Below are 240,239 nucleotides of genomic sequence, written 5' to 3' on the forward strand. Positions count from 1 at the left end.
GTTGCCACAAATATTTTAATAATTTAATCCGCTTTGTGACAAAGGTTTTCGTCTTTCGCGCAAAGTTTAAAACATTCTGTTGCATAACTTAATTCCATATTTAATATGTAGCTCTACTGTGAATCAAAAATTCTAAGAATTTCATATTAAATTTTTATTTTATTTGGAGTCGAGTTTATAAAATGCATTTTATTAAAAAAATTTGGAATGTTTTCATGCATAATTTTTTTTAATATTAAAATATTCATCATATCTTTGGTTCAGTTAGAAGATAGTGCCCATATAAGGAATTCCAAGAAATTTCAAGTATGTACCATCAGCCATTTTTAAAATATCGTGCGCACAAGGTGGAAACATGACGAAAAATTTTGTCCCAAAGCGGATTAAATTACAAAAATATTTGTGGCAACACAAACTTTCTGGTTACTAGTTTCCAAAGCAGCTGTATTATGTAGTCAGCAGTACGAAGTTGGAAGCAATTGCTTTTAAAATAAATAAAATATCCCAATTCTTGCAACAATCACATATTCGAAGATCATAAGGGGTTTAAGGTGTATAAGCCCCCTCAAAACAGTTTGACTATTTCGCCTATAACAAACCCTTTTCTGGGTGATTTATTTCCTTAAGTAACAAAAAAAAATTAAATTTCATATATTTCTTAGAATATGTGGAATTTAAATTTTTAGATGCTACTTAAGGAAAGATTGTCTCATAACTAAAAAATAAAGATAAAAGATGTGGCATAACTAAAAAATATTGGAATCTGAGATCTGATTTTCTTAAAGTAAAACCATGAGTCTATGCTCAGTCTTTCAAGAGATATATATATAGTAGTGCAATCCTTCTAAAATACACACAATATAAAAAGCTTAAGATTTATGTTAGTTTTCAGAAGCACACCCTTCACCCTTCTTACGAACAGATGCATACGAATGTTTATGACCATATCAGTAGTACTCGATTAACATTCGATTACTAATCAGTAAAGGGCATATGTTGCCACTCTCAGGGAAGCTAGTGATAAAAACATTAAACGTCACAGGATCTTATTGCTACAACGTTTTTCATCAGTATGAAGTTTAGAATTGGCAGCAGTGGATTATTATGGCGCGGTCAGTACCATTTTGTTTTAGTACAAATCTTTTTTAAGCTCTGACATACTATTTAGAATGACTAAATATAAAATTATAAATTTTATTGATACATTTGATTCTTTCAGATATTTCTTATTTAAATTTTCATTAGAAAATGCAACAGTGTCTTATTTTTAAGACGTGATTAATCGCTATAACACTTTTGAGTTATTAAAAAAAAACTTAACTTGTTCTGCAGCTATTGTATGTTGGATTATTATTTTAATTCTAATATTTTTAATTTGTATACAATTAACGTTTATTGACCCAATGTTTATATAAATAAGATAAATTATAAGTTAAAAATATTACGAATATTTTAACTCTGATCTACAATAAATAGGCAACATAAATTGGCTTCGAAAGAACGAACTCCGTCTTCGCCATATTACTTCATTCCATAATGCTATCATAGCTTCATTGTGGTCCAGTGGTTAACACTGTTGAATACTAAAAATTTGACCTAGCAGGCAGATATCTGAGGCGTGTTTTACGATATTTAAATTATTTAACCAAACTATAATGTAATTAATTGTAATTAGAGAGACGTACTCCTTATGACACCACTGTCTGTCGTCAGAGTTGTTCCGAAACCGCTTTGTTTTCTGGACAACATTAAAAAATAATAATAACTTTATGAGTAAAAACTTTAAACATTACTACATGAGCTCAAGTATAAACTGAACAGATTTTAGCCTAAGATTGCCTTTAGATTAGCCTAAGATTGATTTTAGCCTTAGATTGTCTTTGTGTAGATTAAATAATCATACTGCTAAATTTGAAGAATGATTCATACTTCGTTTATCCTTGCATGTTGAACATTTTAAACAACGTCAGTTTGGTTAAATACCCATTGTAGTTTTATGTTTAAGCCGTTAATGATTTGGCTAAATTCGGGAGCAATATTTAAACCCTTGTCTAGTCCTTAATGTCACTATTTGTTACTTGTGAACAACTCTCCTTTTACAATAAATAAATAAATAATTCTATATCTAATATTACTTTGTTTTTCATGGTCAGCTTTCTTCGGAAATCTTATGATAACATATGTTCTGTGCAAAGTGGAGGAGAGTTTTTATCGTCAAAAGCGAACATCAGATGGGGACACCATCAACATCCTGTCTGATGGAAAAATGACCGTAGTGACGTTTCTAGGTTCATCTGGACGACTTGAAGAATGTACTATAATTCCAGATAATGCAACAATTGCTAGGCAATTGTTCAAGGAGGTTAGAATTTGTTTTATTTCAGTTGCATTATATGTATATGATAATAAATAATCCATTTTAAAAACTTCGGTTTCATTAAATTCGTTTCTTATGTTGTTAAGCTAATTTTAGGCAAAACTTATTGAAAGCTATATAGATAATAATTATTACAAAATCACAGTGACTAAATCAAGAAATAAATGGTAAGAAACTTAAGCTACAATATTTATATTCTTCAAGAATGTCAGAAAATTATTTCGAATATTCTTAGCTTTAGTGCATTAGTAATAATATAAAACTAATTAAATGAATCCTATTTATAAAAAAAATATGATCTTTTGTTGTAATATACACTGCAGCTAATAAAATGCACGTTCTTTTAAAAAATGAAATACTCGGTCATGACTGGTCATGGAAAAATTATAAATACATAGAATTAAAATTTTTAAAAAAACGTTATCTATAAATAGCTTTAATGTGATAGTAAAAGCCATAAATCTCTCTTACGGCAATATAATTCCCGTTACCGCTCAGTGATCTATTTATAGATCACCTACTTTTAAAAGGACCATTGAGAACAATATCTTCTAATCACTTCTTTTTGTCACTGGCTGATTTTCATACACATGTGGCCATACCCCAAAAGGCGTTTTGAAACATTCTTTTCCAGAGCAGTCCAGCAGATAACTTCTAAAGTTAACCAAGTGATGCTTCATAGCGCAACTATCGATTTTGTATCCAATGGGGGAAAAAATTAAATTATACATTTCTTACGTGTTCTACGTTTTCAGTACCTCTTTAATTGTTCTGCGTGATTTAGATTAGAAAAATAACTGTTCTTATAGTTATTTTTTTAGCTTAAACATGCTGATCTATAAATAGATCCCTGGGCGTTAGTGGTAACTAATACTGTTTTTTTTTTTTTTTTTTTTTTTTTTTTTTTTTTTTTTTCCTTATCATTTTTTCCAAAATGTCCAGGGGTAAAGTGTTTCATACCGCCGAAGAAGCATTAGAATATATGTTTTCTAAGGAGATTGAGCCAGATGTAATTACTTTATCTCCTGAGAACGACGAGTTAACAGACGAAGAGTGCTTTGATGATGGTGAAATGATCCCTCCATTGGTAAAAACATAAATGATTTTGGACGTAACATTACACCTAGCGTCAGTAATGAAAATGAAAATAAAATAGAGTTAGTTCGAAATAATAAAAAAAAAATGCAACCAAAAGCAAATTGGACAAAAAGTAACCCTACTTATGCTTTTAACAAAGAAGGTAATAACAAAGGAGCTGCATAATGCTTCTGGTTATAGACGATCGGCTGTCTAAAAGAATAGGTACAAGTTGAGGAGCTGCACAATGATTCTGGTTATAGAGGAGCGTCTATATATTACAAAAGGTGCAAGTTGAGAAGCTGCACTTTGCTGCTGGTTATAGAGGAGCACTTATCTAATACAATAGGTGCAAGTTGAGGAGCTGCACAATGCTTCTGGTTATAAAGGAGCGTCTATATATTACAAAAGGTGCAAGTTGTGGAGCTGCACAATGCTTCTGTTTATTGAGGAGCGCCTATCTAATAAAATAGGTGCGAGTTGAGGAGATGCACAATGCTTCTGCTTATTGAGGAGCGCCTTTCTAATAGAATAGGTGCAAGTTGAGGAGCTGCACAATGCTTCTGGTTATAGATGATCGTTAGAATCTTGCGACTATTTCAAATATTTTAGAAATTATGAATCCACTTGAAATTTTTGAAGAATTTTTAACTCCCGAATTTAACGAATGTGTAGTAAATGAAACAGAAAGATATGCGAAACTGTGGAAAAATAAGACAGTTTTGCTATAAATCATGGGTCATGTTGGAGTCAAGGGCTACTGTTATAATTTTGACTTATAATGTGGTGCGGAGATGTTGACAATACTCTGAAACTTCGGATGAACCGCTTGGAACATGAGTGGTGAAAAAAAGCATAAAAGACTTCCGAAGACATATCGCGGTCGCATACCTTAAACTGGGAACAAATTCGAAGAAAAGCATTGGAAGACATTTGGTGATGTCATCGAGACCAAAGCGATAGGCTCTGTACGTTGAGGTAGAAAAGACCATCTTATAGGTAAAAGACGAAACCAAAGAAGACGTCAGTTTCAAAATGTAAGGGAAGTCCTATTACGTTTTGTACAAAATGCGATGTAACAATTTGTGTGAAATGTTTTCCGCTATATCTCACTTAAATATTGCAAATTTGCTCAATAAAAATATAACTAAGGAAGTTTAGATCAGTCAAATAAGATTTTTTTTTCTTTTGAATCTTATTGTTGGTTTTAATTTTGCAAAAAATTCATATTTTTGTAACTAAATTCGTAAATTTGTAAACATAAGATCAATAAGCAAATACTTGTTCTTTTATTACTAGAAGCGCCCAGCGATCTTTTTATAGATCCCCTATTATCTGAACTTCTAATTATGGTAATTGAATGAAACTTCATAATTCCTTTATTTATGATATAAAAAATGTAATTTAAAAATATTTTTCAAAAATTCTCATTTTAAAATAATTTAGGGGTTAACGGGTTAATTTTAAAAAATATCTTCACCGGAACATTCTCGAAATTCTTTCGTAGGAACATATAAAGAAACAGTCTGAAGTAACGCCAAAACGCATTCTTATTTTTTTAAAACACAGGAAATTTCATGTTCTTTTCTAAGCCCTTGTTCGTTACTGTCTGATCTATGACCATGCTGCGAGATGAAAATTCCCTGTAAGTGAGACTAATCAGAAGTTACGATTATCCTTCGCCAAAAATTACGTGAATGAACAAAAGGAACTCTGAAAGAACATTATTTTTTCAGATGAATCAAATTTCATAGTTTTTTTAACGGACGAGAGGCGAAAGGTGTGGAGGAAACGAGATCCAGAAATGCATCAAAGGCGTTTATTACCAACAGGGGGGAGGATAAATCACAGAGGTGAAGAGGTGTTGGTTTGACGATGTATGTGTGCTTCTGGAATCGGTAATTTAGTCACCATGAATGGCATTAGGAACTATCTGCTAAATATTAATATTCTGAAAAATAAATTACGGTCTAGTAAGACAAAAATGGGTTTAAATACTGAATATATTTTCATGCATGATAATGACCCCAAGCATACAGCTCTAAATACGTGGCTCTGGATATTATATTTCTCTGGAGTTTATGAAATTTCCTCCTCAATCACCCGAACTCAATCACATTGAGAATTTAAGGGACATTTTTCATAAAAATGTTAGATCCAGGCACATTTCTAATAAAAATGACTTAATAACTGCTCTTAAATAATAATGGGAATCCATATCTAGGTGAGTAACAGTAACTTTGATTGAATCCATGCCAAGGAGACTCGAAGCCGTTGTTCACCCTAAAGGATAAAAGGATATCCTACAAGGTGTTAAATAAATATATTTATAAAAATATTCAATCAAAATATTCAATATTTTTATAAATATACTTCAGTAAAAATATTCGAATATTTTTTATAAATATATTTATAAAAATATTCAAATATATTTATAAAAATATTCATTCACAAATATTCAATATTTTTATAAATATATTTCAGTAAAAAAATTCGAATATTTTTTATAAATATATTTATAAATATATTTATAAAAAATATTCAAATATATTTATAAAAATATTCATTCACAAATATTCCATATTTTTATAAATATATTTATAAAAAATATTCAAAGATATTTCTAAAAATATTCAATAAAAATATTCATTCACAAATATTCCATATTTTTATAAATATATTTATAAAAAATATTCAAATATATTTATAAAAATATTCATTCACAAATATTCCATATTTTTATAAATATATTTATTTATAAAAATATTCAAAATATTCATGTGGATTCAATTCCACATTATACATAATGTTGAATATCAATATTTATAAAAATATTCAACATTATGTATAATGTACGAATACCTTTTACACACACGATGATGGATTATTTTGTTTCTTTAAATGTCCTTTTTATGCATGCATTCATTTTCATGTAAATTTCACATGGAACTATTCAGGCATATTTCATTATACATATTCAATTACTTGTTGTCGAATTTAAGCTTATAGTTTTTATCAACAAGGCGTTTTTAGATCATAACTTTTGCAGTACGAATACTTTCTACACTCACTGTAAAGTTGTTCTCAGGCTACTACATCCGCATTTTTTTGTTCAGAGATGTATTTATGCAGTAAAATTTTAAAGTAATTAAATAATTACTTCTAATTTTTCCTTTTCAGGCTATCTCATCAACTAAAAATGAGAATGTTAAATACCAAATGCTAGAAACGGATGTCAGAAAATTGGGAAGAAAATGTCGAAAATACATCAGGGATACGGTAAAGAATCATATTTTTTTAATTTTAAGAAATTTTTGATTTGGAAATATTTTAGTAATACCAATTTTTTTTTTTTTTTTTTTTTTTTTTTTTTTTTTTTTTAAGACTTGTAGTGCCACACAATAATCTTATTTAGGAATTTTTTTCTTGGATGTAGTTTATTTATATAAAGTGTGGGAAATGTGTATATTTCTGTGAAAGCTCCAAAACTGAGCATGCAGTCAGAAGAACTGTGATTTCCCCCCCCCTCCAACAAACTGCAATACAGCTCTTAATAAAATTTTGCAATAATTATTTTAATATTTTACTTATTTATTTATCATTTCTAAATTCTGTAGCATAATATACCACAAAAGCCATTAGTAACAATTTTTGGAATTTTGCAGTTGGCCGTTTTTCTGTAATTCTGGTTTTATTTGCGATGTAATTAACTTCTTTGTAAATTTTACGTTTTAGTTTTACTGTTTTCAAAACTTTAATGTTATTGAATTTGTTTCAGTTTTATACATTTAATTTAACCTCATTATGTAATACTGGAATCGTAAGCTAAATGAAAATAAAAAAGAAGTCACGTTGTGAATATTTCAAACCGTAAAATTAGACAAAGCAACAACGTGGTATTTGTCATAGATTTTAGTCAACACTCTTTCGATTTGAACTTCAAACAAGGTACAGGTCCCTCTTTATCAAGAACAAATAAATCTGAAACGAAGGGAAAGCCACTATTATATTTATACCTAATAGGAGTAAAGATAATAACAAGGTAGCGCCATCTGTCGGAAGAAATAGTAACTGAAATTGAATAATTAAGTTAGTAAAACTTTTAAAGATTTTATTTGAGACATATTGGCCAAACTAAAAGAACATCAAGTAGTAACACGAAGTCTTTGATAGCTAATCTTAGTTGGAAATTTAATCACAGTTTTGTCTTTGGGTCAAAAAGCTACTTTCACTGGTGAATTTTAGTTTCTTGAAGCTTCTCACATTCACAAAGATTTATCTTGTTTAGTTGAAGATTTTAATTATATTCCAATTCTTCGTAACGCTTTAAAATTCTTTTAACTTTTCAATTTTCGTTACTATTTCTACCAACAGATGGTGCTACCTTCTCGTTCGCTTTACTACTTTTGGGTACAAATACAATCGAGGCTTTCCCTTCCTTGCACATTTCTTTGCTTCTGCTGAAAAGAGACCTGTACCTGTTTACCTTCGAAATCGGTAGTGTAATCTAAAATCTACGCCAAACACACAGTTATTGCTTTTCCTAATTTTATTTTTGGCGTGTTTTCCTTCTGCCTTGATTTCAAATCATATTTGATCTATTGTCATACTTAAATTCATGACTGAGACAAGGATAGAGGGTTCAGCTCTAAACTCCACACATTTTTTGACACCACACTAAACACCACAATTCGACACCAAAAAGAAAATATCACCTTCATATACAAAGAATGTAGGACATTATTGAAGTACAACCCTTGTGCATTAGAATTCCTAATTTCTGCCGTAACAGCCCGCCATACTTCGGTATTCGGTAACTAAACGAAGTATATAAGTAACTATCTTTCATATATCTATTGTTCTATTTCAGAATAATTTTTTTCCATTTTATTTTGCATCACTGTGTGACTACCACCGCATGGCTGTTTGAGAATGGTCAGTGCAGTTTTTCCACAAATATTTTCTTAAACATTTCCAAATGAATACCAAACGCAGAGTGTTTCACTGATAAGAATTTTCAAGTTATCGTTTCAACTGACAGAATATATAAATTTGTGGTACTTAACAGTAACTGCGGCAGGAGGCACCGTGGGATAATAACAACATATATTGCATCAGAACAAATACTGAAAGTAACCATCTTCTTCCAAGCACACGACAATCTGGTTCTCCACGTCTGTGATGTTATGTTTGCAAACATATAGATCGGGGTTGATAGACATATAGACTGCAAACATATTAATCGAGGTTGCAAAATGTCTTATCTTTCGGTGTCTGCTTCATTGTTTCAAAACTTAAAAATCCTAGCAGACATAGTCATTTGAAAACAATGCCATCTTTGAAGAATGAGTTTAGAAAGACAACAGACTATTGTAAATTGTGCAAGTTTGCCGCATCATCGCAGGAATATCTATAACGTAACTCAGTGTCTCCTACTGATTAAAAAAATGTGTCGAAAGTATTGCATTCATCATCTGCAAAGTCTGTATTCATCTTCATTTCAAAGAAGGTAAACCATTTTAGATGATTTCTCTAAATCTGTAACATACATAATCAGTTTTATCGAAAATTACATTACCTCAGAGGACGGTAGCAACTAATATCTGCATATCACAGCACTCTAAAGTTTTTTAGTGTGTCTTCATAAAACAGCAGCGATTCTCAACCAGTGGTACGCAAAGGAACAAAGTATTTTAACTGTTAAATTAGAAAATTAAATACACCAGCATCCTGTTTAAGTTTTTTCTCTAACATTCGTAAATTTATGCGAACTGAGCTTTGTTCAGGGTCAATAGTCACTCATAGATTTTAGCAAAATAATCCGTTTAATTTTCACAAATATTCATTTAGCCATAGTCGTCCAGACGGTATAGTGGTTAGGGGAGCCTACTATGGTGCCGAAGAACCTGGGTTCAAATAATCCCGGAGAAGACATGGATGTTTGTAAATGTATTGTGTCGGTGCGACATGGCGGCACTCTAAATATGCGGTGAGTCGAAAGTCCTCTCGTGTGGACTGGTGGAAGGGGAGAGGGGTGGGAGACTCTCGGATCTTGCCCGGTGTGCTCTCCCTCAAAATTGAAGTCCAACCTCTCTTTGGAGTAGGCTCTGGCAACCATTGGAATATTTTGTAGCTAGTTACCTAGTAAGCCTAAGAATTGCCACCACTGAGCAGACTCACACTATTGAAGAAAATATTCTATTACCCCCCCCAGCAACTAAAGAAACCATTTTAGCATTATTCAACGAAATAGTGGCTAATGAACTTAATAATATTCCATTATCAAACGATGCAGTAAGTCGACGAATTCATGAAATGGCAAATTCCATAAAAGAGCCACTTATTCAAAAAAATAAAACATAGAATTTCACATTGCTATTTAATGAAAGTACTGATTTAAAGAACGTTTTTCAATTATTAGTTTACATACGTTTCGAAGAAGGTAAGCGAATTGCCGAAAATTATTTATTTTGTGAATCTCTTCATGATAGAGCAACTACAAATGAAACTTTCACTGACAATTTCAATTTAAAATTTTTTGTCAAGTTAGTGACAATTTTATATCTGAGAATGATATTCCGTGGAATAAGTGCATTGCCGTATGCAGTGACGGAGCTCGGGCTTTAACAAGAAATCATTCCTGTATTATTTCTCAAATAAAGAAAGTTGTACCTGAAACTAAATTGACTCACTGCTGTATTCATCGTGAAACTGTAGTATCCAAAACAATCCCCAAAAACCTGAATTTTTTTTTTTTTTTTTTTTTTTTTTGAATCAAGCTGTGAAAGTTGTTAATTTTATTAAATGCCGAGTTTTAAATTCAAGAATATTTACGATTTTATGCTAAGAAATGGGTGAACATCAGACTCTTTTATTAATATTCCGAAGTAAAGCGGTTATCCAGAGGGAAAGTTTTAAATCGTATTTTTGAACTTCGATCAAAAATTCAAATTTTCATCTGTGATTCAAAACTTGAATTGCAAAAATGTTTATTTAGTGAATTATGGTTGGCGCATTTAGCATACTTAGCTGAGACTTTTGGAAAGTTAAATGAATTAAAATTAGGATTACAAGATCAAAGTGTTAGTTTTTTTTTTTTTTTTTTTTTTTTTTTCATTAGAGATAAAATAAGTGCAACGATAAAAGAACTCGAACTAATAATCAAAGAATTGTACAATAGTACTTTAAGTGTTTTACCACTTCTAAAAAGCTTTCTAACAGAAAATAATTCGAAACTAAAAGAAGAATTAGCAACCGACAATAAAAATCATTGTTTTGCACTAATAAATAATCTCGAGGATTATGAAAAAGAAAATTTGATTAGAAATCCATTTTGTTCAAATGTACCTGAAATTTTATCTCGTGATGAAAAAGAACAATTGATAGAAATTTCCTGTGATGGAACTCTAGCTGAAGATTTCAAAACTAACACACTCGTTAACTTTTTGCTGAACCAAAAAATCGAATTTAAAGGCATTTGAAATAACGCTATTAAATTTTTGCTGCCATTTTGCACAACCTATTTGTATGAACAAGGATTTCCTTTCGTGTTTTATTTGAAAAATAAATGCAGAACAGCATTAAAAGTGTTTTCTAATTTACCGTCAAAACTAAGTGAAATATTACCAGACATAAAGAAACTCTGATGTCTCACACACAGGCCAAATTTCACACTAAATTTTAGAATTAAATATTATATAAGTTATAAAGTATTATATCTTATATTTTGATAATTAAAGCTAAAGTTTTTCAGTTTTTGTTTAGATGGTACTCATTAGTCAAAAGGTTGAGAACCGCTGCAGTACAGTTTTAGTTAACAGTACCAGCAAATACTTAGCTCTTTGGGATTACTCAAACATGCCCCATTGGGTTTCCCGGTTCCTGCATAAAGAAGGCCCCTTCAACATTATGGTATCTGGATGTGTTGAACATCTGTTAAGTTATAATACATTGCCCCAATGCTTGTTTGCTTATCTTGTACATTATATCTTTAAACGCTTAAACGGCACTTTGGTAACTTTATAAATGAAATATGTTGTGTTTCAATCTGTTCGGTAAATAAGGCAACTTACCTCAATCAAAGGAGAAAATTAAAAACTGGATTTTGCCTATTTTTATGTTATTTATATCTATTACATTCCTATTCAGTTTCTACTATCCTTGGGGCTTTGAATCATAACTTTTATCTAGCTACCGTTCCAGTCCCATTACTTACCCAAAGCACTTAAAATTAATTTCAATTCCTTTTAACTCCCTAATAATTTTAATCTAGCTATCGTACCAATGCCATTGGTTTTGTGCCATTGCCATTGGTTAAGGCACTTAAAATTAATTTCAATGCCATTTAACTCCCTCACAACTTAAATCTAACTATAATATCAGTGCCATTGGCTAACGCACTTCAAATTAATTTCAGTTCTTTTTAACTACCTAATAACTTTAATCTAGGTATCGTGGCAATGCCACTGGTTAATGCACTTAAAATTAATTTCAAATCCTTTTAACTCTCTAATAACTTTAATCTAGCTATCGTGCCAATGCCATTGATTAAGGCACTTAAAATTAATTTCAATACCATTTAATTTCCTAAGAACTCTAAGCCCACCAGCGGCCGAGCGGTAATGTCGCTGAACACTGGTAGTTCGGTCCGAGGTTCGAATCCCGCGAACGGGCTGGCTGCAGGGGTGTTTTCGTGGTTTTCCCCATGTGTAACGTATATACGAGCATGTTTTCCTTAAAAAGTCCTCCACGAAGGCATACCTCCCTTAAGGCAGATAGCCCTCGAGTGCTTTGCAGTAATCTAATAAACCAAACCAATGCCATTGGTTAACGCACTTTAAATTAATTTCAATTCCTTTTAATTCTCTAGTAACTTTAATCTAGCTATCGTGCTAATGCCATTGATTAAGGCACTTAAAATTAATTTCAATACCATTTAATTTTCTAAGAACTTTAATCTAGCTAACGTGCCAATGCCGTTGGTTACGGTTCTTAAAATAAATTTTAATTCCTTTTTTCTTCATTTTTCCTTGAATGATTATTCCAAGGAAAACTGTATGAGTGAAGAAAATGCTTTAAATATTTGCGCTGAAATACAGTTATTATATTTTTAATTTAAACTTACTACGTTAAATTTTTTGTTACTTTTATTCTGAAAAGTCTTCACGTCAAACTAATTCTTTTCCCAAAAAACTTTCTGCATACGACTTTGTTTTTGATTCTTACCTCAAAATGTTAAGGAACAGCATTTAAAACTCACTATGAACCAGAGCTCCGAAATAAAATTACACAAGTAAGATTGCAAGTAAAAGTTATTTGTCGTTTTTTATAGGATTACGCAAAACACTTGAAAATGCTGAAAGGGTGTATCTTCGTAAAGAAATATCCCTATTTTTTAATATACTATTTTTTGAATAACTGTATCGATTCATTTTTATAGTGTTCTTTCTCTGCTGAAATATAACACCAAATTTTAGATAATTTTATTTTTATAGAGAAGAAAAAAAGAAAGCCAACACTCTGAAACTGAAGCTAATTTGTTACGCCGTTTATCATTGGACAATACTTTACCAGGTAAAGGATGTACTTTAAAAGATTTGATGATTTCTTTCATCTGCAAATGACTGTGAATAAGTAAATAGTTGTATACATAACCTTTTAAAAATAAGAGTGGAACTTTAAATCATACATACATATTTCGTATAATTCAGCCTCAAATAACCTTCATAAGAAAATAATTAACTAAGATAAATTCCATAGTAAAATTGAAATATTATTTAAAGCCTTTTGTAACCTTCAAATGTTTACTTCCCGCTAAGTATTGGATTTACAAGAAAGTAATTTGGGTTTGCATAAATAGATAGCGTTATGTTCGTTGTGTTATTCTTTTGTCAATCTCATATTTTTTGATAGAAACAAATACCGTGTGTCTTTGTTCGCAGCTGTTACTTTAGGGTCAATTTTAACATGGGGTGCAGAAATAAACATTTTCGACATATTTTACTTTTTTATTTTCATAAAATCAAGAATGCCGTTGGGGCTCACAAACAGATATGTGAAATTTATGGTGCTGATTGCGTAACAGAACGCATGCGTCATAACTGGTTTGAAAACATTTCGTTTTGGAGACTTTTCGCTTGAAGATGACCAGTGTTCTGGCCGACCTTCTGAAGCTCATAATAACAAAATTAAAGCCATAATTGAATCGAATCGTCATATAACTGTGCGAAAATTTGCAAAAAGTTTAAGTGTATCACACACAATAATTGAAAATCACATAAGATGTCTTGGACTCGTTAAGAAGCTCGATATTTGGGTTCCGCATGAATTTAAAAATATTTACTTAATGCAACGAATCAGTATTTGCAATCGACCCTTTCCTTAATCGAGCACTGGTAATTAGAAATGGATCGTCTACAATAACATAAATCGAAAATGATCATGGCCCAAGCATGATGAATAAGCAGAAATCATATCGAAACCTAGATTGCATCAGAAAAAACCCATGCTGTCAATCTGGTGGGATTACAAAGGTGTTTTGTATTTTGAGCTGCTCTCAAGCAACCCAACGATCGGCTCAGATGTTTATTGCCAACAACTTATGAAACCAGAGGAAACAATCAAAGAAAAAGCCTGAATTGGCAAATTGCAAAGGAATCGTGTTCCTCCACGACAATGCAAGGCCTCATACTTCTTTAACAACACGTATCATTGGAACTTGATTGAGAAGTGATGTGACATACCCCATATAGTCCTTGCACCACCGGACGATCATTTAATTCAAAGTTTACAAAACCTTTTAAATGATGAAAGTCTCAGTAATAACTGTGACCTTAAATCGTACTTGGTTGAGTATTTTGCTGGTAAAGACCAGAATTTCTGTAAGCGCGGAATCATAAAGTTACCAGAAAGATGGCAAAATGTCATCGACTAGAATGAAAGATATTTGACTGGTTAAAGTTCATTTTATATAGTTCATTCATTCATTTTAGATGTTGGTATATTCCAAATATTAAAACATCGAGAACTGAGATGGGAAACAGTTTTAAAGAGAGTAGTGAAGAAGTGGCAAGCTAGTGTGAGTAACGAGATTGTTGATGATTCTGTCGTGAATCGAAAAATGGACATATTAAGGACTGAGAGTTTATTTCAATAATTAGTAACACTGATACTTTGATACTTCCATCACTTTTTAAATCAATGGAAAAAATAATGCTCTTTCAAGAACTTTACAGTTTACATTTTGTGAATTTTACGTATTTTTCCATCTTCTAAGTAATATTTTCCATAGAGATGATGAAGAAGCACTGAATAATATATCAGTCAAATAATTCTCAAAATAAATAAATATATCAGTCATAATATAATAAATATATCAGTTAAATAATTCTTATTCTATTCTCGATTCTAATAGAATAAGAGAGCAAATGCAGTAGTATTAAAGTTTGATAATGAAAACGTAAGCAGGTTCATGCATGCAATTTTCGTTTCTTCTGTTATCATATTTGTCCAACAGAGCTTCAATTACATAAAATCAGCTACCAACTGGCCGAGATAATACCAAGGACAACGTTCATAGTTAACTTAAAAATACGGTTTATCTGAGGGCAATTGAAAAAAGGCACAGGAAAGAGGAATGGTCCATATTATGATTTAAAAAAAAATGCTGTTGTCAATTTACCTGTATATTCAAATATTTTGGATAGGAGAATAAATCCGTATAGTAAAAGGAGCCCACTGTAAATAATGGAAGAATAAACATCATTAGAAATGAAAGAACTAATTGATGAATGACAATAACATCATCTGCTATCACTGGCCTTATCTCATGCATTTTAATTTTATTTTTATATCTTCCTTATCCAGCTTTGGTTTACGCCGATGGTTTGACGAGGCCACCATTAAAATGAATGACCTGTGCAAGACTGTAATTGTAATTGTGTTAAAAGACATGAATTTCTCTACGTCTGTAAATTCCATCTATTTCATTCTATGTGTAATCATTTCCTTGATAATCTTCATTAAATGCATTTGTTAAGGGTCACTTTGGTTTCTGAAGTCTAGCCAAAATGTATTTACGGCTAGACTTCAAAAAGTTTTAGCCCTTTTATAAAGTGGGCTTTCAAAAATTGTGTCTCCTCATAGGAGGCAATAGTGACCCATCTATTAGCTGCCTCCATAATAAAGAGACCACCACATCCTGGCCTTAGGTGTGGCCGTAAGTGCTGCTGGCACAGGCAAGCGCCCGGCATTGGGAAAAAAAGTATATAAATAACGGTTACGAGAGCTTGAATGACTTGTTAATGAGATCTGAGATTTATGGTTCAAAGATAGGTGGCTGAATTTACGAAAAGTTTCTTGAACAAAAGAGGAATTGCTTAATATCCGTGTTCTTATTTACAGGTATTGATTTTGCTGTATCGTTAATTTTTTATAATAAACTGTCAGTTCCTACGTGTTCATGCGGAGTGTTTATTCAATAAAACAAACACATACTCGTAGCCCACAACAATGACCACATAAATAAAATTTCATTTCAGGAACTAAGTGGTGTACAAGACAAACTAGGCCTAAATATTTGAAAGATTTGGGTGACCGAAAAAAATTGGATAGCTGCTGCAGAGACTTCCATACCAGCTCTGATGTCATTCCCCGTAAGTTTAATTTTATGAATTTCGTTGTTATTAAAAAATAAATTGTCTGTTAACAATACTGTAGAAAATGCGACGTAATTTTTTAAATTTTAATGGAATCTAAACAAAGTCTGCTAATTACTGTTAAAAATTGACCCTGTAATTTGAATATTGTCAATTGTGAGACAAATACTTAGTAAGTTGAAGGTAAAAATAATGTTTTTTGTATTTTTAGTCTTTTCATAGAATATTTACATTTACTCGTACTATTTATAAAATATTTTTTTTAATAAAATATCTTTTTTTTTATATTTAAAGAAATTATTACAATAAAAAAATTTTGTTAGAAAGATTATCCTATCCTAGGAAAAATTGTTTAAGATATTAATTTTGTCTATCTTTAATTGATAGTGAAATGTTAAATGTAAAAATTTTTTAAAAGGCGTATCAAAGTTTGAACATCATATTTCTAGGAGAAACAAATAAAAACTATTTATCACTTGCTGTTTAATGCTTCAAATACAACTTTTCAAGGGGTTAGTTTTTAAAACAATTAAAACCTGATGTTTAATGAGTGCCGAACACACGTGTTTCGCTCTTCCTGCCATTATGTGATAAAAGTAAATCCATAATCAAAGTAAAATGAAATGTAAAATGATACATAAACAAAAACTACATAAAGATAAAAAACCTTCAAAACAGCGCACAAAAGATTCGGAAACGTTATTCTTTTTAATACATTAAGAAAACACACCAGCACGAAATAGGAGACTAAATAAAATTAAAATCGTAAATACTGCTGTAGTTGTGAGACTTTAAAACCTAACTATTCTTGTTACTACTGAAATCTAGAAAAATCAAAATTGGAAAAAGGATTTACTTTTGCAGACCATGCAGCAGTGTAAAATGGCTAAAATATCGGAAGCCTAAACGTGTGTGAAAAGGCAGGTTGCAAAATTCTGCAAAACATTTTGAAGCCGTTGATAAAGGAAAATGGAAACAACTTAACAGTTATAAAATAATTAATGTATAGGGAATTAGCTGTATAGAATCTTCAACCAAAGTTCTTCAGACTCATCTAGAATGGTCTTAAAGCACTAAAGCGAGTTATACAGACAGTTAAGTTTATTTCAGACGAGTCTGAAATAAGATGATAAAGACATAGAGATTTTAAACCAAACTCATTAAATTATTAGAAGTCCCCACTTGTACTACAGAATATAATTCCGTTACTTGCGGGTTTTTAAATAACATAAATGAAGTTAAATTCAAACTGAGGTAATGTAGTCTGAGACTACCCACAAAGTAGTCTACAAGACAGATAAGTTGGCTCAAGTAACTACTGGTGCGTATTTCACACAGCGGCTAGCAAGATAAGTAAAGCTAGAATAACTTTGGCAGAGTTGACAATAGCACGTAACTGCAATGCGAAGGTGCCAGAAGCTCTAAACCTAAAACATTCAATCCCTCGGTTTAAATCAGCACACATCAACTAATTTGCGGTGAAGAGAACGGAAAGATGCAGATTTTAAAAAAATGCATGTAAAGTTACTGATAGCTGCGGTCACACAGATACAATAAAAACAAAACCCATTTTGAAAGAAGTTTTTAGCTCAAAGGGGCAATTTCCCAGACGACCTATTCATTTCTTTTTGGCATTTTGCGTTGATTCGCTACAAACGGCGAATCACTTTTTAAATGGTTCCCACCAAATATTAGAGCCCTGTATTATATTTAAAGAAAATAAATAATGAAAAATCCGCATAAATGTATATATTTTTCTCGCATTGTGATAAAACAGCGGTATCTAAATCATCAAATTTTGAATAACATACGTGTCCATCCGAATAAGGTAATCTGGAAGCCTAAATTATGAGTTTGTTTCATTATCTATTTCATTTTTTGTAAAGCATTTATGATTTTTTGATTAAGAAACTCAACGATTTCATAGCGAGCAATGGCAACACTGTACAAGGAAAAACACATTTTTATCTCCAAGACTAGGAAATGCGCAAGACTCGGAAATTGTACAGATATCCTCTTTTAAATATTTTGTAATACTGCTGTTGAATTGAATATATGGTTTAGGTGTGAAGAACATGATATTTAATAAATAAAGATATCACAGAAAACGTTAAAAAAAGCCCCTTTGGGCGTAATATTTGATGGCAGCAATTTGAAAATCGAAATTCCGTTTATAGTGAACCGCCACAAAATGCTAAAACGAAATTAATAGCTCTTCTGGGCTAACGCCCTTTGGGCTAATAATTGCATCATGGATTTATTAAGCAACAATAAAAATGTTTTCAATTAGCATTTGTTTCGTTTCTTTCTTTTAACAGCAACAATATTTAAGTTTGTTTAAATTATGCATACTTTCTTAATTTGACTTATATATAACACATTTTTCCGTGTAAAGTTAATGCTAATTTGCTGATGCATTAATGACGTAGCCACCACGTTCGACAAGGTTTTATTGTAATTAAAATAAACTTTAGAACAAATTTCGTCGTTATTCAAAAGCTCAAATTATCGACCTTTTTATCTATATCAAGCATATGTATAAATCAATACATATTTTAAATGCTTATAATTTAAACGTATTGCTTTTATTAATCGTCCGTGGAATTTAACAGCAAAAGTATTCCTTTACATTTTACAAGAAAATATAAAATTATTAATTTAATTAATAATTTTATGTTTTATGTAATTAAATATATAAATTTTAATACGCTTCAATTAATTTGTTGACTTCTTTTGTTTTCAGCTTTTAGCGAACGGCATCATTACTTCAACGTCTTTCCTTGGCCAATCACATCTTGCGAAAGTGCTAAGAAATTTCGGAAATGCCTCGAAGATGAAGGATCCGAAAGTTCCCTCGAGTTTGCCAAACTCATGTTTGATGTCGTTCGATTACCTTGCTTCAAAATACTGGAAAGAGAAATATGCGAAGAATACGAAACATGGTTCAATGAATGCAAAACTAAAAAGATGCAGCGAGTAGCTGTCGAGGAGTAAGAAGTTATCTCAGTGTTTCATTTGAAACTGACAAAAGGAGACTGAACTATAATAGCAATTTGCTTTGTACTATCTTTGGGCTAATCAAAGGAAGCTTAATCTTTGGTTATGTGAAATGTAATGTAGCGAAGTATGTTCATTAATTATCGGTTTTAATCATAAGTTTTATAAAAACAAAAAGTGTGACTGAAAATAGTACAGTTTTTTTTTTCTTTTCGTAATTGTGTTATATAAAATTCTTTCCAGACCTGAATTCGCATTTAAAAATATATTTAGTTTATTCTAAAATACTTTTATGTTGTGTAGAAATCCTACGAAAAGTTCAAAAGTATGCTTGATAACAGTAGGTATAAGAGGAAAGTTTGTACTTAGTAAATACTGTGATGTTTTAAGATCTGCTACGTCACGTAAAAATGATAAGCAGGCAATATTATGCACTAAAATTCTTATTCTGGTTATACAATAATACTAGCGTAAATACTCGATTGCAGTTACGTTAGACTGAGAGTAATGCATCTAACAACAGAGAGAACGATACGGCTGTAATCTTCTTCTCTAATAACGATGCCAAAAAGTACAATTCATAGTCGTATATTTTTTAGTCTGGTGCGATATGGAACTCACATAAAAAATTTCGATAGAAAAAATAAATTAATACTCTCTCATTATATCAGCAACAATGGCACGCAGTTTTTAATGATTTTCGTCTTTCTAATTAAACAAAATATATGTAAGTCTCTAATAAATCAGACTGGATCTATTGTAAAGTAATAAACAGAAAGCGTTATTCCACACAAGGTTTATCGACAAACACCGCAGACGAACTGAAAACATATACATAATTATGACATCAGTTTCTGTTTACAAACACTACCGCCATCTATTGGCAATCTAAGGATACATAGTCGTAAACTTATATTTTACACTAATCAAATGGTCGTAAAAGCTCAAGTTCCATCCAATATTTCACTTGTATTTAATTTTAGTCGATTAAATGTGGCAAAAGCTTGATCATATTTACTCAGAAACCAATAATGCGAACAAACATACAAACAAACAATTCTTCCTTATATATATAGATTTTGTAAAACTTACAGATTTTTGATTAACAAACTCTACGATTTGAAAGCAAGCAGTAGCAATAAATAAAGCATTTTTATCTCCAAAAACGCGTGAAACTGTTGCTACTCGGAAAAATGAATGGAAAAAATTAATGTTTTTGGAGTTTTTAGTTAATATCTCGGCTGTTTAAAGTCAGACGCAGTCGAAATGGCTTCCCACGAATTTTTGGAATCGGGAATAATGTATTTAATATTTGGCAATGCTATTTTTATTTTTATTTTTTTTTTTTTTTTGTATAACTTAGAAACATTTTATTAACAAACTCTATGATTTGAAAGCGAGCAGTAGCAACAATTATCGAAATAAAGCAGATGTTCATCTCCAGCTTGCAAGACTGTTGCCACTCGGAAAAATGAGAGCGAAAATTATCGTTTTTCCGAGTTTTTAATTAATACCTCTGATTTTAGCTATTTTTCTTGGAAAACATTGGACGTCGACCTTTTCCAGAACCCAAAAAAGAATTGTAGAAATTTTGGTGACGATAGCTATAGCAGTGACTGAGTTGTTAGCAAACAAACAGACTTTCTTCATCTATATATAAATAGTATAACAAAATACTGATGAAAATGAGCTACATTATTACCGCAAGTATACATAGAAACTACCATTAATATTGTTGTGTGCGTACGGGTTCGTTTAAACTGAATGCACAAGTTCGATGAAAAATGGACAAAATTTATTATTATCACAACAAATATGCTTAAATTTCTTCAAATTATCGTGCAGTATTACAATATCTCACAGTAGTTATCTTTTAACTACTCAAACGTTCAATAGAACTTAATTCAAAACAGCTAAAGAAAGCTAATCCGCGAATTCGCTACAATCAGCAATAGCAGTTTTCTAAACAAACTCTTAAAACAACAACAAGCTAACTAAAATCACTGACTGACTGAATTCAGAGGTTTTCCTCATTTTTATAAGATTTTTAAATCGCGCCCGAGAACTTTCTGGAACTTTCTCGAAATCTAAAAGAGATATTTATTAAATGTTAAATGCACGCGCTCTTGTATTTTCAGTTTTCCGGCTTAGCTTTCCTTTAATATTCGTCACGCGCTGAACTGCGCGGGAAATAAAACCACTTAATTTACAATTCAACTAACATAAGCTATTTAAATACCAAATCCGTGATAATATTGAATTTTTTTTAATGAAAACTTCTGTACTTAAACATTGAAGCTTTTATCAAAATTTATATTTGTTAATATATCTTATATTGCTTCCTTACGTTGTGAGTCCTTCAGTTTCTTCAAAATGTGATGAATTTGTAAGATTTGCTAGGGCTGATACGATTTCAATTTTGTCTATTAGTTTATCAAATAACCAATAGATGGCAGCACCATCCTTCGCATTAAAAACGTGAGAGAGAAAAATACTTTATATTTCACTCTTGAAAGTAATAACAAAGCTGTACTTGCTTCAAAATATTGGAAATCCAGTTATTATTGCTTCTAAATATTGCCAGAAATCCGGAGTTTAAAATTAACTAAAGTATGAAGTAAATTTCAGTTATAATTCAGATTGAAAAGAGATGAAAGTTTAGAGATGCAGTATTTTTATCAATATTAAATTATTTTTGTGTTCCAAAAATTTAATTAACATAATTTTGAACTAGCCCTGTTACTTACTACTGTTTTAAGTAATTTTTAAGTGAAAAAATATACAAGGGAAACTCCGTTAATGGACTCCCCATTAATGGATCTATAGAAGGACACCCATGGCACCCATTTAGTGGATGCTCTCTAATAAAAAAAACTTTAATCCCAAAAGCATTTGCTAATAAGGAAGGTTCGACTGCCTTACGTTAATTCAATTTTGAATTTATGATGAATTGGTTGCCTACTTTTTTATTCATGAATTAATGTAAATTAGTAAATTATTCGGAAATGTCTCTTTTGCAAATTTTTTTATGATTGACTATTTATGATTGATAATAAAGGTTAGATGCCTGCGATTTTCTAGTAAGCTTTCTTTTCCGGAAACCTAGGTTTTCCTTGTGTAGAAGAACCTCCCATTATTGATAGTAAATTTAACTCTTAAGTACACATCGGTATCGCAACCAATGAAGGGGCTTCGAAAATATATATCATAAAAACTATAATAAATAAAGCCAAAATGTCACGCTAGAACATAAAAATAAATCTCTCATTGTTTTTTTCATGAACCATACAGATGATTGTTTTTTGCATGAACCATACATATGTGTATATTCGTTGATGCAGCAGACTTCGGTCTCAGACGACAGTCTAGGCCTGCTTTGTTGAATATGAAACTTGTCTATTCCACTTTTCAACAGGAAATATCCTTCCTACCATCACAACTGACTTACATTAAAAGCAAAGTTTCTTAAACTGTGGGTCAGCGTGACCTGCAGCAGGGGGTCGCTAAAAATTTTAACAGTTTTGATATTTCTTTAACTTATTATAATAATTTTATAATTACCAAATATTTTTACACAATGTATCTGAAAATAGATAAAGATAAGACAAAGAAGAAAACGCAAACGTTTCGACGCATTCTTTTTATAATATAAACGTTCATTTTCCTTGTTTTGCACATGACGCTGTCATTTCGTCTGTTACTTATTTAAGATTTTCACATTGTTCTACGTCTTAAAATTAGAAATTAAAGTTAATGACCTAAAACTGCAATACCATATTACAGTACAAGTGAAAAAATTGACAGTTTCACTCACGCGTATGACGGATTTGCGCAATACTTATGGGGTCCCACAAAATTTTTGTAAATATTATGGGGTCCTGGGGTGGGGGTCACGAAAAAAATCTCAGTGATAAAAAGGGGTCGCGAACGAAAAAAGTCTAAAAAGCACTGATTTAAAGAATTCTTAGAAGTGGGCTTTACTCTCACCATATTTGCGAAATACTGCCATCTAGCGACTGATTCTACAATTAAATGATACGGCCAGTTATGAATACACACTTGCAGACCTTTTCAATTTCTTGTACGAAGTAGGGGAAATATTATAATCGTGAAAAATTTCGAGTATCACATTTCAATGGAAATAAATTTTGACCGCTAGGAATCCATTTTCACTTTTTTTTCCCCCTTGCATCGTACATACGGGCAGAATAAAGGACTTCATTCCAAAACGGATTGTAAAATGGATTCAAAGGGAATTCTTGCGTGACGTCTCACGCATAACTCATAAATGATTAGCCGTAGAAGGTGGATATTTTGTATAAGAGACTGTTACTACACCTAGTTGTGCACCTCTCTTTTTCATTGCAATTGGCAGTGCCGAAAGTACCCTCTTAAATTATTCTTACTCGGCTTAAAAGTCCTTACCTGGCCACAGTTTTCTCAATAATCCCACCCCGGCCTTCGCAATCGTTGGTAGAAGCTTTTGATTACAGAATTGCTTTAAATGACGAAATTCACCGCGATATTTAATTTCAAAATTTGCAATTTTTGATGTCGTTTTCAACTTGCCTTAATTGTTTAATAAAGTTAGAATAATTGTCCAGTTAGAATAATTTCAAAATTTGCAGTTTTTGAAGTTATTTGCAATTTACCTTGAGGAGTCGGTTAATTAAAAATTGCAGAGATCTTCGTATCACCTCCCTTTTTCCATTGCAACTGGCAGTATCAAAATTACCCCATTAAAGTACCCTTACTCGGTCTTTATTTTCGCAGTCGTTGATCGTGGTCGTATACTTACTTCTAATTACAGAAATGTTATAAATGACGAAATTGGCCGGGATATTTAATTTCAAAATTTGCAATTTTTGATGTCATTTCAACTTGTTTTGAATTAATGATTAATTAAGTTACTAATTCGAGGTAATAATTTTAAATGAAAGCAGCAAAATATCTGTATATTTAAATATGCCGTGCAGAAGTTATGTGGCGTTCACGTCAGATTTTTTTATGTATTGCTGTGCACGTTTTTACTCTATTTTTAATAGTTATTGCATTATAAACTTCTGAAATTCGGAAGGGAATTATGAATTATGTCTACATACAAGAGAGTCGTAAAGTAATTTTACAAACTAACGGTGAACTCGAAAATGCGGAGAATGAAAATCCCTTTGTATCTTCTGCACGGTAAGTACAGATTTCAGAACGGGTATTGCCGCTCAGGGCGGTCGGCACATTATAAACTATAAGTGTAGGGTACCAAACATTCCAGATACGTGAAAATAAGGGTAGCACATGTATCACAGATACAATTAAAGAATCCGTATCTCGTAAAATTTTCAAGTGCAAACATTGAAGTTTCATGATGCTGTGAGTAGAACGAAAAATAATAGAAATATTGGTTTCTAAATAGTGGAAAACAAACGAACCAATATTCGTGATAGAATATCCGAGCAGTTTCTTGAGAAAGGAGACATTGTCCCAGTTTGAAGCTTACTGTGGCGTCTTTCAGTCTTCTTCTGCTCCTTTTATTCCAAAAATTTGGTTAATAGCGTTCACACAGAGACTTACTTCTCTCTCTCTTTTTTTTTATTATTACTTTTTTATGTAATTTCCTGTGAAAAAAAGAATGAAACTTTCAAAGAAACATAATGGTGAACTCATGAAGTTGTACTTTTAGAAAAATTCCAATACTGGCAAAGCATTACGCCCTTTTCATCAGTATTCATAACAAATGCGGAAGTTCATGTTTAGTGCAAGCTGTTCACGATTTAATCGATAAGTTCGAAGATATTAGTTCCAAAATGCAGTCGAAGATAGGGTTTATACAAAAAGCGACATACAGAAACCGACATTTTTCAAAAAACCGGTTTTCGAATTCAGTATTTCCAAAAAACCGGTTTTCGAATTTAAAATAGAATAGGGAAAAATATTTAACAAAAACGAAATCAATAAATATATCAATCAATATATCAAAAAAAAAGAAATCAATAAATATATAAAAAAACGAAATCAATAAATATATCAAAAAACGAAATCAATAAATATATCAGTCAATATATCAAAAAACGAAATCAATATCTTCAATGAAATCAATAAAATATTTCAAGTCGAAATATAAAACATTTAAGGATTACATATACAATATTACTTACACAAAATACAATATTACTTCTTAGCTCTATGTAACGAAAACTCAGACAAAAATTTGAAATAATATTTAAATTATTTTTACTAATTTTAGGATTTTAAGAAACATAAAATATCCACTAAACGGTGACTAAGTCTTGTTCTTATTTTGGACACAATATTGTCTGAAAATGAAAATACTTGTTCACTAGTTATTGAACTTGATTTCTATAGTTTTCAGGGCATCAAATAACAAACCTAAGGAGCTTTTTGTGCTTTTATTTGTTGCCTCAAATAATGAAAATTCAGATTTCAGTGCCGTTAGATTCGTAAGTTTTTCTTCAGGGTCTTCAAGAAAATTATGAATTTTTCCATGGCTTCTTTAAAGAAAGCATTTCTCTGATGAGTAGTTTCTTCGATTTGCTCTTCATCAGAATCGATTTCCTCATAAGAATTTGGAAATATTCTAGACAATATTTTTCCAGATAACTTAATAATTTCGGTTTTTGAAGCCAAAGAAAGTGCACCAGATTTCTTCGCTGAATTAGAAATGTTTTGTGGATTTTGCAAATAACAGCAAAAGAGCTGCTAATTCTACTTGTCTTCTTACTTGAATTCGTTCTTCTAAAGCATATAATAATTTTAAACTTACTTCAGTGTTTAAATTTTTTAGTTCATTTAGCTCTGTGTTTAAATTTTTTAGTTCATTTAGCTCAGTGTTTAAATTTTTTAGTTCATTTAGCTCAGTGTTTAAATTTTTTAGTTCATTTAGCTCAGTGTTTAAATTTTTTAGTTCATTTAGCAGAAATTCAAATGTACCTTCAATTGATAGTTAATTGGCTTAGTAAAAATGTGTTTGCTGCCACTTGCATAGCATGAATAGCAAATCAAATAAGTTTTAAATTAATTTTTACATAGTAATATCTATTCCTTAAACCGGTTTTCGAATGCGACAACTTTAAAAACCGATTTTTTAAAACCGGGTTAGAAAACTCTTCAAACCCTAGGCGAAGACGATATTCCTTGTGGCACATGTTTGGGATTTTAATCAAACGATCATACAGAATGCAAGATTCGACTCTAGCGCGAACTTAATAAATATGAGTGTCGAGTAAGCACTGATCCGTAACAGTTTTACCAGAAGCAAATATTGTGGCAGGCCTTTGCTCTGGAATTCCTGAGTCGGTATATGGATGCTGAAGGTTTTGCCATTATGAATTCTCTGTACTTAGAATGCCCATTGCACCTTAATTGGGCAGCCAATCATGATAAACTGCGTTTATTGGCATGATACCAAACTTCATTATTTCTTGCTGATGCCTGCTTTATGCTAAAATAACTTTATGGGTTGAATTGGCTGCTGAAATCTTCTTAGCTCTATAGACCATGCAGTGTTACACTAATAAGCTGTGATCAATGCTTTCCCCTCACGTTGTTCCTAAATTACAGACTGTAAAGCATCCGAATTCAAAGCATTTCTCAAAGCATCTGAATGTTCTGCAGAACATCAACAATAGCTTCATGTTGTAGCATTTTCTACTCACATGCTGTCTGCTCTTTCTAGGATTTAAACCCATGGATACCTGGTATGACGTTTTTATCGACATAATTCCAACAAACTGAGGTGGCTTAAAGGAAAGCCTCACTAAATATGCAAGTTGATGTGCATCGTATTGTTGTTGACACTATCTTTGATTGTAGTGTACTCTTGACGACCAGACATGTCGAATATTTTAAAACTTTATCTGTAATAAAGAGATATGAAGGAAAAGACCATAATGGGCTTCATCTTCATAAATTGTTTCTTATTTATTTCCTACGCTTCTTCTACTATTTTGACCCTGTCGTCAGCCCATCTATGGCCGAGTGGTTAAAACGCCTGAAATCTGGTAGTTGGTTTTGCCTTCGAAGCCATTTCTTAGGCAGATAGCTCTCGTGTACCTTACAGTATTTAAATAACCTAACCTATCCACTCTACCGTTCCCGTATTGTTCTAAAGCCAATATCTGAAATCATTTGTTTGAATATCGGCTGATATTGTTTTATACGTTCTACATACACCGTTCCGCCGCCCAGACGGTACAGTGGTTAGAGGAGCCTGACTGCTGTACCGAAGGGCCCGGGTTCGAATCCTAGAAATGGCATGGAAACATTGTCTGTCCCTTCATAAGAAGGTAACGGTGGATTCCTATTAGACCCTTCCACAATAAAATGGCCACCACCTCTGGCCTCAGTAATGGCCAATGCCGTTATAGGCTAGTACCCGCCATTGGACGACACACCTTTCCAAAGCTTTATGCTATTTTTCATCACGCAAGATCTCATATTGTCATAAAATTCCAGGTTTTTTAGGGGGGAGAGGAGAATTACTGGAAGTTTTTCCAATTTCGTTACGTTAATAGTAATCACTTGTTCCACTTTTATTTTCGTGTGTCGCTAATGCAAGCCATACTAATTCCGAAAAAATCCTCTTTTTTTCGAACTCCCGAAATCATTATTAGCTGGTCAAATTAAAACCACCCTTTATATAGAGAGAGAATCAGACACAGATATAAATAGGGAAGATTTATTGTAACATAGTAATTTAGAACAGTAATAGTGTATCATGACTATAGTAATTATATCATTATTGTAGTAGTTTATTAATACAGTAATATACTAATTTAGAACAATATATTACTTTTATTAGTATTTTATAACTCTCACTGTTTATTTTGCAGTCATTGTTGATAGAGCTTTACGGAAATTTTCTGAATAAAATCTAATTAATTATTCAGTTAAAATACAACATCAAGAAACTTTTCATTCTAAATTGTCCAAACCATCTTTGAATGACTTTGCATAAGCACATCAACAATAACAAAGAAGTTTTGATAGGATTTCAAACAATCAAAACTTTGACGATTTTCAAACATTTTCTTAGTGTAAGCAAAAGGAAGAAACATGCCTGCTGACAAGACCAAAAAAAAATGAAAGTTTCTTTGGCCAAAATTAAAGCCGTCACCAAAATGACCTGTTTCCGCTGGAATGACTTCCTTTTTAAGTCAAGTTAATTACAGAGCTTGTTGTGTCTCGAAAGCGTCAATCAGCGCATTTCGGCCACGGAAGAAAACTGGATGATAAAGTTTCCCTTACCCTTTCTTTTCAGCTTTGCACACATAAACGTCGCTGGTGATATTAATTATATGTTAAGAAATTCGAGTCCAATTTCCGGTCCGCTAGACAAAAAATACATACATTTCCGTATTATTGGGCTAACGAATGAGTTTTATAAAACTTTTACTGTTACCATTTTGCCAGCTTTCACATTCTGAGATTTCATTTATAATTAACATGCATTATTTGCATACGTTGCACTACCGAATGAGTAGCACTTCAAGACAAGAGATAACAGAAGAATACCAACCTTATCACTATTCCTCTTTTTAAAATTTTGTGATAGAGTTACGTAGCTATTTCCTGACCCAGAGTTAAAGATAAAAATGGATGCAGTTGGACTATTTCATCGACTTCATTTCAGTTTCTAACCTCAACGTTAAATAAAATATATGATTTATTATTAAAAAAACGCTGCTTATAACATCATAACAGAAGCGAATAATACTTCATTCTCTTTCTTTAGTTTCGTAAATCAGAACGAGTTTCCTGCAAGAAGTCCTTCGTGAAAGTTGTCTTATTTTAAGCGGTTAAATTTTGGATGCGCTTATGAACGAATGGCTGAATAATAGCGATTTAACCGTTCCTAACTTGATCAGCAATACCCTTCTGTGTCGAGAAGTGATCCATTAAAATTATTTAGTGGAAGATTAATACATTACAATCAAATTTATTTTCAACAGTCGACAGAATTGTCTGCCATTTTATGTATAGTATTTCAAAATATGTGTAAGAGGTTACAGCCGAAAACATCGCGGACGAAAACGTCGCGGAGAAAACAACGCAAGGCGAAAACGTCGTGCTACAAAACATTGTGGGAGAAAACATCGCAAAGAGAAAACATCGCAGTTCTAAAACATCGTGGTACAAAACATCGCTGCCGAAAATAAAGCGGTTCAAAAACTTCGCAGTTTAAAAACATCGTCGTCGAAAATATCGTGGTAAAAAATAAAGTATCTACAAATCATCGCATGACGATAATATCGCAGACATGCTTTGTTCAAGCTTTAATAACTGTAAATGGATATTCCCACAATGATTTGTGAGCGCAAGATTGAAAGAAGGATAATTTTTTAAGTTTCCTTCTTACTATTTTAGCAAAAATTTATTAGTTAATAAAAAAAATGTGAAAGTCAAAATTATCCTTCTTTACATCCCGCGCTCACAAATCATTATGGGAATATCCATTTACAATTTTTAAAACCTGAAAAAAGCATGTCTGCGATGTTATCGTCATGCGATGATTTGTATATACTTTATTTTTTACCACGATATTTTCGACGACGATGTTTTTAAACTGCAAAATTTTTGAACCGCTTTATTTTCGACAGCGATGTTTTGTACCACGATGTTTCAGAACTGCGATGTTTTCTCTTTGCGATGTTTTCTTCCACGATGTTTTGTAGCACGACGTTTTCGCCTTGCGTTGTTTTTTCCGCGACGTTTTCGTACGCGATATTTTTGCCGCGATGTTATCGGCGGACACCGTGTAAGAAATTTACTGAAAATTCGTTTATACATTTAATTCTATGTAATTACGTGAAATCCAACTTTTATTTTATTAAAATATTTTAAAGCGTCAATTTTATTCCAAATTCAGCTTTTCAATCAGTGAATCAGTGTTCGAATTCGTGAACAATATTCCCTAAGCTTCGTTTTTCTACTTATAGATGGCGCTGTGCTGTAATTCTAGCAGCGGTTCTCAACCTTTTGACTAAGGCGTACCATCTCAACAAAAATTGAAAAACTTTAGTGCCACCACTACTCTTGAACAAAGCTCAGCTCGCATAAATTTACGAGTGTTAGAGAAGAAACTTGATCAGGATGTTGGGGTTTTAATTTTTGAATTTAATAGTTAAAAATACTTTGCTTGTTTGAGTACCACCTATTTTTATCGTAAGTACCACCAGTGGTACGCGTACCACCGGTTGAGAACGCTGAAAGTATGGAGTTTGAGTAGAGGCCAAGACCTGCCTATAATAAATAATTTTTCATCTTAACTAAGCTTCGCTCAGCCACCACGCACAAATGCTCTGATAATATTTCGTTTGAAATCGCCAACCTGTTACTCCAGGATGGCGCTACCGCGCAGGTGCGTGTCTTCTGTTAACTGCGTTCGCTAAATCCGAGTAGCGTAAGAATGGTCTCTTTGCTGAGAGCGAAATACCAATTAATTACTAGTTCAGAAATCAAACAACAAAAATCAGAGTTATATTTTCAAAATTTTCACAGTTCCCTTCTTTCCATCAATTAGCTGTAAAGTGGCACATATTTTGCAGAAATTTAACTTTCGGGTCGTTTATTCTCCCATCAATAAAATTCCGAGTTCATACTCCAGGACCCTATTCCGGATATGAATTCCTGGGGTATTTATAGGATTCCTTGCCAGTGTGGTTTAATTTATATTGGCCAAACTAAGAGAGCCTTAAAATTTCGCGTCAAGGAACATGAGGCATATGTTAGAAAAAAGGAAACACAGAAGTTTTCTGTTGCTCAACATTGTTGGTCCGAAAATCACACTTTCAATTTTTCTGCTGCCAAAATTATTCAAAAAACATCTTCCATTGGAGAACTAAATTTTCAAGAGGCATTTCACATTCAAAAAAATCTTTCTGTTCTAGTTAACGATCCTAATTGCATTCCATCTTTGCTTTCGGCCTTTAAAGAAATTATGTTTTAGTTCTGGTTTCAGCAACAGATGGCGCCACTTGCTTATTGTAGTCTGGCTTTCTTATCTTATCTAATCATTATTTCATATCTTGTTCATTTGCGGTTTTGCAGCTGAGGATGGTGGTTCGGTAAAACCATCGAAACTAGTTCTGTGAAAATTTTGAAAATATAACGCTGATTTTTGTTGTTTGACTTCTGAATTAGTGTTTGTTCGGCGTATTATTGTGTCTTAACCAATTAATTAGTTAAGCAAATGCAAATATCAGTTACTTAATGCTAGTGAAATGACTTTAGTTTACATAAATTATTAGCCCAACAGGGCTATTAGTTCTCGAAACGCGATTTTACGTCACTATAAATGCTTTGTTTACTTTCCATTTGAGTCTGTTACCATTTCGTAAAATGTAAGATACGTATCTTTGTAACTGAATCTGTCTGTTGTGGATTAAGAAACTAAGCTATCCGAAAGCAATATATGCAACTCTTAAGAATATTCGTTTCTTACTTTTGAATCGGATGAATAATAAAAACACATTTAATTCGTGTTCTGAAAAATATTTAGTATTTTCATAGTATAACGTTATATACTTTTTATTAGTCCAAAGGGGGCTTTGTTCCTGAAGGACTATTCTTTTCGTTTTGCGATTTTGCGTCGAATCACTATAAATGTCCTTTTCACTTTTCAAACTGTTGCCACCAAATGTTACAGTCCTGCATTATATTTGAAGAAATTAAGTAATAAAAAATCTGCATAAATGTATGTATACTTCTCGCATTGTGATAAAACAACGGTACATAGAGCCATCGAATTTTGAATAACGTAATCCTACTGCGAATATGGGCATGTGGAAGACCAAATTGGAAATTATGTTATTTCATATGCAGTATCCAAAATGATCACTACGCTATCTTTATTTTCGTAATTTCTGGTCGTAGACATGTACTTCCAGTTATAAAAATATTTTAAATGCCGCAAATATTCATGTTATGGTATTTTTTGAGTTTAAAATTCAAATATGTAAAAATTACTTAATCTAACGTTTCATATGGTCTCTTAATCTATATGGTTTATTTAGTAGGATTTTATAGTTACACTAACAAATAAAGCACAAAAAGTTTGATTCACGCAAAGCAAAATTTGATCGAAATATTTAGTTTTAAATTTATTCAAATAATTAATTATAATTAATAATTTATTTAATAAATTAAAAATTTTTGTTCCTCCAAAGGAGCTTTGTCTCTGAAGGACTATTGTTTTCGTTTTGAGATATTGCGTCGAATCAGACTTAATGTCCGTTTCCCTTTTTAAACTGTTGCCACCAAATATTATCGATATAATGAAGAATTATATTTAAAGAAATTAAATAATGAAGAATTCTATTTAAAGAAATTAAATAATGAATAATGAAGAAGAAATTAAATAATGAATGCGAGATTGTCATAAAGCAACGGCACCTAGAGCCATCCAATTTTGAATGACGTAATCCTACTGCGAATATGGGCATCTGAAATATTAATAATTATTTATAATAAATTTATTTTATATCGATTTCATATTTTGTAAAACTTTAACGAATTTTTGAGTAACAAACTCAACGATTTAAAAGCGAGCAATGACAACACTCTACGGGGAAATAAAAACCTTTTTATCTCCAGCGCGCGGAACTGTGTATGGGAAATTCTAAAGATAGGCTCATTTTAAAATTATTTTGCGACATTGCCATTGAACTGAATTTTATGGTTTAAGTGCAAAGAACATGATATTTAATAAATAAAGGTAACACACAAAAGTTAAAAAAACGCCCCTTTGGACGTAATTTCAAATTTTTATTTATTTATTTTATATTTTGTAAATATTTAATTAATTTTAATAAATAAATGTTACTCCTCAAATCTAAAGAAATTAGTCTTCGGTTTCAGATAAGTTATAATTAAACTATTTGCTTATGAACGATTTCCTTATAAATTATTTTCTTATGAATACTTTAATTTTTAGCCACTTGTAAAATAAAATTACAATTTATAAAATTTGGCAGCGCAGATTCAAAGCTATAGATCCTTATTTTGTTAATTTACATACCCAACAATTTATTTTCAATCTTACTCTGAAACATTTCGGGGATAATAATAATAAAAGAAAAATCATACGAGAAGACTTCGAGATGTGGGAAAAAACTTCGTTGATACAGTACTTAGGCAAATTGGACAATTAACAAGCCCATAAAACAAATAACAAACACTGAAAAATGCCTGACTGTTAACTAAAATGAGTATTATTTGGAAAAAAAGAATATAATGATATTCTCTCAGTGCCTTATACACATTTTTCTTTTTCACAGTTCATTACCGCGGGAAACCACAAAAAAAAATCAACATCGTCATTCGATCATTATCTTCCTGCCAACACCAGACCAAACAAAGAGCTTACAGTCTGTCATTTACCATCTCACTCTATAAACCGTATCCATACATGAAATCGGGCAACAAAATGAATCTAAAGTTCCTGGGAAAATGATCGTTGTCTCATTAGCGAACACAACGCCACTTGTCGCTCCTTGGATGTTACCTTATCCAAAGAACGCAAGGCGCTTCAGATCTGAAATTTCAGGGTCTTTTGCAGGAACAATAACCGCTTTATTTGAAGGTTATGAAACCAAAAAATTTTGTTCGCGGAATGAGTTACAAATTTGACGTCAGCAGACAACGCGTTGGATATTTTTCTTGTGGCTAAAGCTGCATTTGGTTTTCCTTAAAATTTAGCTTTCTGACTTCCTTGATTTGATGCGGTTTACGAATTATTTGTGAAGCCATCTTTCGATAAGCAATTTATTTTCGAAAAGTGTTTTTAACATTTTGGCATCGTTTTGATTTTTTACAGGCATTTGTCTTTTACAAAATTTCGAAATCACGGCATAACTAGTCACGTTGCATAACTAGTCACAAAATTCTTAAGTGTTTTAATGTTTTCAATTAAATATAAACCGCTTTTAATTGACAAACATGTTTTCTTCTAGAACTGAAAACGCTAATCTCTGACTAGTGGCGTCATTATCCAGTTTCCCCAACCAACTGTTAAAAATACAACTGTTGTCGAAATAGTGATTAAATCGTAAACAGTTTGAAAATAACACAAAAGTTCTTAAGTGCCTTAAAATATAATTTGGCAGTTTGTTTCCGAAAACATTCGAAAATGTCAGATCGTTTGCAACGTGGAATATTATAATTAGCACAAAAGGGACATTAGTAGCGAATGGGTATTAGTCTTGAAACGGCATTTTGCGTCGAAACACTTAAATGCGTTGCATAACTTTTGAAATTGTTGCCACCAAATGTTATCGCCCTGTATTATATTTAAAGAAATTAAATAATGAAAATTCTCCGTGAATGTTTCTCGCTTCTGAAAATACAGCGGTACCTAGATCCCTCAAACTTTGAATAACATAGTCGTCCACCCGAACTTGGGCGTTTGCGAACCTCAATTTTGAATTTCGAATCTGTTTTATTATCGATTTCAAATTTTTGAAAACTTTACCGGATTTTTATTAACAACTGAACAATTTCAAAACGAGCAATGGCAGCACTGTACGAGGGAAAAAAAACACTTTTATCTCCAGCTGAAAGATTGTCTATTGGAAATTCTAAAGACGCGCTGTTATTTAATATTTCGTGATTCTGCTGTTGAATCGAATTTTATGTATAACGTGGCATAAGCGCCAACAATTTTAACGTGGCATAAGCGCGATATTTAATAAGCAAGGTTAGGTTAGGTTATTTACTTACGGCAAAGCCTAAAGGGCTATCGGCCTAAGGGGAGGGATGCCTTCGTGGAGGATTTTCTAAGGGAAACTGGCTCGTATACACGTTATACATGGGGAAAACCACGAAAGCACCCATGCAGCCAGCCCGTTCGCGGGATTCGAACCTCGGACCGAACTACCAGTGTTCAGCGACTTTACCGCTCGGCCGCTGGTGAGCCATTTAATAAACAGTTCGAATCGCGGCGAAGGCATTGTACATATTTCATATTTTTGCTTCCGACAAACGCAATAGAGTCTACAGTAGAGTCCGAACCAAAATTTGGTGGATCAAGATTCATCACCACCAGGATATGGTAATCGAATCTTCGTCCCCCCTCCCCCAATCGCCGTTTAAGTGAAGAAGAACGCAAGGTATTTTCTCTCTCTTAACCAAGTGCCTTTGTGGAGTAATTGCAAACACATCCGGCCAGAATCGTAAGGTTGCGGATTTCGAATTTCGGTGAAATCATTGAACATTAATCATGTTTTCTGTTTAAAAAAAAAAAAAAAAATCTGAAATGTTTCAGATTTTAAATTACGTCCAAAGGGGCGTTTTTTAACATTTTGTGTGTTACCTTTCTTTATTAAATATCATGTTCCTCGCACTTAAACCATAAGATCCAGTGCAACAGCAATATCGCAAAATAGTTTTAAAACGAGCATATCTTTAGAATTTCCGATACAGAGACTCACGCGCTGGAGATAAAAATGTTTTTTCTGCACAACGTTGCCATTGCTCGCTTTGAAATCCTTGAGTTTGTTAATCAAAAATTCGTCAAAGTTTTAAAAAATAGGAAATCGATCATAAAACAAATTTCAAATTTCAAATTTGGTCTTCCACATGCTCATATTCGTTGGAGGATTACGTTATTCAAAATTCGATGACTCTATGTACCGTTGTTTTATCACAATACGAGAAATATACATACATTTATGCAGATTTTTCATTATTTAATTTCTTCAAATATAATGCAGGACTCTAACATTTTGTGGCAACAGTTTGAAAAGTGAACCGACATTTATGAGTCCGACGCAAAATGCCAAAACGAAACTAATAGTCCTTCGGGATTCAAATCCCTTTGGACTAAAAAAAAAAACTAGTTGTTTAACAATGTGAAGGACTAGAGTTTATTTCGCTCTCGTTCTTTTTAAAATTTTTTAACTACAACTATTCTTTTTTTCATTTTGTATAGTTACGGTTAAGCTATAAGACTTCTTGCAACTTCTCATTTAATACCTTATTATTGCAATATTTAGCAACTGCATCATGAAAATTTATTTCATTCTAAGAGCCACAGCAAATTTTCTTTCAGAAACTACGACTAATTCCGATAAACTGCCCCCTTTTTAGAAATAAAAATAAGCAAAGATTTTAAAGTGGGACAAATATTTCTAAAGCCAATCATAATTCAATCACAATTTCGGGATAGTAAAAGGTAATAAAAATAAAACTGATAAAATATGATTTTTTTTTCCCGTGACTAATCCTCATTATGCTGACTTTTCCGACTATTGATGAAAACGGGTGTAACTCACACTACTTCAGTCAACAGAAATTAGCTGTTTTAAAAGCATTACTCTCGTTTCTTGCTCTTTTAATTAACTTCCAACTTAATCTTAATAACATATTATTATGTAGGTCACTTACGTGTAACAAATAACACGCCATTTAAAGATAATAACAAGAACTGTCGTCTGGATGTAATAGATAATAAGCGGTTTAACCTCTTAGGCAAAATGATATTTAGGGAAATCATTTTCACTGCATTAATGGATGCATACTTGATAAAATAAAAGATTATTAAAGAAACAAAATATAAAAATGTTTAGATTAATGTGCAGGTGAATGTTATAAAAAGGAAGAATGTAAGTGTCAGGCTGTTTTTCACAATGAAAATCTGAAAATGTCACTCGTCTTTTTCGAAAACCTAATTTGAAAATTTATTGTGCATTTTATAAATGTTTCTTATTGTGCTGATGTTTTTGAAGGTATTTACTACATAACAATCATGTTTGCTTATGTATTTGTACATTTGTTCCGCTATGAAATGTTTCTTTTCTACTTTAAAATCATATTCGAATTTTCGTGGAATAATGTGACTATTCTGCTTTATTTTAATGGATTCTACTTTTACTCCCTTGTATATAAAGGAAATATTGCAATCACGAAAAATTTCTGGTATCATATTTACACCGCTCTCTAAAACATTTGAACGATGTTTTTGCGTGACATCTCTGTACATACGAAAGGAATACTGTTTTTGCCAAAACGACTAGTAAAATGGATTCAGAAGAGATTTTTTTCTTGACATCTTTACCTACGTACGTACGTATGCATGTATCTCGCATAACTCAAGAACGAGTAGCTGCAGACGTTAGAATTTTGTATATAGGACTGCTATAACATGTAGTTGTGCGTCTCCCTTTTCGGTTGCAATCGGCTTCACCAGTCATATATAAATATATATATATATTCTCTCTCTCTTACCTGGATCGGTGAGCTTAGTTTTTTATGCTTATATGTTGGTAAATGGTGAATTTTTTGCTTTAAAAATTATTAAATTGTGTAGTTTTTATGTTCCGATCAAGGTTTCTATAATTCTGGGTTCTTTAGTTCTAGGTTCTCTAGTTAATCTGCATGCAATAGTTGTAGAATTATCAGCATTTTAAAAGTTTAAGTGGTGAGTTAAGCTTAACGAACCGCCATTTGAAACTCAGTGCAGTAGTGAATTCAGTCAGTTTCTGCATCGTCAGTGTCTTTTTGCCGAGTGGGACAAAAAGTATACTTTCAATTTTGTGCACCAAAAATTCTTTCTTCTTACCCGCTGGTCGAATTACTTGTTTTTGCGCAGAAAGCCTAATTTTAATTGTAAAAATTGTTTTTAACTAATTTAACTGTATTTGGTGTTTTATGTTTTTCTGCATTTTACAATTTTCAGTGATGATATTTTGAGTGTTTTTGCCTTTCCGCGAAGTAAGAACTGAATTAATTGAATAAGAAATAAATGAAATGCAGCAAATATTGTGTATAATTTAATAGGCCATACAAGGAAGTCATGTAGTGTGCGCATGAATTTTTTTATTAAACTTCCGGTAAATTTACATCTTCTTGAAGAATACTTTAGTTTTTTGAATAAGATGTGCCTATATCAGTCTCCTTCGAAATATGTTGATTTTTTTAATAAAATCAACTTTAATCTAAAGCTTGATTTTTCTTAATTTTAAGGATAATTTGGATTATGGGAAAATACGTTATCTGACCTAATGGCAGGACTACCTTCATGGAAGTCTTTCTAAGATGAATTGGCTCATATTGATGTTACTCAAAGGATAACTCAGAATGCTTATCTTGCAGCTTACCCGTATCTCGGCATTTGAGCCTAGTTTGAATCTCAAAGATTTAATTCATGGAAATGTTTTTTTTATTTTGAATTTGCTTTACTTTCGAAGATTCAGACTTTAGCTAAGAGCCAAACAAATTTCAGCCTTCTGCCCTCGAATGACTTCTTGAACTCTGAGAAAAAGAAAGAATACGTATTTCTAAAGTGTTTTTCCGCGGTTTTAACCACTTTCAAACGATTTCAGGTTTTTCCTTGACGTTCTCATTTGATTGTGGTATGATCGTGAGTGTCCATTACCTTATTTCGTATGGCGCAGGAAATGTCCCGACCAGTTGCAACAATGATAAAGGGGTACCCAACACTAAGGACAGAAATAATCCCATCACTAGAAATATCCCATACCAGGAATGTCCAGATTTAGCAGGAAAATCTCGAGTCTTTTGTTTGTTTGTTTGTTTCTTAAATTTTATTTTTATAGCCAAACCTTGAAAACTTTCTCAGAAAACTCGAGAATTAAAATTAAAAATAAATAAATAAATAAAAATACAAAATCTGAAGGTTTTTAGATTTTATATTACACCCAAAGAGTCTATTTTTTTAACGTTTTGCGTGTTACACTTATTTATTAACTATAATGTTCTTCGCACTTAAATCATAAAATTCAATTCGCAGCAATATCACAAAATAATTTTAAAAGAGCATACCTTTAGAATTTCCAATAAACAGTCTCGTGCGCTGGAGTGTTTTTTTATAGTGTTGCCATTGTTCGCTTTAAAATCGTTGAGTTTGTTAATCAAAAAATTCGTTCGTTTTTTTTAGTCCAAAGGGATTTGAATCCCGAAGGACTATTAGTTTCGTTTTGGCATTTTGCGTCGGACTCATAAATGTCGGTTCACTTTTCAAACTGTTGCCACAAAATGTTAGAGTCCTGCATTATATTTGAAGAAATTAAATAATGAAAAATCTACATAAATGTATGTATATTTCTCGTATTGTGATAAAACAACGGTACATAGAGTCATCGAATTTTGAATAACGTAATCCTCCAACGAATATGAGCATGTGGAAGACCAAATTTGAAATTTGAAATTTGTTTTATGATCGATTTCCTATTTTTTAAAACTTTGACGAATTTTTGATTAACAAACTCAAGGATTTCAAAGCGAGCAATGGCAACGTTGTGCAGAAAAAACATTTTTATCTCCAGCGCGTGAGTCTCTGTATCGGAAATTCTAAAGATATGCTCGTTTTAAAACTATTTTGCGATATTGCTGTTGCACTGGATCTTATGGTTTAAGTGCGAGGAACATGATATTTAATAAAGAAAGGTAACACACAAAATGTTTAAAAACGCCCCTTTGGACGTAATTTAAAATCTGAAACATTTCAGATTTTTTTTTTTTTTTTTTTTTTTTTTTTTTTTTTTTTTTTTTTTGTTGTTGTTGTTGAATATTTGAAAGATTTACGAATTTGCAACGTTAAAAACGTTAGTTTGAACGTTTTACGAAAATTTACGTTAATTTGAAAGTTTTACGAAATATGAAATAGATAATAAAACAAATTCCAAATTTGGGCTTCGTCTCTAGGTACCGTTTGTTTTTCACAGATCCAGAAACATGCATACACTCATTCAGATTCTTCATTATTTAATTTCTTTAAACATAATGCAGGCTCTAATATTTGGTGGCAACAATCGAAAAAGTGAAACGCTGTTTATAATGAACCAACGTAAAATGCCAAAACGAAATTAATAGCCCTTCTGGGCAGATAGCCTCTTTGAGCTTCAAAATTTTACGTAATCTTCCTGTGACCTCTTCATTTGATTTCGATATGCTCCTTACGAAATGAAGTAATGGACACCCACAAGGGCGTCCATTACTTCATTTCGTAAGGAGCAGGAAATGTCCCGACCAGTTGTAACGATGATAAAGAGGCCCCCAATACCTAAGGACAGAAATATTCCATTACCGGAAATGCCCAGATTTAGAAGAAAACCTCGAGTCTGGAGAGTATTCATTCTTTTGAGAATTGCCAATTCTTCACCATTCTTTTGAGAATTGCCAATTTCTTACCATAGTGTCTCCATTGGAGATTCTCCTCGACTTCTTCTTCAAAAGGACTGAACCTGGCACCAAGCAGAGGGTTTTAACATTTAAAATTCAAGAAAAGGCACCGGATACTAACGTGATCCGGATTAACTGGAGTAACTCAACATCTGCTGCAGTTCAGAAAACTCAAATGTTCTTCGAAATGATGTAATAGTGCTTAAAGACAGTTTAATTAAGTAAATTTCTTCTTAATTCTTTAATAATCTCCTTTCTTTTTTTCAATTATTTAATTAAAAAGAGTTGTTCACGTAATATATTTTAAATTGTAGCTTACAGAAAAAAATTTAAAGTATTAAGTCAGACCGTTCTTTAAAAATTCGTATTCAAATTTAATGTAAAATTTAATTCTCTCTAAAGTATTCATTAGCCCTGAACACATAAATTTTAATTAAATTTAAAGAAATGTACCTGTTACAATAGAGAATTATTTAATTAGAAATTAATTTTTCGAGTGATAAAGGTAATAATACTCTCTTAATAAAGACTCATTTGGCTTGGATTCTCTTAATTCTTGTAATAAAGCAGCAATATCTTTTTATACCAGTACATACTGAAATATTTTGAAACATGAAAAAAAAAAATAATATTAATTAAGTAGAAAATTATGGACAATTTTTTGATTAGAAATGTAAACAAATGATCAGTACTTTCAGTAAGGGTGATATACGAAAAAATGGCACTGAAAATTACTATGAAAATAATGTTTTGAAATAAAATAAAAGCAAAATTACGCAACGCAAGAACCTTGGGATTGGCGTAGATTTCAGTCAGTAACTTCTGAGGCAAAGGAAACGGGTCTCTCTTCGTTAGGAGCAAAGAAATCTGCAACGAAGGGAAAGTCACAGTTGTATTTATACCCAAAAGGAGTAACTCAAAGGATAAGGTAGCGCCATCTGTCGACAGAAATCGTAACTAAAACTGAAAATTAAATTAATAGAATTTTAAAATCTTTGGGAATGTGAAAAGCTTCAAGAGAATCTAATTCACCTATGGAAGATGCCTTTTGGATAATTTTTGCAAATCCGAAATCAAAACTGTGATTAAATTTCCAAATATAATTAACTGCTGAACACTTAATTGAAGACTAAATTCATCCTGTTCAAGTCATTTTCTCTCCTATCAATAAAATCGATGATTCGATTCTTAAAGATTCCATTTCTGACATTCATTCTTGGCGAATTTGTATCATATCTTGTCAGTGTGGGGTGTGATATATTGGCCAGACTAAACAACATTAAAATTTCACATCAACGAACACGAATGTAATGTCCGAAAAAGCGAAATTAATAAGTTGTTGATAGTTGAAAAATAGTTGGAATCACAATTTTGACTTTGGATCTGCAAATTTTATCCAAAAGGCATCTTCCATTTCTGAATGGGACTTTCTTGAAGCTTTTCCTGACGTTTTTATAATTCTATTAAGTTATTTTTTCAATTTCATTAATATTTATGCCGGTAGATGACGCTACCTTCTAGTGCGCTTTACTCCTTTTGGGTATAATTACAGCCGTGGCTTTCTCTTTGTTTACAGTCGTGGCTTTCCCTTCAGATTCCTTTGCTCTTTATAAAGAAGAACTTGTACCTGTTTGCTCTCGAAATCAATAGAGTTTTGACTAAAATACACGCCAAACATAAGGCTTTCGCTTTGCCTAATATTATGTTTTATTTTGGCATGTTTCTCTTCTACCTTTTAATAAAGGATTATTGAAATAATTACATTCATTAGAATGGATAGCACTAATAAATACCATTTCAAAATCCTACTATTTCAATTACATAATTAATACCATTTCAATATCCTATTTTAATCACATAAATTAATACCATTTCAATATCCTATTTTAATTACATAAATTAAGCACATGGCCGTTAAAAATAATTTACTTCCTTCAAAATTTATGTACCTAAGGAAATAGTTTCCAATTATTATATAAAAAAAGGCCATATGCAAATAAAAAAGGTTGACGACTGAAATATGAATACAGTGAGGTCTCAAACTTAACGATCAGCAACACTCACTCAGCGGGAATGGCAACTAACAAGGATCGGAACTTTTTAAACCTGTAAGTTTATAGGCTCATTCAACATGAAACGTGTGGATTGACCTTAGAATGATACAGAAATCTTTATTTGAAACGCTTTAGCCAGTACAAATGATGAACTCCTTGGTGGCATTTCGTGGATTATGTGTCCTTCATCTGTACCACCCAGAGTGTATCTGAACATATAAACCAGCATGCATTGAGTAGTTAATGTTTATGGTATTCACAGATTACTCAGATGAAGAAAGACATGCTCTGTGAAATGGCTAAAAATTAAAATCGTAAAAATTAAAATTTTCGATGTAAACACGAAACTAATGGGCACAGCCTTTCCAGACATAAATTTCTTATTTGGAAAAACGATGAAGTAAACATCAAGTTGAATCCTTAATACATTAAATGAAAATGTCCAAAAATTATCGAATTATTTTTTTTATGATTGAATCATAAATGAGAGAAATATAATATAGATATATTGTAAAAGACATTTTATGATTCATTTACGGTTTTTCTTTGTCAGTTCATCATTTTGGTTTCCACGATACTGCATTGTTATTTCGCTGTGTGATTATCAATTTTTTTTTTTTTTTTTTTTTTTTTTCGTGAATGTCGAATAAATCCGAGGACTTTGATTTTTTCCAATTATTCAGATTATTTCCCATTATTTTATTATAATTGTAAATTTATTTTATAATTTTTATATTTATTTCTCTTAAAATTTCCCCAAAAGTGCACTGCAAAGTACTCCTTTCGCAAAATTAAATCTAGGAAATTTAAGCTGAGAACTATGCAATACCTTAAGTTTTGCTGAACTGCTGCAGCACAGGGAAAAGTCTTCTCCTTTTCTTTCTTTTTTCTTTCCAGATGAAGTCTTCTGGAACACCAGAAAAAGTCAAAGATGATGTGTAATCTCGTCCTCCGTAGCCTGCCAAAGCCGAGAAACAATTTCGATGCCTCAGAATCATTTTTCAGAAATGTTTTGTTTAATAAATATGACTGAATAAAGTGTCCTGCAATAAAAAATTGAATAAAGTTTAGGCATACGCGGTATATTGTACATTGTTGATCATTAAAATTGTTAAACCATGAAGAAAGTGCGCAGTTTACTTGAAATTTGCATGAAAAGTAGAACATGCTGGGATTATAAAACGCTTATCTTTTAATGAAATGCGCATATTACAAGCAGAACCGGCGTTAGATCTACTGCCACCCGCAGTATCTGTGGGTTCTAAACTCGGTAACCCCGTGTCTGTCTAAATTCTAAAAATTTTGTTGCTAATTTTCTGCTGACCGGTACCTCTTTTTTTATTGTTGTTATAGGTCATGTAAGAAGGAACACATATAAGTACGTTTTAGAATTCCATCGCAGGAGAATCTTAGCTTTCCCGGACGCATATTTCACAAGTGCACATCAGCGCAGCCACTGAGGGAGGGGTTTCGAAAATGGAATAATGAGCTGCTATTGCTCTTGTGACGCTAAATCTTCGTGCATGTGGAGCGTATGTTATTTACGTTTTAATTTGCATTTGTTTCGCAGTATATGGCGTAATAGTAGAAAATCTAATAGTGCTTTCGTTTTCTGAGTTCGATTAATCGCTGACATTTCACTTCCGCAATTTTTATCACGCATTAATGTTCGGATTGATGTTCACGGCATATTATGTGGATTAAGAGAATTCAAGTGTATATATTTTTTTAATTGAGCTGAAAATGACTGAAAGTGTTACAATGAATCTAGTGTTTTCTTATTTCAGTGCTTGCATTCTTTTGATTTTTAAAGTGTAACATTCAGAATAAAATCCTATTATATCCATTGTTAACATTAAATACTATATGTGAATAAATTGAATATACTCGTTATGAATACGATAAATTCACTCTGTTTGATAATTTTTTCTTGTGTAGACAATACTTTTAAGAGTGAGCAGTTATTAAATGGGAAATTTAAAACACTAAATGTATACGAATGTAAATTAGTAAAGTCCACTTTACTAATTTGAAAGCCAATAAAATTCTGCATTGGTTATTATTATAGAACATCTTTTTCATATAGAATGCAAAGTGCTGACTTCTATTTACATATATAATTGGTGTAAATATTTTTCTCATACGCATAGTTTTATGTAAAGATTGCATTTGGGCTCAGATGTTTAGCATATATTTCTTTCTTCATCTTATTTACCACTTATTAAGTAATATTTCACATCGATATTTTTGCGAAGTATCCAGCATGTGTTTGTATTTATTCCAACCAGGTAGTGAAATCTTCATCATTTCCTATATTTGATCTAGCTTCACAATGAAAAGTTTCAGAAGCAATCGACGATGCTTTAATTATTTTGTACGTAGTGAATTGCGTGGCAGAATATTGTCAACCATCTTGCTTAAATCTTAAAGCACGCGAAAGGTCATGTGACATGACAGAAATATTACTGGATGCTCATTGGTCCTTCCTAGAAGCCACTCCCTCGGTGGCTACACAGATGTGCACTTGTGAAATATGCTTGTAGATTACTGTACTGCGTAACTGCTCCTCGCATTGATCACGATCTGACGACTGTTCTGAAACTTATCAATAGGTCCTGGAGGACCACATAGAGTGAAGTGAGACATCTCAATGGTCCTCACCCACCAAATATTCTAGGCGACAGGCATTTTGTCCGCATCATTGTTAGGCCACATCATGTACTCTGACTAGGTGTGTTACAAAGCACCAACTATCAGCACATATGGTGCGACGATGTTTGCAATACCATTGCTTCAGCCGAAGCAAAGTGATCACTGCTTTGGCTTTCCCTGAATTTTCAGCTCATACATCCAACACCTACAATGACGCTTTTAGCGCCAAACGCGTCAATAGTGTGGTATTTTCTATTCTCATTATCCCTTTATGATGGCCGTATTTGAATCCCATTATGATGGCCGTATTTGAATCTCATTATGATGGTGTATCTGTATGTGAAATTACTAATAGGAAAGAACTTAACAAACTTGCTTACCGGCGTAGCACTTGAGTTTATGATATAGAACACCACTGAGTATACATTCCATTCATCTCTAGTCTGCACATACAACACTTAGACTAACTACAGTTACATTACTGAGATTTTGATATCAATGGCCATGCCATATCGAGGCTTCCATTGCTCACCTTTTAACAGCACATGCAAGACCGCATGTTGCCCACGTTGTGGTGCTACATTTCCTCAATAAAGGGAGTGTTCGACTCCTTGCCTTAGCCAACGCCTTCTTCAGTTTTCTTACTAGTTGAAAACGGCTGGGCAATAGTTGCAAGGAGATTTTCCATGGTAACACTCTAACTGTATTGATAAAAAAAAAAAATGCCATCTAAAATTTGTTCCACTCGATGCCCAGTTTGAGATACTGATTTCCAACATTTTCTGTACCTCAAAATTACCTCAAATTTCAATCACTTCATCCAAAGCAGTATATAAAATACAGTCTAGTTATATAATAATGCTGATAAAATAACTCTGTTAAAAATAACATATTTTCAAAATTTAATTGTTTTTCAAATGGAAATTTCAATTCAAAAATGAGTAACATGAATTTTATTTAGTTATACATTAATTATCTCTGTTCTTGCTTCGTTCCATTTACCTCCCCCCTCCCCTCGAAATGAAAGTATAAATCCTCGACTGCGGAATTGCTGGTGTAAATCTCAGAACACCCCGCGATCATCCGCTAATACTGCCTTTTTTTTCCCTTCCTTCTTTACGTGTTCCTTTCTTTACGTGTCCTTCGTGTTGTAATAGAAAGCACGTTCATCTGGCAGTCGTTAGGTTATGAGTTCGAATTCCGGAAAAGCATTACTGATTTTTTATGTTCCCTGCTTTGAAATAAATCTAACAAATCTATGATTCTACAGAATTACTACCTACGCATAATCACTGAAAGGTTACTGTATTTTAATCATCTAAAATGTAAGCGAAACGTCTCTTTCACCTGTAAAGGGTAAAAGGAACTACAGAGAAATAAATAATCAGTATATATAAAGTCGACGCTAATAGAACCAATCGATTTCTGGAAATGTGATACTCAGTTATGCTAATGGAAGAGTAAATGTAAAGTCCCGTTCACATCAAGGCCAGAAAATTCTTTAGCAATAACATTTTGTAATTCTACTTTAAGCTATTACATTTTCGACAACAGAACAAATATTTCAGTAAGATAAGATAAGAAATAAGTTGGTAAAGAGCTCAAGTGCGTCTTGCGTTGGTTGCAAACGAGTTAATGTGGTAACTGGATTCTCTTAACTTGTATTGAAAGAATTTAGTCCAGTTTTATCATGCTAATTTTATTCCAAGTTGTACTTTTGAATTTACAAGCAAAAATATTGTTTAATTAATTTTACAGAAAAATTCCAGTTTACCATAAAATTAATCAAAGGATATGTTTTAATTGCTTCTAAAATAATACAATTTTTAAGGAAATTTCTCTCTCTTTGTGCCTTCGTGGTGTAGTGTAATAGGAAAGCTCTTCCGACTAGAAATCGGAAGATCCAGAGCTTGAATCTCAATGAGCGCACTCTTGAAGAAGTGTAGGAGAATGCAAGAAATTTTCTCTGTCTTTTCCACGTGCTTACGTGGTATAATTGGAAAGTAATAATCGAAAGATTCAGAGCTCGAATTTCGGAGAAAAAATTGCTGAATTTTTTATGTTTCCTATACAGACATGAACCTAATCGTTTTACATTTTTTTGACAAGCATTGATATTTTTAAAACGTTTTAACTTTTGCATTTAGCATGAAAAATAACTGCCTATCTTCTCGCCCAAAGTTGCACATTAAAATTTTGATTTAAAGCCAAACAACTACAGCAAAAAATCATGAAACAAAATTCAAAGTACATTCAAATAACCACTCCAATAAAGTTCATTTAAATGAGCTTTTTTTTAATTTTAAACTTCAGATTTTGTAATTAACAACATCCCCATGGTAAGAAGGCCTTTTCAGCGAGAAATTTAGTTGTTTGACAAAATAATAATTAAGCCATAAAGATTTTATTGAGATCTACAGTTTCCCTTGAATTTTCATAATACCATCAAACCCAATTCAAGTTAATAATATTTCTTGAATCGTTTTTTTAATTAATAATTTTCTTAATTGATTTTTATAATTTGCATGAAATTACAAAAACGTGTTTTTGTAATTTTATGCAAGTATTTTTATATTTGAGGGCAGCTTGTTTAATATAGGATTTTTTGTCTACTTTTTATTGCTATGTGTATTTGTATTTACTGATTTTTTATCATTACATCAAAACATGAGAATGTAGCTTTTCCCACTTTCTCTGAATGATAGCGGATTCTTGTGCAGATATTCAGAAATCATCAGCTCTTTAATCAGTCTTTTAAGTTTAAATTTATTGATTATTATAATTAATATAATAATAATATATTTTCTATTTTCCCTCATACGTAGCTGATTCTGTGTTGCCTTTCGACAGAGAATAAGACATTTGATTTAAATAAAAATTATCATCTTGTTACCAATTAATAAATGGAACAATTTAAAAGCAATCAATACAGTTTCTAATAATTTAAATCATCTAGCCTATTTTACTTTTCAAATAATACTTTGAATAATTACATTTAATTTGTAATGTACGAGTTAATTAATTACAAATTAAAATTTGTAATTTGTAATTGTTTAAAAAATAATTTTATAAATTTATGATTGTAAATTATTATTATTACTTTATATCTTATTTTATTGTAATTTCGTGTCTGTTTCTCGAGATTTTGAATAATTTGTAATTTATGGCTAATAATTTTATTTTTACGTGTTTTAATAGTATTTTTATTGTATGTCAATACCCGGAAATTTGATCGTTTCTGTTCAAGAAGAAGTTTCAATTGTCGCAGAAGTTGTCTAAAGTCCTCCAAACAGAAATGAATTCCTCGCTTTCGAGTGCCTCTCCTTATTGTTGCAGACCTTTAAGAAATTAATAACCTTATTATTAAAATTACTCTGTAGGTCCAGGTGGGTTAATTTCTGTCTGGACACAGGAGTAGCAGGAAATTACGCAGAAGAAGGGTTCAAACCCTTCATTAGCTCTTTAAGTTTTAAACTGCATCAACTTGACGCTAACAAACTTCACCTCTACTCGGGCGGTAACTGAAAAGCAGGTAATTGAAAATTAAAAGTTGAAATGTGAGTTACTCTTCTCGGAGACTGTTGAATGCGCTGTTTTTGACTCAAGGAGGATGTGCAAGCGCGTTAAAGGGAAATGGTCATCGGTTTGCAAGAGGCAGAATCAGTGTATCAAATGAGAGGGTGAAGACACAAACATTATGTCAAAGCGGCAACCGACGAACTTAAGGAAGGAGACGAGATTTGCTTCAGGAATCTCAAATCCTCGAAGAGTCTTGTCCAAGCTGCAGTTCAGGTAGAAAGAGTCCTTTCGTGTAGTCAAGAGCCTGAACGACTAAAGTGTTATAATGTGCACTAAAAGTTCTTTTTTCTAAACTTATAATAGAGTACTTCCATAGACTATGCGCCTTGTTAGGGAACGAAAGTAAACTGTCCTAGTCTTAAGAACTGAGATATTGTAGCTATATAATCCTTCAGAAAAGATACAGCTCGATGTTATACGAATTGCCGATCAAACTGAAGAATGTTCTTAACCGTAACTTAACGGTAAGGATCCTGCATCATCTTACTTTTGCAGACACTTCCAAAATGGGGATCTCTTGATCATCGATGAGTATAGATTGTGATTTTTGTAACAAAGATCCCCGACTTTTTTTTAGTCCAAAGGGATTTGAATCCCGAAGGACTATTAGTTTCGTTTTGGCATTTTGCGTCGGACTCATAAATGTCGGTTCACTTTTCAAACTGTTGCCACAAAATGTTAGAGTCCTGCATTATATTTGAAGAAATTAAATAATGAAAAATCTGCATAAATGTATGTATATTTCTCGTATTGTGATAAAACAACGGTACATAGAGTCATCGAATTTTGAATAACGTAATCCTCCAACGAATATGAGCATGTGGAAGACCAAATTTGAAATTTGAAATTTGTTTTATGATCGATTTCCTATTTTTTAAAACTTTGACGAATTTTTGATTAACAAACTCAAGGATTTCAAAGCGAGCAATGGCAACGTTGTGCAGAAAAAACATTTTTATCTCCAGCGCGTGAGTCTCTGTATCGGAAATTCTAAAGATATGCTCGTTTTAAAACTATTTTGCGATATTGCTGTTGCACTGGATCTTATGGTTTAAGTGCGAGGAACATGATATTTAATAAAGAAAGGTAACACACAAAATGTTAAAAAACGCCCCTTTGGACGTAATTTAAAATCTGAAACATTTCAGAATTTTTTTTTTTTTTTCCCAGGTCTCAAACTTAGAATTATGAGCAAATAAAAATACAGTGACGGAATTTGTTAAACTTGTACTATAATAAATTTCAACGGTTAAATTAATAAATTAATTTTATATTTAACTAATATTTAAGCAAAATAAACTGTATAATTTATTTTTGCTGAAATGCTCTCACACTGTGTATGATGGATTTATAATTTTGTCAATTACTGTTTTTCTGAAATATACATGAATTTTTTGGGAACGGTAATATTTAATGTTACTTTAGTTAAAATATTATGTACATCTCTGTGATGATATATGTTTTTTCTAGTTAGGTCTCAAGATAAGGGCATACACATTACCATGTAAGAATTCATTCCTTTTTTTTTCTTAAACTTAGCTAAAGTTTGCTTCTTAAAGACACTAATTTTTGCAGATGAACTCCTTAACTACACTCATGGACACAATCGTATTTTAGGATATTTTCTATTTCTTTTCCTTTTCTTTCTATAGGCCCTTTTTTTTTCTATTATTTTTGGGCCATTTATTTTAAATTTTATTTTGTCCCATCTTTTCTTTCTGGCCTTTTGAACTCGTAAAAAATGTACGAAGTTCCTTTTTACTCTCCTCAAATACGAAATTGCCCCTCTTTCTATATACCTTTCTTTCGCACCTATGCTTGATTTTTCGCCCATCGGTGCAGAAAGACTTAGCGAGTGCAAAACAAGACATCTGTCTACATTGTCTGTCTTACTTTTGGCCCAACCGTTTAACTTTTGTTCGTTTAGGGGCAGGGCAGTGTGCCCAGACACCCTGGTATCCTCAATACCATTACATCCCAGAATACTGAAGAATATCATCACAGACTTTGCATCGGACAGTAACAGAATAATATAGTACTTAATGGTGTTTTACTCTGAGATGCAAAAATTACAAAAAATATGGGATTCTTACCGGTCCGTCGAAGATACCGTACTTGAAAAGAAACACTGAAGTAAGTTGTAAAAGTACTTGAAGTAAGTTGAAATGAAAGTATAATTAATAATTGTAGTTCATTATTATTACAATATTGGCCATTTCCTATACTATAAATAGACTGCAAGATCTGTCAAAAGGACACTTTTCAGAAAGCAGAATTAATTTGAGTTTTGATGCTCCAATTTTAGAAACTTTTATTCTAAAGGCAGAAAAAATGTAAAAAGCAAACAAATTTGCTACTATTTCACTTCATTCGGTTATTAATCAAATAATAAAACGTTTACATAATGAGCCACTTAATTTACCGCAGTATATTAGCGCTGGAAGATACGAAAACAATGTCCCTGACTGTTCTAATTGAATTCTCAAATCGCTCGCGTCTTCTCCGTGCCTTGCCTAGCACTTTTTCTAAGAGTTGGCGTTGGAGATTATTGAAATAACCTCGCAATAATTCACGCGACTCGTGATTTCTTTGTACCGATTAAGTACGTGAGTCACGAAGAGGAGACCAGAAGACGACGGGCGCCCGGCTTCTTAACCGCAACCGGCGCCACTCAGGTTCCATCCCAAAAAGCTTTTTCACAGGGGGTTTTCTTTTTTTCTTGAAAAATGTTCGTCATCCTGTGGAGTCGTGGAGGCTTATAGTGTTCAGATTCATAAAGAATTATTTATCCTGTCAAATAATCGTCGTCTCCGAAAAATCGCAATCGTCTCCGAAATATAGTAATAAATTATAATAACCTCATCAGCATTCATATAACACGAGTTACTAATCTGTTATGCCACGTTATCTACAAAAACACTTTACAAAGCTTGCATTTCTCTATTTCTCTAATAGTAATCCATTGTTTTAATAAAAGCCCTCTTTCTCTGAATTACAGCAGAGTATTGAATACCCGAAATAATGCCGGAAAGACGTAGTACATTACTAACTCAAAATCATGGCTCATCTGACAGCAGTTGAAAACAAGTAATATAACAAAAATTTTAAGTCAAATCCTACTTATGTCAACAAAGAAAATATTTATTGTAGTTACTTTTTATTAACATTTTTTTCGTTTCTAATTTATGAAACTGATGGTTTATGAAACTGATGGTAGTCTATAATTGCTCATTCTATCCATCTCTTGTACTGCTTCATTATTGCAAGGAATCTTTCTAGTGAGGTTTTCGAGCAGTCCAGTTCTTCAATTAATATTCCATCTAATGATTTCACACGACTCAAGGCGACATATGCTTGACCTGCTGCAAAGAGTTTTCGTCCTAGATATATTATTGCATAATATACAGTGCTAACTTGCATCTTATGCACAAAGCAAGAGACATTTTAAAGAGTTATATTTTAAACATATATTATTATCACGTTAACGTATAAATATCGGGAGAATTTTTGCTACATAATGGGACATTACATCCGCTTCAATTACCAATTCTTTAAAACTACAATTCTTTAATTCCATACACTTTAAAAATCTTTAGAACTCTGTCTTATTGTTGCCACTTATTTTTGTTAAATTTTACAATCGCATTTATCACAGTCATGTACTATTATTTATAAGTTAATATACAATTAATTTTTACAGCACGTGAGAATTCCTAATAAACGGTCATTATTTGTAAGTTTTATAATATATTTAAAAACAGTATATCTTTAGTTCCGATAAACAGGAATAAATAAGTAGGATTTGACTTTAATATGTTAAAAAACTGTATTAAGTTCAAGTGTCATCCACTACAAGTTTAAAAAAATGTGTGTGTCTGTGTGATTATGGCAAAGCCTCGAGGGCTATCTGCCTAAGGGGAGGGATGCCTTCGTGGAGGACTTTCTAAGGGAAACTGGCTCGTATACACGTTACACATGGGGAAAACCATTAAAAAAAATGTATTTGAACTCCAGTGGATGAATAAAAAGTATTTTGTTAACGATTGAAAAGTTTGAACAAAGTATAGGGAGAGTGTGAGCTAATAGTAGGAATTTAAAAAAGGACAGGAAAGTGGAATAATTCATATTATAATTAAGAAAAATGATACTGTTAAAAATTTAGTTTTCTTTGAAGCAGTTTAATTTGGAGAATACTTAGTCATATAAATTAACTCAACATTCAAAATAAGAACAGACTTCATATAGCAAGCATAACACTTTTGTTTATGTTAATTTATATTAGTTTACATTACTATTTTGTTTACTATTAAAATTTAACATTAATTTCAAATAGTTTAATTTCGGGAATACATCCAGTTAAATAAGTAGTCAAAACAAGAACGCACTTCAAAACAGACAGCTGTCTTTTTTTTTTTTTTATATTAACCTTGTATTTTGATAGAAGTCTATGGGAAACGGAAAATTAATGGCTGTGTATTTAATTTATTGTTGTGATTTAGCAATTTATTTTAAAGGATATTTAACATTATTTATACATATATTCCAGATTATATAAAGCAGAGTGCCTGTTTATTTGTTTGTGTGTGTGTAATTCAAACACGTCTACAGTTTTATTCTGATCGTGATGAAATTCTTCACGCTTGATCCTCAAACCAAGGGAAAGATCCATGTCTATATAAGCTTTTGAAACACCACCCCACGGAGTCTACATTCAAAGTATTTGTGTTATAACGTTGAGCTAACGACACCCATCTTACGTAAATATCATCCATCTTAATTTTCATTATTCAGGTTCACTTCGCCGTTGTTGCATTACCACTGTCAGAGGAAAATGCCAACACAAAGTGCCAAAGCCAAATAAATAGCCCTTCTGGGCTAACGCTCTTAGATGGCTCCGCGTTAATGACCTCTTTAGAACAGTCGAGAAAATTTAAAGCAGAATTTAAATAAAATTCCGTATTGTTGAAGAAAAAAGCAATTCCTAAATACTGCGACATCATCTGCTATCAGTGTTGTTATCCCACATATTTTCTCTTCTTCCTTAGAAGTTTAGCTTTACTCTGATGATCAGTGATAATAATTTTTCTATCGTCCCACATAGTAAACAAACTTATCGCCTTTCTAGAGAAGGCGTGGTCAATCCGCCTTGTGTGAATCGAAAACTGATTGATTGTTATAACAAGGGATCAAACATTTGCATTAAACTCAAACTTTTGCTAGTTATTGCTTAAGGGGATGCAGTATCAAAACCGTTGCCAAACTGTCTATTTTTATTGTCTTAAATTCTAGCTGCAATCATTTTAAACAACTGAGAGAAATCTCAAAATTTTACCTTCAGTGTTTCAAAAGTTATTAAGGGTTTAAGTAGTTCCTTATTATTATGGTCTCCCTTTTGTAAACACCAGGTTGGCAGCAGTTAATGTTGACTTCGTCAAGTTCATGTTTATCGAAAAGTTCGTGTTTACATCTCACATAGACTCTGTGGTTGCCATGTTTCCCGCTATTGCTTTTAATAAGCTATCAGAAACATTTTCTCGTTCCAAGTATTTTCGTCATATGAGCTCATATATAATCATGATGAGGTTAACCATCATCATGAGTATAAGTTAATACTCATGATGAGGTTAGCCATTATCATGAGTATAAGTTAATACTTATGATGATGGTTAACCGTGCTTCGTTAATTTTTATTCCATCAGCTATCGGAGCGCTTGACTATCTTCCTGAGTTTTATGTATCGATCAACAAAATGAAATATATGGTGCACAGTAAAATGCTTCTTTAACTTACTTTTACCAGTTTCTGTGTTTTATGTTATAAAGATAAAGAGAATTTTATTGTGTCTCCTACGTGAATGCGGGCAGTAAGGCTTAGACTTTCCAAATGGTTAAAGCAAGACCACTTGGCGGACTTTCAGGAATGTTCCGTAAGAACTCACAAACAAATCAACGATTCTACTGGAATGTCACGAGCTCAACATGTGACAACTCTGTGTTGCAAGCATATGAGGTTCCAGCGCACCTATGCCACTGATATTTTATTCAGACCACAAATACTGTTAGATCATCAAGACGTTAATTAAATGTAATGCTGATTTACTTACTAGCAATAAACCCGATACTCCTGCTGTTGCTAAAACTAATGATCATATTATTTCGGATGAAAATATAGAAATCCAAATCAGGCTTGAAAATGATTGTGCAAATGTCCATTTCCTAAAATTAGACCGATTATGTGTCATGATTTACCTCACTTGTCTGACAGAACATCAGAACAAGCCCATGAAATTCACGTGGCAAGGAGTGCAAGATTGCGCCGGCCGTTGGCAACAGCCTTGAGCACCATACAACTTCGCTCAGTTCCGCCTCCAATTTTGACAGAAAACTTCCTGGGGTATGGGTCCAAGAGTCTCCCACTCCACTTTCCCTGCCAACAACCCCTCGAGAGGACTTTCGGCTCCCCGCAGATTTAGAGTGCTCCCAAGCTGCACGGACACTATAAATTTACAAACACCTATGCCTTTGCCGGGATTCGAACCCGGGCCTTTCAGTAACGCAGTAGGCTCCCCTAACCACTGTACCCTTTGATCGGCAGACCGATTATGGTAAAACCTAATGTGAAATTTTCAAATTCATAAAAATCTTAAGAAACAACAAGAAGTGTGATTTTGTTGGCGGAGTAAATGGTGAATTCCTTAAGACTTTTCTCATATACCAAAGAAGATCATAAGAACATTAACAAATATTTGGATCTTAAAACAATTCAGTACTATATTATTACTCGAAAACGTAAACGTGAACATCCGGATAAAGGTAGTCCTCAGACGGCTTCTTTCTGACTGCCCTGTGGAAAAAATTAAAGAGCTAATAAACAAAGGTTACAAAGTTCGCAAAGTTACTCAAATGTATGGAATCAAAAACTAGGCTACCCATGCTAATTAAAAGTTAATAATGTTATTAGAGTTGAATAGTTATATGAATTAACAAATTTTCTGAATTTTTATATGTCTGTTATTGCTTGAAAGGAGGTGTTGGGCAGGGTCATAACTGCCAAAACTTCAACCATTCTTCCGATATGAACAAGCTTAAACCTAGTTGTGTTAAATGTGCTGGGGCACATAAAACCGAAAATTGCACGATTAAGCGCCTTGAAAATGTGAAGTGCTGTAACTGCCTTCAAGAAGGACACACTGCGACCCCAAATTTCCTGCAGTTAAATTGCCTAGAAAGTAGTGTTCTAGCCGCTGCTGAAACTTCGGTAAAATAGCATCATAAACTAATATTCTAATGTACACTCATGTCCATAAATTAAGGATAATTCGGAGTACGCGGAAATCGAACTCTAAAATAAATATATCACCTGTAAAATCACTACACACATCTTCAAGAATCATATGAAAATTTCAGTAAGTAACCAGATGACACCGATGGTACGTCACAATAACGAGAGTGTAAGAGAGTGATCTATAAGGAATGCTATAAGGAATATCTATAAGGAATGATCTATAAGGAATATATATAATATATAAGTCTATAAGGAATGATCTATAAGGAATAAAGAAGTAAAATTGTTCGCAGGCGCTTTATAAGCATTTGAGTGCAATAACCGAATAGTTATGACACAAAAGACGCATTTGGATGATTTTTGTATGGTAGAATTATCGGTCTTCTGGAATGTGGGCGTACCCAACTGGAAGTATCAGACGAACTTGGAATTTCCCAGAGTACCATCTCCAGGCTTTGGCAACGATTCCAAGATGATGGTAATGTGAGTAGAAGTTACAGCACAGGTCGCCCCAGAGTTACAACGCCGAATGAGGACCGGTATTTGGCAGTTGCTGCCAAAAGAAACAGGCGGAGTACAGCCTCAGACCTGTCTCGTCAGCTCTCTTCAGCCACTGGTACGACAATTTGAAGGCAGACCGTGTACAGACGCTTAGGGCAAATTGGTTTATATGCTCGTAGACCTGTCAGATGCGTTCCACTTACTGCAACTCACTGTCGCCTGCGGTTAGCCTGGAGTAGAGAGCATGCATTGTGGACACCGCAACAGTGGGCTTGTGTGATGTTTTCCGACGAGTCCAGGTTTAGCTTGCAATCTGATTCTCGCCGGACTTTCATATGGAGAGCTTCAGGTACCCGTTACCACCAAGAAAACATCATTGAACGACACCGTTACGTTGGTGCAGGTCGTTTGGGGTGGAATTATTCTGGGTTCGAGAACTGACCTGCATGTTCAAATTGGAACCATGACAAGACAAATCTATCGGGACGTCATTCTGGAACAACATATACGTTTGTTTCGGGGTGCCATGGGCGCACAATTTGTGTTTATGGATGACAACGCCCGTCCTCACTGCAAACATCGTAAGAGAATGCCTTCAATCGGAGGATATCGACCGTACGGACTGGCCAGCATTCTCACAGGACTTGAATCCAGTAGAGCACGTGTGGGACATGCTTGGCCGACGAGTTGCAGCCCGTCAACCTCCTTCTACGTGTCTACCGGAACTTCGGAGAGCATTGCCTTTTGAGTGGTGTAACATTCCCCAAGATCAGATCGATAATTTGATACTCAGCATGCCTAGGCGTTGTACGGACTGTATTACATCGTCTGGGAGACATACAATGTATTAACAATCATACCAACCATGTAATATTGGTTTTTTGTAAATAGGTTTTTTTTTTTTTTTTGTAATTTGCTCCAGGGAGAAAAAATCGCTAATTTTTTTAATAATATCAAACATATAGCATCGTTTTTTACTCTTTATCTTTTGTTTAATAAATAAGCTTTACAAATAAGTCAAATTTGTTTTGCTTCTAACTCTTCCTTTGCCTGATTTTGCATTATCTTTAATTTATGGACATGAGTGTATTTTATGCTAGTGTATGTAGTGTATTCTTGGTGTATTTTATGCTAGTGTGGTTCAAAATAAAAAACAGTAAATAACGTATTTAAATTGACCTAGATGCCCTTATTGATGCTGTTAATTTTTAAAAATAATTATGTAATTTTATTCAAAAATATTTCATTTAGTAGTATTCTTCATAAAATTTCTGTTCAAATGCTCATGGAAATAAGACATGTATACATGTTTTTAATCGTTAAAACTCCCTCGCTTGCTTATTATAGATCTGAACATTCTTTTGAATTATGTTAAAAACAGTGGGTTTTTTTCTAACACTCTATTTCGTAAATGTTGTATTTTATGTACTTTTGTACTTTTTATAATTTCGTGCTTTGAACCTCTTTTCGTGTTGCTATGTTCTGCCAGTTATTTTCCTACTGCACGTGTTACCTTCGGTATAATAATTCTGAAGCGCGAAAAGTTCGTTACTTGCTAGTTTTCTAATTACCCTTCTTTTCAGACTTCAGTCACTTGGCTCGAAAGCTTGATTTTTTGCTTTCGAATCAGAATCGAATCTGCTGTAGAACCGAATCTGCTATCCAACACCTTCTATCGAACTGGACTCGAATCTGTGACCCCTCTCACAAAATTTCATTTGAAACATTGTTGATATTTACTTTGGTACATTTTTTTTTAATGTTTTCTGTAAAATATTATTTTTTATTCATCAGTTTTTAGAAATCACAGTATTAATTTATTTATAATAATAATAATGCATAATTAGAAAAAGTTATAAGTAGTATGAAACGGACAGTTCACCGCCAGGAGCCGGATTGCGGATGAGCTCGCAGGCAGATTGCGGATGAGGCGGATTGCGGAGGCGGAGTATGATCAGAAAATACATGAAATAAGTTAAAATACAGAATATGTTGAAGATCACTAACTGTTAAAAAGAGCGACAAAAGTTAAAAATCATATCTAACATTGAATATTATAATAAACAAAAACGTGTGTTTTAGTAATTACACTCGTAAAATATAACAAATAAGTATTGGCTAACCAGTATGGAGAAACTCTGGGTAAAATGAATTTATTAATAAAAATGAGTCATGTATTTAAGATTACGTAAAGTAAATCTGGTATTATGAACAGAAGATTTAAGAAATAAAGTAAAATTCTGAGTATACAGGAAATTATAAGGATTAAAATAAATGGGAACACAAAAAATTTACATCTAAAATTAAGGTCTTCTGAAACAATCATTAAATTCGAGACTAAACTCTGTTAAGAGTACCTAGGAAATAACAATCATATACGTAGTAAAACAGGTATCAATAAAATGAATGGGAAGGTAAAGTAAATCGTAAAGTAAATCTGGTGTTATGAACACAAGATTTAAGAAATAAAGTAAAATTCTGAGTATACAGGAAATTACAAGAATTAAAATAAATGGGAACATAAAAAATTTACATCTAAAAACTAAGGTCTTCTGAATCAATCATTAAATCCGAGACTAAGCTCTGTTAAAGAAATAAGCATTCTATACGTCCTAAAAGCCAAGAAAGAATATAAAGGCTAAAATCTGATTAACAAAAACCTTGGGAAAATCAATAAAAGCTAATCTCTTATCAAAGTGTGACGTCATCTTATCAGCTAAATAAAGTATTAAAATAAATGGGAACATAAAACATTTACATCTAAAATTAAGGTCTTCTGAATCAATCATTAAATCCGAGACTAAGTTCTGTTAAGGAAATAAGCTGCTGTTATTAAAATAAATGGGAACATAAAAAATTTACATCTAAAATTAAGGTCTTCTGAATCAATCATTAAATCCGAGACTAAGCTCTATTAAGGAAATAAGCTACTGTTTTCCCACTACTGTTATAAGGTATTTCTCCCACTTTTCTAGCGTGCCTTCGTGGTGTAGTGGTCTGCACGCTGGCTCGGTATTCCAGAGGTTCGTGGTTCGATTCACGGAGAAGGCGGTTGCTAATTTTTCATCTCTCCGGCTTTTCCAAATTACTTAATGTCTCTACAAAGTAAAATTGTTCGATTAGGGGTAGGATCTTTTAGCCGAGGAGCCCTGGTGAGTACAACTCTATACTCGTGACAGGATGACACTGAGAGAGTTGTATGTTAGGTCTGCGCGATGTATGTTTTTAGCTGTCTGAATTGTGTCGGTGTTTAGTTCGCGTTTGCTAATCATGATGTCTATGCACAGAGAATCGCTACCTGCGTACGATGAAACTGAGCTTAAGCACAGTTTAGCTAATAATTTTTCGACTGTTTTGATGAAGAGGAGTGATGTGACTAAATGGAAGGATGAAATTACGCAGACTATTCCTGAGGCTTACAACAACCAAGAGCTTCTCAATGCTTCGGTTTTGTTCAGCACTAACATTCATAAATCGCTCGCTGTGGAATTACTTGAATGCGAACATCAAAGCATAAAATTCTGGACTCAAGTAAAGACACGTGGTTTAAATGTTAGTGACTACATTGAAGAAATAGAACGCATAGTGTTTTATCCTGAAGTGAAGTGAGCTCTGTAGCAGCTCTCAGTCGCTGACGATAAGTGCCTAACAGTACTGCAATTATTGAAGAACCCATTGAAGAAAGTCCCTGCAAGGAAAACGAGAAAGAACAGGTTACCGTCAATTTTTTTCCCAAGACCGGGGGGGGCGTACTTAGGAATTTTTTTTACGGCTCATGGACTTGCCAACTATACTGGATCCTAGAAAATTTTATATTGAATCTTTATCTAAGAGTACAGTTACAGTCAACTTTGCTTCCAGCGCTATGTGTGAAAAGGCATTGCTTGTGTTAAGATAGAGGAAGTGCAATTCAACACATTTCGAAATAAGACTAAATCCCCAATCAAAGTTGTCATACGCAGACTTCTATTAAAAACCATTGAAGAGGAAATAATGAAGGAACTTTGTGGCAGAGGTTTTTCAGTGCTCAAAATCAAACAATTCTCAAAACGAATACCGGATGGAATTGAGGAACTTCCCATTTTCTTCGCTTCAGTTAGCAGAACCAAGATAGGAAGAAGTGTCTATTCTATTAAAACTCATGTTGTCTTGCAGGTTAACATTAGAAGATACAGCCTGGGAAAAGACCTATGAATTGCTGCCGATGACAAAGGTTTGGACAATTTTTTGTAATAATTAAGCCCGTTGCCTCAAGTGTGCAGAACCACACCTAACTTAAACATGTCATTTGCCGAAGGAGGAGAAACCCATTTGTGTGATGTGCAACCAGCAACACGTTGCGACGTTTACTAGATGCGAATTTTATCCTAAGAATCGCAGCGAGGTGTTCAGAAAGCAGCCAGCTCCGACATTCACCGAATGATCTTTTTTCTGCTGCTCCAACGAATAGGAAGAAATCGATGTTCGCCGAAAACATAGCGGTAAAAATATCGCGGACGAAAACGCCACGGAGAAAACAACTCAACGCGAAAACGTCGTGGTGCAAAACATGGTGGTAGAAAAGAAAGCAAAGAGAAAACATCGCAGTTCTAAAACATCGGGGTACAAAATATCTTCGTCGAATACAAAGTGATTCAAAAACTTCGCAGTTTAAAAACATCATCCTCGAAAATATCGTGGTAAAAAATAAAGTACCCATAAATCTTCGCATGACGATAACATCTCACACGTTCGTTTTCAGGTTTTAAAAGTTGTAAATGCATGTTCGCATAATGATTAGGGAGCGTAACAAGGAAAGAGGGATTCTTTTACTTCTATATTTCATATTTTTGAATGAACTAATAAATTTTTGCGGAAAAAATAAGAAGGAAACCAGAGCATTTAAAAATTGAAAATGAGTAGAAAATTAATGAAATTTATAGAACTTAATTTTAAATTTTCACAGCTAATTAGCAGAGGTTATTAATAATTAATCTTTTTTACAAAGTTTTACTGATATTTTTTATGAAAAATACAGTCTAAAAATGCTTAGGGGGAAAAAAGATAAATTACTGCATGAGGTTACCTCTGTAAAAATTGCTTAGTTAATTACCAAATTATTTCTTTCCACATTTGTTAATCTGATATCGTTTTAGTGAAAATTATATTTGTTTTATTTCCGTTTATTCTTAAAGTGTCGTTAATATTTTCATGTATAGCGCGCGGCCAATTTTTTGGATGTCGATTTGTTAGTTATGACGAAGGTCAGTTCATAATATGTCAGTACAGGATTTGAAAAATGCATGTTATCATCATGCGATGATTTGTATGTACTTTATTTTTTAACACGGTATTTTCGATTACGATGTTCTTAAGCTACAAAGTTTTTGAACCATTTTCAATCACGATATTTTGTACCACAATGCTTTAGAACTGCGATGTTCTCTCTTCGCTTTCTTTTCTCCCGCGATGTTTTGTCCCACGACATTTTTGCCTTGCGTTGTTTTCTCCGCGACGTAAATATATTAAGAAAAGTCTGAAAGCTTTCGGGTTTTACATTACACCAAAAGAGCCGTTAATTTCATTTACACACACATACAGGTTTCGGGAGCGTTTCGGCTAATGCCCTTTTTTGCTTGCATACATTCATGCAGGTTCATCATTATTTAATTTTTTTAAATATAATACAGGGCGATAATATTTGGTGTCATCAATTTAAAAAATAACGCAGCCGTTTATGGTGACGATTCAACGCAAAATGCCGTTTCAAGACTTATAGCCCTTCTGGGCTAATAATTCTTTAAGCTCCTTTGTTTTTGGATCGTTATGCTATGTTACGTTACTTTACAATGAGTATATTTCTTTAATTTATCTTCCTCGTGTTGTAGAGCTATTAGGTTATTTTGAAGCAGAAGAGAGGGAAAATGTGCGATGCCCTCGCAGGGTCTCGAACCACGGACCTCTCGAATACGCACCGAGAGTGCTGACCATTACACCACGCAGGCATGCTAAGAAGGCGGGAGAAAAACCTTACATACTCCCCCTTTTAAAGAGCAACTGGGGACTGGTGGACACAAAAGCCAAATCCTGATGGTGGGGAGTCACCATCCACCACCTATTTTTAGTTCGGGCGCCATTGCAGTGTCATTAGGATTTTTGTGGGGGGGAAGCATTAAACATGAAAAATGAGCAATATCCTCGCCGGGACTCGAACCACGGACCTCTCGAATATGCGTTATCCATTCCACCACGAAAGCAGGCTAAGAAGGCGGGAGAAGTACCTTATAATGTCCTCGTGCTTAGCTTGATCCTAGAGTTCCACTCGGCAAAGGATTTTCCAGTTTATTAAGTTCTAATTGTTAAAAAAAAAATGGGCACTTTAAAAAGAATAAGCATATTTCTCAACAATATATCTTTTTTTTTTAATTTCTAATTGCATATCTAATTTATATACCTTAAAATGAAAGGAACTTATTTTAATTACTCAAAGACATTTCTAATCCCGTACATCACATGCCTGGTATTCCCCCCCCCCTTTTTTTTTTTTTTTTGAAAAAAACCATTTTATATAATTTAACCTTAGGGTCTCAGTTCTTGATAGAATTACGATTAGTTCAGTTATAATAGCATTTTTTAACAGAATTTCGTTGCTTAATTTCATCCAATTTTTTTCCCGAGCATTTTTTTTTTTTTAATTTTATTTTATAAGGGGCACGTGCAGTTTCTGTTTGTTTTTCAAGTGTTATAAAAGACTGTCAGAGTACCGTGTGCAAACACACTTAATATCGTCTTTGTTGCCAAACGTTAAGTACATCAGAAACTCCATCTGCATCCACTATCTTAGGTCGTAAATCAAAGTTAAAAAAACTTCAGTCTGGTGGTGGTGTTGATGCAAAGGGTCATTTCTTAAAGAATGCAAGTTTTTTTTGTACCAGCTATCAGACCTCGACTCCCAGACATTTTTTTAGGGAGACACGATGTATTAAAGCAGTAGTGTTCTACGTCGACCTTGAAGAACAAGGCTATTATGAATTTCTATATCGGCCTTGATTAATAACGCTGTCATGAATATTTATTTACCACTTGATGAATGCCAAATAATGAAAATTTTAACTGTATATTTAAATAGTAGAAAGTATTTTACTTTTAGCTTACATGAAGCCCATTTGTAGTTCGCTTTGAGTACTTTAAATTTAGGGAAAACAAATACCGTTCTTGAATTCACTGCTTCAGAGATAAAAAATAGCTTATAAAGAAATGCTTATCAATCATTGCAATAATGATAAGATTCTCTGAACTAATCATCATAGGGCCGAGGTATGTGATAAATGCACAGACTCGCCGTAAATCAAAAACTGATTTTATTGACTGTAAAATAATTACAAATTCGCACAACTTCTTTGAATTCATTTTGGCAAAGAGAGGAAGATTGCGCCTCTCGTTGGCTAGAGCCTTGAGCATCATACAGGTAACCACAGTCGGGACAAGGGTGAGACAAGTGAAGCACTTGCCTCAGGTGATTCACCAGAACAGGCGCCAAATCGGCTATACGAATTCGAAAATCACTTTAACTGTGTTTTTTAATTTGTCAGTTATTATTAGGGGAAAAAGGCTTCGTCAAATTTAAATTAATAAAATAATAGAAAGAATTGCAAGGAAACCTGGAAATTAATGCAATGTGCAAATTAAATGTTATTTCTTATTTATCAAAAAAAGAATTTTTTAACACTTTCATTTGAAAGTTATGAATAATAGGCTACATTATTTTCTGAATTTATAAAACTACGATTAAAAATACTTTAAAAATTATGGTATAAATTATGCTATAAGAATTATGATATTTTGATTTAATACAAATATAGCTATTTTGATATATATTGTTACGTTTTTCTCTTCCTGACACCAGTTGTTACGTTATTTTCTTCCTTCACGTTCGTACGGGGTTCGTAGATTTGGAGTGAATAACGACGACACTTGATGAAGTATCGAAACACACTTTATTAACCAGTATTGTCAGGACAGCTCCAAAACACGTTTTACAGTCGTCGATCAACTACTGACACGATCAGCGACACAGCCTTCAGGTTATCAGGCTATCACGGTGGAAACAGCTTCCTGCAAACTGCTTTCCTCTCTCTTGGACTCTGCTTTCCGGAGTACAGCTCCCGACTCTGCTCGGTCCACGTACTCTCGAGACTCTCCACGCTACCACTCGCGATGGACTCGATGACACACGAGCACAGCTTCCGACTCTTCGGTCCAGTCGTTCCCGGAGCTCAACGCGCTCTCTCGACGATACACTAACAGACTCTTTCGATGCACTCGACGACCCAATCGGCATCCACTGCCCGGCTGTCAACTCTATCGACTCCACATGGACTGACTAACTGACTCTCCGCGTACCAGCAGGGTTTATATAGCTTTTGGCTTGTGTTCAAAAGCATTCTGAGCTAAACCGGTAAAAATTCAATCCAGAAGGTTCTCCATCCTTCCATGGCATATCGCCAATTTTGTCGCTAAATGGGCGATTTCTCACCAAATGTGGCAACTTGTCTTCCCTTGCCATTTTATGGCAACCCTAAATCTGCTTTGCGGGGAAGCTATCTTACCGCACCTGAACATTTCGTAACAGTATATAAAATTCACAGTTCTCAAATATCAGCATCTTCCATCGAGATCACCGCCTTAATAAAGTATTAATGCGATAATATTTCCATTTTTTGAGTGCTACATTTCAAACGTTGTTTTAAAACATTCAACTATCTAAAATTATAATTTTTTCCATCAATAAAATCTAGAATTTAAACGCTTCAAGCACTCATATAACCCAAGACCTTCTGGCTACCGCTACTATTTTTTTACTAAATGAGTAATATTTTTTATTTGAAATTTAGTACTTGGTTTTCGATATACCATTTGCTTTTAATCACTTCCAAAATATTCAATTCACTTTCATCTACAAATATAATCAAACTTCAAAAATTTTGAGCCATTTTTAATACAGCTTTAGTGAATTGTAATTATGCACTTCGATTCGCTTTAATGAAAAATGCTTTTCTTCGAGCTATTCGGCTATTAAAAGTTATATATTTTTTTAATATTTCCAGCATTTTTGTGCATTAAATTTGCTAAACATTCGTCGGTCTTTTACAGTCAGTTTGACCTTACTGATTTCAGGATTATAATTAACATTTCTGACGGTCAAATTTTCTTCGCGTTCAATGAATATTCTTGGATACCTTTATAGGTTCCAACTTAGAATTTACAGCTATGGGTGTAGAACCTTGAGAACTGGTAAGTGAATAATCGCTTTAACTCAAGAAACAGAAACGTAAACTCAAGAAGGGTTAATTACCCTTTATTGCTCAAAATAAGGATTAACAGACGGCCCTTTTCTCATGACATACTGAAAAGCCTCCACTTGGCTTGAACTCAAAAGGACTAAGAAAATCAAACTTAACTAATGCTTAACTAAAACTATATAGTCGAAGCTATCAAAATTCTACAGGAGTTGGCCCCTAAGTGTTAATTAAACGGCAAAGCTATCAAGGGCCTGAAATACGGCAGAGCGTAGTAATAGCTTAGAAAGACAGCCAAGAGGCGAACGCGCGCTAGTCAGAATCTCTGGCTCTCTAAGGCCCATATCACACGGCGTTTGTTTCACACGAACAACTGTTTCGGACAATTTTTCTGCCTGGTTTACTATTGAAAGAAAGACGTACGACTTTTTCCTTCCTTTCCAAAAAAAATTGCAAGTTGTTCGTTTTCAACCAATCAGCTATCAGCTTGTTTGTAATGGGGAACCAGTTTCCCCGGTGTTAGCCACAAAGCGATCTATGGTCATTGGCTGTTGTGACAAAGCAGAAAAATTATTCCAAACAGTTGTTGTTCCGAAACAAACTGACGTGTGATAGCAGCCTAACGAAGTCAGTGGAACTTCGACTTAAGTACTGTTCTTCCTTCATTTGCATTAACCACGATTCTAAAATCACACTTTGGCAGGATATTTGTAAGCTGAAATTAGAAGGGACAGAAAAGTAGCTTTAACTAAAGCTAGCTGTTAAAAACTTAGGATAAACCTCACACCTTATTCGTAGTTTCCTTTCTAACAAATGTTTTTTAGGACCTTTGAGAATTAAACTGAACAATAGATCTTATTTAAAGTTCAATGGTTGAGCTATCGCCTTCTCAGATTTTTCACTTTGTCAATGAAAAGTAAATTTGTTCGCATCAACAAAAATCTCAGTTTCTTCAACCCATGTTATTAAAAAGTATCTTTTCCGTGTTAAAAATCTTTCTTCCAGATGTTTCACGAGAAAAGCCTGCTAGAATGGGTTCTTTATAAGATTTGTACCGTAGCACAAATACTTTTTTTAACCTTAGTTTTTTAATTTAAAGGTAAGGTGTTTAAAATATCCTATTTATTCAATAGGGTATTTTAAACACTTTACCTTAATATGTTATTAATGTTATTCCTCGTAATATTGAAGATTTAGCTTGGTATTTGGACGCAGAAACCAAAAAAAAATGATACTTTTCTGCTATCAAGACCATATTCAGAAATGTATGCATGTATGTGCATGTATTAAAATGTATGCATGTATGGATTAAGGTGTTCATGTGTGCATGCATATATGTTCTTACGTATATATGTGTGTTTGTATACACCCATAGATATATATATATGCACATACATACATACATACATACATACATTTCTGAACCCGGTTCCGGTAACATTAAAGTACCTAAAACTTATTTAGTTTTGTGATAATAGCTGAATTTTCATCACTAAATATTTGAAAGTTTCTTATGCCCCAATAGAAGGGGCCCCAGCAGAAAAAGGAGCAAATTTCTTATCCCCCCTCTTTAGTCACTATGTACGAATTAAAAAATTTAAAAGTTTTTCTGAGCTAAATTTAGAAGCAAAGCGAACCGAGGAAACATTTTAAGTCCTTAAAGTCATATCCGTATATAATTGGCTATTACTAAAGTCTCTGGAAACTTCGAATGGATTAGAAATAAATTGGAATGCATGTAAATTCCGAAAAGTCCTTTTATCTGATTCTGAGACAAGAGATTTCTGCAAGATGATAAAATTTCCAGCTTCCTTTATTTTATTTTGTAATTTGATATTAAAGAATAGCATGATTCAACGACACTGTGTTGACAAGAGAGGAATGTTTTCATCAAGTACAACCAAATTTCACGAACATATAATATACTTTTTAATTAAGTTTACACTCTAATCTATTTATTCTGTGAATAGAATTTCCTGATTTTGACATCACGCTAAATGATGAAAGTAAGATAAAAAATTGTTCTCGAAATTCTCTGATAACCATGACTAACTACTAAATGATTTCAATGCCACAATAACAACATATAAGTCACTATAATTATTTTTCTACTTTTTTTTAAACTTATCTTTTAAAATCGCCTCGCAAAAAGTGTGCGTGTTTGAGAGGCGATTGTTTCCCAAAGCAAATTTTAAGAGATGCTAATAGTTAAAGCAAACTATGGTACTTTCTAAACGCAAATACTTCGAGATTTATATATTTTACCATTTTCAATAACTAAAAGTAAAACAAAAACAGTGGTTTCAAACTCAAATTGCCCCCAAGTCGCATGCACGATCTGAGAATAGCTGACAGGTCAGAATTTTTAACAAAATTTTAAGAAAACTATGAGCAAAATAAAAAAATATTTCATATATCGCTTACTAAATATTTTTCAAAACATGCATAAGCAATAGCAATAATATCGCAAACGAAACAAATTCAAACTTATGTTTATTTTCTATCTGAAATCTTAAGTCTGGTACTGCAAGATAGTTTTTTTTTTTTTTTTTTTTTTTTTTTTTTTTTTTTTTGTTACCGGTTGTAATGCAAATATATAGACAGCTAAATATTAAATAATTAAAATCTTGAAAATTTTGTGTTTGCAATAATTTCATGATTGAAATGTCTTCCCGGGACCACATGCAGTTGATGCTTTGGGGAGGAGCACATGCGGCCCGGGAATCGCCAGTTTAGGATCACTTAAATAAACAACAGAATTTAATGGTGTAAATGATGCAATAACTGTATATGAATAATATTGTGTTATTACCGTATTTCCTGGTGTATTTTTCTCCTTTTTACTTCCTTGTACGAAGTAAAAAGGAAGTATTGTAATCACGAAAAGTTTCAGGCAGCATATTTCAACGAAAATATCCATTTTGACCGCTATCGAATGCAATTTAACGACGTTTTTGCGTGATATCTGTACGTAAGGACAGAATAAAATACTCTTTTCCTTCAAAAAAATTATAAAACTGCTTTAAAATTAACTCTGAAGAGAATTTTTCGTGGTATCTGTACGAACGTAGGTACGTACATGCGTACGTACGTATGTACGTATCTCACATAACTCAAAAACGAGTAGCCTCAGAACGTTGAAATTTTGTATATAAGACTGCTGTAACGTGTACATGTGCACCTCATATTTTGGTTGCAATCGGCCGCACCAAACGTATATAAATATACTTATATATATATCCACTTTGTAACCCGGCTCAGTGATCTCAGTTTCTTTACTCTTACATGTTATGTTTGTAAATTGCGCATTTTTTGCTTTAGAAATAATTGAATTATGTTGTTCTTATCTTCCGGTTAAGGTTTTTATGCCTTTAGGAAACCTGCAAGCAATATTTGTAGCATTATCAACAACTGTTTAAGTGCGGTTAAGCCTAATTTTTAAATAACATGGCGGATATGTTTGTTTACATTTGAAACAGCAGAATAGTAAATTCGTTGCCAATCTAGAGAGACTAAGCTTCTCAACGACAAAGATAACGCCTTCATTTATAATTGCGAATTGAATCATGCTTAATCCTTTCTGGAATTTTTTCGAGGAAGTAAGTGTTTAAGATTTTCTTCGTAATTTTTAATATAGATATTTTGAGTTTTTATGTATTTTTGCCTTGTCGTGAAGTGAGAGCTGAATTAATTGAATGCGAAATACTGAATCGTCTGTGAAAAACTGTTTCTTTATTGTTTTGTTTGCTTAATTTCTTTTATACATCGTTATAGATATAATAGAGTATTTGAATAAAACATGTGGCAACGATTAGATAATTCTTCAAATGATATAAATTTATATGCATTCTGAGTTACAATATGGACGAAATGTAACGCTGTTAAGGGAACCTAGAGCCAGAGTGTCGCTATGGTAAACAAATATAGTGAATTTTTAAGAATGCATTTATTCTATTTGATTTATCCGGTATCGACGATGTAGATTTAATTCAATCCAATAAGTTTAAATGAAATGCAACAAAAAAAGGTGTATAATTTAATATTCCCTACAAGGAAGTCGTGATGTACATATAAGATTTTTTACTATTATTATCGTACGAAAATCAAGAAAGGAAAATTCTGTGAATAATTTAATTTGGAAGGAAGCGGCTGTAGTAAGAGTATAAAAAATTAATGTATTTATAGATACACTAAGAAGATACTTGCATACATTTTTAATAAATTGTATTCCAGTAAGAAAACAATTTATTAAAAAATATTCAGTGTTTAGGGAATCTGTCAGAAAACTTAAGCTATACTTTATATGAAGTTGGTATATATAGATGTTCATACATTCTTTTCGTCTAAGACACTAGTAGGGTTACACAGAGACTGTTCGTAAATTTTTTAGACGATTTTGCTTTGCTATAAAAAAAATTAGTCTGCATGGAAAAATGTTTTAAGTGCATCTATTTTTGAAAGCGTAAATTATTGTTTGCTATTTGGCAATTTTGTTTTTATGTAAAATGTCGCTTTTGAAGAAGCAATGGATGTGCTATGTATGTGCTCTAACCGAAGAAAATTTTTCGTATATAGTTATTAAAAAATGCTTTAAAAGTCATGATTTTTCGGCATCTAAAGCAACAATAGATAATATTGTCAATAGAAAAAGGGAAAAAAATGTCAAAGTTTGGCTTCAAAGAGAAAAATTGTTCAAAATACATATCCAAGGAGAAAACGGAATGTTTCGAATGCTGCAAAGTTAAAAACCTTAAGGTAAAAGAAAATCTTCGAAGTCAAAAAACAGTTTCATAATGATTAAAATGATCCGTATCAATAGTAAATAAAATTATCAATGCTGATTTGAGTCGTAAAAGGCGAAAAACCGTAAGTCTTTCTCCATAAGACATATCGCCGAAAGCAGAACGCGCTGCAGAATTCTGTATGAGAAACAATAATTAGGACAAAAACTGTAAAATGTTGTCACAAAAGATGTATCTTGTGTATATTTAAATGATAGCAATTAAAAGAGACCCATTTATTATCATCAAACAAAAGAAAAAAATCTTAGAACATGGTTCAAAGAATCTAAAGAAAGTTTTTCAAAGGGATTTATGATTGTTGCTGTTCTTTGATATAACGACAAATAAAAATTAAAGAGAGTGCAGAAAACTGTTAAGCTCAACTCCACATATCATCGGGAACATAATTTTATACCTAATTTTCAAATATTAAATATCTTCTCTTTACCCACAGTGCCCTCAATCAGTAGAACTGCACAAAGGCTAAGCAAACAGCCGCACGTCAAAACCCACTGTTAATTTCCTGAGACCAAATGGAACAAGAAAATAGTATCAAGACCCTTCACCCATATCCCTACTAAATCAACTGCGGATTTTTGCGCTTTTGAACTTTTAAAATGTGAAAATGTGAATGTCCAGATGTCGACCTACAACACTTCTTGGACTTTGGAAAGTTGATCAAGAGGAATGAGATAAAATACCTCTTCCGCTAAAAAAAAAAAAAAAAAAAAAAAAAAAAAAAAGCTTTTAAATTATGGTGCACAAAGATAATGAAGAATAATGGTTATCCAATGGAACATTTAAAACACTTTACATAAAATATTTCTGTAAATACAGTAAAAGTCGTCTAAAATGTGCTAACAACTTTAGTAGTACACGAAAATTCACTGGCTATCTAGCGCATAAAACATTTTGATAAAGATAGGGGCAAATTGCTCTAAACCGATTTTTCCTTGGATTCCTTTGATGTTCTACTAAATGGTAAATCAAATTTTGGAATAGTTGAGGGTGCAAGGGTATAACCTTCTTAGAACATGAATAGTGCAACATCGCAGAGACCAAACAACATTAAATCCTACAAAGCAACAGAAACAATACGAATACCATGTAGGCGAATTCGTGATAGCTACCAGCACATGTGATCAGAAAAGGAGACACACAATCGGACTTCGTCCTACCAGATGATGTACTGACAAGTTGTGACGCATTATTTAGAGGTGATGCGACTTAAAACAATATTGAACAGAATGAATCTTGCAAGGAAGACCGCAGCAACAGCCAGGCAGTGGACATCCAACAGAGACCACAGATGGCAAAGATCGAGTCACCAGCCCAATGGATGATTGGAACATTTTGAACACTTAGTGCATAAATTGATGATTATGGCAAGGAATCATTGCACTGCTGACCATTGGGTTTTACTCTCTATCAAGAGCGACTGCAATGCTGCTAAGGCAGAGCATCGTGGGCGGTGTTGGACTAATAGTTTTCTGTAACAAATCCAAGTACGATTTAAATCCCAATGAAGGATCTAATTTCCGCAAATACAAATAGGGTATGTGGCCCTAACATCACTTTCAGGAAGGCCTCCAGAACCTCAATGCAGGGTGTCTCCAAACAATATAACGTTTACTTTAAATGACTGTAAAAATCAATGTTTGTTAATGTACGATTTTTTTTTCAAAATTAAATTAATCTACAGAAATGAATAGTAAGTTTACGGTAAAGGCCTATTCATAAATACAGCTTCACTGTTTCAAACATTCTTCCTTGGAATCTATCTATATGTCCTCTACACATCTTTGGCTAAACTTCACTCTTCGGTCTGGTATATTCACGGAGAATCTAAATTATTCCTAAATGCAAATTTTCCCGATGACAGCGTTTCAAAATGTGATGAACACATGATTTTGAAATTGTTATCTCCTGAACAATTTGCTTTCACGATGGCAGCTTCTCCGGTTTCGATCCAGAGACTCTGGTTTTTAATGTAGATCAACAGGCACCAATTTTAGTAACTGGGTCTCCGGATTGAACACTTATTTTTTCGTACATGAATTATTTTGTAAATTGATATGTATAATTTATCTTTCATGATGACAGAAAAGAATATATACTCGGCCTGAATCGGAATTGTTCGGAACTTAATGACATTTCATGTCATTACCTTGTCGTTGTCTTACTCCCTGTTTTGTTTCTGTATTTACTATAGCTTTTGATTTGATTTTTCAGAACTATAACGATAGATCATATATGGCCACACTCGCCATAGAATATATATCTTTCATGCCATATGCTCTCTCAGCCATCCTTCTTGTCAAGCTTCTAACTGATTGAGACTTTTTCAGGCAGGATGGACTGGCGCCTACAACTTGTCAGTAATGTGAATAACCTAGCCCACTGATATGCCAGATAGACTCTACCATGATCCACGGAAAGTTACAGTCTACCATCTTGGGCTTCTGTGCTTCTATGCCACGTCGAATCACAGTTTATATTCAGACCAAGGATAAGACAATGCAGTGCCGACCTTCACCTATTGTTTTCACTTACAAAGTGTAATAAAAATATGTTTAATGTTCAAGAGCAAAACATTAAAAAGAGGTATCATTATTTGTCATTTCCTGAAGTAATTCTGTAAGTCGCCTTTCGTGAATATCTTTAAATTCTGATGTGGCTGCCTCGATACCCTGGATGTGTTTACAGCGCTTATCTTTCAACATTATGCTAACTTGGGCGAAGAGCCGTAAGTGCCATAATCGATGGATGAAGGATACAACGTAAAGTTTTTATTTCAGAGAAACTGCATAACGAGAAGATATTTGCGACACAGAGCATTCTTATGTTGGAAGGTGAATCCGTTTGCCCACTTTGCAAGTAACGGAATTTTTTAAACGCTAATAAACTTTTATATTGTTAAGAAATCTTCGTAGAATCTTGAACACAAACTTAGCTTGCAGTTTCATCCAAGTTTTAAAAAAGCGAATTTAATATTCCTTTGATGCTGAATCTTGACTGACTCTTTCTTTTCGGTCAAACAATTCCCTGAAGTCTTGTGAGCTATCCTCGTTATCATCACTAATTTTAACATTCCATGTGTTTCTTTATAACGTTTCTGTAGTTTGAAAGAAATTTTCATATTAATACATTATTCCTGATTCATGATTTATGACATAATTTTAAAAACGTCTTTTCTCAACCAAACTTGTAATTGGCTGACTGTATATAAAGGTGAGCAAACACATTTAACAGCGGGCCAAAAAGGCCTTTTTAGTGCATTAGGAGAGAAGAGACGTGACGATCATTTACCCCGTTCCTGTTGTTTGCAGGATGCAACAGAAGGGGGCAAAATGTTTGAAATATTTACAATTTTTTAATTAAATTACAAATACGCCAAAAACGGATCTGTCTCTATTGATCATCGAATGACTGATATATATACTGTTTAAGTCTCAAATAAAAATTCAGAGATGACATATTCTTTACCTGAAGTCCCTTTTCTGATCAATCTTCTTATCTTAAAAATATTTATATGTCATTTTTTTAATTTCTAAATTAAAGCTACTGGGAATGATTGGACTCTATTCATCTACGGATGCATGCGCTTTTTGAGATAGCTAGTGTTCTCAGCTTTAGTTAACCACTAGTATAGTCAGTCATGCGTTTATATGTGCATATACCCTGTAACAATAGATGCGCATTCATGTTGCTAATTTCGATAGTTTGCTTACAAAATTGAGCAGGAAAGTAATGAAAATATTATTTCTCAAGATTTATTAATTATCCAGATTAAGCAACTAGAAGGGCTGCATTTGGCCCAGCAGCCAGCTTTTTCCCACACCCGGTACAGAATAATGTATCACAAATTTCTACTGGACCAACCAGACGGTACAGTGGTTAGAGGAGCCGACTGAGATAGCAAAGGGCCCGGGTTCGAATCCTGGAGAAGGCATCTTTGTAACTGTCTGTTCCCTCATAGGAGGCCCACCTGTTGTACCTGTTACGTGGCCAACAGGTGGGCCTCATAAGTGGCCCACCTGGTGTTAGGTGACGCCATAATTAAGTGACCACCACTTCTGGCCTTAATAGTGGCCAAGCTGAAGTCGGCTGAGGGCCCGCCATTGGTAAAAGAAATAGTATTTTTATTGAAGTTTGATATCCCGCATCAAGTAATTAGATTCCCAACTTTCTGTTCAACGCATTCTGTAATACATTTTCACCGTATTTTTCATAGAAATTTCTGATTCTCCTATGTCGGTCATACGATTGCTTCGTAAACTGAGAAAAAAAATTGGGACAGTTCTATACCTCCCGTTCTACTTGGCTGTGTGACAAAATTCAAACTGCGTTTTTCATGTCTCGAAAGCGCGACTTGGAATATATATTCGATTTATATATAGCATTGTTCTAACATAGGTATTTTAACACAAAATCGGACTTTTTCTGAATAACATACCAATTTTTTTCTATATTTCGATTCTACGACTCAAATCATGCCTAGATATTAAATTTTGTAAAATTTGGTGCGGAATTTATGGAGAAATTCAACAATTTTCATTGGCGGAATTTTTTCAATTTATTTAAATTTATGCCAAGAATAATTTAATTTAATGCCAAGAATAACTTTTAATTTATGCCAAGAATAATTCACTTGGCGAACTTCTTAATATATGGCAACCAATTTTCCTTTCCCTTCCGTTATGCTGGAGCGGAAAAAAAGGCACCTCGTTCCTATCTTTTTACATTGTGCAAACAACTATGCCAAATTTCAAAACGCGCCAATATATAAATTCTATATCTCCAGAAATTTTGAATAAGAAACTGTAATATTTTGCAGGTATGCTTAGCAATACGTCTTCTTTAAAGATGACGGTAAAAGTTTTATAGGTAATAATTGCAAATGTTTTTTGAAAAATTTATAAAGCGTATTTAAAAATACAAGTTTTCAAAATAAATCATAAAAAATGGGTGAACTTTATTTGGGATGAACCTGAATTTTGAAATGTGAAAGTTAGTATCAAATAAGTTTAATAAAAAAAAGAGAGATTAATAAATATATACCAAACTCAATTAACATTGAGGAGCTAAAATTTTGAGAAATAATTTTTTAAAAACTACTCGGGCGATTTTTACAAAACTTGGTCGTTTGGCGTAACTTGAGTCGTAGAATGGAAATATGGAAAAAAATTGGGATGTTATTTCAGAAAAAGTCCGATTTTGTTTCAAAATACCTATATTAGAACAATGCTATATATAAATCTAATACATACTTTAAATCGCGCTTTCGAGACATGAAAAACGCAAGTTAAATTTCGTCAATCTGCCCAGTAGTGCGGGAGATATAGAACTGTCCCTTTTTAATCCAAAGGAGCTTTGTCCCTGAAGGACTATTGTTTTCGTTTTGCGATTTTGCGTTGAATCGCTATAAATGTCCGTTTCACTTTTCAAACTGTTGCCACCAAATGTTAGAGTCCTGCATTATATTTGAAGAAATTAAATAATGAGAAATCTGCATAAATGTAGGTACATTTCTCGCATCGCGATAAAACAGCGGTACATAGAGCCATCGAATTTTGAATGACGTAATCCTCCTACGAATATGGCCATGTGGGAGACAAAATTTGAAATTTGGAATTTGTTTTATTATAGATTTCATATTTTGTAAAAGTTTTACGAATTTTTGAGTAACAACCTCAACGATTTAAAAGTGAGCCATGGCAACACTCTACGGTGGGGGGAAACCCTTTTTATCTCCAGCGGGCGCGGAACTGTGTATCGGACATTCTAAAGATAGGCTCATTTAAAAATTATTTTGCGACATTGCTACTGAACTGAATTTTATGGTTTAAGTGCAAAGAACATGATATTTAATAAATAAAGGTAACACACAAAACGTTAAAAAAAACGCCCCTTTAGACGTAATTTAAAATCTGAAAACTTTCAGATTTTTTTTGAGGGGGGGGGGCTTTTTTTTATTTATTTATTTTTTCCGCGGTGTATTATTGTAACCCCGCAGGGGTTATTTCATACTCCCTAATTACCCACTGAAAATAACAATTTCCGTCGAAAATCATGCTGCTCTTTTTGGTGATATTTTTTTCCTTGTATATTTAGTAAAGTAATGAATGATATATAAATTAGAAGGATTTTCTTACATTTATTTAACATTTATCGCTATGGTGTGAAAAAAGCAAAAACTGTTGTATTAAAAGGAAGAGACAACACGTTATAATTGGTATTCAAATATGCTATGATACATTAGTGGCCGCGTGGATACGTGGTTTAATTCGACTGACAAGTTATGTTTGTGTGAGTCTTCCACAGTTATAAATGAAGGCTGGGTTATTTCTCCCAGAAAATCTTGCCTAAAGTTATCTCTAATAAGATCTTTTACCGTAACAAATAAGTTTAACTAACTAAAATGAGACTGTAATCTCCCCGTGCTTTTTCATATCCTCCTATTTGGCCTCAATGACCTGATTGCTGGACCTAAATATGTTTTCGAAAAAGAATTTTATTTCCTGTGGTCAGAGTTCTATACTAACTACCACGTCCTTATTAACGTGTGTTGCATAAAGAAATAAATAGTAATCATAGCCTCATTAAAAGCTTTAGATCACCTCGAGCTAAAAATTACAAAGCCTGTTTTAAACCCAAGAAATTGCATGGTCATAACAAACAGCTTTTAATTTCAGTCATTCGTACTCTTTCGTTGCTTTTTATAGCAAGCCATGATAGTTAAAAACAACTCATTCAGACATTTAACCAACAGTATAAGCACGTTTATTTTGATTCAGAAATCAGTCTCCGAATGATAAAAAAGATAAGTTAAATAAATTCTAAAGTACTCAACAATTGCATAACGAATACTTTTATTTTTCCTACTAACACAAAGCATTTTCGAGTTTGTTTTGATCAAAGAGACTGACAAGAAAAACACGGACAAGGAGGCTCTCCACTCATATCTTTTCAGATTCCTTTTGTACTATTTTTTTCTGGCCATCTCTCCAGTTTTATTTTATTCGTTAGTTTTATTTTTCGCTTCTAGCTATGTTATGTACACAGCCAGACAGTGACAGTAATCAAAAGCCTCTGCGTCACGTGTGTTTAGAAATCCAGCTGAGGAACGAAGTTCAAACAACCTTCGAGGGGTTGCTGAAATTAAAAATATTCGCCAAAGTATGCCAAGGTAACCGCAAATGCTCGCTTTTACACCGCCAAGTTGAATAACCTAAACGCTCATTCAAGTAGTAGCTGATCCAGAAGTCTTTAAAATGAAACAAAATAACAAATTTGAAAATGTTCCTTGTGTTAAAATATTTTTGACGTGGGCAGATAAATCTTCTTATGTGAGAGCTAATCATTGGCTAATATAGACACAAATATATAAATATGTATATTATAAATATTGTAAAAGCATTGTTTGCATGGCTAAGATAGAAAAATGCTGCACTACGTAATTACTCAAGAGCCAAAAATGAAGATCTGATGTGTTAGCCAGTAAGTGGCGAAGAACGTATGCTTTTAGAGTTTCAGGTGTCAAAAGCGCCCTTTTACTCTGTGTCAATTAAATGACCATCAAGAGAGAGAATAAAATGAGCGTATAAGGAGATCGAAGAAAAGTGATTATTTCAAGTGGCCCTCCATCAGTCGACGAAATAGGATAGAATTCTGGTGAAAAGTAAATGTCAATGAAGAAAAAGATTCAAATATAAATGAATAATGCTAGGAATATGTGCTTCTCTGTGGGAAATGGTGTACAGCGAAGTGAATTGATGCAGTTGTTTGGATGTGTAAGTACAGAATAGAAGTTTGTTGCTAATTTTTGAACGTAATATTGCATAGTGCCGTTTTCAAGATCTCTATTGATATAAGAAATGGAGATAAACCCAGGATACATCGATGATTTCTCTCAGACTTTGTTCTGAATAACTTGGATTTGCTTAAAGTGGGTTTTTGTTAAATGGCCCCACATTGGGATCGCATAAATTAAAGCAGGTCGTAGAATAGACTTGTACAAGGTAAGCTTGTTGGGAATTTCCATGTTACACTCTCTTCCAAGGATAGATCACATTGCTGCTAGAGCGATAGGCACCGTCCAAACGGTATAGTGGTTAGGAAAACCTACTGCGATACCAAAGGGCTACGTTTCGAATCCCGAGAAGGCACAGACATTTGTAAATGTATAACGTCTTTGCGTCATGGGAGCGCTCTAAATACAGGGCGAGCCGAAAGTCCTCTCGAGAAACCTCTTGGTGAACCTCTTGGTGGTAAGGGAGGAAAGAAGAGGGATGCCAGACCCTCGGCCCTGTCCCCAGGGTGCTCTCCATCAAAATTGCGACTGAACAGAGCGAAGTCGTGCTGTCACCTGTGTGATGCTCAAGGCTCTAGCCAACGACAGGCGTAATCTTGCTGTTCTTGCCACGATGAATTTCGTGGACTTGTTCTAATACTACTGTCATACAAGTGAGATATGTCTCACACACAACAGATCGATGGGCATTTTGTTTTAAAGCTGAAGCAACATGCAGGATGATTCAATAGTATCGCATATAGGGACGTTATCTGAAAAGAGAGAAAAAGACCTCATCTTTCTTACTCGAGCAAAACTTGATTTATGGAATTGCTGTAATTTTTCATATTGCAATATAGTCCAGCTCCTAATTAACTGGGGATATATTCATCGGGTTATGGACTGCATAACTCGCATGTACACATCAGTATTGCAATTGAGGGCGGGGCTATGAATACAGACCACTGGGTTTTACTGCTCTTGTGACTGAATCTTTGTTGTTTACATTTTAATTCGCATTAGTTTGACAATTATCCACAGTATCCAACATGTATTTGCATTCCTTTTCAGTTGTTTAAACCAATGAATCAAGTAAAATCTACACAATTATTTATATTTGATCAAAATTCGGACTGGAAATTTTTATAAGAAATCCACGGTGTTTCATTCAATTTATAGAGGAGACTGACCGGAAAAATATTTTCAATCGTCTCATTTAAAAGTGGCAAAGGGCACGTGACACAACATAAAATAGTACTGGAAGCCCACTGATCCAATCTACAAGCTCCTCTCTCGGCTGCGATATCGATGTGCATTCACGAATTATATTTACTGTCAAAAAATGTTACATCCGCTTTTTGCGGAACGACAGAAAAATTATCACACAAATCTTCAGAGTAAAACAAAATAGTACTTACGTATTATCGCACCCACCTTAGCGCAGTTTTTCGAATTTTATTGAAGAAAAATTTGAAGAAAAAAAGCTATAAATTACATACAAACATATTATTTCAGGCATATTTTGCTGGGTATTTATTCTTCCACCTCCCGGGCGGGCGGGGGGGGGGGAGAAACATTCAATAAACCTACTAACAAACGAACTGCTTTCCCTTTGTTCTGGTGGAAATTTCGTGAAGATCGCTTTAAGAAAACATTCAAAGCAATTAAGCAATTAATTCCCTTTTGCGATTTTGTGGCAAAACACTGTATTTCTGGAGATATTTTCCGCAATTTTCTACAGTGTTAGCATAACACACAAGCACATGTTTAAGATTGTTTCAAACAAAAACTATCACGATCTGCCTATAAAAATCGTTGAATTTGGAATGTAACAAATAAAAGAATGCGTACGAACATCGCAACGTTAAATTAAAGAATTGTTATGCGATGGTTGCCAGACGTGGCCGCATTCTGACACTTTAATAATATCTATTAAAGTGGTTGCGATAATACGTAAGAACCAATCAAATTTCTACGGAAAATGCACAGAGGAGAAGAATATGCATAGGATAACTGCTGTGATAGCTTAAAGTGTATGCTTCTTATTTTTAAATGCTGATTTATTTTACAAACAAGTGAACTCTTGCTTCAAATTAAGCTGCTTAAAAATACAGGTAAAATGTTAATAGTATGTTTTATCAATTATCATACAGAATAAATATAAGTTATAATATATAAAATAATAATTTATATATTATAATATAATAATTTATATATTGTTGCGTTTTTCTTCTCTCACACCAGTTGTTAGGTTATTATCTTCGTTCACGTTCGTATGGGCTTCATGTGAATTTGGAGTGAATAATGACGACACTTAACGATGAAGTATCGAAACACACTTTATTGGCCAGTATTCTCAGGAACGCTCCAAACACGTTTTTACAGTCGTCGAAAATCTACTATAAACACGCTGACACGATCAGCGACACAGCCTTCAGCTTATCAGGCTATCACGGTGGAGACAGCTTCACTGCAAAGCACCAGAGTACAGCTCCTGACTCTGTTTGGTCGTTCTCGGAACTCCACGTACTCTCGAGACTCTCCATGATACAACTCGCAATGCACTCGACGATACACAAGAGTATAGCTCTCAACTCAGCACAGTCTAAGACAAAACTCGACGATGCACTAACTCGCGATACACTAAAAGACTCTCTCGATGCACTCGACGAACAACTCGGCGCTAGACTTCGAGACACTCGCTCAATGACTATCAGCTCGCTAGACGAGGCACATACTCGATACTAACTCACTCTCCGCGTACCAGCAGGGTTTATATAGCTTTTGGCTGGTGTTCGAGAACATTCTGAGCTAAACCGGTAAGAATTCGTTCCAGAAGGTTATCCATTTGTTCATGGCATATCCCCAATTTCGTCTTCAAATATCGCCAAATGTGGCAATCCTGCCTTCCTTTGCCATTTTATGGCAACCCTAAAATTGCTTTGCGGGGAAGCTATCTCACCCACTATCTATATCATATTGGATACTTTGAATGTTCAATTCGTAACAATATTATAATAGAAATTATAATATATAAATTATTATATATTTCCTCCATTATTTTCAACTGCTGTCAGATTAATTGGGATTTGGGGTTAACATTGGACCTTGTGTCCGATATTACCTCAATTAATCTGGAATTTATTCTGTTTTTATATTGATATATTTTTACAATAATTTATATTATTATTTTTACACTGATAGCATATTGAAAGTGGCATAAATCTGTAAAAAGAACAATAAAAACATATTGGAATACTAATTATAAAAGCGTTGACTGTTAAAAAATATGCAAAGTCATGTGAATAACACAAATTTATTCTTTTGCTGAATCGAAATTTGTAAGCAAATTTTTGGAAATACGTTTGTACATTATATGCAAAATGCAAAGAATAACACTTTACTTTAAAGATTGTAACTTCAAAACAGCAAAAAAATAAGTGAAAAAGTTGAGATGGTCTGAATAAACACAGATTTTCAGGGGAGGAAGAAATGTCCATTAAGCTTATCTGTGCACGATGTCTTAGAATATTGACATCTCAGGTGATGTTTCAGCGCATAAAGAATAAAAGAAGAAGTTTAAAAAAATCTTTTGAAATTCCTGAATGTGAACGCATTGTGGACACACTATAAATTTTAAGCGTTTCTGTGGTTTTCCCCAGAAACTCTATCCCAAAAGTTTATGGTTCAGCGTGTTTTAGAAAAATGGAAACACAAACATCAAATAAAAATCTGTTTATTTACATCACATGAGACTTTCACTCCAGCAAATATTCAACTAAAATGGCAATTTGTATTTTAGAGAAAATAAAAACGCATTACTCCAAGGATAGGACCATCCATTCCCTGGCTGCTTCTCAAGCTGCCTGTAATGTTTAAACGATGCAACTTCGGCAGCTGTGCCGGCGAGGCGCCAACCCACCGAACATTCCGCAGGGACTTCTCATGTTCATAGCCACAATCCAGCACACTAAGGACTGCGCGGGAAGCCGTCCCTCGGAGTCTGGCACGTCCTAGCGCGGCGTGGTACTAGTAACCCGGGGGTCTCCCCCGGGGTCGCTGGGTAATGTCCCGCTGCGACGGGCTCGCCCAAGCGACTGGTAGGAGCATTAGACGACCGGTGCTGCCTGGGGTACTTCCCCAGGTGGCGCGCTGTTTTCCTGGAGGGTAATAGTGGAGGTTGAACCACCACGATGTGCCCAAATGGGGAGTGGACCCGGAATGAGATTGAGTTCTCGATACGGGGAATGCCTAAATCTTCTTCTTCCCCCCGCGGCACAGACCTTAAATCAACATGAGAACGTCCTCACAACCAAGGCAACAGACAAGACAGTACCAGTACGGTCCCTGCCAAGCCTGCATCTACCATAGGATGGTCCTATGGTTCTAGTCACTGTGAAGTCTGATTATTTTTCCAAGAAACCGAAGCTGTCTGGACACAAAAACACAGAAGAACCTGCGTCCCAAAAGCTTATAGAATATTAATATATTAGCAGCTTGTGAACAATTTCGAATTACTTAATACTTCAAAGTCGCCTTATTATTCCGTATGATGTCGAATACACGTTTCTCCATTGCGAAAACTATTTGCAATATCTCTGGATCCACATTGTACCATGCACTCTCGATGGCTGCTTTTAAGACGATCACGGAAGAAAACTGTCTCCCACTTTCGTAAACTCTCTAAGACATAAATCCCACACATTCGGGATAAAATCGGGGCTCATGGGTGGTCACTCAAGAACAGTGACGTTTTCCATGTCTAAGTAATTTCTTGTAGCATTAGAGGTATGAATGGAAGCATTGTCATACTGGTACATTCAATTCTGTCCTCTAATGATTTCTGCAAAAGTAATAAGATGGTCTTTTAGTGTTTCTGTGTACTTAGACGAATCTTGCCGGCCATCTAGAAAGGAGCAACCCATTTGCCCGCTGAAACCGAAAGCTGCCCACGTCGTAACAGGTCCACCTCCAGTGTTCCTATTGAAATAGCTCAGAGCTCTTTTCATAAGTCATGCCAGTAGTATAAATACTCCTCAGGACTATTTAGACTTTCTATTTGTCATCACATGCTGTGTGGTTACAGGCCAATTGCAATTTCATTAGTTTGTGAAGATTTGAGAGCGGTAATGATCGAACCATTTTTACATGAATCATATAACCAGATTCCTTGATTCTCCTATGAAGAGCGGTTTGGAATATTTACAATCCACAAGCATTTATTTGATAAACCGACTATGTCGAAACTAGTCTTTGTATTCACCTATCGCTGCAAGTATCCGTCACTCAAAGTCTTCCTGAAGGTGGGTTTTGGCTAATGTAGCGTCTTACAAGACATTAAGACATCACGCAATAAATCATGCTTAGAGATGGATTCAGAAATTTCAAAATTTCTTTAACTGACCTAGCGCGCAATTTAAAGTTCAAAATCCTATTAACTTCAGCCTCAGAAAGTTGCGTAGCTTTGGCATCTTTATGATCTTTATATATATGTATATATTGAAGGTTTGGATAAAGGTGTTATCATAAGGTTGCTACGGATGCGCCTGCTCCTTCGTTGAGCCACCTCCATTATTTTCTACTTATTGACAGTAGGCGCTACCTGTTTACTGTTTAGTACAACACTACATGAAGCTTGAAAACCACCATCTGAACTGGGAGTTGATCCACGCTCAAACAAGGTTGCTTTACAAGAAGATAAGAGTTTTGTACTTTTTTTCCTAATTTATCAATGTAAAGAAAATATAAAAATCAGTGAGTCGTTAATACTGTTTTAATTATTACTAATAATATTTAAAACTGTGTCAAATCCGCGATATTTGACTATATTAACAACAGTTGTTTACTTTGTTATAACCAAAATCGCGGACTTATTACATACTGACTGTTAGTTGGCTTCAATAAGCCAATCTGCGTTGCTATGAATGGGCTGGTGGCCCAACCATGGAAACCATATCGAGGCTAATATTTTGTAACTTTTTCAAGTTGAATAATAAAATGTCACTGTATCTGATTTAGTAAAAAGCTACCAGGAGTAAACCAAATTATAATTACATAATGATCTCATTTTCTTGACCCCTTGATGTTTCGTTCTTCCAGCCATTGAGCAGTTATTACATCAATAAAATGGAGAAGTTTCTACGACAGAGACGGAAAGAAAGGAAATTAGAAGTTGTTACCCAGTTCCATATAGCAAGATTGTTTGGGAAAGCACATGGAGAAGTAGCATCACTACAGACGGCAATGATTGGTCTTGCTAAAATAGGAGTTTAGCCAGTGAATAGAGATATATTTCAAGACTCTCCTTTTGTTGCAGCAGTCCATTTTGAAACAAATGATGTTCCTGTTGTAGAAGTTCCTGACATAAGTCTAACTGCGTCTATTAGTGTACTGTCACATGACAGGTAGGCTCCAGAGAGAAAATTCTGTTGCAACGGCCAGTGGAACAGAATCAGAACCGCTTCCATCTGGTACATCAGCATTGTTGTCAAAAGTTTAAGTTTCTTTGGGTGAAATCTTTTCTATTCTATCTAAAGTCTCAGAAGGGAAAGGCTCAAACAAAGCCCTAAAACAATGCTGATAGCAAGTATCCCATACAAGCAGATTCTGGAAGAGGCTGAAAACAACCAAAAGGAAGAAGAGGCACATTTGTGAAAAGACGGCCCCCAACTTCTAGACCGGAGAAGATAGTAAGGACTAAGCTTTCATTGCCTTCAGTAAATATTATATTCATTGCCTTCAGTAAATTATCCATCTTTTTTATCTTGATACGGCAGTTTTTTTATTTCCGCAAACTTAAAACCATCAAGAAAACCTTTTCAAGACTTGAAGGTTTTCAAGCTTTAGTCGTAAAATTGTTTTGAATTCAAAAATAGTAAAATGAAAAATAAAAGCTAGGGTTCTATGAAGATAAGATGCCTGAACTGTAAAACCGCATTGAGTGCGTTTTACAGTTCAGAATAAAAGTAGTTTGCAGAAAAATAAATAATTTTACTTAAAAGCCTTCTTTGCAGGCTAGGCTACAGTAACAAACGCGGATAAAGTTGAAAGAAATTTTTGTTATTCTTTATTACGTATCAGAACCAGTTTCTTTTATCTGCTTTGCGAGTACTTTCATTAAATTTTTTCTTTTGTTTATATTTAAATAATGAAACTGGATAGCCTTTTATCGCATTTAGGAGCTTATTTTCCTGTTGATTACTAAGTGTGTTGCATTCAATGCAGATGCATTAGACAAGCGGAATTGACGCATTTCCGGCAAAGATAACAATGACTGATATTAAACAAATCTATTAGATAAAGAAAATTTCTTTAATGATTAAAAATGATGTAAATAATTAGAGTGAAACTTTCACAAGCCAAACTATTCAACTTAATTTCCATCTTACCGCGCCAGTACGTTTCGTAACAATATGTATCGAGAACATTGCTATGGGGTTCAGAATTCAAAGGTACTCTTTCAATACTACTCTTTCTTTGCCACCGTTTCTTTTACTTTTTTTCCTCTGCAACCAACCTCTGAAGTGAATTTTCGGCTCAACAGATCTTTTCTTGAATTGCCTCGTGCCACAAAAATATTATACATCTACAAAGATTTATGCCTTCGCTGGAATTCCACCCAGACCCCACCGATATCGTAGCCTGCACCGCTAACAATCATATAGTTCAAAATAATGAAAATCTCTTATTTCTAAGTAAGAAAGCAAAATTTTTAATACAATTTTAATAATTTTAATGTATAATTTTTAATATTCATGTCACTCATTTCTTTCCTACAAACACATTTTAAACGAACTCCGCTGAGAAAATTTGTTTCTGGTCTACAGTTCTTTATAATTAAAGCGGAGAAACTGAAAAATATAACGAATTTCTTTTCACCTTCTTATGGTGATCATGATTTTATTACCATCGATTATGCCACAATGTTTTATGGTTGCCCAGCATGCGAAAATCTTTTATTCCGCATAATAAGATGAAATTTGGGAGAATTTTGGATGTTGTTTGAATCAAGAATCCCGAATTCATTTAATGAAACACCCTAGGAATGATTATTTCGACATTTTAAGTTCGAGGACCACAATAACATTTATAAATTATAGCAATATAACCTGGATTAAAATTATCCATTTCTTGAGTATTTCCTCAAAATGCCACTAACTTGTCAGAATTCAGTTTAAACCTTTTTTTACATGGCAATCAAAACTAAGTATGATATATAATTATGATAAATTATTAAATAAGTATGGTACACATACGCGTGAAAGAAACTTTTCTCAAAATAGTATCATAATGCGAAATCTCTAAGAAAGCAAATCCATATTTATTAAGTAAAACAAAGAATAGATATTTTGTACTTGTTAAAGTATATTTAAAAATAAACTTCCATTGTTCGATAAGTTAATGTTATTATTAACTCTGGGAAGAAAAAACGTGTGCCAATGCCATTGAGGAAAAATTTTGGAGAACCTGTGAGTCAAAACCTCGCACCTCCACATCAGGATAGTATTAAAAATGTACAGAGTTGGAAGAATGGAAAAGAAAGGAGGGAAATAACAGGAAAGCCTACATGGCTGAGTGGTAGCAGAGAAAGAAGAGATAAATCTCTGAGAAAACAGGAGATGATTCAGGAAAATTAGAGTTAGTACAAAAAAAGTAAAGAGTCATTGACAATGGCGCATTAAACAATACTTAGCTGCGAAGAGATGGATGAGAGGGCGGAGTCTTATGTTGGACGGTCAGTCGGAGTTAATCGTTAGTTTCGGAAAAATCTAACATAATTTAAAGAGCTTGCAGTCATGATATTAATTTATCTACTTGAGATTTAAAATTTCGCATTTCTTGAATAATTTGAAGAATATTTTGTAGGACGTGAGATTGCTATCATTTTTAAACACATCAGAAATAGGGTTGAGTTTCTCTTCTTCAGAAATGTTTTTCTTAAGAATTTCACTGTAGCAGGATTTTTTGTAGTGAAGCTGACAGGGAGATTGTGTTTAGTAAATGAAGGGAAGTTAACTTAGTTTTAGCAGGTGCTGGGTTGCGTCGTTTACTTTTCTTTTCTTTTTTCGTCGTTCACTTTTCTGCATCTCGGCGGATCTTTTCTGATATTCAGGGCATCCTTGAAATAAGGTTACATGATTTTGATCGCAGGAAATACATTTAGGTTTTTGACCATCCTTAACCTTCCAGCATGCGCGTATGCGCAAAATTTACGACAAATTCTGTTTTTAATGCACATTTTTCGTATATCGAAGCTGAGACGTCTGAAGGTCATTTCTATTCCTCCTTTCTACCCTTCCCCACATCATGGAATGTGCCAACAGGAAGTCATTTGACTTTTCTTTATTTTTTGGACTTTTGTGCTACGTGGCACCTTTTTCGTAAAAGTTACGACATGCGCGTGATCGTGGGTGAAAATTCGGAAAATATTTTTTTTCTCAAATATTTTATAATTTTGTGTTATTAATTGTCGTGTACTATTTTAATTTGCATATATTTGACTCTGCGATTTTTATATCGGTTTTCATGGCAAAAAAAAATATGTGCAACCAGCTGATTTTGCTCGCATTCTTCAAGAATTATCTGATGAAGAAAAGGAAGACAAGAAAACCTACTAGCCTTTGATGAATATAAAAATTAGCTTCGATTTTAAAATATAATTATTAAATAATAAATTTAAAATTTTCTATAATGAAATACATCATTGCATTTACATCTCACTAGCGTAAGAACTTAAAAATAATTTACTTATATTTGAGTGTGATATCATTTGTATTTTGCAATAATAAGGTTAATATTTTATTTCTTAACAAATTTATTATCAGTATTCACTCATTTCTGTCGTTTTTTGTGCCAAAAACAGTAAAATAACGGATGTCGTAAAAAATACGACGCGCGCGTGCTCATGTAAAATTGCCAAACGCGCGTGCTGGAAGGTTAGGAATGCAGGTAGAACTTCTATGAGGACCACCACAAAGCATCTTTCATCGTTGAAACATCTATGTTAGGTTATGCCCAAACTTTTAGCATTTAAAGCACTGGGTTGGCTTGTCACGTTCGATAGAGACTTGGAAACTACAGATGTTATTGAGAGAAAACATTGCATTGCCTTCCTTGGAATTGTCGATTAAACAGATAGTCTTTCAGTTCCATTTTCAGTTTTTCTGGTGAATTGCTTGAATTTACATACAGGAAATTTTCTCATCGATATTATTTGAAAAATATGATTTTCTGAAATCGTGCCCGGTAGGTTTCTGATTATGGTTTTAGTGGTGCGTTCATTTTCCAATTGGTACGAATGAAATTTTAGCTTGAACTGATCTAGCTTGAACTGATAAGCTTGAACTGATGCTAGATATTGAGCGAGTTGTCGGTAATCTTCTACATACTTGGTAAAAATACAGATTGAACCTCTTCGTAGTTGAGCATCGAATTCTTTAACACAGACTTTATGAAGAGCAGTTTCGAGAAAAATCCAATCTATATTACTTTCAATCAGAACAATTGGGGGGATTTTACTTGGCTCTGCACAGGAATTAACTTCGGTTTTTTTCAGTAGGTTCATTTTCGGTTAATGCTTCAAATCTGTTGCTTTGAGGGATAGCGTTGACTTCTGGCTTAGAGGTCGTTATCTTGATCGGATTTTTTTGGTAATTTCCATTCTTCGTTAGAATCACTTTGTCTATCAGAAATTGTCCGGATTTCTTTTTTTGCGCTTCAACTGCTCCTTTATACAGATTGGGAAAATTGAGACAGAGAAATTGAGCTCATTACTAAGTTTCTGCAATTTCTTATCAGGTTCGTCAGTTAAATTCCCGTTGGAAAACTAGAGTAATGAGATTGGTTGTCGGCTTCCATGAATTCAGAGTAGGCGAAAGCACGGAATGGAAGTCTTTCCGGATGCTTTGCTAGCCGTAGATTCCATCAATCGAAAAACGTATGATGGTTGAAAACTAACATACATATGATGATTGATTCTTTTATTCAGAAGCAGATGACGAGCCAATTCTTTTTCTCCTTTTTCAGATTTTAGTCGTTCATATTGAATTACGTTTTTCATAGCATTTTATAAACGACCTAAAAACATGAAATAGTCTGTTTTGTGACATCTTTTTCAGCATTTACAGACGTGGTGTTTTCCTTTTTATCATTTGAAGTAAGCCTCCTCCCACCTCGTTATCTTCTCAATGCTCATAACGCCCAGAAATCACACACCACTATACCTTGCCTATACGTAGGACATTCTGAAGTTCACAGATCGGATTCAGAGAGTGCTTCCAACGCCTTAGAGTTGCGACCAGGCCTTTCCTTAGTACAAAACTATTGTTTCTTGAGCAAATTCTCGTTTTCTTCCACTAGGCTTCACGCACAAGGGTTCTTAAGACGTTTGCATAGAAGTCACTATCCGCGGTCTACCCATCATGAGTATGCACCGTTAACATAATCGCAAGAGAATTTCATAAACTATGCTTGCAGAGATTATAATACTGTCTTAAAACATTCATTATAATATTGACTTAAAAGTCATTATAATATTGTCTTAAAACATCTGCATGTTACATATTGGCACGTTTAAAAATGGAATAATTATTCAAGTTTTACCGTCAGCAGAAATGCCTTTTCTCGCTGTAGGACATTGTAGCAGCTACGCATACGAAAGTAGTATTCCTAACTACACAATAAATTTATTTTAGCCTTGCAACCTATGTAGAATTGAGACAGCTACTTTGGTGCAGCTCTGAATATGCTTAATTTCTTGCGAGATGTTACAGGTAAGCTTGTTGTCATTAGGTTTTCTTGAAGCAGGTGACATGAAAAATGAGCAATGCCCTCGCCGAGATTCGAACATGCACCTTTAGAATACGCTCCGTTTGTGCTACCGTTACACCAAGAAGGCATGCTTGAAAGAGAGAGCAAATATCTTAAATAATACCCTTTTAACGGGCAACTGGGGATTAGCGGGCCCATCGACAAATCCTGGTGGTGACGAATTATTGTCCACCACCTTTTAATTCGAGCACCACTGCAGAGTCATTAGGCTAATTTGAAGCAGGGAACGTGAAAAATGTGCAGTAACTTCGCCGAGATTTTGAAACTGGACCTCTCGAATACGCGCCGAGTGTGTTACATTACACCACGAAGGCATGATGGAAGGAGGGAGAAAATATCTTACAAGCTGCCAATATGAAGAGATGCTGTGTTAAATAATATACTGTGCTCTTAGATATCCATTGTGTTATATTATCATTCATCTGAAATGTAATGGCCTATGCAACAGTCGAAGTTCTTCTTCCACTGTTGCGCAGACGATTACTCATAGAAACTCGTACCCAACATTGCGGCTAAAGGTCTGATGAGGCTATAGCTGATGAGGTGTGAAAAGTGTTTTGAGAATATCCTGTCCATGGCTGTAAAAAAAACGATTATGTGAAACAAATGGACCCACCCACCAAAGCACTCCAAATAACATCTTACATTAAATTACTGCAGAGAAATCCGAAATAAAACTCTGCGTGAGATAACGTTTTTTTTGTATAAGAATTTTGAAAAAGGATATAAAATAAGTAGGGCTTTCTTTAAAGGAAGACATAGATTTGATACCTAACGGTGTCGGAAAAGTATAGAAGCTGATCTAAAAGCTTGATAAAAGTTAACAATAAATTATTACAAAGTTAGTAATCCAGCATCTTTCTTTACGGATGCCATGGCACTGATGATGATAGCATATATACCTCACCTGTAAATCTTATTCAAAGCTTCTTTATTTGAAATCCGCGTAAAACCCCAAAGATAAAAAAAAAGTCTTTAAAAGTTTACAAATTGGTTGAAATTTTCACTAGATTAGATTCAGGAATATATTAAAAGGTTTAACTATTGGTTAGGTTGCCGAATACAAATAGAAAGGGTTAATTAAGATAATTACAATAAGGATTATTAGTTCAAAGGGGCTTCGTCCCTGAAGGACTATTGTTTTCGTTCTGCGATTTTGCTTTGAATCACTATAAATGTCCGTTTCACTTTTCAAACTGTTGCCACCAAATGTTAGAGTCCTGCATTATATTTGAAGAAATTAAATAATGGAAAATCTGCGTAGATGTAGGTATATTTCTCGCATTGTGACAAAACAACGGTACATAGAGCCATCGAATTTTGAATGACGTCATCCTCCTACGAATATGGGCATGTGGAAGACCAAATTTGAAATTTATAATTTTTTTTATCATCAGTTTCATATTTTGTAAAACTTTAACGAATTTTTGAGTAACAAATTCAACGATTTAAAAGCGAGCAATGGCAACACTCTACGGGGGGGGGAACCATTTTATCTCCAGCGGGAGCGGAACTGTGTGTCAGAAATTCTAAAGATAGACTCGTTTTAAAATTATTTTGCGGCATTGCTACTGAACTGAATTTTATGGTTTAGGTGCAAAGAACATGATATTTAATAAATAAAGGTAACACACAAAATGTAAAAAAAAACACGCCCCTTTGGATGTAATTTAAAATCTGAAACCTTTCAGATTTTGCGGGGGGGCTTGTAGTTTATGTTTTATGTTTTTAATGAGTGGTAAAACAACTTAGTTTTACCACTCATTAAAATTCAAAATGGAGTTTGTCTTTAGATCCATTATATATCTTTGAATATTTGGGTACTGAATATTTCTTTACAGGTTACATAGTTTAAAACAATGCGAAATATATTGTGTAATGCAATATGGTTGTCACAGTAGATGAGAGCAAAAAAAAAACTAGATTTCCTCTTTATGAAGCAAAAAGTAAGATATGAAGTACACAAAAAATATGGAATTCAGGATTTTATACCAAATTCCTTTTTAATAAATTTTCACTTAATTTAATAATTATGTTGACTATTACGTGTGTTTGGAAAACACTTATTTCAGCCATATGCAAACAAATGCCATTAATATACAAACTACTATAATACAGATGCTTTAAATGCTATACTCTTCACGTAATTTTTAATGTCCTCTAAGGTAAAAATATTTTCGGTTTGTTATTAGTTTTCATAAAAGTACGATTATCGCTTTGATATGTAAGTGTAATTGTTTTTATATAACGACACTAAATCTTTATTTTTGTATAACGGCAATAAATCTGGTATAGACGCTGTTCTGAACTTTTCGTTACACATCGTCTTTATTACTAGCTGTATAACTAACAAGACTTTCTTGACTAAATTATGGTAACCTTACTAAAAAAAATTTACTTAACGTAAATTATGGGTAACCTATAATAGCTGGTTCGCTCTTATTCGATCTAAATTATTTTGTTAACCACAGTCAGTATTATTATCTTCAAAGGTTTTGAAAAATGCAACTCATTATTTCTCTGGTTGGTAGAAATCAAAAGCAAGTATCCAGTTTGTAAAATTTGGCAAAAAGCTCATAGTAACAATAGGTTTCCGAATAATAGATGTAGAATTCAAAAAAAATTGTTGTTGTTGCTAATGTTCACTTATCTAACGTATAGTCAACCCAAGCCCACGCAAGTTTACACTTGCCGTTAGCAACAGCCTTGAGTACCTTACAGCTGACATTGCTATTTAGCTCAATTCCGCCCCCCCCCCCAATTTTGAATAGCAGAGCACCCCGAGGGGGCGGTTTTGAAGGCCCCCACCTCTCTTCCCTTACCACCAACCTCTCAAGATAACTTTCGGCTCGCCTCGTACTTAGAGTGCCCCGATGCCGCATGGACACTAATATTTACAAACATTTATACCTTCTGTGGGATTTGAACCCAGGCCCTTCGGCACTGCAGTCAGCGAAGCTAACCACTAAACGAGTGGACGGCATTTAAAGAAATATTTTACCTAACTTAAAATATGCACGTATATACTATATGCACGTGTCGCACTAAAAGTCTTTATGAGACCTTTATTTTCGCAATCTTTGCTCGTAGACATATAGTTCAATTTACAAAAAACGTTCTAAATGACACAAATAATGATATTACGTACCACATCAAAATTTAAAAATGTAATTGCATAAAAACCGACAAATATAATTTTTATACATTCTTTGGTCCCTATAATTATGCTTAAAAATTTTTGTACTCACTTTACTAAAGTAAAACGTTAGAATGTTTACTCTGTACGAATAAAACGGACTAAAAAAATTAATTTCAAATATGACTTGATCTTTCATTATCTTTTCTTGAGAGATCAATTAAAATATTAATCAAAATAATTCGAGGTTATAATAAAGAATGGGAAGCTTTGATTAAAAATGGAAAATCTATGATAGTTAACCTAAGTTATTTTCGTTCTGAGACATTTACACATAAGTCATGATAGTTCTTCTCGTTTCAGAGATTGTTGTAGAAAATGTCTTATCTTTGAGAAATGTTTTAAAACTTCCTAAATATTCAATCTTAGAATCATCTCGTATTCGTCTGCAACGCTATAAAATCACACCATAACTTTCTTTGAACTCTGTTGTAACGATCTCGTGAAGAACGTGATATTTGGCAGAAAGAGAATTAAAAAAGCGATCCTTTACGAAAGTTGCATCTATTTTGATTTTCTTCGCTTGCAAGTTCAATTTTGATGGCCAAACGGTCAGGGTTACCAAGCATCAAAATTTTAAAATGATTTTTCAACAGTGCTGAACAGGTTTCGTGATTTTTGTTTCCTGTTATTGTGTTATGAAGCAGATGTCAAATGCACGGCAAGTCTCACAAATACCCAGATCTTGTATATTTATTTTTAAAAAGTGCTCTGAAATGAAAAACGAAATATAGTAGCAGCTTAATTTCCGTCCACTTTTGAAATACATCCTGATTGGACGCGAAACGTTTAGTTTGGCATAGGACATTTGTTTGGAATATGACTCGAGTTCGATGAGTCACGACTGCGCTCACCACACTTGCTTCCCTGTTTTGAGACAACGACTACCCATGTGCGTTAATACGTCTATTGCTACTATTCAGTCAACAACCGTAGCTAATCACTTAACTTCATTAAGCGATGTAGTGTTTTACCACATAAATGTTTTGCACTTTCATTGACAATGAGATTTAGGAAAGTTAATGAGAAGAGTCAAGCAACGAAGAAAATTGTTAGGATCAAAATGGAGGGGGAAAGGAGACTGTTGAAAAGCATGAAAATGACAGAAAAACATTTATGTAAATTATCATGTACAGTACTTTATTCATGTACAGTATATATTTCACTACATCTGTATCTTAGTATTATTACGTTTTACGGGTTCGTGGATTTGGAGTAATTGATGATAACACTTAATGAAGAATCAAAGCACAATTTATTCGCGAGTACTACACAGAATAGTTCCAAAGACTCGTTTACAGTCGCCAAAAAACTACGACAGCACCACAGCCTTTAGCTATAACAGTGAAGACAGCTTCACGGTAAAGCACTAAAATACGGCTCCTGACTAGGTAGTCGCTCTTAGGCTTACCTCTGAACTTTACTTTAGTGCTTCTAAACTCAAGATACTACTACCTCCGCGTACATGCAGGATATATATAACCTATCTTCAAGAACATTCTCGAGGAAAACCGCTAGGAATGCGTTCTAGAATGTTCTCGCTCCGTCTATGGCATATCGCCAATTTTGTCGCCAATATTGCTGTTGAACTGAATTTTATGGTTTGAGTACGTAGAACGGGATATTTAATAAATGAAGGTAACACACAAAGCGTTAAAAAACGCCCCTTTGGACGTAATTTAAAATCTGAATCTTTTCAGATTTCTTTTCTTCTTTTTTTTTTAATGCTTTATTGCTTTTATTATCCTATTGTTATAAAATTTTATATATTTTATCGGGTCAGTCCATAAGTTAGCGCGCATTAAGAGTATGCGTGGAATTAACTCTGACTCATTTACTAAAACAATACAATTTTGAACCTGTTGAAACTTGTCTTCGTTTGACTAACATATTATTCAGTTCATCACCAACTTTCGTAAATATCGAACGCATTTTAGTACCCATAGAAGATGAATATAGATGATCAGTACAAACGTGCTGTGCTACATTTTTTATTTTTGTGTGGTGAATCTGCCAGGTTTGCAGCAATAAAAACTAATAATAGTGAACACACTATTAGTGTAACGACTGCCCAGAAATGGTTTAAAAAATTTTAAGTTGGAAAAAGCAGCATTGACGATGAACCCCGTTTCAGGACGTTTGGAACCATTAGAACCAAATCAAACGATTCATTTAGAAGTTTATAGTGAACAACTTTGGCGTCTACACTCAGAATGGATCAAAAAACGCCCACGATTGGTGAATATCGAGAAAGTGTTGTTTCATCCTGATAACGCTAAACCGCATACGGCTCGAACAACGCTGCAAAAAATGAGTGAATTTAATTGGGGACTTTTTCCACATCCTGCTTACTCCCCAGATATTGCCCCAAGTGATTTTCACTTATTTCGTGTCTTACAAAATTTTTTACTGGGAAAAAAAATTAAAATCTAAACAGGATGTACGCAATGAACTTTCAAGTTTTTTTGCATCAAAACCAGAGTCTTTCTACAGCAATGCTGCCTGTAAGATGGCGAGACATTATAGATAATGGAGGAAAATATATAATTGATTAAAATGTTAGATTGTGTTTTTTTATGTTATTTAAAAATTTACCAAAAAATGAGCACGAATTTATGGACAGACCTAATATTTTCATTTACTTATTTTACTAAAAGTCTATTTATTATTCATTGCTCTCATATGAAAAGCTGTAAATTTGTTCTAAAATTACAGTCAGGGCTTAATTTCTAAACATACTATTTATTAGCGTGATATTTCCATTGCACTTTCTCCTGACATATTTTGTCTTTCTTAATGAGCTGGCCGTAATCAAGGATGGATTTAGACGTGATGAGGCCCTAAGCTATTTGGGATATAAAACCCTTTATAAGGGTTACGGGGCAGTTTTGTTGTGGGAGGAGGAGCCCACAAAAATGTAGGGACGCTAAGCTATACCTTGTCTCTTATATGTAAATCCGGCACGGTCGTAATACATGCATTTTTTGTATGTTTTTGCTTTATTGTTTGCTGTATAGTTTAGTTATGTCACAGCAATCACTTGGATCAATTTCACGCATATCTATTAAATAGTTTTTATTTTATTCTTTGTTTGCCTTTGTTGCTTATTTTTTAATCAGGAGTGTATTTTTTATACCGTAAGTAATTTAGACTATGCCTGCTTGTTGTGTGCAACAAGTGCTCCAGTCGGTTTTCAAAGAATACTGTCTCTTAGACTTCTTCTGGTCTTCAAAATACAGCAACTATAAAGTTAATTAAATTTTAAATAATGAAATTTAATGGAAACAAATAAATGATTAATTATTGCTGCGAACTAATCTACAGAATAAATATATAATTCCAAAAATTTTTTAATCCTAAAACATTTATAAAAAAATGCATCAGTGAATCATTCTTGAGTAGGCAGGAGACAGACTTATCAAGGGGAAGTTGCCTCCAAACCTAATTCTTCAATTATTCAATTCGTGTTTCGTCATCCATGTAGACAAGGGTAAAAGTCAAAACCAAAAGTAAAACCAAATGTTGCGAATTACTAAAAAGAAATTTAAACAAGTGGAATTTTGAGAAATTAGCAAATAAATTACTAAAATTAAAGTTTAAAAAAGGTCAATTAAGAGTAGAAAACCAAACTTTTTAGAAAACCAAAGTAATTTAGAAACTCTTGCCTACAGAAAATTTCCCCGACACAAATTATGCATATAAATCAAAAAGAAACTAGATATTATCTATAATAATACTAAAAAGGCAAGTAAATAGTAAGTTTTAATTTAACTTGCCAACTATATTTGTATTTGGAGAGTGTAGCAGTATTTGCCAAACTAAGTGATGTAAAGTAGTGTGTTTCTGCTAACTTTATAAGTAGAGGGCGCTAAAATAAGGTTAAGTTGAGTGTTAAGCTGCTATCTGTTAGATCTATTTAAAAACCTATTCTGTAAACTTTTAAGTAATGTAAAATGTGTGTTCTGTTGCAAAAATATTGCTAACTGAAGTATTGTAAAAATGTATAAAAAATTGTAAAAATATAAACTGTTATGTGAAAAAATGGTTTCAAACTATTAAAAATTGTAAAATAAATATTAAGGATTGTAAAAATTCGAAAATGTTTTTGAAAAAAGTACGAGAGAAAAATTTTGAAGTAAAATTAAATAAATTTAATTTTATTTTTTGAAAAAAATTTAATGTTTTTAATTAAAGTAAGAAATTTATTGTCATAGTCTTAATTTATTAAAAACTGAATTTCAGTAGGTTTAATCAAAACTTTACTAAATGCTGACCAAAGGTAAAGAAAATTAGTAAAAGATAAAAATTTTCAATTCGGGCTATAATTGAGACTTTTGAAAAGAGTTGGTCCTTCATTAGTAAAAGGAAAGAATCCAGTATTGATTAATTACACATTTTTACAAATTAATATTTACAATAACTATTTACAAGATAATCCCTTAATTCTTCAAAATCCTCCATTACCCTCTAGTTAAGGTTTAAGGTAATGTTATCATATAAAGAGTCAAAAAATTATAAAGAAAAGTTAATGCCTGCCTTTTTAATATACAGATTAATAAAATGTGTTGGGACTTGGTTATTAACCTGAACATTAATTAGCTTTATTATTTCTTCCTTTAAATCTTCTATTTCAGTACATATATTTTTTATTCTGATTATTTGTCTATACAAAGTGTTACCTATTACTTTTCTAGAGATATTAGAGTTCCAATTAATTAGTTTAATAGTATTAAACTGGAAATTCCTCCTTTTACCATATAATTTAATTTTGCTGTGTTTAATTATGAGCAGGTCTAGGTATTCAATAGTATCTTGATTCGTATTAATTTTATTAAGTGTTAAACTAGTTGGGTAAATTTTGAATTTTTCAAAAGCAGAATTATTGTTGAAAGTTATAATATCATCAATGTATCTAAATGCATTTGCAAATAACTTTAATTCGTTCTTATTCGAACTTAGTTGGAATTTATATTCATAAGGAAAAAGAAATAGGTTACATATTTGCGTAGAACTGTTTGCTCCCATTGGTATCTTATTATTGAATTTAATGTAGTTATTAAATAATGCACAATTGAGGTAAGTTGTCCATCTTTCAATTCAAAGAATGTTAAGCATGTCAGGAAAAAGTTGTGGGAGTTGCATTAAACTAGTGAAAATTCCTTCTAATGGTAGAGAAGTATAAAGGTTTTCAAAATCATAGCAGTTAATGTTCTTGATATCTGAACTTTTAAATTTGTTGAGAACTGGAGCATTATTATAAATAATCCAACTATAGTTGTGTTGCTTGTTAACTAGTTGATGAATTAAAATACAGATATTTTTAAAGTTTAATTGTAAATATGTAATCTATATTCTTTTTCTAATTATTTGTACCATGTGCTATAAATCTAAATTTGAGTGGTGATTTATGGAATTAGGAAGATCATATAGATTTGCTAATCTATTGTAGTTAGATGGTTGTGAAATTTGTAGTTTCTTATGAATTGCTTTTAGCTTTTTTGCAATGACATTTGACAGTGTATTGGTAAGTTTGTAAGTAATAGCATTATTCAGTTCAGTATTAATTAGTGAGACATAAAAAATTTTCAAATAATGCTGAAATTATTGCTAGCTTTGTCAATTTTGGTAATTACGAATTTTTGTTTCAAATCTTGCAATAGAGGATTGAGTATTCCATGGTAAATTCCTGTTAAATTCAATCTTTCGAATTCGTTGCTTTAATTCTTCTAACACTTCATGTTTCCAAGCCATAAAGGTAGAATTCGGAATATTTAATTTGTAACTAGTTTTAACTATGAACTCGTCTAGATTTTTTTCGAAACTTTTAAAACTGTGATTTTTGCCAATTTTTCAGTACTGGTCTAAATTTGGTGCCTTTTTCCATTAAATTTCTTAAAAGCTGGTTTTGAACTATTGTTAAATTGCCAATAACAATATATTTATGAAATTCGTCTACGTAGTTGAAGCTCTTTGCAGTATCCTGTACTCATTTGTACTGCACAGTTCACCTAGGGCGCCAGAAATACTGAAGCTGAGCGTAGTTGTTACAAGTTCCTGGAGGTGAAATTTGTAATAATCCTTTCGGAAAAGTTCACGTGCTGCATACAGCAATGCTGAATTCCAATATTTATACCCACATATTGATTTATAACTTATTGTTGCATAGGCATCCTTTTCTAGAAACTGCCGTTGTATTTCACTGACAGATTCGTTAAAAGTACTTATCCATTAATTCCTCTTAGTTAACCATATTTTACGATAGTTAATGATAAATCTATTTCGCCTTATTAAGCGTTTACGTGACCTTTTCTATTCGGATTTCCATCTTAAATATTTTCCAATAATGAAAATGCAGATTATTTTACGATAATTACCGTTAAGCCTAAATAGAAAATGAAGTTTTTTTCTAGTTTAAAATACTCTTCTAAGAACAATACTCACCTATAAGCACAGTCTTGCCCTATGAGCACAGTCTAAAAATTTTTTAAATATATAAGATTTTACTGCGTACGTTTTCCGTTTAAAGAAAAATATTTAACTTTATCTCGGAGTGAACACTTAGTCTTCTTTATAGAACATCTTCAACTCATATGGCTCAAATAGTTGAAACATTTTTTCATAATATTCCAGCCCTTTTTCACCCGATAAAATGCCTTCAAAAATAAATGGTCTTATAGTATCTGAAACCTGTCCGATACGGTAGATATAGCACGTAAATAATCAAATAAAGATCTTTAAACCCTTTCTGATTTTAAAAATTTAATACGTTAACTGTTTTCAATGAAGAGCTCAGTTTATATCATATAAAATATGAACAGATTCAAATGCTGATCATGTACTTTTGATAAATCGACCGTTACTAAGTTACAGATTTCTCAAGAGAGCGATAAATTTCTCCATATGGAACCCTACTGCGAGTGAACGAAGTCCCGCCCGTGAGTGAGGTTGCTTCCAAAGCCATTGGACGCCGCCGGATTTGAAACTTTTCTTTTTCCTCCTTTCGCATCATCTGTGTTTTGTTTTTACTCTCTCTGTTCTTTCCTTATACACTAACCTTCGCTCTCTTTTAGCCCCACACCCTTCCACCAGACCCCTCACCGAACTGTTTTATACACCTAACACGAGCAGTACTATTTCATACTCACTCACTGCCTCGCTAAAGCCAGCAAGCAGTACTTGACTCTTCAGCCTCTTTTTAATGCACATCGAAAGACACCTTTAAAACTTCAGTATTTTAACTTAATTTTTTTTAATTATTTAAATACTTACTTTTCTTTTATTAATATCGTTTGTTAGGTTAAGAGTTGAGCTAAACATGTTTTGGGTTGTCTTATGTACTTTGCTGGCTTTCGGGGCTTGTCATGTGAACCAACCATCCAAGGCGGGGGGAGGATCGTGTCTGAAAGCTGGAATGTGCTGTCCTGGACGAGATAGCACGTGCGTTGTACAGAAAGCTCCCATCAATGCCATCATAGAGGACCTGAGTGACAAGCCCTGTTACTGCGATCACGCGTGCTTGAAAGTAGGAGATTGCTGCCATGATTTTAAGGAGGCCTGCGAAGGTACGTGGTTCATATTTACATGAAAATCCGTAGAGTTTTAATTAGACCTCCACAGTAATATAAAAGAGGTATTTTACGGCAAAATCCGTCGTTTTTTAGTTTTCCTGTTAAATACAAACATTGGATTTGAATTTAAAAAGTGACTCTGGTCTGAGATTTATTTGATTTTTAATTGATTTGTATACATTACTTCGGTAAACTAGTGAATTTCTTCAGAATAAAAACAGTTCTGTGGTGTATTATTTTAAAAAGCAAAAAGAGAACAACAAGTTTCAAGATTTAAATTATTTTATACCCTATATTATAGTTTGGTTTTGTTTTATATCATACTAGCAGCTTCGCTGCCAGCCTTCGTCTGGCTTTTAAATGCACCGGAAAAATGGCTGAAGGGAACACCAAACGTTAAATTTAAAAACTGCGTAGAATTTTACTCTGCAGAACAACTTCATAAAAAAAAGTTATTACGTATAACAAAATTATAATGAAATAAGCAATGTCCCTTAATACAAATATTAATTATCCTAATAAATAAATTAACCAACTTCCCTTTGCAAAATCTTAAGAACTCAAATGGTATAAAGGAGAGATATAAAGAGGTATAAAAAATTTTGTTTCCTAAAAAAATCACTCAAAACTTTTCAACATCTTAAAAACAGTGAAATGAGCAATAAATAACATAAAAGAATACAAAAAACCAAAAATTCTGAAAAGCAAAGTATAATTAATAATATTTTATCTTATATTTTCAAGAGAAAAAAATTACAATGAAATAAGCTATATCCCGTAATACAAATATTAATTATCCTAATAAATAAATTAACTAACTTTCCGTTGAAGAAAAAAAATCATGCAAAACTTTTCAATATCTTACAAACAGTGAAATAAGCAAAGAATAACATGAAAGCAACTCAAAAAACATAAAATTATGCGCAGAATTTTACTCTGCAGAAATATGCCTATCTCTTAAAAACAGCGACATAAGAAATACGATGAAAAATTGTTGCCAAACCCATATTTCTAAAAGAATAAAACCATTCAAAATGATGCGATTTCATCAAAAATCATCAACAACAATAAGAAAGGAAAATTGTTGCCAAAATTCCATTTTTAAAGATGTGAGATGTGAGAAGTGTACTTGGAAGCTTCATTTAAAAAATGTTTTAAAAATGCAAAATATTATCATTTTTCCAAAATTCTTTTTGTAAAAGCAGTCGCAAGGATGAAAGTTTAACGTGTCCAAAAAAATCAAAGAAAAATAAACTGTACATTTTAAAAAATAAACTTTTTTAGAAAAAATCCCGTTGAAAATGTGTTAAGCTCCCTTTGTTAAATAAATTCGTATTTAATCGATTTATTGAAACACGAAATGTATTTTAAGTTCGTAAAATAGCTAAGTGCCTACGTTTCATGACGATGTGAAAATGGAATGTGTAGAGTAAAATCTCGCTTTCCTATAGCCCATTATGTCTCTAAATGACGCGATTTCGTCGCAAAACATAAAATAAAAAAAAATTCGAATTCGAATTTCGAAAAAAACGCTTCGAGGTGCACTGGCTCTTGTCTACCAAATTTTGTAGCCGTGGGTCTATTAGCTTACGCGCAACACACAGACTCTTTCTTTTATTATATGTAGAGAAGATAACACTCCAGCATTTAGCCAGAATAGTCAAGTTATATATAGATTTTTCCCCCTTGATGGCAGAGGTTAATTTAACAAATGAGCGAATTTAAACAAAATTTATAGAGAGTATGTATATTTAGGCTTTAGTAATCATCCATCTTTATAGCATTGAGCATTATATGAAATTCTGATTAGGAATTTAGCGCAGTAATGGGACTGTTTTAAAAGTAAACCAGGACGATTTTTCTAATCGCCTGTAATCACAACCCGATTTCCAAGGCAAACTCTTCTCAATCAGTTCTACATATAACCTTTAAATCTCACGTCTTCTGGGTGAACGCCAAAGAATATAATCGAACGCAGGGGTCAGTGAAGGATTTGCGTATAAGCTGCGCAAGCTATAGCTTAGGGCCCCCGCTTTCTCGGGGGGGGGCCTCTAAAAAAACTTCTAGTTATCTGAAAATCATATTTGGCACTGACGTATAATATCTGGACTTTAAAAGGGCCCCATATCTCAGATAGTTTAAGGCCTTGTCAAGTCTAAATCCAGCCTTTGCAAGGGATGGCGAACCTTTTTCGCCATTTAAATTACGGTTCATTTAAATTACGGCGTGCCATTTAAATTACGGTGTACCATTAAAAAATTACGGTTTATTATTTTCAGGTGTCCAGTCTCTACTTATTATATTTCTTTTTAAAAATCATCTTAAAACCCTTGCTTTGATTTCAAACTATCGAATTCTATTTTTAATGATATTAGCTGTTTAGTTATTAACTTAAGTTATTAACTTGCTGTTTAGTTGTTAACTTGTTTGCTCAGCTATTAATGGCACCCATCGTCGTGCTCGTTTCTGAAGCCGCCTTTGATGGCCTCTAGTCTCGAAGATGTTTTGTTTTCTTTCTTTCTTTCTTTCTTTCTTTCTTTCTTTTTAGCCCTATGGGGTATTAGCCCAGAAGGGCTATTAGTCTCGAAACGGCATTTTGCGTTGAATCACTAAAAGCGTTGTATCACTTTTCAAATTGTTGCTTCAAAATATTATCGCCCTGTATTATGTTTAAAGAAATAAAATTAAGAAGAATCTGCTTGAATGTATGTATGTTTTTCGCACTGTGAAAAAACAACGGTAGCTAGAGCCATCAAATTTTGAATAATGTAGTCCTTCACCCGAATATGAGCATCTGGAAGCCTGAATTTGAAATTTGTTTGATTGTTTATTTCATATTTTGTAATCCTTTAACAAATTTTTGATTAACAAACTCAACGATTTCAAAGCGAGCAGTTACAACACTGTACGGAGGGGGGAAAAAAAACATTTTTATCTCCAGCGTGCGAGACTGTCTATCAGAAATTCTAGATAGGTTGTTTTAAGTTGTTGTTATTGTTGATGGTTGTTTTAAAGATAGGTTGTTTTTAAATATTTTTAGCCCAAAGGGACATTAATCCGAATGCTCTCGGAACGTGTATGTGTGTGTAAATGAAACAAAAAAAACACCTCTTCGGGCGTAATATAAAATCTGAACGCTTTTAGATTTTTTTAAATGTTGTTATCAGTTAATATAAGTGAATAAAAGAAATTCAATATGTACCTGTGGCGTGCCAGCTACAGGTACATATTGAATTTGTGCCGTAGATTTCCCATCCCTGATCGAACATTTACGGCTCCGTAACATTCGATTTTTTGTATTGTTCTTCCCTTCACAGAATTGATCATTTCACTCTTACATTACTCTTAAGATGGATATTTGCCAAGCTCTTGGGTAAAGTAGCCGCTCCTACTTTTCTTCTATCTTCTTCAAGGATCCGACGTTTTATCACCTATAATCGTAATGAAGCCAATAGCAAAATTCAAATATGAGTATCCGTTTTCGTCTGGCTATAGATTAGATATGCCAATCGCTCTTCCCGAATGCCCTAAAAGACCCGCAGTATTCATCAGCAGTAAGTGTTATAATGCGCTCTACAAATATGAAAGCAGATATATTAGTCTTATCATGTTTTGCAAATATTAACCGGATAGATTACTGCGCAAATATAAAAACAAAATCAAGATAAATTGAATTTAAAATTTTAATAACGAACTCTCTTTTGAAAGGTACATTGAAAACCGGATAATAATCGGAATAAAATAATATTTTAGGAAAAGAAGGTAAAAAAAGTCCATAACATAGTCTCATACCACACAAATAGGAATATTATTTGCATCTTACTAAAATAATTAGAGAATATATTTTTGAAGTAATTCGCATGAAAGCATACTTTCTCTCACCTTCCAGCATGTCTCCGTGGTGGTGTAACAGTAGCACACTCGGCTCGTATTCTAGATGTCCTGGTTCGAGTCCCGGCGCTGGCATAGCTCATTTTTCGTGTACTCCTGCTTTAAAAATACCTAATGTCGACAGCCAAAAGGTGTGGCGCCCGAACTATAGCCTGAACTACCGGGATTTGGCGATTAAGGTATCTGCCTACGTTAAAAAAATGATTTCGGCGAAAAAATTCGATTTTTTTTTTATTGCCCAATTTGAAAGGTCAATTTTGTAGGATTCCGAAAATGGTTCATTTTTACGTTTGTGATAAATTAACTGCACTGGAAGTGAAAGCAGAAAGACCGGAAGTGCCATTTAAAAGGCTCAACTTAAAGGTAAACAATGTTGTTATCCGTGTTTTTTTTTAACTGTTTGTGTGTAAAATTGTGCTAAAACATTTCATTTTAATTCTGGGTACTTTTTTTTTGTTTCTGGCTATAATTATTTGCCTTAATTCTTTGAACTGGGACTGGCAACATTGCGGTTTTTTTAACTGGGTTTGGCAACATTACTATTAGGTATAAAGACTATGTTGCTGGGTGCATATATAGCCGTTTTAAATTTTAATTCAGGGTATCTTGGATTACTTCCTGTGTTTGAACATTTAGGCATATCAATTGAACAAGAAATGATTAAAAATTACTTTGGAATTGATAACGAAAGAATAAAGAACTCGAAAATTCATTCGTCGCTCATTTCGAAAATAGCCAGAAAAAAATTAAAATCAAATAGGAAATCAAAATTACTTAAGTAGAAAGATATGGAGGGTATGATGTACAAATGTGGAGAATTTTAAGTGTGTAAATACAACAGAACAGTTTTTCTGTTAATGTGAAATCTTTAAATGCGTTTTCTGAAAAACTAATTTTCTAGTGTTTTTACATACAAGAAATGTAATTACTCAAAATGTTCTAAAGATATCTCTATTAAATTTCACTAAAGTGTTTTCTATATTATTTATTAGGTTTTAAGTTACAATCTAAGTAATATTTATTAATTTGATTGTTTTATAAGTATTTATATATAAAACGATAAGAAATATTTTACAAAAAACTGTGTTTTTTCATGTAATTACACATATTTTAGTAAATTTTAGAAATATCATATACATTTTAATTCATAACACAGATAAGTGTTGTAGTAGTATACAGTATAAAAAAATTGAAATATATGCTGTGAGAAAAAATATACGGCATTTAACGTAAGTGTTAAATTCTCCTAAAAATTTGCATAAAATTGCATATATTTCAAAAATTTATAAAAATATTCCTAAAAATTTACCTATTTTCATGATTTGATATCATATTTTGACTAAATAAATATATATTTCATCAGAATTCTATGTTTTTAAAAAAAAGTGCTCCGAACGTAGGCAGATACCTTAAGTCTCCTAATCCCCAGTCGCCGTTTAAAAAGGGGAGTACATATTGTATTTTCTCTCTCCTTTCAACATCCCTTCGTGGTGTAACGGCAGCAAATTCGTCACGTATTCGAGAGGTCGAGGCTCGGCGAGGGCATTGCTAATTTTTCACATCTTCAGAATCAAAATATGTAATGATTCTACAGGCGTAAATTACTGTATAAGCTACTTAATAGCTGTGACGTTTGCAGTGGAACTGTTACTTCTTTTTTTTTTTTTTTTTTTTTTTTTTTAAGGTCATTGCTCTGCTTTCGCTAAATGAAGAACTTATCAAGAAGTGTGATTAGATAATATTTCCCGGGGGGGGGATTCATACCTGTACCTGTTTTCAAGGATATTTGTTATGTTAAGAATTAAATGTAAATCAGAAGTTTTATCCTTAAGGATGCTCACTCACTGTATCTTGGAAAGTTATTCAAATTGAATTTATTACCTTGAAAACCAGTAAGCATTTTTCTCAGTTCAGACATCAATAATGGGAAGACATTAAACTTGATAATTAGTATGAATCTCAATCAGTTTGCTTGACCATGATACGTCGAATTAAATGTCATTTGAAGGTTAAATGCATCGTCATCATTTTATTCAGGAACTCCGCAATGAGTTCTGTAGCTAATGATAAGAAGCAAAATTTTTTACCCGTTTTGATACAGGGAAATACGAGTTTTTCCTTACTGAGAGGAAAAGATCTTCATAAGAAAAACTGTTTTTCGTTTTATTACACTTATTATGACGAAATTGTGTATAAAAGTTTCTTAAATTGCCTTCTCTTGCTTGCTGCCCAAAACATTACTTTTATCTCTAGATCGACGCGTAATTTAAAATTAAGTTAGAAAACAACTGCTTTAGAAACCAGTATCGTATTTAGTCAGTGCTTTTCTAGAAAGCAATAAAAAGAAAAGCTTTCACGAGCGCTTACTCGTATTTCCGCAATAAATAGGTGTAATGATATCACGGGGTAACAAAAATGGCAGCCTTTTTTTACCCTGAAAATACATTAAAACTAACAATATGCTTTCAACAAGCATCTAACCGTGGATTTTAATGTCCAAAAAAATCAGGAATTTTCAGGAAAATTCAATCATTTTGCTTTTGAGCACAAAATACTCTTGAAATTTTGTAGAGTATATTACCGATTTTGTGAAAGCTTATTTAAAACTATCTATGCCTTAAACTGTCTTAAAGTGTTTATAATTAGGAATTCTGTAGGTAAGGTCTAGTTTCCAAATTTAGAAGTGCTAGAACTCAATGTAAGAACTCCTAGAAAGCTAAATAAAAATGAATGAAAGAAATAATAAAGAATTAACGTGTAGAAAGATAACAAAAACTGATACATTAAATTAAATTAATAACAAGCAGGTAAACAGTAAAATAAAATACTGGAGCTCAATGCATTTAGAGTTCTGACTTAAATTACGTTTTCACTCAAAATCTAAGAAATTCTAGAACCAGATTCGAATATATTCCACTAAACTATAATATCTGTAACTCATAACCATACGTTTGTATTGTAGTTTTCTGACCAAAGAATAAGCTTATGCAGAATTGCTAATCCGGGCCGGCTTCAATAATAGGCGGCACAGGTAAGCCGCCTAGGACTCCATCTAAATTGTTTTCACAAGCGACAACTAAAAAAATATATATTTCGCTTTAAATTATGAATATATTTAATTTATATGGGGCGCCAATATTTTCCTGTCATATCGTATTCCATTGCCTTCAGAGGTTAGATTAGGCTATTTGAATATGGCTAAGCACATGAGGGCTATCTGCCTAAAAGGAGAGATGACTTCGTGGGGGACTTTCAAAAGGAAACTGGCTCGTATTCACGTTACACATTGGGGGAAATAAGGAATACCACAAAGACAAACCATGCAGCCAGCCAATTCGTTTAGGATCGAATCCGGGTCCAATTTCCAGTATTCAGTGATCTTAACCATACTGCCACTGGTGTAAAGACACCATCAGTATCGTATTTCAGAGAATATTGCTCTAGTGTCTGTTTTACAATTTTTATTCATAAAAATTTATTTTCTGTATAAACGTTTTTCTAAATAACATTTAAAAATAATTAATCCACTTTCCCTTGTATATTTATTTACCTGAATATTTTAAATAAATAATTTGAGAGGCATTTGTAAAGTTTATTTTAACTAACATATTTTGTTTATATTTAAATCTATCCTGTACTCCCATTATTTCATCTGCCTCCACCAGAATAAGTAAACAGAAGGAGTTTTATACGGATGTAGACATCTAAGTTGATGAGTTCTAAGAGAATGAGGACTGATATCACTAGTGTCTTTGCGAGCGGTAATTTTTTGAGCTAGTGAGTTACCATTTTGGTACAGTAGACTAAGTATAGGTTGGGAAATTTTCTGAGCCATGTGTTAAGATACATGTTAACTTGTAAATTGTGAATAATTAATACTCAGTATTGCTGTTATTCTCTCAAAATCTAGAAGTAAATCTGTGTTAAATTTGTTCTGTGCTTCAAGCTGAAATCTATAATGCTGTGTTCATTCAACATAATGAGATTGTAATAGAAGCCAAGCAAAAATCCATGTGTCAGGTCTAAAACGTTAGACAAGTTAAGCAAATGCGAGTTTAACCTTATACATTTGTCTAAATCAATATTATGAAGAAAGAAAACTGTAAAATTTTGGAAATATTGTGGCGGAAAAAATACACAAAATTTTTACAATATTATTGCCAAAGAATGTTCGATGAAAATTTTCAAATAAGAATAATTAGTAAAAATAGGAATTGCAAAGCATTTTTAATCTTTTTTCTTAGCATTTTATTAAAATATGCGTATAAATACCAACAAAATATGCGTATTGCATAAATGTCAAAAAATTATGCTTGTGAAACTATTCGTAAATATCATCTTAATTAATATAAACTAATTATTTACCGTATATGTTCGAATATAAGTTGATCCGTGTCTAAACCAAAAGGTACGGTTTTTCTGTAAAAATTCAATAAAAAATTTAAAACCCGTGTATGAATGGAATTTAAAATTGCTCTATAAATGCAGCTGCAGATATCAACAAATGTGCGAATACTTGGTCACCTAGTTTAGCTAAACCTGTCAAACTAGCTGAAGGTGAGTGCCAATTATCTTTAGCTTCCATTCAAAAAATAGGGTGAGAGGATTGGAGAATGAAAGAGCACTTTTGGCGCTAATCATTACTCTTTCTCAATTTACAGCTCTTGGATCTGAGCATCATTGGGTGTTTTCACAGTACCTTGGCAATTTTTTTTTTCTCAATTGCGGTAATCATTCTTAATCAATCAAAAAAATTTTTCTCTTCAGTTGCTTTCTCGTTTTAGCAAAAATAAATAAATAAAAGCTGAAAGCTTTCAGATTTTATATTATACCCAAAGGGCTTTTTATTTAATTTACAGACACATACGCGTTTCCAGAGCATTTGGGCTAACGTCACATTGCGCTAAAAATATATAAAACATAGCATATCTTTACAATTTCCAATAGACAGTATCGCGGGCGCTGGAGATAAAATATTTTATTCCCTACAGTGTTGCCACTGCTCGCTTTAAAATTGTTAAGTTTTTTATTCAAAAATTCATTAAAGTTTTAAAAAATATGAAATAGGCCAATAAAACAAATTCCAAATTCGGGCTTCTGGTTGCCCCATGTTCGCGTGTAGGACTACGTTATTTAAAATTTGATGGCTCTATTGTTTTTTCACAATGCGATAAACATACATACATTCATGCAGATTCTTCATTATGTAATTTCTTTAAATATAATAATACAGGGCGATAATGTTGGGTGGCAACAATTTGAAAAGTAATACAGCCATTTATAGTGATTCGACGCAAAATGCCATTTCGACACTAATAGCCATCCTGAGCTAACGCCTCTTTGGGCTAAATGTATATATTTCTTCGTATTTAGTTTGTAATGAAGAACGCCCAGACAACAGAAAAAAAAAAAAAAAAAAAAGGCAGCAACAAAAGATTTTTTTTCTCTTGTTTGGTTTAGTCTTAAAATTATCACTTTTGCCGAGCAATGGTATAGATGGAATTAAAGATAATATTACTTACGAGGCCGTTACAAGACAGCGCCATTAATGCTAAAATGCAGCTTAATAAAATTCACCTGGAATTTACCTCCATGAATTCCTAAAAAAATTCTTGGTCTGATATTAAGAAATTTTATTAATGAACACTGCGCAAAAAAAATGGGGGGGCAGTTCTATATCTCCCCTTCTATTGGGCCGATTGACGAAAATCAAATTGCGTTTTTCATGTCTCGAAAACGGGACTTAGGATATATATTGGCATTGTTCTAATATAGGTATTTTGACACAAAATCGGACTTTTTCTGAGATGAAATGCCATTTTTTTCCATATTTCGATTCTACGGCTCAAATTATATGTAAATATTAAATTTTGTAAAATTTGGTGCAAAATTTACGGAGAAATTCGAAAATTTATCTTGACGCATTTTTTCAGTTGCGCCAAGAATAATTCACTTGGCGAACTTCTTAATTTATAGCAACCTATTTTCCTTTACTTTTTTTCATTGTAAATGAGCGGGAAAAAAGTAACCCTTCATTTTTTCAAATAATTTTTTAACAAAGTGCGTAAACCACATTTAGCGTTATTATCGCTTATAACAAATATGTCAAATTTCATAATGCGCCAATATGTAAATTCACATATATCTCAGGAAATTTTAAATAACAAACTGCAATTTTTTGCATGTGGGCTTAGAAATACATCTACTTTAAAATGATGGTAAAACTTTTATAGATTATAATTCAAAATTTTTTCGAAAAACATTTAAAATTACAAATTTTAAAAATAAGTCATGAAAATGGGCGAATTTATTTGGAATGAACCTAAATGTCGAATTCTGGAAGAAGGAATCGAGTAAGTTTAATAAAAAAAAAGAGATATTAATAAACATATATCAAATTCAATTAACACTGAAGAGCTAAAATTTTGAGAGCTAATTTTTTAAAAACTACTCACGGGATTTTTACAAAACTTGGCAGATTGCCATAATTTGAGTCGTAGCATCGAAATATGGAAAAATATTGGCATGTCACTTCAGAAAAAGTCAGATTTTGTGTCAAAATACCTATATTAGAAGAATGCTATACATAAATCTAATACATATCCTAAGTCGTGCTTTCCACACATGAAAAACGCAAGTTGAATTTCGTCAATCGGCCCAGTTAGAACGGGAGATATAGAACTGCCCCCCTTTTTTTTTCAGTGTGCATTGGATATCAAATTAAATAAATATCTGTATGGATAAAGCAAATTTAAAAGTAATATTGTAAAAGAAGAAGTATTGAAAGCGTAATGTAGAACTACTGCATTTCGTAGATATTGATCCGTAGTGAAGACTAACTTGGCAGCCGAGGCAAATTAAATAACATATACATTTTTTATAGCTTTACAGTAAGAGAGCAGGAAGCAACAGTCCACCTAGACCGAAGTGAAGAAAGATCTGTTCAGGACGAAATCTTAATGCAGAATGAATTATTTCCGGTTCTGAATGCATTTGATTGGATAATTAATACTGCTGTAAAATTATTATTCGCTGTTTTAGTTCCATTTACATCATTGTTATGTTAAAGTCATATGACAAGGGTTAGTCTCGAAATGACGTAGCGTAGAAAGAGATTACTATTTTTAGAATAAAGAGGCGATATAATAAATTAAAATTAAGCATCAAAAGGGGCTATTGATAATTTAAATTATAATTTATCTTTTAGATATTTTTATTTATCTTACATATATATTTTGTTTCAATTATTTAACTGTAATATCATTTTTATACTCAAACAATTTGTAAATCATTATGAACTGCTGTATAAGCCAGCCCTTGCTGGTATAGTAATTAGCGACCCTGACTGCCATGTCGATGAACCCAGGTTCGAATCCCGGAAAAGGCATGGATGTTTGTAAGTGAATAATGTCGGTGCGCAAGGGCATTCTCGAGCCGAAAGTCCTCGCGAGAGGTTGTGGTAGGAGACTTTTAGACACCACCCGGAGTGTTTGTTCTTCCTCTAAATTGGGACAGAATTGCATAATTAGTGCGGTGAGACTATATATCTATGGCAAATGGCGAAATCCTGGCCCACTTCTACCTGTACCTGTATAAGCCGACCGCTTAACTTCAGTATTAATAAATTTGCCAAACGTTTTTGGCTTACGTGGTACCTTTAAATAAACGAACTGATTTTTACCTGATCTTGTAGAGTAATTAGTTTGTTTGTTTGTTTTTGAAATGCTGGAAGCGTGAAAAATATGCAGACTCGTGCCAGGAAGGGAGGGCGAAAATACCCCATATACTCCTCCTTTTAAAGGCCACTAAGTATTAGGTACCCAATCGCCAACTCCAGGTGGTGGAGAATTATTGTACACTATCTTTTAGTTCGGGCGCCAGTGTAGAATCATTAGGTTTTTTTTATGTTGGAGACGTAAAAAAATGTCAGTGCCCTTGTCGGGACTCGAACCTGGACCTCTCCAATATGCGCCGAGTGTGCTACCATTATACGACGAGGGCATGCTGGAAGGAGGGAGAAAATACCTTATATACTAATTTAAACTTTCAGATTGCTTCGCTGTAAGTTCTTTAAAACTGCGCTCATGTCAAACCTTAATGAATGGGAGGAAGAAGAAGTTCCGTTAAACAATCCTGTAATTTATCCTTTTACACGCTTTATTAAAACTAGTTAGCTTTCGTTGAAAGAAGAACTTGGTGTATTCTTCCAGGGAACGTCAGCTCAGTGCTTATGATGTCAGGCACACCATGATGCATATCTTTTAAAGCAACTGTAACAAATCTTTCTTTCCTTTCTTTATGTTCCCAAACACAGAGAATGAATTATGATAATTTCTTGTTATAATTCATTTAAGAGTTTATTTAGGTTCTGTTTCTGTTCCGTTTCCGGTCTTGCCAAATTTAGCCTTGCTAAATCGTTTACATGAAGTGCTGCCCCCTTCAGGAAATTCTTTTTAGAGCGTGTGATTACATTTCTTGGTATTTTTAGATTTAGGCACGTAGCGTTTCTGAAGCTATAAATCATAACCTGAAATCATAACATGGAAAACGAAATATAATTTTCCTATTTTTGAAGAAACATTTCTTGGTGGGTAAAATTTTTCCATTCTTCTTTAACAAACCTGAACAAATAAGGATTTTAAAGCACACATAAATTATTCAACTACTTTTTTATTGTACATAGCATAACTTTCTATAAAAGCATCTGGGATTTATATGATTGCTGCTTGCAGCATAAACTGGGTTTTTGCTACTAAAGATTTTGCTATTAAATCGTTTTTACATTATTTTAAAATACTAAAAATTGTAATGCGTTTGCATTTGAAATTATAATCGATTATTAAAAATGAATTCGGTGTGGAATGTACCATGACTACAACTGAGTACTTTAAATTGAGGCAAACTTCAATCTTGGGTTCAAAGTGGCTTTGTAGGAAAGCTCTGTGCCGGTGTTTCTCAAGCGAAATAATTTGCTCTTCACATAATGCCCGGTGTCGATCTTTTATCAGTCAATCACTTCTGTCAATCAATACTTATCATCGGACAACACGGCGTCTGAAAAACATCCCTCGAAACATTAGGTGAAGGATGGCCAACCGGCGGCACGTATGCCACGGTGTGGCACGGCGGAGTTTTAACAGTGGCGTGCGAAGACTTATTGCAAAATTAAAATATTTTTAAAAATAATAATTCGCTGTCTAACGCGCACCCAATTCTTCACGAAGAAACCTAAAAGATACATGTGCAGTGGCTCTTATCTTTTGAGGTCACTTATTGGAACATTTGTTCTAGCCTTTCGACCAATGGTAAACTGCACTGACAAGCGATAAAGGGAACAGTATATGTGTATAAGGATAAAGGGAACAGTATATGTGTGGGTTAAATGCTTGAGGGAGTAAGTATTCCGGCAAAGTGGGTGAGTTGTATTCAATGCAAATGCCCAAAAGAATGTTACTGTACAGCACTTCCATCCTGAATTAATTCGTGGAATTAGAAGGCAGATGTTTTCTCTTTTAAGTGTTTTCACTTTCTGTAGCCATTTGAATCTGAGATTCTGAAGTGAAAATCGGAGGATTTAGTAAATCGCATTTGCTTTAGTTGAAATACAGTTGATCTAGTTCTCCTTTTGGTAGTAAATATGGCTCCCACGAAAAGAAACAAGCACAAAGCTGATTTCAAATGCAAAGACGTTCATTTTGCGAAAGAAAATGGAAATCGTGCTGCAGCAAAGATGTTTGGTGTTGGTGAAAGATGGAACGGATAATTATTTTTGATTTATGGATCAAAATAGCAGTGATAACGAAGATGAAACAAAATTCGATGATAGGCCTGAAGATGTAACGGAAGACAAGCATGACGAACTCTTCATGTTATCCGATAACGAAAATATTTAATTTCATAAGGTATGTCATTTTGGTGCATGTAAAAATCTAATTTTTTCTTATTTTTAAGCTGTCATTTTTATATCCGACGTATAACGAACAGCCGTAAATTTCGGTCCTATTTTTTTGTATTAAAAGTTAGCGTTATATACTGGAATATATACGGTATATTAAACTGTGTTTGACGTAAGATGGTAGATCAGAGAAAAACGACTGTGAGAGAATTTTAATGATGCTTTGTTCAGTCTTTATAAAATATATAAATGTAAGGCAATTCATTATCTGTTAGGAAGGAAAAACGGAATTATAAAACTAGACTAAACTGTATCAGCAACAGCCAGCTGTCAAACTTGCAGTAAGAAATATAGATGTTACGATGTCCTGCTGAGTTCGAAAACCTCGTACATAACCAGCTTATAAAACTAAATTTGCCATTAACAAAGAACGTTTTCATTATAATCTTTTGCGGTGAAGAAATTGTCTGGTGTTTTTTGGGGGAAGGAAGGAGGATTTCAAAGAACAAAGTAAGCCAAAAATCAGAATTTAGTACAGCTGAAGAATCTACGTTTCCAAGATTCAATAAAAACAGCTTGTTGTGATTTTTATCACTTTGAACAGCAGATAAAATGTTCTTATTCTCCGCGTAATCCAATTAAGGTCAATATTTGACCGCAAGTAATCGGCAATGTGATGACGATAATATGTACTGTAGTGCCATTTTTTTAAAACTGTGTATTCTCCTCTGTCCAAATGACTGTAAACTATGTAAAACTTATAGCTTTCCTTGGATTTATTTCCTGATGAATGTAACTGCATGAAAAAATTTATATTCTTCGATATATAATAAAAGTAAAAGCCATTTCCCTAACATTCCTTAGACAAATGGTAAAGTCATTAGCATTATTTCGATGTCAAGAAACTGAATAAATCCGCATTGTCGGGATTCGAACCCTGGACCTCTCGAATACTCCTCGAGTATTACACCACGAAGTCATGCGAATAGGAGGGATAAAATACCTTATATACTCTTCCTTTTGCAGGACCAACGATTTTACAAAAGCCCCATAAATATACGACAGTTGTGTCAGGATTAGCATCCGCATGTAGACATTTAGCAAGTCCAGAAAATCCACGGCAGTTAATTTTTCAGGCAGAGTCCTCCTATCTTTACTTTATCTAACACAAGTTTATGTCTATTGTACCAGCGATTCTTAACAGTCTTTTGATTGCTTCTTTGCTTAATTTTAAGTAGTTCTTAACAGGATACTCTTTCCCCGCACAACAACATCCAAGCTTATATGTAGACTTTATGAGGCTCTTAGCCGTCTATTCGGCTGCTTTCCCGGAGCAGGGTGGAGCAGAGAGTAGATGGTTTCTGCCAGGAAGATATCACACTGTGAGGCTAAGGCCAGGTCAGTGGTCTTCCTTGGTGGCGCTCACTCACTCACTCTCCCTTTTAAAGGGCGAAGGGATTTAGAATTAGGAAGCACAGTCCCCAAATCCTGAAGGTGACGAATTATCATCCACCACTTTTTAGTTTGGGCGCCACCTGTTGAGTCATTAGGTTATTTTGAAGCAGGAGACATGAAAAATGTGCAATGCCTCGCCGGGACTCGAACCTGGACTTCTCGAATACTTCTCGACTGTGCTACCGTTACACCACGAAAGCATGCTGTAAGGAGGAGGGAATACCTTCTAAAATAATACCTTCGAGTGCTTTTCCGTAATTAATTAACGACAGACTAAAGAATGATGAGTGTTAAACTCAAATGGAGTAATGTTTCAAGAGTTGGGAAAGGACTTGCTTACGAAACAAATTTAATAAAACGAAAATGGCATGTTTTTCAGTATAGTTTCTTATAATATTTTGTTAAAACTAACTCGAGCTTAATCAGTCTTAATTACATTACGTTGTAGGGCTTATATTTATTTTAACTAACATTTATTTTAAGTTTAAACTATCTTTCCTGTCAAGCCTTACTTTCCCCTGGAACTGCCAATGCCAGAGTATGTAAATTTTAGTAGAACGCGCAAGGATTCAAATTATCAGCGGAATTATTCTGATTTAAATAGAAAGGAAACGAGTTCGAGGGTGTGATATTCTTACTTCACGAGCGCGGAGGTAGTTGGCCAGAAATTGAAGAATCCCGCGTTTCGGCCTGTGTGGTTTCCTGGAAGTAATGTTAATCGTTCAAGTGATCTTCAAGTTTGCTGAATTAGCAGCGGTATTGTAAAACGCGGTGAGGTTAGTTACTTTTAGAGAGCCTCGTAGTTAGAGTCTTGTCTTTAGTTTCTTTTCAGGTTATTATTTTTATTTGACCGCCGAGTTGGCGCAGTTTGTGAGCGTCAAGAGCACGCACTTGTAATTTATTACGTTGAATAAAAAGGGACTTAAACCCTTAACAAGACTCTGTCTTTTATCCAGTTTTCACAGTCACCTCTTGGTTGCGTGCAATTTGGAGGCGCGCAACGCTACAACGTAATCTAATACAGATGCTCAAATAAATTTAAAAACTTTAAAAAAACTTTTTTTTTTAAATTGGTTGAAAGCTTTTAAAATAATGGATACCAGAGATGGGTTAGCATATATGGACTGAAATTCTAAACAGATTTTTAAATTCAAGTCAATGAATGTAATTAATTCTGAAACCTTGTTCTATCAAATGAAAAAAAATATTTCATTCATGCAGATCTGCTTATTTCACTTGGCAGACTTCAAACAAAAGCCACTTTTACACCAATGAATGGCATTTATTAAGGACAAATTAACATCATTTTTTACATTTTGTTTTCAAAAAAGAGAGAGGGGATATCAGAACAAGCAAGCTTCAAAGTAAGAAATGGAAAAAAAAAGGAAAGAATGAAAGGGAAGAAAAGATAAAAACAAAGCGGGCTTTCTAACATCGCTGTTCGTGATGTGGTGGTGCTTGGATGAAAAGCTCATAGCCTTTCTAAACTTTATCCGTATCATGTATCTGGATGAGTAATTAGTTGTCAACTGTCTGCGAGCAAGCCCTTTCCGTCTGATATATGATGCTTTTCTGCAATAATTATATAGCGAATGTAATAATTGAGCTTTTAAGGAAGAGCACCGTTTTCATATCGGATGATAGCGCAAGAAATTATTAACACTCTGAGCATAATGGAACTCCTAAGTAATCATTACTATCTTGGAGGGGAGGGCAACTCGAGACCATCATACAAAGGTCAATTATCTTGTTCATTATGAAAACCACCGCTCTTCACGTTTAATCGTTATGGTAATGATGTAAGAAATGTGATATATCTACCTTTATTAAACATAGCATTCAAAGGACTGCATTCATTTATAAGGAACCAAAAAGCGGAACCAAATTCAAAGGGAACCATTGCGTTTGCAAATACAGTTTTCCAAGCTGAAGGGGAAAACATTTTTAGATGAGTTCTTTAAGTTTCTGTACCTATAGTTTAAAAAGCATGTGATTTTTTATTTTTCTCTATTATGATAGAGTTTTCCATTAGTCATTTGATACAAAGATCCATTCCATCCAGAGTTCTTTCTGTTTCTCTACGTAGAAACAGTTTATGAAATTCAAAACATTGATTGCTCAAACTTGCTGCATATTAATACAAAAGTCCATTTACTGCATAGATAATTTTTTTTTTTTTTTTTTTTTTTTTTTTTTTTGGGATATGTCCAAAAATTACCCGAAAGTTTAAAATTACTAAATACTTTTAGTTGGCCTCGGGTTCCGCTTTCACTGCCTCTAAATGGAAGGGCTAACTATATGGCGTTTTGTGAATGTCCTCTTGTATATGAGGAGTTAGGGCCGGTGGTGCAGTGACCAAAGCATTGCGCAGCAGCATCACAGGTCCGGGGTTCGATCCCCGGGCTGGGCAAGGTTGACTTAGCCTTTCATCCTTTGAGTGGGTCGGTAAACTGAGTACCAAGTTCGCTTGGGGACTAAACACCGAGGGTCCTGCGACAAGCTGACCACTTGTTCAGGGCACATATGCTCATGCACTCCAGGGCCCATGGTCAAGAAAGCAGATATTGGGACACTGCAGGCCATGGCCCGCTAGGGCTGTTGCGCCTTTGAGTTTAGTTTATATGAGGAGTTACACGTTCCCGCAAGTCTTCTACAAAGGCATTCCTATTACTAGGTGGATATACCCCTTTAGTGCTTTGCCATAATTCCAAATTTCCATTCTTTTCATCTCGATCACAAAATGCTGTTGAACTGTATTAACTATTAGAGATTTCAAAAAACTTCTGCCATAAAAGCAAGATTTCAGATGCTTTGATTCTTTGGTTTCATATTCTTGTTTACAAAGGGAATTAATTCCGCTCTTACCAGAGCTAATCACAGAATCCTCACACATAGGGGCCTCACACATAAGGGCTCATCAAATGGGTCCACCATAAAGGTGTGTTCTTTAAGACGATTTCAGACCATTCAGTGCCTTCCTTTTATATTAATGCGCGATATCAGTATCTAAAGATCATAAATTTGGCTATGTTTTCTTCATTTTCCCCTTCGTGTTTCAAATTATTATCTACAACGAAATTTATGAAATTTTACAAGATAAACAGAACGCCTTGGAAATGAGTTCCTTGTCGATCCATCAGTCATGAGACCAATCTTCAGTACTTGTGTGGAATACAACAAATTAAATGCAGACTACTGTAGCTGATGAATAGAAGCATAGTGATTACATTGCGACTTCTGGAAATAATGTAAATGTAAAAACGTCATTACATTTCTCATAGGAGCTCTCTTCTTGTGTTGCGGTGAATATATCTAGCTAGTTACTGGAAAATCGCTGATTCCATTCCCAGTGAAAGTTCGATGAATTTTTCACTTTCAAAAATTTTTTCTTTATAATAAAGCGATTTCTTTTCGTAAGAGCTCATTAAAGATAGCATTTACTTATACCCATTCTCCACGTCATCCAGGAGCTATGTAATCGAATAATCTATGCGATGGAAGGCATCATAAATGCATAATACATCGAGTTTAGGATGAATGTGACTGTCGTACTAAGCTGTTTCATGTGATCCAGGCCGCATACTTTGAAGTTTATAATTAATTGTATGAGAAACCTGCCGCAGTTTCTACTTATGACGTGTTTGTTTTCTGCGTAAAATAAGGAAATAAGTATTTTGTGAAATTCTTTATTCTTTTGTGTATGCTCTGAATTTTAATGATCTATTAAATATTCGTTTCAGAACACTGTACTGTACTAATAAAGATAAAATTAGTCAGATTATTAAAAAACGTAATAGTATAGAATACGAGAAATGCCAGTTTTATTTCCGTGCAGAGAAATTCACTTTAAATGTCCTAATCATTTTTCAAATTGTTGCCACCAAATATTATCGGCCTGTACTATATTTAAAGAAATTGAATAATGAAGAACCTGCATGAATGTATGTATGTTTCTGCCATTCTGAAAAAACGATACCTAGAACTATCAAATTCTGAATAACGTAGTCCTCCACCCGAATATGGACACCTAGAAGCCCAAATCTTGAATTTCGTATTTGTTTTAGGGTGCCATACAGTCTATCGGAAATTCTAAAGAAACACTGTTTGTAAATATTTTAGCCCAATGTGGCATTAGCCCAACTGCTCTCGAAACATGTATGTGTCTGTGAATGGAAGAAAAAAAAGTCTGTTTAAGCATAATATAAAATCTGAAAGCTTTCAAATTATTTATAATATTTTATTCAAAAATTAATTAGCAAAGTATTAGTCGAGTATTCCATGTATATTTTATAATTCTAAAATGCAGTTTATTTGTACCTACTATTAAATAGGAAATATAAAACAGCAAACAGCTTTAATCTACCTTTCTGTTAATTGGCCCGTTAACAAATTTTAATTATGTAGGGAAAATTATAACTGTATAAGATTTAGCAAATTATTTTGAGTTTAGTTTAGAAGTGTTTTTAGTGATCATCTATGCTCATAAATTCTCACGAAAATGTCGGTTAGGTTAGGTTATTTGAATATGTCAAAGAACAAGAGGGCTATTTGTTTAAAGAGAGGGATGTTTTCATGGAAGATTTCCTGAGGGAAACGGCCTTGTATTCACGTTACACATGGGAAAACCTACTAAAAACACAAGTGTACCCAGTCCGTTAACCTGGGTTCCAACCCAGGAAGAAACTATCAGCATTCATCGACTAATTTACGACCACTATTGTGACCGCAGAATGGATAGAATGAACAATATTTGTTACACTGATAATAAATATTTGTAAAATTAACAACAGCATTTGTTAAATTAAAATTAGGAATATATTAACAAAATGCCAGGCAAATATTTTATTCAAACTTGATATGTCTCATTCAGTTCTTTCTCGGCAAGCGTTTTCTGTGTATATTTAAATCTCTTCTTGAAAGATCTTAGGGAATACATTTGGAAGCAGCATATTTTACGCCACTGTATATCCGGCCAATAAATCTAGAAAAGATTCATTTTGCGGATGCGATCAAGAATAAGAGATAATTCCGTTGTCTTTAAATCCTTCAACCACATCACCGCTAAATCATGTTCAAGTGAGAACAAGGTTAATTGCCTGGGACTTAACTCTGCCCGATTACACATTAAGCAGTCTAGGATATAAATGGAAGTTTATCTCGGCTCATAGACCTTTCTTCAAGGTCATAATGTCACTCGGAAGTTGTTAAAAGCTCTCAGTTGTCAGCTTTTATGAGAAGAATCGCAATAGACAATAAAGATGTTCATTAAATGAAGAGAAAGATAACTTTTGTCAAATAATTAACTACAGACTGCTGACAATTTAGTAGAAAAACCATGCATGTTAAATTTCTGTTTATAATATTTACGGTAATTAATAAAAGGCTGTCGCTGAGCAAAATTTTATTTACAATTCTAGGGTGCCATTACTTGCTTTAAACAGGGAAAAATAAAAGAATGTAATTAAGCTAATTAGCGCATACTAATCGGAAATTGTATTTTAATATGCACAACATTTGAATGCAGACATACGTTACAATAAATGGCGTGTCAAATACTTCCCTAAGAATTCCACAGCTTTATTTCTACGGTTATGTGTATGTAAGAAATGGGGTCATGTCTTAGAACCCATATCACGACTTCCCAGAATTCTCGTACATTTGTATGGTGAATCCCGTACATTTGTATGGTACATATATAGTGCATCTAATATTCCCACAGACATACCTTCAGCTTCATTTCTACGATTGAAGCGAGGCTAACCCGAAGATAGAGCTCCCTATAAGTATGTAAGAAATATGGTATATATCTTAGAAACCTATATCAAGATTTCCCCAAATTCCCGTTTATTTGTTTTAATACATAACGTGTCTGATACTTCCATAGACAGGTCCTCAGCTTCAGTTACGGTTTGAAGTACGTAACAAACAGGATATATCTTAGTAACTTATATATTGCAATTTCCCAGAATTACCGTACATTTGTTTTAATAAATGGCTTGTTTAATACTTCTACACTGACTACCAATAAGTATTTGGACACCTATGCAAATGACGATATCAGCGGTCCTAAGGTATTTCACGGACTCCGTCGGTATATATCGTGTAGGAAACAGCATCGGCTTTAGTCGCATGCCTCGCAGTTCGGAGCTCTCTGATTTCGAGAAAGGTATAATTATAGGGTATCGCAAATGTGGCCCTTAAGGGACATATCTAGCAATCTGAAATACCCAAAATCGACAGTGGCCTATGTGATTAAGAAGTGGAAGGTGCTCCGAGTCGGCAGACCAACGAAACTGGGAGATAGAGATCGACGAGTGCTGTCCAGAGAAATTCGGAAGAACCGCACCCAACCGATGGCCCTCATCCGCGAGGAGTTTCAACAGGCATCCGGGAGTATTGTTTCAATGAATACCATCCGTAAGGAAACACATCTGTTTGGTTTTCATGGTCGTGCTGCTGCCCATAAGCCTTAAGATCACAAAGTCCAACCGCGCTGCTCGGTTAATGTGGTGCAAAGCACATCGAAATTGGACCGTAGATCAGTGGAAACGGGTTCTTTGGAGTGACGAATCAAGGTTCACCCTTTACCGTTCGGATGGCAGGGTCTGGGTCTGACGTCTACCTGGAGAACGTCTCCTGCCAGAATGCATTGTGCCAACAGTCAAGTTCGGCGGAGGTGGAATTATGGTCTGGGGGTGTTTCTCCTGGTATGGTCTGGGACCCTTGGTCCCCATTCATGGTAAGCTCAACTCCGATGCCTACTGCACTATTTTGGATGACAATGTGCTTCCTACGTTGTGGCAGTTTTACAGGTTGGACCCCTGTTACTTTCAGGACGACAATGCCAGTTGTCATGTTTCGACGTTAACCGAGGCTTGGTATGGTGCCAATGGAGTTCATCGAATGGACTGGCCTGCCCAGAGTCCAGACCTGAACCCTATCGAGAACCTCTGGGACGAGTTGCATCGCCGAATTCAGGGGTGCTCTACCCGTGCAAAATCGGTGAAGGAACTTCTATGTCTTCTCCAAGCCGAGTGGAAGAAAATACCACTAGCTGTCATACAAAGACTTGTGGAAAGTATGCCCCGGAGGGTCCACGCTGTAATTACCTCTCGTGGAGGTTCCACCAACTACTGGTTTTGAATAAAGTTAGTTTTCTTTTCTATCACAGGTGTCCAAATACTTATTGGTAATCAGTGTATAAGAGCTCCTAGCTTCAATTCTGCGATTATAGGTATGTAAGAAATAGGAAATACAGTTGATGGACAAAAATATGGAAACACCTTGTGAAATGCATGTTTGAAAAGAAAGATTGATTTTAATGAAATATGTAGGTGGCGCCACCTACTGACGCCACCTATACAACTTCGTAAATGTGCTAAACAGTTCAGTTGTCGGAGTACTGTTATGTGAGGTTGTCATTGCATTATGTCAGAGTTAACAGACTTCGAACGTGGGCAAATTGTTGGAGCACGTATGGTAGGTGCTTCCGTAAGCAAGGTAGCCGAGGTGTTTAGTGTTTCAAGAGGTACTGTATCGAAGATTTATTCCGCATATTTGAAAAGCGGAAAAACATCATCTGCTAAATCACAGCGCGGACGAAATTGTGTCCGGAGTAATCGTGACAGACGATTATTAAGGGCAATTGTGACGAAAAATAAGAATACCACAGCTGCAAAAGTTACTGCTGAAATGAATGTTGTGTTACCGAACCCTGTGAGTACCAAAACAATTAGAAGGGAGCTTCATAAACAGGGAATTGCTGGCCGTGCTGCAATTGAGAAGCCACTCATCAGTGATGCTAATGCCCGTAACAGGAAAAGGTGGTGTTTAAGTCATAAAGCTTGGACTATAGAGCAGTGGAAGCGAGTAATATGGTCTGACGAGTCTTCTTTCATATTGTTTCCCACTTCTGGCCGAGTTTACGTCTGGAGAACGCCATCTCAAGCCTATAATACAGACTGCTTGTTGCCAAGAGTGAAACATGGCGGGGGTTCTGTTATGGTTTGGGCAGCAATATCGTGGTTCTCTGCTAGCCCCATGATAACTGTGTCAGGGCACATGACTGCCAAGACTTATGTGAACATTTTGGCCGATCAAGTTCATCCCATGGTACAAACTGTGTTCCCTGATGGTGATGGTGTCTTCCAAGACGACAAAGCCCCTGTTCACACAGATCACATTGTCCAGGACTGGTTTTCTGAGCACGAGGATGAGTTGTCCCATCTCCCCTGGCCACCACAGTCACCAAACCTGAATATTATCGAACCTTTGTGGTCTACATTGGAACGGAAAGTGCGTTCTCGTTATCCACCGCCAACATCGTTATCTGAACTTGCCACCGTTTTGCAGGAAGAATGGTATAATATTCCCTTGTCAAACATACAGGAACTGTATTTATTCATTCCGAGAAGACTGCAAGCTGTTTTGGATGCCAACGGGTTTCCTACACCATATTAAGCAAAGAAACATGTTTTTTTAAAGGTGTTTCCATATTTTTGTCCAACCCCTGTATTTTTTAAGAACCCATGTCACGATTTCCCAGAACTCCCATACTTTTGTTTTAATGAATGGCTTGTCTAATACTTCCAAAAGAGCTCCTAGCTTCAGTTTTGCGGTTATAAGTATGTGAGAAATAGTGTATATGTGTTAGGAACCTATATCACGATTTCCCAGAATTACCGTACATTTGGTTTAATAATAGGCTTGTCTAATACTTATATAAGAGCTTCTAGCTTCAGTTCTGCGGTTATAAGTATGTAAGGAATAGGATATATTTCTTAAGAACCCATATCACGATTTTCGAAAATCTATTGTAATTGAATAACTGTAATTGATTTTGTAAGTAAGTGTAACCGTATCCAGCTCTCATATGCCTTCCAGTAATTTCGAGAAGCAGAAAGTACTAGAAATCTCTCTCGGGAGGAAAGTATATAAGTCCGACGAGAGCATCAGCTCCGGAGTTGTTAGTTCAGCGTGAGCTTGGTGTCTGGAAGTATCTTCGGGTTAGCTTCGCTCTTTAGATGCGCTTTACCCAATTGTACTCTGTGATGCTGTGAAGAGTTGTATGACTATTTTTGTAGAAATTTCCTGAACTGTGAACTGTCTCTTTTAATGAAATAAACTTTATCAAGCTACCATCGGTTCAGTGTGTATTCAATCTTTACGAACGCGTACTCACGCAACAATATGTTTTATTTTGGTTGCATGTCGTTAACAAATGCTAAAACCTAGATCGCCCCCCCCCGAATCAGCCATCATTATCATCATCTTATTTATCCTGCTCGCTGACCCTTTTAGAGTGCTTTTGACATCATGAACAAATACAGGTATTGTTGTAGGAGAGAGTAAAGTTCAAACGTTCTGATAAAGTAGTGAAATGTTGTTAACTTTTATCTGGCCGAAAGTGTTTGTCTTTTATTAGTATGTACGCCGTCATACACGCAAAAAGATGGGAAGAAAAGATCAATGTCAATCAATTTTATGAGCTTTTATTTAGTTTATTCATGGGATTTGTCGGTATGGTAAAGCTTAGTCATGGATTTTTTAAGCTATGTCTTGATAAGCTGTCGAAATCAAATTTTGTACGGATACTCCTTGTGGACGAAAATACAATGTACTAAAGCGATTTTTTTTTTTTTTCAAAATTCAGTTTAGATTTTTAAATTTAATGTTTAAAAGTTTTTTCGCTCATGTCTTCGTTTAATGAATAAATTACGAACATTAGAATTATATTATTTGCACCATCAGATAGAGCAGAAAAAAATCTTTTAAGTGAAATTTGTAGAAAAATTGTGACTTAAATTCTACAATTTTGGTGAATTTTTGAAAATCGCTCCATTTTTTTCGATCATTCTATGTAATAGAATTGTTGAAAGTAAAAGAGTAATTTTTCATTGTTGAAAAACGATTTTTAAACTGAATAATTTAATTGATAACTTATCATTGAGACTTAAATGATGAAAATAAAATGAGGTAAAAAAACGTTTTTCGTAAAGTAAGCTTTTATTTAAAACTTATACTATAATTAATTACCAAAAGGAGAAAATTTATCATATATTTTCATGGAAACAAGAGCATAAATTATTGCCTTTACAAAATTCATCTATAGTTTTATATCATGAATAATTAAAGCATGAGCGCTCAAATAACGAAATCTATTAATCAAATAAATTGTTAAAAACGATATAAATTTATACGTATGTATGTATTGACCCATATAATTTATGATTTCGCTTCACTTACATGAAGCTGGAGTACGTTCAGCTTTTTTGTATCTCTGGCCAAAAAAGACTATTGATTCAACCAAAGTTTGGTGTTCTCCAAATGGTTTTGTGATTTCAATCAAATCTTAGTTGCTTGCCGTGAATTTTTAGCTACAGGTTCGTTCTTCCAGACTGAGGCCCAATAACTTCCCATCAGTTTCGATTCTCTATTCTGTATCATTTGCATCTGAAACTAAAGCAGGAAAATGCAGAGATTCATAGAAATCAATAAAAGTTCTGAGCAATTTTGAATTCCCCTCCCAAGAGACATGTTGTTTCAATGTTGTTAGATATTATCATGACATATGATTAGGCATGGTTTGTACATCTTTTTACAGTTATCTTTGTACAATCATTAGACTTTTTTTTTTGATGCGGCAGACATGAAAAATGAGCAATGCTCTCTGCGGGACTAGAACGTGGACCTGTGGAATGTGCGCCGAGTGTGCTATCGTTATACCACGAGGGCATGCTGGAAAGAGGGAGAAAATACCTTACATACTCCCTCTTAAAAGGCGAAGGGGGATTAGGAGTCTCAATCTCCAAATCGTTGTGATGACGAACTATTGTCCATCACTTTTTAGTTCGGGCGCCACTGTAGAGTCATTTAGAATTTTTCTATGCAGGAGATGGGGGAAAATGAGTAGTCCCCTCGCCTAGACACGAACCCTGGATCTCTCGATTACGCGCCGAGTATGCTACCGTTACATCGCGAAAGCATGCTGGAAGAAGAAAATACTTTATATTTTGATTCCATCCGATTTACTAGCATAAATAACATCAAAATGTCAGAGGAGAAATAATAGTTAGGCACGATGACGGTAAAAAGCTGGGAATTCCCTCCTATGAGAACTGGTCGTTATAAAAATGATGATTGAAAAATAATGATTGTAAAAATAAATTGCATAAATTTAATATTACATATATGTGTATTCACTGTAATACTGAGGTATGAAATTGCTAACATGATACCGATAAAAGCAAAAACAATGAATGATCATTAAAATAAATAAATAGCAAAAACAATAAAAGCAAATACAATAAATGATAAATAAAATAAATAAATAGAAAAAACAGCAAAAGCAAAAACAATAAATGATAAATAAATAGCAAAAACAGTAAAAGTAAAAACAACAAATGTTCATTAAAATAAATAAATAACAAAAACAATAAAAGCAAATACAATAAATGATAAATAAAATAAATAAATAGCCAAAACAGCAAAAGCAAAAACAATAAATGATAAATAAATAGCAAAAACAGTAAAAGTAAAAACAACAAATGTTCATTAAAATAAATAAATAACAAAAACAATAAAAGCAAATACAATAAATGATAAATAAAATAAATAAATAGCAAAAACAGTAAAAGTGAAAACAATAAATGATAAATAAATAGCAAAAACAGCAAAAGTAAAAAACAATTAATGATAAATAAATAAATAGTAAAACCAGTAAATGTAAAAATAATAAATAATAACCAATAAAACCAAAAAAAGCAAAAATAGTAAATGATAGCGAATGTGAAGAATACTGAATAAAAAAGTGAATCCTCCTAATAGCATCAATTTTCTCTTGCATTTAATCTTTTAAGACGACAGGATTTAAATGCAACATGAATGCTTTGCTCAGATTCGTATTTTATAGCAACTACTTAGTCATCATAAAATAAAGCTTTTCTTTCTAGTATAATCTTTTAAGTAGATTCTTTTCACGTGGTTTTAGGACTCCACCCATCGATAAAGCTTAATGGATGTACTGCCTTATATCATACAATTCTGACAGGAACGAAGAATTAAAATCTGACCTTTCTTCCGTTCTTAGGTAGGGGTCAAATACTTCGGGCAAAAAACTGTACTTGGAGGAAAATTCGCTGTAATATTTCAAAACCTTAAAAAACGCCATTAAAGAAAATTCGACAGATAATTTAATGGGGAAGAAATACTTATGAAAATTTTAAAAATTTAAATTCAAAACATTAATTTTTGTAATGTATGTAATGTATTAATTTTTTGTAATGTATTAATTAATTTTTGTAATGTATTTTTTAACGTATTAATGTATTTTATGGCATTTTACATGTGAATCACATTTTTTTCTTTACTATTTGTACTTAATCTTTACCATCACATTTTAGTAGTAAAAAATGAGATAGTAAATTTAATGTTTAAAAGTTTAAAAGTCTTCGTTTAACGAACATTAATTAAACTTTACTTTCAAATTTGTGTGTTCATTTATTCAGAGCCAGATTTAACTTGATAAGGGTATAAGGTATTTCTCCTGCCTTCCTAGCATGCCTTCGTGGTGTGGTGGTCTGTACGCTGGGCGCGTATTCCAAAGGTCCGTGGTTCGATTCCCGGCGAAGGCGTTGCTCATTTTTCATCTTGCCTGCTTCCAAAAATACCAAATGTCTCTACAAGGCCCTAAGATATTTGATATATGGGGTATAATATATCTATTATAATATATTTTAATACTATTTATACTATATTTTAGTTGTTTGGGGATCCCCCAAGAAAGTGAGAGCTGTAAGCTACAGCTTGTGTAGCTTATACGTAAATACGGCTCTGCATTTATTTGTGTTAACTTTAAAATTTTCGTTGTTTTATTCACATTGGCCTTAGGTTCGAATTCGAAATAGAATTCCACATCAGCGTTTTCGTCATTTTCGTCATGTGTAATTAATTAGCTTCCCTTAGAACGTCGCCTCAGCGTCCTTTCTCTCAGATAGCCTTCGCGTTGCTTTGCCTTAATTAAATCAATCAAGCTGTTGCATGATCATGATATTAAACCTCAAAATTTGATATCGCTCTGCTTGCCTAATAGCTTTGTGATTTTCTGCCTTAATTAAATCAATCAAGCTGTTGCATGATCATGATATTAAACCTCAAAATTTGATATCGCTCTGCTTGCCTAATAGCTTTGTGATTTTCTGCCTTAATTAAATCAATCAAGCTGTTGCATGATCATGATATTAAACCTCAAAATTTGATATCGCTCTGCTTGCCTAATAGCTTTGTGATTTTCTGAAGTGAGTTAAATCACAGTTAAGCAAGCACAAACTGAAATTTGAAAGGGATTTATTTCTTACTGTTGTAAGATAATACTTTCTCCCTCCTTTCCGCATACCTTCCTGGTGTAACTGTAAACCCACTCGATGCGTGTTCGGGAGGTCTGAAGTTCGAGTCCCGGTGAGAGCCCTGCTCATTTTTCATGTCTCCTGCTTCTAACCCAGTGACTTTACAGTGGCGCTCGAACTAAAAGGAGGTGGACGATAATTCGTCACCACCAGAATATGGCGACAGGGTCCCCTAATCCCCCGTCGCCTTTAAAAGGGGGAGTATATAATGTATTCTCTCCCTCCTTTTGCATGTCTTCGTGGTGTAATTGGACGCATACTCGACGCGTATTTGAGAGGTCCGGGGATCCACGGCGCAGTTTTTACATCTCCTGCTTCAAAAAAACCTAATGACTCTACACTGTTATTCCTTGTGTGTTTACGTTGTTACATTGGTCAACAGTGATTTTTTTAAATTCATAATTTATACCGATTCTTATGCAGTTCTGTGTGCTGAATTCAAAAGTAAAATCAGATTTTTCCACCATTCACTGTATGTCTTCGGTAATATGAAATTACTTTTCGTCATAATTACCGTTATTGTTGCTTTAGCTAATTCAATTACTTAATTGCCCTGTAGGGCTTGTTTTACCATTAGACGATACACAAAAGAGGATTTTCTAATAAGCATAAGGTCTGCAGCAATAAGTGCATTATAATCCTAATACAGGCAAAGCATAAGTTTGCAACATTTCGGAATGACTAACACATTACATAAAGTCACTCAAATTCAGAATTTAATACTGAATGCTTCAGACACTCAACTGAGTTTTTAAATCAACTGTATAAAAAGAAATCATTCTGGAACTCTTCCCTCAAAACAATGGCGATCCACCTGAATAAAACATCATCCAAATGAGCTAGTTATTATCTTTCCTTCGTTATGTCTTTCTAGATCTCCTTGCAAAATGAAGGACATGTGCATATAATTAGAAAAGAAAACGCGCAGTTGCCGAAATAGAACACCAAAATAGTCATTTCTGTTGTTGAAACAATTCCAATATTTTATTTCTTGTCTTAAGAAGCTCCCGTACGTGTATAATGTAATGTCACCCAAATAAGTCTTTCACCCATTCTTAAAAGAACTCTAATTCACTCTCGTGAATGACCTCTGGCGGGAGTATCTGCTTGTGGCAGCCCTGAAAAAATTTTTCGTCAAGCCTGACCTTCAAAGATGGCAAAAGTCTCATCTTTTTTATCATGCTGTTCTTTTATCTTTTCACTTTTCCTCCAGGCGCTCGTGCTTCTTTTGGAGTTTTTTTCTTTTTTCTTTTTTTTTTTTTTCTCCGACTCCTTAGAGTCTAGGCTTTCTTTTGTTTACCAACGAAGAGCGAAGAAAAGAGATCATTGGCGATTTGAACTTTGACCCCGAATCGTACTTTATCATTTTATCGTTCTAAACTTGGTGTATAGAGAATCTTGCTAAGGAAGGATCTGGATTTTAAATATTCCAGGGAATGAAAAAATTGATCTTACTATTGACATCCCATAACTGATTGTGTACCATTTTATTATTTTGGTTGCGATGTTAATAAAATATATTTTATTCCGTATCAAATTTGAAAAATAGCATTTTGTTAAAGGTAATATCAAATGGTTGGATGCTTTCTTTTCATATAATTGCTTTGAAAAACAATTTTTATTATAGTTGGTTCTTCATTTCGCAACATGAATCATTTTATTTGCGTACCCGAATTATAAACTGCTGTAGAAAATCAGTGATAACCTTCGAGTTATCGAAAAAGATTTTCATTAATTACTTCTAAGTTTCTAAACCTTCAGAGAGCATTACAGATAGTTTTAATGTAATTAGCAATCACATTTTCATTTGCGATTAACAATCTAAAAGGTTTAGATAACAATAAGTGAGAAATTTTGTCCTAGGACTAAACAATAATTGAAAACTTCCTTACATAAACTTCCAGCTAACTCACTTAAAATAAGACTATAATATTTATCTGCCAAAGTACGTTTTATTAAAAAGCATCAAACATTTTTTTTTATAATCAGACGTTTAAAATTCTCAAATTACATCCTAAAATATGATAGATTATTTTACTCCTCGTATATAATATATTACAATAAAAATAACGCTATAAATATTCATGAACATTATAAGATGACTATATTTTAAGTTATATGTATTTAAAATTATGTCTCTTAGATACAAATAAATAAAATTAAAATGAAGTAAACCGAAATTGATAATCAAGAATGTTGTTGGTCACCCATGATCTGACGAACGATACTTATTTACAATCAACGCAAATGATAAGAACGTTGTTGGTCACCCATGATCTGATAGTCATTTAGAAACTACGCATATGATATCATGTTAGGCGGTGAATCTAATTTTGATAGATTTTTTTAATTAAAATTATATCGAAGCATACTAGTGCAGGTCGAGACTGTTGGTGACGGTTACCTACATGTTGACAGTCCATTGGCAATAAATGGAAGGGCACCAGTGTCTAACAAGCTTGTTCACTGATGATCTCTAGCTACTGGCGGTCATACCATAGGAGCAATGCATTTAGACAATTTGTTAAAATTTAAATAAATCGAAAAACACCACTGATCGTAGCCGAAGAACACCACCACAACTGTCAAATCCATAGTCACCGATAACCATCAAATCCATTTATCACTGGTGACCTGTGAGCCTTTAGCAGTAAAGGACAATGCAATGTTTGTTGCAATGACAGCATTTACCAATTCAAATGGAAGCAAGCTCGCGGAAACATAAAATAACGTAATTCCTTAAAAGATCTGCATATACTTCGCTGAGAAGTTTATGATAAAACTAGTTTTTATAGAAGAGAAACAGACTTACTTGAGAAGTTTATAATAAACTAGTTATGACAAAACTAATTTTTTAATTGGCAGGAGAAGAGTGATTTACATTGTGATGTATTATACATTCTCCATTAATCAATTCCTAATCTTCGTACTTTTCATTAAAAACTTGAAGCACAACATCAGTACTAGTAGCGAATAGCTTCGAATCATCTTACCCTACATCTGGAAAGTACTGTCATGTTCTTACATGTGGTTAATGTAAGCATGGGTGATATAAATCGTTTTAAATATTTTAAGGCATATTCTTTCTGCTATTAAAACAAAATGGTTCCATTCTCACTAAACAATCTCTCAGAAAGGAAACGATGATTAGCAAATAGATTGTCTGAGGAAGATTTTACCTTGCTGCAAGCTCTTTGTCACATAACGCATAAGATTAGCCTCTGACTTTTCCTTATCAGTTGTCGATTAATAGTGTTCCATGCGTGTTGAATTGAAGACATGCCCAGAAATGTGACAGGACACGGTAGCATTTCAGGTTCACTCAACATTAGCATAAGCAACACGCAGCCTAGCGAATGTTGCTTTCAAAAATAACTTTTCCAGCACTTGTAAGAATGACCGTACTACTGGCTTTACGACTTGAATAACATTTAGTTACCAGGAAGAAAGGTTAGAAAATTCTTCCTATTATATGTAATATTATGCTACCTTGTACCATTATTCCAGAAACAGGTCCGGAATTATATTTTCGCTTGAAGGCCTGTTAATGGAAGTGTCAGAGTGATCTTCAAACCAGTCTCCGATCATCGGTACTTTCGAGACAGAAGGAGACTCATTCTTAAAAAGAATAATCCTCCACTGCGACCTAGGTCCTGGCCTTTGAAAGCGGTAGCTTGAACACATGTTGCTAGTCGTCTGGCCCTTAACCTAATATCTTTAAAGCGCCTTCTAAGCTTTGTATAGATCAGGGATGGGTAAACTACAGCCCGCTGGAAGGTTTTTATCCGCTCCGTGGATAGAATTTTAATTTGCCGTTCCGAGGCAAATTAAAAGAAATATGTATTTATATATTATATACCATCTCCTTTTCTACTTTCTTTAAATATTATTTTGTTCTTCCTTTTTTTTTTTTCAAATTGACGGAAATAGCAAGCGCAGACAGCTTCCAAGTGGTAAAGTGTTAAAAGTGAAAGTTCTTTGTTAGTCATAGCTGTAGATTGGCGCCAGCAAGCGTTATCTCTTTCTCAGGGAGCAGAGATATGGGAATCCAGTATAGGTGAATTAGACCTCTTAGAAAAAACTTAATCTTAACTTAAAACTTAATAAAAAATCTTAATATGATTGCTGGGCAGTTAGCTAAGAACGACTTGTCTCATTTTCCGAGGTTAAATTCAATACCCTCAGTAAATGAAGAGAAGCTTAAGAATTATGAAGATGGCTTGAAAAAATTGCATTTTGAGTTCGAACAAAGATTTCAAGATTTCAGTGCCATTTAAACAGAAATGGATAATTTTACCATGCCTTTCAACGTAAATTGTGAAGCAGTGAGGTCAGTTGCAGCTTGAATTAATTGAGTTGCAATCTAACAATCATCTCAAGCAGTTTTTCTAAATATGCCAAAGTTAGAGTTTTATAAATCCTTATCGAAATTAAGTTTCCCAAATTTAATATCTCACGCCCAGAAAATCAGTGCTATGTTTGCTTCATCTTATATATGTGAACAAGTGTCTTCAACTATGAACCTTAGAAAGAATTATTTCAGAAGTAGACTGACAGATGAGCATTTAGCCTCGTTCGTTAGAATCAGTGCATCTCACTTCGAAACTCAATATAAGGAACTTTTAAAAATGAAATCGCAATTTCATTTATCTCATTAATATATTTAAATTGTAATACTTGTATATAGTTTTTTTAATTTTAGAAAAATTTATCTTAGCCTGCCAAACTTTTTGTTTTCGATTTTTGGCCCGCGATCGGAAAAGTTTGCCCATGCCTGGTATAGATGTTGCTGTAAGCTCCTGAGTTTAATAACTGATCTCAAAGTTCACTCACATCAGAGTAACGATCACAACGCATTATTATTTTAACTTGACGATCCGTCCGAACAGAGTTCACCTGTGGTTATCACTTGCTGTCATATAAGTTCATCAATGTTCTCACATCACTGGAATACAAAACATTGAACAATATTAATTAATATTTCTATTTAAATGTACAGTAATAATGGAGTAATAATCTAAGATTTTTAAGTTCAAGGAATCTGTCCCTCATTTTTTTGCGATATGTGATGATAAATAACATGTCGACAAATTCAGGATATCGTATTATGAAATCATAAATCTTAAAGCAATTTATAAAGTCTTATGTAGTAGAGACGTATTGCATTCCATCAGGGTTATATACCATGTAAGCTCCTTCCACATGTCGCTAACTGGAGCTATGTGTTTAAAGATTTGAATATTTGCATGTCTTAGTTACACTTGCAACTCTCTCAGGTTTCATAATCTTACATATTTTCAATCTTGATGTTGCAATTTCAATGTTGAACAGTACATAAGCGGACCAAGACTCGTATACTGTATGAGTGAACTACATTTTTAACATGTGAATTAATCTACCTTCGTCATTAAATAAGATTCTTAAGTAATGTTTTATTAGACTAAATATTTCAGAATGTGTCAGATCTTGTCCTTCTTAATAACTGTTACAGTAGATTTCTGGGTGACTTCATGATATTAATAAAAAGGTACGGAATCCTTTCCTATACAGCTCCATTTAAGCTTGCATCATCAGTTCAATTCAATCAATAATAACACTCTATGAAACAAAAGTCTTCTTTCTTTTTTTTTATTTTAAGTTTTCAACGAAATCATCCTAAATATAAGTAAAGAGATTTTTTTCGTGTCAATCGAGTTTAGTTGTATGGCTTTAGCCTGATAATTATGCGAATGTAAATTTACAACCACAGCTGCCTTTTAGCAAAGTTTTTGAAGAAATTTCGTAGTGCATTTTCCCTCATTACAATAATGTGTACGTAATCTAACACTATAAATACGCAATTTTACTTTAAATGTGCAATAAATTAAATCGAAAAGATATTATATTTCAGATGAAACCATCAGATGTGACTCTTAACCCTAAATTTTGTTGCATACTTTTCGCGTACGGACTTCGTTGATAAAAATCGTTTCTTCCCAGCCTTTTCTTATAAAAAGCATTGAAACTTGTCTGCCAAAAGCTGTCTGTGGGAGATTAAAAAATAAAACTCGAGGTAAATATCAAGGTCATTAATGTTTTGGGATTCTTACAACATCGCAGCTGGATTAATGGCCTCTGGCTAGGAGCCATGCATCATTCTACGTTGACGTAAAAGCTCATCAGTGTAGATCGTAATTTTTCATGGAGAATTGCCCAGTATACTCTTTTATCTAAATCAGGGTTTCTTGAACTTTTTTCAGTCGCGACCCCCTTTTATCACTGCGATTTTTTTCGCAACCCCCCAGGACCCCATAATATTTACAAAAATTTTCTGGGTATTAAGTATTGCGTAAATCCGACACACGCGTGAGTGAAACTAAATTTTTTCACGTGCACTGTAATATGGTATTGCAGCGTTAGGTCATTAACTTTAATTTCTAATTTTAGGACGTAGATGTGAAATTTTAAATAAGTAACAGACAGGGGCGTAGCTAGAGTTCCCAGCGCCCGGGGACAATTTAAGAATTTGCGCCCCTTCCTGTGCGCCAAGAATGGAAAACATTTCATTAAAAAATTTCGTTGCATCAATTTGGCGCCCCTTGGATGCTGCGCCCAGGGACTAGGACCCCACCCTAGCTACGCCACTGGTAACAGACGAAATGACAGCGTCATGTGCAAAGCGAGGAAAATGAACGTTTATATTCTAAAAAAAGAATGCGCCGAAACGCTTTCGCTTTCTTCTTTGTCTTATCTTTATCTATTTTCAGATACATTGTGTAAAAATATTTGGTAATTGTAAAATGATTATAATAAGTTAAAGATATATCAAAACTGCTAAAATTTTTGGCGACCTCCTGCTACAGGTCCCGTGACGCACAGTTTAAGAAACCCTGATCTAAATTATCAGAAGCAGCTTCAGCTGTTCTTTTCCAAATTTACGTTGAGACCTCCGAAGTAACTGCTGTTAAATAGGAGACCTTCGGATGAAAGGTACATAAAATAAAAGAAATAATATGGCTGAAAAGAGTCTATAATAAAAGCTTTTGATTCACGCTAATGTCAAGCCCAACAAAATCTATCTCAATGAATTTAACGGTAAAGCGGTTCTTTGTAGTACGGCAATAATTGATCTCATTTCCTGTTGCTTGATTCTTGTTCGGTGTAACTATAACTGAGTCATTGCTATGAAGTCTTTGAGATGCTAATAGTTTGTGTAGACAACAATTCTGAATGAAAGAACACTTGAAAAGGAAAAGGCCAGTTAAAAAGAAAACTGGTGGTCGAAGAGGTTCTGAATCTTTGGCGTTCTAAACAATGTGTCATGTAACATATTTTTTATAATTATTAGTTTATTTCATAAAAATGTATACTGTCGCGTGTTAAAATACTATGTTTCTCTACAATGCATTCTTAACAGCACAACTTTATTTAGCTTGATCCTAAAGTATTAGCACTGTTATCGAACTTGCCTGCATTTATATTTTCTCCTTTCTAGCATGTCTTCCTGGTGTAAGGTAAATATACGTATAATTATATATACATATAACAATATATAATTTCATTATTTTGGACCTTCTCATCCGGACATCATGTAATATATATATATATATATATATAATATATATACATTCGGACATATTAATGTCCGAAGCAAAAATTCAAGCAATTTCGAATTTCATATCAACTTAAGAGATTCGTAAATTCCATACATGAAATCATTCAAATCACTCAGTTAACCATCTGTATATCCATGCTATGGGGTCTGATGCGTATGTAGATACACTTTGAAAAACTGACCACTGAGTTTATTCTAACAGAGAATCAGATTCTTCTATCCTTCTACGTACCGCAGCAAGATCTGCAATACAACTGTATTGCAGATCTTTGCTCTTGTTGTAACAAGAGCCAACCTTCAGATCTAAAGCGCCTTCAAAAGATTAGCATATAGGCTGCAATGAATTACTTTGTTTTCGAATTACTCATAGATTCACAATATGTTGTTTAAATAGATCCGAATAGGTTCACAGCAACTTAGCATTGTAAAATATTATATTACCGATGAAAAATTGTATTGGGTTGTTCAGAAAGTAATTTCGTTTTTTGGGGGGAACATGAAAGACAATTTTCGTATAATGAATAAATATTTTATTAAATTATATATTGGCCATTCTGGTCCAACACCTTTTGCCATCTTTCTGGCAGTAACATGATTCCCCGCTCATAAAAGTTTTGGTCCTTGCTGGCAAAAAACTGATTCAGGTGGTTTTTGACATCTTCATTTGAGGTAAAGGTTTTACCATCCAAAAAATTTTGCAGAGACCGGAACAAATAATAATCGGAAGGCGCCAGATCTGGAGAATATGGCGGGTGTTGCAGTATGTCCCATTCAAGCTCTAAAAGCTTTTGGCGAGTGACCAAACTTGTATGAGGTCTCGCATTATCCTGGTGGAACACTACACCCTTCCTGTTGGTTAATTCTGGCCTCTTCTGTTTAAGTGCATCATTCAATTTGTCCAGCTGATGACAATAGACTTCCGAATTAATAGTTGTATTGTCCTGTAAAAGCTTAAAAAAAAAAAAAAAAAAAAAAAAAACGATTCCAAACGGACAGCATCACCTTTTTTTGGTGAATGTTGGCTTTTGAAACGCTTTGAGCCGGTTTATCTCTTCTGCTCTATGACCTCTTGCGTTTCACATTGTTGTATACGACCCATTTTTCGTGCCCAGTAATAATCCGCTTTAAAAATGGATCATTTTCCTGACATTTGAGGAGCGAATCACACACGTCAACGCGACGACACAAATTTCGCTCCGTAAGAACATGGGGCACCCACACATCGAGCTTCGAGGTTAAGCCCAGGCCTTTCAAGTGGCCATAAACAGTCGAATTCGATAAATTTAACCTCTCACCGATCTCTCGTGGGTTATTCGCCGATTTGCATCAACTAATGCCTTTATCGCATCTTTGTCAGCTTCGACCGGCCTTCCAGACTGTGGTGCATCTTCGACATCAAAATTGCCGGATCGAAACTCTGCAAACCAGTTCTGGCACTGGCGTACTGTTAACACGCCTTCTCTATACACATCCGTCAATATTTTTCTCGCTTGGACAGCATTTTTACCTTTTCTGAAGTAAAAAAGTAAAATATGACGAAAATGCTGCTTATTGCTCTCCATATTTAAAAGGGCACCAAACAAAAAACTACTGCGTAGAATTAATAGAACTTTTTCACACACAAGCCTTGTAATATCAGCTCTCAAGACATATAATGGTTATGCGGCTTAAGTGTGAAGTTGTTTTCGAAAAAATGTAATTAAGTCCTCTGACGGGAAAAAACGAAATTACTTTCCGAACAACCCAAGAAGTTTCAGCCGAAATGGTGCGCTCAGTATCCTAAATGTCCGAAGGCCTAATGTTTATAATACTGGGGAAATTATAGTATTATAACTATAATTTGATTGATTCTGGTTGATTGATTAAGTAATTATAGCAAAACAATGGCCATCTGCCTGAAGAAGGAGTTTCTAATGAAAAACTGGCTTGTATTCATGTTACACACTGAGAAAATTTTTATTCAATCAAGTCTTACTAATGCCATAATTATTCGATTTTGTATTTCCTTAAACTTCTGCACTTATGTTCATTACTGTTATTATACCATTATTACTATCAGTTCCATTCATGATCACTATTATACTCTCTTTACTATTAGTTCCATTCATTATTATTATTTTACATGTTTCAGTATTATTTTCTTATATTCAGTTCCTAACAGATACCCACTGAGACTCCGGCAGCTTTTGTTTTAGGAATTAAACCCTAAACATGGTGAATAAAATTAAGGAACATTAGGCTCGACTAATAATCGAATACAATGTTTAAAAACTATTCATTTATTCAAAGTATCGTTGGGACTTGTCCCACTTGTCTGACCTGATCAGAACAAGTCCACGAATTTAACCGTGTCAAGAAGCGCAATATTGCCTTTGTCGTTGTCATACACTCAGGGGCGTAGCTAGAGGGGGGGCAAGGGGGAGCAGAATCCAAGGGGCGCCAAACTGATGTTACGACATTTTAGAATTAAATGTTTTCCATCCTTGGCAAGCAGTAGGGGGCGCGAAATCTTCAGTTGTCCCTGGGCGCTGAAGACCCTAGCTACGACTCTGCATACACTTGAGTATTCTATGGCTGACAGTGAAACTATGTCCGGAACAGTCCTAGTTTTGAAGGATAGTCCTCTGGGGATGAGTAGGTGTCCCTTACTCATCTTCCCTTGTCACCAAATCGCTGGAGAGGACTTTCGGCTCGCTCTTTTTTACTTCCTTGTACGAAGTAAAAAGGAAGTATTGTAATCGCGAAAAGTTTCAGGCAGCATATTTCAACGAAAATATCCATTTTGACCGCTATCGAATGCAATTTAACGATGGTTTTGCGTCATATCTGTACGTAAGGACAGAATAAAATACTCTTTTCCTTCAAAAAAATTATAAAACTGCTTTAAAATTAATTCTGAAGAGAATTTTTCGTGGCGTCTGTACGAACGTATGTACGTACATGCGTACGTACGTATCTCGCATAACTCAAAAACGAGTAGCCTTAGAACGTTGAAATTTTGTATATAGGACTGCTATAACATGTAGATGTGCACCTCGTATTTTGGTTGCAATCGGCCGCACCAAACGCATATACAGGGTGATTATAATTAAAGTTTAAGTTTCAAAACGCTATAAAAAAAAGAACCACTGATGAAAATGATGTGAAATTTGAAAGGAATGTTATTGAAGAAGGCGGAAAGCGTATGGCAGAAGAAAAAATTTAGTTTCAAAAGTTAGCAACAGATGGCGCTGTAAGCGGGAGAATCACGACGAGAAACGAGAAATGATTCGTAAAACAACGGCTAAGGTGGAAGTTACACATTAAAGCGCATTGACAAATTAGAATTGTTGAATAATTTTATTTGCATGACTGTACATATCACATCGAAAGGAACAAATCGGTTTCAAGAGTTTTGCGGCGACATACCGCATAAGAACCATTCATCAAAGCAGTTTGGAACTGTCGCGAGACTGGCGCAAAACATGTTCAATATGGTGTCCACCGTTGTGTGCAACAAGTTGAAAGCAACAAACAGCATGTTCCACAACGGATCGCAGTGTCTCCGGGGTGATGTTCAGAATGTGTTGCGAAATGCGTGCCTTAATTCCGCTAAATTTGCAGTTGGAGCACGGAACACAACATCCTTCAGATATCCCCTCAGCCAGAAATCACACGGAGTAAGATCATGCGATCGGGACGGCCAGGCTGTAGGGAAATGACGGCTGATAATTCGAGCATTTCCGAAATGGCGCCTCAGCAGCTGCTTCACGGGATGTGCAATGTGCGGAGGAGAGCCATCTTGCATAAAAATGATTTCATCGACACATCTACGCTGTTGCAGAGCTGGAATCACGTGGTTGCGCAAAATCGATGCATACCTCTGACCAGTGACGGTTGCGATAACAGGACCGGAAGCACCCGTCTGCTCGAAAAAATATGGTTGTAGGATGAATGATGCCGTAAAGCCACACCATACCGTGACCTTTTCAGGATGAAGTGGTACGGGGTGCGTTGCCAGTGGATTTTCTGTTGCCCATATTCGACAATTCTGGGTATTCACGTATCCTATCAGATGGAAATGGGCTTCATCTGTGCACACAATTTTCCACGGCCATTCATTATCCACTTCCATGCGAGCCAGGAATTCTAACGCAAAAGTCTCCCTAGCTGTCAAGTCAGACGGAAGCAACTCCTGCACATGGCCAATTTTGTACGGATAGCATTGCAGAATGTTCGTACAATTTTCAGCACCGCGCTCGTAGGCCTGTCCAATGTTCAGGCAATTACTCGTGCACTGCACGGTTGCACACCACCGGCCGACCCCTCTTGTAATGCTGTGGCCACTTCTTCAACTACCGTCGAATGCACTCGTTTTCTCCCTCTACCAGATTGCACATCAAACGAACCTGTCGTTTCGAATTTTTGCATCATTTTCTTTAGACCTACGACACTCATTGGACCAACGCCTTCTTTTATACCCTTCAGTGTCCTGAATTTTTGCAGAGCTACTCTTGCACAATCATCATTCTTGTAATACAGCTTTACCAGCAGACGCGATCCTGCAGTGAAACACCCATTGCGAACGTCTGAGACTCGAAATGAGGAACAGCCTGGTACCTGGCGGCTTTATAACACTGAAATTTAACTAAAATTTTAATTTACGTCTTCTTCCGCTTGCAGTGCCATCTGTTGCTAACTTTTGAAACTAAATTTTTTCTTCTGCCATACGCTTTCCGCCTTCTTCAATAACATTCCTTTCAAATTTGACGTCATTTCCATGAGTGGTTCTTTTTTTATAGCGTTTTGAAACTTAAACTTTAATTATAATCACCCTGTAAATATATTTATATATATATCCACTCTATAACCCGGCTCAGTGATCTCAGTTTCTTTACTCTTATATGTTGGTAAATTGTACATTTTTTGCTTTAAAAATGATTGAATTGTGTTGTTTTTATCTTCCGCTTAAGGATTTTATGCCTTTAGTAAATCTGTGTGCAATATTTTTAGAATTATCAGCAATTTTAAAGTTGTTTAATTGCCGCTAAGCCTGTTTTTAATGGCGGCCATTGATGTTTGCATTTGAAACAGGAGACTAGTGGATTTGTTGCCAATCTAGAGAAACTTAGCTTCGCAACGACAAATATAACGTATTCATTTATTATTGCCAATTAAATCATGCTTAATTCTTTCTGGAATTTTTTCGAGGAAATAAGCGTTTGAAATTTACTTCGTAATTTTTAATATAGATATTTTGAGTTTTTATGTATTTTTGCCTTCTCGCGAAGTGAGAACTGAATTAATTGAATGAGAAATACTCAATCGTCTGTGAAAAACTGTTTCTGTTTTGTTTTGTCTGCTTAATTTCTTTTATACATAGTTCTAGCTTTATTATAGTATTTGAATAGAACATGTGGCAACGATTAGATAATTCTTTAAATGATATACATTTTGTGCATTCTGAGTTATAATATGAATGAAATATAATACTGCTAAGTAAACCTAGCGCCAGAGTGTCGCTATGGTAAACAAAGTGAATTTTAAAGAATGCATTTATTCTATTGTGGTTTGTGCGCTGTCGGCGAAGTAGGTTTAATTCAATCTAATAAGTTTAAATAAAATGCAAGAAAAAATGCGTATAATTTAATATTCCGTACAAGGAAGTCATGTACCCTCATTCATGTTGCATAGGAACTGTACATATACAAGCATCCATGCCTTCTCCGCGATTCGAATCCGAGCCCAAGGAACAATACAGCAACCAGGAGTTCTAATCACTATACCAATCAGGGTATAGTATTGAGCATGTAAAACATTCGATGAACCACCACAGCAAAGCTTGTGCTACAGAATTTTATCTTTTTCCTTCTCTTAAGCTAATTTTAGACATAATAAGATGCGCCTTAAGAACGCATGGGCATCGTTCCATTTTACAGATGCGCGTAGCTTAAAAAATATCATTTTTGATCATGGGAAAAGGTTTGTTTATCATAATATTTACTGGATGAAAGTTTATCGCTAAGAGCCGCTGCTTTTGCAGAGCCGTTATGGTGGATAATGTTGTATCAAAAGCAGCCCGACGGGGTCAATAACCTGTGTATCTTTATAATGTCTTATCTGCGTTAATTTGCTATTGATGAATTGATTTTTATTCCAATGCCTTATAGAATTTTCATTATCAGATAAATGATACATGATTCTCTTGTAATGCGAAAGGTTGTTGAAAGCAGGCTGTTCACACCGCAGTTGAAAATATTCTTCAGTTCATTGAGATTTCTGACCTGACGAAAATAAGCTTGTCGTCCAAAGTTGTATTACGAGTCGATTATTGATGGACTCAAACTCCGCAAGTATGTTTTTGCTTGCCTTGAATGAGCTACATACAATATACTGTGGATGTCAAGCACTATGTACAAAATGTTTAAGAACTACCCTTTGCGTTTAATAAAAGGCACTTTGTGCCATTTTATTTTAAGCTTTATTTTAAGAATATTCCAGTACTGCATTTTGAGGCAGTCATTGCCCTTATTCCCGAGAACATTTTATGCTTAGATGATTTCCCTGAACTTTCCTATTAAAACGGCCATCGCATTAGCTTTTGGCGACATTTGAAATTTGCATATTACAGAACTCGGAAATTAAATTTGCCAATCTTGGTCACTAAGTGGTGTGGCCACTTTAACAAGGAAGTATCTGTTTGCCTGCTATTTTTCTACTTTTATTTCACATTAATTTTTAAATTAAGAATTATATGATTAATTGTTATACGATTACTTATACGATGTGATGTACTTAAGAAGGTAAAAGAGACTTCATTCTGATTTTCAAGATTTCTAGAGCAGGGCCTTCTCATCAGCGTGAGCTATATGCCTATTCCTTACGGACGACATCACGGTCTACCAATTCGTAATAATATAATATAGACTTTAAGCTGAGATAGAATTTTAAAATTGGAAAACATAATAAAAATAGCCGTCCTCGAACTGAAGCCTGGTAAGATTTCAAAATATGAAAATTTAAAAAGTACTACAAAATAAAAATGATTTTATAATTGACATAAAAAAATAAGAAATATTTTTATTATTTTAAATGAGTACCAGTATAAATAAGCTAGATAGCTTACTGAAAAATAAAAAATACCTTATTCTTAAATTTAAAAAAAAAATCTGAAAGTTTTCAGACTTTATATTACATCCAAACGGGCGTTTGTTTTTCATTTACAGACACATATATATTTCGAGAACATTTAGGGTAATGCCCTTTAGGCTGAAAATATTTAAAACAATATATCTTTAAAATCTCCGATAGAACGTCTTGCGCATTGGAGATAAAAATTTTGTATTCCCTACAGTGTTGCCACTGCTCGTTTTGAAATGGTTGAGTTTCTTAATCAAAAATTCGTTAAAGAATTACAAAATATGAAATAGACTATAAAACAAATAACAAATTCGGCCTTCCAGGTGCTCAGTTCAAAATTTAATGGTTCTAGATACCGTTGTTTTTTCAAAATGCGAGAAACATGCATATGTTCATGCAGATTCTATATAATTTAATTTCTTGAACTATAATACAGTACAGGGCAATAATATTTGGTGGCAACAATTTTAAAAGTGATTCAGACTTTTATAGTGATTCAATGCAAAAGTTCAGTTTTGAGACTAATAGCCCTTAACTCCATTTGGGCTAAGAAAAAGGTTTATAAAAAATGTTATTAGAGGTAAAGTATTCGTCGAGGTTTCTTTGTATGTATGCTAAAATCAGCTTTCGTATAAGTCAGACTTCCTGGTTTTATTTCAGGTTTTTAAATATGGCAGCAGAACATCCGGCTGTTCACGCTCAGTTTACTACTCCAAACATAATTATTAAAAGCATCTGCCGGAAATTAAACAATATCTATGCATTTTTCGACGAGACACGCGAGAAAATCTACTCATACGTAAATACTAACGAAAATAATGTAATTTATATGGCAGAATATTATTTTACTATTGTTGTACAGACAAGAAAAAAACAATTTAAATGAGCAAGACAATTTTTCTCTAAAAAGGGTAGACACATAAACAGGGAAAGCTACATTTTTTCTTTGTGGTGGTATAAAGATTCGAAACTTAAGAATTCATGGATGAAATTATAGGCAACCTTAGAAAAATTTTCAAAATTAATACCATTCTTCCCTTTTATAAAATTCTTTTTCTATAATAAATTATTTGAACTGAAACTGTTGTTCATTGGCCACTATAAGGATAGAGATTAAATATAATTAGATTTTTTAATTAATAAGCCTGTATTGATAAGAAACATTTAATAGTATAGAGGCTGATTTTTATTTTGACTGAGTAAAGAAGTATGCATTCTTGTATTACACATGCTTCTAATATTAGCTCTGAATCAGTTCCCATTTTTATATAAGAAGCATTTTAAATGCTCTAACCTCAGAGAGTATTCTATTTTAAATAAAATTAACTTTTATGTTATAGCATCTGTTCAATACGGGACCCACCAGCAGCGGAACAGTGATTATTCGAATGGTGAACGGGCGAACGGGGTGGCTGAACGTTTTCGTGAATTTCTCACGTGTAACATACTAGATACGAACCCGTTTCTTTTAAAACAGGGGTTCCGAACCAAAAAAGGGAGAATTCCTCCCTAGAGGGGAATTTCATAGTTTCATGTGGAATGCGGTTAGCCTTTGCAGAGTAACTTAGAATTTTTCAATATCATGAAACTCAACAAATCCGCAATGCCCTCGCCGGGACTTGAATCTGCACCTTTCGAATAAGCGCCAAGTGTGCTACCGTTACACCACGAAGGCATGCAGGAAGGAGAAAGAAATAATTTTTATTTACCAGTTAAGTATATAGTTTCAGTTTATGAATATAAAATATCTATTTTTATTCAAGTTTTTGTATTTATGAACATTTTCTATACTTTTTCTTGTGTAATTTATGAAAGATATTCTAAAAAAATTTTTAATTTAAATACATACGTATGCATTTTTTGAGTTTCCGAAAGGAAGGGGGTGATCAACTTGCAGTGGAAAAAGGGTGTATGGGGCAAAACAAGCTGAGAACCCGTGCCTCTTAGACAGAAAGAGTCAGACACTCTTAGACAGTCGTACTTTGTCAAAGCCAAATAACCAACCACCAGTTTAATACGAAAAAAAGAAATATTAGACAGCCCCCGCTTTTTGCCATCTATTCGCTGAAAATAAATAGTTTACACTAAGATTAATTCAGTATAGTTACTATTATAACGAAACTTTAATTTTACAAATGGTTTAGATTAATAAGAATTTGTTATACACTTAAGTGCCACTAAATTAGGGATAGACATGACTATGCAAATTTTGTAGCGTTGCTATGCAAAATAGCTAATACTATGGTTGTTGATAATCAATCTTTTCAGTTGTATGCATAAAACTTCTTATTTAGACACCACACCTTTGATCGCGGACGAAACGTAGGTTCTCGATGCATGGGCTATTCAATTTCCGAAAGCATCAGAAGGCTAGGATTTTCAAGGTCGACCATGTCCAAAGTATACTGAGAATACACGGATAATTGGGGAAAAAGCTAGGGATCGGGCAAATTACAAAGGACAACTAGCCTTGAACAAGCGTATTAAGAGACGACTCAGTCGTGTTGTGCATAGCCAGCGAAGCCAAACATTAGCTCAGATTACCACCCAGCTGAATCAGGGCACCAGTCGTATAGTCAGTAAACGGATCATGTAACGCTCGCTTCATCGCATGGCTTCGGGAGCCGTAGACCTCGAGAGTACTATTGCTTAATGTATGCATCGGAGCTACACGCAGGCAAGAGAACACAGATAATGAACTCTAGAGGACTGGAAACGAGTATCATGGAGTGATGAGTCTCAATTCCGACTACTTAACACTGATGGGAGTCTGAGAATGTGCCGTCAGACTCATAAAGCCATGGATCCTGCATGCCAGGTTAGAACTGCACACCTTGGCGTTTCAATCATGGTCTTGGGTGTTTTCCCTTGGCGGTGTTTGGGATCTTTGGTACTTATACCAGCCTTCTTCAATATGATTTGGTACGTAGATTTTCTGAGTGATCATCTCCATCCATTTATGTTGTCCTGTCATTAACACGAAAATGGAGTATTCTAGCATGACAACTGCACCTCCCACAGGTCCTGGTTGGTTACTGCCTGTTTGGATGAGCATTCCTCTGATTCTCTGTCATGAACTGGCTTCCTAGAAACCCTGACTTAAATCCTACTGAGCAACTTTTCGGATGTTTGGGAGAAAAGGTGTGAAACCACATCACTAGCGACCCTTCCTGAATAGTGGACAGCTCTATCTGATATTTGGCAAGCCATTCCCGTAGAAAGCTTCCGAAATTTATGTCTCGTCGTATGGTAGCCATTATCAAGGTCAGAGGAGGCCCATCTCGTTAATGACTTTCTATACCTAATTCAGTGGCACTTCAGTGTAATTCGTCTTATAAAATTTACAATATTTTAAAATATTAAATTTTCTGATTTCAACAAATTGCCTAAAGTTGAAACCAACGTTTTAAGGATTTACAGTGTATTTTCTGAAAAGAAATGCCTGTTATATGCTCGCTTTCCCCTCAGTGCAAACTTACGCATATGTGATAAGACAGTAAGCAAGGAGGAAAATATTGTAACATTTATTTATTTGCAAATGAATTTTTGCTCCGTATACTTCAAGCCAAAGAGAACGCTTTTTTCTCTCTTTGGTTTTATCATTCCAGTTTACCTGACGTAAGGGTGCGATGGATTTATCAAAATATACCTCGTTTGCCAAATTAACTGCAACGAGACAGATGAAATTAGGTTTCTTTAATTCACAACCATTAGCATTAGCGATTAGGACTGTTTGCTTTAAATGTTATACATCTTCCTGCAAACAAGCGACTTCTTTCAGTCTCAATGAGTTTATTTTTACAACACTATTTTTCGCTAAAAAAACTGTAAGCTTCCCTCTCGTAAACAGTAACATTCGTATGATTTATTTTTCTCTCATCTGGAAGCTTTTATCTTCTGAGTGACGAAAGATTACTTTCGCTGTGACTTTGTTTCCGAGTTGTTCTCTTCCTAGGACAAAGACGCTGTTCATTCCAACTTGCATTTATTTACTCTCTCTTTATACATGCTGTCTCTCTTTTCGAATCTTTACGTCTTTTTCGCTTAAGTAAACTTTGAAGTTTCGCAAAACATGTATAAAATACATGTAGCCCTAGCAGTTAACTTTCCTTTCTAATGAATGCGTTTTTGGTGAGAAGAGTTTCATGTTAGAATGTCAGTCCATGACTTTTTGGTGTTGGTGTTACGGTATTCAAACCTAAAAGCTTTTTTCGGCTTTTTCCATTTTTTCCAGCCCTTCTCCGCATGGTGTAGTTCAGATACCACAGAGACTTCATTTAATACATCCTTCCAATAGATTTGGTTTTGTTTTTGATAAACGTAATCCAACTGTTGATGTATTTGATATTTATACAGATGGTTCTGGGGACGGAGGGAGCGTAGGAGCTGCCTTTGTTATTTTTTACTATGGAACTGAGGTGGATTGTAAAATGTTTAAGTTGAATATATATAATTCAGTTTTCCAAGCAGAAAGTGAAGCGTTCAAACAAGCCTTATTATGGATTTAAAATACCTTGTTTATTCCCACGTCTGTAAATATTTACACTGACTGCCTGTCACTTCTCCATGCGCTCTCCCGCCCAGACAATTTCAATCCATTAATTGTCGAAATTAAGAGTCGTTTAGGAATTTTGAGTTCATATTCAAATATTAAGCTACATTGGGTTAAAGCCCATATAGGCTTTATTGGTAATGAGAGGGCCGACAGCCTGGCCAAGCAGGCGGTCTCAAATGTCAGACAATGGATACTGAAGTAACAGGTTCGAAAAGAATTGCAATTCGAAGAATGAAAAAATTTTACGTTAACAAATGGAAAATATAGTGGTTCTCTTCACCTAAAAAACAAAGGATTTATGAAACTAATTAAAATCACAAATAAAATGAAATGTATGAACAATATTGACGTTAATCAGGTTTTAACTGGACTTGGTAGGTTTCCGTTCTATTTCAACCGATTTAATCTGCAGGAAAATAAATTATGTAATAGTTGTCAGGTTGATGGTGATGCTAGGCATTTTGTGGTGGATTGTAGTTTAACAACCCCTATTAGACGGATTTTTAACATTACTGATTTTAATGCAAGTGCCATTAATTTTAAAGTTTTTAAATCATATATTATTGCTCTAATGAAGTTTATCAATGAAAATAGGGCGCTTGTAGGAATGTTAAAATTGAATTCTGTATTTATATGGGTTATAGATATCTGTGGTGTTTTATGTTGTGAATTTTTTTTTTGGGGGGGGGGGGTTGTTGTTTGTTTGTTTGTAATTTTGTGCTAGATGTACTTACTTATTTTTAATTTAGCATTTTTGTTTGTTGCTTAGGGGTGGCTGGGTTACTGGCTGCCCTCGTTTGTGGAGATACGGGGCCCCTTCTTTTGAGCCATGAGGACACTCGTGTCCAGGTGGGCTGAAATAAAACCTCCAATTCTTACAATTCTTATCACAGAGACTTCACTTTATTACTTGAGTATCCAAACTAATATAGTTATATAACATGAGACTATTATAACTACTAGACTTAATGACTAGATGCATTATAACTAGAACAACATTGATAATTCTCAGTAATGGGATTATTTAACGTACTACTAAATATGAATACCATTACATATTATTAGTGTACAGCGTAACATATTATATAGGGTTATTATCTGAAAATCAGTTAAAGGTTTATAAGGTTCCAACCTAGAATTTACAGCTAACTGTGTGGAACTTGAGAACTGGTAAGCGAATAATCGCTTTAGCTCAGGAAACAGAAACGTAAACTCAAGAAGGGTTAATTACTCTTTATTGCTCAAAATAAGGATTAACAGATGGTACTTTCTCAGGACGTACAAAAAAGCCTCTACTTGGGCTACTTGCGATATACAGGGTGTTTATAAAGTCCCGGACTCATTCTGATGTTTAATAACTCATAAAATAATGAAGATCTAAACAAACTTATGACATTTATTGAAGGAATAACTTATATATTTTCCTTTTCAGGTTTGAATATCTTTACTTTTGTAAATATCGTCTGCGCGTGTGGTTAATTTCAGATAATTTCATTTTCCAGTCTAAATATCTGTATCTTTCGAAATATCGTCTGCTTATTAATTGCATTTCTCTCTTTTGTTTTTGGCAACTATTGCAATGTTATGTTTATTTTTGATGGATCTGTAAACCCCCATGAATACCGTGAGGCACAAAGGGATTCCCCAAAGGTTAACGTGTGGTGTGGATTAATGCACGACCGAGTCATTGGGCTTTCTTTTTTACAGAAAAGACGATCTCATCAGTCATATACTTAGACATGTTGGAAAACTTCGTATTTCTAGAAGAGCTTCAGCCATATTTCTTTTTGCAACAACATGGTGCACCACCTCATTGGGGTACCATCGTTCGTAGTTCTTTGAATGACCATTTTACAGGAAGATGGATTGGACGAGGAGGTCCAATTCCTTGGCCACCCAGATCACCTGATATAACGCCGCTGGACTTTTTTCTTCGGGGATTTGTACAAGACAACGTTTATAGGAGAAGAGTGTCGAACATGGATGATCTAAAAGCCAGAATTACAACCGTAATAGCCTCTGTGGATGCCGACATGCTTGCCGGTACCTGGCGTGAAATTGAATATCGACTTGATATTCTCCGTGCGACGAAGGGGGCACACGTGGAAGTTCATTGACAAGGGTCATGAAACTTTTTGAGTCTATCCAACCATTTATGTTATTAATTTTAATCTATCTTTGTTATTTTATGAGTTATTAAACATCAAAATGGGTCCGGGACTTTATAAACACCTTGTATATTACTTAAATGCATGGTTTGCGGTTGCATGCAGTTTTAAATATATGCGAATGTCGCATCTTTCACAACAAAATGATGTAAATGCATGATTTGACATCCAAATACATTCGAACCCGATATTCCACAATCATGGGTGTTACGCAATTTGTCTGTCAGTAACATTGCAAAGACTTTTAAAAAGAAAAGGCTTATTTGTGTAAGGATAAATTTCAATATTTATCCTAATAAATAGTAAGATGATGTCAAATCAGGCGAACAAGAACACTACAATCTGGTTCAACAGCGCCTTATTAACACTGTGCGGAGTCTTAAGTTCAGCGTAATTTCAGGGATAATCAGTGCTAACGTTCATTGTTTTCATGAGAGAAAAACACTTCTATATACACACACATACATGATTTTGGTTCTCCGTCTGCCGCCTGAGACCCAGTCTTTTAGGGCTAGGCGCAAATCAAGTCTTCCTTTGTCACCAAGAAAGAAACCACTGGGTCACGAAGAAACCACTGGGTCACCAAGAAAGAAAAATACATTTTTTTTTCATGCTCATACGAGGCATGTGACTTGTCACAATAAATTATTATCATTAATAACAATACCACTCTTTTCGCAGGGCTTTTATCTAGAAAAATGCATTTGGTAAATTGGAGAATTACTTGAGGAAGATATGTATTTAAAAAACGTCTGATGTGTACACCACATGACTTCCTTGTACGGAATATTAAATTATATGCATTTTTTCCTGCATTTCATTTAAACTTATTTCCTAGAATTTCATTAGAGATGGATTAATTCAGTTCTCACTTCGCGCAAGGCAACATAAAACTTTAAAATATCTTTATTACAAATTGAAAAATATAGGAAAATATAAAACACAAATAAAGTTAAAACAATTTAAAATAACTAATTCGTTCTTATAAAAAATGTCCTATTGTTATTATTGTAACATTGTTTAATACTAAAATACAAATGCAGAGAGTGAAATATATATACTGTACATAAATGAAGCACTGCACATAATCTGTACATTTACGTTTTTCTGCTGTCCAGATCAAAAACATTTTTTCAACGTGCTTTAACGTGTCTGATCTTTGTCTGGTAATCCATTTCAATCGTAGACACCATCGTATTCGGCATACGATATGCTATAGCGAAGTTTCGGATACATATTCATACTTTTCAACAATCTCTTTTTTTCACCTCCATAGTGATCCTAGCAATTTTCTTCGATGCTTGACTCTTCTTGTAACCTTTCCTAAGACTCACTGTTAATAAGTTTACAAAACATTTAAGCGAAAAAAAACGCCAAATCACTCGAAAATTCAGAGTTATAGCTCGGGTTGTAACACGCGTACTCATGTACACTCGTAGCATTGTCTCGAAAGAGGCAAACAAGTGTAGTGTGCACAGGACTCATCGAACTCAAGTCGTATTCCAAACAAATGTCGTATGCTAAACAAAAAGTTTCGCTTCCAAATAGGACGTATATCAGGTTGGGCGTATTCAAAGTGAACGTATACCGAACTACCACTGTACTATAAATCCCTATCGATCGAAAATTTCACCGACACGTTAATAAATAATTACGAACTAACAAAAATCGTTACCCAAGAATGTGCACCATTGTTATAATCGTCTTCACACAAATTTCACCGACACGTTAATAAATAATTACGAACTAACAAAAATCGTTACCCAAGAATGTGCACCATTGTTATAATCGTCTTCACACAGATTTCACCGACACGTTAATAAATAATTACGAACTAACAAAAATCGTTACCCAAGAATGTGCACCATTGTTATAATCGTCTTCACACAAATTTCACCGACACGTTAATAAATAATTACGAACTAACAAAAATCGTTACCCAAGAATGTGCACCATTGTTATAATCGTCTTCACACAGATTTCACCGACACGTTAATAAATAATTACGAACTAACAAAAATCGTTACCCAAGAATGTGCACCATTGTTATAATCGTCTTCACACAGATTTCACCGACACGTTAATAAATAATTACTAACTAACAAAAATCGTTACCCAAGAATGTGCACCATTGTTATAATCGTCTTCACACAGATTTCACCGACACGTTAATAAATAATTACGAACTAACAAAAATCGTTACCCAAGAATGTGCACCATTGTTATAATCGTCTTCACACAGATTTCACCGACACGTTAATAAATAATTACGAACTAACAAAAATCGTTACCCAAGAATGTGCACCATTGTTATAATCGTCTTCACACAGATTTCACCGACACGTTAATAAATAATTACGAACTAACAAAAATCGTTACCCAAGAATGTGCACCATTGTTATAATCGTCTTCACACAGATTTCACCGACACGTTAATAAATAATTACGAACTAACAAAAATCGTTACCCAAGAATGTGCACCATTGTTATAATCGTCTTCACACAAATCTGGTACTAATGCAGTGTTTTTCATAAACCACAAGTATCACGAAAGAGTAACTAATTATTTTACCACAAAGCAAATTTTGTTTAACCCAAACACCCATTTTTGCGAATTTGAATCACATCTATGTATGTTCCTGTTATAAATTTTACTTCTGTCTATCTAATACTGGGTAGGCTTCTATATCAGCGCTATATTAAAGAAGCATAAAATGTTATTGAGTGTTAAACGTTTATAAATAAGACAAATTAAAAAAAGCCTTTATATCTAAATGAAGTTTTCTGTTATCACATAACATTCCCCCCTCTCTCTCTACGCAGCTATTATGGGCTAGTGATGACTGAATAAAACCAACTCATCACACGTAATTGAAGCAGCTGACGGATAACGGGACTTATCGTTGTGACCTCTCCCACAGCGACTTGGTTCAGCTTCACGCCCTTCTTCCCATCCTCTTTCTTCTTTGGTCTGGTTGAAAAGCCGCCTTTTTTTTTTCACCTCTGCCAGATGAGTGATGAAACATCTCAAAGACTGAATTCCTTTAGAGGAATTTTATGAATAATATCTTTGGCTGAGATAAGAGATTGAACTTAACATTTGACGATCAGGCGTGGGGACCTGAACATTCTTTTTAACTTAACTATAGCTGTTATATTATTTAAGATTTTTTTTTTTTAATTTCATTTTTCCTACTCCTCCTATGTATTATATGCATCAAATAAATACAAAAATAAGGCTTTTGAACTTGGTTATGCTTCAACGCAATGAGTTACGAACATGCGCTATATTAAAAACTGTTGTGATAATGACAGCCATAAATTTAACTGCTCCAACAGCCGACTATTTCAAAAGGCAAAAATATGTGTTCAAAATAAAATTCTGCATTTATATAGTAACATATGGGATATATCCAAGCAAGATTTACTGAGGCTGAAGATTTTGCTTTGCTATAAAAAAGTTCGTCTGCTTGGGAATTTTTTTTAATTGCATTTATGTTTTTAAAAGTGTAAATTATTGTCTGCTACTTGACAGTTTCGTTTTCATGCAAAATGGCGCTTTCAGAGAAGCAATGGATGGAATTCTATGTTTGGCTCTTTCTGAAGAAAATTATTTGTGTCTAATTATTAAAAAACGTTGCGAAAGCCATGGTGTTTCGATACCTAAAGCTGCGATAGGTAATATTATCAACAAGAAAGGGGGAAAAACGTCGAAGTTTCGCTTCAAGCCGAAAAATTGTTTCAGATACATATCCAAGGAAAAACGGAATGTTTCGAATGTTGCAAATGTAAGACCTCTTATGTTAAAAGAAAAGGTCAAAGGACCAGCCAAGTTAAAGGACAGTTTCAAAATCACTGAACTGCTCAGTGTCATATAAACAAAGTGATGAATACTGATTTGAATCTCAAAGAGGCGAAAAAAACATAATAATCGTCCTTCTCTACGATGTATCTCTAAACGCAGAACGCGCTGTAGAATTCTTTATGAGAAACATGTATTCGACCAAATATGACAAAATGCTGTCACAACAGATGAATCTTGGGTATATTTAAATAACTGCAATAAAAAGAGATCGGTTTATTATCATCAAAGAGGAGGAAAAAAAATCTTAAGACATGGTTCAAAGAATCTAAAAGAGTTTTTCAAAGGGATTTATGATTGTTGCTGGCTTTTCATATTACAGGCAAATTAAAAACACAGAGAGTAGAAAAAATATTAAGATGAACTGCATACATTATGACGAACATATTTTGTACCCAGTTTTTCAAATATAAAACACCTTCTCTTTACCCACAATGCCATCAAGCAATAGATCTCCATGAAGACAAAGCAAGCAGACACACCTCAAAATCCAATATCAATTTTCTGAAAAACATGGAACAAGAAACGAGTGTCAAGGCCATAAACCTTCACTCATATCACTACTAAATCTCCTAATTATAAACCATGTATTTTTATAGTTTGGACTTTTAAAAAGCAGATTATCCAAATGTTGACTCTTATAACCCTTCTTTAGACTTCTTTGCAAAGTCGTTCAAGACGAATGGGATAAAATATCTCTTCCGATATTGCAAAAGGCTTTATTTTTATTGTCTTGTAAATTACGGCGTAGAAAGATAATGAAGAATAAGGGTTATCAAAGAGAACATGTAAAATACAAAAATAAATAAAATATTTCCGTAAATACAATGGAAAATTGTCTAAAAAATGTGCGAACAGTCTTTCATCGATGATTTAGCGCTTTCATCGATGAATATTGAAAATACCTCTGATGAACAAAAGCTGAGCGATGTTAATCGCACTACTTCCTTCCTTAATGTAACTTTATAAGACTGTATTCCCATAACTTTCCATCAAATCACTTTGTTTTATATAGTTGTAACTTTTATCCTACTAAACTAAGCGTTGAGGAACGAACAATCGCTTAAGTCCAAGAACAGAAACGTAAACTCAAGAAGTGTTAATTACCCTTTATTGCTCAAAGATTCACAGATGGCCCCTTTTCTCAGGGCGTACAACAAAGCCTCCACTTGGGCTTGAACTCAAAAATGGGAGAAATAAGAACTAACTAATGACTAAATAAAGAAATTTAGCAGCAGCTAACACTAATGATAAACTAGTTGACCCGGTTACAGTCGAAAACATCGCGGACAAAAACGTCGCGGAGAAAACAACACAAGGCGAAAACGTCGTCATACAAAACATCGTGGGAGAAAATAAAGCAAAGAGAAAACATCGCAGTTCTAAAACATCGTGGTACAAAACATCGTCGTCGAAAATAAAGCGGCTCAAAAACTTCACAGTTTAAAAACATCGTCGTCGAAAATATCGTTTTAAAAAATAAAGTATCTACAAATCATCGCATGACGATAACATCGCAGACATGTTTTTTTTTTTTCAGGTTTTAATAATTTTAAATGGATATTCCCATAATGATTTGTGAGCGCAAGTTGTGAGAAAAGTTTTACTTTCAGATTTTTTATTAACTAATACATTTTTGCTGAGAAAGTAAGAAGGAAACGTAGACATAGAAAATTAATGCAACTTATAGCACTTTAATAGAATTTTAAACCGACATAGTTAACTAACAAAGGCCATTAATAAGTAATTTTTATAAAGCTTTTACTGGTAATTTTTCATGAAAAGTATAATCTATAAGTTGCATTTAATTTTCAATGTTTAAGTTTCCTTCTTACTTTTTCAGCAAAAATTTATTAGTTAATAAAAAAATGTGAAAATAAAAATTATCCTTCTTTACATCTTGCGCTCATAAATCATTATGGGAATATCCATTTACAATTATTAAAACCTGAAAAAAAAAATGTCTGCGATGTTATCGTCATGCGATGATTTGTAGATACTTTATTTTTTAAAACGATATTTTCGACGACGATGTTTTCAAACTGCGAAGTTTTTGAACCGCTTTATTTTCGACGTCGATGTTTTGTATCACGATGTTTTAGAACTGCGATGTTTTCTCTTTGCGATGTTTTGTCCCACGATGTTTTGTAGCACGACGTTTTCGCCTTGCGTTGTTTTCTCTGCGACGTTTTCGTCCGCGATGTTTTTGCCGCGACGTTATCGGCGGACACCAGTTGACCCGTAATATTAAATTAGCTATAGAAGCTATCAAAAGGCACGTAATACGGTTGAGCGTAGTAACTGTTAGAGAGACGTAGCCAAAAGGGAAACGCGCGCTATTCACGAATCCCAACTCTCTTGAAGTCAGTGAACTTTGACTTAAATACTTTCTACTACTTATTTGCATTTAACGCGATTCTAAAAGCGCATTCTGATAAGGAATTGTAAACCTAGGAGAGATAGGAAAGTGCGATAATCTTAAAATAACTGTTATAAAATTAGGATATTCCTTACATAGTATAATATACAAGATGTTCAGAAAAAGTAGCTACTCTTTATTTCTTTGAAAAATGATCCTATACTTGCATTCTCTAGTTATACTTGTTTCTCAAAATGAGGTAGAGTAATTTGTAGAAACAGTTCAACACTATCGGTAGTGGGATATGATAAACATAGCCTCCAAAAAGGAATACTTCTTGTTACTCAAACAATTATGTGCTGTAATTCGTCAATATAAAATATGCTGTGGCTTTGGATGCAAAATTTGGGGAGAAGTGTCTAATTTATATTTTCATAAGGCAAGTTATAGATTTAGTAACAAGTATTGTTTTACGCACTGCGGAGTTTGGATGATAAGCTTTAAGGTATTTTCTTCCTTCTTTCTGCATGCCCACAGGGTGTAACGGTAGCACACTTCATCAGCGTTATATTTTCAAATTTTCACAGGACTAGTTTCGATGGTCTTACCTAACCATCATCCTCAGCTGCAAAAGCGAGAAAAAAAATCTATAATAAAAATATTGTATCTTAATTATATAAAACTATTTTGTCATTGCTCTTTAATGTGAATATTATTCTCAGAATGTTCAGATATACATAATCATACGTGATGAAATCGTTATCAGAGGGCTAGAATAGGAAGAATTTTCAAATACATAGCGAAATAATTTAATGGTTTTCAGACACCAAATTTTTTCTTTAGACACTTAACGTACCAAGAAAAATGTTTTTCTTTGTGGTGAAAATTTAAAAAGCTGAAGATCTCTTAATTATAAATCTCAAATGTAAAATCATTCGTTATGAACTAAACTGTGCTGCAGCCAGTAAGTATGTAAGAACTAGACATATAAGTAAATGTAAACAGTTACTTCTTATTTTTCCCCTGAATTTAATATATCAGTAATTATACTCGCAGAAGAATGCAATACCATTCTTATAGTATATATTATTCCATAGCAGAGAAAGCTTAGTCACTTCCATACTCACTAGTTAGCATACTCACTAAGAAGAAAATTCCTAATGTACTTTCTGCCGTTAATAATAATTAGACATTGTAAAAAAATTTCAGCTTCTTAATTTGCTATAGAATACAAGGGCATTTCAAGAAAGCGTTTCAGAATGGGCAGTATTCAGAAAAAATTTGAAAGAAAAATCTACTAATGTGATCAACCGAGTAAGTGGTGCTATTAATTATTGCTAAAAAACTGGGTCATTTACAAGGAACATTAAATCCATCCTTTCAATTTCCATCAATTTCCATCCATCGATTCAATCAATTCAATTTCCATCCATCAATTCAATCAATTCAATTTCCATCCATCAATCAATTCAATCCATCCATCAATTCAATTTCCATCCATGAATTTTCAGTGAAAATTGGAAACAAAATAAACATTAAAAGTAACTGCAATAAAATAATTTTTTCTGCTTTTCATAAATATACATATAGCATAAACTTGGCAGAAGTTTATATTTCAAAATCAAAGATTATATCATTCTGAACTTAACATTCGTAAGCCTTTAAAATAATGTTTATAAACTACTTATTAATTAACTTTTGATTGCTAGTAACCCCCGTAATCATAATATGCTTCTCGCTTCATAATTAATTTTCGAATATGCTGTTGTTGTTGTCTTGTCCATGAATTCATTGAAGAATGGTTGCCAGAGCCTCAAGGAGGGTTGGACTTCCACTTTTACTCAGTTTTGAGGAAGAGCACCCCGGGAGAGAGTAGGGTCCGAGGGTTTCCACCCCTCTCCCTTACGACTATTCCACACGAGAGGACTTTCAGCTCGCCATATAGTTTGAATACCCCCATGCGTAAAGACACTATACATTCACAGACATCCAGTTTATTGCACTGAGATCTGTTTGCAAAGAATTATTTCGTCGCATAACATTTTCTTAATTTGAAACTATTTGAATAACTTAACGATACATATTTGATACTCGAATTAACAGTTTATTGCAGTGAGATCTGTTTGCAACGAATCATAGCATCGCATAACTGTTTCATTGATTGAAACTATTGAACTCTTTGGAGTAACTTAACGGTGTATAACTGATGTTCAAATTAATAGTTTATTGCACTGAGCTATTGTTTACAATGAATAATTGCTTCGCATAACAAGATTGAAACTATTTAACATTTTAGAATACCTTAGTGACACATATTCAGGTACAAATTAAAACACTTTACTGTATATTTATTTTCAAATATATCACACTTAATAAAATTACTTAACTCATTCGTACTCCACTCAATTTTATGCGTAATAGAACTTTTCTAACACGACCACCCACAGCTCTAAACTATGTTGGTAATGGAGGTGGTCGATTGCCAAAACAAATTACTATCGATGATGCTATTTCTTCATCAAGACTTTCTTAAGTATTCCAGGATACTACTAAATTGTACTATTTATTTTTTCTCTGTAACTTTCTTGCGTATTTCTTCCGGCATGTATTACATAAAGTACTATTTTGTTTTCAGTGATTGACTGTGAAGTATCTGGCTGGGGCGCATGGTCCACTTGCAGTGCCGATTGTGGATCCGGAACCATGATTAGGGAACGTAACATAATACGATCACCTAGGAACGGTGGAAGCCCTTGCCCTGACTTGATTCAGAACAGAGGCTGCTTTGGTAGTAGATGTGAAGCTAAATCTATCGCTAAAGCTCGGCGAGGTGAGTAATACAGGCTTTGGTTGCAATTCAATATGACATATGTAATCATAAATTTTAACCTTTTAACTATTATCCCAAATTATCCCAAATTTGTTATTAAATTAATTATTATTAAATTAATATATTTTTGGGATAATCGATTTAAGAAATGAATAATAATTTTTAGTTGATGAGACATATTTTATTAAATGCGGCTGCATTTGGAATAATCATTTATAATCTCAAAGATATATCCTACCAGACTAATTTATTACATATCCCAAGTTAAATCTTTAGAACTTAAAGACGTAATATTGTAAATTTAATTGTTTTCGTAAATTTTAATTGCTGCCCAGTTTCTGAATGGCCTGGATCTGTACATATGCTGATGAAATTGGTTAAAATTTTACAATTTCTACAGAATAATTTATAATGATTTTAATAGAAATTAAAAGCACACGCATGTAGGCTATGAAATAAATATTTCATTTTAATATGTTTTTAAAGATTTGACAGTTGTGCTTATATCCTGTGCACAAATGTTTCAGCATTTGTGTTCGGAAAACAGGAGAAATTCATTATCGAATCTGTGTTTAGTAATCATCTTTAAAATTTTTATCTTATAAATATTTACGCACAAAGCTGTGCATTCGTAATCATTTTGGTCTTGTTTATTTCTTTCCAGTTCATTTTTAAAATCCTCAATTTATTATAAAATATTACATAAATATCTTGCAAAATTTTAAAACTAACAGATTTAACAGCATACTTTTTGATTATTTGAATTTATTTAATTAACTTAACCCCTTCTATTTTACCTTCTTTTTTGATCGCTTTCACAACAGGGAAGTGTTCATCTTTCTGGTGACAGTCTTTGTTTTGTTTTTGCTTGAGTAACTTTTTTGGGTTTGTACAGTCAAAAGTCGTTAATCCGGAATCGTCGGGACTTCGGCGATTCCGGATTATCGATTTTTCCGGATTATAGATCATCAGTTTAAATCTCGTAAGATGGCATGCAGAAATTCTAAAATTAAAAATATGAAACCGTAATTTATGAAATAAAGAACAATTATAATCTAAAAAGTATCAAATTTTACAAAAAAAAAAAGCTTAATATTTATTTGTTTACTTTATTAAACATTTCTTTCAATGTAAGTTGCTTAAGTTGCTTCGTTTTATGTGATAATACTTTCTCTTTAATTCTATAAACAGACATAATTTCTTGTTCAGTTACAAAGTTCCGCTGTTCAAGTCCCGTTAATTGCTGTGCCGAGAATACCGACTAACTTGTCAATCGAAATTTTTTCGTTTTCACTAACCTCTCTGTCACATTCTTCATGTCTTTATCCATTTCTTGTTTGTTGGACATCGAAACATACCTTCGTTTTGTAGATCCTTTGGAAGTTCCAGCATCGGAAATTCTATTTGACATAATCGAAAGTTCAAGTTTACTTTTATAAAATTGCTCTTACAGTCTGCAAAAAATAATAAGCGGGATTCAATTCGAAGATTGAGGAACAACGCAATCATTAACATTAACTGAAATAGATAATTAGAGCTTACACCGTCCGTTATACATTAAACGCGCAGGCGAAAACGTATTCTGCACTTGCGCACACGCATATGCGCAGTAGTCAAGGTCTTATGCGCACGCGTAAAACGCCTGTGCGCATGTGCCAACGCGGCGCATGCGCAGAAAGTTTTTAGCTTTGAGGTCCGGATTATAGATCATTCCGGATTATGGGTGTCCGAATTAACGACTTTTGACTGTATTTAGGACAACCACGATAACTGTGTACGTGCTGTCTACACGAACCACGACGGAAAATGGTACCAGTGGCTTTTGCCATCGGCAGAATAACATTGTTCAATACAAGTGGACTCGCAAGCTCGGAGTCAACAATTCCATTTTCCAAACGGAACTAATTGCTCTACAAGCTGCAATCTGCTACGCAATTGACCATGCACCGAATGGCATGATGTTTAGTGAATCAGCAGCTAGCTGTCAGGGCATATCGGGCACACGTAGCAGAAGCTCATTGGTACATGCCCATTGCCACGTAATATTGCGAATCGCTTCTCGCAACCGTCCTATTCTTTGTTGGGTTCCAGCTCACAATGGTATCACCGGTAATAAACTGGCTGAAGATCTGTCGAAACAGGCAGTAAACAACGTCCAAGATGAAGTGATTTCAACTCTCCTTCCGTTGTCATATCTTAAAAGAACCACTCAAGCACACATGCATGCTCAAAACATGAAAGGAAAAATGGCTCGCAGCCACCACGGATCGCAGGGCGTCCCTTTTTATCCCTAAAGATGGCAGAAGAGTTACGCAGTAGCTTCGCTTCACTAACAGGATATTTCTGTGGACACGGTCCATTTCTAACATATCTGCACAGCGCAGCAACACAGATCTCTGTGTGTGCGTTAAGGAAGGAAAATCGGACCACTACGTACTTGACTGCCCACATACTTGAAGCTACCAACTTAAAAAGACAGCTTCCACAAACTCGTCAACGTGGGCCGCTAACACTGGCAGTAACAGATCGGCACAACCATAAAATTGGCTCAGTCACTACATATTGTGCCACTGCCTACTCAGCCATATCAAGTCATATGCAGTCTGCCCCAAACAGATCCACAACCTTACTATCCGACACTAATGGGAGTACAACGGAATACACTTCTTTATATTCGGCACTGTTAATCATATTAAACTTTGTGTATAGTTTTGAATTGATATGTATGTTTTGATTTTTTTTACATGTTTATCATCTGCCCGTATACCGTTTGAACTAAAAGATTCATTTGATGGAGTGTTGAGTTATGAATGGGGATAGAACGCAGCTTGAGCAAGAAATCCTTAATTTTTAAACAGGCATATGAAATTATGAGTCAAAAGATTCTGATGAATTTTTAATATAGTATTTTGTTATATTGAAAATGTAATTCTTACATGAAATAAACTTCTCAGTATAAGGAAAAAGTAATGTAATATATTTTATACTTTAAAACCGAAGTCTCCCAAACGCGGATTGATTGGATCCGGCACACTTCCGCAACATTGAGTGCAGGCTGAAAACTTCTTATTTATTCGCAGAAATGCTTAAAAGACTGAAACTGATATTATATTTAAACTATTATCCTTTATGAATAACTATTACTGATCATAGGCAAATTGATAAAGATTAGATAAATTAAAATAGGTTAAGAAAGGGAAAATAGATTAAATATAAAACATAAAATTTAAGCAGAATTTCATGCTGTATTTATGTTACAAAATATAATGTCTGAAGTGAAATATAGTGTTTACATTAAAACACTTTAAAAGAAGGCGTGACATATCCATGAAGGTACGAAATACGACTTCAATAGTGTTATTTTGTAGGAAAACAATATAGTTATGTAATTTAACTTCCGTTAAATGTACGACAGAAAAGGGAAATACATAATTTACATCTTGGAATGTGAAGTATCAATTTCACATTTTTATTGAATTAGTATTTTTAAATATTTAAGCACTGAGTTTTTATTTATTTAGTAGTCCGAAACAGTTATTTTCTCAAAACGCGATTTTGCGATGTATCACCTTTCATTTGAGTCTATTGCCATTCGAAAAAATCTGATGTGTACACCACATGACTTCCTTTTAAGGAATATTAAATTATACGCATTTTTCCTTGCATTTCATTTAAACGTATTGAATTGAATTAAATCTACTTCGCCAACGGCGCATAAACCACAATAGAATAAATGTATTCTTTAAAATTCACTCTATTTGTTTACCATAGCGACACTCTGGCGCTAGGTTCACTTAACAGTATTATATTTCGTTTATATTATAACTCAGAATGCACAAAATTTATATCATTTAAAGAATTATCTAATCGTTGCCATATGTTCTATTCAAATACTTTAATAAAGCTAGAACTGTATATAAAAGAAATTAAGCAAACAAAACAAAAAAGAAACAGTTTTTCACAGACGACTCAGTATTTCTCATTCAATTAATTCAGTTTTCACTTCGCGACAAGGCAAAAATACATAAACTCAAAATATCTATATTAAAAATTACGAAGTAAATCTTAAACACTTATTTCCTCGAAAAAATTCCAGAATGAATTAAGCATTATTTAATTCGCAATAATAAATAAAGGCGTTATCTTTCTTGTTGCGAAGCTTACTCTCTCTAGAATGGCAACAAATCTACTATTCTGCTGCTTCAAATGAAAACAAACATATCCGCCATATTATTTAAAAATTAGGCTTAACCGCACTTAAACAGTTGTTGATAATTCTACAAATATTGCTTGCAGATTTCCTAAAGGTATAAAAACCTTAACCGGAAGATAAGAACAACATAATTCAATCATTTTTAAAGCAAAAAGTGCACAATTTACAAACATAACATATAAGAGTAAAACTGAGATCACTGAGCCGGGTAACAGAGGGGATATATATATAAATATATTTATATACGTTTGGTGTCGCCGATTGCAAAATACGAGGTGCACATCTACATGTTATAGCAGTCCTATATACAAAATTTCAACGTTCTGAGGCTACTCGTTTTTGAGTTATGCGAGATACGTAATAAGTATATAATAGTATATATGCGTATATAAGTACGTACATACGTTCGTACAGACGCCAAGAAAAAATCTCTTCAGAATTCATTTTAAAGCAATTTTATAATTTTTTGGGAGGAAAAGAGTATTTTATTCTGTCCTTACGTACAGATATCACGCAAAAACATAGTTAAATTGCATTCGATAGCAGTGAAAATGGATATTTTCGTTGAAATATGCTGCCTGAAACTTTTCGCGATTGCAATACTTCCTTTTTAATTCGTACAAGGAAGTAAAAAACGTAAAACATTATTCTTTCAGACTTAATCTATCTGTTATAAATTAAAAAAACTATTCAAAAGCAATAGATGCAATCTTATTTATACCGTAGTCAAAACACCTGATTCGTATTCGCAACTAAGAATCTCATTTGGCTAAATTCAAAGTAGCGAAATCGTGTTATTTAAATTGACGCGTATTTCAGGTTTTATGTACAAACAGATCTTACATTAAAAAGTCATTAAGAGGTAACGTAATAGTTACAGCAGGTTTTTAATAACGACGATGATACTTGCCGCAGATATTTCCAAAAATATATTTTTTATGCTGATGCTTAATAAATTCTTCATACTGCTCTGGGGAAAGGTCATTACTAGCGTACGAGGAAAAAAAACGCAAATGAACCGACTGGCGCTCATTTTCCACGAATAAAAATCAGAAAAATTACTGAATTATGAGTCGATATGGGTGTTGGGATAGAGGTTGGTTGCTTTCTTGGAGGTCGTTGCACTTCTCTTTGTTCAATTGAGGGCTCCGAAACCCCCTTGCCCCGGTGACGGCTCGGTTAACGAGCTACACGCAGACTTCTATCTTGATAGTTACTGATAGGGAGGAAAATCATTGGATTATGTTACAAATTTGCGAACTGCTGAGTTGCTTTTGATTGGCTGCCCTTCTTACGAAACGTAATTTGTCAAAGTTCTCATTCACTAGTTTTTTAATCTCATTCAGAAACTCTGTTTTGATGCATCGAGCTATTTTAGCAATAATAAAATGGGGGGGGATGGTAAATTCTAAAAACTAGAAACTAATGCGAGGGCAAATGTATTTTAGGAAAACTTATTTTTTCTAATTATTTTTTATTAACAGTAAAATAATTTTGTAATTATGTATTTACCATTTTTCTATAATTTTGTGAGGCGAGAGGTCTATACTATCCAAAAAATATAATTTTTTTAAATTTTATTTTTAGTAATTAGCTTATACTTAAAAAGCTAAATTGTTTCACATAATCGATATCTGTTACATAATCGATACCACGGATCAATGTGAGAAATTATTTTACTCCCATAAAATATGTATAAATTATCATATTCTGGTAAATGTATCGGTCATCTTGACAATGCACAATATATTGATATACAGGTATTAAATAATGGTAATCATTTATTGACATAACTGACATATTCTTTATGGAGTTACTATAATTTTAACAGAAAAAAGTCAAAGGAATTCCTTGAGCTGCAACATTTTTTTTTAATTAGCCCAAAGGGGAACTTTCACCAGGAAGGCTATTAATTTCGCTTTGGGATTTTGCTTCGTGCACTATAAAACGTTTCCTAATTGTTGCCACCAAATATTACAGCCTTGCGTTATATTTATAGAAGTTAAATAATGCATCATCTAATCTGCATAACAAAATAATCATAAATCTGCATCAATATATGCATGTTTCTCGCACAGTGTAAAAACAACAGTACCTAGAGACATCAAATTTTGAATAACGAGGTCCTCCACTCAAATATGGGCATCTGGAAGCCCAAATTCGGAATTTGGAATTTATTTTATTATCGATTTCATATTTTGTAAAAACTTTAACGAATTTTTTATTAACAAACTAAACCATTTGATAGCGAGCAATGGCAACATTGTACGGCCTAAAAAAAAAATTATCTCCCGCGCGCCAAACTGTGTATCGGAAATTCTAAAGATGTGCTATTTTTAAATATTTTAGTGATATTGCTTTTGAATTGAATTTTACACTTTAAGTGCAAAGAACATGATATTTAATAAATAAATAAAGGTAACACACAAAACGTTAAAAAAAATTGCCCCTTTGGGCATAATATAAAATCTGAAAGCTTTCAGGTTTTTTTTTTAATTTATTTTTTAAAGTATTTAATTAACTAATATGCGAGCAGATTCAACTTATGTGTATTATTTATTACAGTTCGGTCGCATGGTATTTTGGCATCAGTGAAAAAGACTAATTCTTTGAAAAATTCATGTCTTGTACTCACGAAATAGCATACCCGACACGAAAGTAGGCAGTAGAAGGGAGGACATAGAGTGTCCATTAATTTCCAAGCAGTCGGAAAGACCTTTCATCCTCTGTCTTAAAAAAGAATTTTATGGCTTTTTTGATGGTGAGAAACTGTTATAACAGTGGTGAATGCGATATAATGTGCTGAGTGAAATGAGGTTTGTGTAAGGGAGCATGTGCGTCCGGGCGGCAATCTGAACTCTTAATCCTCGCTTGAATGCTTGCAGACGGCGTTCATAAATTTGAGTTTTATCTGCAGGCTGTACAGATAATAAATATGCAAGTAGGTCTGCCGTTTAAAAAGCATGGAAATTATTCAAGTTCGGCATATTCCATTCTGTAATATATCATAAGGAATCAGTATGTTAACGAAATTAAAAAATCTGATGTGTACACCACATGACTTCCTTGTACGGAATATTAAATTATACGCATTTTTTCTTGCATTTTATTTAAACTTATTAGATTGAATTAAACCTACTTCGCGGAAAGCGCATAAACCACAATGGAATAAATGCATTCTTTAAAATTCACTTTGTTTACCACAGCGACACTCTGGCGCTAGGTTTACTTAACAGTATTATATTTCATTCATATTATAACTCAGAATGCACAAAATGTATATCATTTAAAGAATTATCTAATCGTTGCCACATGTTCTATTCAAATACTATAATAAAGCTAGAACGATGTATAAAAGAAATTAAGCAAACAAAACAAAACAGAAACAGTTTTTCACAGACGATTGAGTATTTCTCATTTAATTAATTCAATTCTCACTTCGCGAGAAGGCAAAAATACATAAAAACTCAAAATATCTATATTAAAAATTACGAACTAAATCTCAAACGCTTATTTCCTCGAAAAAATTCCAGAAAGAATTAAGCATGATTTAATTGGCAATAATAAATGAATGCGTTATATTTGTCGTTGCGAAGCTAAGTTTCTCTAGATTGGCAACAAATCCACTAGTCTCCTGTTTCAAATGTAAACATCAATGGCCGCCATTAAAAACAGGCTTAGCGGCAATTAAACAACTTTAAAATTGCTGGTAATTCTAAAAATATTGCACACAAATTTACTAAAGGCATAAAATCCTTAACCGGAAGATAAAAACAACATAATTCAATTATTTTTAAAGCAAAAAATGTACAATTTACAAACATATAAGAGTAAAGAAACGGAGATCACTGAGCCGGGTAATAGAGTGGATATATATATAAATATATTTATATACGTTTGGTGCTGCCGATTGCAACCAAAATACGAGGTGCACATCTACATGTTATAGCAGTCCTATATACAAAATTTCAACGTTCTGAGGCTACTCGTTTTTGAGTTATGCGAGATACGTACGTACGTACGCACGTACGTACATACGTTCGTACAGACGCCTCGAAAAATTCTCTTCAGAATTAATTTTAAAGCAGTTTTATAATTTTTTTGAAGGAAAAGAGTATTTTATTCTGTCCTTACGTACAGATATCACGTAAAAACATCGTTAAATTGCATTCGATAGCAGTGAAAATGGATATTTTCGTTGAAATACGCTGCCTGAAACTTTTCGCGATTACAATACTTCCTTTTTACTTCGTACAAGGAAGTAAAAAACACGTGAACGTAATTTTATAATTAACTGTACCTCTGTTTATTACATCAGCTAAAATTATAGCTCAGTATGTAAATGTTGAAGCAAATCATAAAGTAATCATAAATGGCTGGCGGACACTGCTGAACGCTGGAATAATTATAAATGTGTTAGTAGGAAACGATTGTGAAATTGCCTGGACTATCATACATGCATACAGGTATAGAGTCGCTGACTAGCGTGCCGAAGGGCCCGGGTTCGAATCTCGGAGAAGGCATGGATGTTTGTAAAGTGTCGGTGCGGCATGGCGGCAGTCTAAATATGCGGCGAGGCAAAAGTCCTTTCTGTGGTTTGGTGAAAGGAGAGAGACTGTCGGACCCGTCCCTCCGGGGTGCTCTCCATCAAAACTGAGCCAAATTGCACTGTCACCTGTTAGGTGCTCACAGCTATTGCCAACGGCAGGCGTAATCCAGCGATTTTTTGCCACGAGGAATTTCACGGCCTTGGGCTGACTACGTCAGAAAAATAAGCATAAGCAACAACATGCACATATTTATATTTAAATACCCCTGTTTAGTTAATTATGTTTATTTTATTTAATTATGACGAATATTTGCAGTATAGTTACTAACGATAATATGAAAAATATACAAACAAATTTTCGTGATATTACATTTTGCAAGCCCCATCAGTATCCGGTCTGGACACACCTAAAAATTTTCTTCTGTATGCATAGAAAAATTGAATGAAAAAGATTTATAGGTTACTATAGGTTACTCTGAACCTTCTTTATTTTATAGTAGATGGCATCTCAACACAAACAAGTCCATATATTTTAGTTTTTTAAGACCCTCATTTTTCAAAGAAATCTTCCAGATTTTTTTTTTAGGGTATAAAAAGAATTGTTTGAAAAGAAATTTCTATGTTATTTTTTTGGCTGTATGCTAATCTCCTTATTCTATATTAGTTTTAAATTTTTACCTTGAATTCTTGTCTGAAATCAAACGGCGAACCCTAGGTGTGCCCAGACCGGGCTCACCGATAATCTAGGACAACTGAGAGTCTGTATTCTTTGTTTCTCCGCATCTCATCGGTTAGTTCATTGGCAACAATGCTCGTTTCAGCACTCTTTTTGAAGCTCTATTTAATCAGTGTGCTACTTGGGGCACACCCACAAAATTAGCACGATAAGTGCTATCTTCACAAAATTTTACTTGTGTACTCCTCTAGGCCTAATTAGACTGCCTACCTTTTTTTTTTTTTTTTTTTTTTAATGAAAATTCCAACTTTAAAAGGTAGCGTGCCGGACTGACCGATGAATACTGTTAGTTCGCTGTGGTTTGGCTTCGGGCTGGCTGTATGGTTGGTTTCCCGATTTTTTCCTAGTGTAACGTGAATACGAGCCTAGTTTTTCTTATAAAGTCCTGTTATCCACATAGTGGCTTTCCCATATACAAATAAACTAACCTTATTTACAGATATTATGCCTCTTGTTTTGCAGGTCTTCCTGTTTTGACAGAATATACTATCGTTTTCTTAGTGAAAGCAAAAATACCTGCTTTTAAATATTAATAAAACGTAAAACCTAAATCTTAAGAAATTGTGTTTTGCATTTAAGAAAGAAAATTGTCTCCCGCTATATCAGCTAATTGATTATAACTAAAATAATTGCTTTGCAAAACTTTTTTTCTTTTTGGTATTTCTCAAGGAACCTAAAAATTATTTAATGAACGCAGTTGAGAAGTTTATGTTCTTTTTAATTGAAGTATTTATTTTACATTATTTCATTATCTAAAAAACTGGCATTCTTATCACTGAAAACATTTTCTCATTTGAAATATTCTTCTTAGAATAAATACACCCTGAAAAACATCCTATACACGGCTCTGTGATATTTGATGCTTTCGTTTTGATACATTTCCAAACAGCACTTAAAAGGTGAATGAATTTGATGATTTTGTTCATAACATTCCATTGCAGCGTATTTAATTTTCTTTATGCCAGTTATAAGTTTTGATGCATTCACAAAAAGTGTCTGAAATTCAATACATTAAAAGCCATTAGTTAAACAAAAAACAATTTCTAACATTATCATGTCTCTGATTTCATACATAGAATCGCGTGTCGCAGACGATGGCCTTCTCAACACCGCGACGTCAGACGTAAATAATATTCTGAAATATTTGATCCCAATGACCGTGTTGCTGCTAATAAATTCCAGATATTGATATCTGTGGATGGAAATATCACTGAGTTTTTGTCCTTTGAATAGGCGCTATCTTTTATCTGCAGTCCTTGCTCTCAATCCTCTGGGACAGCAAATCATCTTCAAGGCAAGTGAAGGGTTATAAAAAGAAGGCACCGGAAGGCTAATTAAAATGCTATTTAGTTACATGGTTCAGCGGCGGTCGGTGTCTGAAGGCCCCTGAGATTTTTTTTTTTGTGTGTGTCTGTATTTTTCGATTTGGTCTCGTCCTTTTTGTTTTATCAGTATGCAGTTTTTTATATTGCTGGTATGTTTAATTTGTTGTCTATGTGACATGCTGATAAAATCTCAAAAAAATCTTGAATAAATAAATAAAAAGGAATATGTTCTGAATTTTATAATAATTCTTTAATATTAACGCAGGGAAAAAAGATACTTGTATACATTTTTAAATTATCTCCTAAGAAAAGATATAGTCCAATTATTAATCGGCATTGGTCTCGAATGGGATATTAGTCTCCAAAATTGCATTATGTGTTAAATTACTATAAACGGTGTATCACTTTTCAGATTGTTGCCACCAAATATAATCGCCCTGTATTATATTTAAAGAATTTAAATAATAAAGAATCTGCATAAATGTATGTATGTTTCTCGCATTGTGAAAAACATCGGTACCTAGAAGCCATACAGATTTGAATAACGTAGTCCTCCACCCGAATATGGGCATCTGGAAACCGAATTTTTAATTGCAAATTTGGTTTAATTATCTATTTCATATTTTGTAAAACTTTCAAGAATTTTTGATTAACAAACTCGAGATTTGAAAACGAGCAATGGCAGCACTGTACGGATTTTTTTTTTTTTTTTTTTTTTTTTAAATTTATCTCCAACTGTCTATCGGAAATTCTAAAGATGCGCTGTTTTTAAATATTTCGTGAGTTTGCTGTTGAATCGAATTTTATGTGGCGTAAAAGCCAAGAACATGATATTTAATAAAGAAAGCAAGCACACAAAACGTTAATAATAAAAAGAGAAAAAAAGATTTGTAAAGCCATCTTAGTAAGAAAGCTAAACATCGATATAATGAATTGAGAAAAGACTGAAGTAAAAACAGAAAAATATATGCCGACACTTACTGCTGCATCGAGAATTCTAAACTTATACTGCTATGCTGCTTTTAAAGTTTTAGTAATTTTGCTGTTGAATTGCACATGGTTGTAGTTGTTGTCTTGTCCAAGGCGTCAGTGCAGAGGATTTAAATAGGGCCAAAAGTATCCAGAACAGCTGCAGCAACATCAATAATTTTCGAAGAATAGAGGAGTTGGTGCGAGGGAGCTATATCAACACTGAAGAACTTGGGCCAAAATACATACGTAGCAGGACAATTGAAGAGACGATTTGGAAAAGGTTCGATATCAATACAGGGAAGCACTTCCGCAGAGAACCCGGTAAATATAAACATCGCCAACTTTGGCGATAATAGTTCTAACTTGGTAACCCTTCGGATTTATCCCATTCGCTTGTTCGAAGTTTGCAATCATTCCTCTTGCGTTTATTTTGTTGAATTAAGACTGTCGTTGTTCGCATTTGCAGATTTATATTATTCTTCTCTTATTTATTATTATTATTATTTTTTTTTTTTTTGTTGAATTTTTTTAACAACGAATAGATAGAAATATTTTCGTAGATAGATGCCGGTTCTCGGTTCGGGATGAAAGGAGGGGTGAATGCTAATTTGTAACACGGCTGTTCACGTTGTGTTCTTAATTATTAACAGCTCTAAGAACCATGAGGTTTCCAAAGTCTAAAATAATTTGTTTTCGTAGGCCGCAAAAATGTGCATGTGCATTTTAAATAATTAAGTAATGCTTTTATTTTTATTATTGGTTATTGTCATCTAAAATTATGAGAATAAAGCAATTTTTATGGCGTAAAATTTTAACAAGATAATATATTGTTAATGCTTTTCTAACAATAACCTTTCAGAGGATGGCAAGTGTGGCATAAATAGATGATTAAATTGAAATAAAAGAATATTGATTATCTAAGATGACAAAATAGTTTGATGCATCACCATGGTCATCAAAATTAGCAAACAACTGCTGGTGTAAGGAATATATTGTTTTCTGTGTTAACTGGAATTTAAGACACATTTTTTTTCGTATATCACGTTTAAGCGGTTAATTTCAGTATATTAATACTAATTTATAATTTTTAAATGAATTTTTATTTCCGTTATAAATGCTTATATGTTGTCTTAATATATTCTTTTCTGTGCTAACTTGAATTTAATACAAATTTATTTTCGTATATCACGTTTAACTAGTTACTTTTACATCTACATGCTTATTCTCTGTGAATTTTTACTACCATATGCTTAATATCTTGTTTTGTCTGCTAACTTGAATTTACATGCACTAAAAATCACGTTTACAAAATATCACGTTTGCGGCTCGGCTCATAGTCGATGTGTCGCGAGCTTGGCGAGTAAAAATGCAACGGCGCCAACGGGTTCTCTCCCGAAGCGCCAACGGGTTCTCTGCGGATGAAAACCCCAATACAGTGAGAACAGCTTTTATAATTTCGTTGACCATCAGAGGATATCTTCATTCCTTTCAGGTGTTTCTTCTTCAGTCTGGCTATGGTAGTGGAAACGACAGGGTTACAATTTAGTGCAGGAATGGAATTCTTCTTGATTGCTGCTTAATAAATATCTTACAGGTTCAAAAAACTGAAACGACACTTTTTGACACCAATATTTTATTCTTCGCATCTACTATATATTTACAACGCAAGTGTAAGAAACAACGCAAGTGTATATTTACAAATTTACAACGCAAGTGTAAGAAAATTGAAGTGCAGCTGAAATGTATCTGCGCATGCGCGCGGTTATGTCTCCTTTTCGTCTGCGGAGTCTCTACGAGGGGGGCAAGAACGCTGTCTTCGTAAAAGGGGATGCCATCTGTTTTCCGCATTGATTGAAGATGGTATAATTGCACACGGTATAAGTGCGAAAAAAGCTCAATAAGCTAAAAAAAAAAAAAGCGTTAGTAGGAGTGAATATAACAGCAGACTGGTAGACTGCGAGGTCAGCGAGAGCGTAAAAAAAACTCAACAAACCCTTTTGGGCAACCGCTAAATCCGAAACCTTTTCGTTTTTCTTTTTCTTTATTCATAAAAATGGCTTAATAGTCTATTTTTGCGTTTCAAATACTTCCAAAAGTAATTTATGAGCTTAAAGTGTGATACTTCATTTATATTTAGTTACCGCAGATTCTAGTATAAAAAATATGTGACATTTCATCATAGACAATTATTCTCTCTTATTTGGATGCAAAAGAATTCTTAATATAATTACATTCAAATTTTAGGCAAAAGTTCAATTTAATTAAGAACTGCACAGTTGGAAATCCCTTTTCTTCTGTATTATTAAAAACTGCATATTCTTCTCATGGCACTGCGAACTAAGGAGCTCCTTGCTGAGATATTATCAGCGTAATTTCATGAATTTCATTTAAGGCTAACCATAATATTTAACTATAATATTGCATTACACGTGGGTCATTTCTTAATTGAAAGTCAAGAATGTCATCAGATTTATTTCATTTATTACTAAATATATTTTAAACAAAGAACTTCTCTTAACTTTTTGTCTAATGATAAATTTATAAAAATAATCATGCTTACGTTACTTAATTAAATTGTTCACTGTCCGTTGACTGCATTTCTCTGGACTGAACTTGTTGGATATATGCAGCATTCCTTGATTTTTCCATGTGTAGTGTAAAACGCAGCCAAATTTTCTTAGAAATTTCTCTACGAAGACATTTTTTTCCTTAAGTAAATAAAGTTTGTAGAGGCATTAGATTATTTTTGAGACACGAAAAATGAGCAATGCCCTCGACGGGATTCGAACCTGGACCTCTCGAATACGCGCCTAGCATGCTACCGTTACACCAGGAAGGCATGTTGGAAGGAGAGAGAAAACACCTTATAAGTTGACGAAGAAATTAATGAAACAAACAAAGAAATCTGCCTGCGCAGGGTTTAATATTAAAAAAACGATATATATATTTTACATAGAATACACCTCCTCCAAACTGCTCAAGTTTTGGGCACCTCTTTTTTTTTTTTTTTTTTTTTTTAAGAAAGTTGGGCATATAGTTGGTAGTTCAAATCTGTATAAATTTTAGTATCTGCTAAATTAAATGCTGCATGATTAATAATTTCTCAATTATTACGATTCATTTCTATTTATTACGAAGTCGAGCTCCGATACTTCTTGTTCTTAGAGTTTAAAGACTTTATTGAAATGAGTAGTTATCACTCAAATTTTTAATCATAAATTGATTTTAATATTTTAAAAGAACGTCCAGATATAAGAATATATACTTTTAATCCCTTATTTATTGATCAGCTCTTAATTATATTGATTTCGCTGATACTATTTCATGTGTTATTTTCCCTTTTAAATTGCATTATTACTTTAGCAACCTTAAACTAATATTATTAAGTTACAATCATTGTTTTAATCATTATTTTTCATAACATTTTTTTTTTACCCAAACGGGCTGTTAGACCCAAAGGGCTATTAGTCTCAAAATAGCATTTTGCGTCGTTTCATTTTCTGCATTGATTCACTTTACAATCCACCAAATATTATAGTCGTGTATTATATTTAAAGAAACTAAATAGTGAAGAATCTGCATGAATGCATAAATGTTTCTCGCATTGTGATAAAACAACGGTACCTAGAGCCATCAAATTTTGAATACCGTTGTCCTCCAACCAAAAATGGGCTCTTGAAAGCATGAATTTTGAATTTGTTTTATTACCTATTTCATAATTCGTATAACTTTAAAGAATTTTTGATTGACAAAATCAACGATTTCAAAGCGAGCAATGGCAACACTGAACGAAGGGGAAGGGGGAAAAAAAAAAAAAAAAAACTTTTTATCTCCAGCGCGCGAGACTGTGTATCGGAAATTCTAAAGATATGCTGTTTTTTTAAATATTTTGTAATATTGCTCTTCAATCGAACTTTATATCATTTAAGTGCGAAGAACGTGATATTTAATAAATAAAGGTAACACACAAAACGATAAAAAAAAAACGCCCTTTTGGGCGTAATATAAAATTTTAAAGCTTTCAGTTTTTTTTTTTTTTTTTTTTTTTTTTTTTTTCCCAGTTCAAAGGAACTTTGTCCCTGAAGGACTTACGTTGTGCGATTTTGCGTTGAATCACTGTAAATGTCCGTTTCACTTTTCAAACTGTTGCCACCCAGTGTTAGAGTCCTGCATTATATTTGAAGAAATTAAATAATGAAAAATCTGCATGTAGTACATAGAGCCATCGAATTTTGAATGACGTAATCCTCCTACGAATATGGGCATATTCAAATTCGTCAAATTCGTAGGAGGATTCGAATTTTACTTTTTTATCATCAATTTCATATTTTGTAAAACTTTAAAGAATTTTTGATTAACAAACTCAAGGATTTCAAAGCGAGTAATGGTAACACTCTACGGGGGGGGGGGAGAAACCTTTATAACTCCAGCGTGCGGAACTGTGTACCGGAAATTTTAAAGATATGCTCATTTTAATATTATTTTGCGACATTGCTATTGAACTGAATTTTATGGTTTAAGTGCAAAGAACATGATATTTAATAAATAAAGGTTATTAAAACACACAAAACATTAAAAAAAACGCCCCTTTAGACATAATTTAAAATCTGAAACCTTTCAGATTTTTTTTTTTTTTTTTTTTTTTTGATTCCATTCTTTTATGCAATTTGGAGCGTGCATGAATTTAAGGATCCTCAGTCATTTTTGTTAAAAGAAAAAAAAAAATATTGAGTAGAAGAAAAGGGAAGAATAGAAAGGAATACGAAAATTGAACCGAAATTATGTCAATATTATTCCAAGGATTATTTCAAGTTCTTCCAATATTTTCCGGGAACTGTTTCCTGTGCTCTTCGAAAGGTTTATATAGATTATTTCGAGTAAGTGTTAGAATTACTTTTATCAGAAGAAAATGGATTCTTGCTTGCTTGCTGGTAAGAATGGCAGTAAAGAAACAGCCTCTCTTTTACATAACATTTTTTACTATAAATTAAGTTATCTTCCTAGTAGAGAAAGAGACAGAATTGTGATAAGAAACCTTTGCATAACGACGATTCCTTTATCTTCTTGCAATATCAGTATGATCACTGAGAATTTAAATTAATTTAAATATATTTCATATTATCAGTATCTGTATTAATATCGAATGAAAATTTTCGGAGACTATGTGAGTTCATCGTGCTACAGAAAAATAGTGGCACATATAACCATCAAATTTTGAAGACATGTAGTCTTTTATCCGAATATAAAGACTTCGAAGCCCGAATTTTGGCCTGGGTAAAAACTGTTTAAGACAGGAGAGAGAATCTGCTTTCAGTTCAGCGTGAGTTCGTAGTACTGACTTACCTCCGGGTTAACTTCGCTCTTTAGATGCACTTTGCACTGCGTTGTGTTTAACGTTCTTAGTAGTTTGAAGTATAACTACTGCGCACTCTGTAATACTGTGAAGAGCTGTAGGACTTTGTTTGCGGAAGTTTCCAGAATTGTGAAGTGTTACTTTTGGTAAAATAAATTTTATCAAGCCATCATCAATTCTGTGTGCATTCAATTTATTACGAACCTGTACGCACGCAGCAATATGTATCGCAACAAACCTTTACCGAACGCGAGGTTTACGTCAGTAATACAGTGAACGCTCAGCAAAATGGAATTCTACAGAGTTAATTTGCTATGAAAAATGTATTAAGTCAGATTAAGCTTAAATGCTTAAATGCTAATTGCTTATGCTTATATTAGCCCAGTTGGGCTTTAATAAGCTATATTGATCTAATCCCGTAAGGAAAATCAGAATGTCAACTATCAGCTAGTTCCCAGCCGGGAAATCGGAGCGGGTAAGGAAAAGAGGCCCATCGGCCATAGTGACAAAGTCCAATCATCAAAGTAACTTAACTCTCACCCCTGAGACAAGAGTAATAATCACGTGTATGCAGCTATGAAGATGCAAAAGAAATGAAAATACATGAAATGTGCATAGGATACAGTGTTGAACATGTAATAAATAAATGAAAGTGAAGTAATGTACGCATAAAAATGTGTTATTTACATATTTGAAAACGAGTGGGCTAAGTGACAAAATTGTGATCCCTCATTCTGTGAGCCGTGAAAGCCCTGATATTGTAGTCCTCAGGAATGCAGACATAGTTCAGTACAGCGTTAAAGTTTCCTTTACTGCAATTCAAGCCTTTGTCAAAGAACTTGCTGTTAAGTTTTTGCAGATATTTGTCAATATATTCAACTTGTAAATCATCGTGCAGTAGTTTGTTACGGATGTAAAAATGCGCACCTGTCATGGTGCGTAAGATTGTGTTTTGAGTCACCTGCAATTTGTTGATATCTGAGCTCGTAACAGTCGCCCAGACAGGGGACGCATAACACATAATTGGTCTTAAAATGGAAATATAAATCTGTCTTTTCCTTCTCAGATCTAACTGCGAGCTGCGCCCTAGCAGTACTTGTAATTGTTGAGCAATTCCTCTGGTCTTGTTTGCAATGTAATTGACATGCGTACTCCACGTGAGTCTTCGATTCAAGTAAACACCTAAATACTTGGCCTTGTTTACCATCGGGACACGTTGGCCGAATAGGTAAAGTGGCTGAACTGAGACCAGTATTTTCTTCCTTCTAACAAGAAGTAGCTGCGATTTAGTCGCATTGATGGATTCAGATTAAGAAAATAGGTCACCGCTTTTGCACGATTTGTTTGCCTTCATTTTCAGCCAATGGACATTCTTTAAAATAGTTGGTAACTTCTGGCTAAAGCTGATGCCAACAAGTATTCACTGTTCATGAATGAGCGTTGAACCGCGTATGAATGAAATTCTAGCGTTGGTGAAATTAAATGGAAAAAATATGATAACGTGAATCGCTTTCGCAAATCTGCGTTCGTCAAGGGTTCATTGTATAATGATCCGGTATGTCCTATTTAATTGCGCAAATAATCTCCTCGAGATGTTAAAATAAATTTTAAAATGACGGAAGAGAAATGCAAATATAGTTTGAAAAAGGAGAATGTATGAATCTATGCTACCTCATTTTAGACATAGTTTTTAGTAGTGCCAACTGCAGAGAGGAAAATGATACCTGCATGAAGCGCGGTTAACAACACTCAACAATCTATCCTTCGTATTCAAAGCAATATGCAGTGAAAGGGATTCAAAATTTTCACCCCTTTTCCTTCTTTGTAACAAAGCAAAGAATACTAAAATAAATACATTTGAGTTTTTGTTTTTGAATTCTTTCGAAATACATAATTTTCCCTAAATAAGATTACATTTTGCATAGGTAGTAACAACATTTTACATATTCTTTTGAATTTTTTATAATAAATTTAGGTATGTTTCATTTATTTATTTTCTTATAGAAATGGCATTGCTTTTACCTGGCAAGTTTTCTCATGTACGTACTGTTAATGCAAGCTCAGACATCAGAAAAAATTTGAGACTCAAGTATCCCAGAAATCCAGCTAAAGAAGGAAACAAAGAGTAAGTTTACATATGAATTAATTTTTGTAACTAATTTTATACGTAGATAATGATTTTCATGCAGTTTTATGTGATTTGGCGAGATATCGCTAAGCCGGCAACAGTTTTGGCGACAAATCTTTTGTCACCAAATTTGGCGAGAAATCGCTAAAAATTGCGAAACTTGGCGACCATTTTAAGCAAATTTACTTATGAATTTATTATTATCACGAATTTTGTACACAGATATTGAATTTACTGCAGTTATATGTAATATTGTATTTTTCTGTATGAAATAACATGAAAATAATACAGAGTAAATGATCAGAGTATGTTGATCTAATAATGAGCTGATATACCCCCAAATATTTTGTTTGTAAGATCATTCTGTTCTGTATTATGATAGACAAGAATCTCAACAACACAAAGGGAAAATTTTAAATTATTGTACTTCACTCTCAGAGAGGATAAGACCGAATGGAGATTATTCTCACACCCCCAAACCAGACATTAAAATAGATTTCCTTTTATACAGCTTATCAAAATGCACAGATTGCGACAAAACACGTTGTTGAATAATAGCTCGAAAAAATACTTGAAAAATAGCACGAATAATAGTAGGTATTTAGTACTCCGCTTAGACTAAGACTGAGTATCTTAGAACGAAAAAATTTTCGTTACATCAAGTTAAGCACCAGAAATAATATTTAGATCTAACCTTCAGAAACATAGTTTAATAATTATTCTCCTGATGAAAATGCTAACGCATATTTTAATAGCCCATCATTTTTATGCACAACATTTAATTCTTCATTTTGTTTACATTACATGAATCTCAAGTTATAATAAGAAGGCTGTTTTGAGCTACTCATTAGACTTTAGCCCAAAGATACTTAATAACAGCAGACATTCTACGCTGCTATACTTTTAATAGCTATCATTAACTGTCTCATGCATGTTAGATGTAGGATAAGTCACATATAGAATTTCGTATAGCCGCTAATAATTTTGGCTGTCTGTCTAGATACTGAAAAAAAAAGATGATATCATTAGAGATATACATTTCAGATTTAATAACCCGTACTTCAGGCAATAAAATTTTTCTTATCTAGAACTACCTGCACATTAAACCGTTGAATTTGCGAATATACACTGGTGTGCAAAAATTAAGGACGAGACGGTTTTTTTCAAAATAACTTTGTACAAAAGCTTTCCATATCAACACATTTAATACCGTAAGATCCCCAATACGTAAGGACATGAGTAATGTAAGCAACACTTACTAAAAGAGAAATCAGAGGGATAAAAAGAAGCTTTATTGAAAAAGTAGCATGGAGCGCAATGCGACTGAAGGCCGAAACATCCCTGTGATGGGTGTCCAGCAAGAAACATCCGGTCTTTAATAGGGGATATGATCTCCCCTGACTACGCAGGTTTCACAGCGTCTGCCCATGCTGAGAATGAGGGTGTCGATGAGTTGTTGAGGCATTGCTGCCCATTCGTCTTGCAGCGCCAATCGAAGCTCCGGAATCGTTACTGGTGGTAAGATACGAGCTGCCGAGCATCTGCCTAGAAAATCCCATACATGCTCGATGGGATTGAGATCCGGAGATCTTGCCGGCCAATCCATACGTTCAATATCCTCATTCTCTAAGAGCTGTTCGGCAGCTACTGTGCGATGACATGGTGCATTGTCGTCCATGAAAAGGAACTGAGGACCCATAGCGCCTCTAAAAAGACGCACATATGGAAGAAGAATCTCGTTACAATAACGGGTCCCGTTGACTGAACCTGCGTCGAAGATGTGAAGGTCTGTACGACTACCAAGCATGATGCCTCCCCAAACGAGAACACCGCCACCTCCATACCTGTCCCTTTCAATGATGTTCGAGGGATGATTGCGGCTTCCCCGCTCTCTCCAGATGAGTATGCGATGAGAATCGCTACCCAGACTGAATCTGCTCTCATCTGTAAAGAGTACTCGTCCGCATTCATTGTCTCTCCAATTTCGGTGTTCCCGGCACCACAGAGAACGCCTTCTCCGATGGGTAGGCGTTAGAGATACACACCGCACAGGGCGTCGTGCAAACAGACCACCACCGTGCAGTCTTCTGGCCACGTTAAAACGCGATATCGATCGTCCAGTCGCCTGTGTCGTGTGTCTAGCGATTTCTCCCGCTGTCTGCCGCCTGTTTCTTCTGGCCTGTAAGGCAATATACCGGTCATCTGTGGGTGTGGTTCCTCGTGGACGACCACTACTAAACCCCCGGATAGCTGTTCCTGTAGTTTGAAATTGTCTCCAAAGTCGTGAAACGATGCTGTGAGCAATTCCGAACTCTGCAGCCACACTTGTCACACTGCGGACTTCCTCCAACTTCCCAATGATTCGACCTCGGGTAAAAGCATCCAGATGTCGTCTAACTGATTGATTATTCGCCATGTCTCGCTGAGGCAGCAACTCGGTATGATTTTAACTGCTATACGGCGTGCAATCTCTTTGCCAGAAATACTGATCTTACACCGACAACATGCTTTATACTACTCAGACACTCCCCCATTACGTCTACCTGCATATCTGCGCATGTGCTACCGTACATCACCTTACTTAATCTCCTGATTGGTCTTTCTGTCCGCTCTGCCTCTTTCTTCAGCTGATATGCTAATTTTTCGACTTCGCCCTTAATTTTTGCACACCAGTGTAGTTTTCCATAAAGTATCCTCCTAAATAAGAGCTATAAATTTTCAAATATGGGTACAATCACAGACAACAGTCGGATCAGGAGCGAATTTGGTGGCCCTGCAACACCCTCAGATTTGTGGGGCCCCAAGCCTGAGAGAGGCTGTCTGTGAGTGTTAACAATAAGTTGAACTTCTCAATACTTCTGTACTTTAAATCTTACATTCAACTAAATTTGAAGTAAAATGATTAGTGATAATAAATTATGTTAAAGCCGCCCAGGCGGTATAGTCGTTAGGGGAGCCTGACTGCGATACCGGAGAGCTTGAGTTCCAATCTTGGAGAAGTCATTGATGTCTGTCTGTCCTTTCTTAGGAGGTAAACGGTGCCGCCTATTAGGTGCCTCCACAATAAAATGGCCACTACTTCTGGCCTTAGTAGTGGCCAATTCCGTTACAGGCAAGTGTCCGCCACTGGGAAAAAAATAAATAAATTATGTCGCAGTTTGACCATGCCATAAAAAGTATAATTTTAAAACAGAACTTGTAAGTGGCCCTGAAAAGGCCGAGTCGTACGACTTGGAACACTGACTTCTATGCACGTACGCTGCTTAAGTGAAGAGAGCGAACAGCCATTTCGGAAAGTCCAAAGTTAAATCATTTTTAAATATTTTTATTCCGTTCAGGGGTGAAGTATCTACAGTAATAATGGTCATTTTTCTGCAGTGGACAAACCTGAAAGCCGATAATCCATGCGGATCGTAATGAATGAGATATTAATTCCTTAATCCTATGAACGGCGGATTTGAATCCTCGGATTCCACAAATCTCAGATTCGAGGTTTGAAAACTTGAATCTTCGCATATTTATCTGTCGCACATTTTGTTTGCTTATTAACGGGAATACCACACTTTTAATTTTATGAAGAGAATTAAACATTAAAAGTTTAGAATTGAAGTTTTACAACGTGAAACGAACAGTAGCTTCAGGTCTGCCTTTATTCCAAAATAAAGTACAGAGAAATTAAGTCACATTTTTGCTACGCCATGACGGCAGCAAATTTTACTTTTCAAACACATTTTAAAGCCTAAGCTGTAATAAATGTGAATCACAAAGCTTTAAAAAGTGGTAAATAGCGTACTACATACTTGAATGCTAGTTAAATATTTTGGCAAAACATTTAAAGCAAGTGGCACATCTAAGAATTAAGCAAATTCAATACTAATGTTCTGAAAAATTACCTGTTTGATTTTGAAAAAATTGTTGGCATCAGTATGATTTTGTTGAATGAGAGCTTTTTTGTTTCATGGAACATAGTTTTATAGGATGAAACCAACAGAAAAGTCCCAAGCATGTATTAACTTCAAAACATAGTCCAGCAAAGTCTCAGGCCACATCAGTTAGATTGGATCATTTTAATTATGTAAAAACACAAGAGGCTGCTTGTGTAGAAGAACGTCTTCATAGATGACATTTTAAGGAAATTTTGCTTGTATTCATATTGCACATGGAAACAAAACAAAAAAAACAAAAAAAAAGACTGTCAGCCAGCCTTCTTATTGGGATTTGAACTATCAATGTTAAGCCTTGTTACTGTTTAGCCAGTGGTGAACCCCAGACTACGACAGAAAATAGACCACATTTTTATTGTGCTGAAAGAAAAGCTAGATATTCCATTTTTCAAGAAAATTTTAAAGAGTGTAACGCATGTTAAATCACAGAACTTTAAAAAGTTGGGAGTAGTGCATATTTAAAGCATAAAGTGTAATATCTGGAAGTTAATTTAAGAATTTCAACTCATTTATCTAAATAAAATGGCACTTCTAAAGATTAAATAATGATAGTTACTGAACCGAAACTAACGTTTTGAAAAATTATATATCTCTTATTGTGAGAAAGTTTATTACTTTTTGTTTTAAAAAACGTTTCTAGTTAAATTTTTTTCTTACTAAACTTTTCTTTTAAAACTTGTTTAAACTTGACTTGCCGCCTCCCCAACAAAAAGGAAAAATGCTAATTCACTGTTAACTATAAAGAATGCATTCTAAAATAAATCTAAAGTCTATAAATTTGTTTTTAACCCAACAAATATAATGCATAATTTTTAGCCAGCAGTTCAAGGTATAATTTGCAGCTTTTTTAGTTTGTTCTACAGCAGAAAAGTAAATTTCATAATAGAAACTTAAAAGTGTTTACGAATACTTTTCAGAATCCTGAAAATGGAAATGCTGTTTACGGTTTTGCTGTTGGTTTTAAGCGTTTTCACAAATAACAACCAATTATTTAAAAAAATTAATTCCTGTCTAAAATATATTTGTATATTTTAAACACATTTAAAACAAGTTCCAAGTAATTTTCAAAATATGTTAGCAGAAAAAAATAACTACGTGAAAGATCTGCTAAAAATGATAAAGACACAAAACTAAGGATGAGAAAAACCGAACATTATCTGATGCATCTTATACTATTAAAATCTGTGTGCGTCCTGTGTGTTTGTAATATCATCTCCGGAACGGTAGGCAGTTGAGCTATGAGAGAGATACAGCCAGATTTCAAAAATTCGTGGGAAGCCATTTCGACCATTCTCACCTTCTTACGACTTTAATCAGCCGAGATATTAATTAAAAACTCTGAAAACATAAATTTTCACACTTAGTTTTCCGAGTGGCATCAGTCTCGCGCGCTGGAGATAAAAATCTTTTTATTTCGAAAAGCGTTGCCCCTGCTCACTTTCAAATAGTAGAGTTTGTTAAAAAATGTGCAAGTTTTATAAAATATGAAATAAAAATAGCACTGACAAATATTAAACATACTACCCTATACGCTCGTGTAATGTCCGCACTCCAATTTTAGATAAAATTCATGTAAAAAAAAAGTGTCCCACCCAATTTCCGCAGCCCAAAAACTAAATATTTCTTACTTATTAAAATATATTTTAACATCGCCTTTTTCCCTTCAGTCAATAACATTAGTCAATAAACAGCTTTAAAGAAAGAATATGCATTTGTTTTATCTTTGGTTGGGGCCAGGATGGAAAGCAGAGACTTTCCTTGCATTTTGGTGCAGCTGTTATTCAGTCATAATCGGCGCCAGCAATACACTCGGCAAAGGCGATAATAAATGAAGGCAGTTCAAATAGGTTTAAACACTGGCTTCCATGAAATACTGTTTTGTTAATGAAATTACTTTCTCCCTTCCTCCATGGAGCATTCCATATTTCAAGCTTTCTCATTTCATACATAGTATCATCTGGAATTCGTGGTAGTTAGCAAATAGCGTGCTTGAAATGTGAAAATACAGCAGCTATACAGTGGCCTTTAAACTGAAAATCGTGGAATTTGCGCAGGAAAATGGAAAAAGAGCAGCAGCAAGAGTATATAAGGTGGACAAAAAAAGTGTGTGCTCAATTGGAGCAAACAGCGTGATCAACTGGTGGCAACGAACAAAACAAGACGTGCGTTTCGTGTTTCAAAATTAAGTTTCCGAACTTAGGGGGAAAAAAAAGTAGTTGCGTATGTTCTTGATATGCCTGCTCAAATAAGAGCGCTTGCTGCGGCACGAGAAGAAGACATTCCTACATCATAATTCAAGGCGACTGAAGGCTGGTTGCAGCGAATGATGAAACGAAATGGATTTTCGTTTCCCCGGTGTACAACAATATGTCAAAAAGTGCCGAGTGACTATGAAGATAATATGATGTCTTTTCATCGCTTCATTTATCGCGAAGCTCATTTGATACTTTTATTACTTATGCCATTTTCTTTCATTTATTTCTGTTTGAAATGAAATTTACACCCAAAATTACTCACGAGATAAAGCACAATATTTGAACGACCCGTGTATTGTCCGCGCCTGCATTTTATAACATAATTTTGGTAAAAAAACGTGCGAACATTACATGAGCGTATACGGTATTAAAATCATATTCTGTCGCTGAAGCGATTTCATGCGATGTCACTTAATGTCAGCATTTTAAATAAATATCTGCCGCTGGCAAGTTTTTTTGTTTTATGTTAGGATAAATGACACGATATGTTATTGCTGCAGTAATTCTTTTATTAATATTAAAAAAATGTTATATTACATTGCGTATAAATCATGACGTCATACGTATTAACCTGATGTGCCAAAAGTTCTTGTTTCCTGGTTTAGACACAAAAATTATTTATGAATTGTTGCTTAGAAAGAATGAACTGATTTTATTCATATTGAAATGCTTTCATGCATTTCCTTTTTAGGTGTACGGCGCACCAGCAGCCGAGCTGTAAGGTCGCTGAACACTGGTAGTTTGGTCCGAATCCCGCGAATGGGCTGGCTGCATGGGCGTTTTCGTGGTTTTCCCCATGTGTAACGTGTATACGAGCCAGTTTTCCTTAGAAAGTTCTCCACGAAGGCATCCCTCCCCTTAGGCAGATAGCCCTCGTGTGCTTTGCCATAATTAAATACACCACCACTTTTTTAGGTGTACATAAATTTTGTTTTTGTCGCTGTCCTAGCGGGCTGTATTTTATATTCAGAGTTATATCGAAAAACAGAAAGAAGGTACCCTTCAAAATGTTAAGCTGTGGAACTATATATTTCAAAGTTGTCAATATTTTGATTATTTCATACAATGAACACACATACAGTACAAAATCTCTAATCCGGAGATCCATTATCTGGAATGCTCTATAATCCAGACGTCCATTATCTGGACCTCAAAGCCAGAAACTTACGCATGCGTGTTTGATGCGCGCGTCCGCTACACATCCGTGTAAAGCCAGTAAAGCATTTACCCATGCGCGCTTCCAATAGTGAAGAAAGTAACAGAGAACGTTATTGAAAACGATAAAATTTCGCTCGACAAGTTAATCGGTATTCTCGACACTGTTAATTCTTTACTCAAGTAGGATATAGTATATCTGACTAGTAAATGGCAGATAACTATTCTCGAACCAATTACCGCTTCAAATGCTGTTACCCTTTTTCATGTTGCATTTCGAAAAAGATTTTTTTCCAACATAGATCATCATCCTCAAATCCCAACTTTGTGAGAAAATATTTATTCCTGGTAAAATTTCACGGAACTTTCTTCGTTTGTAGGCAAATCCAACAAGTGCTTATTTCAAAATTCAGCTCAAACTCAAAAATATCGCAATTTACATTTAGAACTTCTAATACAAAGGAAACAGCATGCACGAAAATAGCAACATTGCTTATTCAAATATATCGTTATTGATATCAGAGTCGTAGCTAAGCTTTTCAACGCCCCCTTATGTTTGCTTAGAGTAGGAAATATTTAATTCTAAAATATCATAACAACAACTTGGCTGGATGCTGCACCCAAGGACAGATGTCCCCCTTCTAGCTACGCTCCTGATGGATATTGTTACTTGAAGAACCTTACCAAAGATAGTGGCATCTGGACTATCGTTGCATGTGTGTTTGTAAACTACTCTTATAATTAGAAATTGTTTATAATTACAAAACCTCGCCAAAATCCGTGGCGGGTGCATAACAGGAAAGTAGAGAGATTAATAACTAGTCTTACCTTTTCTGTAAATCTAAATCCTAAGTTTTAAATTTTTATGAAAAATTATGGGTACTTTTCTGTTTTGAGAGCCGTAAAAAATTTCAGCGAAAATGTATGCGTAAAAGCACCAAATCTAGCAAATGCGGCCATTTAACAACACACCAAATATAGCGTAGGCACCGATTTCAAATTGCGCAAGTTTAGATAGTTTTATATTTCTTAACACGCCATTGAAATACTAGTTTAATTTTTAAATCCTTTTTTTTTTTTTTCTATCCTATGGATTTAACAATTTGGGAATTGCCCATGGCGAAAAGACTGCAATAGAATTTTTTCAAAGAAAAGGCATCATTCATTATAGAAAATTATGTTTGAACAACCAACGAGATGAAATTAGGCTTTAGCGATAACTAGGTAGCGAAATAGTAATGCAGGAATCCATTCAGTTATGATTAGACCTTTTTTTATATAAATTATAATAATGATCTGAAATAGTTACTTACTCTTATGCTTCCATTCAGTTATGTTTAGCCTTTTTTATATAAATTATAATAATAAAATGTATTATATGAAATTAACCTTTCATATGAATTAAAACAATAATCTTTAGATAGTTATTTAGTATTACACTTCCTTTCTTGCGTTAGGGTTGCCGTAATTATTTTTGGCAGCACTGGCATCAACATTAGTTAGGAGATTTTTTACGGTCCTCAAAACGGAATAGTACCAAATAATGTTACATTATACATCCTTTAATATTAAATGAAAATATATATATAAATCTTAAGAAAAACTTAAAAACTGCAGCTACAGAAAAGACTTATTTAGTTCTTCATTATTGCGGCGCCAAGGTTATAGAGAAATTGCCAACGCAAACCCTCTTCGAATTTTCAGCATTCATAACGATGGTCATTTATAGTTTGTTTGCAATTAAGATGTTGAGCCCGGCGTCTGTCCCTGGAGTGTGGTGTATTTAATTATGGCAAAGCACACGAGGACTAGCTGCCTAAGGGGAGGGATGCCTTCATGGAGGTTTTTCTTAGGGAAACTGGCTTGTATACACGTTACACATGGGGAAAACCACGAAAACGCCAATGCAGCCAGCCCGTTCGCGAGATTCGAACCTCAGACCGAACTACCCAGTGTTCAGCGACTTTACCGCTCGGCCGTTGGAGGGCCCCTGTCCCTGGGAACCGGCACACTAGAATTTTCGTTTGGCGGACCAGTATTAACATTCGCAACCACGAGCTTTGTCACACATAGGTAGGGCTTATATGTCAGTAGCCGACAAAGCTCACCAACAGATAAGCTTTACTCAGTGCATGAAATCGTGGAAATCTGCAACATTGCACCGCTTGAGCGTTCGCACCGGCTGAACGGAAAGGACCGCAAATTCGGCGCTGGGCTCAATGGATTAAATGAGCTTCGAGTAATCTTATTTTTTTATACAAATGTTAAAAATTTACGTAACTCTCTCGTGTCGATAAGACTGAGTATTCCATGTGTTAATGCATTTTCATTTTTCAAAAAAATTGAGGGACACTTGATTTACTAAGAAATGAACATGCTACATCTTTCTTACAATCAAGACGCATTTTACTTCTCATTCAACTATGTGAAAAAAGCGATTAGACTACCACGTGCATCACCAATGATTCATAGAGGCATTGCTTTTCGGAGCCATGTGTATCCAATGCGATTTAACAGGTTTTGCATCGTTTGAAGCCGTGCAAGTCACCGGTTCTTCACAAATACACAGATTTTATATGGTTAAAATTATTTCTACGGCTTCAGACAGTTTCTCTGTATTTTTGGTTTCCAGGTTCTGGAAGCTCTTTGCTATACATTGTTATGCGATTTTTAACATATATTTTGCTGTCTTTTCCTTGTAGAAGAGATGTGTTTACACCGAAAAAAAACAAAGAACTGCACACACATGGCATCGCACATAGCCTCAGCCACGATTCCCGATTCCCCTACAGCAATTGAAACTTCAGCGTTCACTCCAACATAATGGAAAGAAAAGAGGTGTTCTTTTTTCATTATCTAAAAATAAGCTGTTTTAAAAATAACAAATATCAATCAAATACACTCAACAAATGAACGAGAGAGAAATATCCCACAACTCCATTATTTCAACCTAAAAAAATTGAGGTTACCAGTTACTATTTAGCATTGAAATCTCCAAATTTAGCCTGCATTCGATACTTAAGGCAATACAGTCAAAAGTCGTTAATTCGGACACCCATAATCCGGACCTCAAAGCTAAAAACTTTCTGCGCATGCGCCGCGTTGGGACATGCGCACAAGCGTTTTACGCGTGCGCGTAAGATCTTAACTACTGCGCATATGCGTGTGCGCAAGTGCAGAATACGTTTTCGCCTGCACGTTTAATGTATAACGGACGGTGTAAGCTAAAATTATCTAATTATCTATTTCAGTTAAATGTTAATGATTGTGTTGTTCCTTAATCTTCGAATTGGATCCCGCTTATTATTTTTTGCAGACTGTAAGAGCAATTTTATAAAAGTAAACTTGAACTTTCGATTATGTCAAATAGAATTTCCGATGCTGGAACTTCCAAAGGATCTACAAAACGAAAGTATGTTTCGATGTCCAACAAACAAAAAGTGGAATTGCTGCAAAAAATGGATAAAAACATGAAGAATGTGACAGAGAGGTTAGTGAAAACGAAAAAATTTCGACTGACAAGTTAGTCGGTATTCTCGGCACGGCAATTAACGGGACTTGAACAGCGGAACTTTGTAACTGAACAAGAAATTATGTCTGTTTATAAAATTAAAGAGAAAGTATTATCACATAAAACGAAGCAACTTAAACAACTTACATTGAAAGAAATGTTTAATAAAGTAAACAAATAAATATTAAGCTTTTTTTTTTTTTTTTTTTTTTTTTGTAAATTTTAATACCTTTTAGATCATAATTGTTCTTTATTTCATAAATTACGGTTTCATATTTTTAATTTTAGAATTTCTGCATGCCATCTTACGAGATTTAAATAATCTTAATAATCCGGAATCTTTATAATCCGGAATCGCCGAAGTCCCGACGAGTCCGGATTAACGACTTTTGACTGTAATAACATGAAATGTACCTTCAGTCCTCCCCTTTCGTTCCAGTTGGTAAATAAATTTCAATTTCATATTTTCATTTATACTGCAGGAATGCTATGTTGAATAGTATAACAGAGTACCAGTGCAGAAAGCACTACCCCTATCGAACAAATATTCTCTTCAAATGTTTAAAGCTAAACATTTAAGTTATTCTTTACTATGTTTGAGCTGGACGACAGAAGCACACACATACTAATCAGTGATCAAAAAGTTCTTTGAGCCAAAGAATTCTTTCTCTATTTTCAACAGTTATGACTGTACATTTTAAATCATACATTCAGTATTTTCAATCATTTGATAAATCTTTATAATCTTAATAATCTGTGTTAAATGGTAAAAATCATACACAATATGCCAAAAAAATTATAATTAAAATATCTCGTGCAGTAGCATTCTCAGTTTAACATTTCAGTTTAGTTCAAATATAACTTTAATTTCATTCAAATAAAGCTTTTATTCTAAACAATAATCATATAAGCAGAACTACTGTGGCGCTGCCTAAATGGCGGCTATAAAAACAACAAAGCTCTGGTTGGTTCCTTGTGGCTGATACTATATTAAAAGCAACATGCACAACATGGCAGCAACAAAGTGTAGGAGAGAAGTAAAGATGAACTTGGCGATTTTGGTGGTGCCAACTTTGCATTTAAAAAAACAAGGATCGTAATAATACGGAAGTAACGGGAATTTTTTTCCTTTGCCAAATTTTCTAAAATTCTGGAAAATATTTCTAAAAACCTTTTCAATCTTGTAGCCTTTTCATACAACTGATTAACAGAAATTAATTAAAAATTTAAACTATCAAATTGCTATTGTTTTTTGGATTGGAGAATTTGCCGTATTATTTCAGCATGAAAAAAATTAGCATTAAGAATTTAAAGCTACAATAAAACTTTGTTTATCTAAAATAATTTCTGCAGGAAACAATTCGGATTCCACATAACAAATATCTTTAGGATTTTTTGAGTAACTATGTTGTGTAATTATTTGATGAGCTAACATAAATTTTACAATTAACTATTTCAGCACGCAATACATTAGGATGTTTTCTCTTTATAAGTTATAAAAAAAAATTTTCTTCTCTAAACTATGAAGCAATAAAAGCTGTAAGTTATTGGTTTTCAGACTCATTGATTCAATAAATTTTTTATCCACCATTTAAATAAAGCAAAGGGTGTCCTGTTTGTGCAGTCTATTTGCATGAAACCATCAGTTTTCATTACAATCTTTAACAAAAGGAGATATTTTGAAGAAGGCCAATGGGGCTTTTAATCTTCCCGAAATGTAAGGAATGAAAAAAATTAACAATCGAAAAATATCCAGAATCTCAGAATCGAAGCCAATGACATATTAAAAGGGATGAGATAAATCGAGAAAAAGTGACTTTGACAATGGCCTAAAAGATTGCTTCCAGGCTCAAAAAGTAAGTGATATCAATGCAATAATAACTTCTTCCGAAAATTTGCATCAAAATGAATTAAAGAAATCTTCCAGAGTAAACTATTCATAATAATGAAAAGAAAGATGTACTAGTAAAAAATACACCTGCAAAACTAACACTGATTGCATCAGCTTCAAAATATTAACTGCTCTGACTGTTCCTACTGCCCAAGCCAAACAAATTTTGTTTCAGCATCAGATGGCAGAAGATATATTTAAAATATATAACAATACTTGCGTATTAAATGAAACCACCTTGACACATTTTGCAGCATTTTACAGATGAAAAAATAAAAATTACTCATGTGCAAATTGATGGTTTCTGTGACAACTTTTTAAAAAATATATTCCCAAACTGTCAGTATTTATCATAAGTTGACAAACATTATCCACATACGAAAATAAAACATTTTAGCAATTTTAGCAAGATACAAATTTGAATAAATAAGGATTACACAAAACATTCTTCAAGCATTTTTCTGCCATTCTCCCCAAGTACCTAGCGATCTATTTTTGCTTTAGAAAACATCAGACTTTCGCATAGATGGCATCGCACAAACCTCCACTCCCGATTGCTAGACAGACGTGCTTCTGATTACACCACAAGAGCCTGCGGTATAGAGGTAGAAAATACCTTTCAACTAAAGTCATGCACATCTTCAACCTAATGATATCGAGACGAAGACTACCACATTCACAAAGGAATAATCCAACCCTACTTAACAATTCAGCCTAGAAACCTTCATAGCATTCTATTGAAGGGATACTTCAATAGAATGCTATGAAGGTTTCTGCAATCTTTAAATTTACTCAAAACAGGAAGACATTTGGAAATTGCAGTAATTGATTTAAATAAAGAAATGTTTGAATACATTAGATTCAACTAAAGTTGAGAGAATTCTTTTTGTTAAATATTAATATTAAAGTATACTGCCATCCTTATTTTTTGCAAAAATCATTATTCAATACATTATTTTCAGATACTGTGTAACCTTCGAAGTAACAAAAGTCAGGAAAGCTTGTGAAAGCATAACTGCTGATGGTGTATCAACATTACTTGTAAAAGGAGCACATCTAAGAATAAGCTGTGAAGATGCAGCTATGAGAGGACATTTGGGTTTCAGATGCAATGGTCATGGGGTAGATGGCAAACCTACTAGGTGGACATTTGTAGCCAACCCTCGATGTCACGGTCGCTGGAACAGGTTGGAAGTCACAGATCATTGTGAAGGTGGGAAACCTGATTTCATCTTTGTGTAAAAAAACATCGATTAGTACATAAATCATTTTAAGTGAAGCTGTTATATACAACATGTGCCATCACAATTTTTCACTATTTCATATTCAAACATGAGATGTCCAATGATGCAATTTTAAGACTGTCATTTTCATGGACATCTTTTAAGCATATTTCTAACTAAAATTCATACTTTATAATATGCTTTATATATTTAATTAAAATTTTAATTTTTATATGTAGAGCTATATTAATTTGATATAACTATGCTCAGAATTACTTCAAGTGATACATATACATGCAAGTCAGCTCCCAAACAACAGTTCCTTCTCTAAAGCCCCATTCACATGCAATGTTCCTTCGCACAGCTGTTAGCAAGAGGAGAAAAAGGAGACATGAAAGAGTTTCGTCTTTAGGACCCATTCAGAAGACCACTGTCTTCCTTCCCTTCTCTGTGAACAATCATGTCTCCAAATTGGCAGATTTCTAATATTGTTTACAAATTTTTAATGTTGTTTACTGTTGTTAATTTTGTAATCTGTACTTTCGCAACTGGTACCTGAACTTTCGTAATGGTTCCTGAAAAATATATGCTTTTTAATTATTATTATTATTTTATAAGCTGTTATTTGGTTCACCCTTGGTGCTTGTCACTATGATTAAAAGATGGTCATGGATTTTTAAACTGCTTCCCGATAAGATATAGAACTCAAACTTTGTACATACACTGCTTGTGGATGTGGTGTCATGCTTTTGATTTTTAGAGAATTAGATTTTTTTCAAAATTAAAGTTGAAACGATTTTTTGCAAATATTAACAAATAAACTGAGAATCTCAGAATATTATAGTTTACACCATAACACACTTTGGAGGAAAAAAAAATGAATGAAATTTTTAGCGTAATTTTTTTTAAATATATTTTGAGAGAATTTTTGAAAATCGTTCATATTTTTAGACACCCATTAATTTTAAAATTTCATATCTAAAAATATATCGATTACAAACTTACAATTTCACAGCTTATAAAATAAACTTTTCACATTTAAAAAAATGATAAAGGAAATTAATTGGATGATTTTTTTACTTTTTTTTGAAAGATATGCAATGAAACAGAATGGGAAATATTGGTTCTTTGGCATCAATTCGAAACATCGATTTCAAAGCAATAATCTCATTATACCACACTATTTTTATGACATTATTTATGCTATACAAGTTGTTATTGTTGCCAGTTGTTAGTTCAGCATGAGATTGGAAATATTTCTGAGTTAACTTTCTCTTAAGATGCATTTTGCATTCCATTGTGTTTAACATTCTTATTAGATTGAAGCATAACTACTTATTCTAAACACTTGTACGAGTATTTCTGCAGAAAATTCCAGAACTTTGAAGTGTTTCTGTTGATAAAATAAATTTAATTAAACTATCATCGGATTTCTGTGCAATGACAATCATTTACAAACTATTATCAATCTATTACAAACCCGTACGCATGCAACAATATTATAATTAATTAATGTATTAAAATTGTTTTGAACGTGTTTTACAAAACAAAAACAGGTAAAGAAAAATTCTGCTTGCGTTTTACGAGATTTTGCAATTTTTCTGGCCACATAAGGTTTTAAAAAAAGGTTTGTAATTTATGTTTATATTTACCAATTGAATAAATAGCACTAGGTTTGATTTATATATACGTGTGTGCATTGAAATTCAGTAATACAATTTTAAAGATTTGAAATGATTAAATGTCTATTTAGACAGTTTGTATTATTTAAACTGCAAATGCAAACTGAGAAACCTTTTGCATTTTTTTCAATAAATCCTTTTACAATAAGTCCTAAAACATATACAGGTATGGAATAAATTTATTTTACTGCTTATTTAAAATTATATACTTTATAGAAACAAGGATGGGTTTTGCAAAATACTGAAAGGAAAAATTATTTGAAATGAAAATGTGACTGAGATCATATTTTTTTAAAGATTTTAGATAAAAGTGTATATTTTTTTCTCAGAAACTGATTCATTAATTGCAAAATTATTCCTTGAAGTTATTAAGAACATTCTAATAAATACAATAAAAAACTGGGGGGAAACATTGAAAATTGTAGGAGAAGAAAGACATTTTAATTATAAAATTTTTCAATTTTAATTATAAAATTTTTCAATTTTAATTAAAAAAAATTGCTAGCAAAAACTTTTTTTCAGCTTAAAACTATTTTGTCTTACAAAACCATTTAATAATATTCATAAAAAGATAGATGAAAATGCTTAAATAAAAAAAAATCATTCAAAAAATACCGAGTCCCTTGTCGCGTTGAAGCCGATATGCACTTGTTTTAACTTTAGTTTTAATTTGAACGATATTTCTGGAATACCTAGCATTAGAAAACCTTGTCTGTATTTGCCTATAATTTCCGTATCTTGTACAGTTGTATCTAATTTTGGGGGGATGCTGTCACATCTCCAGATATCTACCAGCGCGATTGTTTCGCTGACAGTCCAGCGAGCAGTAACTAAAATTAAGTGAACCGCGCAGTATAGTACGGGAAATCTCCCCATTTGCCCTGCTTCCGAGAGGTAAGGAACATTCAACCAAGTTCTACCTCCAATTTGGCAAGGCAGTTAATGCTTGTCCCATGTGAATGGGACACGTTGGAAGAACCGGTTTTTGTTACTGGTCATATCTGCTGTTGTGAACGGGGCTTAAAAAGTATTAAATTTGTTTATTGTAAAACAAAAATCTATTATCTCATCATCAGAAGAAAACTAAATGTTTGTAGAAAAAGAAAGCAAGGGATAACAACAGTGATAGTACATGACATCACAATATTTAAGAATTGGTTTCATTTCATAACCATATAATTTAATTGTACACATTCATTTAAAATAAATTGTTAAATCATAAATTGTTCAGATATTGATTTTGCCCACTGCCTTCAGTAGAAACATAAATTATATAAACAATACCATTTTTTCTCTCATTTATAGAACACAATATTCCTCTTTCCTATGTTAACTGCTACCCAGTTAATTGGGAGTTTACTGTATATATCACTCAACCAATTTCAAATAACTTATGAACTCAACTTTTATTCTTTAAATGGCACCACCCCTAATTCAAAAATGCCATCTGCAAATTAAAATTTTTTTCACAGCAGATGGGGAAAAAAAAAAAAAAAAAAAAAAAAAATACTTTTTTTGGGGGGGGGGGAGGGTTGTTCCTGAGGACAATCTGCCAAATGAAAAACTTCTCATCATTTCAAACATAACTTAAGAGGAAATATGAATCATTAGTGACTGAAAATACTTGTTTCCTTTTGTAGTTACACCTAATGTATCATCCAGATTTAATAGCCATAGATATACAATATTTTTTCAAAAAGAATTCTCATTTGTAAGATCATTTAAAATTTATTTACATGTATTAAAAAAACTGCACAAATAAATCTAATAAATGGTAACTCACAGAACGAAATTAAAAGGAAATTAAATAAAGTAGACTTTCTCGGTAGAAAAAATTTAATAACCCAACCTCTTTCGGCAAAAATTAAATTTTTTAAATAGATCTCTTGGAGAAAAAACAATAAAATTACCAAGATATCTTTAGTTAAAACTTTCTGGGTCTACATACAAATAGTACTAATAATTGCAATGCAGATCGAGTTTTTAATTTGTACAACAATTATTAGTATTGAATTAACTTTTTTAATGCAAAACTCTAACATGACATGGAAAGTTCTTAAGCAAGAATATCAAAATCCCATCAGAAGAGGATGTTAAAATCCAAAAATTCTGTACCTAATAAAATTCAGTGTTGTATGACCCCTAGTATATTTAAATCTTTTCCAATCTTTTCTTTAAATCAATTATGACAGCTCCTCCCAAAGGGCTAATTTTGTATGTTACGGACATGTTTTCATATAAAAAAAAATCTTTCATAGGAAACAGCTTACAGACTTTTCTTTACAGAAGTCCCATATGGAAAACTATCATAATTTTAAGGCCTTTCTCAGGTGAATTGTTTCTTAAACTGACACCATGGATTTATGACTAAACTTTTAAGAGCTGTTTAGACATTCAGGTTTTCAAAACACCCTAAATAATTTATACAAATAAAAAAAAAATAATTTTTGATAGTGATTGTTTAGTATAAGGCAACCTTTAATATCAAACCTGAGCTATCTACATTGTAGTGAAAATTAACTATGAATTATTCTGAAAACTAAAGCAATTTTTAAATGCCATGTATATAATCTTATTTTTTTAACTGCAAATAACTAAAAATGCTATAAGCTTGAATAACTAATTTAATGGAAATGCCATTTTTCTGGACTATATAAAAAGTTATTCTACTGAAATATATATTAATGAAACCTTATGCAGATATTCTTTCAAATGGCCTTGTCCAAGAATTCCTACTTACAGTGTAGCATTATAAAATACCTCCTTGAAAGTAGTCTTGTATGAAAATGATGAATAAAGTTTTTAACATGTATTAAGTGGCAAATATTTTTTTTAAATCTAATAAAGTTAAAAAAACTACACTTATAAAGAAGCATATATTTTACCAGCTTTCAGGAATACATACACACACATATAAGACATTTAAAAGGCACTGTACATTAAACTGAAAATCTGAAATGTGTTTCAGTAATGAAGGTCTTAACAAGATGTTTTATTCTAGAAAAGAAATCAGATCATTCATTTGTTTCTTAATAAACAAAATAGGAAAATTTTAAAAGCATATAAAAATTCTACAAAAGTTTCCAGATTGTATATTCCATATTAACATAAATCACTTATTTTCATGCAGCTTTTTGCCCCTCCCCAAAAAAATGCAGTACAATATATTAAAAAGTTAACAAATTTAAGTGTGCAAAGTTACAGCTGTGTTATTAGCAAAATATTCTTGTACAATAAATAATGAAATTACATACTACAGTATTAAAAATACTACAAACTAATCAAATGCTTTGTCTTCATTTCGGCAGAAATAGGATGATTGTCACACATTCTTTACAAGGGAATTCGAATGTGGTCCTTTAGCAGAAAGCACAGAAATTAAAATAGCATCGTCTACATTTCATAAAGCATTTATAAAAAATAATTAGCAAAATTGAGATATCAGAAAATTCCCACATAAATAAAATTCATAAAATAAGACAAAAAATGAAACATCTTTTTTTGAACTATTTATATATATACACACACATACAGTGAACTTAATAAAAACAAATATTTACAACAAAATAAAATGATAGATTAAAAGTTTGATGAAACTACTGTTAATATAAAATACAACCATTTATTAAAATATGTAACATTAAAGTCTATTTGAAAGTTCAACTTAAATCAAATAATCTGGCACCGTTGTAGAATTTCAAAATTTAAACTTGCACGATAGCTATTCTTTGGTATAATACAATTAACTGCAGTTGGAATAAAAGTCAAAAGTTAAATTTTATTTTATGGTAGTGGGTGTTGGTTATCTTTAAGTATAGAGGTTCAGAAACAATGGCAGTGTTAGCATTTGGATTAAATGCAAGCAAGTTCTTTTATACAGCTATTTTTATATGCCTCTTTATAGCCTCTTTTCCTATACTTCATTCTATAGCATGAATGTTTTAAAATAAAAACATATTTTAAAGGAAAGTCCAAAAAATTTAGAAAGTCATCCTGAAAACTGCAGGCTTTGGTTTTAGTGTTTGATTATGGATTTGCCATTAATGTGTTCTCTCATCCTTCATTCTAAGACAAAATTCAGTTAAAGAACCAATTTAGTATTATACACATTTTTAAAACACTTATTTCAAGACACAGTAAAAGGTATGTATAAAAATTACACTTGCATAGTATTTAAGCGATCAACTAAATATGATTACATTTCTCTTCACAAAATTATTCAATACACAAAAACAAAGAAGAGTATAACTACATTTCTGTTAAAATATTGAAAGACGACATACTTATTTTAAAATTTTCCTTCAGCTTGCCTGCTTTAAACAAGGTTTCAATATTTTCAAAATAGTCAAACAGGAAAATCAACACAAAATAGGATCTTAATTGTGCAAATATGTTGAAGCATATATGCAACCAACACACATATATACAGTGAGATATCATGCAAATAACCAAATTTAGTATGATAGAAAAATTAACTTCAAATTGCAATTTAAAAAAAAATTCTAGATTTATACCAATTGTTAAGATACATAGATAATAATTATTTAATATTAACCTGCCCTGAAAGGTTGAAATACTCAAATATGTTAATTAGTTCAAAAAGTGTTGATATGTTATAACGCGCAAGCCTTCTCCATCTGCAACAAACATTGCATGACTAGCCATTTTTATCACTAAATCCATAACCATATAAATAAAGACTTATTTGGGCTGACAGGAAAATACTGATATCACTATAAAATGGCACTCTTAACTTTGGCAAAAAATTTCTTCAGACTAGATTTCAGACCAATAGTCTAAGAGAAAAATAATTATATCTATTAAATTTTTTTATGAATTTAAGAATATTATGGTAATAATCCAACATTAATATAGGAACAAAAAAAGTCTGTTTAAAAATATATGCTCATTTGTGTCATCAAATACTGAATTATTCCAGTCCATCAAATTTATTACAAATGCAACAAATTACTTAAACCTGATAAAAATGGAAGTTTCTGAAGCAAAAGTCTCTAATAAGAAAAATGCAGGTATGAAAGTGTTAGTTTGCCTTAAACTGAGATATAGGTTAATACTTTTTACATGTGAAAATTTAGTGTGCAGATTTAAAACAAGGAAGTGAAATCAGACAACAACAATAACTATTCGAGAAAGGTATCTCCATATGAAATATGAATGTAGCATGATATTCTTTCACATAATTATAAAACATTATCACCAAGTGATTTTAGAAGGAATATCAAATTATCAATATTATTTTTAATTGCTACATTTTGCATTTTATTCAAGAATAAAATATATTTCTTATTAAATCAACTTTTAATGGTTTTGTTATTAAAATACAGGGCTGCTCAAAAAAAGTAGCATATCTTCAATACTAGTACAACATTCTTTGGAATAGCCCACAGCCCCTTGTTTTGTCTGCTGACCGTTTGTCTGTACAGTTGATAGCATATAAAGCAGTGTTCCAGCTTAACCACTTGCGCTAAAAAGATGTGACAAGCACGTTGAGATGCTTTTGTCTCAAACCGTGCGCAAAAATGAAAATAACGTGGTCCACACGTCGCCTAACAACAAGATTGTTTATTTCTCGAGTTACAGCTCTGGATTGCATTTGCAGATGCAGAGCGGCGTAAATGAGACACTTTACCACTTGTTATATTGTTATATTGCAGCGCAGGGCACCGCAACCGTGAAGTTTAGCCGTAGCGCAAGTGATTAATTTTGTTCATTTAGTCAATATTACTAAAAGGTGTGCTAATTTTTCACAGGCCACTTTGTATTAAAATGTATGTTCATTTATCTATATAAATTGTTTGGAAATTATTCATGTATCAGAAATTTTCATAACAAAAACTAAAGATTTTTTACCCCTTGTGAAGAAAAATGCAGTAGTGTGAGATAAGACAAAAAAAAAAAAAAAAAAAAAAAAAAAAAAAAAAAAAGCATTTAAGTTATTCACTGAAATTAAAGGTTTTTATACAGAATTGCAAAAAATTGAAGAATGTCAACATTCTCCAATAAATGTCAACACATACTTCAGTGAAAGACTAAATATTTGGTTATATTCTAATACATTCAGACCTTCACCAGTGAATGTCGACAAGCACAGATGTACTCTAGTGGAGATCAAAATGAAAAGCCAAGAAGACAGAGAGGCATTGTAAAAGCAAATTGCTCTTGCACATGCTGCAATAAATAACACTGTATAATATCAATCATATAATCAAGTAAAGTTTGTTATTGGCATTATTTCCTTTTCTCATTTCAACAGTTTATTTACATTTGCTGTTACTTAAGCCTTCTCCTATTTTGACATATTATAATGTGTTTTAATGATGAAGTACGACTTGAAAATAAATCCAAATTATTTTTATTCGGTGAATGTTGACACTTGCAGAGTGAGAAATACAGATATTTAGAAAATATTTCAGACATTGACTGTGTGAATGTTGACATTCTCCAGATTTTGCTCCTTTCATGGTAACATATATATTAAAAACATATTTTTAAAAATAGAGAAAAAAGCATTGTTTAAAACACTAAGATTAGTTCACATATTTATTAAAAGATTCAGCTATATATTCCAATTTACACAACAATGTGATTACTAAATAAAATTGATGGTTGAACACAAATTTATTAAATTTTTGTACTACTCATTTATTTTCTTTTAAAATTAGTCCTGCTACTTTATGTATCAATCATTTGCTAGCACCTGCAGAGGCAATGTTATCAATATATATATATAACAGTTATTGGCAAACTCATTCCTGAACATTTGTATTTTTTCACTCAAGATTCAAATTCTTTTCATAATCCTTAATAACGAATCTTAAAAAGGTCACATCTGGAAGTTATTTTAATACTCACATCCGTTAAAAACTTAATTCTTTTTAGTGGATACGAGTATTTATATATATATATGTTGTGCAAGGCCAAAAAGTTTTCAATCTAAGTACAAAATTCCTGAAAAGACAAATGTATGTCTATTTAAGTACCACAATATCAAGTTATCAAAGGCAAATTGAATCATATTTATTTTAGTAAAAAAACTAAACTGACTGGAGGTTTAAATCGAGCCCACTATTTAGCAATCACATTTTGAAAATTCAAAAAATTTTTCTAAGATAAACGTAATACATAATGCTGATCTGTTTCATCAATTTAACAATCAATGTTAAATATCCTCTTTTAAAAAAATATTTGATATCTACTTCAAGGAAATTAAAATTAAAAAACAAAAGTCACAATTTTAAAATTTACTTTATATCATGATTCAAAGTAAAATTCTCGAAACCTATTGATTTCACGTTGCAAATCAACAGCACATAAAGCAGACAAAAAAGCAGAAGTATGGTTATGAAACAATCAATTGGATCATTAACAACTATAAAAGTACATTCGAATCTCATAGGCGCAGTAAAATAAAATGACAGTGACTGTGAATATTAACAAGAGCAAATACAAGTTTGTATTACAATTAATTCTAGTTCTTAAATTGTATTGTAAACTGGAATAAAAAAACAGCAATTCTTATCAAATACTTAAAATTCTATATACAAGAAAATAATGCTTGAGGCAAAAAATGCAGCCTGAGGAGTTATCCTTTGTGGTATATGTTACATAGATGGGTGTGCTATGCCAAATCCTTCTACTTTGTGGCTACAATTTTGTTCACAACCTAAAATAAATAATCACAGCTGATAAGAGAAATTAAGAATGAATTTAAAAATCAAACTGAAATTCTTCGATGTTAACTTAAAATGTGAGATAATTAATAAAATTATTAAATAATGTATGGATAAATAAACTTTTCAGACATGTTCACTGCTAATAAATTTTATATGTTAATCATAAGAGATTAAGTAAAATAAAAAAAAAAAAAAAAAAAAAAAAAAAAAAAAAAAAATTGGGGGGAAGATGGCAGGATTGCCTGCTTTTTATTAATTCACCCAATGTGAGTAAAAAGAGTTTTCACAAACCTATGAACACCTACAGTTTTAATAATTAAACTTGGAGTAAATAATGTGATCATTGTTAAAATCTCAAACAGCTTTCTTTAAGGGAGCATTAAGTACTATGAAATCTGGAAACCTTAGTAGTACAAGCAGTGAATTATTTGCTTCCAATGTATTAGCAATAGGGATTAAATCCTTAACACAGTTATTTGTTACATTTCTTTGTTTTTTAAAAACCACATGAAAAGCAATGTCTTGAAAATACATGAAAACTAGTTTAATAAAAATTATTTATTCCTTCAAATTTTTGTTGCTTTTACAGGACGAGGTTGATAAATTTTATTGTCATTCAAAAGAATATTTACCTACTTAATACCTAGCATATAAAACTACAAAGAATTAAAAGAATAAAATTGCTAACTCATCATCAGATGAGCTTGACAGTTTATACAGTTAAATACTTATCCCAAGTCTTTAAAAATAATGGAAGAAAGTACTGATTTTATCATTTTTACACTGCTTTAAGATGATGAAAAACATAAAAATTTATGCGACTTTTCTTACGAAGCTTTGAAATTCCCAGAGCATTATTTCTACAGTATCTATTAAATTTAATTTAGATTCAGAATAATTGCTGAATTATTTTAGATTTAGGATAAACATTCATATCTGAATTTTTTTATTTTGGATTCTAAGGCATTCTGATATTTGAATGTTTTAAAAATTAAATTTCAAAAATGGATTTGGTACTTTATTTTACAGCATAAATGACAGAAATATGATAAAATCAAAAACTTACTTTAGACAAATCAACACCAGTTAATGCTTGCACTGTTGGTGGCAACTGACTGACTAACTTTGAAACTTCAGACGTTACTTTGTCTTCACCTCCAATCAAAACAATTTCATCAGTCTTCGCAAGAGGTGCAGCAACTTCAGCAGCAATCTAAATAAATATTTCCTTTATTGCAATATGTATCAGAGAATTTATATATTCATCAAATTCATTCTGAACTTTAGCTAAACAAAAGAAATAATGAAGGAAAATAAAGTATATAAAGATAAGATACTAAAGACTTATAAGGACAACCTACAAATGAATAAAAACTTGGAACATAAGCTAACAGATTGCTGCTTGCTTATTTCTCTGGCAATGATAAAGCATATAATGACCATCAGCTAAAGAGAAGAATGTTAAGCAATGCAAATTAACAAATCATTAAACTTTTGATGGTTATCAACGAGCTCAACTTGCATTCTAATCATGTACAAATGAACACAGCTCGCATTATATTTACAACTGACAGATACAGCACATATTTGGGAAGCTAGAAATGCTTAATCATACAACCACCAAAGGGTTAAAATAAAACTATTTCATAGCTCTATGTAAACTGTGATACTAGATCTAGAAACAAAGATGTTTAAATGAGAACATAATGTAGCCCGAAATCTTTAATAAAAGAAAATAATCTATAAATGTAAGTTTAATGAAAATATCAAATTAAAACTGAAATCATGAACACAACCATCCATACAGTTTCTGCTTTTTAAAGAAATAATGGAAGAAGAGACACTTAAGAAGTTTGTTATGATATAAAACTCTTCTCGTGAACTAGTTAAAGGTAACACTGAAATAACTCCAAACCAAACATAAAATCAAACATAAAATTTCATGTCTCATTACTGAGAGTTTAAGAATCCAACCAGTAAGAAAATCATATGTTTTATAACCAGCAGCTAAGTAACGGTGTAAAATTATTTTTTATGTCAGCTCTAATATATATAAACTAAACTTACATTCTTTTGCATATACTAGGTCCAGGATGTGCAATTACAGCTATATATTGCTTTCTAAATCTATATATATTTCATTAGCACGTGCCATTTTTTCAATATTAAAAATATTCTATTTGAATCTATTATAATAAATAATAAGATTTTTGAAGGCAATTACAAATGATTTTTATAAAGAAAATTTTATTAATTACTTAATCATTATAACAATTATGACAAGCTATCCTAACTAAGAATTCACAGCGAGATGAATATGTTCTTGCTTTAAAAATTGAGATTGCAACAAAAGCAGAAAATGAAATTATTTGTCTATGATTCACAGTAACCTCCTATAAAATACATACACAAGATCTTTTTAAAGAATGATTTTTTAGTATATCTGACCTAGACAAATCTAAATGCATACAGTGAATTTCACATGCTTTACAATTTCCTTATATCCCTTTAATACCATTTTTGCATGATTCTAGCTAGATTCCATGATTAAAAATTTTAAATATTTACAACTAAGTGGAAATTTGAACTCAGTAATTGGACCAACTTCCAGACATCAGATGATAGAGATGGAGATCTAAATAGAATTCTTGTATAACAATATATTCTTTGAATTTATAATTTTTTCGTTATCTTTCATACAAAGTATGCTCAATACGACATTTAAAATGCAAGAACAAATAAAATGAGAAAAACTCTGGTCGCAAATAATCCATAACTAATTCTTATTATAGATCAAAATTAACACTTTTGCCATTAAACTCTAGAAAAGCTAAAAACAAAACCAAAATAAAACAGCTAAGATATTAAAGCTAAGCTAAAAATATATAAAATCTTAAACATCACACATGAAATAAAGAAACCATGAAAATGAAGTTACACTGACTGAGTTTTGCCCAAAATGAAAAGCAAGAAAGGAACAACATTTGAGGAATAACAAAAAAATGTTTAAATACCCTTTAAATCTTAAGAAGTTAAAGGTACAATTTCACAATTGAAATGCATACTTTTCTTTCATCATTTCACAGTAATGGTAAAATTAAATGTGCATTATTTATTTTGTAAGTTATAATTTGGAAACTAATTCAGTTGAAATAAACTAAATTTTAGAGAGAGAATTTCCCCCAAATTTTCAAAAGTTTTCCCTTCATTTTTTCCTATGTATACAGAATACAAAAACATAAACTGCACATAAATACCTTTGGTAATGATTCTAGTACTAAACTCATAACTGCAGCATCACCATACTGTTTATAGGCAGCTGCTTTCATCCTCATTTGCTCAGCTTCTGCTTTACCTACAGCTTCTATAGCATATGCTTCTGCAGCTCCAATCATTTTAATTTTTTCAGCATCAGCCCTTGCTACATCCATGGTTTGTGTTCTAACAAAAATAAATAAAATAAAAATGCATATAATTATAAAAAAATTCCTTAAAAATATTTTGAAATAAATTCTGTTTCTATATTTGCCTTTCTCTCTGCTTTGAATGCAATGTTATTGCTATTGTTTTTCAAAGAAATATAGATGTATGCCAACACTCAAGTTTAAATTCTAAAGATATGCTACTTTAAAAATAGTGAACTGGCTTATAAATTTTGTGTGCAATAAGTGTAAAGAAAGTCGTATTTAATAAAAGATAAAACTGAACAAGGCTTTAAATTACACATACAATGAAATTATACTAACATATGACCAAGGCAGAGATATTCTTTTATAAAAAGTGAAAATAAACTGAATATCAGTTAACATGCAATTATTTACAGTTGATCAACAGCATCCTTAATTCTCTTTCAAGGAAGCTGATTTGTGAGCTATCAAAAGCTTTCATTTTTTAATACTGTACTGTTGTATTACAAATCTATGAATCTCCAGATATTTGCAATAGATTTCCAAATTTTACAACAGTTTTAGAACCAATCAATCATACTTATTCTTTTCAACAATGTTTATTTTGATGTTGTTTATTTTGATGTAACACTAATAATTATACAGTAATACGACAAAAGTTCATTTTGCATTTTAAATGAAGTAAAAATTTATACAATATATATTATCATAGAAGACAAGACTTAAAACAATCATAAATTTAAAAAGAAAAAATATTTAGAGTATATTTAAACGGGCAAATAAAGTGAAATCATTCACAAAGAACCATCTTCAAAAGTTACTAATATTTCTTGAAATACAGTAAAAGCCTGATTACCTTGGCATATATTTTAAAATTTAACAGTATATTTTAAAATGTCAAAAAAATTTTTAATGAAAAATTATACAATGAGAAACACATAAAGCCATCATAAAACATGTATAGGGTTATTACTCAGAACAAACTAAAACTATAGCCAAACAGCATGAGTTAATGTCAATAATGGATAAGCATGACATTAAGATATAATTAAAAGATTTTTACTTTAAACTACTTCTAATTTAGTAATTAAAACCAATTTAGTTTTTATAAAGGCTGTTGTGTTTTTTCCTTTGCATTTTGAAAAAAAATGAATAAAGTTCAAAGCCTGTCCAAAATGGTTAGGAAATGGACTATGGCAAAGCAACTCAAAGGCTATCTGTGCATGGAAAGGGATGCCTTCATGGAGAATTTAATTGAAACTGGCTCACATCTACACTATACATGGAAAAAAAAAAAAAAAAAACATGAACACTCCTCCATGCAAGTAGCCCATTTACATACTCAATAGCATGCAGTAGAGTGCATACAAAATCCCAGAATTCAGACATCAAGAAAAGTATGCATTAATGAATACAATTTGTAACTTTACTTAAAAGCAGAAAAAAAAAGGGGGCAATGTAACATGAATAATTATGACAAGTAATTTAAGTTTTTTATATGCTAGATCATAACTTTTATTTCTTGATTATCTAATGACAAACTTCTACTGAAATGACTGGTGTAAGTTTTGTAGTATTTCCACCAACTTTCATGGCTGACAGGATTTCATAACAGGTAAGTTGCTTTTTCTTTCATATGTCAGGACTTACGAAAAAATACATCAGCTTTTATATCTGAAAAGCATTTTGCACATAAATGTAGGCTTATAATATCCATGTTGATAACAAATAAAATTACTAAATTTAAACTGAAAATTTCTTTGAATTCTTTGGCTTTTCTACCATAAATTGCATTTTTTACATTCTGAACTATTTAGAATTTTCATGCATTCTGCATTTCCCCAGGTTTCTGGGTAATTGAACTTTTAATGTATAAACTTCGGCATTCAACAAAACCCTTACAACAACCCTTTTTACAGACTAGAGCAACAACCAGCTAGAACTGTGGGTGATCATTTTAAGGAGGTTTCACTGCAAATAAAATATTCATTTAATTACATAACTCCCAAACTTGAAATATAAAATATCTGACATGGATACCACATGACTTCCTTGTATGGCCTATTAAATTTTTGCTGCATTTCGTTTTTTTTCCTTGAATTTCATTAGAATTTCTTATTCAATTAATTTAGTTCTCATTTTGTCAGCAATATATAAAAACTCAAAGCATCTTCATTAAAAATTGTGATATACAGAAAACAAAATACCAAATACAGTTAAAAACAGTTTTAAAAATATTTACAATTAAATTTAGAGATTGTACCAAAAAACAAGCAATTTGGCCAGCAGGAAGGAAAACAAATTTTCCTGTGCACAAAATTAATGTTTACTTTTGGTATGTGTCCCATTTAGCAGAAAGACACTGAAGTTGATACACAAACTGACTTAATTCACTATTCTACTTAGTTTCAAATATAAACAAATGAGCTTAGAGCTTAGTTCCACTTAAAGAACTTTAAATTGTTAATAATTCTACAACTATTGCATGTAGATTAATTAAAGGCATAAAAACCTTAACCAGAACATAACATTTTTCTTAAGATTATATTGAGAAAATACTGAGCAAGAAAGGAAAGCTTTTGTTTACCAAAGTACTTTAAAATATGGTGAAAATAAAATTAATAATGTATAGACTATCATGTGGATCAATTTAGCAATGTACCACAAGCTGATGTAATACAAAATTAAAGAAATCAGATCCACTAAAATTTAATAAAAAATGTACTGAGAATTCTTAGAGGTCAGGCAATAGAACTTGCATAACTTAAATGTTACATTAATTTGAAAATTTTATTCATTGCTAGAAAATATTTTTCTTAAAAAAAAAAAAAAGAACTGACAATTGAAGATATTCTGCATTCTACCATGAAATGTGATGAAAAGAGAGTTATCAATACAATGTTGCTTACCTTTTTCCCTGAGCAATCATTTCAACTCTAAAGGCTTCAGCTTCTGCTGGAAGCCTCACAGTAGCACTCAACTCTTTTTCTTTCCGAAGGATTTCTTTTTCTTGAATAGCTATTTGCTTCCTTCTTTCAACAACCTCAATTTCTATTTCTTCACTACGTATTTTTTGTTTCATTTTGGCTGCTTGTAGCTCATAAGCAAGCTGTGCTTCTGCTTTCTAAAAACAATTGTAAATACATATTAATATAAACTAGTAGTTTCATAGCTAATGATAATGCACTAATCACAAGTCATTAAAAAATATAGAGAGGTTCCCCCTACCATCCCCAATTAAGCACTGTTCAACAGGCATCTCCAAACTATGGCCCATGGGCCAAATCCGGCCCGTCAGTATCATCAATTCGGCCGCGACAGCTAATGACTTATTGTCGTTGGTATAAGTTGGATAAAAAACATGGAATAATAATAACTTGGTTTTATTTACTTGCTAAGTAAAGCTTAATGACAAGTGTCCACTTGTAAAAAATACTAATGAGATTTATGTAATCACGATTTTTTGCTAACAATCGCGGAGAGTGCCCTACAAAACAAGAGTCCTGGGAAGATGATCCACTCAAGATAAACTCACTACAGTTAACAGAATTCTTTGCCTTTATGTATCAACCACCAAACCAGTAGACAACTTGAAGCTACTTGCCAAATATGTTATAAAAGCTTATATGCAATCAAGGTAAAAATTTTTACTGTTTTTTTTTTTCATCGAATAGAACCATTTGTTTGGTCAGAAAATAATAAAATTTGAATTTCCCACCCCCATTTTTCACTCCACTCTACTGAGCAGTATCTGACACATCCGTTGACTCAGCCAAGGCCAGAGAAAACCACTCAAGATGTGCATTTTGATCACAGTTGAGATGATATATTTTCTGTGATGTCTTCTACCTTCAGAACATGGTGGTTGCTGACAATCTGACAATTTTGAGTAAATTTACCTTTTCGGGGCTCATTTCTTTGGTTATTGCAATTATGCATTCATTGATCATTTCTCCATCAGTGAATGGTTTTCCACGTTTTACAATTTCAAGAGCCCACAACTGAAATTGGCACTAAAGCGACACTGATTTTCAAGCATCTCAGACATTCAAGCTGCTGTTACCAAGAAACTTAACCAAAAAAGTCCCAAAGGAGAACTTTTTCAAGAGTTTCCAGAACTTGTATGAACATAGTCAGAAATGTACTGTAGATGGCGAGAATTACTTTGAAGGACAGTGATGTATTTATAAGTAAATATATAACACAGTCATTATTATGACAACAGTTACCTTAATTTTCGGTCTCACCTTGTATTTACAAATCTGCTTAAATCAATATCTAGTGTAATTTTTGCTAAAGCCAATGCAAAGCACTACTGTAGGATTATTAACAACTTGCAAATAATGCGGAAAATGAAAAATCTAAAAATTTACAATGCTGTGACTTTAAATCTCTACACATCTCTTCCACTAAATCAAATCTATTAAAGTCTCCTAGAATTTCTAAAAAGTCTTTGATTGGCCTTGGTCAGTGAAGATGCACTTCCACTGTGCTTGGTGTGAGAATTCTTATGGTGAATGCAAGTGCTTGTCCTCTGAGCATGACTTTGTGCTTTTTACCGAGGGTGACCTTGTGCTTTTGAATTACACAGATTTTTGAATGCATTATTATGAACATGGTTAGCAATTCAGACTGACTCAATCTGCTTATATCAAAATGTAACGTAATTTTTAGTAAAGCCAATGCTGAACAGCACTACTGTTGGATTATTAACAACTTGCAAATAACAGAAAAAATGAAAAATCTAAAGGTTTATAATGCTAAGACTCTCTTCAACTAAAAGATATCTATGAAAGTCTTCAATTGACTTCCTGGAAGTTCACTTCCACTGTTCTTGCTTTCAGAATTTTTATTGCGGTACATGCAAGTGCTTTTCCTTTGAGCATGACCTTGTGCTTTCTACTGAGAGTGACCTGGTGCTCTTGAATTACACGGATTTTTGAATGTATTATTATGGACATGGTTAGTGATCCGGACTGTGACTGAATATCACTCTGACAATTTAAATATGGCCTTTGATTCTTCAAGGATGCTTCTTATGAAAATGAATACGGATGAACTGTTAAGGGATTTACTCGTGAAAGAGGTATGCAATAAAATAAGATTTCATCAATGCTGTAGTTGGTTTATTTTTATTGGCACAAAACCTTGAAGATTATGATGCACCAGACAAAATTCAATGCAGTGGACTTTCTTCAAAAATTCACTTGAATACAAATTAATGGTTGCCATGGACCAATATGTTAAGGATAACCCAGACAAGGATAAGAACCTGCATTTGAATACAGTACGTGCACAGATTGTAAGTTTATCAGTTGCTGATGTTACTGAGGTCAGCAACTAGTCATCCACCTTAGTTCAAGTAAAGTTTGTAAGTATGCAGACCCGTGTACTAAAATTGTGTATCTTCTTAAAGTGGCCATGTAGAAAATGTCTGAAAGTTGTTCTGCTGAAAGATAAAGAATTTGATTACTAAAAAATGTATCCAGGATAAAGATGGTTCTACCTCCCCGAGAAAGACCACACACCCCACCAAATTAAGCAAAAATTTTTTTGACCTGGATGTGAGTATTTTTAATGTACTTAGTGATTCCAGCAATGTTGATAATAAAAGTAATTACCCCTGATTAAATTCAGTGACTTTGTCAATAAGTTGTCCCTTGATACCTCCCCTCAATTTATTGACGATCATTGAAACATAACTTCTTACTTAGCTTAAAATAATATTCAGCATTATGTGATGTACCAGAAGAAAGTTAAACCCTTGAAAGTAGTTATCAGGAGATTACCATTATTCAATATCAAATTTAATATCTCCATTCAATATCGTTGCTTGATATTGACAAAAATTCAATAATACCAGTCTATTATGGCCTTATTATCAACTGTATAATAAGAATTCCACATTTATTCAAAATGCAAATTTTCACCAAAAACTGCAATTATAGAAAATGTCACAAAAATGAACTAGATAGAAATATGAAAAGAGCAAACTTTTAAAAAAAGGCCTATTAAGACAGAAAATGTAGCAACTTTTACAGCAAAATTACATAGATTTAATACATTCACAAACTATACATGCTTTGCATAAAAAATTCTTAAAGTGAAATTATTTAAATTCAGTACAAAGTCTTTGATCCAGACGTCCATAATCCAGACCTCAAAGCTACAAACTTTCTGTGCATGCGTAATGTGTTTATGCATGCACATAATACGTTTATGCATGCGCGTTTGATGTATAACGGACGGTATAAGCTAGGCTAAAAATATCTATTTCAGTTAATGTTGCAGATTGTGTTGTTCCTTAATCTTCTAATTGGATCCGGCTTATTATTTTTTGCAGACTGTTGAAGCAATTTTAAAAAGTAAGCTTGAACTTTCAATTATGTCAAAACGTTTCTGATTCTGAAGCTGCCAAAGGATCTATAAAACGAAAGCATGTTTCGATGTAAAAATTCCGATAGTGAAGAAAGTGACAAAGGTTATTGAAAAAGAAAAAACTTCGATTGACAAGTTAATCAGTATTCTCGACACAGCAATTACAGGACTTGAACAGTGGAACTGAACAAGAAATTATGTCTGCTTATAAAATTAAAGAGAAAGTATTAGCACAAAAAATGAAGCAACTTAAACAACTTACATTGAAAAAAATGTTTAATAAAGTAAACAAATAAATATTAAGCTTTTTTTTTTTTTTTTGGTAAATTTTGATACCCTTTAGATCATAATTGCTCTTTATTTCATAAATTACGGTTTCATATTTTTAATTTTATAATTTCTGCATGCCATCTTACCAGATTTAAATTGATCTATAATCCGGAAAAACCCCTAATCTGGAATCGCTGAAGTCCCGACGAGTACGGATTAAAGACTTTGTACTGTATAATAAAACTTAAGAGTACAAACCTTAGTGTTCACTTCAGCATCAAAGTTAGATTTTTGAAGCTGGAACATACGATGTGAATCTTCAATTTTGGTATTTGCTGCATATTTCACATCCATGGCAGATTTTTCACATTCTGCTTCCTGTAAATGATAAATTTCATAAATAAAATTTATCATTAAATACAAAGTCAAAAATAAGACCAAATTTAAAAAGATTGTAATGTACCCTAATGCCAGCATCTCTCTCGGCTTGAGCAACACCAACATCAGCATCTCGCTTTACAGCAGCAGTTCTTGCTTTTCCTAGAGATGCTAAATATTCAACTTTATCAAACACATCTTTGATAGTAAAACTCAAAATTTCAATGCCCATGCGACCAACATCCGGAGCTGCAACCTCTCGCACAAGAGTCGCAAACTGATCACGATCTCTATACACTTCTTCAACTGTCAGTGTACCTGGATTAAAGAAAGATATTATTAAATAAAACTCCCATCACAAAATTACATAATTACTAAAAATTTTAGAAATCTTGCACAGTATTCTTTGCAAGTAAAATATTTTCTCCTTTTATTAATGTTTAAAAAAATTATAAATATACCTATCTATTGTCTAATCTAAAAAATGTCAGCCTTTTGCCAACAAACAGTTTTTGCCTTACCAGTGACAACTGAAACTGGCAGAAAATGGCAAAAACTGGAAGGAACAATAAAAGTATTTAAAATACTTTATTGATACTTTTTCTAATTTATTAAATTCATTTAAGTACATAAATAGTAAATATTTCAATATATATTAATAATCATTGCTTTAATAAGCATATAGTCCTAATAGTGGAAAATGTTTAATTACATTGAATTCTATTCATTTATACTGTATTTAAAAAAATTACACATTTAAAATTAATCGTAAACAATTAAAAATTACAATATATTCCTCACTCTTCAAAAATATGTTAAAAGTAGTTTCAAATTTACATAACTATATCATATGCTAGATTATACATTTCATTCAAATAAATGACAGTACATTACATGAAATGAAAAGGAAGTGCCAAAGCCTTACCTTCATTTTGAGTAAGCATATATATTGACGTATAGCATGCACTTTTAATACAAAATATACGATTGAAATTTATGGGTGCGTGTTATATGTCAGGTATAAAAATGAGATTTAAATATATAGAAATGAGCATACAAAAATTATGGTACTTTTCCGTTTTGCCGGCGCAAGCGATAAAGTCCCCAATAATGGTACAACCGATACCAAACAGAATATTCTCGCTGGTAACCTTTTACGCCTCATTTTCAAAACAAGTCGCAGCTTTTTCTGATTGTTTCTTTCAATACTGGCATATAATTACATAGAATTTTTATCAGATAGTTCGGTTTTATGTCTAAGGCCATTTCGGTAATTAAGTCAATTAGGATGCAATCACAGCGCTTACCTGAAGCCGAAAATATAGAAAAGGTAAAGTCAAGGTCATTAGAATTCATGAATTCTAATGAGAATGCATTAGCGAAGTAAAGCACTGCGGTTTTAAATTTCTAAGTAAGCTATTCATACGAATTGAAATATTTCTTGCATTTAAACTTGTGTTCCAAATTAAGATTTAACTTGAAATTAATGTAGATAATTACTAAGAGCATTAGATTTTTGTAGAGTAGTTTACGTGAGATGAGATCGCTTGGGGTCACGTGATATGAACACTCGAATCAGGATGTTGAACCATGAAAGCATAGTAAATTCTTAAATTAATGTCTTTTTACAAATTTATTGTCTTTATTGATTGGCTTTTTATAAAATTTTAAGCGATAATAAAATGTTTATGCCTTCAAAAAAAGAATTCTTAGAACTAACACTTTTTTTAATATTTTTCATGTGTATACTGTATGTTGTCGCCAATAAAGTCTGCTTGGCGAGATTTGCGCCGGCGAAACGGAAAAGTACCAAATTATATTTCTGCTTGTACCTAAAAGCTCTTTCTTTAAAAGAAATAGCATTCCTTATGAATTTAAAAAATTTCCTTATCTGATAACATGAAATGTTCACCATATTTGTCCTTCATTATATCTTCAGGCATATATCATTGAATTCTGTTTCATCTTCACCATCACTTTCATTTTTTTTTTTTTTTTTTAACTTGAATTTTTAATCCACCAATGCACTATTTTTAGACTGGCATGACACATTTGGCCTCCTTTTCCATCCCTGTGTTTGATGTTCACTTCAAAATCAGGCAGGGTTCATAGCCACATTTTAGTTAAAAAAATAAGCACTTATAAGCACTTTTCAAGCACATTTTAAGAAAAAAAAATAAGCACCAGCCTAATTACATTACACACAAACGACATAACCTTAAAAGAAAAATTAGACTTTCAATTTAAAATATGAGCAATGCAATATTTATTAAGAGAATGAGCATTACCTCAACCATGGAAAACAATTAACTTTTTTTTTTTTTAATTTTAAATGATAGTTCAATTTACAGAATTAGTTTACAATGAGAGGAAAAAAAACTATGCAGAACTAACTATATTACAAGATTTAATGATGAAATTTCAGTTCAAAACATACAAAATAAATAATAAGCCATATTAATTGTATTCGCTTGGCACCTAATAATAAATACAATTTATTTTTCCACTCATATTAATATTTAAATAATTTAACTTAAATCAAAATTCTGAACATTTTCTAAATTTTCATTGCATAACAGTTTTCCCTTAACATATATTCCAAGCAAAGTAATTTAAGTAAAAAAGAGGAACATTTCTGAAATCAGGAGACTGGAAATTGCTTCATGCAGTCATCCTTTAACAGTAAAATTAACTAACCCGCATACTCGGAAATTGCCGAATATTCCGTATAGTTGAGCGTAACTGGAAAAAGAGGAGGGGGAAGATTGTAGCCGTTGTTTAGATTTCCCGGCTAAATAAATGATTTTGACATTTCGATATGTCCATCATATAAAAATAGACCAATGGAACTGAGAAATATTCTGCTTAAAAAGCACAGTAAAACTCTTTTAAGTGTTCATAAACAAATCTCAGACTGAACATCAAAATTAATTATCTCTGCAAAATACCACAAAAATTATTGCGCAATACGTGAGGGGTAATTCTTCCATATGTGATATTACGCAATCGGAATCAACAGCTGCTGGTATTCGGAGAATAAAGAACTAAATAAAGTAAAAGAAAGAGACTTACTAATCTGGGGTGTTTTTGATTCCAATTTTGAACAGACCATGTGGAATAGAATAATTCTTCGCTTGGGTTCGGTAGACCGCAAAACTTTTAGTCCTATTCAAATCCAGATTGGACAGTGACCAAAAAAAAAAAGTCCGCTGCCTCAATATTAGAGATTTTACGGAAGAAGAGGAAAACCTCCCAACCTCCATACTGTATAATGTATTGGGGAAAAAAAAAAAATTATTATGACTATTCGATTACTTTCCTTTTATTTAAGCCATTCTGAATATTATTCCTTAGAAAGCTAATCTGTGTAAAAATACAACCATTTTTGGAAGTTTATCTACACTTCAGCAGCTACTGCAACTATATTATTATAAATATTCATACATATGCTCATAATATAAGCAGATCATAATAAACACGAATATGAACTGACCACGCGGAACGAGAATGCAAATTATTAAAATCTTGATAGAAATTCAAACGTGTAGTGTTTGGGTGGGAAGAAAAGAATACCGAATGTACCGGAATTTTCTATGATTTTCGCAATTCTTTGACCAATAGAACGACGTGCACCTGTCCTGTACTCTCGCGCGCACCATAGGTTACGTTAATGCAGAGAAAGGGGAAAAAGCTATTTTCGAGACATCTGACGTTCCAGATAAGGAAGAAAAGTTGTTTATTTAGTTTCGGCTTTGGTTCGGGGGAAAAATGCGCATTAATTAAAAAAAGCACTAAAAGCAAAAAATAAGCACTAAAAACAAAAAAAAAAAAGGGCTTTAAATAAAAAGTAAGCACCTATAAGGGCTTTTATATTTTATTTTCAAATATAAGGACTTATAAGCACTTGTAAGGACTGCTACGAACCCTGTCAGAGCTTTAAATGACCACAGAAAGAGAAAACTAATTCCGCATAGTCATTCGGTTTGGAAGTACATTCTTTACTTCATAAAATGTACCCTTTTTCTCAAAATACTAGAATCACATTCTTGTGCACACCTGCTCTGGATACAGTGCAACCTCTTTGCAGAATTATTTATCACCAACCATTTACCCCACACACATTGTTCCCCTTATCGCTTCGTCAATTCAGTATATCATTGTTTGAAAGCCTGAGTAAAATATTTAAATGAATGATGTCAAAAGGTAAAAATATTGCACATGTATCTTAATTTTTTTTGCAAATAGAAGGGTCATTATACAGCAAAATTTACCTAAAAATGTAGTTTGAATTTATAGATGTGCATTTATACACTGGAATATAGTATAAATTTTACATATCTCACCTCTATACCATGCTTCATATCATAGCTTTACATACAATATCAACTTTTCCCAATATATATTTCTCAAATGAAATCTTATAAAGTATCTGTTTCTACATGAAAAGATGTCTAAAGATAAAATAAGTAAAGATAATTATAATCTGCTCAATGACATCTGCAAATGCTATTAGGTTCAATAAAAATTCTCCAGGATTTTTATTTATCCATGACAAATTAAAAAATTCTTTACATTTTAAAACAGTAGTCAAATTAGACTAGAAGAGAAACACGCTAATGTGACAATCAAAATCGTAAAAAACAACCTTATATTTAGCGTAGGTATAATGAAACACTCAATCGATTTCGAGGGCAGCTAAAGGTCCCTCCTCATCAGGAGAAAGAAATACATAGAAAGAAGAAAATAGGAATCACAGAAACACGTGGTGCTTATTTTACTATTATGTTTTCCGCGCGCTAAAAGTTTGTTCCTCTGAATCTTTGCTTACCAATGAACTTAATTATTTGAGAGCAGTTGCGATTGACCGTGGATTTTCTCCCGTGATTATTGATAAAGCCGTCAAAAAATTTTCAGATTCCCATCAAAGAAGACATTCCACTGTTAGAAATAATATCAATGACCTTGTCGTGCTTCCATTTTATCCTTCTGTTAGCTATAAAATTGCACGGATTCTCCAGAAATTCAATTTTCAAGTCGGTTTCTCCCCTATTAATAAAATTCACCCTTCGATTCTAAAAGATTGCGTTTCTGTCTTGAATTCTTGGGGAATTTATAGTATATCATGTCAGTGTGGTTTAAGATATATTGGCCAAACAAAAAGAGCGTTGAAGTTTCGTATCAAGGAACATGAATCTTATGTCAAAAAAGGGGAAATTAACAAGTCTTCAATAGCGTATCATAGCTGGACTTTTAACCATAATTTTGATTTTGGGTCTGCAAAAATCATCCAAAAGGCTTCTTCCATAGGCGAATTGGATTTTCTTGAGGCTTTTCACATTCACAAAGATTTAGAAAGTTTAGTTAATGATTTGAAGTCCAATCCAGTCCTTCCTAATGCCTTTAAAATTCTACTGTCTTAATTCAATTATTTTTGCCGATAGATGGCGTTACCTCCTCGCACTTGGTACTACCAGAGGGTATAAAAATCCGTTCAGTGGTTGCTTTCCATTATTTGAAGTTCAGATTTTGAGCGTAATGTGCATTTGCCCCTCGCTCCCTATTTTAACTTCGCTAATATTTCTTTATGCTTGATCAGACAGCCTGGCTCAGTAAAAGTAGGCGGCCAGTGCAACTCTGATTAAAAATCTAGTTATAACCACGTGCAGTGCTGATAAGCACCACGTGTTTCTGTGATTCCTATTTTCTTCTTTCTATGTATTTCTTTCTCCTGATGAGGAGGGACCTTTAGCTGCCCTCGAAATCGATTGAGTGTTTCATTATACCTACGCTAAATATAAGGTTGTTTTTTTACGATTTTGAGTAGTCAAATTGTCTTCTGCCATAAACTACTTAACAGACTAAGCAGAACCCAGTGATAAATCCATCGCAAAATGACCTTTGAATAAATACTTAAATGCAATAGTTGAATTTGTTTGCTGTTAAAGTAGCATTTCTCTGCTCTATTTATATTACAAAATTTTTTATCACTTTAAATTTGTCAGTTATTGTCAAATGCTACAGGTTTTAATAATAATCCATGGTGTTGATTACTTTAGCATCAACTAAACAGGTCTGAATATAATATTTACCAAATATTTAAAAGTACATTAAAATCTCTAAGCACATTTATTAAATCATCACAATATTGTCCATCACATTTTTTTAAGTTCTAAAATATCTCAATTACCTATCCAATTACCTTATCCGATTCTTCCTCACACTATTTAAAAAGAAAAATTCTTACGATGTTACTTTTTATATGTTTGTTATTACTGTAAAACTTTAATAGTGACATCTATAAATGCCTGTAATCTGTGCTCATTTTTGCAAGTAAATAAAACTGATTTTTCAGAAAAATCAGCCTGATTTTTGCTACATGTGTATGTAAATGCATTTTTTAACAAAACTATATTACATTTATTATTTTAAGCAAATTTATTAGTTATTTAGCTCATCAATGCTCTTTTATACGTGATACAATCCAAAGATTATAATCTGATTAAAATGCATTTAATAAATTATTTGTTTATATTTCATGCAAGGAGCAAGATTGTTTATAATCATAAATATGGACAGATCATCAAAAATAGCATCTGTAGGTATTTTTTCAATACCAAGAATGGAAAACAAAGAAAAATGGACTAATCAATAAAAACTTTCAATTCCAGAGTTTAGACGTTAATATGTTGTGCATGTGTTGAAAATAACAGCGTTTTCATACACAGTTTATTTAGCTTAAGATAAATAAGTGCAATTTTTACAGAAGATATTGGTACCTGTAGATTTTCCTCTACCATAAAATATGATGACCATAAAAGTTGACAGATTCTGAGAGATTACACCAATTGTTTCAGCAGAAATTTAAGCTCACTTTCACTAGATAATTATTGATCATTAATTATATAATCAAAATTAAAAATACAGGAAGTAAAATAACATCAGCTCAAACTTTGAGATTATATGACAATTTTTTTAAAATATTTGCCAAAAATTCTTCAGGACATTTAAAAAATATAGCGACTTTATGAATTCGAGCCTTATAAATTCACTTAAAGTAAATTGTGTAACATGATTTCGCACTTTCTTACTATGCCATTCTTCCCAAGGCTTGATGCTTAGAATAAGATAGAAAGACTCCATATCTTTAAAAATATTCTACTGCTTGTTGTTCCACAAAAGACAAGTGCCAAATTTTAATAATTTTTCCAAAAATAAAAGACAGTTACTTGAAAATCTTGCTTCACAAAAACAAAACTGGCTTATTGAGAATTAATCATAGTTACATAAAACCAAAGCAAAAATCTTATGAATCACGGTTAGGTTAGATTATTTAATTACGGCAAAGCCTCGAAGGCTATCTGCCTAAGGTGATGCCTTCGTGGAGGACTTTCTAAGGGAAACTGGCTCGTATACACGTTACACATGGGGAAAACCACGAAAACACCCATGCAGCCAGTCCATTTGAGGGATTCGAACCTCGGACCGAACTACCAGTGTTCAGTGACTTTACCGCTCGGCCGCTGGTGGGCCCTTTCGTGTGAATCAAGAATATATGCTTACCCATTATTGGCACTAAGTCACCATTTGGCAATAGTCTGTGTTTATCAAATTGGTTAATGGAAAAATATGTAAACAACAAGAGTTTACATCCTTAAATATATTTCTCTTTCACTCTATTATGTTTTCCCTTTGTATTAACACTTTTTTTTTTGCATATAACTGTTTAAAAACTAATAGTTTAAAATTTTACTAATTTTCATTATTTAATTCTTAAGTTATTAGCATGCTTTGGTAGTTACTTATGTGCAAACAAACCATACACAAACTCAGGTGTGTCTTTTAGAATTGGATAGTGAGAACTATGTCGCCAATGTGGAGAATGCTATGTTAGAAATAGAACCTTCTACGAACCAAAAAAATCCCGATTTCCATCTTGTTGCAACAAGAACTGGACGTGTCGTTAAACCTCCCTCAAGATATGGATAAAAAGGTGTTTAGTTCTGGATCAATGTTCTCAAAACTCAAAAGGGAGAGTGTTAAAAACAGAGATTTAAAATTTCGGGCATTGTTATCGTTTGTGAGAAGCACACTGTAACTCTTCTCTAACTTCAACGCACTTCGAACAGAAGAAAAACAGATAGATGTATTCCATGGCATGCTAATGGCGTATTCTTGAGACTGTATAATTTGAATTGTAATTTTAATGTTGTTTTAAATATATTCTAGTGTTAGTCTAACCGTGTGGTCATTTAGTTCTGTTGTCATCGATTGAATGCTGAATCAACATCGAAGGGATACAGTACTATTCCGTTTTGAGGACTGTAAAAAAAATTGCAGCGAAAATGTATGCGCACAAGCACCAAATCTAGCAAACAGTCCATTTAACAGTGCGCCAAATCTAGCGAGAGCACTGATTTCAGATTGCGTAAGTTTATATAGTTCTATATTTCTAAAGGTGCCATTGAAATACTAGCTTAATTTTTAAATCCTTTTTTGATATCCCATGGATTTAACAATTTGGGAATTGCCCATGGCGAAAAGTCTGCAATAGAATTTTAGGTAAAGTGCAGAATCACCTACTGCTTGACGCGTTTTTAAGAATTGCACATACTCAGTATCCATGTACACGTCGACCTATATTCACTTAAAAAAACAATCCCAGATTGCACAAAAATGGCACTGTGCACACCCTTTATCTATGTACACATCGACCTATTTTCACTTAAAAAGTAAAAGAAGACAAAAATCTAGTTTTTTTTTACCCTTGTAAAAAGCGGCAATCAAATAAGTGGGCTATTCTGCCCTTTACCGAGATTTTTTTCAAAGAAAAAATATCATTCATTATAGAAAATTATGTTTGAACAACCAACGAGATGAAATTATGCTTTTGCGATAACTTGGTAGCAAAATAGCAATGCAGGCATCTATTCAGCTATGTTTAGTAATTTTTATATAAATTATAATAGTGATCTGAAATAGTTATTTACTCTTATGCTTCCACTCAGTCATGTTTAGCCTTTTTCATATAAATTATAATAATAAAAAAGCATTATATGAAATTAACCTTTAATGTAAATTAAAACATCAATCTTAGATAGTTATTTACTTACTTCCTTTCTTGCATTAGGATTGCCGCAATTATTTTTGGCAGCACTGACATCAACAATAGTTTGGCAATTTTTTAAGGCCCTCAAAACCGAATAGTACCGGAGATACAGTCACCACCCGGGAAGAACAGGTAGGCAGAATTTTGATATTTTATTTGAAATAAAACTTTTAAAAAAACTAAAAAATTAAATTAACTTTTTAACAGAATCAATCAATCTGACGAGAATTGGCTGTGACTTGTTTTGAAAATGAGGCGTAAAAGGTTACTAGTGTGGATATTCCGTTTGGCATCAGTTGTACTATTATTAGCGACTTTATCGTCAAAACGGAAAAGTACCAATCATTCTTTTACTTAACAGATATAAAATATTTAAATTACCCAAAATTGCTCGAAGATGCCCTTCTAATGTCTGAAGAATAACGGACTCAATATGTGACACATTCTTGCCAAGGAACTGCTCAGCGGCTGTAGATAAAAATTCTTTCTGAGTCATGACTTTACATTGTGCAACACCTGTCACAGTAAGAGGAACACCTTGTGCTGTTTCTACATGTTCACAAAGAGGAGTTAAAGTCATCACTTCAAGAGACAATCTGAAATAGAAAAATTATTATTCTCTTGTAAAATAAGCCAACTTTAACTCTGAATAACAAGACCAAAAAATAATAAGTATATGTTTTTTCTAAAAGAAATTCAAGGCAAATTTTCTTCCATTCACAAAGCACATAAATTCAAATTATACAGGCAAATGATTAATGTTATTAAACCTTAGTTATAATAATAGAAGCAGTCAGGATTTTCAATCAATCATACAACATCAATCAGTGTCTGGAATGCCCCGGAATGGGGGGAATTAATGCCTATCATACTTGTTCATGCATTTTCCCCCTAGCTTTTCAATAATAGGTTCAAAAAATTTTTTAAATATTCACATAATTTTCCCCTTTCTCTATTAGACATAGGGTTCTCCTTCAAAGGGCTAATTTATTAGTAAACTGCATTACGTTGATTATTTTTATTCAGTCCAATAAATTTGTATTACCACTTTTTCCATTTTATTTTCCTGTCCATTTATTGTTTGAAATGCATCTTGTGCAGAATCTCCGTTCAGCTACCCACACATGGAAAGTGTTTTCACAGTAGTCTGAAGTCCAGTCCTTCCAAGCACAAGGTCAAAAGGAGTGTGAGAAATAGCTCTTGGTTATTTTGACGAGATCTATTATTATTTCTGACTGTTGGAAATCTTACGATTGCCTCAGTGATAAGGGTTTCATGCACTTTTGTGTTAATCACAGTCTCCCATACTAATTCAATTTAGGGCACATAGAGCGCCATAAGAAAAAGTTTGAAGGGTACTCGCAGGTAAAAAAGGAATTTGATTCGTACCTGGCCGAGTGAGTACATGTGGCAGAGAAAATATTCTCATTTACCTGTGAGAGATCGCTTCTTAGAATTTCTGAGAGGAATAAAGATTTTTTATTTACCACAATCAAAAGATGAATAAATGAAAAGGCAAGATTAATTTTTGCAACTTTTATACAGATTTGTTAAAATTTCTGAATTGGACTAGACTGGAGATTACAGGACAGTCGCCAAGTTAAGCGAAATTGCGCCAAATCTGGCAATCCCCATTTTTCTGATATAATGAAAGTCAGTAGGGATTAGGCCCTAAATATAAAAAAGTAAAAGTTTACATTAATTAGGGCCATGTTTTTTGGCGATTCTTTTTTGACGCCAAGATCGGCACCAGGAAGACAATTTCAAGATGGCTGCTACACAAAACCAAAATAAGAAGTCAAAGAATTGAACAAACTCTGTGTCCATTTACACATCGATCTATTTTCACTTTTAAAAACATCAAAGAATTGCACAAACTAGGCATTGTGCACTGCCTTAACTTCGTCCATGTATACATTGATGTATTTTCATTTAAAAAAAATCAGGAAGCTGAAACAAAGCTAAAACTATCGTGGTAGAGGTTTTACTGCCAAAATTTAAGTGAAGGGCACCCAATTCTATACTAGAGCCTATAAAAATAATATGAAATTAGTTGAAAGGCAAGATGTGACAGATTTGTGTAGATGGAAATGTCGTGTGCCCAGTCCTTCTAAGCACAAGCCAAAGAATATGTATTGTACATAGACGTTCTTTGCACAAGGAGTGTGAGAAAAGGCTTTTGGTTTTCTGAGGGACCTGTCAGTCTGATCCTTTAAACTAACAATACGTGGGGTTAGAAATGCACAAATCAGTTTATTATGGATGATTGATTAGTAACGTTGAATTGGGAATACGAGAATTAATTACTACAGATTTTGATTTAAATATAAATCACAATAAAAGTAATTCTCATTAGACGTAAGTACATTATATGTGATTAAGTGCATGGTTGAAATGAGTGCGCCATTTTGAATTTTATTCTCATTGTATTGTTATATAATAGTATAAACAAATGTGGTTTTGTACTGTTTATTAAAAATAAAAATTTATTGTAAAAATATAAATTTCGTAGTATAAACTTTGTTTTATACTATACTTTATTTTTTATTTATTTTTAGCTCATATATGAATCAAGGTTTTCCTGTTATTTATTGCTTATTACCGTTTCTTAAATTTTGTAATAAAACGTTTATCCTCTTTTGCCATTGTCTTAAAACTGGTATATGGTGTTAAAGTCTTAATACTTTTGATCTTATAAAATACATAGTTATTAACTTTCAAATACTTTTTCGCTGTTTTTCTCAAACTTCCGTTTTAGATATGAATTCTTTGCATGTTTACAGTATTCATTCAAAACACGTCAAATAACACATTTGACGAACTGGCGATTTTTTCGGGCCCGTAATATCCACTTTTAGCTCTGAATTGATTAATACAGATTTTAATTTAAATATAAATAACAATAAAAATAATTCTCATTAGATGCAAGTACATTATAGGTGGTTAAGCATATGGTTGAAATGAGTGTGCCATTTTGAATTTCATCTCCATTGTATCGTTACATTTTAGTGTAGATATAAATAAATGTGGGTTTCTACTGCTTATTATAAATATTTTTTTTTTTTTTTTTTTTTTTGTAAAAACATAAATTACGCAGTTGAAATTGCTCTTGTTTCAGTTGATCAAAATTTTGAATTTTATCTTACTTTTTCAAGTTTTTATCTTAAATAGAATCAATGTTTTTTGATTATTTATTGCTCATTTACTGCTTTTTACAATTTCTTAAATTTTGTGATAAAACGTTTTACTCCCTTTTGCTACCGTCTTAATGGTATATGATATTATGAAAAGTTTTAATATTGTTGATCCCATAAAATACATTGTTATTAACACGCTGACTGCCAATGCAATTTTCGGATTCTGGTCCGAGAAGCCAAATCGATTTAATCATATTAAAAATACCAATTACAATTTGTAACAATCATTAAAAAGTTTACAGGATTTATTTTGTAGAAAAAGGGTCCTACGAATTATCTCATAGTAGCCTTTTGTTACGACAAAGCTCTTCGCACAAGCCCACTACGAGTTAATTCGTACAGACATGCTTCTTGTCACCTTGGTACAGCGGAAACAAGCACTAAGCAAGTAATCAGGTTATCACACATGGCTACAGTTCCTAACAGACGGGACTTTTCCGAGAAAGGAGATTCTGGTAACACTGGTTTAAACGGGAGAATTCCTAGAAAAAAGAGCCCAGCATAGCTACGGAAGCAATGTTGCGACTACGCGGGATTTTTCAAACCTCACCGAAAATGTCTCGGGTCCCGGGTTGAGACAACCAATCAAATGAAAGTTCTGCTTCTCAAAGATCACGTGGTCACGATTTGAGCAATAATCGATTACTGTTTGATGTTCAAGTCTTTGTAGTAAGTGAGAATGGTAACCTAGCTACATGTGTTTCCTGGAATTTTGCGGCTTCTGAGAATTGTCCCTTTCAAAGTCAAGTCCCGCATAGCCGAAACATAATGTGATTGGGACCTAAGTAACTCGTATCGGTGCAAGTTACAAGTCAAGAAACTACAAGATAATTTGCATTGGGTATCCTAAAGAAGAGCGCTAATATTAGTTATCTCGTGTTAGGCAGTCAACATGTTAATTTCCAGATACTTTTTTTTCATTGTTTTTCTTGAAAATCTGTCTTAGATACTGTTACAAGTTTACAGGCTGTTTAGATATTTTTGCCTGTTTACAGGATTAATTCACATTTGCAACCATCTAATATGGCAATATGACGAGTTAGCGATTTTCTAGAACACCCAAAAATAACAGATTTGGCTACTTGGTGGTTTTTTGAAAATGCACCAAACTGGTCTGCAATATCCAGTTTTATCCAAAATTGCTTACATTGGTGAAACTTCTAACAGCATATAATGCTACAAAATATCTAAATACTTGTTATCGTACCATACACATTCCTAAGGCCTAATCTTGAGTTTAATGGAAAACTTTTCCTTTTTTTCTACATACTGTTACTTCTACCTAGACTGCAGGTACGCATTAATTGGCAGTGCAGAGTTTAAAAATTTTCAGATATTCCCAGAAGAAAAAAGTACACACTACAAACTATGACTAGCTTATCAAATAAAACAGCGGCTAATCATTGGAATATGGTAACATGTAGTTTGGCGATATTTTGGTAAGGCAATAAAGATTACTAACTAGGACTTTAGCAGTGTACATGGATAAAGTCAAGAGTGTGCGCAATGCCATTTTTGTGCAATTCTGGAAAGTTTTTTTAAGTGAAAATAGGTCAACGTGTACATGGACGACACCGTGTACGCGCAATTCTTAAAAATGCGGCAAGCAGTGAGGGATTCTGCACTTTCTCCCAATTTCGCATCTAATCTTCGTCATGATTAAGTACTTTTGTTCCATAAAAGTTCTAGCATAAGCGTAATTCAGCTAGCAGATTGTTGGAAAAAAATTTTGAGTAAAAAAAAAAGCATGCCTTTACTTCGTGAAAACAAAATGGCGTCCAAACAAAAACTAGCAGGTTGCTGTAGCAGCAGGGTTGGTCACCAAATTTTCGCCAAAAAATCGCCAAGTTACCATAATCCAAATATTAACCAAAACAGCTTATCACTACAGAAACAATTCTTAAAGCTAACATGGATGCTCTTGTTATTGAGCTTCACAGCTCTCAATAATAGTGGCATATTATGGTCATTTTACTTGTCTAATAAATAAATACACATTATATCCTTTTTTATCAAATAAAAGCACAAAAGGAAGCACTTCCACAGAGAACCCGGTAAATGTAAACATCGCCAACTTTGGCAATAATAGTTCAAACCTGGTAACATAACATAGCCGATTCATCCTATTCGCTTGTTCGAAGGTTATCGTTCACATATGGAGATTTATATTATTCTTTTTATTTATTATTATTTTTTTTAAATTTTTTAACAATGAATAAATAGAAATATTTTCGTATAATTAAAGAAGTTTTCATCAATAGATGCCAGTTCTTGGCTCGTCAGTTCGGGATCAAAGGAAGAAAATATGGCGGGAGGGATGAATGCTAGTTTGTAACACTGCTGTTCACGTTGTATTCTTAATTATTAACAGCTGTAAGCACGCAGAACCACGAGGTTTCCAACCCCTAAAATAATTTGTTTTCATAGGCCGCAAAAATGTGCATTTTAAATAATTATGGATTACTTTTATTTTTATTATTGGTTATTGTCATCTAAAATTACGAGAATAAATCAATTTTTATGGCGTAAAATTTTAACAAGATACTATATTGTTAATGCTTTTCTAACAATAATCTTTCAGAGGATGGCAGGTGTAACATAAATAGCTGATTAAATTGTAATAAAAAATATTATTGATTATCTAAGATGACAGAATAGTTTGATGCATCCCCATGGTCATCAAAATTAGCAAACCACTGTTGGTGTAAGGAATACAGTTCAAATTACTCTTGAAAAATAATAAAATGTATGAAGTTCTAGTTTTATTAACGTTACTGAAGAAAATTTGATCACTATTGAAGATTGTTTGTACTGTGAAATATTTTATGACAGGTATTTGATTCAATATAAAATGCTTTACGATGCATGCAAGTAACTTGAAAAAAATAATAATAATGAAAACTATACAAAATGGATGTACTAAAGGTCATGCATTAATTTATTACATGGGCATGGCTCTTACCGAAATACATCAATCAACATACTTAAAAATGAAAAAAGACACTGGGTAGAGTAGACTTAAAGGTACACCTTGTATTAAGGCGAAGCTGTTATTTGATTTATCACCAAGTTGTTGTTCGATTTATTACCAAATTGTTGTTTCATTTATGGTAGCCTGAGTAGTTGAATGTTATGGAAACCCTATTGTGACATAATCGGGTGCATGAATCTGGGATATTTTGTAAGCGTTTTTGTGGTGTGTGTTGCTTTGATTCTTTAGACGGTAGAATGGCCGAATGTAGTACGATTGATTTGAAGTTTCTGTACGATTTGGAGAAAATTTAGAATTTGGAGAATTTTCTTTTAGAAAAGGGAAAAAAGCTTTAATTGACTGGTGTGTAAAAGAAGGTTTACTTAGTATCCAGTATAAGTGTCCTGTATGTAGGAAGGATATGCGTCTAGTCAAACGTAAAAACCGTTTAGATGGATTTGAATGGGTTTGTAGAAAGAAAGGTTCAGATGGTCACTATGTGAAGCTTTCGATCAGAAAGAGTACCTGGTTTAGCCATTTGAGCATGATTGATATTTTGATTTTTACGTGGCTCTGGGTGTACAAAGCGAACTCGAAAATCATGGTAATTGAATATTGCTTTTGGTAGTGCTTAAATGTGCAACATGTTTTTTCATTTTTATGTTATTTTATTGTTTGGTTTAAAATGTATTTTATTGAGATTATATATTTTTTGTTTGCCTATATCGTAGAATTTGGGGCTCCTTTGACTTTTTAAGTGAAAATATATCGATGTGTACATGGACAAAGTAAAGTTGAATTTAAGACAAATTTATTTTCGTATATCATGTTTAACTGGTTAGTTTTACATCTACATGCTTATTATCTGTGAATTTTTACTACCATTGTCTGCTAACTTGAATTTACATGCACTAAAAATCACGTTTATGGCTCGCCTCATTGGCGAGTAAAATGCAACGGCGTCAACGGGTTCTCTGCAGATGAAAACGAAAACCCGCACAAAATATCAAGAATTTACCTTTGGACATCTGTGACTAACCACCAAGCCCATGCCCATCCTCCAACTACAGTTCGTTTCTCTGATGAACCACAGCAGCCTCCTACAATAAAATTTAAATTATGAAATAACAGCTGATTTGAAGGTGAAAAATATATTTATATGAAACCTTCAATAAAAGACATTAAATCCATATTTAAGCAATATAATATAGATGTTAAGTTCTAGTTAAGTGGCTTTGAAATATTTATAATATGCAAGGTTTTAACAGTGGTATGACTTTACAATATATTAAATGCAACAACACAAACAAAACAAAACAAAAAAAAAAAAAAAATAGCAACGCACAAAGCCATAAAAGTGTCATATTACCATGCGATTCTTTAGTTTGGAATATATATCTGATGCAACTATATATTTTTTACTGCTTAAGAATTTTCATTCATTTTTATACTTTTGACGTCTTAACATCTTAAAAAAGGTTAATAAAGTCACCTACTTATTCATTGAAGGTTTATACAAAGATATAAAAAAATGGTGGTGCAGGTAATTTTTAACTAAAAAATGGTGGTGCAGGTAATTTTTAACTAAGTTAATTGTCATTAAATTTGCATGCAACAAACCTATCTATTTGCCACAAGAGTTTTTGCAAAAAATTTATTAATTTTTTTACTTATCTGACAGGCATTTAAGATAATTTTGGAAAAATCATATGAGAGAAACACTTTCAGATAACGACGGCACAATTACCAATTTATTACAAATTATTTACAGTGTATGACTAATTCAAAGTATTGAAAGATTTCCGTGTCGAGATTATTTGCAATTTGGCATGCCAAAATATCATTAATATTTCTTTAAACAGTTTAATACACACAATATGTCCGAATTAGAAAAATTACATCATCACTTTTAACTACCATAAAAAATTTTGTACTCTCGTGTTTCAATACAGAAAAATATTTATCAGGAACTATGTGAAATTAAACCTTTAAAAATTTAATGAATATTCGCATTACACATAAGAACATGCGACATTTTTGTACTTATACACCACACCGAGAATAATTCGTTATTTTCAAAATATTAAATATCATCTTACCCGATACTATCAGAGCTTCATTAGGACCAACCGTATAAATATTTCCCATTTTAGAAGTAAGAAGGCACTATTATAAGGCTATATATAAACTTGACTACAAAACGTAAAGCAAACTTTTCATTGAAATCTTAAATCTGACAGACGCTAAATTCTATGCGCTCTTCCAATCTCTGTTCCAACTATAAATTTAAACAGTCTCATAATAAATCATCTCTCATGTGTAGAAATCAGTACCAATGAATCTACTATTGCCGATTTAAGAAAATATTAAACAGTTATTAAATTCTTAATTCTGCTACGAATCACACACACACAAAAACACAGGCTTTCAGAACAAACTGAATAAAATATTCCTCCAATCGTGGAAAACACCCACTTATCATGCCACTATTTCACTTCATTTCGACATATCTAACATTTTACCCTTGATCCTTGAACGTGAAGGTGCGCATCATGAGCGCTCCGACGGAGATAGGCTCTACTGCCGAGGCTACTATACGGATGGATGTTAGCGTCCCGCCTGAGACACCTGCCGCCACTGAGAGTTGTGTTGGACTTCCCCAGCAACCCCAATCGGATATTAACGACAACCTGGAATATTATACGGAAAAGCTCATGGATTTAGAAAAGGAAATTGATGCTGTGAAGACCGCTATTAAAGCATGCCAACGGCTACGCGCGGTTTCTGACCCGGATACCACTACGGATATCATGATGAAGAATTTACGCATACTCCAGGCCCAAGCTGCAGAAATAAGAGGTAAGTGCAATTTATCTTGCTCTTCAGGCATTATTCCCCCTGTTACTTCTAGCATGAAAAGAAAAAATGAGGAAATTAAAGCTAAGAGGAAAATTAGTCATGGCAATTTGATTATAGATAATGATGGATTTAAGTTACCTGTAAAAACTGCTAAGCAACAAAAATTAGATAAAGTTCCATTAAATTTAGAAACTGTTAATCGTTATTCTGTATTAAATGAAAATTCTAGTAATGATGAAAAAGTAAATGCTAGTAATAACCCAGACGGACAGGCCGTGCAGCAGCAGCCGACCATCAGCCAATCACAGGCTATTCCCCCCATAATGGTTAATCCCGGAAAACTGACGCACGAAGTTTTTCTCAAGGAATTAGCTCTGCAAACTGAAGCGAAATTTTTGGGAAAAGTCAATGGTGAACTTTTGAAAGTCCTACCACGCACTGCAGATGACCACAGAATCCTGACGTCTCTATTCTTGGAAAAAAAAGTAGAGCACTACGTCATTAACGCAAATTACGCCCGTCCAATCAAAGTGGTTCTCAGAGGACTGTCTATAACCACAAAACCGGAGGATATAGCCACTGCCTTATCGGAAAAGGGATTCGGAATCAGTAAAGTCACGCAACTTACAAGACGAAGAACCAAAGCTCCCATGCCTTTATTCCTTGTACAAATTATCAAGAACGAAAAAGCGGACGAGATTTATCAAATCACCGACCTCCTTCTCTTTGCTGTCTCAGTAGAAAAATATATTTCGAAGAATCAGGTTTCCACAGTGCTATAACTGCCAAAAGTGGCACCACTCCTCCGAAAATTGTCACTTTGCTCCTCGATGCGTTAAGTGCTCGCTAGAACACAAAACCATGGACTGCCCCACCAAAGGAAGGATGGAAGAGCCCAAGTGCGCCAATTGCCTCAAAAACCATGTAGCTTCATACCGTGGGTGTGAGAAATTCCCACGAAACAGACCTGCCCAGCAAAAACAGGACAACGCTCTAAGAAAAGGCATCTCCTATGCAGATATGGCAAAACGACATAACAATATGCTTAATGGCAATACTAAATTTTATCCCTCAGAATCGGCTTCTGCTGCACAAAATTTGCACTCAATGAAAAATGATAATATTAAGCTCAGTGATTTAAGCAATGCTTTGAAAAATCTAAATATGACCAATAGTGATAACTCTAATAGTAAAAGAAATGAAAATGTTATGGATAGCCAGGAGAAGCCACAAGGCTCTGAATTCCTTAATTTTATGAAAAATATCGCCGAATTTAACAACATTTTAGGTATCAATAATATTAGATTGATGAATAACGTATTTAAAAATTATTTACCTAAATTGAAAACCTTGTCTGACCCTATAGATAAGCTATTTATGTTCTACGAAATTGTTAGTGAAATCAATAATCATGTATCAGAACAACCCTAATATGCCTCTCACTCTTGTCACGTGGAACGCAAATGGATTGCTCCAAAAAGCCTATGAGCTTAAGGAGTTTCTACATGAAGTTTCCCCCGATATTTTACTCCTACAAGAACACATGCTTGGTACCCAAAATTATTTCAGAGCTTCCAATTATATAACGCATCGATGGAACAGGCCTACCGAAGGTAGATTTGCACCTAGAGGAAATGCACGAGGAGGTCTGCTAATTTTAGTTAAGCGCTCCATCCCTCATCATGTCACTCCACTTCCACAGCTTTTAGCGATTGAAGCCCTAGCTATTACACTCACGCCAAACACATCACGACCACTCACTATTATCTCCACCTATTTTCCTATACACTCACCTACAAATTCTGTTCGGACAGATTTGCAAACACTTTTAAATACTAACAATCGAGTCATCATAGGTGGAGATTTCAACGCACACCACCGCGAGTGGAACTGCTGGGATATCAATCAACACGGACGAGTCATACACGACATTGCCCTAGCGGCCAATATTCACCTAGCAGTACCAGATAAACCAACACACTGTGGGATAGGTAGACCATCAATTATGGATTTTTTTATATTAAAAAACATCAACCCCCCGAGTTATGTCGAAAGTCTGACAGAATTGTCTTCTGACCATAATCCGGTGATGATGGAAATATCTACCGACTCCTACAGTACACCACACAAAAGAGCCCTTTTTACAAACTGGGCAGGTTATGCCAAAGCTCTAAACAACACTCAGTACCCTACCACCACGATACATTCCAGGGATGCGTTAGACGCTTATACTGAAGAATTCACTGATGAGCTTCAAGATGCCTTACTCAAAAACAGCAAAGCAATGAGAGCTGACAGAAGATACAAGAACAGTGCAATCCGGGAGCTGATCCGGAACAGAAACCGCACACGGAAGCAATGGCAGCGTTTCAGATGTCCTACGGATAAAATTCTACTTAATCAATTAAACCAACAAGTCAGGACTCTACTAAAAAAACATGCACAACTTGACTGGGCCAGACACTTAGAAGCATTATCCACAGATGATAACTCACTGTGGAGTGCTGTTGCTAAATTTAAGAGACGCAACACTAATATTCCGCCAATTAATGGCCCCCACGGGATCGCATACACCGATTTTGAGAAAGCTGAGTCCATTGCAGATCACTATGCATCTCAATTTCGCACTCACAACATTTCTAACCCTCAAACAGAACACTTGGTTTCGACACTCATCACACAATTCCAAACAAAAACACACACAAACAACACACCCTTAGTCATGCCTTCAGAGGTTATTAGATATATCGAGAAGAGAAAGAATCGAAAAAGCCCTGGTATAGACAAAATCAGTAACAAGATGATCAAAGAAATGGGAGCAAAAATGTTATGTAAATTCTCCAAATTATTGAACGCTATGCTCCGCCTACATCACTTTCCAACCAATTGGAAAACTGCAATCATAGCACCGATTCTGAAACCCGGAAAAGACCCAACGCTGGCTTCCTCCTACAGGCCGATCAGTTTACTGTCGACCTTAAGCAAAGTCGCTGAAGCGGTCATCTTAAATAGAATCCAAGAATTCCTTGAAGAAAACCAAATCCTCATCCCACAGCAGTACGGATTCCGGAGCAAACACTCTACAACTCATCAATTGTACAGAGTCACAGAAATGATTGCTGAAGGATTCCAAAAAAGACACATCACTGGAGCACTCTTTCTCGATATCTCGAAAGCCTTTGATTGTGTATGGTTACAGGGCCTCACATACAAACTAATCACTCTGGGTTTCCCAGATTACATCATAAACATCATTAATTCCTATCTATATGATAGATACTTTGTCGTTCGTTATAACAACACTCACTCTACACGGAAAGTAACCCTTGCGGGCTTACCGCAAGGAAGTTTGCTTTCGCCCACACTATTTTCTATTTATACGAACGACATCCCTCACAACCCTCTCACAACACTAGCACTCTATGCAGACGACACCGCGATCCTATATCAAGCTGCGTCTATGGCCGCAGTCGTACAGGCACTACAAGAACACATCCATGCACTAGAGTCCTGGAGGATTAAGTGGAAAATCAAGATCAATGTTGAAAAGTCGGAAGCTGTATATTTCACGAAGAAAAGGATCTTCGACTTAAGTATCACCCTCAAAATGTATGACATCAGTATTCCCTGGGCCAAGCAAGCCAAATATCTCGGAGTCATTTTAGACCAAAAACTCACTTGGGCCCCACACATAACATTTGTTTTGAACAAGTTTCGGGGTACTAAAGCCTTACTCAACCCCCTAATTGCCCGAAACTCCGTTTTATCTATACAAAATAAACTTCATGTATATAGATCCATGTTGCGACCCATTATCACCTATGCCTGCCCAGTCTGGGGTTATGTGTGCAAAACCCACATGCTTAAAATTCAGCAAAGTCAAAATGTCGTGCTGAGGATTATATCCAACAGTCCCTGGTTCTTCAGAAACGAGGCTATCCAGAATGAATTAAATATTGAAAGTATTAGCATACACATAGCAAAAATAGCACGGAAATTCTTCAACAACATAGAAAAGATTAACAACAGTTCCATCCCAAGACTAAATTATGATTACAATAGCGAAGCTAATAAAAAAAGACCTGGAGCAGTTCTCCGGCACTTAATTTAATCTATCTACTGCTTTAATTACTAAATTTTGCATTTCAATAGCTATGTTATGTTTGCATTCCCTCACCATACATGCAATTCTCAAAAGCACACGCGCATGTGTCGCCATCTGTCATACAGAATAGGAACCAATAATGCATCACACCATCACTTGATATGTCCAATTTATCCTATTTTTATACTTAGTTCAGAACTCATTAAAATTAGGCCAACTTATTTCAGTCCAGAATCCCGTTACTTAATGTTATTGTATAGTATCTAGACAACTCTCTTTTTTATTTCATCATATTAACGTACCCAGGATTTAAACGAAGTTTTTAACTTTAAAAATTTTCCCCACCAATGCCTGTCGAGCAAGGAAATGCACTCTCTTTCCAGGACTCCCATTGGATCGCATGACCAGTAGCTCCTCCCACTCTACCATGGACCTGCCCTGCTACCCGTTTCTCACTCATTTGAGCGCCGGACGTCGAAGCTGTGACTGCTATGCCTATCTCTCCTGACGGACGTTCTGACCCTACGAGTTGTGAATACGCAAGGCTCAAAATTTAATACCGTCAATTGCTTATCACTTACTTATGCCATGACTCAACAATCACTGAACTCTCTTGAGGAATATTCTTCCTCTATTATCCTCTCCAACATGTTATGCCAGGAAAGACATGCTTATCCAAAATGAATTATGCACAGGATATGGCTGTCCCAGCCTAGGAGCCTGATGAAGTGCCCAGCACCTGAGCCTTCGACATATCTAAACACGGTGAGGAGGAGGGATAAAAAATGCGTCAGCATGCAAATATTCTGCTCTGACAGAAAATGGCTGTTCTGTTAGCAGTTTCATAATGTATTCAAATGAAAGATGTATTACTGGAAATAATTAGTTTTGTTTAATTAGCCTTTTTCCTTGCACTCTTAAAAATATTTTTGCAAGTACAGAAAAAATTATATGAAGCTAAACAAACAATATCTAGTAAAATATGCTGAAACAATATCGAATCTATTTGATTGCTACAGTTGCTGTTATGTACAGAAACAGAAAATTTCTTAAATGCAAAATAAACATTTTATACTCCTTAAAGAGTTTTAATAAAAAAAATCCTTCTCACAAATAGCAACATTTATAGCAATTGTGAGAAAAGTTCGTAATAATTTTACAAAATTCTGAACTTACTCTGAAAATTTGAATTTTTACAGTTTATTCTAAAATACAAAGGACTATATTCCTGTTCCTTTTACTCTAGCGAAAGTGAAAATAAAACTTAACGAGAAGTTTTGCTTGTTAATTTCACCTTGATTACAATTTAATTGATATTCTAACTTCCTTTCTACAGCTTTGATGGAACAACAATTTGTCTCATGTTGAATTTGTTGAAGTCTCATGATGAATTCTTTGAATACTTTACTTAGAACAAAAGCTGCTATTTTTTCCTCGATTTAATTCCTTATGGCAATTTAGAATCATATTATTCATTATCTGCCTCGAAAATTAATACGACTCAACACTAAAGAATAATTTTTTACTCAAAAAATGCAGCCCTATAAAAATGCGCCAACTGGAGTGGACAGGTGAATACAGGGCCGGACACCCGGACTGCTTTGTATGACAAATTGGGTGTCGTCTGGTACTCGCACCTATCTAGAACAATACAACCTTCATGGCATCCCGCGAGGGCTGCATCGGGAATAACTAGGGTGGGCAGACACCCCAGGCGAGAGACCTTCGTCCCATGAGATATCCAACGCCCGTGGGACCTCGTTCTCGCGGGCGCAACCCCCGCAGTCTCTGCCCGGATTTTGCTAAGCATTGGGCAGAACGAAAACGTTGCTAGTTTGATACGTTGTCACCTTGCCTCGAGGCACCATCGGCAAAACCACATTGTAGATAGGTGCTCTGTTCGCTTTGTCAGTCCCCGCCACCAGAACTGAATGGGGTCAAACCCCCGGGAACTCAGTCGACAAATGTACCATATAGCTCCATCGCAGCCGAAGGAACAGACACGACAGTACCAGTACGGTCCCTGCCAAGTCTGAACCAGAGTACAATACTCGGGCTCTAGTCCTGTGAAGTCAAATTATATACCCCCGTGGTTAAAACTGCCTAGGTACAGATTCTAACCAGTACTTCCCAGGCGTTCGCCTGAGTCAACCCCTGGGGGGGACTAGGGTGAACAGCATCCTTCTAGCTACTCCACTGTCTTCTCAGCTGTTCACTTCAAATGCTTCACACTTATTCCTATTTTGCCAACACAGACCTTCGTCTTCTGAATCATCTCTAGAATATTTACTCCCGTCGGTTTTGAAATGCTTTTAAAACTTATTTTTTATTTCTTTTTCGAATTTGTCTTAACAAGTACAGGTAGAAGTGGGCGGGACATCAGAAATTCGCCATTAACAGTACGGGTACAGTCCCACTGCATTGACTTAACAGTTAAATTTCAATTTTGAGGAAGAAGACCTCGGGGCGGTGTCTGAGGTTCTCTCAACCTTCTTCTTCTACCATGACATCAATCTCTCGATTTGCCATGTATTTTGAGTGACATTATATGCTTACAAACATCCCTGCCTTCTCTGGAATTTGATCCCGGCCCATCGGTACCACTAAGTACTGTAACGGTTGGCCGGCAATCTGTCTTAACAGTTGTGAATAGGGAAGGACCCAGCCTAGTCCAGTCCCCACTCACTGTGACCATCGAGAGGGAGAAGGCCATGACACTTAATAAACATGGCGGAGCTTTCCGTCCGATGTTATCGTCGGAAAGTCGTCTGAATTTTTAAATTTTCGTCGGAAATATAACTTTATTATGTTGCTTAGTTAATTAAAATAGCTGAAAGAAAGGATGCTTTATATACATACACACTTTTAAAGCTTTTTACATATATTTTAATTAACTTTGTGCATAAATATAATTGAAAGAACCGAAAAACAAACGCACATTTTACAAAAATTTAAACGCTAATTGAAAATTGCCACTGTCATGATAAATTGGGAAGGGGTTCTTAAGATAATATTTAATATTTTACCTAGGCTCAAGTATTAAATTATTCGCGTTTCAGAGCAAAATATATAACCATGAACTTCTATATCTCCAGCGTATGTAAAGAAAATACTTTGACATATTTAGTCTATGTGACAATATTTTAAAAAACACATTAACTATGCAGTGTTTGAAAGTTACCAGAAAAAAGTAACAGAACTACTTATTCCATTTAAGAAAAAATCATTTAATGTTTTTTAAATAGCAAGCTGTTAAAAGTACAATAATTAGTAGCAATGCTGATGATTTTTAACATCATTTCTTTCGATCATATGTAAATATATTTATATACACTAAATTTAGACAATGGCAGATTCTCATCCTTTTTCCAAATCTATAACATTCCTTTGGGTACTTTACCTTGGATACTGCACAGAAATGATTTGAATAATATACACAATAGTAAGAACTGCACATTTAAATCTGCTCTTCATTAAATAGCACACAACAAAAAGTTTTTTTTCCCATTTATCTTGAATTTTTTGCTATCACAAGCATGTACAAAAATTAACAATGAAAATGGAATGTATTCAAATGTAATAATTAAAAACCATAACTTGCAACATTCGTATTCATACCAAGAGATATACTACTAATTCCAAGAGAAAAATAACAGAACTGCAATTTGCTGTTAATATAAAATTTAATGTTTTTAAAAATTATATGATTAAAAATGCAATAATTATGAATTACAATATTTAGTAGTAATGCTGATGTTTCTTAGCACCATTTCTTTCAATCATATACATATTTTTAGCTTCTAAATTCTAGGATAATGGGAATTATGATTATCATGTATATGCTTTTTATTGCCAGTTGTCTATGTTGTTTGTTAGGTTATTTCATTTCAAATATGAATGTTGGAAGGCTTTTTTGTTATAAGATTTAGGTATGTTTCTTGTATGAAATATTTTTATCATATTTATTAGCTAATTTATATAGCATTTCATTTACATACGCTGGAGATATAGAAGTTGATGGTTATATATTTTGCTCTGAAACGTGAATAAATTAATACTTGAGCTTAGATAAAATATTAATTATTATCTTAAGAACCCCTTCGCAATTTATCATGACAGTGGTAATTTTCAATCAGCGTTTAAATTTTTGTAAAATGTTTGTTTATTTTTTGGTTCTTTCAATTATATTTACAATTATATTTATGCACAAAGTTAATTAAAATATCTGTAAAAAGCTTAAAAAGTGTGTATGTATATAAAGCCGCCTTTCAGCTATTTTAATTAACTAAGCAACATGATAAAGTTATATTTCCAACTAAAATTTAAAAATTCAGACGACTTTCTGACAATAACGTCAACGGAAAGCTCCGCCATGTTTATTAAGTGTCATGCCCTTCTTCCTTTCGAAGGTCACGCCAGACCTGACTCCAAATGACTTTGTTTTCAAAACTGAAGCAATTTTGTTTCATTCATTTTATTTTGCCGGAAACTGACACGTGGAAAAAAATATTTTATTTCGTTCTGTGGTAACAAATTTCTTTTAAATCGTTGAGTTTGTTCATTTTGAGAAATTTGAATTTCACCTATTATTCTGTAAATATTTTCGCACTATATCTAAGGGGGGAAAAATTACAATGAATTACATCTTCAAGTGAGTACCACCAAATTTCTTTTTTTGCTTATTCGGATGATTTTGCGATTGCACGATTTTTTTTAACTACCGTGAAAGGCCCTAGGGCACCATTATGATGGACTGGTAAATACAACCTCGTATAGAAGCCAGAACAAAGAAGTTCTAATTAAATTTGAAAAACAAATACCTTACACTTAACCGAGTAATAATGCATTCCTTTTAAATCGCTGAGTTTGCTCATCAACGTTTCATTAAATTTACATAAAACATTAAATAAGTAAAGAAAAAAATCGAAATTCGAGCCTCGACGTGCAACTAGGTGCCTCCACACTTCACAACTATGTGTGGAATGTGGAAATGACACATTTCTTGGCTTTAGGTGCTGCTATTTTTCTGCAG

General features: G+C 33.5%; 3 protein-coding genes across 3 annotated transcripts; 2 read left to right on the plus strand and 1 right to left on the minus strand.

Moving 5' to 3' along the window:
* Positions 1 to 963: 963 nt before the first annotated feature.
* On the plus strand, positions 964 to 19,357 carry LOC118187253 (uncharacterized). The gene is made up of 6 exons (XM_085812901.1): positions 964 to 1,112; positions 2,154 to 2,362; positions 6,635 to 6,733; positions 12,949 to 13,027; positions 15,994 to 16,107; positions 18,854 to 19,357. Exons 1-6 carry the CDS (start codon positions 1,073 to 1,075, stop codon positions 19,102 to 19,104), a joined length of 792 nt encoding a protein of 263 aa, XP_085669027.1. The 5' UTR covers positions 964 to 1,072; the 3' UTR covers positions 19,105 to 19,357.
* Positions 19,358 to 100,296: 80,939 nt separating this feature from the next.
* Positions 100,297 to 193,394, plus strand: LOC118187256 (somatomedin-B and thrombospondin type-1 domain-containing protein-like). Its single transcript, XM_035357439.2, has 4 exons — positions 100,297 to 100,768; positions 159,711 to 159,905; positions 179,058 to 179,178; positions 192,900 to 193,394. Exons 1-4 carry the CDS (start codon positions 100,522 to 100,524, stop codon positions 193,177 to 193,179), a joined length of 843 nt encoding a protein of 280 aa, XP_035213330.2. The 5' UTR covers positions 100,297 to 100,521; the 3' UTR covers positions 193,180 to 193,394.
* Positions 193,395 to 196,363: 2,969 nt separating this feature from the next.
* Flo2 (flotillin-2) lies at positions 196,364 to 230,766 on the minus strand. Its single transcript, XM_035357440.2, has 9 exons — positions 230,343 to 230,766; positions 229,262 to 229,343; positions 222,457 to 222,671; positions 213,055 to 213,287; positions 212,850 to 212,969; positions 208,853 to 209,067; positions 205,794 to 205,977; positions 203,603 to 203,749; positions 196,364 to 202,526 (listed from the first exon to the last, which is right to left on the minus strand). Exons 1-9 carry the CDS (start codon positions 230,389 to 230,391, stop codon positions 202,497 to 202,499), a joined length of 1,275 nt encoding a protein of 424 aa, XP_035213331.1. The 5' UTR covers positions 230,392 to 230,766; the 3' UTR covers positions 196,364 to 202,496.
* Between the last annotated feature and the right edge of the window lie 9,473 nt (positions 230,767 to 240,239).

Source organism: Stegodyphus dumicola, chromosome 3 (assembly GCF_044657685.1).
Source record: "Stegodyphus dumicola isolate Sdum_Otavi_A_Nest chromosome 3, ASM4465768v1".
Taxonomy (NCBI): domain Eukaryota; kingdom Metazoa; phylum Arthropoda; class Arachnida; order Araneae; family Eresidae; genus Stegodyphus; species Stegodyphus dumicola.

Excerpts from the sequence above, each read along its gene's own strand:
- LOC118187256 (XM_035357439.2), top strand. The coding sequence starts at position 100,522 with ATGTTTTGGGTTGTCTTATGTACTTTGCTGGCTTTCGGGGCTTGTCAT. Across the intron at positions 159,906-179,057 it reads TATCGCTAAAGCTCGGCGAG|AAATGGCATTGCTTTTACCT; the intron begins GTGAGTAATACA and ends ATTTTCTTATAG. Across the intron at positions 179,179-192,899 it reads GCTAAAGAAGGAAACAAAGA|ATACTGTGTAACCTTCGAAG; the intron begins GTAAGTTTACAT and ends CATTATTTTCAG.
- LOC118187253 (XM_085812901.1), top strand. The coding sequence starts at position 1,073 with ATGAAGTTTAGAATTGGCAGCAGTGGATTATTATGGCGCG. Across the intron at positions 2,363-6,634 it reads CTAGGCAATTGTTCAAGGAG|GCTATCTCATCAACTAAAAA; the intron begins GTTAGAATTTGT and ends TTTCCTTTTCAG. Across the intron at positions 16,108-18,853 it reads CAGCTCTGATGTCATTCCCC|CTTTTAGCGAACGGCATCAT; the intron begins GTAAGTTTAATT and ends TTTTGTTTTCAG.
- Flo2 (XM_035357440.2), bottom strand. The coding sequence starts at position 230,391 with ATGGGAAATATTTATACGGTTGGTCCTAATGAAGCTCTGATAGTATCG. Across the intron at positions 222,672-229,261 it reads TTAGTCACAGATGTCCAAAG|ATTGTCTCTTGAAGTGATGA; the intron begins GTAAATTCTTGA and ends TTTCTATTTCAG. Across the intron at positions 213,288-222,456 it reads GCATCTTCGAGCAATTTTGG|GTACACTGACAGTTGAAGAA; the intron begins GTAATTTAAATA and ends TCTTTAATCCAG.